This window comes from Nomascus leucogenys, chromosome X, assembly GCF_006542625.1.
Source record: "Nomascus leucogenys isolate Asia chromosome X, Asia_NLE_v1, whole genome shotgun sequence".
Classification (NCBI taxonomy): domain Eukaryota; kingdom Metazoa; phylum Chordata; class Mammalia; order Primates; family Hylobatidae; genus Nomascus; species Nomascus leucogenys.
Window position 1 is genome coordinate 87,554,254 of NC_044406.1, and position 288,358 is coordinate 87,842,611.

Here is a 288,358-nt window from a genome sequence, read left to right on the forward strand (position 1 = left end):
AGGGATGGATTTGTATATTAGAAGCAACTTCTCTAACACATCTGTCTCAAGTGCACTTACCTGCCACCCAGGGCCCTTCACAGACTTTTCCATTTTTTTTTCCCTTTTCAAATAGTTCGAGACATAATTTATGTCAAGCAGGTGATGAGAGCCACTGCTTCACTTCAGTCTACCCTTCGTCAAAACACTTTATCTGGGGATCTGAAAGTATGAAGAGACAAGCATTTTTAGAAAATAAAATAAATACTATATAAAGTATATACACCTTACCTCTTTTTTTCAATCATCAGTTGTGGTGGAAGGAAGAAAATTCAAATAACAATTAGCTATTGAATTGACCATATTCCCTTTTGCAGTAAGTTGGCAGATCTTATAACATGGCAGTCAGTCCCTTAACTCTTTCAGTTCATACCTGCAGCAATATGTTAAAGCTCCAAACTGCCCCAGAATCCTGAATGAATAAAAGAAACTAATACTTTTTTTTTTTTAAGGGAATCTCAAGCCTAAAGCCTGTCTTGCTGAAAGTCAAAGAACCAAGAGTTTCTAATGCTAAAACTACTTCCAATAGAAATATAATCATTTGAGAAAAGTAACATTAATGTTTTCAGGCAATTCTTAAAGAGAATATACAATGGGAAAATCTAGCAACATAATGCGTATTTTTTCCATCCGCACACGGTGTACATTCACATATACACACATGACCATTATATGCCATACCTCTGCAATTCACATAAATGGTTCAGATGTTCTGCATGTATATTTATTTTAAACATGTAATGACTCCTCACTGTGAGCCACATCCAATACTGATTGAGTTCTACTTAATTGTGACACATTTTTTTTCATCTACTCCATTTGCAAGATTAAATAGACCTATTTCAGCATGGTAAAAAGAACCAAAATATCCCATTACTGCTTTTGCAAAGGTCACTCTCCTGCTTTGAGCATGAGTTATTTTTAATCACAGGTTACATATCTTAAAGGCAAGGCGTTTATTGAAACCTCCAGTTCATTTTTAAAAGTCTCTGGACATATTGAATAAATCACAGCTCAGAAGTAAAATGTAGTGATACACTCTCTACCACCTTACATGCAAGGCCCCAGGGAGCCAGTTTCCAACTGTCCCCATCTCAAATGCAGATTAGCTCTTCACTCAGCCAAGATCAAGATGATAGTGCTCATCTCAGCATACAGACTAGGAAACCTCAACCCACTGCGGGCCACGATACTGGTTTTCAGGAAGACATAGAACAAAAGGAGCTTAGCTTTATGGGTCATTTAAGATCTCCAGAAAGCTTTTCAGGAAGAGAAGCAAAGGGATAATGTCCTGGCTTAAGTTCCAGGCTGAAGAACAGGGCAGAAGCTGGACTCTATGTTCCTTTAACTGTATAACTTCTATTGACTTGAGATGCCTCACTCTACAATTGTCTTAGTTCCTGTTGCAATGGCTCTGTAACAGTGATAACTGGATTTCTTTGGTGGCTGAAATTAAGGAAATCTTATGGATAAAATTCATATTTGTTGAGACTAACGAAAGGTAATGTATAGCTATTTATGGATTTTATTCTTCTCAGGCTCTATCATTTTGATTTACAACATTGTTTATACTACTGTTTAAGGTTAAAGTTGTGCCTTATACCTGGAAATTTTCTACAAATAGGCCAAATTTTGAATCAGATTGAATATTCAGAAGATAAAATGACTGACAGAATTTTCATTTGTTTTAGTCTGAATGCCAAAAAACAAATAGCTTTCTCTAGATCCTAAAAGCCAGCAAAATGAATCAACTTTTCCATGTTCTGTCATATTTTGTATTTAATATGTTAATGTGAATTTGTTTCTTAGTTTTCAAAAAATTGCATTGGAAGGTTCAATATAAGAAGAAAGAGGCATAAGCTTGCATTCTCCAAAATGCAGTGGCCCGCAATCATCATATTTCCATCAGCAATAGAGTGCATTCTGAGAAATGAAGTCCAATCATCACTGGGCAGTATTAAACATATTTGGCCTGCCCACAGAGCATTCTACACAAATTTCAACACACTCTGCCATCTCATAATGACCACCAATGAAGCCCTCTCATGAAATTGTCAACCTCTCTTAAGCATTAACTTTCTCCTCCTTCTTGAGGAAAGGGCAATAAAAATTAAATTACAACAAGCACAGTTTTGCACAGATGAGCTTATGTTATGCATTATCATTATTAATGCAGTAACCACATCTCTCCTACTTTTTGGACATTCAAAACGGTATTTTTTAAGATGACTTAAAAATGAAAATTGTAGTCATTTCAAATTGTTTTTGTAAAATATTTAAGGAGAGCTTTAATATAAGGCATGTTTGACTCAAAATGCTCTTCTGGAATAGGGAGTAAAACTTCAAATTAGATGGCAATTTAAATAAGAAATTGACATAAATTTTTAGAGAAACATTTTAGAGATCACAACAGATGAAATGTCATACCTAGATCATTTTCTTGACAACATTCTCAATCTTCTTCACTAAGGTCAATTCTTGCTTGATGAACAGGAATTTATGCTAATACAACATTAAGCTACCATCCCTCCATAATATCATAATGTCTCAAAACCTTTCAAAAGTATTTCTTTTTTGAGGCTTTTAAAACAGTCATCTAGTAGCAGATGTCCCTCTGTGCCTAGAGTTATCAGAAACTACAAAAAGAGTCCAAGTCTTTGTTGTTTATTTTTTTTGCATTAAACAGTAGTTGCCAGTACAGAAAGTATAGAAATAATGCCCCTCAGCTTAATTCATTCTTAATTGTTAAATCATTTATGAATTAAAAGAGAAGAAAACCTCATTGCTCTTTTTCTGACTAAAAATTAATATGAAGAGGAAGAATTTTGGGTTAAATAACATAGTATATTTTATGTACCTGGCTGACTTTGTTGACTTTGTTTATTAAAATTCATTTCACAGAATTAAAGCAATTCAAAATTTAAAGTGTTTGTGCTTTTTAAATAATGATTTGCATTTGTCACTAAAGAAAAATATTTGTAACTCTACACCTTCTTATTTTAATTAAATAAAACAATGTAAATGCCTGTTGTATTTGGTTTCAATTAGCTTGGTAAATAAAATAATTAGATAATGTGCAATTTTCTTATGTGCTACAAATTTAGTCAGAGAAAGTATCACATAAATCTCTGCTTGAAAATGGATAGCATGAAAAAAAGAAAAAGAAAATGGATAGCATGAGCCTTCTAAAAATAAAGTGTTATCAAGTATACATATTATATGTTTATAAATATGCACAGTTCTCTCCAGAGCTGTCATCTTTTGGTAATGCCCAATTAAATGTAAGTTTTTGGTTGTGTTTTGCTTTTTAAATAATGGATCAGGTCTTTGGTGATAACAATCCATGTTCCCAAATTCTTTCTCATTCTTCTCATTAAGAGATAAGAGTCTGAGGTCCCTCCCCTTGAACCTAAGTAGAACCTTGTGACTGCCTCAATAAATATAATGCCACAGAGGTGGCTTCTGAGACTAGGTTTCTGCAGCTTTCTCACTGGACATTACACCAGGAGTCTTTAGCTACCATGTAAGAAGTCTAGCCACCCTTAAACCACCATGTGGAAAGACCACATGGAAAAGCTACACAGAAATAGAGGGACATGCCTGGGGTGCCCTGACTGCTCCTATGACCAAGTGTTTGAATCTTCCCAGAATAGCCCATGGCATAGAGTTATCTTTGAGATACCCCAATTCCATTCACCATCTGACTATGGCCACATATCTGATAAAACCAGAGAACTGAGCAAAAACTCCCTAGCTGAATCCAAGCAATTCTTATATTTATGAACAAAATGAATGACTGTTATTGTTGTAAGCCACTGTTTTGAGGATAGTTTGTTACACAGCCAGAACAATATGTTACACCTTTTTCTATGCTTCCAGTGGTGCTTAGTAAAATTTGAGTATTTGTAGGCAGTTAATTGGGTGATTATCAAACATTAAAAATAACTTAGCTATTCTTTTATCAGACAAAACAAACTTTAAAACAACGGCAGTTAGACAGAGAGGGATGTTATATAATGGTAAAAGGCCTTGTCCAACAGGAAAATGTCACAATTCTAAACATATATGCACCTAACACTGGAGCTCACAAATTTATAAAACAATTACTAGTGGACTTAAGAAATTAGATAGACAGCAACACAATAATAGTGGGTCACTTCAATATTCCACTGACAGCACAAGACAGGTTATCAAGGCAGAAAGTCAACAAAGAAACAATAAATTTAAACTATACCTTGGAACAAATTGACTTAACATATATACAGAATATTTCATTCAACAACTGCAGAATACACATTCTATTAAACATCCCATGGAACTTCCTCCAAGATAGACAATATAATAGGCCATGAAATGAGCCTCAATAAATTTAAGAAAATTGAAATTATATCAAGCACTCTCTCAGACCACAGTGGAATAAAACTGGAAATTAACTAGAAAATGAACCTTCAAAACCATGCAAATACATGGAAATTAAATAACCTGCTCCTGAATGAGCATTGGGACAAAAACAGAATCAAGATGGAAATTAAAAAATTGTTCAAACTGAACAACAATAATGACACAACCTACCAAAACCTCTGGGATACAGCAAAGGCGGTGCTAATAGGAAAGTTCATAGACCTAAACCCCTACATCAAAAAGACTGAAAGAGCACAAACGGACATTCTAGGGTCACACCTCAAGGAACTAGAGAAACAATAACAAACCAAACCCAAACATAACAGAAAAAAAAAAGAAATAACCAAGATCAGATCAGAACTAAATGAAATTGATACAATAAAAAACAATACAAAAGATAAATGAAACAAAAAACTGGTTCTTTGAAAAGATAAATAAAATTGATAGACCATTAGCAAGATTAACCAAGGAAAGAAGAGAGAAAATCTAAAGAACTTCGTTAAAAAACAAAACAGGAGATATTACAACTGACACCACTGAAATACGAAAGATCATTTAAGGCTACTATGAACACCTTTATGCACATAAACTAGAAAACCTAGAAAAGATGGATAAATTCCTGGAAAAATACAACCCTCCTAGCTTAAATCAGGAAGAATTAGATACCCTGAAGAGACCAATAACAAGCGGCAAGATTGAAATGGTAATTTTTTAATTACCAACAAAAAAAAGTCCAGGACCAGAAGGGTTCACGGAAGAATTCTACCAGACATTCAAAGAAGAGTTGGTACCAATCCCTTTGACACTATTCCACAAGACAGAGAAAGAAGAAACTCTCCCTAATTCATTCTATGAAGCCAGCATCACCCCAATACCAAAACCAAGAAAGGGCATAACCAACAAAGAAAACTACAGATCGATATCCTTGATGAACATAGACGCTAAAATCCTTAACAAAATGCTAGCTAACCAAATCCAATCACATCAAAAAGATAATCCACCATGATCAAATAGGTTTCATACCAGGGATGCAGGGATGGTTTAATGTACACAAGTCAATAAATATGATACACCACATAAACAGAATTAAAAACAAAAATCACATGATCATCTCAATAAATGCAGAAAAAAAAACATTTGACAAAATCCACCATCCTTTAGAATTAAAAGCCTCAGCAAAATCGGCACAGAAGGGACATACCTCAAGGTAATAAGAGCCGTCTATGACAAACCCACAGCCAATGTTATACTGAATGGGGAGAAGTTAAAAGCATTCCCTCTGAGAACTGGAACAAGACAAGGACGTCCACTCTCACTACTCCTCTTTGACATAGTACTGGAAGTCCTAGCCAAAGCAATCAGACAAGAGAAAAAAAAAAAAAGGACATCCAAATCGGTAAAGAGGAAGTCAAACTGTCACTGTTTGCTGATGATATGATCATTTACCTTGAAAACCCTAAAGGCTCCTCCAGAAAGCTCCCAGAACTGATAAAAGAACTCAGCAAAGTTTCCAGATACAAGATTACCGTACACAAATTGGTAGCTCTTCTATACACCAACAGCAACCAAACAGAGAATCAAATCAAGAACTCAACCCCTTTTTACAATAGCCACAAAAAAAAAAAAAATACTTAGGAATATACCTAACCAAGGAAGCAAAAGACCTCTACAAGGAAAACTACAAAACACTGCTGAAATAAATCATAGATGACACAAACAAATGGAAACACATTGTGATGGTTAATATTGAGTGTCAACTTGATTGGATTAAAGGATACAAAGTATTGGTCCTGGTTGTGTCTGTGCAGGTATAACCAAAAGAGATTAACATTTGAGTCAGTGGGCTGGGGAAGGCAGACCCACCCTTAATCTGATAGGCACAATCTAATCAGCTACCAGCAAATATAAAGCAAGCAGAAACACACGAAAAGGACTGGCCTAGCCTCCCAGCCTATATCTTTCTCCCATGCTGGATGCTTCCTGCCCTTGAACACCAAACTCCAAGTTCTTCAGTTTTGGGATTTGGACTGGCTCTCCTTGCTCCTTAACTTGCAGACAGCCTATTGTGTGACCTTGTGCTCATGTAAGTTAATACTTAATAAACTTATATATATATATGTAATATATATAATATACACATAGTATATATAATGAATATATTATATATATTATACATATAATATATAGAAGTCTATATATATATAGAAAAAAGGAAGGCTATATATATATATATATATATATATATATATACACATGTATATCTCCTAATAGTTCTGTCCCTCTAGAGAACCCTGACTAATACACACATCCCATGCTCATGGATGAGTAGAATCAATATTGTGAAATTGACCATACTGCCAAAAGCAATCTAAAAATTGAATGCAATCCCCACCAAAATACCACCATCACTCTTCACAGAATTAGAAAAAAGAATTATAAAATGTATATGGAACCAAAAAAGAGTCCGTACAGCCAAAGCAGGACTAAGCAAACAGAACAAACCTAGAGGCATCACACTACCTGATTTCAAACTATGCTATAAGGCCATAGTCACCAAAACAGCATGGTATTGGTACAAAAATACGCACATAGACCAATGGAACAGAATAGAGAAGCCGGAAATAAACCCAAATACTTTACAGCCAACTTACCTTCAACAAAACAAACAAAAACCTAAACTGGGGAAAGGACACCCTTTTCAACAAATGGTGCTGGGATAATTGGCTAGCCACATGTAGGAGAATGAAGCTGGATCCTCATCTCTCAGCTTATACAAAAATCAACTCAAGATAGATTAAGGACTTAAATCTAAGACCTGAAACTACAAAAGTTCTAGAAGATAACATTGGAAAACCCCTTCTAGAAATTGGCTTAGACAAGGATTTCATGACCAAGAACCCAAAGGCAACTGCTATGAAAACAAAGATAAATACTTGCGACTTAATTAAAGAGCTTTTGCACAGCAAAAAGAACAATCAGCAGAGTAAACAGACAACCCAGAGTGGGAAAAAATCTTTACAATCTACACATCTGACAAAGGATTAATATCCAGAATTTACAATGAAGTCAAACAAATCAGTAGGAAAAAAAAAAATCCCATCAAAAAGTGGGCTAAGGACATAAATAGGCAATTCTCAAAAGAAGATATACAAATGGCCAATAAACATATGAAAAAATGCTCAACATCACTAATGATCAGGGAAATGCAAATCAAAACCACAATGCAGTAACACCTTACTCCTGCAAGAATGGCCAAAATCAAAAAATCAAAAAACAGTAGATGTTGGCATGTATGCAGTGAACAGGGAACACTTCTGCACTGCTGGTGAGGATGTAAACTAGTACAACCACTATGGAAAACAGTGTGGAGATTCCTTAAAGAACGAAAAGTAGAACTACCATTTGATCCAGCAATCCTGCTACTGGGTATCTACCCAGAGGAAAAGAAGTCATTATTTGAAAAAGATACTTGCACGTGCATGTTTATAGCAGCACAGTTTGCAATTGCAAGATCGTGGAACCAACCCAAATGCCCATCAATCAACGAGTGGATAAAGAAACTGTGGTATATTTATTTGATGGAATACTACTCAGTCATAAAAAGGAATGAATTAATGGCCTTTGCAGCTATCTGGATGAGACTGGAGACTATTATGCTAAGCGAAGTAACTCAGGAATGGAAAACTAAACATTGTATGTTCTCACTGATATGTGGGAGCTAAGCTATGAGAACGCAAAGGCATAAGAATGATACGATGGACTTTGGGGACATGGGGGGAAGAGTGGAATGGGAGTGAGGGATAAAAGACTATAAACAGAGTACAGTGTATACTGCTCGGGTGATGGGTGCACCAAAATCTCACAAATCACCACTAAAGAACTTATGCAACCAAATACCACCTGTACCCCAATGACTTACGGAAAAATAAAAAATTTTTTTAAAAGTTTTTTAAATTACTTAATCAAGAAACCTTTAAAAGAAAACCATCCAAGTTGAAAACAATTCTTACTACCACTATGTATCACTATCCAGTAAATAGATTCAAAATCCTCCGACATCAGTGGATTCTCAGAAGATATACATGTGCATATCAGTACACCTACCCAGCAAATCAAAGCAAACACTGAGTTGAGTGTCCTGGAGTTTCACTCAACTTTGCCGCAGTTCTTAATACATAGCAGTATTCATATAGCATGCTATGAAATGATATATCAAGCTATTCTATCCTCAGATGTTCTCTGAGCTTCCCAAATAAGTGAGAATAGAGTGTATAATTTTCTCACAAAGATGTTGTAACTGCTTCTCTCAAATTGGCCACTCCTTCCCTGCCAACATTCTAGTTCAAGTCCCCATCATCTTACAGTACTCTTAAATTATCTGTTTTCTCTTTCTTTTCCCCCCTCACACTAAATTCTTTGTACAACAAATAAACTGATGCTTTTAAAACATAAATCATGTCATGCCTCTGCTTAAAATACTTCAATGGCTTCTCTTTGTATTTAGGACAAAATTCACATTTTTATGTTTATCAGAGCCCATGTGATCTGGCCCTTGTCTATTTGATTAGCCCTTCTATAAAACCTCACTCGCTTGGTCCAGTCACAGTGCCCTTGCTTCAGGTCCTAGACTATGACCATCTGTTCCCACCTCAGAGGTTCAACATAGGCTGTTTTCTCTGCCTGAAATACTCCTAGCCCAGTTACGCTTTCTTTACAGCAAATTCCTTTGTAACAGGTCTCAGTTGAAATATCACTTCCCCAGATTGACCTTGCCTAATAAACCTATCTAAAGTGGCACCACAATCCCCATCATTACTCTCCTTCAAAGCATAACTTGTCCTTCATAGAACTTATCACAATTTATAATCATGCATTTATTTTTGAATCTATTTTTTAAATATATCTATTGGTTATTAGAATGTAAGCTCCTTCAGGGCAGGAATAGTACCTGTTCTATTCAGTTTATATGCAGTTCCTAGCATATTGCCTAGTATACATTAGACATGGATAAATATAAGTTGAAGAATAAACAAATGATTAGCCACTGATACATTCTGAAATTCTACAGTACGAATTATTATATCACTGACAGTAAAAAAGGATCACGAATTAGACAAGATTTCAAACCCGGTACCTTTTTATTGAGCAACCATAGTGAAAAAATAAGTGGAAAAGGCAAGGACACAAAAGAGAATACCCACGCAGATATTCTGAGGTGGCAGGGGAAAGTGGATTATCCATAGATCCGTACTGGACTATTCTACACTGTGTATTTATCCCTAAAAGCCTAAGCCCTTCCCTAAATTATGGCTTTCAGGGGGCACATTTACCTACTTCTTGTTTTTCTCACTTCCATCCTGGGAAGCTGCCTTGGTACTTTTTCCATATCCAGAAAATCCAAATCAAGATGACTTCAAAAGAGAAGTATAGTGATGTTGAAAGTGAAGAAGGAAAGCCTTGGGTAGATTCAAGACCCAAAATCAGGCATATAGCTATATATACTTAAGCTTACAATATAAAGGAACAATTCTCATTTGGCATCCTGCATATGATTTTCTATACTGTCATTTATTGTTTTATTATTTTTTGGATTCAGCTATATTGCAAGGCCTTTCTTGCAGGCTAGGTTCCATTCACCTTTGCCTTGCTTATTATGCCTTGCCTAGTGCCTTATACATAACAGTACATAAAAAACATCTTTGTCATCATCATCATCTTCTTCATCATCTTTCACAAAACTTGCACATTTTCTCCAGGCTTCACCTTCCTTATTTTTTTACCCTGCACTTGGAACATTACTTAAAGTTGACTATTCTATCAATGTGACAGGACAGACATCCCACTGATACCCGAAACATAGTAACCAAACGCCTTTGTGTAGAGACCCATTTCATGGGATAGAGGGGCTTTCTCTTGGCTCTAGGAACTAAGTTCCGTTGCCTTGCAATGTTGTAATTAACCTTCAGAAGAACTTAAAGTCCCAAATAGGAATGGTAAGTGTAAAATCGAAGCTAATAGATGAAAACTCTGTACCAAAGGTCTTAAATACTTCACTGCCATCTTCTTTTTAGAACAGCTGTTGCAGGGTGTAAATTAGAAGTTAAATGTCCCCCTCCCTGGCTTTGTTTCACTTGAAGTCCCCAAACCACCAAAAACACAACAGAAACCAGCTTTAGCAAGTAAAGATTTATTATGTAGGTGTAGAGCCTTCATCTATTTTTAAGGAAACGGGTTTTTATTAAAACATCTCAGTACTCATCATGCTAGCTATATTGAGGTAAGAATTTTTGGAAACATAAAATTTTAATTTGTTTGCTACCACAGAAAGCAAGAGGAGAAAGAATTTCTAAATGACCCTATTGTAGAGAAGCACATTCATCAAGAGATAAAAGTTGAGGTAAAGTTAACCAAACTTTGTGCCCTCACTTGGACTGTAAGCTTTTTAAGGGCAACTTCTGTGCTTTACACATCTCTGCATTAACCAATCTATAAAAATGTTTATAATATTTTGCCTCGCATACACTAAGCACTTAATCAATATTCATTAACTTATTTGTACATCCCTCCTTTGGCAATCACTTAATCGTGGTGCAGAACTGGACTTCCTAGGAGGAAATCAGAAGGGCTGCAGTCAAATAGAGCTGGTAAGAGAGGGTCCACTCTACCTTTCTAATGCACTAATGAAATTCCCCCGGTGTTCATGTACACTGCCTGTATAAAAGAACAAGATGACACCTCTTATGAAGTGCACAATTCCTCCAAGTGGGAATTCAAATCTGTCTATAAAAAACCCATAAAACAGATGCAAATATAATATCCATAATTAAGATGAAATGAGAACTTCATAGCCCAGTTCAGGATGTTTATTCTTATTACATTCTTGGTTAATTTTACTTCTAACCAAACACTCATTCAGCTAATATTTACTGGGCATTTCTTATGTGCAAGGCACAATGCCTGGATTAGTAGCAGGGGATGTATGGAGTACAAGATTTATAAAATGTAACTCTCACCCTCAGGAAACACACAAATAACTATAACAAAGTAAGAAGCCATCAGAACCATACAAATCTTTTAGTAAAGTACTAGCCAAATTGAGAAGTGGTAACTATATGTAGGATAACAAAGGCTTCCTAAAGGAGGTGGTATTTGAATTAGAACTGGAATGATGAATAGGTAGTGTATATCTAGACATAAGGAGAAAGAGCATTTCTGTCCCATACCATGTTTCACTGTGCTGGATGCATAATGAGGACAACCATACATAATTTGTTACCTATTGCTGCTGTAACAATTTATCACAAGCTTCGTGGTTTAAAACAACGCAAATTTATTATCCTGTAGTTCTGAAAGTCATGAGTCTGGGTTTCACTGGGCTAAAATCAAGGTACTGATAGACCTGGATTCCTTCTGGAGAACCTAGAAGAGAATCAGTTTCCTTGTCTTTTCTAGTTTCTAGAGGCCATCTGCATTCCAACCTCTTGCTTCTGTAATCACTTTTCCTACTGCTCACTCTGATCTCCTGAGTCCCTCTCATAATCACCCTTGTGATTACCTTGTACCCACTCAAATAATCTAGGAAAATAATAATCCAATATAATCTCCCCATTTCAAGATCTTTAACTTAATCACTTCTGTAAAGTCCCTTTTGTCATGTAAGGTAATATGGTCACAGGTTCTTGAGATTAAGACATGAACATTTGTGGGGTGGCATTATTCAGCCTATCACAAGTACTTAATTTAATATCTGCTTATTTATTCGCATATCTTTAAATATTTCACATTTACAGCTACAAATTTAGGTTTTTAAGACATATTTTCTTTGTAAAAGCTAAATAAAAGGGCTTTCTACCTTGGTGTCATACTTTTCAATTGATTTCTATTCTTTTAATTCCTAAAATTGCTTGCCCATATTGTATGATTGGTGGAGTGATTGGAGCAAACCATAGTAATGCACCTGCCCCACAACAATCTCCCTAGCCACCTGCCACATCCCCTCCTGCCAAACTTGCCTTGAAATCCCTCAGAATGAAGGAAAGTGCTTGTATTAGAGGATAAACCTAGGTTCTTTCCGCAGATATTACTTTCAGATTTACAGAGATTACTTGATGGGGACAGGAAAGGAGGTATGATGAAGGAAGGTTTCAATGGAGCTGATCTTCAGACATGCCAAAGTACAAGTATGACTGAGAAACTAGTGAATGTGTAGAGTGTGTCATAACAGTTCTCCATTTCCATTGGGTTCCTTTGAGTGAGTGAAAGAGGACCTGGAATCAGAAAAAAAGAAGAGGAAGGGTGAGATATATGGCATATTGGCTCTATTTCTGGCAGTATGGACTCATATCTCTAAAATCTGCATGTGAGAAGGAAGGGGAAGGGGCTGCAGGCAGAAACTGAGAAGCTGTTTTCATGAAGGCCTCTTTGAGAAATGTGGACCCAGGCAGGGCTACTGTGGTGTTTTAGTGACGACATAGAGTTCACAATGAGGAAAAGAATAAATTTCCCAATTAGAGAATGGCTTCAGCTCACTGAAGACTACAGGACATTCCATAATGCTTTGCTTTTAGAAATAAATGATTGACAATCTAATCGCCCATAAACTGATGTGTGGATAAAGAAAATGTGGGTGTATACATGTGTGTGTGTGTGTGTGTGTACACACATATATATACACCATGGAATATTATTCAGCCATAAAAAAGAAGAAGATGTCTTTTGCGGAAACTTGAATGGAACCAAAGGCCATTATTCTAAGTGAAATAGTTCAGGAATCAAAAACCAAATATTGCATGTTCTCACTTACAAAGGGAACTAAGCTATGGTTATGCAAAGGCATACAGAGTGGTATATTGGACATTAGAAACTTAGGAAGAGGGAATGTGGGAGGGGTGAGGGCTGGAAAACTACCTATTGGGTACACTCAGATTATGGGTGCACTAAAATCTCAAACTTCACCACTATAGAATTCATCCATGTAACCAAAAATCACTTGTACACTTGTATCCGTAAAGCTATTGAAATAAATTAATTAAAATAAAAAACACTTATTATAAATATAATAAAACTATGTTGCAAAAAAGGAAAGAAAAAATTATTCATAATCCCATCACACTATTAGAATACAGATATATTGCTTTGCGGTATTTCTAATGCATATTTAACATAGTTGTAATTGAAGTATTTATTTTTTAAAAAGAAGAAATAAATTATATTTGGTAGACAGAAGGGGTCAGAGTAAGGGAGAACAAAGAAGAGGTGGTTAGATGTCCAGCATTAATTCAGTGGAAAAAGCCAATGGAATTTTAGGTTTATGACATATGACATGCCACACCCCTCCCCATTTTTATCCTCAAGCTGGTGTGTACTGAAGAAACAGGTAACTTCTGTAATATCTTCCTTCCAGGACCTTAACAACAATAAGGATTACTTGATCAGATTGGGTAGTCATTAGCTGGTGATCCAGAGAAAGCTAGGCCCTGAGGGGGAGGGATAAAGAACAGGTGAGGGATGATAGCCACAAATCTAATGTGGCATGAATGGCATGAAGACATAGGACGACAAAAGATTTAGGTGCAGGACTAAATGTATCTGGGACCCAGATAAAACCAAAAGGCTACTCTGGATTTTTCTACCTATCCTTACGTGCTCTTTACCTAGCCAGTGTTTCTTCTGATAATATGGCCCTAGCGCCACTCTTACCAGAATCACCTAAAGTGCATGTTGAATATGCAGCTAATCAATCCCTATCCCAGAATTACTGTTTGGAATATTAGTTGGGCAGAAAAAAAAAGTAAGACCTGGAAGTGCACACTTTAAGTCTTTAGATAATCTGGATGCACAACAAATTTAGAAACCATTAAACTAAGGTCTTTGTCCTCAGCTCCCATCTCTCCACCCCATTCTAAGATAAAAGACTGCAAGGAAGCATATATCTACTTTGGATGAATTTGTATAAAAATATTCTTTCTGAGATGTCTATTCCATTTATTTGAGCTATAAAGAAGTTCATTTAAAAAAAAGGTTTTATTTTTTTGTTTTGTTTTTTGATTGTCAAAGTTGCAAAGCCCCAGTGATAGGGTCACAATGGTAACAATGGGATACACAGGATAGAGAGTGTAGGTCCTTATCCTTGTTTTTGAATGAGAGTTTTGCTGAATACACAATTCTACTAGAGAAATAACAGCACAAATACTTGAATTATTATTTAAGGCTTCTTTAAATGAAGTTGGCCATTAAGTAGATAACTATGCAGTGGATATATCAAATATTCCAACCTTTTAGGGATTACTGGACACTGACTTTTAGTTAATGGTAATCCCTGAGGACCCATCAGTTGGAATGAGGTCTTGTAGGCTTTAAGTGATAAATGGACTATTGGCTTGAGTCTACATCATGGCCCATTTAGCGAAATCTTAATGCTATCTTAACATTATTTCTCCAGTTCCTGAGTTAAATAATATCCTTAACAACTGGCAGGATTTCCACTTACACTGTATGAACAGTGCAATTAAGAAGTATGTTTTATGAGAAAGTAAAATTTAGGTTTCATTGTTTTGTTTTATTTTTGATGGTTAGGGCAGAAAAACCTCAGTGGTCAGGTAAGAATGGTCAAAAAGAGTATATGGAGTAAAGAGTACAGGTCTTCTCTATCCAAAGAAGATATCAGTACAAATACATTGCAACAAATATAATATGGAAAAGACACTTTGCCCAAAGCTTTAATTTCCAAATTCCATCATATTCTGATTTTTTTTCTATTTTCTTATTTGTTTGACTGTCAGGAGGAACCAATACAGGATATAGTACTCATCCAATACTCACTACTCTTTGATTGAACAGACATAATGCTAGACACTGTGTTCAGCTATGGGGTTGCAGAGATGAATAATGCTCAGTTTCTACTCCTTAGCAATTTACCACATAGCCATGATGATAGACATGAAGACAGATAATCATAATAATAGGTGTATTATTACAAGTAGTATCACCGTGATCAACTCTGCCTGACTTATCTGGAACACAGGTACCAGGGAAACTTTCCAGTTAAATCTTTCAGGTAGTTGGAGAAGTCTACATGGACTAGCAGAAGGATGAACATTCCAGACAGAAGGAACAGAATGTGCAGAAGTACAGGAACACATTCCAACCTTCTAGGAACTGTGGTAGTTTGGCATTATTGGAGTAGAAAGTACAAGAGCAGCAGTGGCTAGAGAAGACAGGTAGACAAGGAAGGGATTAAAGGGGGCATCATATACCATATCAGTTAAGTCCAGGAAACACACCAATGACACATTTATATCTGGTAATTTGAGGAGAGTCCAAAAAATAAAAAGAACCACTTACACAGGTATTGTGCAAGGTTTAGGACAAGCAACTAGCAGTGCAGTACTCTGGGGCAAATAATATTAAGTGGTTACTACCCTTAAACATTGAAGAAAAGGCCTATAGGTGTTGCAACATTCATAAAAGGATGCAGCCAACTTACAGCAACCTGTCAGAGAGGAACCTGAAGAATAAATATCCCAGCTACATTCTCAGCACTCTCTCCAGTCTCCTGCTGACGCCTCCCATTGGCCAAACCCTACTGGAAGCCAGAGGGCAAGAGAGTCTATTCATGCAGTCCATATGGGGTCAGCCTCCCTGGGCACAGAAGAGGAGAGAAAGTAAATCTGCAGAAGCAAATGGAAATTTTCTAGCACATATGCCACGCGAAGAATTTGAAGCTTTATTTTGTAGATGGCGGAAAGCCAAAATGATGGCTTTTTTTAAGAGAAGTGACGATCTGATTTCTGTTTTAGACAGATTACTCTAAAACTGTCCGAAGGACATGGGAAAATTATTTTAAAAGTACACAGAAAATAACACTGATAATTAGTTAATTAATTGAACAAATAACTTAGTAATCTCATTGATAGAAAACTTTTGTCCTATAAGGACAGTCACAAGTACTCAGAACCATGACTTGTGAATCACATGTGTGATTAAGCTGCAGAATATAGCTAACGCTAAAGTTATGGTGAGGACCTGAAGAAATAATATTTCCTTTGCTATTTGATCCATTGAAGGCAATGTTCAAAAGGAGATTCTCAACTCATATGACTGTTGCTTAGAGATACATAGTCTGTTCAACAAATAGGCATACTAGTCCATCATATAGGAGTCACCCCAATGTCACAGGGGCTGAAATAATCAGGAACTAAATTGTAAATGAGCTACAACTGAGATGTTTTAGGTAAATATTGATTTGAGTATAGAGTCTTGTCCAAAGATGTTTAGGAAGGCAGCTCTTTAGGGAAATTTTGCTATAAAGCAGTTCATTATTTATTTTATAAATATTTAATGAATACCTACTATGTTCTAAACACTGTTGGATGGTTAAAAAACAATAGCAATGGAGCACAAAACATACAGTGTCCCTTACCCTCATGGGACTTAAAAACTAGAGAGTAAGATAATAAATCAATAAACAAATATACAGTATTAGATAATGTTAATGCTATAAGAAAACAGATTTATCTGATAGTCATGTATGAAACCTACATTAGATTGGAATGTTACCAATTTGCTCCTGACAAACCACTATCTTCATATGCTCCAAAATACTTCCCTACCACTGCATAAAGAACCAGCATCCTGGGTATACAGGATACTAAGAAAATAACAATTTCTCCAAGATAGACTATATTCAGGCTAATTCTCAAAAGCATTTGGTTTTTGGGATTAAAGCAATTGTGAAACCAGGTAGTTCTTGAATCAACCAGCATTCCAAAAGGACCAGACAGGCTCAAAAATATACCTAGTGCCTCTGGCCTCTAGTTACACCCACATGGATGGAATATTAGTCCCAAAATTTGAATCATGGGCACATAGCAATCTTATTTCCCAAAATCTGGTTGGGGCTTTTATCAATCTGAGGGTGGGTTTTTGTGGTTATTTCTGGTGCTTTCTAACCACGCACACACATTGCTTCATAAGCCTTCTAAATATTTTAGAAAAATAAAGCATGTTGGGCTTGAAAGATACGAAAATATCAACGTTTTACTGAAGAAACAAATCATGAATGTAATTTTTTAAACTGTTCATTGGGAACCTCTGTTAAACATTAAGGTAAGTATGGTGTCCCGATGTTATGCTTTATAAAAAAGATGATTGGGCTTTTTTATAAAGCACAATATAGCTACATAAAAGTGTTTCTTTTTCTTTGTTCTAATATAACCCGGCTAGTTTGTTGCTGATAGCTATTCAGTATCCAGTCAATAATAACTTGGGAATCCATGGATTAATTCCATTTTTAATGAGCTGGGATGCAGACAGGAGCATTTGAATCTTGGAAAACAGTCTCAATCAAAAGGCCTGACCATATCTGCAACTCTCCCCCAACCCTGGACAGGAGCCTACAAACTAACCTAACATGTTAGCTTTGAATACAAGTAAAGCAACATGCATTTATCAGGCTAAGTCACCTTTGGAACTACAAGCTTTAAATGTCAGCATCTCTATCTGTAAAATCAAATAACTGGCCAGGCATGATTGCTCATACCTGTAATCCCAGCACTTTGGGAGGCCAAGGCAGATGGATTGCTTGATCTCAGAAGTTCGAGACCAGTCTGAGCAACATAGCGAAACCCTGTCTCTACTAAAAATACAAAAATTAGCCAGGTGTGGTGGCAAGCACCTATAATCCCAGCTACTTGGGAGGCAGAGGCATGAAGAATTCCTTGCACTTGGGAGATGGAGGTTGCAGTGAGCCAAGATTGCACCACTGCACTTTAGCCTGGGTGACAGAGCAAGACTCTGTCTCTGAAAAAAATAAATAAATAAATAAATAAATAAAATCAAACAACGCTGAGCTCTCAGCCTCTCATTTAACTACTTTAAACAACTCTAGACACTACTTGCTACACATTTTTATCATTACAATTGCTAGATATCAGGTATATCAGGCCCCTAGGCTGACTTATTAGCATCATATCAGACCAATATTTTATTTCCATTTTCTGGATTGAACTTCCACTGCAAAGGAAATTATTTGTTTTCAGGACTAACATCTGGAATGAACAGTAAACTTACTATAAAGAATTTGGTTAGCACAGAGTGTGGAATTAAGCAGTTAAAATAAATGCAGTTAGTTACATGACAGATTGAGTTTTATTTTTCAACCATCCAAAAAGCCATCAAACAGTGAGAGAAACTGGAGCTTTCCTCTAGTGCAGAAGTCATCAATGCCATCCTGGCTCCCTGCCAACATCCAACATCGTGGGCTCGGCTTGGCCTGCTGCTCTGTCTCCCTGTTGCCACTTCCCAAACCCCATTCAATGTTCGTAGATGTATAAGGAAAATACACCCTGGGCTGAGGTGGGGGCGTATCAGAGTGTGGAGGGAAGAAGGGAAGTAGGGATTTTTTTTTTTTTTGAGGTACTTAAAGTAAACAACCACAAAAGAACCCCAGGGCTTTCTGACTTGAAAATCTCTATGTTAATAGTCAAACTTTTTCTGAAGCTCAGTCAACTCTGTCCTCACCCTCCTGGCAAATAAAACCCATTCACCAAAGCTCAAAGGAAGTTCACGAAAAGTGCATTTTGCTATAATAGACAAGTCATCCAGACCCAGCCCTCAAGGAATTCTCATCAAAACACACTACTGGGGCTAACAATGATACAAACACATGGACAGCATCATGCCAAACACATAAAATAGAAATGGCTGGCCCTTATTAAGCTTTTATTGTGTGCTAGACTTTGCCATGATTAATAATATAATTATTATAACAGCCCTACAAGATAGATACTATTGATGTTAGCATTTTACAGATTAGGAAATTTAGTATAGAAATGTAAAGTAATTTGCCCAAGATCACACAGCTAGTAAATGACAGAACTAGGATTTAATCTGAGGCACTCTGCTTCCAGATCCCACATTTTTTCCCCAATCCCACCCAAACATTCTTATTCACTATGGTATACTGCCTCTCTATTCACCCACAGATGTTCGAGTAGGCAGATAGCCAGTCGTGAGCAGGAGAAGAGAGCCCCTGTGGGGAGGAAACCCTAGAAAATCTCACACCCCAGAGATCACCCAAAACATGCATGCTAGTTATAAGCAGAACGGAAGGGAAATACTTATGCAGGAAGGAATGCCCATTAAGATGCCCAGTAATCATTCAGTCTTCAGTTAACCTGTCAGAATGTAGCTAGATGCATGATGATAAAAGAAAGAGGGCAAAGGAGGAAATTTCTAAGAAATACATACATAGGTGCAATTCATAGCCAACACCAGGCCCACGCATGTGCAACAACTAATAGTAAAAGAGGGTCCCACAACCCTGGGGTGGGAACTAGGCCAGGAAAAGGCAGAGACTTGAGGCAGAAGCCGGCAAACTAGACAAAGAAAAAAGGCAGAGACTTGAGACAGAGGCGGGAACTCCAAGACAAACCCAACATCTTAAAAACCCAAGGCAGAACTCTCAGGGTGCTGCTGGCTCACTCCCTTTCAGGGGTCCACTCTGCTTTATCTTTTGAGAGTGTACTGTCTCTCTAAATAAGCTCTCTGCTCTCTATTTTCCTTCAATAAGTTCTCTTCTTTGGCTAAATCAGCCACTTGGTAGAATTCTTTCTCCAAGACTAGGAACTGAGGATTCCTGCACTTCCTGTTAACACAGAGTTGTCAAGAACAGTGCAGCACAGTAAACTTATAGCATTTTTCCCACTTAAATTGAGGAAAACTGATCTAATACTTCACTCCTATCTTTTCTACTTTTCTCCTCCCAAAGAACACCAAAAATACTAGTCCCTTTTCAGTCTCCTGTCATTGGGACTCCTCATCTTCTGACAAAAACAAAAACAAAAAACAAAAACCCAAAAAAGCCCTTTCCTGAACTTGAACCCTTGTAGTGATGCTTCTTGATGATTTAATGCTCTGGTTGTATCAACGTGCTTTATAAAAATTGAGCAATGCTTCTTATGTGTTTTTTAAAGTTAGCTCCCATCATTGCCTGACATGCCTTTTTTGCTATCTGGCACCATACAACTTTTATTACAGATGAACCCCTGAACATATTATCTATAATCTTCTCCGATTTTAGGCATGCAGGTCCAATGACAGTCTCTCATGGGCCTCTGAAATAGGCATTTGTGCACGTAAGCACCTGTTTTAGCTATCTAAATGTAAACATTAGCACTCCACATTCTGTACCACATCTCAGTTTGTACAGAATACTTAATAAGAGCACATTGTGCCTGATTCTTCCCTTGATGGTTGGTGAATACACTATTATAAAGCTATGGAGGGAGTTTCTGGGCTGAATTACTTAAGGAGTGTCAAGTCAAAAGTTGATCCCATATGTTTATACAGCTGAACAACCTGCATCTGGGCAGTCAGCTAGAGGTGATGACGAAAGGGCCTTCTGTTTAAAATCTATATTTGTAAGGTCCACTTATGGAACTGCTACTAAGATATACTTCTAGGTATTACTTCCCAGCACATATAAAAGCCATACTTGCAGTATATCGTAGTGGTTAGAGGCCCAAGCTTTGGCAATAAGTTTGAATTTTAATCCTGGCTCCACCATTTGTTGACTGTGACCTTGGTCAACTCATTTTACCTTGCTAACCTCAGTTTCCTCATCTATAAAGAGAGATAGTAATAGCATCTACCCCATAAATTCACCTGCACTTTAAATGAGATGTTTTATGCAAACTAATCATCCAATGTTGGGCTGTTTGGCACATAGTAAGCAACTAATAAACAGTAGTTATCAGTTATCATACAGTCTCCCAATTCTGTCAAAGTATTCTACCTTGTACATTCAGTAAAAGGGGCATAGATGGGGCAGAGAGCAAGTTGTATCCCATCAGCAGCTAAAAAGAAAATCTTAGGGCTCCCCTAAGGTAAAGAGAAAAACTGAGGCCACTGTGTTTGCGTATGTAATCCAGTCCTATTCTAGTTGATGTCAGAATAGATAGGCACACATTTTTGGCATTTGAAATAAAAGCAGGAGGAGGAAATTACAAGACAGTGAGCATGCACAACAAAATGCTCTTAATTTTTCCTGTAATGAAACAGAATCAAAGTAGATCATTATAACCATTCATTGAGGCCAGGCACGGTGGCTCACGCCTGTAATTCCAGCACGTTGGGAAGCCAAGGCGAGTGGATCACCTGAGGTCGGGAGATCGAGACCAGCCTGGCAAAACCACATCTCTACTAAAAATACAAAAATTAGCCAGGCGTGGTGGGGCGCCTGTAATCCTAGCTACTCAGGAGGCTGAGGCAGGAGAACCGCTTGAACCTGGGAGGCGGAGGTTGCAGTGAGCCGAGATGGCACCACTGCACTCCAGCCTGGGCAACAGTCTCAAAATAAAATAAAATAAAGTAAAATAAAATAAAATAAAATAAAATAAAATAAAATAAAATGTTCATTGAGAAATCAAGTAGCTCTCATATTAACACATGTGAGACAATGATAACTTTGCATGATTTTAGAATGAGAATGTGAGTGTTAAAATGCAAATGCCAAGGGGAAACCCAGTTGCCTCATTTTTTTCAATATTAATGTTTTTCTTTTGTCTACTGAATTCTAGAGCTATTTTATTTAAATTCAGTGTTTGTATGTAATCTTGCCTGTGGTTGGCATTCTTCAATAAAAAATGGTTCAGCAGAACAAAAACAAAATCTAGTAATTATGGCTGTAGCTACAATGTTTGTTAAAACTCAAAAGCAGACAATAGAAATGGTTGTTTAATCACTGAAATTCAAAGAACAAAAAAAACTCCCCGTTACCCTTTTGTTGAACCTGGCCCAGTGAAGGAGAATTATAGCTGAATGAACCAATGCAGACGTGTGTCTCTTTTTAAAATATTTTAAAGGTGCAAAACAGATTTCCCAAAGCAAGTTCGGTGCTGATGAGTTTTCTTCATTAGTAAATACTGCCTACCAGCCTCCAGTTGCCAACACACAAGACAGGTGAAAATATGATTGTAAGAGGTGTGATAACTGCTCCCTCACCATACTTTATTAATTCCAAGATGCACTTGTGTAGGTGTTAAGTACTTTTTTCTGCCTCTTACTAAAAGATTTCAGGATATTTTGAGCAGATGTGGCTAAGAGGTGATAAAGAAACTAGCCATATTTTACTGCAACATAATGTAATGGTAGTCTTGTCTCACCATGTGTAGTGGTCACTGAATCATTCATTCAAGCTTTCAGTGAATACTTATCGAGAGCCTACTATGTGTTGAGGAATCAAGAGTAAATTCCAGTGATGTGATCCACAATTTCATAGAGCTTATAGTCTAGTAGACATGGACAACAAGAGAGTAAACAAAAACATATAATAATTTCGAGCTGTGAATAATGCAATGTAGAAAATATAGCATTGTTAAAGTGCCTAATGGGAAAGAAATATTTCTAGACAGCATAGCATTCACTGGGGAAATCGTCCAGTTTGACCACTTCAAGGATGAACTGACCATCTTGAAGCATGAAGATTAATGACCCTAGTAAGTTTAGCCCAGTTACTCTACCTGCTCATAGCATTTAATTTACGTAAGGAAAACTTACCGAAAGAAAATAAAATGTGTTGACCTGCCTGGTAACATAAATGCCCTCATTTATTTCATGTGACTTATGGAAAAGGATCAGGTTTGAGCTTTCTTTCAGGATGGTTGCTGTTTAATTTTACAAAACATTCTTTTATTCCCACATCACAGGAAAAAGCATAAAGGTATCACTGTGCCCTCCCTCAATTGTTAATCATATTTGTTCATGACTCCCCCATTCCCTCCCCTTCTTTCAAAACAGAAACAGTCTATTTAAATCTTTCTTCTTCCAGGTATTTCTCAGGTATTTTGATTGTTGGGTTTTGTTTTTAATTTATTCTCCTGATTTTTTTGAAGGAACATTGATCATGAAATAAAGCATCCCAAGCTGTTACCTCACTTTCTGTAACAGAGGAGTCTTTATTACATTGCGGACAGGATTCCATTAAAATGTTAGAGTGTAATCATTCATCTTATTAACCAGTCCCAGAACTGGCCAGAAGAGCACAAAGGAATAGAGGAGGTCTTGAATAGAAAATGCATCTGTTTGGTTGCTATAAGGAATGGAGCTGCTGAAAGACTTTGCCCTTCTTGCACCTGTTCATACTGTCAACAACATCCTTGTTTTCAAAGGGGCTGTTTGTTGTGGTGGTGGTTTGTTTGATTCTTAGAGTGGTAAATGATCAAATTCTGACAAATCTGTGATGTTATATAAAACCATGGTAATTCATCAACTTGGAGCACATTTCCTGGCACTCACACAAGGTCACTGCCCTTGATCAAGCCCTGCTCTGATCTCCTCTGAACTCTGTCAAAAACAAGGACTATATTGTTTATTACCATCATTCCAGGAAGGTACAGCTTTCCCTGAGTCTCCCCCTCCCGATCCTATTTCAAACTAATTTGTTGTTTTTATCCTTTAAACCATATCTAATTAATAGCTTCTTATTGGAGGAAGTTGCAGTCATGTATAGGGAGGATGAAAGGAATCATGATACTATATAAGAAAAAACAAATGAATGGCTCCTCCACTGACTCTTAGGGTACAGAAAATGACAGATCTTCCTTGGGGGAAACCAAAAAATGTGGGTGTCAGTGCTTATTCTTCTCTTCCTCTTTTCAAAATGATTGGAAAAGTGTAGCCAGAATAATGCCTAGTTTCCACATAGATGAAGTTCTAAGCTGATAACTCATGTGGTTTTTCTTTTGGTTGTTGTGAGGATTTAAAAACTAATTTTAAACACAGAGATATTCTTCAAAATGTGTCTGGCAACAGACCTGGATCTCTAAATGATAAGACAGGTATGAAAGAAAACTATTTATTCAATGGGATTTCTAAACTACAGGAAATGTTCTGGCATTTTAGCAAGGAGTATTAAGCTCTAGCTGTGTGATAAATAAGTTGGTCTTTTAATTATGTGTTCTTCCTTAGTGTTTGTTCTTTCATCTACATAAGAGAGTAGGGGGAAATCCCTTGCACCACTGTCTCTCAGTATACTAAATTTCTATATTGTTGGTTGGTACTGAAGGCAAGTTGAAATCAAAATTCTCACATAAACCATTCATTGGGATTTATGGATATCATAAAGATATGTAGAGTAAAGATTCCACCACTCTTCTTTAACAGTATTAATGGTTATAGCCCTCTCTGCAATATACTGGTAAATTGTATTATCTGTATTAGTACTCCAAATAAATATAAGCATCTGCTGTAGGTAACAGGGCAATTAATTAAGCAGCCACTCTCCTTATGTAATTGGACCCTGTTGAATATGTCCTAAGAATCAGTGAAAGAAAGACACACCTCTCATTTCAATTCACACAATATTCATCAAATTCTGTAGTTGGTGGTGTAAGGAAGACCTGCACATGGACCTGGAAGAGGCTCCTTTATGGGCTTTCTGAAAATGTGTGTTCTTTTATAAAAAGCTTAACAGTAGGTCAGCCTAAGAACATAAGAAACAGGGAGGCTCATAATAATCTTTTAAAAGCTGCTCCTTTTAACAAAAAAAAAATTGATGAAAAAGGGGAATGGAGGGATGCATACTTGGTAGGGTGTTAACACAATCACTCAAAAAACAGCAGCATCCAACTTTACAGGAAGCAGAAATCAAGGGATTAACAACCTTGTCCATCCATACATGGATCTATAGTGCAAAACGGCTTCTAGCAAACTAATTAAGGCTTAAGGTTGATCATAAGGTCACCATAGAGGTGGCTGGAACAAGCCTTTCCCCAAGATATTTCAAATAAAAATAGATAATAATAATAATAAGAAGAAGAAGAACATTTCATATTATTTGAATAAAATGTCCTTGGAATTCTTGGAAAAATTTAATTGATGTAACATACAACCTAAGTAAAAAGAGTATACTGTTACACTTTTAAGGCAAATTTTCTAGAAACATACCAAATATATAATTGCTTTTTATTTCCTGGATAGAAATATTGGAGCCACCACAGTGGTTGAGAGTTAGAGGGTGGGGGTGGGGTTAGGAACAGGCTCTCATCAAAGTTACTAGGGTTTTTTCAACCAGGTTTGCATGAAATTAGATGAATGACAGCCAGGAGAGAAGCCTAAATCAAAGTTTAAGCATGGTCCTTGGTTTTGTCCCTGATGCCTCATTAATCTTCCTATCCCGAGGCCTCAACTTACTGTTGTAGTATGGGGAGAAGGGACTGTTTCAAACTAACCATTCATTCTGCTATGATCTGAATGTTTGTGTCTCCCCAGAATTCACATGTTGAAACCATAACACCCAAAGTAATGGTATTAGGAGGTATGGTTTTTAGAGAAATGATTAGATAATAATGGAGGAGCCCTCATGAATGGGATTAGTGCCCTTATAAAAGAAGCCATAGAGAGACATCTCCCCCACCTTATTCCTTCCATCATGTAAAAACACAGAAAGTGCTACCTATGAGGAAGCAGGTACTCACCATACACTAAATCTGCTGGCAGATTTAGGTACTCACCATACACAAAATCTGCTGGACTTCTTAGCCTCTGAAACTGTGAGAAATAAATGTCTATTGTTTATAAGCCATCCAATGTATAGTATTTTGTTAAAGTAGCCTAAAGGACTAAGACAGGAAATTGGTACCAGGAAGCAAGAGTGATATTGTATGTAACAAATACCTAAAAATGTGGAAGAGGATTTGAATCCAGGTAATGGGTAGGAGCTGGAAGAGTTTTGAGGTTCATGCTAGAAAAAGCCTACATTGTTGTTAAGAATAATTCTGGTGAGGGCTCAGAAGGAAAAGAGGACAGCTGTAGAGAAAGCCTCAACCTCTTAGAGAATGCGTAACTGGTTGTGAGCAAAATTACTGGAAGAAATATGGACAATTTCTGATGAGGCCATTCTGATGAGGTCTCAGACAGAAAAAAGGACCATGTTATTGGACAAAGGAGGAAAGGCCACCCTTGTTATTAAGTAGAAAAGTACTTGGCTGAATTGTGTTAGTGTCCTAGTGTTTTGTGGAAGATAGAATTTGTGAATGATGAAAGTAGATATTTGGCTGAAGAAATTTCTAAGCAAAGTGTTGAAAGCTCTTTGGTTTGGCTCTTCTTGACTGCTTATAGTAAAATTAGAGAAGAGAGAAATGACTTAAAGATATAATTGTTCATCAAAAGGAGAGCAAAATTTAAAAATCTGGAGATTTTGCAGCTGATTCATATTGGAAAAAAATGAGAAAACCTGTTCAGGAAAGAACAAAGGTGCAGCCAAGAGACTATTTGATAAGGAGATTCATATGAATTGAACATCTCAATGGAAGTCAAGTACTATTCATCAAGACAATGGGATTATTAGTCAGCCATCTAAACAAAAGCCAGGACCTATTGCCTAAGACAATAGAAGAAAGACCCAAAAGACATGTCAGAGATCATCAAGGCTTCTTCTCCACCATAGGCCCAGAGTGCCAGGGTCTAAGGGGTAAAATTACATCAAAGGAAGGGTTTAAGCTGCTTCAGATTGTAAGTTCCACCCTTCTTACTCAGTTGCCTTATTCCTTGGCTGCCCTAGATGTGACTCTAGTAGGCCTGGGTCAATGTGTACTTGTACCCAGCAAAAAAGTACAGGCAGGTCTGCCTCCAGAGAGCCACAGGACCCACGTAGAGAACAAACACAGGGGCAAAGCCACCACAGAGATCCCTCACTAGGGCAATGCCCAATAGATCCATGAAGGCAGAGTCACACCTTCAATTCCAGACTGCTAGAGCTACATGCCGGCAACTCCAATATGTGAGAGCTATAGCATGGGCTTTGCCCAGCAGTGCCATAGGGTCAAGGTTGCCTAGAGCCTTGGGAACCCAATCTCTGCCTTGTAATGTTGCAGAGGCAGCTGACTCAGTGGTTCTGGAAGGCAAGACCTCCCCTGCAATGGGCCTGGAGGGCAGAATACTGAGCCAAAGATTATTCATGAACCTTAAGATTTTGAATTTGTTTGGGATTTGCCACTCCTTTCTTCCCTATTTCTTCCTTTTGGAATGAGAATGTCTATCCCGTGTTTGTCCTATCATTGCACTTTGGAAGCACATAATACATTTGATTTCACAGGTTCACAGCTGGAGAATAATTTGCCTCAGGATAAATCATACCTTGAGTCTCATTCATACCTGATTTAAATTACATTTAGATGAGACTTTGAACTTTAGACTTTTGAGTTGATGTCAGAATGAGTTAAGACTTTGGGTGCTATTGGAATGAAATAAATGTATTTTGCATGTGCTATCGGAATGAAATAAATGGATTTTGCATGTGAGACAGATATGAATTTTGGGGGCTCAGGGGAAAAATGCTATGGTCTGAATGTTTGTGTCCTCCCGAAATTCATGTGTTGACATACTAATCCCCAAGGTGATGACATTAGAAGGTTGGGCCTTTGGGAGGTGATTTGGTCATAAAGGCAGAACCCTCATGAATAGGATTAGTGCCCTTATAAAACAGGCCCAAGAGAAACACCTCTCACCACTTCCACCATGTGAGTACACAGCAAAAAGACACTGTCTAAGAGCCAGAAAGCAGGCCTTCACCAGATACTGACTCTACTGGAAACTTGATCTTGTACTTCACAACCACTAGAACTGTGAGAATAAATTTCTGTTGTTAATAAGCTACCCAGTCTAAGATATTTTGTAATAGCAATAGCTGCCCAGACTAAGACAAATCTATTTTTTTTAACTTCAAAATAGAATGAATTTTTAATTGAATATTTAAAATATAAAGGTATTTTACGTCAGATGATATAAAAGAAAGAAAGCACTTTGAAAAATAAGAGTGTTACGCAAAGCTAAAGGCTTCTCATGACAACTTTAGCTATAATTTTGCCATAAACAGTGTTTAAAGCGGTCCACACAATTTCACCACATGTTAGCATTGATGGTCAAAACAAACAACTGAGCACTTGCCGCTTTAGGTAACCTTTGGTAAAATAAGTCTGGCTGTGAATCCAAAGCTTGGTAATCTACCACCTTCAACTCTCACTGCTGTAGAAAACCTCAGTAAACTTCAAATATGGGCAAAGTGGGAGACCGCCTCTGCAAAATGTTAATGTTTAATTATCAAACTCCTGTTAGACTAAAGAAGCGGTTTGGGGAAGATGCTATGCAATTGCACTATTAGTGACTTTAGTGAAATTGAGTACTAAATTGGAACTCAAATGGGATTTTTAGTACAAAAGTCACCTTTGTGAGTCAAGTCCAGCTGGCCAAGGGTTACCCTTAAAGACTCATTTATGATTTTGTTTTTCCAGTGTGTGCAATTTACTCAATTCATGAGTATCCCTGTTGACATGAAACACACTGAGTTTGGGTACACAAAATTTATTATTCATTTGCATTTAAACATTCTTTCCAAACAATTCTTCCTAAGCTGATGTCATGAAGCTGATTAGACTTGTACCAAATACTGAATGCCAATATCAGTATGTTTCTATGGAATTTCTAGAACTAGTGAATGCCAACTCAGAGATTCCTTATAATGTTTCTTAATATGAAGCCTTATCTTTGGACATTTGAAGGTCAAACCTATGAATCATCAATTAACATAATTTGACTTATCAAGACAAATATAGTAGTGTTTGAGGTAAAGGGTGTATCTCTCAAGTAAACAGGCTAACCAAATAAGAAAAATATATTTAGCAAAGCTCTTGGTTTGGGTTCCCCCAAGAACAGATCCTGAGATAAAACTCAACAGCAATATGTTTTTTGGGAGCTGATCCAGGAAATACCCACAGAAAAGTGGGGAAGTGAGGCAAGGAAGGGAAAGAAGCCAATACAAAAGGGCAACAAGAGCTCAATGTTGGTGTGGGACTCTGGAGAAATTTATTCCAACTGAGGACCAAGGAACTACAATATTTACCCACAAAATTCCCCTCAGACATTGGTTTAAGGATGTTTCCAGGGCCATTAATTCTCTGGCACTTCAGGCTTGCTTTGCATCTAGGACAAGTGCTCCCACAGGCAAAAAAAAAAATCCTTAGGCAGATAATCAAGGGTATAAGCAGTCTCCAGTATGTATGTATTGAGACGAGTGTCAAGAAATATGGATGGAGCAACACAGTTGTCTGTTACACTCAAGCAGCAACATCAGAATAACCTGGGATCTTGTTCAAAATGCAAAAATCTCAGGCACCGCTTCATCTCCATGCACCTTAAAATTTGAGAGGTGCTATGGTATGAGATACATAGATTAGATAGAATAGATACAGAGATAGAGAGATAGATAGAAACAACCCATCTCAAATAGAACCAAGTACATCTAGATGCTATTTTGAGCCAAAAGAAGCAAAAGAGCAATCTGGAATTCTAATAAAGGAATCCCTTTTTGGTTGCCCACTAACATGCTTTGTCAGAGCCAACTAATCTAAAGTCCCATAGACAAACATCAGAAGGGCAAGAAAGTGCCCCTGAAGATGCAGAAATTTCTATAGTTTCAATACCTGAAGGGTGTGGGGCTATTGCCAAGAGGCTGCCTAGGGTTTTAGCACCTCATCTCCAAGCTGAAAACTAGTCAAGACCATCATAGTACGTATTTCTTAATAAACTATTTCCATAATGATGGTTATTCTGATCCAAATCTGATTCATTTTCTTACGAAGTATATTAGAAATGCATCGTAATGAGAAAATGTTGGCTTGAGTACAAACTTAAAAGCAGCAATTGACATTGTTAGGCTCTTCAGGCTCCCTAAATAATTCCTCAAAGCAAGAAGAATGCTGCAGATCACCTAGAAATAATTGTTAATTCTAGGTATTCCATATATATACAAAGAAGTTGGGGGTGAGAGAGAAGGCTCTGCTAACCCACAGAAAGTGAATAAAATCTAAGAGGGATTACAGTCTGGGAATTAGCATCTGGAAAGCATACTGAGTTAACAAGCCCAAGATCATGGGGTAAGAAGCTTCAGATAGAAGATATCTGTTACATAGGCAACCAGCCACCCACAAGGAGGACACATCATACTGAAATCTGAATTTTAACTTGGTTACAAATTTCAGCACATTTTTCAGCACGTTTTAATTTTATTATGACACACTGTTACCTCTATGAGGAAACTATAAAATTATCATAAACATGACATATAACATGTATTTTTATATGCCACACATATGCACTTGCATGCTTTCACTTACATGTAATTCTCAACCTGATGAGGTTAGGTGCTATAATTAATTCCTATGTTATAGATGAGGAAACTGAGACTGAGAGAAGACAGGTAACTCACTTTCCCAATGTTATACAACTATCAAATTGCCCAGTTAGGATTTGAACACCAAACCTATGGTGACTCTGAAACCCACACACTTATGCCCAAGACGCTCCTATCTCATTATAAGATACTCTATCCTTTATTAGTGAACCAGTCATATTTGAAAAAACCAGCCCATCACAAGTCGAAACAGGTTTAAAAATCACTGGACTACCATTGAAATTAGAAAAGGAGTTTCTTTTCTGCTGAGTTTGTTTCAATGTCAAAAGCAGATGATTTCTCTTCAGTGCACCTTCACCTTTGGATACACAAAACATTATCTATAGCAACATTACTCATACAAAATGTGGGAGATTAGTTGGTTCTACTACCTTTTAGGGGCTGCTCATTCTCTTCAGGCTTCAACTTGTCATTTGAAATCTGGCCCTGTATTTAGTTGAAAAGGGCCTAAACTTTCATAGTCAAACAAAGGAAAAGATTGAAGGCATGAAGAGAGCACAAAGCATTTTGAATTCTTAGGTGTGGTTTCCTGTTCAGGTTTCCTGTTAAACTGCAGGAAAAAGAAAGAAAGAAATGCAGAGAGGCAACATAAGGGTCCTGAGGAGAGACCAGTAGTTCAATGAAAATCCCACCATGGAAAATGTGTCAAAATACGCTGATACCCTAAAAAGTACAAATGTAAAATAATAGACGTTAAGAAAGAGTTTGAAAGATTTCTAAATAGGGGAACATTAGCAAAAGAATTCAGGTAAAAGAGATAAAATTATCTTTTGCTTTACAAACTTGCTGACTCAGAACTTGGTCAAACAAGTTTGATTTTTTGAAATAAAGAGAACCAGAAAAAAGTGTGGAAAAGAGTTAGCTAAAGACTATAAGAAAGGGAAGGGAGCCAGAGGATCAGGTGGAGAAAGAGCAAAGGGGAAAAGAATAAGTAACTGGAATAGTTGGGGCAGGAAGAAGAATATACTCAATTTAGTAGTTTTTAATGAAGTTGTCCAACATTTAAGTCCAGCAATGTATGGTTAAGCAAAACATCAACTTATCAAAGTAAATACTTTTTATAGAATTATTATTATATATAAGGTATTCTGTATTTTTTTTTTTAAATCAAGAAGAGTACATTAAGGAGAAAAGTGTTTGAAGGTGTTTCAAGAGAAAAGTGAAACTCCCGGGAAACCTGATGAAATGGGGCTATCTGTGGGGATGGGGACAGAGTTCAGAGCAGAGTCAAGACAGAGAAAACAAGTCAGTGGCTGTTTCTGAAGACTCAAAAGGCACAGAAACAATACTATAGAAACTTGACTTAGAAGTGCAGGTGGATTAATGGCCACATTCAGCATACTACTGCATGTGGCATTGCCTGTATTTATTTTCATGCTGGTAAAGGGTCCAAGTTACAAATCCAAAAGCCTCCCAATCTATTCAGCCTCATGATCACTGCAGGACTGAATGCAAGAAGCATACACTAGCTCAGTCCATTAGCCTCCAAGGCCCCAACCACACCTAGACATCCCAGGATGCCTTGACTTTCCCTGAGGGGAACTTGGTAACAGTGGCTCAGGCCCATCGAATATACCCCAAAGTAACCCAGCAGGCACCTCTCTGAGTACAAACAGCACAAGATCAAGTACTATTCTCCATTCCTCACATTTATCACCCTCTTGGAAGGCTAGTATAATTGAGAGTGTATTATTATACATGAATGCATCTCTGAGATCAAAGTCCAGAGAAACCAATATCTGCATTATTTTCTCTAGTGCTCACCCAATCTACCTGAGAAAGGGAACTTGTAAGTTTCAGCAACTTGTAAGTAACTTTCCAATAAAAAATTCAGGGGAAACGTGCTATTAATAATGATATCTAGTTTTATGGGACTGATGTAAGAACAGATGGGGCGCGGGTGTTCAAGGAAGCATCCGTGTGCAAGTGTGAAACTGCAGAGAGGTGTGAAGAGGCACCTCGTCTTCCCCTATGTAAGGGCTTCTGTGGGCATCTGTCACAGTCTCATCTGAGAATTCACTGAGGAAACTTGGGAGTAGAACCCTCAGAGGGCACCTGAGGGAGTCCTGCTGCTTACTGGGAAAAAAAAAATTAGAGAATCGAATCGGGGACAATCCCACAAACTCCCAGGACATTAATTGAGACGAAGTGGAAAGAGAAACCAAATAAGAGGTGATTTAATGAAATTTGTTGCTTCCCTTAAACTCCAAAGTTCTCTGAAATGTTGAAGGCTTCAGATGCATCTGCCAAATGGAACTACATAGCGCCCGATTGCAGGCCAAGCCTGAACTCTAGGTAGAAAACACTACCGTGAAGAGCAGCCAAATTCTCATTTGGCCAAGCACTATGAAGATCGCCAACACAAAACAGCATTTGCTCTATGAAGAGTCTTTACCAAAACCAAAATCCTCCATCTTAAAGCAAGCTTATGGTCTTTTTAAAAATGTATATTCTCTCATGACAGCTTTGAGTCAGAGTAATTTGCCTACAGGTAAAATGGTTAAATGTTTTAGATATTTTGTTTTTCTGGTTTAGAGGATATCAGAAGAAAGAAAACAAAAAACAAAAAGGAATTCTGAGAAGGACCAATGTCCCCTCTTAGAGAAGAAAAAAAACAAAAACTTTTAGCTGTAGCTGGCTACAGAGTAGCCTCTAGAGTAGACACTGCATCCCAGTACCCTGTACACACATATCAGTATCACAACTACTCTTGCTAGCTGTCCAGGGAGCTATTGGTTCAAAATAGTTTGATTCTACCAGTGCCCAAATCCATGATTGGCTGTAAAATCCATATTGAACTCTGGAAATGGAAAAATTTACCTTGACAGCATAGGGCAATTTTGAAAAATTCAACAAATCATGGAATATAATATTTTTGAAGATGATAAAATACAGGAGGGATAACAATATTTTATACACATCAAGTAAAATGCATATCATCCAAGCATCTAAATTCACACTATCCTTGTCTATAAGTAAAAAACAATATAAATAATATGTCAATTGTGTTATAATGATCAAAATCACTGATGGTACAAATATCTCAAAATCTATAACTGGAATTAATGGGAAAATGCCTACGTAACAGTCCTATAGTTGACCAATGGCTGTTCTTAGCAAAGGAACAAGGTTACTCGAGTTATCATTTATCACTTCTGTGCAGCCTGGATTCCTAGGAATTCTCTTGGGAGTTTCAAGGGACCTGTACATCATCAGCCAATTAGAAAGTGATAGCCAATTAAAGAGACTTCAATCAATAACTTTGCTTTAAATCTGACCACAGAACCATTGTCTGTTCCTTTCTTTGGAAATAGGAATGATTGAACTCCCTTTTCCCACAGGACAAGCATGAGGAATCACTGCAAATCACTCTGCTCTTACATTCTACATCAATAGTTGCAATAATAATGATTGTGTTGGTTTATAGCATGAATATTGAACCTAGTGTTTTTCTAAGGAGGCTCTCACAAACCACTAAATCATTTCCCTACCTCGCACTCACTTAATTTAGAAGTTTTTGTTCTGGGCATTTGAGTGGCTAGAGCATCTTAACAATTAATTACCCTAACCTCACAGTGCTGCCTCCCACTCTTATAGAAGACTCTCTTCTCTCAGGGATCAGGATACATGTTTTTCTACCTTTATGACTATCTTCTATTTGCCCCTAGACCACGTATCCACATTCTTCAAAGTCTTTGGTACCACACTCTCTGTCAGTCACTGTACCTTAACTCCAGTCACTGGCCTGTATGTCTTAGCCATGCTATAAGCCCAGCTATATAGCCCACAGTTCCTTGAGCTCTTTTACTCCAAGGATTTTCTCCTCCATTTCATTTTAGAAACCTACTCCCAGGGCCACACTCTGGACTTCATCTCTGACCAGAACTGCACCACTTCAGAAATCTTAAATACCAATTGACCTTTCCTTGAGGACTAACTCTTGTTTATTAATCTCATGCCATGATTCTTACTTCACATGTTCCTCATCTCCTTTGAGTTCCACAATCCTATGACTCTTCTGTTTTTGTCAGTATATTGGTCCATTTCTGGCTTCACTTTCTTCCTTCCCCAGCCTCAAGTTTACAATCCAATCTGTAAGCATTCTTTTGCCAATACCATCAAATATACTGCCTTCTTAGGTGATTCAACCAAGACTGTCTTGTAAATCTCTAGCCTTTATTCAATCCAACCACCTACTTTCTCTATTTCTACATTGAGGCATCTGACCATGACTAGATTTAAAAATCATACAAATGTGTTGGTGTTCTGAAAAATGATTGTCTCCAAACTAAGGTATTAGTTAATTAATCCATAGGTGCCCAACAATTCTTCTAAATATCCTTGGTCCAAAATTCCACTTATTAAAAAAGGAGACAATGGTTATTGCCTCTACATTTTCACCTCCTATTTCACCCTTCAGTCTGATACAATCTTACTTCTGCCCCTAGAAACAGCTTTAGCTTATTTTACTAATTATTCTTTTTCTTTTTTCTTTTTGTCTTTGAGATGGAGTCTCGCTCTGTTGCCCAGGCTGGAGTGCAGTGGCAGTATCTCAGCTCACTGCAACCTCTGTCTCCCTGGTTCAAGTGATTCTCCCGCCTCAGCCTCCCAAGTAGCTGAGACTACAGGTGCATGCCACCATGTCCAGCTAATTTTTTATTTTCAGTACAGACGGGTTTTCGCCATGTTGTCCAGGCTGGTCCTGAACTCCTGACCTCAAGTGATCTGCCCAACTCAGACTCCCAAAGTGCTAGGACTATAGGTGTGAGCCACTGTGCCAGGCCTGTTCATCACCCTTGAGGGCAAGAATGAAGGTTTTGTTGTCTCTCAGAGATAAAGCATGACAATATCTAAAATAGCATAATGTCAGCATGCATCACTGGCATTTTACTGAATAAAGAACGGAGACCAAAAGAAGAGAGGTGACTTTTCCAGAATGTGTGATGATTCCATGTGTTTAGGTATATATGTCAATGTTTGACAACAGATTAATTAATGTAAAAGGTGGTAAAATAAGGCGAATGAAACATTACAAAAGAGTCTTATACTTCAGAGTTTGTGCTCTCAACACCTGGTGAGAGTGACCAAAGTCAGATTTAAAGAACGCAAGCATGGCATGGATACTGAGTCCTAATGAATCTGTGTGGGTCTTACCCAGTTGGAAATTCATTTTGCTTCACTCATCCATGTGACCAGGATCCAAATAATCCACTCCACTTTTGGGCTTCCCTTAATCCTTTTATTACTATAAAATTATTCCACTCCATCCACTCATTGACCAAGAATCATGATAGAGTATCCCGGAATAGCTTACACTTTCAGCAGGTGTCAAGAGCACAAACTATGAAATATAAGGTTCTTTTCAATGTTTCATTCTCCTTATTTTACCATCTCTACATTAATCTGTTGTCAAGCATTGATATGTATGCTTAAGCACATGGAATGTTCACACACTTTGGTAAAGTCACCTCTCCTCTTTTGGTCTCCATTCCTTACTCAGTAAAATGCCAGTGATGCACACTGACATTATGCCATGCCAGCCTGGAGCACCCTAAAGTTATAACTGCACCCTTTCCTTTATGTAAATGATACAAACCCCCATAGTCCGAGAATCATGCCTGGGAACGAGATGGCATAAATTTCCTCTCTAAATCTATGTCAAATCAGCTTCTCACTGCATCTTAGAGGTACCAAAAGGCTTTTTCTTTGCAAAGCCATGTCAGAACTTTCTCTTTTGCTCTTGGATAATTTTTCATTTAGCATTCCATTGCTTTAGCTCAGCACACCATTCATTTAAGGGTCAACGGGCACAGGTACACTTTTCTTTAGGCAAGGTAAATTAAGTCTATAAGCTCTTGAACCAATGAATTTTCACAGTAGGTTGCTCCAGAGTCATTTAGCTCAAGATTCTGTGTAATTGTGATACATTGAGACAATTCTCTACTGAACACTGGGGTTCAGTACAAAGTGCATTTAGTTGCAGGTGCTGATGTGAGACTTGAAGGACTGGACCGAGCCTCAGTGAAATTTCTCCCCAGGAAAGTGCTTCTCTAAAACTCTGAGTCATCCAAAGTTAGGAGAGTTTCAAAGGAAGCTCAGAGGGCGAAGAGTAAAAAATAACAGAGTTAATTAGGAGGACTATTACCACAGGAAGCTTTGGGCAGGCAGAAACCCCAGTTAAACAGACTCCCAGACATAAATCACCATGGCTTACTAGCTACATAAGGCAAATTGGCAGGCTTTACAAAAGACATGGTTGGGTTCCCAAGCCATACCACTTGAGAGTCAGAAATGGTGTAAAATGAGGAAGCACGGTAGCAGCTGAGATAGCCAAACTGCGAAAGCAATGGTCCCCTGGAGATTCAGCTATGCCGAGCAGGAGGCAAGCAGCAGTTAAATCATTCTTCAGTGGGGGTTTGTGCCTCACGATTTAACAGACTTAGAATTGTACATATTTTTATAAATTTTCAATTAAGCCATTGGATTATGTTCTTCTTAATTTGGTACTTCAAGTGTTAGTTTCTCCCCTGGAAATTCCTCTGCCCTGTGACTATCTACAGGGGGCATGACCAGAGGAGCCACCTGGAGGCAGATAGGCCAGCTGTAAACTCAGGTTTAGGATTCCAGGCACAGCCCTCTAGGAGATTACTTTCTGATTCATTTACAGCTTTCCCCAGACTAATTCCTCTTGGGAAACCTAGGACTACCTCCTGCCCTTATGCACTGTGTTGTAACTCCTAAAAGACAGCTCCTTTGAGCAGGTCTGCACTTGCTTTTGTGTCACTAATGGAGGATTGGATTTCTTCATGTCCTAAGAGTCTTTTGGGAGGAGAGATGTTTGGGCCTCCCTCCTCCTCCCTTGAAAGTCCTTCCTTCTTTATCCAGGCTTCCTACACAGACTGTTTTTCTCACTATCCTTTTCTAATATCCTCAATGAAAGCTTCTCCAACTACCTCGGCTCACACAGAATTCTTCCCCTCCTAAACAGCTATGGCACTTAGGGAAGCAGTGTGGCACAGTGAGAATAAAAGCAAACTTTGGAGTCAAACAAGCCTGAACTTGAACGTCAGCTCCAGCAATTCCTACCCATGTAACTTTGGAAAAGTTGTTTCATCTCACTAAAGCTCAGCTCTCTTATATGTAAAGTGAACATAACCACAGTCCCTACTTCATAGGGATTTATGAAGACTAAATAAAAATCACAGCAACCACCACTTATATTGACAATGTGTTAAACTCTTTTGTAAGTACATTGCATATATTAATTCATTTATTTTTTATTATACCTTAAGTTGTAGGGAACATGTGCAGAACATGCTGGTTTGTTACATACTTATACACGTGCCGTTTTGTTACATACTTATACACGTGCCACAGTGGTTTGCTGCACCCATCAACCCGTCATGTACATTAGGTATTTCTCCTAATGGTATCCCTCCCCTAGCCTCCCACACCCCAACAGGCCCCAGTGTGTGATGTTCCCCTCCCTGTGCCCATGTGTTCTCACTGTTCAGCTCCCACTTATGAGTGAGAACATGTGGTGTTTGGTTTTCTTATGTTAGTTTGCTGAGAATGATGGTTTCCAGCTTCATCCATGTCCCTGCAAAAGACATGAACTCAACCATTTTTAGGGCTGCATAGTATTCCATGGTATATATGTGCCACATGTTCTTTATCCAGTCTATCATTGATGGGCTTTTGGGTTGGTTCCAAGATATTGCTATTGTAAATAGTGCTGCAATAAATATACGTGTGCTTGTGTCTTTATAGTAGAATGATTTATAATCCTTTGGCTATATACCCAGTAATGGGGTTGCTGCGTCAAATGGTATTTCTGGTTCTAGATCATTGAGGAATCACCACACTGTCTTTCACAATGGTTGAACTAATTTCCACTCCCACTAGCAGTGTAAAAGCATTCCTATTTCTCCACACCCTCTCCAGCATCTGTTGTTTCCTGACTTTTTAATGATCACCATTCTAACTGGCATGAGATGGCATCTCATCGTGGTTTTGATTTGCATTTCTCTAATGACAAATGATGAGTTTTTTTCATGTTTGTTGGCTGCATACATATCTTCTTTTGAGAAGTGTCTATTCATATCCTTCACCCATATTTTGATGGGGTTGTTCGTGCTTTTTTTTTTTTTTGTAAATTTAAGTTCTTTGTAGATTCTGGATATTAGCCCTTTGTCAGATGAATAGATTGCAAAAATTTTCTCCCATTCTATAGGTTGCCTGTTCACTATGACAATAGTTGCTTTTGCTGTGCAGAAGGTCTTTAGTTTAAATATATTCCATTTGTAAATTTTGACTTTTCTTGCCATTGCTTTTGGTGATTTAGTCATCAAGTCTTTGCCTATGCCTATGTCCTGAATGGTATTGCCTAGGTTTTCTTCTGGGGTTTTTATGTTTTTAGGTCTTACGTTTAAGTCTTTAATCCATCTTAATTTTTGTATAAGGTGTAAGGAAGAGGACCAGTTTCAGTTTTCTACATATAGCTAGCCAGTTTTCCCAACACCACTTATTATATAGGGAATCCTTTCCCCATTGCTTGTTTTTGTCAGGTTTGTCAAAGATCGGATGCTTGTAGATGTGTGGTGTGATTTCTGAGGCCTCTGTTCTGTTCCATTAGTCTATATATCTGTTTTGGTATCAGTACCATGCTGTTTTCATTACTATAGCCTTGTATAGTTTGAAGTCAGGTAGTGTGATGCCTCCAGCTTTGTTCTTTTTGCTTAGAATTGTCTTGGCTATGCGGGCTCTTTTTTGGTTCCATATGAAATTTAAAGTAGTTTTTTTCTAATTCTGTGAAGAAAGTCAATGGTAACTTGATGGGAATAGTATTCAATCTATAAATTATTTTGGGCAGTATGGCCATCTTCACGAAATTGACTCTTCCTATCCATGGGCATGGAATGTTTTTCCATTTGAATGTGTCCTCTCTTATTTCCTTGAGCAGTGATTTGTAGTTCTCCTTGAAGAGGTCCTTCACATCCCTTGTAAGTTGGATTCCTAGGTATTTTATTCTCTTTGTAGCAATTGTGAATGGGAGTTCACTCATGATTTGGCTCTCTGCTTGTCTATTATTGATGTATAGGAATGCCTGTGATTTTTGCACATTGATTTTGTATTCTGAGACTTTGCTGAAGTTGCTTATCAGCTTAAGGAGATTTGGGGCTGAGATGATGGGATTTTCTAAATATACAATCATGTCATCTGCAAACAGGGACAATTTGACTTCCTCTCTTCCTATTTGGATACCTTTATTTTGTTCTCTTGCCTGATTGCCTTGGCCACAACTTCCAATACTATTTTGAATAGGAGTGATGAGAGAGGGCATCCTTGTCTTGTGCAGGTTTTCAAAGGGAATGCTTCCAGTTTTTGTCCATTTAGTATGACACTGGCTGTGGTTTTGTAATAAATAGTGCTTATTATTTTGAGATCTGTTCCATAGTTTATTAAGAGATTTTAGCATGAAGGGGTGTTGAATTTGTTGAAGGCCTTTTCTGCATCTATTGAGATAATCATGTTGTTTTTGTCATTGGTTCTGTTTACATGAAGGATTACGTTTATTGATTTGCGTATGTTGAAACAACCTTGCATCCTAGAGATGAAGCCGACTTGATCATGGTCGATAAGCTTTTTGATGTGCTGCTGGATTCGATTTGCCAGTATTTTATTGAGGATTTTAGCATCAACGTTCATCAGAGATATTGGCCTGAAATTTTTTTGTTGTTGTTGTGTCTCCGCCAGGTTTTGGTATCAAGATAATGCTGGCCTCATAAAATGAGTTAGGGAGGAGTCTCTCTTTTTCTATTGTTTGGAATAGTTTCAGGAGGACTGGTACCAGCTTTTTTTTAGCTCTGGTAGAATTTGGCTGTGAATCCATCTAGTCCTGGGCTTTTTTTGGTTGGTAGGCTATTAATTACTGCCTCAATATCTGAACTTGTTATGGTCTATTCAGGGATTTGGCTTCTTCTTGATTTAGTGTTCAAAGGGTGTATGTGTCCAGGAATTGATCCATTTCTTCTAGATTTTCTGGTTTATTTGTATAGAGGTGTTTATAGTATTCTCTGATGGTAGATTGTATTTCTGTGGGATCAGCGGTGATATCCCCTTTATCATTTTTATTGCATCTATTTGATTCTTCTCTCTTTTCTTCTTTATTAGTCTTGCTAGTGGTCTATTTTGTTGATCTTTTCAAAAAACCACCTCCTGGCTTCACTGATTTTTTGAAGGGTTTTTCATTTCTCTATCTCCTTCAGTTCTGCTCTGATCTTAGTTATTTCTTGTCTTCTGCTTGCTTTTGAATTTGTTTGCTCTTCCTTCTCTAGTTCTTTTAATTGTGATGTTAGGTTGTCAATTTTAGATCTTTCCTGCTTTCTCTTGTATTAAGTGCTATACCTATCCCTCTAAACATTGCTTTAGCTATGTCCCAGACATTCTAGTACTCTGTGTCTTTGTTCTCATTGGTTTCAAAGAACTGATTTATTTCTGCCTTAATTTTGTTATTTACCCAGTAGTCATTCAGGATGAGGTTGTTCAGTTTCCATGTAGTTGTGCAGTTTTGAGTGAGTTTCTTAATCCTGAGTTCTAATTTGATTGCACTGTGGTCTGAGACTGTTATGATTTCCGTTTTCGTATTTACTGAGGAGTGTTTTACTTCCAATTATGTGGTCAATTTTAGAAAAAGTGTGATGCTGTGCTGAGAAGAACGTGCATTCTGTCGATTTGGGATGGAGAGTTCTGTAGATGTCTAATAGGTCCACTTGGTCCAGAGCTGAGTTCAAGTCCCGAATATCCTTGTTAATTTTCTGCCTTGTTGATCTAATATTGACAGTGGGGTGTTAAAGTCTCCCACTATTATTGTGTGGGAGTCTAAGTCTCTTTGTAGGTCTCTAAGGACTTGCTTTATGAATTTGGCTGCTCATGTATGGGGTGCATATATATTTAGAATAGTCAGCTCTTCTTGTTGCATTGATCCCTTTACCATTATGTAACGCCCTTCTTTGTCTCTTTTGATCTTTCTTGGTTTAAAGTCTGTTTTATCAGCGACTAGGATCGCAACCCCTGCTTTTTTTTTTTTGCTTTCTATTTGCTTGGTAAATATTCCTCCATCTTTTTGTTTTGAGCCTATGCGTGTCTTTGAATGTGAGATGGGTCTCCTAAATACAGCACACCGATGGGTCTTGATTCTTTATCCAATTTGCCAGTCTGTGTCTTTTAATTGGGGCATTTAGCCCATTTACATTTAGGTTAATACTGTTATGTGTGAATTTGATCCTGTCACTATGATGTTAGCTGGTTATTTTGCCCGTTAGTTGATGCAGTTTCTTCATAGTGTCGATGGTCTTTCCAATTTGGTACGTATTTGCAGTGGCTGTTACTCGTTATTCCTTTCCACGTTTAGTGCTTCCTTCAGGAGCTCTTATAAGGCAGGCCTGGTGGTGACAAAATCTCTCAGCATTTGCTTGTCTGTAAAAGATTTTATTTCTCCTTCATTTATGAAGCTCAGTTTGGCTGGATATCAAATTCTGGGTTGAAAATTCTTTTCTTTAAGAATATTGAATATTGGCCCCCACTTTATTCTGGCTTGTAGGGTTTCTGCAGAGAGATCTGCTGTTAGTCTGATAGGCTTCCCTTTGTGGGTAACCTGTCCTTCCTCTCTGGCTGCCCTTAACATTTTTTCCTACATTTCAACCTTGATGACTCTGATGATTATGTGTCTTGGGGTTGCTCTTCTTGAGGAGTATCTTTGTAGTGTTCTCTGTATTTCCTGAATTTGAATGTTGGCCTGTCTTGCTAGGTTGGGGAAGTTCTCCTGGAAAATATCGTGAAGAGTGCTTTTCAACTTGGTTCCATTCTCCCTGTCACTTTCAGGTACACCAATCAAATGCAGGTTTGGCCTTTTCACATAGTCCCATATTTCTTGAAGGCTTTCTTCATTCCTTTTTTCTTTTTTCTCTGATCTTGTCTTCATGCTTTATTTCATTAAGTTGATCTTCAATCTCTGATATCCTTTCTTCCACTTGATCAATTCAGTTATTGATACTTGTGTGTGCTTCACAAAGTTCTCGTGCTGTGTTTTTCAGCTCCATCAGGTCATTTATGTTCTCCTCTAAACTGGCTATTCTAGTTGTCAATTCATCTAACCTTTTTTCAAGGTTCTTAGCTTCCTTGCGTTGGGTTAGAACATGCTCTTTTAGCTCAGAGGAGTTTGTTATTATCCACCTTCTGAAGCCTACTTCTGTCAATTTGTCAAACTCATTCTCCGTCCAGTTTTGTTCCCTTGCTGGTGAGGAGTTGTGATCCTTTGGAGGAGAAGAGTTGTTCTGGTTTTTGGAATTTTCAGCCTTTTTGCTCTGGTTTTTCTCCCCATCTTTGTGGATTTATCTACCTTTGGTCTTTGATGTTGGTGACCTTCAGATGGGGTTTCTGAATACACGTCCTTTTTTTGATGTTGATGTTATTCCTTTCTGTTTGTGAGTTTTCCTTCTAATAGGCCCCTCTGCTGCAGTTCTGCTGGAGTTTGCTGGAGGTCCACTCCAGCCCCTGTTTGCCTGGGTATCACCAGCAGAGGCTGCAGAACAGCAAAGATTGCTGCCTTTTCCTTCCTCTGGAAGGAAGCTTCATCCCAGAAGGGCACCCGCCAGACCCCAGCTGGAACTCTCCGGTATGAGGTGTCTGTCGATCCCTGCTGGGAGATGTCTCCCAGTCAGGAGGCATGGGGTTCAGGGACCCACTTGAGGAGGCAGTCTGACCCTTAGCAAAGCTTGAGCGCTGTGCTGGGAGATCCACTGCTCTCTTCAGAGCCATCAGGCAGGGACCTTTAAGTCTGTTAAAGCTGCGCCCACCGCTTCCCCTTCCCCCAAGTACTCTGACCCAGGGAGATGGTGGTTTTATCTACAAGCCCCTGACTGGGGCTGCTGCCTTTTTTTCAGAGATGCTTTGCTCAGAGAGGAGGAATCTAGAGAGGCAGTCTGGCTACAGCGGCTTTGCTGAGCTGAGGAGGGCTCCTCCCAGTTGGAACTTCCCCATGGCTTTGTTTACACTGTGAGGGGAAAACCGCCTACTCAAGCTTCAGTAATGGCAGACGCCCGTCCCCCCACCAAACTCGAGTGTCCCAGGTCAACTTCAGACTGCTTTGCTGGCAGCAAAAATTTCAAGCCAGTGGATCTTAGCTTGCTGGGCTCCATCGGGGTGGGATCCGCTGAGCTAGAACACTTGGCTCCCTGGCTTCAGCTCCCTTTCCAGGGGTGTGAATGGTTCTGTCACACTGGCATTCCAGGAGCCACTGGGGTATGGAGAAAAAAAAAAAAAAAAAAAAACTTCCCGCAGCTAGCTCAGTGTCTGCCCCAAATGGCCGCCCAGTTTTGTGCTTGAAACCCAGGGCCCTGGAGGCGTAGGTACCTGAGGGAATTTCCTGGTCTGTGGATTGTGATGACCGTGGAAAAAGTGTAGTATCTGGGCTGGAGTGCACCGTTTCTCACAGCACAGTCCTTCATGGCTTCCCTTGGCTAGGAGAGGGAGCTCCCCCCAACCGCTTGTGCTTCCCAGGTGAGAGATCGCCCCACCCTGCTTCAGCTCACCCTCCGTGGGCTGCTCACATTGTCTAACCAGTCTCAATGAGATGAGCTGGGTACCTCAGTTGGAAATGCAGAAATCACCCACCTTCTGCATTGATCTTGCTGGGAGCTGCAGACCAGAGCTGTTCCTATTTGGCCATCTTTCCAGCCTCCCTAATTCATTTATTTTGGAGGCACAGACAGATTAAGTAACTTCCCTGGGTCACACAGCTGGTGGGTAGAGAGAGGAGTTGAACCTAGGGAGTCTAGTAACCACAGCTCATGACCTTTAACCTCTACATTATAATGATATATAATGATATGCTATATATGTGAAGGATTTAACAAGGAGCCCCGCAAATAATGGATGATCAAGAGGGATAAAGAAGCCCCCTACCTGTTTGTCCACAGGAAACCATGGTATATGCTACAGAAAGAATACAGACTTTGGAGTAGGAGGCAAAATTCCAGATCTGTTACTACCTGTGTTACTAAAACAAAGTCACTCTTCCTCTCTGAACTCCAGCTTACTCATCTGCAAAATGGGGCTGATCATAGAACCAACTTCATATGATTGCTGTGAGGAACTAACGGCCTCTGTAGATGCTCAGCAAATGCCTGTTTACTTCCTCATTGTTTACATCCATCATTTGACACCTATGCTGCCTCATATTGCTGCTTCTCTCTTGGTTTGTGGGTACTATCTCTCCTGGTCTATGATAAGCCCTTAAGGACTAAGACCATACTCTAAACCTCTTGATAACCCTTTAGCATAATGCTATGCCCACTAAAAGTCCTCATTAATTGAATTCTTAACCTCCACTGGGCATGTACTCAGGCAGGCACTATGCTATGTTCTCAAATGCATTATCTCCTTCAAGTCTTACAACTATTATCTGTGTTTGCTAATGAATTTTATGTTTTCAGGCATAAAACCTCCACTGAGAAAAGAGACATGTCCTTTTCTTTCAGGCTAATTTCAATGGGTGAGGATAATTTCAGAGTCTTCCAAACCCCTTTGTTGGCTGGTAGAAATAAAACTTCTTTTGCCCTCCCCTCTAGATACCCTTGACTTACTGACATTTTCTAAACAATTGTCAGTGTTTGTGCAGGTGGGAGCCAGGTTCTTTTTCTGGGGCTCGGCTGTATGAATCACCTTGAGATTCTTTTCACTGGACCTTTACCCTCAGCTCTTTTTCTCCCCCTTTTGTTTTATTCATCGTATTCAAACCTCAGAGGACATGCAAGGCAGGGCTGTGTGACAATACTAATTCTTAGCATATGTGGGGCCAAAAAGAAAAAATTGCAAATTGTGTGTAAAGAAATTAACCATGGAGCATTATTTGAATGGACTGAGGAGTCATAATGCAGACATGTTGAACCATGTATATGTGCTTATTATTTTCATGATTGTGGCTTCATAATTGTTTCTGATGAAAAGCAAGGAAATGAAAATTCAACACTGAAACATAAATAACCAACAAACCCTGACTGTGAGGGAAATGCACTGTATTAAAGGATTTACTTTCCCAGACAAAGGGGTGAAAATAAGTGGGTTTGCTGCTATTGAATTCAAAGAAATTGAACTCAGCTTCTCTCTGTAGTTGAAGTTTCCAGCAAATAATTTACAGCGTAAATGTAGCAGGGGTTTTTGCTGAACAAATGGTTGTGTATTGTGAGTAGGATATAAATTAAGGATACTATTTTTCTTCTAAACCTATAAGTAAATAACTTCCCATCATGTTTCCCTCTGTACCACAGTTCTCTTTCCATGTGCAGAATGTGTTGCTTTGAAACAAAATTGTAGAAACCAGCATCTATTCAAGCGGTGTGCGATCACAATGGGCCGAGGAGTGCAGCAATGCAATGTGGTGCTTTAATTGAGTTCAGGTTAATACCACAACTTAGGAATATCAATTTCTATTACTTACATTAAGGCTAAGCTATTGAATGTAGCAGTTATAGGTAGGAGGCGTTGGAAGCCACACATTGAGCAAGATCTGCTTGAAGAGTCACCTGCAGTTGCTCTTTTTATCCCCTTGGCTCTGGATTGAGATGTTAAGTACCCATTACCAGAACATGTCAACTCAATAATCTAATTGTACCACTTCTAATTACTGAAACAGTCACCATTATTGGGTACCTGTGATCCACCAAGCTCTTCATTAGACATTTTGCTTATCTTGCTGCATTTAATCCTTACAACAACCATGCAAAGTAGACATTATGATCTTAATTTTGTAGATTTGGCAACTGATAGTCAGAAAGGTTAAGTAACTTACCCAAGCTCACACAGCTTCTAAGTTATACAGCAAAGATTGGACCAGATCTGTTTGAATGCAAAGCCTGTGCCCTTTCTAGTGTGACATGCTGCCTTGGCTCTACTGGGGCAGAGAAAGGGAATAATCACTTTCAGCAGTACCCTTGACCTACTGACTGAAAGAAGGTTCCACATCATCTCAAGAACTCCTTCTGCTGGGATTTGGTGGTAAAAAGACAGCATTATGGTTGCAATATGGGTTTTAACATCAGATAAACCTGGAAATTCTCCAGTTCTACCACTTGCTAGTTGTGGGATCTTAGATAACATACTTATCTCTGGGAGTTGGTTTACTCACCTGAAAAATGAAGATAATAATGCTATGGCATATCCCACAGAAATTGCAATATAGATTAAGTGACGTCATGCAGGTAAACTATCTGACATAGTACCTGGCATATACTAAGTGCTCAGTAAATCTTAGCTATCATTATTAGTGTATTATATAATATCTTCATGTATAAAGTAAAGGATTTCTCTCTCTCTCCTCAACTTGAAGCTATGCCTGTCTTAGCACTCTAGCACAAATGCAACTGTGGCTGGTATTTACCCCCTAGCACTCCTGGAAGCTATGTTTCACCTATAAAGCACGGCAGTTGTAATATGGCCTGAGACCCTCAAAGATCTTTGAAAGTGCCACATCAGGGGAAAATCCTTAGAGAAACAAGGCTCTCAGATTTTTTAATTGACCATAAGATTTTTCTCCCAAAATAACCAAATTCACTCAATCAGCCCTTCAATTCACCTACCTTAGGCATCCACCCAAATTTCAGAATTCTTTCTTGTAGCCATGCTCCCTGAGAACCTCTTCATTGGGTCATAATCCAAACAGATATTTAAGTCTCCTCCACAATACTCTTTTAGGTTGCTGTTACAAAGAGCTGCTCCTCTTCAAACACATTGCCAAGAGTCAAATTCTTAGGTTAACTTACTTCATTCTGTATAAAAACCTGAGTTCCTAGCCCTGATACTGAAATATTTAGTGTGCATGTACAGCACAGTCGTACCTATCATTTATTTTTAATTGCCATGGGATTATTTTTGCTATAAAGCAATTGTACAGTTTTTATTTCAACAAGGTAAGCAGAAGCAGTGCTTATAAAGAATGAGCTTCATCCCTAGGATCAAACAGCTTAGCGAGGTTGAGTCAAATGGCCAATTTATAAAACTCCATTTAAAAAATGTTAAGGGAAACATTAGAAGAAAAGTAAAGTGCTGGGAAAGTGAGAGACTAATTTTATTACAGCTGCAACCATATACATTAAGCCTTTAGGACAAAAAAAAAGTCATTTAATAATGCCGCCCCTAAAAGCTGTAGCACAGTATATAACTAGCAATCTGTCTTCTATAGCCACTCTCTAGGAAAAAAGAGGGTGTGTCAAATGACAACTAGTACCCCGAACTCGGTGGGAAGACCAAATGGACTCAACAGGCAATCTCCAACCCCTCACTCTGCTTCAGCCTGAGGAACATCCTCCAGTTCTTCCAATGTACCATGCTTTCTCTCTCCTCCAGCCTTCACATGAACTGTTCCCTTTGCCTAAAATATTCTTGCTCTGCACCATCACCTGTTTTACTCTTACTCACCTTTCTGATCTCATTTAAAATGTCACTTTGACCAAAAGCTTTCCCTGACCACCCCCTCCCCACAACTCTGGGTTTGTTAATACTGCTTTATGTAACCAGAATGCTATATACTATCCCTGTCGGAGCACATTTTATATCACGCTGTATTATCATTGCTAATTTGCTTGCTTAATCATCCATTTTAAGCTGTGAGTTCAATAAAGCAGAGACAATGTGTTCCTTTTTCACTATTATATCTCAGTGCCTAGCACAGTGCCTAGGAAATAAATATTTATTCAATTGAATATAACTGTACTTGAACTTCCATAGGTAAGAAAGCTGCCAAAATAGTAAATTTATGATTGGGAAATTTAACCTTCTCTGGCAATATAGTGTAAAAGTTATGAAATAGATTTTAGAGTCAGCCAACCAGACTATAAGCTTCACAAGGGCAGTTACCATAACTGTCTTATTCTCTACTACATCCCTAGCCCATTGAACAGTGTTGACGATATGATGAGAGTTCAGTAAATATTCACTGAATGAATGAATAAATAGATGGATAGCTCTCATTTTAGATAGTTTCTCCCAATCAGGAAAAGTTCATTGCCTTGGAGCATAAGGGGATCCCCACCAGACCCTAACACAAAATCTACCTCCTCCATGGAGGTCTTACCTCCACTACCCCTGACCTAACAGGAATCTTTATACCACCCTGAATGAAGTCAGAAGGCAAACTTATAAAATGTGAACATTACACAAAGCTTAGAAGAAATAGTCAATAGGATGGATGACCAAATCAAGACTCAGAATGATCTCAATAAACCAGAATAAAATGCCTAAACGAAAAAGATTCAATTTAACTGAAATATGAGCTAAGTCCAGCATTCAAGTTCAAAATATCAATTTCACAAGTACAGCACAGGGAGAGACCAGTCTTGACAGCAGTTTGTGTGAAATAGACCTAGAGATTTTAGTTGGCCTCAAGATCAATACGAGCCAGCAGTGAAATTTGACTGCTAAAGATGCTGGTACGATCTAAAGCTACACTAGTAGAAGTATTTTGTCTGCTTCACAAAAAGCAATTGTCCCACTGTACCCTGTTACAGTCCAACCATAGGTGTGATATTGTTTGCAACATTTTAAGAAAAACATTTACAAACTGATTAAGTTCAGAGTAGATAAACTAGAATGATGAGAGAATGTAGAAAATATAGTATATGACAGATAGCTAAAGGACCAGGGGACATATACACTGAGAACAGAAAATCAGGGGTCAAGGAATATAGCAGCATCTCTGGGAAAGAGGAAAGAAACAGGTGGTAAAGAGTGGTGAGGGGCATGTGTAATTTAAGAAAGTCCCATCAATGCATCAAATACACACACAATCTACCATACCCATGCCACATACATGGCTGAGGACTACTGTCCCTGAGGAAATAAACCAGCCAGCTGAATATTATAGGAGGGCAATTCTAAAAATAATGTTATAATGTTATTATAGCTGAAGCAATCTAAAAATGCAACAGCTTCTTATGAGGCAGAGGCCCAGTATCACTGGAAATACTTAAACAGAAACTGAATGCCCACTCTCAAAGATATTAAAAAGCAAATTGTTTTGGAGTCAGATGTTGGAGAAGATGCCTTGAATAACCCCTCCATGTTGCAAAGATAATAATGATTCTATGTCCTCCTATTTCTCTGAATTCCTAAATCAGGAGTGTCCAAACTTTTGCCTTCTCTGAGCCACATTGGAAGAAGAAGAATTGTCTTGGGCCACACATAAAATACACCAACACTAACAATAGCTGATGAGCTAAAAATATCACAAAAAAACTCATAATGTTGTTTTTTTTTTTTTTTTTTTTTTTTTTTTGAGACAGAGTCTTGCTCTGTCGCCCAGGCTGGAGTGCAGTGGCGCAATCTCGGCTCACTGCAAGCTCCGCCTCCCGGGTTCACGCCATTCTCCTGCCTCAGCCTCTCCGAGTAGCTGGGACTACAGGCGCCCGCCACCACGCCCGGCTAATTTTTTTTGTATTTTTAGTAGAGACAGGGTTTCACCGTGGTCTCGATCTCCTGACCTCGTAATCTGCCCGCCTCGACCTCCCAAAGTGCTGGGATTACAAGCGTGAGCCACTGCTCCCGGCCAAACTCATAATGTTTTAAGCAAGTTTACGAATTTGTGTTGCACTGCACCCAAAGCTGTCCTGAGTGGACAAGCTTGCTTTAAATCTTCCAGTTAATTCTATTCCTCTGGCAATTAACATCCATTTCTTTGGATTGTATTATATAAGACCTTCATGAGGGTGAAATCTATGCTAGTCTAGAGGGTAGATTCTATGGCCACTGGCAGAGTAGGCCTCCAAATGTATAGTGAATAAATGAATCCTTTAATTTAGCTTCTCCACAGCAAAGGAAACAATCAACAGAGTGAAGAGACAACCTCTTGAATGGAAGAAAGTATTTGCACTATTCATCTAACAAGGGATTCCTATTTAAAATATACAAGTAGCTCAAACAACTCAAAAGCAAATACATAAATAATAATTTCATCAGAAATGGGCAAAAAATCTGAATAGACGTTTCTCAAACGAACATATACAAATGGCCAAGTATATAAGAAAAATGCTCAGCATCACTAATCATAAGGAAAACGCAAATCAAAACCACAATAAGATATCATCTCAACCAAGTTAGAATGGCTATTATCAAAAAGACAAAAAATAACAAATACTGCCAATGATTCAGAGAAGAGGGAGCTCTTATACACTGTTGGGGGAAATGTAAATTAGTGCAGCCATTATGGAAAACAGCATGGCAGTTCCTCAAAAAACTGAAAAAACTAAAGCTAGAACTACCATATGATCCAGCAAGCCGCTATGGAGTACTTATCCAAAAAATAAAAAAAAAAAAAAAAAAAATGGAAGTCAATATATCAAAGAGATATCTCACTTCCATGTTTAATGCAGCATTATCCACAATAGCCAAGATATGTCGATCAGCAGATGAATGAATAAAGAAAATATGCTGGACGGGCGCAGTGGCTCACGCCTGTAATTACAGTACTTTGGGAGGCCGAGGCGGGCAGATCACAAGGTCAGGAGTTCAAGACCAGCCTGGCCAATATGGTGAAACCCCATCTCTACTAAAAATTAAAAAAATGAGTCAGGTGTGGTGGTGGGCACCTGTAGTCCCAGCTACTTGGGAGGCTGAGGCAGGAGAATCACTTGAACCCAGGAGGCGGAGGTTGCAGTGAGCCAAGATCACACCACTGCACTCCAGCCTGGGTGACAGAGGGAAATTCCGTCTCAAAAAAAATAAATAAATAAAATAAAATGTGCTATATTTACACAATGGAATACTATTCAGCCATAAAAAAAATGAAATTCTGTCATTCTTGGCAACATGGATGAGCCTGGAAGACATTATGTTAAGTGAAATAAGTCTGGCACGGAAAGACAAATACCACATGTTCTCACTTGTATGTGGGAGCTAAAAGTCGAGTTCATAAATAGTAGAATTATGGTTATAAGAAGCTAGAAATTGGGGGAGGGAAGGACAGGGAGAAGTTAGCTAATGGATACAATGTTATAGCTAGATAGAAGGAATAAGTTCTAGTACTCTATAGCTCTACAGGGTGACTATAGTTAACACTAATTCATTGTATTTTTTCAAACACCTACAAGAGAGGATTTCGAATGTTCCCAACACAAATAATAAGTGTTTGAGGTTACGGATATCCCAATTACCCAGATTTGATCACTGCACATGGTACACATAAATCAAACTATCAGTCTGCACCCCTGAATATGTAAAACTATTACTTGTCAATTAAAAATAAAAATACGAAAAAAAAATAAGAGGGCCAGGTGCAGTGGCTCACACCTGTAATCCCAGCACTTTGGGAGGCCGAGGTGGGCAGATCACCTGAGATCGGGAGTTCAAGACCAGTCTGGCCAACATGGGGAAACCACATCTCTACTAAAAATACAAAAAATTAGCCAGGCATGGTGGTGGGCACCTGTAAACCCAGCTGCTCTGGAGGCTGAAGAAGGAGAACTGCCTGAACCTGGGAGGGGGAGGTTGCAGTGAGCCGAGACCATGCCACTGCATTCACACCTGGGCGACAGAGCAAGACTCTGTCTCAAAAAAAAAAAAAAAAAAAAAAATTAAGAAGTTTCAGAAAACTGAGTGTTAACATTTGCTGGAAAGACACAGGGTTTGGATTCAGAATACCTGGATTCTAGACCCCGTTCAGTAACATATTATTCTTTTGACCTTTGTCAAATCATTTAAAATTGATTAATCTCTATTTTTCATCTGCAAGGTAAGAATAAAAATGCTTTCCTTGGCCATCACATGGAGTAATAATTAACTGAGACAGTGTATCATATAAGATTTAAAAGTGTTTCATAACCTGTAAAGCACCAGGCATCATTCAACCCACTGGTGTATGAATAAATGGCTAACTACTTCTGTGGCAAATTTCTATTGCTATCAATATCAATATTACTCCTCACCCCACCCACCTCCAGCCTCACTCCAAGAACATGTAAACCTTCCAGTGGCTCAAGCCATTTGATATTTCCTATGAGGCTCTATTCCTCTCCCTCCTTCTAAATACAAGTACAAAGAACTTTTTAATGTTATTACATCTAAAGGTGTTCTTTTAAACTTTTATTTTAGGTTCAGGGGGTACAGGTGAAGGTATAGGTATAATTACTTTTGCACCAACTGAATAACTTTTTAAGTAATCGCTATACTGCTTTCCACAATGCGTGAACTGCGTGAATTCCACAATGCGTGAATTCCACAATAATTTACACTCCCACAAACGGTGTATAAGTATTCCCTTTTCTCCACAACCTAGCCAGCATCTGATATATTTTGACTTTTTAGTAATAGGCATTCTGATTGGTGTGAGATGGTATCTCATTGTGGTTTTGATTTGCATTTCTCTAGTGCTCAGTGATATTGTGGTTTTTTTTTCGTCTACTTCTTGGCCCCATATATGTCTTCAAAGGTCTAATAACCAATGACTATAAGGAACTTAAAACAAGCTTATGAAAGAAAAACAACCTCAATAAAAAGTGGGCAAAGATTAGGAACTTCTTAACAATGTGTTGAAAGAAAAAAACCATTTGGTAATGGAAAATGGGTGGTCCTCCTACAGCCTTTGCAGCCTGTCTTTTAAGAGCCTTCCAACAGCGTAAAAGTGTTCCTATTTCTCCACATCCTCTCCAGCACCTGTTGTTTCCTGACTTTTTAATGATGGCCATTCTAACTGGTGTGAGATGGTATCTCACTTGGTTTTGATTTGCATTTCTCTGATGGCCGGTGATGATGAGCATTTCTTCATGTGTTTTTTGGCTGCATAAATTTCTTCTTTTGAGAAGTGTCTGTTCATGTCCTTCGCCCACTTTTTGATGGGGTTGTTTTTTTCTTGTAAATTTGTTTGAGTTCATTGTAGATTTTGGATATTAGACCTTTGTCAGATGAGTAGGTTGCAAAAATTTTCTCCCATTCTGTAGGTTGCCTGTTCACCCTGATGGTAGTTTCTTTTGCTGTGCAGAAGCTCTTTAATTAGATCCCATTTGTCAATTTTGGCTTTTGTTGCCATTGCTTTTGGTGTTTTAGACATGAAGTCCTTGCCCATGCCTATGTCCTGAATGGTAATGCCTAGGTTTTCTTCTAGGGTTTTTGTGGTTTTAGGTCTAACATGTAAGTCTTTAAGCCATCTTGAATTAATTTTTGTATAAGATGTAAGGAAGGGATCCAGTTTCAGCTTTCTACATATGGCTAGCCAGTTTTCCCAGCACCATTTATTAAATAGGGAATCCTTTCCCCATTGCTTGTTTTTGTCAGGTTTGTCAAAGATCAGATAGTTGTAGATACATGGCGTTATTTCTGAGGGTTCTGTTCCATTGATCTATGTCTCTGTTTTGGTACCAGTACCATGCTGTTTAGGTTACTATAGCCTTCTGGTATAGTTTGAAGTCAGGTAGCATGATGCCTCCAGCTTGTTCTTTTGGCTTAGGATTGACTTGGTGATGCGGGCTCTTTTTTGGTTCCGTATGAACCTTAAAGTAGTTTTTTCCAATTCTGTGAAGAAAGTCATTGGTAGCTTGATGGGGATGGCATTGAATCTATAAATTACCTTGAGCAGTATGGCCATTTTTACGATATTGATTCTTCCTACCCATGAGCATGGAATGTTCTTCCATTTGTTTGTGTCCTCTTTTATTTCGTTGAGCAGTGGTTTGTAGTTCTCCTTGAAGAGTTCCTTCACATCCCTTGTAAGTTGAATTCCTAGGTATTTTATTCTCTTTGTAGCAATTGTGAATGGGAGTTCACTCATGATTTGGCTGTTTGTCTGTTATTTGTGTATAAGAATGCTTGTGATTTTTGTACATTGATTTTGTATCCTGAGACTTTGCTGAAGTTGCTTATCAGCTTAAGGAGATTTTGAGCTGAGACAATGGGGTTTTCTAGATATACAATCATGTCATCTGCAAACAGGGACAATTTGACTTCCTCTTTTCCTAATTGAATACCCTTTTTTTCCTTCTCCTGCCTAATTGCCCTGGCCAGAACTTCCAACACTATGTTGAATAGGAGTTCAACCATTGTGGAAGTCAGTGTGGTGATTCCTCAGGGATCTAGAACTAGAAATACCATTTGACCCAGCCATCCCATTACTGGGTATATACCCAAAGGACTATAAATCATGCTGCTATAAAGACACATGCAACGTATGTTTATTGCGGCACTATTCACAATAGCAAAGACTTGGAACCAACCCAAATGTCCAACAACGATAGACTGGATTAAGAAAATGTGGCACGTATACACCATGGAATACTATGCAGCCATAAAAAATAATGAGTTCATGTCCTTTGTAGGGACATGGATGAAACTGGAAATCATCACTCTCAGTAAACTATTGCAAGGACAAAAAACCAAACACCACATGTTCTCACTCATAGGTGGGAATTGAACAATGAGAACACATGGACCCAGGAAGGGGAACATCACACTCCGGGGACTGTTGTGGGGTGGGGGGAGGGGGGAGGGATGGCATTAGGAGATACACCTAATGCTAAATGACGAGTTAATGGGTGCAGCACACCAACATGGCACATGGATACATATGTAACAAACCTGCACATTGTGCACATGTACCCTAAAACTTAAAGTACAATAATAAAAATAAATAAATAAATAAATAAAAGAATGATCAAATAATTTGTCCCAGGCACTTAGCTGGTAAATAATAAACATCACTAGTAAATAGTAAAAAAAAAAAAAAAAAAAAAGAATACCCGACTAGCACTCTTAAAACTGTCAACATGGCCAGGCGCGGTGGCTCACGCCTGTAATCCCAGCACTTTGGGAGGCCAAGGTAGGCGGATCACAAGGTCAGGAGATCAAGACCAACCTGGCTAACATAGTGAAACCCCGTCTCTACTAAAAATACAAAAAATTAGCTGGGCATGGTGGCGGGCGCCTGTAGTCCCAGCTACTCGGGAGGCTGAGGAAGGAGAATGGCGTGAACCCGGGAGGTGGAGCTTGCAGTGAGCCGAGATCGAGCCACTGCACTCCTGCCTGGGCAACAGAGTGAGACTCCATCTCAAAAAAAAACCAAACAAACAAACCAAAATAAAAAATGTCAACGTGATTTTAAAAAAACAAGGAAAGACTGAGAAATTGTCACAGAGATCAAGGAGAGATGAGGGCTAAATATAGTAGGGTATACTGCATTGGGTCCTGGAACAAAAAAAGAACATTAGTGGAAAAACTGTTGAAAATCTGGAGTTTAATTAATAGTAATATACAAATGTTAACTTCCTAGTTTTGATGGACTATGGTTGGTTATGTAAGATGCTCCCATTAGAGGAAAATGGGTGAAGGATAGATGGGAACTTCGTATATTATTTTTACAACTTTTCTATGAATCTAAGATTATTCCAAAATACAATGTTTACTTAAAAATTGTTTATTTACTTAAAAAAAAAAAAAAAAAGAACCTTCTTCACCACCATCAAAACCATTATTAGCCAGGCTCCCAATTTCCTCCTCCTATTCCTATGCTAATTAGGATGGCCATTACTGCATCCCCCAGTCTTCCCCTCCTCAGACAGCCCCTTGGGCCTCCTTTCCTTTCCTCTTCACTTTAGTAGCTGACTGACTCTGGCTCTTCTGAAAACTGTTTCTTGGAAATGCTGTGAAAAAATCTTCCAGGCTGAAGTATTAAACACTGATAGCATGTCCTTTCTCTCCTCCTTTTCTGGGAGCTGTCCATTGATAGAGATCAAATGCCTTCTTATCCCAAAGGAATGAGCCACTAGGGGACAGGAATGACATTATTTGATGACACGGAGCTTTTCATGGAATTTTTTACATAGGCAACATAGGTGAAACCGCCTTTGCAAAATTATGACTGAGACAGTGGAAGAGATCTAACTTAACTAACTTTGGGTAAAACTTAGTTTATCATTTACAGTTTAAACAAAGATGGCAACAGCCCTTTCCCAAAGCAGACCTCCTTCCTGCCTGGGGACTAGGTTGCCTTTGTAGGACTAACATTAGCCACAAGATTAGAAATAATGGTTTAGAAGTCATGCAGCTGGAGGTTACAAGATTCTGACCCTCCCTAAACTACTCCTGAGATCAGTGCTTGAGATATTTTGCAGACCCTGCACTTGATGGATCAGCTGGCACCACCCGAATCAATGAACTGGCTCATTTGATCTTGTGGCCCCCACCCAGGAACTGACTGAGAGCAAGAAGACAGCTCCAACTCCCTATGATTTCATCTCTGACCAATCAGCACTCCTGGCTCACTGGCTTCCCCCAATCCACCAAGTTATCCTTAAAAACTCTGCTCCCCAAATGTTCAGGAAGGCTATATGAGTAATAATAAAACTCCAGTCTCCTGTGCAGCCAGCTCTGCATGAATTACTCTTTCTCTATTTCAATTCCCCTGTCTTGATGAATCAGCTCTGTCTATGCAGCTGGCAAGGTGAACCCCTTGGGTGGTTACTTAGGGATAAACTACTCTGAAAAGAAATCCTCCCCCAGTCCATCTCTACTCTCTGAGCTCAGTCACCTTTTGGTTGCATCTAAGTATACATGGTTGGCCACATAAGCTAGTCTTGTGTTTGAAAACTTTGGTAACTGAGAGCACCGAGATCCCAGTGATCTGTAGGTTGTAGTTTGAATACTGATAATAAAGTAAGGGCATGTGCCCCTTCAATTCTTCCTCTCTATGATTTTCTGAGATGAACATGGCACATGTAATGTTACTTGTTATGCAATGTAAATTTGTGAATACGCGGCTCCACATAGCAATAGGATTCAGTGAACGACTCTAAAGAAACACAAATATTTAAGGTGATGTGAAGAAGAAGTCTCACCAACAACTGCAGATTTAAAAAATTGTACCAAAGCCCTTGGCAAAGTTTCATATTTAGACACTAATACAATTTAAACAATTTTCACAACCTTTTGACTTAAGAAATCATTCTTTGTATTTAACTTCTCCCTCTGCTTACTCTTGTAAAGTCAACTGAATAATGGAAGAATAAATTAAATCATGCAACCAGCTGTATATCTCAAATCACATTCATCTCCTTATACAGACAGGGACAGCTCTCAACTTACATAAGTTGCTCCAGACAAATGTATTAATATAGAGTTTGTGGCAGCATCTGCTGTTAAAAAAAAAAAAAGTTATGTTTTTAAAAATGGTCATAATACATGAACTCTCATGTCGAAAAATTCCTCTTCACTTTATGGTCTATTCCAGGACTGCAGAGAATCATCTACCAGACACATCAGGTCCACATTCTAGCCTCATCTCTGTCATTACCAGTTGTGGGATCCTAGGAAATTATTTTTTCTCCCTATGCCTTACTTTCTTCAACTGTAGAATGAATGTAGTTGGACTAAATCAATTGTTCCCAAATAATAGTCCATAAATAGGTACCAGTTAGTGATAAAACATTTATCAGTCCTTTCTGAGCAAAAAAAAATGCACTAATACAATGTAACAAGGTTTTCATTAAGCTAAATTTACTCAATTTTAAAAATTCTCAATGTGTGGCTTTATTGGTATTGGACCAAAAAAGGTCCATTATTTTATGATATAGTGGTGCAGAAAATGGTAATTTTTAAAAATAATGTCTCTACTTGGGAAAATTGAAAGTTGTCAAGCCTATATCAGCTCTCATGTTTTGATTTTTAAAATGGTTTTGGTACATTACAATCAAACGTCAATTGGATGGTATCTAAGATCCCTTCTAGCTTTAAAATTCCTAGGATTATGCATCATGTAGCCCTTTCTTGCCCAGGCTTTGCCATTCTTTTAGGGCCACATTCAAAAGTTTTATCTTCAGAACCACTGTATTGAGCACTTACTTCAAAAACAACTCCAAGAGATATTGAAGGAATCTGTTAAAATAAATAAACAAACAAATAACTGGTGGGTCTCCTTTATCCCCTCACTGCAAATCCCAATAATCTACAATCTGCAACCTCCAAATGTTGGCCATGTCCTATATTGAAGGTCTCAGCTATAGCTCATATTACACAGACACAGACACACACAAATCATGCAACCAGCTGTGTATCTCAAATCACATTCATCTGCTTTTACAGACAGGGACAGCTCTAAACTTACATAAGTTGCTCCAGACACAGAGAGAGAGAGAGAGAAAGAGAGAGAGAGGATTCCACATTCCCTGTACCCAAAAGATTTGGGGATCCCAGTGGTTATGCCTTAAATATTTCTGGCCCCAAAAAGTCTTGCCTTTCTCAATGCTACACACTGCTCAGCTTACCAGGTTTACCCAGCTTGCCCTCACCACAGTAACCACATATACCTTTTAATCCACAATGATACACTACCTCACATAAGTGCAAAGGTTTATGCTTTTTATAAACCTTCTCTATATTTTATCTTGTCGGAGTTATCCTGTATAAACTGAGCTTATCAGATGAGCAAGACAGGTCACTGACATGAGATATATTACATAAAATCAAAGAATAGTTACCACTGTCCCCAAAAAAGAGTCTACATTATCCTGATTTAAAGTAGTCCTTCGAAAATGTCCCAGTTTACTCTCAGAGACTCAGAAATAAACTTTTATTGTTTTTGTTTGTTTAAAGTACATTTTTAAAAACACAGCTCCAAGTCAAGTTTTTCCTGGCTTAGTGATGAATCAAGTCTGGTTTTGCTGTTTTTGAGAACACTTCTCCCAGAAAGAATTTCTAGAAAGTTGTAAGACATTAGCCGCACGGCTGGCCAAGGAGTTTTCAAGATGAAAAAGAACATCAGAAACCTTGAATGAGGAAGAACTGGGAGTGAAATGGGCAAGAAAGGGGCTCTTTGATGTCCTGTTTCAAAGACATTTGAAATGATCAGGAATCTCCTTCTCAATGCAGAGCCTTTGAAACCAAAATTGCAATTCAGGATGGAAGCAATATTAGGAAAAAAAAAAAAAAAGAGCTTCCATTAATTACCCTGTTCCAAGAGAGTATAGATTAAGTGAAAAGCTAGTGACTAGGAAAGCTTCTTGCCAGTAACTTTGTGACCTGTCTCAACTTGCCATTCTTTGCTTCTTTCTGCCATACCATGAAGAAAAGAATCATCAGAATCAACAGAGTATTTTGTTGCATGGTAGCCCCACAGAACAGCAGCCAGCACAGTGCCTGACATATGGGGGACATTCAAAGTTTGGTTGCCTAGTCATGGACGGAGGATAACCATGTATTTACTATTCAAACTGGAACATGTTTCGAAGGGGAAAGTGTCAGCTGTTAGTTACTATTACATGCGGACAGCAAGCTTAAACTACAACTGTCCCCAGGCAAACCAGCATATGTGATCCCTCTAGTCATGAAGAATAGGATTCAGATGGTGGATTTAATTTCAAACAGTGCTGACTAAAAAGAGGCTACTGCTTGACTCCAGAGAAGTCAGGTGATTGCTTAAGGATGGCCAGATGTTCTCCAAAGAGAACTCAAGAATGTCTGAGCATGTCTCTAATTTTAGGTTTATGATGTTTTTAATTATGTAAAACTACTGATTAAGATAGACAACTGTCACAGCACAGAATTTAAAGTGTGTAAACAATTAAACTGTATTATCATATTGCCAAACGTATATAACAGGAAAAAACTTTCCACTGGAGAGCCAGTGATCTCAAGAGGACATGAGAATTGTTTCTCCCCCAGGAACCCTCCAAAACAGCTCACTCTACTGTCAATAAGTTAACTTACACCAAGATGCAAATAGCTCCTACTGAATGCCCTTGAAACAAGTATTCAGGCCCCCCATGATTAGTAGAGTTGAAGGCTAGGCCTTCCAACCTTTCTTTATAAGAAACTGAAAGGTGCAATGGATTCATAATGAAACCTCCATAGCATCTGACCCTCTCTCAGAATATGTCCAACAGAAATCTTTCTGAATCAAGAGACAGCCTACCACCTAGTCATGCAGTAGCCATTTTCCTAGCAATCTTTTCAGCATCCTCAGTGAAAAAGCTTGCCAATCAAGTTGATCAGAGAATCTACTCTGCAAGCAAAGGCAAAGACCGCTTGACCAACCAGCAGCCACTTGGCAACATTTCAAGGCTGGGTCCAGAAGAGCTGGAAGCAATTCAATTCCTTGATTTTAGAATCAAGGAATCCCAACAGTTTGAACAAAATTGGGAATGGTTTTTCCAGATCCCTCAGGGAGAAGACAGTGTCCCTGTTTGTTAACATCAGGATTTATGTTGCTCAAAGCCAACACAACTTGAGGATACAGAAAAATGCACCTAGATATGTAAGCCCAGTAAACACCCTCAGTTCTGTACTGCGAAGTGGATATTGGCAAAGAAAATCTTTAAATTACCCTCATAGCATGTGTCTCCTCAGCAAAGTACCAAATATCCCTTTCTTCAATAGCCAAACTAATGAGGAAAAGATATATCCACAGATGGCAACAAGACCTTATTGAGCTAATCATTATAATCCTCTCTCCCACCAATGCTTTTACCATACATCAAGCAGCTATCAACATGGCAGAAAAATACCCAGAAGGTGAGTAGCAGAAGGAAATGTGGTCTGACTGGTCAAAAGTCTTGGCAGTTATTGCTAAGTATTTAAGAGCGGGCTTAAACATTCATAGTTCATGATTTAACATGTAAGGCCAGCTCCTGACTAACTACATAGCTTGCCAATTCTCCCCTCCTGGCCATGCCCTCTTCAAGTCACGTGGTGCTATACCAAAGCTGGTAAGACTTATTTCTGATAAACTAAATACTATTCTCTGTTGATTTATATTTTCCTTTTTAACAAGTTTTATTGATATATAACAGTTGTACATATTTTAGGGGTATATGTGATATTTTGATACCTGTATACAATGTATAATGATCAAATCAAGGTAATTGGGATACTTATCACCTGAAACATTTATCTTTCTTTGTTTTAGGAACATTCCAACCTTCTCTTCTAGCTATTTTGAAATATACAATAAATTGTTAGCTGTAATTTCCCTACTGTACTATCCAATTCCAGAACTTATTCCTTCTACGTAACTGTATTTTAGTACCCATTAAACAACTTCCCTTTATTCCTCCCTCCGCCCCTCGCCTTCCCAGCCTCTAGTAACCACTATTCTACTTTCTAACTCCGTGAGATCCAGTTTTTTAGCTTTCCCCTGTGAGTAAGAACATGTGATATTTGTCTTCCTATGCCTGGCTTATTTCACGTAACATAATGACCTCCAATTCCACCCATGTTGCTACAAATGACAGATTTCACCTGATTTATGGCAGAATAGTAATTCCATTGTGTATATGTACCATATTTTCTTTATTCACCTGCTGATGAACATTTAGGTTGATACCATATCTTGGCTATTGTGAATAGTGCTACAATAATGTGAGTGCAGATATGATAAAATATGAGTGCAGGTATCTCTTCAATATACTGATTTCCTTTATTATGGATGTATTATACCCAGCAGTGGAATTACTGGATCATATGGTAGCTCTATTTTTAGTTTTTCTGAGAAACTTCAATACTGTTCTCCATAGTGGTTGTACTAATTTACATTTCAACCAGCAGTATATAATAGTTCCCTTTTCTCCACACCCTTGCCAGCATTTGTTATTTTTTTGTCTTTGCTAATAGCCAACTTGCCTTCAAAGGTAAGATTAACTAGAGTAGGGTTAGGTACGGTACAACCTGATTTTAAGGTAAATGTCACCAGAATGGCAGCCAAAATTCTACCTTTTTCAGCAACTCACTAATTTCTGTTAAGAAAGTTACTTTATCTCCTTATATTCTCTTCTGTGCAATGGAAGTTTTGAAGTAGATGACCTAAAACTGCACTTCCAATATTGACAGTCTAAGTTAATACTAGTCAGAAAGAATATTCATCTACAGAGAAGGCTGACCCTGTTCACAAGTTTTATTTGTGTAGACACCCAGGACTACTCCCACTGCATACACACTAAAATCCAGATACTTGGATGATAGTTTCAGCCATGCCACTGGGTCATCTTGGGTAACTCACTTAACTTCTCTGGGTCTTTCTCTTTAAAATAAAGGAATAAAATGTAGCAGTAATTTTCAAATGATATTCCATGGTGGCCTTGGATTGCACATCCCTATAGCTACAAATGCCTCAAGATCTGCTACTAGAGAAGGCAAGAGGAAAAACAAGAGGAAAGCCAATTGTGTAAGACTCTTGAACATTTGTCCCTGTCATGACAGAGCAGCTCTGCTTTTATCTATATTATATTTTTTGTCTGTGTAAAATTTCATTTGAAAAGGGGGTTCACCATGTGAAAAAAAATTAAAATCCATAGGACTATTTGCTCCCTGAGTTTTGTTTTACAACGAGTAAGCACTTACTATTTGTTAAATGAATGATTCTATAGTTCTAAACCAGGTGCTAGCAAACTTTTTCTGGACAAGTTACAGATAGTAAATATTTTAGGCTTTGTGTGCCATAAGGTCCCTGTCACTACTGCTCAACTCTGCCATTGTAGCGTGGAAGCAGCCTCCTTGGACAATACATAACCAAATTAGCACGGGTGGCTGCGATCCAATAAAACTTTATTTATAGACCGTGAAATTTGAACTTTATGAAATTTTCATGTGTCATAAAATAGTATTCTTCTTTTCAATTTTTTCCCAACCATTTTAAAACATAAAACCATTCTTAGTTTACAGGTTATATAAAAACAGGTGGCGGGCCTGATTTGGCCCATGAACAATAGTGTTCTGACTCCTATTCTAAACCATCTGTACCCACATGATATTAAAAAGAAAATCAGAAATAACCACATCATTAAAGGTCACGATCAGTAAATAAACTTAAGAAAAATATTTACTTACAGCTAAACTGATCTCTCCCTTATGTTATCTACAACATAGTCTGAAAAATGAAAGCACTGGAGTCAAACAGATACGAGTTCACAGCCAGGTCTGCTATTCACCACTTTTGTGACCCAAACAATTTATTTAACCTCTCTGATCCTTAACTCCCCCATCTGTCATGTAGAAATAAAGGTCTTTTTACATTCTGCTAGAGGGAATGTAGTACAAATTATTTGGAGAGCAATTTGGCAAAATCCATGAAAAGTATAACTACACCTATTCTTTCACTAGGCAGTTCCACTGCCAGGAATTTAACCCAAGGATATATTTTGCAAAGGTATGCAAGATAAATGTACAAGATTGTTCACTGAAGTATTATTTACCCTAGTACAAAACAGGAAACAACCCAAATGTCCCTCAATAGGGGACTGATTAAATAATGAAATCTCTGTGTGATCACCTGCTATGTAATCATTAAAAGAATGAGGTAGATCTGTATTAGAGACTAAGAAACCATCTTCAAAGAAGACTATTAAATGGTTTTTAAAAGGTGCCAAATCATAACTTATAGTAATTGTATTTGTTAAATTGTTTAATGGTGATGATAATGTTCCTATTTCATAGCATTGCTGTGAGGATTAAACAAGACAGTGCATGTAAAAAATAGTGATTTAACCTTTTTGAGGGCAGGGACTTTTTAATCCTTGTATTCCCTGCAGCACCTAGCACTATTCTTAACACATAAAAGTGTCCTAAATAAAGTTGTAGGAGACAATGTCTTATAGATTAAGGGGATGGAATTTTGTGTTAGGCAGACCCTGGTTTGAATCCTAGTTTTGCCATTTATTAATTGTGTAACCTTGAACAAGTCAATTAACCTTTTCGTTCATCAAATTCCTCATCTGTAAACTGGGGGTAGGGAGTAGAATAAAATATATCTTATAAGGCTATTGTGAAGCTTAAATCTGATAACATTTATAAACTACCTCTCATATAGGCTTTAGTGGATATTCTCTATTTATGACTCTATATCCATTCTCCACCTTCTCTACTCTGCTCCAGGCCTCAAGAAGATATGGACTGCATCAGTTGGGCCCCTTTGCCCTTAGGCTTTCAGGTGATTCCAACCAATGGGAGACAATGGCAAGAAATGAGAAGGTGAGAGGAGATAAAGGTCAAATTATATGTTCCGCCCACTCTCTGCCAGGCTGTGATTTGGCAGTTCCCATCAGGTGGCCCTCTCATTAAGGATCCTCTCTCCAAATTTCAGTAGCACAATTTTCTCCTCTTGTCTCTTCATGCCGTTCCTACTACTGTTAGTCTCACGGCACTTCACCATCCCTTAACCCTGTTCATATCTCTGTAAATACTCCTTTCATCAGTCTCTCTTCCATTGCCCTTTGAGCATGCCATATGCTTCCTACTAGAACCCTGACTAACACATACCTTCTAAGTAAATATTTTTGACCCCAACTTTCTAAATACACATTTCTCAATATGCTGCTTTTCACCTTTTCTCTAATCTAGAAATAACTAACTCAAGATACACTGCAGGTCCAAATCAATCATCTAAGCAGAAAGCTCTTTCTCTGCCCAAACCTGAATGATCCTTCATTGAAGAATTATCAAATATAACAAACCCCATGAAGTTTTAGCCTCATGTTTGCAAATGTTTGCAATTCATTTAAGGAAGAGAGACGTGGGAAACCTGTCTACTAGATTTAACAGGAAACTCTTGGTATGAATCGGTTGACTCCTCTGAGGCCAAAAAATCTCTTTCCTTTATCTTTGGGAGTTGCAGTGCTGCTTTTGTGTATCTATGCACCAGGCCAATGACAACCTACAGCTACGTAACCCCTGAGCACACTTTTAAAAGCAGTTGTTGATAATAGAAAAACTAGAGACCTCACATACAAAACTTATTGAAATTTTTGCTTGCTTGCTTACTTGTTTGTGTAAGCAGGATAATGTGTTGGTAAAAAGGTGGGGAATGGATAAACTCTTGCTAATGATTGGTAAGAGTAACATAAGCTCTTGATAAACCCTTTTAGGAAAGTGAATTGAAAAGTATTAACATTCAAAATGAGTAAGACATTTGATACATTTGATTAAGTAATTTCTGAAGAAACAGCGACAAACCAAAATACATATGTACAAGAATATCCTGGGAGGGGGGAGGGACAGCATTAGGAGATATACCTAATGCTAAATGACGAGTTAATGGGTGCAGGAAATCAACATGGCACATGGATACATATGTAACAAACCTGCACATTGTGCAAATGTACCCTAAAACCTAAAGTATAATTAAAAAAAAAAAAAAGAAGAGACACCAGAGGATCTCTTGAGTTTTCTCTCTGCAAACACACCAAGGAAAGGCCATGTGAGAATGTGGCAGGAAGGTGGCTGACTGCAAGCCATGAGGTGCACCCTCACAAGAAACTGACCATGCTGGTGCCTTGATCTTGGACTTCCAGCCTCCAGAATTGTGAGAAAATAAATTTCTGTTGTTTAAACCAAAAAAAAAAAAAAAGAATATCCTTGCAAAATTATTTATTAAAGTATCTCCAGGACAAAATAAGGAAATTAATTGAATAAAATATAATAATGCATATAATTGAGCATTATATAGTAATTTAAAAGTATATTCTCAAGTAATATTTAGAGTTATTAAAAATGTTCATCATCACACATGGACATGGTGGGGAGAACAACACACACTGGGGCCTATCAGGTAGGGGGCAGGAAGAAAATCAGGAAGAATAGCTAATGCATGCTGGGCTTAATACCTAGGTGATGGGATGATCTGTGCAGCAAACCAACATGGCACACATTTACCTATTTAACAAACCTGCACATGCTGCACAGGTACCCTGCAACTTAAAAGTTGAAGATGAAAAAAACGTTCATCATCTAATATTAAGTATTAAAAAATCAGGGCACAAAACTGTACCTAAAGTAGAATTTGAATTTTTAAATCTGCATATATGCATATGTGTGTATATATATGTGCATATATATATATACATACACATATATACTGCATATATGTACACATATAGAGAAAGTGTGTATGTATATATATATATGGCAGCAGGCAGAATAATGGCCCCCCAAAAACGTTCACCTCCTAAACCTTGGAATCTGGGAAAAGGAACTTTGTAAATGTGATTTGGGTTAAGGAATTTAATATGAGAAGATTATCCAGGATTATCAGGTTTGTTCAATCTAATCATGTGTGTTCTTAAGAGCAGAAGAGGACAGCAGAAGAGGAGGGACAGAGGGAGGTACGACTACAGAAGAATGGTCCAAGAAATGAGGCATTGCTGACTTTGAAGATGGAGAACGGGGGCCACAAGCCAAGGAATGCAGATGTCCTCTTGAAGCTGGAAAAAACAAGGAAATGGATTCTCCCCTAGAGGTTCTAGATAGAAACACAGTCCTGCTGACACATCAATCTTAGTCCAACTAGACCCATTTCAGACACATATATATACACATACTGAAAGGATGTGTAATGAAATAACAGTTACCTCTGTTTGGTGTGGTTATAGAAGTGTATGTTGCTCTTTATTTTTCTTTTTTCGATTACAAAATATTTCAGGTACAAAATAGATTTAGGTATAGATATATAGATAGTATATTTTTGTATATGTATGCATATATATAAATACACACACACACACACACACACAAACTTTTACCGCCCACCCCTTGGATATATTTTCTTAATCCATTGCTCCTTTCCTCCCTGCCCCTCCAAGTCTTAGCTATTTATTATCTTTATTTTGGTGTCTAATATTTCCATGTGTGCTTTTAAATGTCTACTAAATGGACATATAGTATAATCTGGGAACAATATTCAGTATTTTCATTTGTTTAACTTTATATAAATGACATAATAGTCTACATATTATTTTACCACTTGCATTTTTTATTCGAAGTGTTTTGTCAGGCTTACTCATTTTCATACACATAGTTCTGTAGTATCCACTTTCAGTGACATTTCACTTTTGGTGCCATGACCACACCACACCACCGTGTAATTAAATCGGGATTTATTTAATCATTCTCTTGTTCATGTACATTTAGGATGTTTCTAATATTTTACTACTAAAACAATGCTTGCAAAATTGACAAATGACAATCTTATTAAACTAAAGAGCTCTGCACAACAAAAGAAACTATCATCAGAGTGAACAGGCAACCTACAGAATGGGAGAAAATTTTTGCAATCTATCCATCTGACAAAGGGCTAATATCCAGAATCTACAATGAACTTAAACATATTTACAGGAAAAAAGACAAACCACCTCATCAAAAAGTGGGCAAAGGATATGAACAGATGCATCTCAAAAGAAGACATTTATGTGGCCAACAAACATATGAAAAAAAGCTCAACGTCACTGATCATCACTAAAACCACAATGAGATACCATCTCATGCCAGTCAGAATGGTGATTATTAAAAAGTCAAGAAACAATAGATACAGGAGAGGCTGTGGGGAAATAGGAACACTTTTACACTGTTGGTGGGAATGTAAATTAGTTCAACCATTGTGGAAGGCAGTAAGGAGATTCCTCAAGGATCTAGAACCAGAAATACCATTTGACCCTGCAATCCCATTACTAGGTATACACCCAAAGGATTATAAACCATTCCACTATAAAGACACATGCACATGTGTGTTTATTGCAGAACTATTTACAATAGCAAAGACATGGAACCAACCCAATACCCATCAATGATAGACTGGATAAAGAAAATGTGGTACATATACATCATGGAATACTATGCAGCCATAAAAAGAAATGAGATCATGTCCTTTCCAGGGACATTGATGAAGCTGGAAGCCATCATCCTCAGCAAACTAACACAGGAACAGAAAATCAAACATTGCATGTTCTCACTCATAAGTGAGAGCTGAACATTAAGAACACATGGACACAGAGAGGGGAACAACACACACCAGGGCCTGTTGTGGGGTGGGGAGTAACGGGAGGAAACTTAGAGGACGGATCAATAGGTGCAGCAAATCACCATGGCACACGTATACCTGTGTAACAAACCGTCACATTCTGCACATGTATCCTGTTTTTATTTTCAGGAAAAATAAAGAAATGTGATTAAGAAAAAAACGAATTAATAAACACACACACATGTAAAACAATGCTTCCGTGAACAATCTTGCACAGATATCCTTGTGCTTACCTAATGAAATTTCTTAGGATGAGAACCCATCGGTCTGTTGGAACTTCTAGGAGGCTTTGTTTACACTGTGAGGGGTAAACCGCCTACCCAAGCCTCAGTAATGGTGGACGCCCCTCCCCCCACTAAGCTCAAGCATCCCAGGTCAATTTCAGACTGCTGTGCTGGCAACGAGAATTTCAAGCCAGTGGATCTTAGCTTGCTGGGCTCCGTGGGGGTGGGATCTGCTGAGCTAGACCACTTGGCTCCCTGGCTTCAGCCCCCTTTCCAGGGGAGTGAATGGTTCTGTCTCGCTGGCGTTTCAAGTGCCACTGGAGTATTTAAAAAAAAAAAAAAAAAAAAAAAAACACCTACAGCTAGCTTGGTGTCTGCCCAAATGGCAGCCAAGTTTTGTGATTGCAACCCAGGGCCCTGGTGGCTTAGGCACCAGAGGGAATCTCCTGGTCTGCGGGTTGGGTTGCGAAGATTGTTGGAAGAGCATAGTATCTCGGCCAGAGTGCCCTGTTCTTCAATGCAGAGTCCCTCACGGCTTCCCTTGGCTAGGAAGAGGGAGTTCCCCAACCCCTTGCACTTCCCTGGGTGAGGCAATGCCCCACTCTGCTTCAGCTCATTCTCTGTGGGCTGCACCCACTATCTAACCACTCCCAATGAGATGAGACGGGTACCTCAATTGGAAATACAGAAATCACCCACCTTCTGGGTTGATCTCGCCAGGAGCAGCAGACAGGAGCTGTTACTATTCGGCCATCTTGCCAGCCACCGCCTATTTGCCAGCTCTTCTTACATCTTACTCCCTGTTTCTGAATTCAGTGTTGTTCATTATTTCAACCTCACTTTGAAGCCATTATTCAACTTTCTTCTGATTTCTATTGTTGCTGTTGAGAATTCTGCTGTCAGGCTAATTGTCATTCCTTGCTGTTAAACAGTCCTATTTCTCTGCTACCTTCTAAGCTCTTCTTTGTGCTTGATGCTCTGTGGTTGCACCATGATGAGTCAAAGTAAAAATTTATTTCTACTTTTCCTGCTAGGGATCCATTATACTTCCACAATGTGGATTCAATTCTTTCCTCAATGCTATAAACTTTTTAGTCATTGTTTCCTTGAATTTTGTTTTCCCCTTATTCTCTATTCTCTCTGTATATCAATCATATATATAACATGAATGTGTGTGTATAAATTTGGCATTTCATGTGTTTTTATTATAAATACACAAACACACACACACACACACACACCTTATCTATGTCTCTTAACCTTAGTTTTGTTTCCGATCTATGTTTCATTCTGGCTAATTTCATCCAATCTCTTTCAGTTTAATTACTTCTCTTTTGAGCTGCCTCTAATTTGCTATTATATCTATTGAGGACTTTTAAAATTTCAATGTCTATATTTTTATTTTGGATATTTTATTATTTATAATCTACCTGCTTATATAGTTTATTATTATTATCTTTAATGTTTTCAGTCCTTTATCTTATTTCTGTTATGGTTCTAAACATTCTAACTTGATGGACTCTATTGGATTGTTCTATTTTATTATATTCTTGGGATTGTAATCCTGCTTCTTATCGTACTTCCACATTTCATGGTGACGTGGTTTTTGCTTCATTTTGTTTTGTTTTATATGATATTGGGTGGCAAGCTCTTCTTCAGCAGGACCTTATATATAGAACTCTTTTGCAGCCTGGTTTTATCACTGCCCTGGAAACAATTCTATGTCGAATTTTTTGCCTTGCAGATGCCTAAACTCTGCAAGTAGTGTAAATAAAAACTCTGGACCTATGAGAGTCATAGACCTGTTGATATAAATTTTCAGGAGAAACTTTTTTCTCACTCAGATCCTAGACAAAGATAAGCTTCTTTGTTTTTTCCTAGTATTACGGCATGTACTTTTTTTTTATTTTTCTCATTCACTCATGCATTAAAGTTGTAACCTTTCAAAGTTATGGCTTTATGTGAGAGGCACTTTTCCTTACTCAAGGTTTTATCTCTTTTCCCCAAATACATGTTAAAACATAAGCTTTTAGACTGAGCCTGATATACCCTCTACCTCTTAGTCCATTTTGTGTTTCTATAACAGAATACTTGAGGCTGGGTAATTTGTAATGAAAAGAATGTTATTTAGTTCACAATTCTGCAGGCTAAGTACAAGAAGCATGGTGGTGCCAGCAGCTGCTGCACTTCTGGTGAAGGCTACATGCTAGGTCAAAACATAGTGGAGAAGGTCAAAGCAAAAGTAGTCACATGCTAAATGAGGGGCATCTTGGCTTTATAACCACTCAGTCTGGAGAGAATTAACCCATTCCACAAGAACTAACCAAGTCTTGCCAGAGCAAGAACTCACTACCACAAGAACTCACTACAGTGAGAATGGCACCAAGCTATTCATAAGGGATCTGACCCCATGACCCAAACACCTCCCATGAGGCCACACCTCTCAATGCTACCAGTTTGGGGATTAAATTTCAGCATGAGTTTTGGTGGGGACAAACTCAAACCATAGCAACCCCCACCGAGGGCATCCACATCATAAAATATGTGTTTACCCCTCAATTTTTAGCTCCCACTTTATTTCTGAATCCTAGAAATATTCTTCGTTTCCTTTAGCGATAAGTTACATATTTAATAGGTGGTTTGTTATGATTTATCTAACATTTCCAGAACCTTCCTAGAGCACACTCATAGTATCTAATTTGCATTAAGTCCTTTGATATTGTTAAATAAAAATTTTAAATTCATTTTAAAAGAAGGGCCAGATAGAAACATAAATGAAATTTTAAAATAATACTGAAATAGGAAAGGCTTTTCTAATGAAGATATAAAACACAGAATCTCTGAAGAAAATATTTGACACATTTAGCTACATAAAAATTAAAACCTTCTGTATGACAAAGAACAATTACCATTACAAAGGCAGAAAACAAATGAAAAATTAAGAACAAATGTTTGCTATGTAGTTGACAGAGAAAAATGGCTAATTTCTTTTGTATTCAAAGAACTCTTAAAATTCATTAAGAAAAACATATAAATAGAAAATGTGTGGTTCACAGAATAAGAAATGCAAATCACAAGTAAATATAGAAATACATATTCAACCTCACTTGTAATTAAATAAATGCAAAATGAAACAACATGATATCACTTTTCCGCCCATTAAGTTGTCAAAGACTGTGAAAATATAAATATCTTTAAAGCTATATATGGGTATATGTATGTGTACAAATATTATATATGCATACAAAGTTTCTGGAAAAATATATAAGAAACTTAACAGTGACTACTGACTACTACTGAGTAAGGATAGGTGGGAAAGGAGGAGAATTTTTACTTTTCACCTTTCTCTTTAAAATTCAGATTTAAACAATAACAGGAATTACTTTTGAAATGAAAACAGAAATGATAATAAAAATAATAACAACAATAATAAATGCCAAAAGGAATGGGGCTGCACTGCATACATACATGGAAGCAAAGAGGAAATGAAGCGGGAAGGCTGAGATCTAAGCAAGCACTGAGCTACTGTTTTCTGGCTGCTCCTAGAGATATTGCCCAAATAGAGATGAGAGGCAAAGTGGCTATGAAGCTACAGGCTGTTCAATGGGAAAAGTAATGCCTAATTAGCCCATGCTTATTTCTATGGCAAAACTGTTGCCACATTCCATCCTGCACTGTAATTCTCTGTGTTAATTTGACTATTTTCATTTTCGTGTACATTAATTGTAACTGTGTTCTTTCAATCCTTTTCTGAGGAATACAGGTGGCAGCCATTATCATTAGCTATTTACCAAGTGCACAGACGTATTGAAAAGATTTGTTAATATAAAAAAGGAAGAAAACAGACATTTGTTAGCAAGAATTACGTTTGGAGAAATTCAAACATGATTGAATCCCTTTCTCTTCCAACTCAACCTGTAAGCCCTTAATCTCAATCCAAATGTTCAAGCTCCTCTAAGATACTGGACTTTCATTTTCATAAAGCATATAGTACACAGGTTGAGAAGAAAGGGAAAAGCTTTGTCATCAAATTGGGTTCAAATCCAGGCTCTCCAACTTTCCAGCTTTGTGAGCTTGAAGAAATTGCTTAAGTTATCTGAGTTTCAAGTACAGTTTCCTCATTTGTAAGATGGAGATTATGAAAGCACCTACAGGGGTATTAGGAGAATTAAACAAGACAACTAGCTTGTAAAGCACTTAGTACAGTGTTTGGCAAATGGTAAACAATCCATAAATGTGAATGACCAATCAATTGTATATTAAGGGCCCAGAACTATGTTACAATGATGTAAGGGATACTCTCATCTCTTACAATGCTGTTGTGTAGAAGCACACGTAAATTCCAAGCTTTAGCTATTGAAACCATATATTGCTGATTGGTAAGTACCCAGTCAACCTCATTCTCAAAAGTGTTCAGCAGCCCCAAAGCACAAAGCTCCTCTTGTCAACAATGGGTCCACTAATGCAACATTTTGAAGAGGTGGTGGGAGGGTCCATCGTGGGCACGGAAAGAAAAGGAAATTCAGTGAGTGAGAAAAATCGGGCCTTCAGTAGGACTGAATAGTCCAAATCTACAACACTGATTATTCTCATGGCATATGATCTAAAAACAAGTCACTAATTACACTTTTACAGCTTTATAAAGCCAGGCCTACAACTATTTGATTTTGTTGATTTTGCATGGGCTACCCAGCTAGCAAGGTAATCCCTGCAGAAGAGACAAGGCCACCACTTCCACAGGTGTTTCCCAGAAAAAACAATACATCAATCAAGTGGCTTACACACAGAAAACAACTGCCTCTGATGGTGCTGGAGGTGGTGGTGGAGACGATGATAATGACTACATCAACTGCTAATGAATTCCAGGAGTGTTCTTACAATGTCCTTATAACAAGATTGGGACTAGTAAAAATCTCATAGAAGCACCAAGTGTTAAAGCGTCAAAGGACATTAGATCTCGTAAAGTGTGGTCTGTGGCTTACACATATCAGAATTACTTGGGGGTGGGTACCTGTTAAAATGCAGATTCCTGAACTCACTTGAGTTCAGATATATTCATTTTCATCAAGCTTTCTGGGTGATTCTTATGTCGAAAGTATGAAAGCCGTGCCTTTAAAGACCATAATTTCATTTTTCAAAACATAATCTTCAATTAGGTAGAAAGTTACCAGCCATGGAAAAACAACAACAAAAAAAACATGCTTCTTGAAAGCAGCATAAGAAAAGAGCATGTGTGTAAAATCAGACAAATCTGTGTTCAAACTGCACTTGTGCTAAGTAAAGCCAAACTTACATGATCAAGTAATTTTCAACAAGGGCACCAAGAGGAAACAACAGGGAGAGGATAATGTCTTCAATAAATGGTGCTGGAAAAACTGGATTTCCACATGTAGAAGAATGAAATTAGACCCTTGTCTTACACCATACACAAAAATCAACTCAAAATGGATAAAAGACCTAAATATAAGACCTGAAATCATAAAACTCCTAGAAGAGAACTCCTTGACATTGGCCTTGGCAATAATTTATATATATATATGTACACATACACACACACACACACACACACACACACACACACATATCTCACACCAAAAGCTCAGGCTACAAAAGCAAAAACAGAGGACTACATCAAACTAAAAATCTTCAGCACAGCAAATGAAACAATCAATAAAATGAAACGGCAACTTACAGATTGGGAAAAAAATATTTGCAAACCATATATCTCATAAGGGATTAATAACCAAACTTTATAAAGAACTCATACAATTCCATAGTAGGGAAAAAAACCCAATTTCAAAATGAGCAAATGATCTGAATAGACACTTCTCCAAAGAAGACATAAAAATGGCCAACAGGTATATGAAAAGGTACTCAACATCGTTAATTATCAGGGATAAGCAAATCAAAACCACAATGATATACCACCTCACATCCATGAAGATGGCTATTATCAAAAAGTCAGGAGACAACAAATGCTGGCGACAGTGTGGAGAAAAGGGAACTCTAGTATACTATTGGAGGGAATGTAGATTGATGTAGCCATTATGAAAAACAGTATGGATGTTCCTAAAGAAATTAAAAATAGAACTGCTATATGTCCCAACATTCCTTCTTCTGGGCATATATTCAAAGAAAATGAAATCATCATCTCATAAAGATATCTGCACTCCCAAATTCAATGTAGCATTATTTACAATAGCCAATCTCTGTAAACAACCTAAGTGTACATTAACAGATGAATGGATAAAGAAACTGTGGTATATATACACTACGGAATATTATTCAGCTTTAAAAAAGGAGATCTTGTCATTTGCCACAATATGGATGAAACTGAAGGGAATTATACCAAGTGAAATAAGCCAGACATAGAAAGATAAATATTTCCTGATCTCATAGTGGAATCTAAAATAAAACTCAAATATACAGAGAAAATAAAACTGGTTACCAGGGGCAGGGTTGGAGGACGAAATGGAACCTCGTTTCCTTCTCTGATGTAGATCAGAGGTTGCAAAGTAACAGATATATAGGATGAATAAGTCTAGAGATCTAATGTACAACATGGAGACTATATAGTTAATAAAATTGTACTGTATTTGGGATCCTTGCTAAATGACTAGACTTTAGCTGCTCTTGACACAAAAACAAAAACAAAAAAAGGTAACTATGTCAGACAACAGATATGTTAATTTGCTTCACCACTGTAGTAGTCCATGATCGCATTGTTGTAAAGAAATACCTGAGACTGGCCAGGCGTGGTGGCTCACGCCTGTAATCTCAGCACTTTGGGAGGCCGAGGCAGGCAGATCAAGAGGTCAGGAGATCAAGACCATCCTGGCTAACACGGTGAAACCCCGTCTCTACTAAAAAAAAAAAAAAATACAAAAAAATAGCCAGGCGTGGTGGCGGGCAACTGTAGTCCCAGCTACTCAGGAGGCTGAGGCAGGAGAATGGCATGAACCTGGGAGGCAGAGCTTGCAGTGAGCCAAGATCGTGCCACTGCACTCCAGCCTGGGCAACAAGGCGAGACTCCGTCTCAAAAAAAAAAAAAAAGAAAAAAAAAAGAAATACCTGAGACTGGGTAATTTATAAAGAAAAGAAGTTTGATTGGCTCACAGTTCTGAAGGCTGTACAGGAAGCATGGTGGCATCAGCTTCTAGGGAGGCCTCAGGGAGCTTTTACTCATGGTGGAAGGCAAAGTGAGAGATCTTACATGGCAGAAGCAGAAGCAAGAAGAGAGGAAGGGGAGGTGTCATACACTTAAATGACCAGCTCTCACAAGAACCCATTCACTATTACGAGAACAGCACCAAGGGGATGGTGCTAAACCATTCATAAAGGATCCACCCCCATGATCAAATCACCTCCCACTGTGCCCAACCTCCAATATTGGGGATTACACTTCAACATGAAATTTGGGTGGGGACACAGATCCAAACCATATCAACCATAGGAGCCTTTTTACTATCTATTTGTGTCACATAACAGCACATTGTATACCTTAAATATACACAATAAAATTTATTATTTAAAAAACCAAATTGTACCTGGGATACTTATAGTTTGGTCTTGGGTAAGTTACTGAATCTCATAACCCTCAGTTTTTCAGTTGTAAAAGTATAGATGAGATGATCTACTTCATGGGATTGTTTCACAAATTGAATAAGATCACATGTGTAAAGCACACAACACATATTAGGTGTTCAATAAACGTTACTTCTTTAACACCATACGAGCTATTTGAAAGAAAAGGAAGTTAATAGGGTATATATAGTGTGCGTCTATGTGCTGGTACTTTACATACATGTAAGCTTCACAAGCCAGGGATCTTTGTTTACTTTGTTCACTGATGTATTTTGCTCACTGATGCCTAGAATAGGGCCTTGAATAAGGTAAGTGCAAAATAAAGAATATTTGATGTAGATATTCTCCCTCTTCTCTGAGTCTCATGCCATCCTGGATTCTCAAAAGGATGGGGATGGGGAAGGTTAGGGTAAACTTCAGGAATGGGGTAAAAGGAAAGGTTGTTGTACATATCATCCATGAGAAATACAGTGGTTTGTGTTATATATATCTGGGGACAGCTATTTTGACACCTTGAACTAACAATATAGGGCCATAAATTGTTGGTGTCAGTATGGAGAGTAGACAGTTGCTTTAGAAAGTAACTAGGCAAGGTCTTGTGCAGAAAACTATATTAGGGCTTGGTCTTTAAACATTGGCAGAATTCAACAGAAAGGCAGTAGGATTCAATAGAAAGGCAGTAGGATTCAGATAAGCAGAGCTATGCAGGAATTCTCTCTACTACATCCATGACAGTTTGCCATCTCACCTGTATTTAAACGCTTTCAGGGACACAAAGGTCATTCATTACCTGACTGGGCAGCCCATTTTTGTTTTCTGAGCAGCTCTGATTGGTTCCTTTGCTAAACCAAGTCTTCCTCTTCATAACTTCTGCCATTTGTCTTATGTCTGCCCTCTGCAGCTCCAAAGAATGTCTACTCACTTTCCCACATGGCGACCCCGCACATTTTAGAAGGCAGTTCTTCAGTCCTCCTGAGGCAGGCAAAAGCGAGGAAGACATTCTTTCCTTAAATTCATGTACAATATGCCCAAGCCCAGTAGACTCAGGAATATCCCTATCCCAGTGCAGCCCACCCAAAGGGGAAAGCATTTCTGAAAAAATAAAATAGACACAGAAGTGGGCCTGGTAAAATAATCACTGCTACAAACAGCAACTTGCTGGGTGGCCTCCAATTCAAAAAAGCAAGCAGCCAGCACAAATGTGTTCAAGTGAGGAACTGGGAAAATGGATGCATTTTCTCTTCAGCAATTATTCTTTATGAAATTGAAAACTTTCTCACAATCTTCTATATTATACACTAATTATTACCTGATGCTGAGGCCAGTGGAGGCTCCTTAACTGAAAATTCCTAAAGAAAGCAAAAGCTCCTCCCTCCCACCCATAGCTGCATTTTCACTGTCTTGAGCTGGGGTTTATTTGTCCTAGGAATCTAGAGGAAAACTGGAGTGGAACAGACGAACCTAAAACATGCGTTTTCATGAGATGACAAGGGGAATAATTGCACTCACAGAATTTCACAGCAAATCTGACAGAATGTTGAGGATGTGAAGAATTTTACAAGAAATATGAACATTGTCAAAAGTAGCATATTTCTGTGAAATTCTCTAAAATTCAGCCATACTCATCTTACAAAGAAATTGGTCACAACCTAATGAAACAGATTTTAATTTTATACTCTCTCTATGCAGCTTTCATTTATAGTTTAACAGTTTTAGTGAAGAGTTCATATCGCTTGATTTACCAAGCAGATCCATATTTCCCAGATGGATTGTAGGTACTGCTTCTCTCCACAAACTGGCTGTATCCTAACTTTCCAACTGTAGCTTTAAGTCTCGTTCTCTTGCTTCTACCTCTCTACATTCCTGGTTCTTTCAAGATCCAGCTCAAATTCTTCTTCCTCCATGAACCGTCCATCATTCTTTCATCCCAGCCACTTCTGAGTTCTCACAGTAATCTATCTATAGTAGCGGAGAACTAAAGCACATTTTAGTATTGGAGGGAGAGGGGCAAGATAATGCTACAATTCAAGGGGGAAAACCTTAAAGGTCAAAAGCCAAACAAACTGCTACATCACAATGACAAGGCTAGAATTACAGTTAATGAACAGAATATATTTATGCAACAAATATCTATTGAGTACTCCTTATGTGCCAGGCACCCTGAGAGATACAGTACTCACAGCACAAAGAAAGTCGGGGGAGGAAGCAATATCACCCAAGAGAAACAAGCAGACATTGACCAAATAATCATACAAATAGAGACCACACAAACATCTTTTGCTTGAGCATCTGGATAGATGGCAGTACCATTTACTGAGATGGGGAAAATTGGGAGAGATGTCAGTTGGGGTAGAACTCTGGGAACTAAAGAGTTCAATTTTGGTCACTTAAAGTTTGAGAAACCTGTGCAACATCCAGGTGGAGATGTCAAGTAGGCAACTGGATATACAGTCAGGGACTCAGAAGACAAGTCAGGGGTAGAAATAAAAGGAACAGTAAAAGTCAACAACTAGAAAGTCAAGAGACAGTTGAAAGCAAGTGAAATGGGGCCACTGCAACCAATTCTGTAAATGTCGAGAGTCTCAAAATGTACTTTTTCTATATTGGTGACAGGCTTTGCAGGGTCAGGAGCAGAATCTCAAAAACAGCCAAGCCACGCTTATGGTGCTTATCATATTCACCTTTTCTTACCATTATATATGGACTAGACTTGTCTCAAATCTCCTATTAGACTTTGGTTGGGGATGGAGAGGAGGCCAAATAAATTCCACTCCTCTGAATTCTGAGTCAATTGCACAGTAGGCAAAGAGGTCAGGCTGGTAAAAACTAGAATGTCACCTCTTTCACTGCTGAAATTTAGAGTCAAGGGCATAGCTTAGGTGGGCTTCCTAACTGTGTACCCCAGAATTTGATAGACTTAACCACCCAGGCACAAATGACACTGGAAGCCAGCAGGCCTCCCCTTGTGGGGACCTGCACCTATACGAGTTAAGGCACGCAGGAACAGACTAGAATGTGTGTTTCCTACAAGGCTGCTGGCTGTCAAATGGAAGCAGAAGGGCACAGCTGAGCCTCACCTGCCTAGTGCTTTCTCTCAAACTCATCAATCAGAGTAGTCACCAATTACCCCCAGGAAAGGATCAGGTTAGAAGGCAGAGAGAGGCCAGGAGTGTTATACTGATGAGCTATCACTCCATACACAATGAAACATCAGGAGTCGGGAATACGTGAACCTCCTTAACAGACCTGAAGCTCCTGGGGTAAGGCAGGGCTGGAACTCTGTACCTCTGTGTATCTCCAAAGTATCCTTCATAGTACCATGCTACAACAGAAGCCAAATAAATACCGAATAAAGGAATGGTGCCAGGAGCACTGTGTGTATGTGTTATGGGCCTCCTTTGTTCAAAATTCAGCTTAAAATTTTCCTCCTTAGGGAAGCCTTTTCTTATTGACCTTGCTTCAATAGATCACCTCTTCATTCTGGGCTTCCACAGCCTCTCCCTATTCTAGTTGCACCACATTAATTTGCACTTATTTGTACGCTGTTTCACAAATGTTCTTGTAAGTCATTTGTTATCCCCTTAAAAATACATCTTTGCTCACGCCTGTAATCCCAGCACTTTGGGAGGCCAAGGCAGGTGGTGGATCACGAGGTCAGGAGTTCAAGACCAGTCTGGCCAACATAGTAAAACCCCATCTCTACTAAAAATACAAAAAAAAATAGCCAGGTGTGGTGGTGTGCGCCTTTAATCCCAGCTACTAGGGAGGCTGAGACAGGAGTATCACATGAACCCAGCAGGCAGAGGTTGCAGTGAGCTAAGATCATGCCATTGTAACTCCAGCCTGGGCAACAGTGCAAGACTCTGTCTAAAAAAAAAAAAAATTAAAAACAATACATATTTGCTCAGCTAGATAGCAAGCTTGTTGTAATCATGCATCCTATTATTCCCCCTCAGCTGTGTGCCTAGAAGGGTGAGGAGCACACAGTGGGAGCTCAGACAGTGCCATGACTGACATTGCTAATTGTTGAGGTTGTCAGTCTTCTTTGAGAAATGGAGTGCAGTAACCTCCAAGACAAAAGAATCTGCGCTGAGGCTCTGACTTCTGTACTGGATGCATTTCCACTGTCCTTCTGTACTAGGCTCTCAGAACAAGATTCCTCACCTACTCCCTTTGTCTATCCATCACAAAGGAGCACATAAAGAATGACAGGCTCCAAACAGACTGAGCTTCTTCCAGCCCTTTTGCACTGAAGGAACACTCCACAGTGACAGGTTTTTGAAGGAGATGACAAAGAGAAGCCCCAAAATGAAAGCTGATGAGAGATTTCTCTGCATGAAGTTGGTCTTACCTTAATTCCTCTCTGAGCTGAGTTATGGAGCAATCACAGGTCACGCAAATTGATAATACATTTGATAGGGCATTAAAAACAGCAGATAGGAAAAATTCTAGAAAATAAGCTTTTACTCCAGTGGAATTCGTAGAATAGAGGACTAACCTGGCAGATATTAACTGAAATGTCAGCTCTAAAACTATGAGCCTTCCAGTTCCAGTTCCTAGTCCCAAATTGACCTTGCCCACTGCAGAATGACTTGGCATACGCAGAGTAAATTAAAAATAAACTCCACAAGGAAGGCACAGCTTCAACAGGACTTTGATATGAAAATATTTAATGGGATCAAAGTTCATGTCTTAGTGTGTCTATGCATCATGCTGCCAGTGTGTGGTATGTATGTGTGTGAAATAGGAGAACTGGGGGAGTGATCAAGGGGAGACTCGTATATGATTGGGGGAGTAATTATTCTGATCTGGAAATATATAAAATATCACAGCTGGAAAACCTTTAGCAAACATTAACTTCAAAACCCCTATTTTATAACTAAGGAAAATGAGTCAAGAGGCAGAGTATATTAGTTCTCAAACCCAGGCCTCTAATTTCTAATGTGTGTCTTTCTGCTCTCTAGAAGAAGGGAACTTGTAGAGAGCACACTATTTAATAGGACAGTTCTCAACTGATTTGCCCTTTTAATCACATGAACTGAAGTAATGATATATTTTAATTATTTTTACCTCCATAGTAACCCCACAGCCAATATCCATATTATTTTTGCCATGTAAATTGCAAGATGGCATGCTGCATCTTGCCATCTTGCAAATGCTGAAAGGAAGTGACAAAATGATCTTTCCAATTTCACAGAGCTCATTATAAACTCCAGTATTCAACCTTTGTTCTGTAAGTGATATATAAGATTTGACTTTAGGGTAAAAATTAACCCATCTACACTGCCTCCCTGAATATGCTGTGTGTCTTCTTTACATTATACCTTGACTCGTGCTATTCCTTTTCCTGGAATATCTTCTTACCATCCTAGCCCATCCCCATCAGGATCTATTGCAGGTTGGTGCAAAATAGTTGTGGGCTTTGCCATTAAAAGTGATTTCAAAAACCGCAATCACTTTTGCACCAACCTAATATCAAAATTCTGGCTGTTTTTCATAGCACATATTAAGTATTACCTTTTTATGGAGTCGTCTCTAATGCCAAGCTCTCAAACAAAATAATGCCTTTCTTCATTGAAGCTACAGAGTCCACTGTTTAAACTATCCTGAAGTATGTGTCACATTCTCTCTTTTATGGTGGCCATTCACTGTGGCAAACACTGTTGGTCACATACTCAACAACAATTTCTTCTACTTTCTTGCTAAAAGAAACCTTGGTCAGAGAAGCAATGTGCTCAGCCCCAGAGAATGAATTATAATATATGTAAGCCAAATATGATTATTCCATTTTCCTTTGCTGTACAATCTCTATTCCAACCTCCCTCACAGTAAGGGGTAACCATATGAAAAAATTCTGACCAGTAAGACTCAGAAATGTGAAAGGTCAGAGATCTTACCCTACTTATAAGCTAACAAGTTAGCCTGCCATAGTGATGTAATATTATGGATACTGGCAGAAAACACACAACTCCTGGGACAGAGACAAAGGACTTCACCACTCATAGCAACAGCAGTAACCAGAGTATCAGCATTTTCTTAAGCCCATTCTCCAGTCCCAAATTCCCACAGGTTGATACAAACAGGGCCACAGGACACCTGCATACTCAGTGGATTATGCTACAGGAGAGGAAACCTAAGCATAGAAAACCCAAATATTTTATGATGGGTAGTAAACATGTTTGACCTTTGCCCTGGAAGAAGGCATTAGCTCTATCTTCCACAGCTATTTACTATATAGGCATCCTTGAAAAAAATCGTCCAGAACAAAAGCTATCAGAGTCTCTGTTCACAAGATGTGCTGAAATACAAGTGATAATTGTCTCCTATGTCTCCTAACAGAGACATAAGCAGAAATATGCTGCAGAGACTTGTGTGATTTTTCTCCATAATAAAAAGAAAATGGCCCAGAACCAATGTCACCATAAACAGAGTCACCAGCAGGGCCTGCCCCTCAATTCTCCCCTCCTAGCAGCTTCCACAAGCCATGTGGTGAATGTCCACAGAGAGGCAGGTACCCCAGCACTCACTAGCACCCTGATGCAGCCAATGAGCATGCACCCCACTGAGCTGCCACGATGGCTACTGCTGGCCCATGCAACAAGGATGAAATCTGCTGTCATCACACTACAAAACACTTTGGCTGATGCCACCCATCAAAGTGTAGTGACCAGCGGTCCAGGAGCATCTCAGCATGCCCCCCACCCCCACCGCTTTGAGGGCAGTGGATTCCCAACCTCAAGGAGTCAGAAAACAAAGTCAGGGGCCTTCAATACAAGTCCCCCAGAGTTAGAGCATGCAATCTAGGAGTTGGGAGATGAGCGTTGTCCCCCTAAAATCTTCCAGAAATGAAGTCAGTCAGCTGAATTCACCTTATAACAACCAAACCCTCAAGGTCATCAAATAAGATAAAAGAAAAAGAACCCATCCAAAGGTCAGCCCCCTCAAAGAATGAAGGTAGATAATTCCACAAATATGAGAAAGAACCAGAGCAAGAACCCTGGCAACTCAAAAAGCCAGAATACCCTCTTTCCTCCAAATAACTGTATCACCTGTCCAGCAAGCATTCTGAATTGGGCTGAGATGGCTGAAATGACAGAAATAAAATTCAGAATATGGATAGGAATGAAGATCATTGAGCTAAAGGAATACATTGAAACTCAATCCAACGAAGCTAAGAATCAAGATAAAACAATGTAGGAGCTGACAGATAAAATAGACACTATAGAAAAGAATGTAACTGACCTGATAGAGCTGAAAAACTCACTACAAGAATTTCATGTCCAGGTGCAGTGGCTCACGCCTGTAATCCCAGCACTTTGGGAGGCCAAGGCGGGCAGATCACAAGATCAGGAAATCGAGACCATCCTGGCTAACACAGTGAAACCCCATCCCTACTAAAAATACAAAAAATTAGCCATGCGTGGTGGTGGGCGCCTGTAGTCCCAGCCACTTGGGAGGCTGAGGCAGGAGAATGGTGCGAACCTGGGAAGCGGAGTTTGCAGTGAGCCGAGATCATGCCACTGCACTCCAGCCTGGGTGACAGAGCAAAACTCTGTCTCAAAAAAAAAAAAAAAAAGAATTTCATAATGCAATCATAAGTATTAATAGCATAGTAGACCAAGTGAAGGAAAGAATCTCAGAGCTTGAAGACTGTCCTTCTGCAGTAAGACAGTCAGACAATAGAGAAAAAAAAACAATAAAAATGATCAAAACCTCTGAAAATTATGGGATTATGTAAAGAGACAAAATCTATGACTCATTGATGTCCCTGAAAGAGATGGGGAGAATGGAACCAACTTGGAAAACATATTTTAGGATATCATCCATGAGAACGTTCCCAAATCAGATAGGCCAACATTCAAATTCAGGATATGCAGAGAACCCCAGTAAGATATGTCACAGGAAGATCATCCCTAAGACACGATCATCAGACTCTGCAAGGTCAAAATGAAGCAAAAATGTTAAAGACAGCTAGAGAGAAAGGTCAGATCACCTACAAAGGGAAATCCATCAGACTAACAGCAGACCTCTCAGCAGAAACTCTACAAGCTAGAAGAGATTGGGGGCCAATATTCTACATTCTTAAAGAAAAGAAATTCCAACTCAGAATTTTACATCTGGCTAAACTAAGCTTCATATGTCAAGGAGAAATAAGATCCTTTTCAGACAAACAAACGCTGAGGGAATTTGTTATGAGCAGATCGGCCTTACAAGAGCTCCTGAAGGAAGCACTAAATATGGAAAGGAAAGACCATCACCAGCCTCTAAAAAACACACTGAAGTACACAAAACAGTGACACTATAAAGCAACTTCATAAATAAGACTTCAAGACGACCAGCTAACATCATGACAGGATCAAATCTATACATTTCAATAATAACCTTGAATGTAAATGTGCTAATTGCCCCAATTAAAAGACACAGAATGGCAAGCCAGATAAAGAACCAAGACCCATTGGTATGCTGTCTTCAAGAGACCCATTTCACATGCAATGACACACATAGGCTCAAAGTAAAGGGATGGAGGAAAATCTTACCAAGCAAATGGAAAACAGAAAAAGGCAGGGGTTGCAATCCTAGTTTCTGACAAAACAGATTTAAACCAACAAAGATCAAAAACAAAAAGAAGGACATTACATAATGGTAAAGGGTCCCATTCAACAAGAAGATCTAACTATCCTAAATATATATGCACCCAACACTGGAGCACCCAGATTAATAAAGCAAGTTCTTAGAGACCTTCAAATAGACTTAGACTCCCACACAATAATAGTGAGAGACTTTAACACCCTACTGACAATGTTAGACAGATCATTGAGTATGAAAGTTAACAAAGATATTCAGGACCTGAACTCAGCACTGGATTATATGGACCCGATAGATATCTACAGAACTGTCCACCCCCCCCTCCACAAAAACAGAATATACATTCTTCTCATCGCCACATGGCATGTACTCTCAGATTGATCACATAATCAGAAGTAAAACACTCTTCAGCAAAAACAAAGGAACTGAAATCATAACAATCTCTCAGACCACAGCACAATTAAATTAGAAATCAAGACTAAAGAATTCACTCAAAACCATACAATTACATGTAAATTGAATAACCTGCTTCTGAATGACTTTTGGGTAAATAATGAAATTAAGGCAGAAACCAAGAAGTTCTTTGAAACTAATGGGAACAAAGATACAACATACCAGAATCTCTGGGACACCACTAAGACAGTGTTAAAAGGGAAATTTATAACACTACATGTCCACATCTACAAGTTACAATGATCTCAATTTAAGAAGCTAACATCACAACTAAAAGATCTAGGGAATCAAGAACAAATAAACCCAAAAGCTAGCAAAAGACAAAAAATAACCAAAATCATAGCTGAACTGAAGGAGACTGAGACATGAAAAACCATTCAAAAGATCAGTGAATCTAAGAGTTGGTTTTTGGAAAAAAACATTAATAAAATATATAGACCTTTAGCTACACTAACAAAGAAGAAAAGAGAGAAGATTCAAATAAACAAAATCAGAAACAACAAGGGAAATATTTATACCGACCCCCACAGAAATACAAATAACCATCAGAGAATATTATGAACACCTCTATGCACATATATTAGAAAATCCAGAAAAAATGGATAAATTCCTGGACACATACACCCTCCCAAGACTGAACCAATAAGAAATCAAGTGCCTGAACAGACCAATAATGATCTCTAAAACTGAATCAGTAATAAATAGCATATCAACCAAAAAAAACCCAGGACCAGACAGATTCACAGCTGAGTTTTACCAGATGTGCAAAGAAGAGCTGGTACCACTCCTGCTGAAACTATTACAAAATATTGAGGAGGAGGGACTCTTCCCTAACTCAATCTATAAGGCCAGCATCATCCTGATACCAGAACCTGGCAGAGACAAAACAGAAACAGAAAACTTCAGCCAATATTCTTGATGAAAATTGATGCAAAAATCCTCAACAAAGTACTGGCAAACCAAATCCAGCAGTACATCAAAAAGCTTATTCATTACAATCAAGTAGGCTTTATCCCTGAAATGTAAGGTTGGTTCAACATACACAAATCAATAAATGTGATTCATCATAAACAGAACTAATGACAGAACTACATAATTATCTCAATAGATAGAAAAAAGACTTTTGATAGAATTCAACACCCCTTCATATTAAAAACCCTCAATAAACTAAGTATTGAAGAAACATACCTCAAAATAATAAGAGCCATCCATAACAAACCCACTGAATATGCAAAATCTGGAAGCATTCCCCTTGAAAACTGGCATAAGACAAGGATGCCATCTCTCACCACTCCTATTCCACATAGTATTGGAAGTCCTGGCCAGAGTAATCAGGCAAGAAAGAGAAAGAAAGGGCATCCAAAAAGGAAGAAAAGAAGTCAAACTATTCCTGTTTACAGAAGACATGATCCTATATCTAGAAAACCCCATAGTCTTGGCCCAAAAGCTCCTTCAGCTAATAAACAACTTCAACAAAGTCTCAGGATACAGAACCAACATACAAAAATCACTAACACTCCCATACACCAAGAATGGTCAAGCCAAGAGCCAAATCAGGAATGCAATCTCATTCACAATTGCCACAACAAATATATAATACCTAGGAATACAGCTAACCAGGGAGGTGGAAGATCTCTACAAGGAGAACTACAAAACACTGCTCAAAGAAATCAGAGATGGCAAAAACAAATGAAAAAGCATTCCATGCTCATGGAGAGGAAGAGTCAATATCGTTTAAAATGGCCATACTGCCCAAAGCAATTTATAGGTTCAACACTATTCCTATTAAACTACCAATGATATGCTTCATAGAACTAGAAAAAAACTATTTTAAAATTCATGTGGAACCAAAAAAGAGACCAAACAGCCAAGGCAATCCTAAGCAAAAAGAACAAAGCTGAAGGCATCATGCTATCTAACTTCAAACTGTACTACAGTGCTACAGTAGCCAAAACAACATGGTACTGGTAGAAAAACAGACAGAAAGACCAATGGAACAGAATAGAAAACCCAGAAATAAGGCCACTCACCTACAACTATCTGATCTTTGAAAAACCTGACAAAAAATAAGCGATGGGGAAAGAATTCCCTATGCAATAGATGGTGCTGGGATAACTGGCTAGCCAAATGCAGAAGATTGAAACTGGACCCCTTGCTTACACCATATACAAAAGTTAACTCAAGATTGAGTAAAGACTTAAATGTAAAACCCAAAAGTAAAAACGAAATTTAAACCCAAAACTAAATTTAAGACTTAAATGTAAAACCCTGGAAGACAACCTAGGCAATACCATTCTGAACATAGGAATGAGCAAAGATTTCCTAATGAAGACGCCAAAAGCAATTGCAACAAAAGCAAAGATTGGAAAATGAGATCTAATTAAACTAAAGGGCTTCTGCACAGCAAAAGAAACTATCAACTGAGTGAACAGACAATGTACAGAGTGGGAGAAAATTTTTGCAATCTATGAATCTGACAAAGGTCTAATGTCCCACATCTATAAAGTACTTAAACAGATTTACAAAAAAAAAAAACATCAAAAAGTGGGCAAAGAATATGAACAGACACTTTTCAAAAGAAGACATATGCAGTCAAGAATCGTATTTTAAAAAGCTCAACATCACTGATAATTAGAGAAATGCAAATTAAAACCACAATGAGATACCATCTCACACCAGTCAGAATGGCGATCATTAAAAAGTCAGGAAACAACAGGTGCTGGAGAGGTTGCGGAGAAAGTAATGCTTGCACACTGTTGCTCGGAGTGTAAATTAGTGCAACCATTGTGGAAGACGGTGTGGTGATTCCTCAAACACCTAAAAACATAAATAGTATTTGACCCAGTAATCCCATTACTGGGTATATACCAAGAGGAGTATAAATCATTCTATCATGAAGACACATGCACATGTATGTTCATCACAGCACTATTCACAATAATAAAGACATGGAATCAACCTAAACACCCATCAATTATAAACTGGATAAAGGAAATGTGGTACATATACACCATGGAATACAATGCAGCCATGAAAAAGAAAAAGCTCATGTCCTTTTCAGGGACATGGATGGACCTGGAGGCCATTATCCTTAACAAACTTGTACAGGAACGGAAAGCCAAATAGCACATGTTCTCACTTACAAGTGGGAGCTAAATGATGAGAACGCAGGGACACCTAGAGGGAAACAACACACACTGGGCGTATCAGAGGATGTAGGGTGGGAGGAGGGAGAGGATCAGGAAAAATAACTAATGGATACTCGACTTAATACCTGGGTGACAAAATAATCTCTACAATAAACCCCCCATGACAAGTTTACCTATATAATAAACCTGCACTTGTACCCTCAAACTTAAAATAAAATTTAAATTTAAAAATAAAATAATATAAAAATAATAAATAAATAAAACAATGTTATGGAGAAAACAAAAGAAAGAAAAAGAAAATGCTGCAAAAATAAAGCCCCTTCCTTTCCTCCCTGTTTAGAACACTTGCCTGTGAGAACATGATGCTTACTTAATTCTTCTGCAGCCATCTTCAAACTGGAGAAAGGCAAAAAGAATCCCAAGGATTCTACCCCATACCCAGGGATTATATAGCTGCTGAAACGTCCCTGGAATTACCTACTTCCAGGCTTACTGGTAAGTAATAATACAATGGCCTTATGGCTTAAACCACTCTTCATTGAGTTTTCTGGTACATGCAGGCAAAAGTGTCCAACCTGAAACACTTTTCATAGGTCTTATTATTCATTCATTTACTGAAAGCAAGAAGTATATCTAATATAATCATTAAGACAGACATAGATTTGAATTCTTAGTCTGCAATTGACTAGCTGTAGTTTTAGATTTTCATCTAACTTCTCTAAGCCTCAGTTTTCATGACGGTAAAATGAGTATAGTAATAACATAAGCTACATCAAAGAGTTTTTGTGATAATTAAATGAAAAAATAAATGACAAGTACTTATCCTAACTCCCAGCACACAGTAAACACTAAATAAAGGATAGCTATTAATATTTTTCTGTTCTCTTATATGTGACCTAGGATAGGGCCATGTATAGAGTTGGAAGAATCTGTAAAATGAGTCACACAGAGTTACATAGGCTGTGACTTAAACACAATTACTTCACAACTCTCAGTCCTAAAAGGAAATAGGAAGAAGATAGCTAAATAAAACCTCTGGATAATCTACCAAATTCATATTTGTCAATATTTGGAATTCCTAATCCCACTGTTCACTGAATATTTTTGAATAAAAATTTTCTGTTATAACAGTAGTACATAGTCAGTGTAAAAAATTTGAAAAAAAATACCATAAAAGTAAAAATAAAAATCAGGAAAAAAAAATCAGTCATAGAACCACCACTCAAACTCAATCATTGTTATCATTCAGTTGCATTTCCTTCCCTCCTTTTCACTGTGTGTTTATACACACATTTTTAAATATGATTGTGTTCACTCTATGTATAAAGGCTTGTGCTCTTTTTTCTCCAGTTAATATTGAAACATAAGTATTTTCCCCATGTTATTAAAACCTCCTTGTGAACACATTTTTAATAACTGCCTGGTAGCACATCATGTGGATATGCCATAATGAACTTAAACATATTCCCACCCTCTCATACACTTTGGTTGTGTCCAATATTTGGCTACAATAAATAAGTTACAATGAGCATATCCGTGCCTAAAACCTTACCTACTTTATATAACTCCCTGAGGATATACAGATTCCCAGAAGTTGAATAATCACATCAAGGGGTATAAACACTGCCACATTGTTTGCCAAAAAGTTGTACCAATTTATAGTCCGGCCAGCAACATAGGAGTGTGCCTATTGCATCATACTTTCTTCAGCTCTAGGTATTTTCATTTTCCCTTCTTTACTATTTTGATATGGGGGAGGAATCTCAATATTCTAATTTGCATTCCTTTGATTATCATTGAAGCTAAACATTTTTTCCATGTTATCACTGAAACTTTTGATCAGAGATGCTGACATGTTATACACATCTTACTGATTCATACTTCCCTTATTCCTATTTTAGAAGCAATCCCCAGAAGAAGGCGGCAAAAACAATAACCAGTAAAAGCCTCAGAGGTGCAAGTTAGCACCTAAATAACTTGATCTGATTGTATAAATAATTGGCTAGAGGTTCTCATTCTCACAGTGGTTCCCTGCTTCCAGGTCTGTCCCTCATAAATACTCCAGTTACTGGCTCAGCTATATCTGAGGTGGGTAGAAAGTGAGGTACTTTCCCACTATCTCTGGGTTTCATAAACATAACCTATAAATGGCTAATTAAAGAACAAGCAAGAAGTGCCTACTTTGAAAACCTCAACTTAGAAGATGTTGCATAATAGGTACTTAAATCAGTCATCATGCTTGCTTTTGACTTTCCTTACCACTAAGAGGCTTCCCAATTCACAAGGAGTGCAGGACATACTGTAAACCTTTGTGTATTATGACCTGACATATTTCTCACACTTGCCTCTCACCCCACCTCCCTTACAGCCACGAAGTAGTCAGTGGCATGTCCTGAAGTATGATTTAAGCTGACCTCACTGGCTCACCACTCTATATCAGAAGACTTGGAGGGAAGGAAAAGATGTTGAGCTACTCAATGAGTGCTTCTCTTGGGTGAACGCCTGTGCTTTGACATTTAGGAAAGAGACCTGGACAATCCCTCCACCAATTCTGCCTGCATAGCATGAGAAATACCTTGCAGTTCCATGCAAAGTTTTAGGTGCCTACTAGCCAGGTTTGTGACAATGGCCATCCATCCTGACCCAGCCATATGACTTTCCTGCATGCAGAAGACGGCTGTGCCTCAAATATCTCTGCATTTGAGGGTGTTTGACTTCTGAGAATCAGCCTGAGAAGAAAGTTGAAGCTATCTGGTATATGATTTAAAAATTCACTTCTGCTTGATCCAGATTCCTTTTGCTTGGCTTCCAAAGTTTAACTGGATCCAAGAACCAGGCAACATCATTTTCCAAAGCAAAGACACTGTTGTGTTAGGCACGCAACACAATAGATCAACATGACAGGAGAAGCCACCAAACGTATTTTAAGATCCCAGCCCATTTGCACTTATCCAGCTTGACATAAAGTCAGCACAAGCTTGCATCTTCTTTGAAACGTAACGAGCATTCTTTTTGCAGCTCACTGAAATCAAGAGTGTGAGACTTATAATGGAGGTATCAATCCACAATCATTTTCAGGAATAAATCCCCATAATATATACTTGCTCTGAGGCTGCATTCCCTTTATCACACTATCTTGGTCTGACTATCATGTCCCAGCCCACTTTTTCTCTCAACAGCCCTCTGATCCACTGCTGGAATGTCAGATAAGGAAAAGCCAGGAAATTATGAACACACCCTCCAGGAAGCATGTCACAGTTGGACTCAAAGAGATGTAACTTCCATTCAGAAATCCATTTTTTGCCCTCAGTTGATAACCTGAACTTTCTTCTGTCTTTATTGTTAAAAATACAACTTTCTGGCTGGGCGCGGTGGCTCACACCTGTAATCCCAGCACTATGGGAGGCCGAGGCGGGTGGATCACAAGGTCAGGAGATCGAGACCACGGTGAAACCCTGTCTCTACTAAAAATACAAACAAAATTAGCTGGGCGTGGTGGTGGACGCCTGTAGTCCCAGCTACTCGGGAGGCTGAGGCAGGAGAATGGCGTGAACCCAGGAGGCGGAGCTTGCAGTGAGCCGAGATCGCGCCACTGCACTCCAGCCTGGGCGACAGAGCAAGACTCCGTCTTTAAAAAAAAAAAAAAAAAAAAATACAACTTTCTGTCCTGGTGAGAGTGGAGTGACTGGTTTGGGTGCCAGTACCCATGTCCCAGAAGTGGTTCTGTTTTGGCTTAACACACATATTCAGAACCAGAACTCAGTGTCTGGCATTTGCTTAACATGCGGTAAATGTTGAATTGAATTGATCTGAACCACATAAAATTCAATGGAATTAAATAGAATTTATTTGGTTTAGATGTATTAAATGAGGCCTTTTCTTTCACATATATGACAGCCTTCCAAGTATCCTATTTCAACCTTCCTCAAACAACCCGAGAATAACCAAATGATAGATAGAATATAGTATATATGAAGAACAAAGATAAAGCTAGGTTTTTATTTTTATAATGATAACCATCTAAGTAAAAGAGAAGGATAATTGCATAATTGGCACAGAAAGCTAAGAGTCTAAGGCAAACTTGGCTTTGGAAAGCATGATGAACAGGACAAAGTTTGTCCTCAGAACCAATGACCTCTCCATCCTAGGCTCTCCTATGGCCCTCTCAATCGTCCCATACTGAGTACTTTCATAGGATCTCTTCTACTTCTTTCCCCACAAAAAAAATTCAATCTCAATAAAGGATGAAATGCACAGACTCATGCTAAGAAGGAAGTTATCAAAAAGTCTTGAAAACATCAGCCCTCCCAGTGATGCTTACATATTATAAGGACTTAAAAGCTTATCTTAAAGGGGTAAAGTGGATATCAGCAGTCAGCAGTTGGGGAGAAACAAAGTTAGAAATTTGGGGGTTTTGTTTTTCTCTGATTTGTTTTTTAATTAGGCCAATGGCTTAACCCCATGGTTTTCAGCTTCCTCATGATGGAAAAAGTTTTAAAACCACAGAGGCAAAAATCAGACAACTTCTCATGGAGGCTCTTCTAGTTAACTATCTGAAGGCCACCCAGACTGAATATCACTTTGGTTCCTTAAATTGTTCATGCTGTCTAGCCTGAGATGTTTGAGAGTGCATTTCTAATTAGTAGTGATGTTTGCTGTGGGTGGCAAGACAGCCTAATAGGAATAGCTCCAGTTTGCAGCTCCCAGTGAGATTAATGCAGAAGGCAGGTGATTTCTGCACTTCCAACCGAGGTACCCGACTCATATCATTGGGACTGGTTAGACAGTGGGTGCAGCCCACAGAGGGCAAGCCGAAGCAGGGTGGGTTGTTGCCTTACCCCAGAAGTGCAAGGGGTCAAGGAACTCCCTCCCCTAGCCAAGGGAAGCTGTGAGGGACTGTCCTTGAGGAACAGTGCATTCCAGCCCAGATACTACACTTTTCCCAAGTCTTTGCAACCCGCAGACCAGGAGATTCTTTTGGATGCCAACACCACCAGGGCCCTGGGTTTCAAGCACGAAACTGTACGGCCATTTGGGGAGACACCGAGGTAGCTGCAGGAGTTTTTTTTCACACCCCAGTGGTGCCTGGAATGCCAGCGAGACAGAACTGTTCACTCCCCTGGAAAGGTGGCTGAAGCTAGGGAGCCAAGTGGTCTAGCTTAGCAGATCCCACCCCCACAGAGCCCAGCAAGCTAAGATCCACTGGCTTGAAATTCTCGCTGCCAGTAAAGCAGTCTGAAGTCAACCTGGGATGCTCAAGCTTGGTGGGGGGAGGGGTGCACGCCATTACTAAGGTTTGAGTAGATGGTTTTCCTCTCACAGTGCAAACAAGCCTCTGGAAAGATCGAACTGGGCGGAGCCCACCACAGCTCTGCAAAGCCGCTGTAGCCAGACTGCCTCTCTAGATTCCTCCTCTCTGGGCAGGGCATCTCTGAAAGAAAGGCAGCAGCCCCTGTCAGGAGCTTACAGATAAAACTCCCATCTCCCTGTGACAGAGCACCTGGAGAAAGGGGCAGCTGTGGGTGCAGCTTCAGCAGACTTAAACATCCCTGCCTGACGGCTCTGAAGAGAGCAGCAGATCTCCCAGCACAAAGCTCGAGCTCTGCTAAGGGACACACTACCTCCTCACGTGGGTCCCTGATCCCCCTGTGCCTCCTGACAGGAAGACACCTCCCAGCAGGGATCAACAGATACCTCATACAAGAGAGCTCCGGCTGGCATCTGGCGGGTACCCCTCTGGGATGAAGTTTCCAGAGGAAGAAACAGGCAGCAATCTTTGCTGATCTGCAGCCTCCACTGGTGATACCCAGGCAAACGGTCTGGAGAGAACCTCCAGCAAACTCCAGCAGAACTGCAGCAGAGGAGCCTGACTGTTAGAAAGAAAACCAACAAACAGGAAGAGTATCAACATCAATGAAAAGGATGTCCACACAAAAACCCCATCCAAAGGTCACCAACATCAAAGACCAAAGGTAAATGAATCCATGAAGATGAGGAAAAACCAGCACAAAAAGGCTGAAAATTCCAAAAACCAGAACACCTCTTCTCCTCCAAAGGATCACAACTCCTTGTCAGCAAGGGAACAAAACTAGACAGAGAATGAGTGTGACAAATTGACAAAAGTAGGCTTCAGAAGGTGGGTAATAATGAACTCCTCCAAGCTAAAGGAGCATGTTCTAACCCAATGCAAGGAAGCAAGGAACCTTGAAAAAAGGTTAGAGGAATCCGTAACTAGAATAACCAGCTTAGAGAAGAACATACATGACCTGATGGAGCTGAAAAATACAGCATGAGAACTTTGTGAAGTATACACAAGTATCAATAGTGGAATCGATCAAGCAGAAGAAAGGATATCAGAGATTGAAGATCAACTTAATGAAATAAAAGGTAAAGACAAGATCAGAGAAAAAAGAATGAAAAGGAACAAACAAAGCCTCCAAGAAATATGGGACTATGTGAAAAGACCAAACCTACGTTTGATTGCTGTACCTGAAAGTAATGGGGAGAATGGAACCAAGTTGGAAAACATTCTTCAGCATATTATCCAGAAGAACTTCCCCAACCTAGCAAGGCAGGCCAACATTCAAATTCAGGAAATACAGAAAACACCACAAAGATACTCCTCAAGAAGAGCAACCCAAAGACACATAACTGTCAGATTCGCCAAGGTTGAAATGAAGGAAAAAATGTTAAGAGCAGCCAGAGAGAAAGGTCGGGTTACCCACAAAGGAAAGCCCATCAGACTAATAGCAGATCTCTCTGCAGAAACCCTACAAGCCAGAAGAGAGGCCGATATTCAACGGTCTTAAAGAATTTTCAACCCAGAATTTCATATCCAGCCAAACTAAGCTTCATAAGCGAATGAGAAATAAAATCCTTTACAGACAAGCAAATACTGAGAGACTTTGTCACCACCAGGCCTGCCTTACAAGAGCTCCTGAAGGAAGCACCAAATATGGAAAGGAACAACCAGTACCAGCCACTGCAAAAACATACCAAATTGTAAGACCACCCACACTATGAAGAAACTGCATCAACTAACAGGCAAAATAACCAGCTAACATCATAATGACAGGATCAAATTCACACATAACAATATTAACCTTAAATGTAAATGGGCTAAATGCCCCAGTTAAAAGACACAGACTGGCAAATTGGATAAAGAGTCAAGACCCATCGGTGTGCTGTACCAAGGATATCCATCTCACATGGAAAGACCCACAAGGCTCAAAATAAAGGAATGGGAGAATATTCTCCAAGCAAATGGAAAGCAAAAAAAGCAGGGGTTGCAATCCTAGTCTCTGACAAAACAGGCTTTAAACCAACAAAGATCAAAAAAGACAAAGAAGGGCATTACATACTGGTAAAGGGATCAATGCAACAAGAAGAGCTAACTATCCTAAATATATATGCACCCAAAACAGGAGCACCCAGATTCATAAGGCAAGTTCTTAGAGACCCACAAAGAGACTTAGACTCCCACACAATAATAGTGGGAGACTTTAACATCCCATTGTCAATATTAGACAGATCAATGAGACAGAAAATTAACAAGGATATTCAGGACTTGAGTTCAGCTCTGGACCAAGCAGACCTAATAGACATCTACAGAACTCTCCACCCCAAATCGACAGAATATACATTCTTCTCAGCACATCATAATTATTCTAAAATTGACCACATAATTGGAAGTATCACCACTGATCACACAGAAATACAAACTACCATCAGAGAATACTATAAACACCTCTATGCAAATAAACTAGAAACTCTAGAAGAAATGTATATATTCCTGGACACATACACCCTCCCAAGACTAAACCAGGAAGAAGTTGAATCGCTGAATAGAGCAATAACAAGTTCTGAAATCGAGGCAGTAATTAATAGCCTACCAACCAAAAAAAGCCCAGAACCAGGATTCATAGCTGAATTCTACCAGAGGTACAAAGAGGAGCTGGTACCATTCCTTCTTAAACTATTCCAAACAATAGAAAAAGAGGGACTCATCCTGATACTAAAACCTGGCAGAGACACAATTAAAAAAAAATTTCGGTCAATATGCCTGATTAACATTGATGCGAAAATCCTCCAAAATATACTGGCAAACTGAATCCAGCAGCACATCTAAAAGTTTATCCACCACGATCCCTCGGATGCAAGGCTGGTTCAACATACGCAAATCAATAAACATAATCAATCACATAAACAGCACCAATGACAAAAACCACATGATTATCTCGACAGTTGCAGAAAAGGCCTTCGATAAAATTCAACACCCCTTCATGCTAAAAACTGCCAATAAACTAAGTATTGATGGAATGTATCTCAAAATAATAAGAGCTACGTATTACAAAACCACAGCCAATATCATACTGAATGGGCAAAAGCTGGAAGCATTCTCTTTGAAAACTGGCACAAGACAAGGATGCCCTCTCTCACCACTCCTATTCAACATAGTATTGGAAGTTCTGGCCAGGGCAGTCAGGCAAGGGAAAGAAAGGGTATTCAATTAGGGAAGGAGAAAGTCAAATTGTCTCTGTTTGCAGATGACAAGATGGTATATTTAGAAAACCCCATCCATCGTCTTAGCCCCAAATCTCAAGCTGATAAGCAACTTCAGCAAAGTCCCAGGATACAAAATCAATGTGCAAAAAATCACAAGCATTCCGATAGACCAAAAATAGACAAACAGAGAGCCAAATCATGAGTGAACTCCCATTCACAATTGCTACAAAGAAAATAAAATACCTAGGAATACAACTTACAAGGGATGTGAAGGACCTCTTCAAGGAGAACTACAAACCACTGCTCAAGGAAATAAGAGAGGACACAAATAAATGGAAAAACATTCCATGCTTATGGAGAGGAAGAATCAATATCATCAAAATGGCCATACTGCCCAAAGTAATTTATAGATTCAATGCTATCCCCCTCAAGATACCATTGACTTTCATCACAGAATTAGAAAATACTACTTTAAATTTCATATAGAACCAAAAAAGAGGCTGTATAGCCAAGACAATCCTAAGCAAAAAGAACAAAGCTGGAAGCATCATGGTACCTGACTTCAAACTATACTACAAGGCTACAGTAACCAAAACAGCATGGTACTGGTACCAAAACAGATATACAGACCAATGGAACCAAACAGAGGCCTCAGAAATAATGCCACACATCTACAACCATCTGATCTTTGACAAACCTGACAAAAACAGCAATGGGGAATGGATTCCCTGCTTAATAAATGGTGATGGGAAAACTGGCTAGTCATATGCAGAAAACTGAAACTGGACCACTTTTTTACACTTTATACAAAAAATAACTCAAAATGCATTAAATACTTAAATGTAAAACCTAAAACCATAAAAGCCCTAGAAGAAAACCTAGGCAATACCATTCAGTACATAGGTGTGGGCAAAGACTTCATGATTAAAATACCTACAGCAATGGCAACAAAAGCCAAAATTGACAAATGGGATCTAATTAAACTAAAGACCCTCTGCACAACAAAAGAAACTATCATCAGAGTGAATAGGCAACCTACAGAATGGGAGAAAATTTTGCAATCTATTCATCTGACAAAGGGCTAATATCCAGAATCTGTAAGGAACTTGAACACATTTACAAGAAAAAAACAACCCCATCAAAAAGAGCGTGAAGGATATGAATAAACACATATCAACAGAAGACATTTATGAGGCTAACAAACATATGACAAAAAAGCTCATCATCACTAGTCGTTAGAGAAATGCAAATCAAAACCGCAATGAGATACCATCTCATGCCAGTTAGAATGGCGATCATTAAAAAGTCAGGAAACAACAGATGCTGGAGGGGATGTGGAGAAATAGAAACACTTTTACACTGTTGGTGGGAGTGCAAATTAGTTCAACCATTGTGGAAGACAGTGTGGTGATTCCTCAGTGATCTAGAACCAGAAATACCATTTGACCCAGCAATCCCATTACTGGGTATATACCCAAAGGATTAGAAATCATTGTACTATAAAGACACATGCACATGTACGTTTATTGCAGCACTGCTCACAATAGCAAAGACTTGGAACCAACCCAAATGCCCATCAACAATAGACTGGATAAAGAAAATGTGGCACATACACACCATGGAATACTATGCAGCCATAAAAAAGGATGAGTTCATGTCCTTTGCAGGGACATGGATGAAGCTGGAAACCCTCATTCTCAACAAAGTAACACAGGAACAGAAAACCAAACACCACACGTTCTCACTCATAAGTGGGAGTTGAACAATGAGAACACATGGACACAGGGAGGAGAACGTCACACACCAGGCCCTGTTGGGGGGTGGAGGGCTAGGGGAGGGATAGCATTAGAAGAAACACCTAACGTAGATGACAGGTTGATGGGTGCAGCAAACCACCATGGTACATGAACACCTATGTAACAAACTTGCACGTTCTGCACATGTATCCCAGAACTTAAAGTATAATTTTAAAAAAAGAGTTAGTAGTAAAGTAAACCAAATATATCCCTGAATTGCCTTATTCTCTTACCCCACAAAATCTAAGTTGTGCACTTGGCAATCCCCCACAGTAAACAGGTTCCTTTGTCTACTCCCAAAAGGCACTTACTCTATTTAGACCAGATAGAATGAACTCTTAGCCATAGCTAATTTAGGGATAGGAAAATTGCTGACGAGTTTACTCTTGAATGTACTCTTGAATAGGAATTGAATGAGGAAAAAAAGGGTGAAAAAAGAGGAATTTTTTTTCTTACAAAAAGATGAAGGAAAAATCACTCTTCCTGCTAGTAAGGCTTACTACATAGATACAGGAATCAAGACAGTGTGGTACTGGCAGAAGGATAAACACATAGGTCAATAGAAAAAAAACAGAAGCAAGAAATAGACCCCACAAATATACCCAACTGATTTTGACAAAATGCAAAAGTAATTCAATGGAGGAAGAATGGGTGCTAGACTTCTGAACGAATGGAGTTGTAGTAATTAGACAACTATACACCTATTGGCAAAATAATAACAAAAGAAAACATCTTTGGGATTTAGGGCTAGACAAGAGTTATTAGACCTGACACCAAAAGTATGGTCCATAAAAAGAAAAATGGATAAGTTGTACCTCATCAAAATTAAAACCCTTTGTACTGAAAAAAAAAAAGCAAAAATAATGTTCACATAAAAAGACAAATTACATACTTGAAGGAAATATTTGCAACCACCTATCTGACAAAGGGCTTCTATCTGGAATATATAAGGAAATTTCAAAACTCAATACTAAAAATACAATAATTCAATTAGAAAATGGGCAAAAGATATGAATAGACATTTCACCAAAGAGAATATACAGATGTCAAATAAGCACATAAAAAATGTTCAACACCATTAACCATTATGGAAAGGACAATTAAAACCACAGTGAAATATTACTACATAGCTATCAGAATGGCTACAATAAAAAATAGTCACAACACCAAATGCTGGCAAAGATGTTAATAAACCAAATCACTTATATGTTGCTGATGAGAATGTAAATTGATACAACCACTCTGGGAAAGAGTTTGACAGTTTCTTGTAAAACTAAATGTGCAACTGCTATATGACCCACAAAGACCTGTACACTAATTTTCAAAGTAGCTTTATTTGTAATAGCCAAAAATTGGAAACAACCCAGATGTTCTTCAACAAGTGAATGGTTAAACAGACCATGGTATGTTCATATTGTGGAATACTACTCTGCAAAAACAGAAGGAATTATTAATACATGCAACACCTTTGGTGGACCTCAAGGGAATTATGCTCAGTGAAAAAAGTTTACATGTTATGATTCCATTTATATAATAATCTTGAAATAATGTAATATATAAATGGAAAACAGATTAGTAGTTGCCAGCGACTAAGATTTGGGAGGGAGGGGTAACTATAAAGCGGTAGCATGAGGTTGCCTTGACATAATGGAACAGTTCTACAAATTGTTTGTGGTAGTAGTTACGTGAAGCTACATAAGTGATAGAATTGCATAGAACTACACATACACACTAATACACACAAGTAAGTTCATTAAGTTCATCTATAACTGGTGAAATCTGAATAAACTCTGTAAATTATACCAATGTCAAGTTCATGGTCTTAATAATGTACTATAATTAGGCAAGATGATAACATTGGGGACAGAGGGGTGAATGGTGCGTGGGATTTCTCTGTACATTTTTCTGCAACTGCTTGTGGATCTATACTTATTTCAAAATAAAAAAAGGTAGAGGTAAAAACCCGATCTCAACATGGGTGCACTGTCGCCTTTTAGTGTGGTGTCCTGCCTGCTAGGCTCCAGGAAGAAGGCTGGCTATGGAAAGCATTAAGTAGGCAAGTCCCCTTGCAGAGACGTGACCTTGGACTTTCCCCCTAGGACTGGACACTAGCAGCTGCAGGTACTCCTGGACTTGGACTTCTTTCTTGTTTCTGCTAATGCTTTAGATGAGGGCCAGATGCAATCAAATACATGGGCTGTAACTGATTTCTTTGGAGTCCTTGAAACAGGAAGCCTGGCAGTGAGAAGAAACAGCAGATCTCCCAGGATAGTGTGAGAACTAAGAGAGTAGAATGGAAATGGGTCTTGGGGAGAGGGGAGGGCAGGCATCAGGGCACTTCTCTGAAGAAAAACAAAATGTTGGGCCAGTGCCCTTTTCAGAGACCAATCAAAATAAGAAAGAGGGCAGAAGCAGTCTATCTTACTAAGTTGCTTTTAAACTGCAAAATTTTATGCCTGGCTGTTCTACTTGCTAGTTTCATCTCCTGTGATGTGAAGAAAGAATGAGTTTTTGCTTCACTGAAGATTCTACTTCTAAGTTGTGTCCTTAAGGTATTACATGTTAACAAAATGTTGACAGATCAGACAGCATTTTTAAATGCTTCTTTTTTTTTGACTATGCTTTTTTTTCTTAAGCAAAAGTACTGCTAGCAGCACCTTCAGTGTTCATTTCATCAAAGGACTCTCTAAACATATCGTGTATTTATTGCGTCTTTGGGAGTAATAATTTTCTTCCCAGATTTCAAATTACTACATATTTGTTACTGCACCACTGAGGGAGGAGATCATTTGTTATTAGTTCCTTGTCTGACGTGAAACATTTAATTTGAACTGAAACCACTGCACAAGAAAATAAACAGTGCATTTCATACGCAAAAGTGTCTGCTTCCCTCACTGGGAGGCAATGGGAATCATTTTGACCATATGGTGGGTGTTTATCATCAGATGGCTCATAAGCATCTCTGCTGTCTGCCTCCATTTTCCCTTCAGACCTGGGTACTGGCTCTTTTTCAAAGAAGCTAGGTCAGCTTGCTTTCAGACAGAGCATCTAAACTCTGGAAGCTCACCAGAATTCCAACAGGAGATTTTTTAAAAATACCGATGACCAGACCACACCACTCTCAGGTCTGTCAACAAAACTCTCTAAGGGTAAGACAGTTCAGTGAAATGTTTACTTTCTTGGGCTCTGAAGCCAGACTGCTTGGGTATGACACCCAGTTTTGCCACTTAAGACCATCAGTTTGTGTCCAAGTTATTTAAACTATCTGGGCCTCGGTGATCTCAAATGCAAAATGAGGGTAATATTACCTAAGTCATAGGGTTATGGTGAGGACTAAATAAAATTAATTATGTGAAGTAATTAAAGCAAAGCCTGGTCATAGTAAGCACCTGATGATGTTAGCTATTACTTTTTCTGATGAGCACCCCATTCTTAATATCTGATAAGAAAGCTAGGAGTTATTGTATTATAAGCTGTTCTTACCACCTTGAGTTCTTCCCCAGCCATTGTTGATAAAATCCCAAACACTGCAAAAAAAAAAAAAAAAAAAAAAAAAAAAACTACAGAAGAGAGGAAAAATTCCAGGGCCAGTTTCAAAAGAGGCTCAATACACGGCAGGTTCTATCTATTTATATTGCTTAGAATCAGAAATGTCAAAAGTGAGTGAAAAGAACCCTTTGAAGAAACTTGATGCTTTCTGTTCGAAAATTTTTAACACACACACATGCATGTGCACAATGCCAAAGAGCCTTGATATTCCAAACTTTATGTCTAAATATTTATGACCATCAACAAATTACTAAAATATGTACAAAGCCTTAGGGGAAAAATATCCATCATCCAAATGATTAGAGCATTAGGATATGTGACTACAGACATATGACAAATACAGCAAACATCATGGTATTCCTTCTTATGCCCAGATCCAGATCTGATGACCCTGGTTTTCGTACATCTGTAAATTCACACGAATTGCATTTCCAATTTATTCTAGTTTTTAGCTCTGTTGGATGAGTTAGATTTATGGGAATGCTGTTACCTTGAAACATGTCCTTTGGGTTTCACAAATATATGTGGCATTACTTGGCTCTTTAGATTAAAATCTCATTGCTGTCAAGCAGACCCTTCAAACTGACCTGGTGTTGAAGATTGCCACATGTTGGATGAATTTAGGGGCTATAGAAAGAAAAACATACTGGACAGGGCTCTGAGCTCTCTCATTTCATATGTGAAAGAGATCATGGTATACCTTCTAGTTCTTCCCACGCACCTAGCACAGTTCATTCAACAGAATAGGTGGACATTCAAGATTTTGAGGCTGTTGAGTAATACAAAGTGAAGTGCCCTGTAATTCCAGGAGAATTTACACATATTTAAGATGTGATATATAATATTATTGCCAAAGCACTTAATTTTATTGCTCAAAAACTAAAAAAAAACACACACATACACTAAAAACCTCTTATTTCCAGACACAAAAGGGAGAGTGATGAAAAGTGTTTTACTTACAGTAATTTTTTGATCTCTTCTGGTTATTGCTTATTATTTTCACTACTCATATTAATCTTTTATTGATGCTCAACTACAAATCATATCTCTGTGTTTATTATGGCTTATTCATAACTCTGAATGAAACATTGTTTGATAAGTGAGCATGAATCACCAGCCTCTTTTATCTAAATCTATCCCTCTACATATTTCTAGTGTCCATTAGCCTATCAGACATCGGTACCGAGCCAAATATATTAAATATATGGTCCTTTCCTGTTAGAGATAGAAATGACACTTCAGCATAAAGTTTGAGAGCCCCCAAATCACATTTTACTACCATTTTAAAAATATACTTACTATATTATGTTAATTTTAACCCTCAGAATACAACTACTTGTCTTTAATTGAGGCCTTTAAAGAAACTCGCTTCATTGTTACAAGTCTCAGCTTTTTTCAGTTCCAGCCACAATAGTAAGTTAATATAATGGAAAGTTACTAACACACAATATTCTTTTAGCACAGCCCTGTCATATTATAATAAGATTTTACTTTTACATCTTCGAGCAATTTAACACGGTATGAATTTCATTATCTTAAGAGAACTATTGACCAAAAAAAGGTGGGGAGAAGGAAGAAAAAAAGCGTACTACAATCAGGAGGCTAATGGCCTTATGTGAAAAGAAACTTTGCAAATGCTTTTCCTCTAAAATGAAACTGGTCAAAGGCCAGATTGATTATTGAGGGAAGAATGCTGCCATGGTTAGAAGGAAGTGAGTTAATTGACCTGCTAGGTTATTTCCTAATATGATAGCCATGAGTTTATCATTCAATTCTTACTAATGTATCCACAGACAAATGGACTGTGATATTTACATGTACACAGTACATGTAACTATCTGAGCCAGGGGTCTCTTAACAAAAGATTAATGTGGACATTGACACATGGGAAGGTTTGTTTTTTTTTTTTACTCAGAAGACAATGTGTACTCACTTGGCATGTGCAGGTTCAAAGCTGCTAGACAAGGAAATACTCAGAAAGCAATCTGGTGAGGTGACAAACTTCAGTCTCCAATGCTCTGTGAATTTCCAGTCCACCCCACTTCCATCTGCTAAAAGTATAGCAGCCCCAGCTATGGCCCCGCACTCCGCATTGAGAGCAGATGTTCTCTCTGGAAATAGGTTTCTCTTTTAAAGATGAACCATCAGACTCCATTATAATCTATTCTCCTGTCATTTGCTTTGTTATACTTTTTGTGCCAACAGATTGCGAGGCAGCAAACATTTTAAGTGAAGCTCTGTAAAATTGCTAATATCCAGCAATAACTATCAATGCTCAACTGTCACATGATAACTAGGTGTGGATGTAAAGTTGGCTAACATTTGCTAAGTGGCAAATAATTATTTGATATTCATTTTAACGAATATGGTCAAGAATGAACTCATTATTAGGATAGATATGAAATACAGTTTGTGTGTAATTCTATTACATACCGCTTTCTAAGGGGAAAATTGTAAAGGATGAGTGACAAGTATACTTTTTAATATTCTAGTCAATTGGCCTGTGAGATTGGTGACAGTGCGATTGAGTTTCTACTTTCACACCCACAGGCATGTGCACACATACATGCACACAAATACAGAGACAGAGAGAGCACAGCACTGAAAAAATAAGTAGTTCTAATTTTTTTTTCAATATTGACTTTTCCCTTCTTTAGAGACTGTATGTAGAAAAATTTGCTTTAGGTGCTAGGAATCTAAAGTAGTAAAAAGGTAGATAACTTGCCCAAGGTCACTCAACTGGAAACAGGGAGTAGACTGGATTTGAACTCTGGTCTGTATCAGTCTAAAGATGACAACTTTAGCCACCATACCATACTGCTTCTTCACCCAGGGAGAGAGTGCCATTTTTGAAATGTCCTACAAAATGCTATTATGAGGCCGGGCACAGTGGCTCACGCCTGTAATCCCAACACTTTGGGAGGCCGAGGAGGGTGGATCACCTGAGGTCAGGAGTTCAAGACCAGCCTGGCCAACATGGTGAAACCCCCGCCTCTACTAAAAATACAAAAATTAGCCAGGCATGGTGGCAGCGCCTATAATCCCAGCTACTCAGGAGGCTGAGGCAGAAGAATCGCTTGAACCGGGGAGGCAGAGGTTGCAGTGAGCCGAGATCGCACCACTGTCCTCCAGCCTGCATGACAGAACAAGATTCTGCCTCAAAAAACAAAATTGCTATTATAAAAGCAGCCTTTAGCACCATCACAAACCTAGCTGACCTTTAGAGACATCAGGTCAGCAATAAAATCAGAAATGGAACAGCTAATTTAGTTGGCCTTTCAAAGCTCTCACAGCAAAATACCTAGCTCCTACAGTGTGAACACACTACCAAAGATCAAGAAATGAGTCTTTTGGTTTGAAAGTGAGTGAAAAAGAGAGCTGGGCATGGGGAGGTTACAACGTTGTCATTCTGTATGCAGGACTCTGCGTTCATGTATTTGGGTAATGTATTACCAAGGTGGTTAAGGACATGGGATGTGGAGCCTGACAGTTGTTTCATGTATAAAATGGAAATCATAATGTTATCTATTTTGGGGTGTTGTTAGGAAGTTGAAATGAAAGAAAACATGTCAAACTCTTAATAAAAGGACTCAAACATAGTAAGCACTCATAGGTGTTAGCTACTGCTATTTTTGTTGTTTTACAATGATTATTTTTTTTGCCATTCTCCCCAAATAGTCCATGAGCCCCTTAAGTGCAAAGACTCATATTCCTCCTTGAAAAGCAGTAGAATGCAACTGTTAAAAGCCATTTCTAGAACCATATTACCTGTGTTCAAGCCTAGCTCTGCTATTTTACTGCCAGTGAGATCTTTATCTCTCTGTATCTGTTTCCTCATTGATAAAATGGGGCTAATGTTAGAATCAATCTTATAAATGTGTTATAAAGATGAGAGTATAAGTCCTGCAAGGACATAATTTTTGTCTGTTCTGCTCAACAATGTAACCCCAGTGCCCAGACCATACCTAGCACACAATAAGTGCTCAATACCAATTTGCTGAATAGTTACACATAAGGCATTTACAATAGACCCGGGTACTCAAATAGGAAAATGTTAGCTATTATTATCACATGTACCATCAGAGCCTAGTACAGTGCTTAGCACAGGTTAGGCCCTCAAAAAATGTTTGCAGAGTGAACAAATGAATAAATGTTGTCCCCCTAGTCTGAGCTAGCTAGCCATTGCTCATCAAAAACTATGAAGTCTGATCTTTCATGCCCATGGCTTCCCTTACCTGCATCACATACTGTGTAAATGTTTTTAGTACTTTTTTTTTTTTGAGACGGAGTCTCGCTCTGTCGCCCAGACTGGAGTGCAGTGGCGCAATCTCGGCTCACTGCAAGCTCCGCCTCCCGGGTTCACGCCGTTCTCCTGCCTCAGCCTCCCGAGTAGCTGGGACTATAGGCGCCCGTCACCACGCCCGGCTAATTTTTTTCTATTTTTAGTAGAGACGGGGTTTCACCGTGTTAGCCAGGATGGTCTCGATCTCCTGACCTCGTGATCCACCCACCTCGGCCTCCCAAAGTACTGGGATTACAGGCGTGAGCTATCGCGCCTGGCCTTAGTATTTTTTTTAAAAATTATGGGGCTCAAATGAAATAGAATATCAAATGTGTAGGAGATCTTGCAAATCCACCATTTAAGTCCTCCATTTTGCTCATTTATTCTATATTCATTATTTTTTAATTTTTTTAAAATTTTATATTTTTAATTTTTGTGAGTACATAGTACATATATTAGTTTTTGTACTAATACTATAATATTAATACTATATTATAACCCATTATTTTAACCTGATAACAACACTGTTTGCATAAACAAGCAAAAAGAAAACTAATAACAATTCTATGCCTTAACTTTGTCCATCCACTTTTTAACATTTTGTTGTGCTATTTCTATTTATATCTTATTGTATTGCCTATGTCTGAAAAAGTTGTAGTTATTATTTTTGATTGGTTCATCCTTTGGTTTTTCTACTTTGGATGAGAGTAGTTTACACACCACAGTTACAGTGTGATAATATTCTGTGTTTTCCTGTGTACTTACTATTACCAATGAGCTTTGTAGCTTCAGGTGATTACTTAGTGTTCATCAATGTCCTTTCCTTTCTGATTGAAGTACTCCCTTTAGCATTTCCTGTAGGACAGGTCTGGTGTTGATGAAATCCCTCAATTTTTGTCTGTCTGAGAAAGTCTTTATTTCTCCCTCATTCTTGAGGAATGTTTAGGCTAGATATACAATTCTCAGGTTAAAGTTCTTTATTTTTTTCTTCATCACTTTAAATATGTCATGCCACTCTCTCCTGGCCTATAAGGTATCCACTGAAAACTCTGCTGCCAGATGTATTGGAGCTCCATTGTATGCTATTTCTTTCTTTTCTCTGGCTGCTTTTAGGATCCTTTCTTTAGCCGTGATCTGTGGGAGTCTGACTGTTAAATGACTTGATGTAGTCTTCTTTGGGTTAAATTAGCTTGGTGTTCTATAACCTTCTTGTACTTGGATACTGATATCTTTCTCTAGGTCTGGGAAGTTCCCTGTTATTATCAGAGAAAGATTCTTGGAAAAGCTGTATTATCCCTTTGAATAAACTTTGTGCCCCTATCTCTTTCTCTACCTCCCCTTTAAGGTAAATAACTCAGATTTGCCCTTTTTAGGCTATTTTCTAGAATTCTCTGAATTACCAGGGAGAAACGCTTGTTCTCTTCCCTTACTTTCTCTCAAACAAATGGAGTCTTTCCCTCTACTTCTCTCTCTCTCTGTTCTGAGACAACTACAGCTGGGGGTGGAGTCACTCAAGTACCCCTGTGACCACCACAACTATGACTGCACTGGGGCGACCTGAAGCCAGCACAGCACTCGATCTCACCCAAGACCTGCTGTAACCACTCCCTAGCTACTGCCTATGTTCACTCAAGGCCTGTGGATCTACAATCAGCAGGTGGCAAAGTTAGGCAGGCCTGTGTCCTTCCCTTCATGGCAGTGAGGTCCCCCAGGCCCGAGGTGGGTCCAGAAGCACTGTCCAGCAGTCAGGGACTAGAGTCAAAATCCTTACAAGTCTACCTGGTGTTCTATTTTACTGTGGCTGAGCTGGCAATCAGAGCACAAGACACAGCCCTTTCCATTCTTCCCTCCCCTTTCCAAAGGCAGAGGAGACTCACCCTGTAGCCACTGCCACCATAGGCCATGAGGAGTGCTCTCAAACTAACACTGATGTTCTTTTAAGGCCCAAGGGCTCTTAAGTCAGCTTGTGGTGAATGCTGCCTGGCCTGGGACTCACCCTTCAGGGCAGCGGGCTCCCCTCTGGCTCAAGGCAAGTCCAGAAATGCCATCCAAGGGTCAAGTCTTGGAATTAGGGACCCCCAAGAGACCACTTGGTATTCTACTTCACTGTGGCTGTGCTGATACGTAAGGTACAAACGAAGTACCTTTAATTTTTCCCTCTGCTCTCCTCAAGCAGAGGGAGTTTTGCCCTGTAGCCAGCACAGCTGGTAGTGTGCTAAGTCTCACCAAAAGCTTGCAAGTCTCAGAGGCCCACCCAAGGCTGTCGATATAGAACCCAGGTATTGCTGCTGGTTATTCAGGGCCCAAGGGCTCTTCAGTTAGCAGGTGATGAATGCTACCAGCACGGGGTCCTTTTTTTCAAGGCAGTGGGTTCCCTTTTCACCCAGGGTATATCTAGAAATGTTGTCTGGAAGCTAGGGCCTGGAACGGGGGCCTCAGGACTCTGACCAGTGCCCTATCCTGCTGTGGCTATGGTGGTATCCAAGATGCAAGACAAAGTTTTCCCTACCCTTCTCTCCCCTCCCCTCAAGCAGAAGGGAGGGGTCTCTTCTGGAGCTGTGAGCTGTGCAGTCTGAAGGTAGGGGAGGGGTAATGCCAGCACTTCCTTAGCCACCCCAGCTGGTGTCTCGGTATGTCACATCCCCTCCACCCCCAGTCCTCTGTCTCTGGGCCTAGGTCAGCACTAGGACTTGCCTAAGACTTGCAGTCCTTATGGCGTAGACTACCTTTCAAGTTTACTTACAGACACAAAGCACTGTAGCCCTCAGTGGATTGCAGAAACTCAAAAGTTCCAACTGCTAGGATGGGTAGTTCCTCTCTGGCTAGGGCTGGTTTAAATGCTCCCTTCGTGGGTGGGTGCTGGCTAGGTTTGGTCCAGGTTTCCTTTCTGCTGTAACAAGACAGCACCGAGTTCAGTGCCTCACAATTGCTGTGTTCTTCCTGCCCCAGTGCCCAGAGTTGCTCTCTGTACCGTGCTGATGCAGCAGGGCCTGGGGGAGGGATGGCATTCCTGATTCAAGACTGTTTTCCTTTTCTCTTTAATGCGCTTTCAATAATACGAAGTTAAAACCAGGTACTATGAGTGCTGACCTGTTTTTTTGGTTCTTAAGAAGCTGCTTTTTCTGTGTAGATAGTTGTTGAATAGGTGCCCTTGTGGGGGCGAAAGATAATCAGTGGAGCCTTCTATTCCACCATCTTGCTCCACCTCCCACCAAAAGTCTCGTTCAATAACTTTTTTTTATTGAGCACCTACTATAGAATTGACTTGACCCTATGATTAGTAGCAGGGCCTACAATGGTGAGCAAAATAGTTATGATCTGCCCTCATAGAGCTATGGATCTTACAGTCTAGTCATTTCTTTGTAATTCATTTTCCTCATCTGTAAAATTAAGAAGTTGAATGATTTCTAAGGTCTCTACCAGTTGAGAGAGAAAATATAGCATGCTGCTTAAAATCATGGGTTTTCAAATCAGGCTGCCTGTATTTGAACCCCACTTCTTATACTTGCTAGCCATTTGGACTTCATCAAGTAAAGGGTCTCCACGCCTCGGCTTCCCCGTCTGCAAAGTGGGAATGATAATACTAACTATCTTACTATCACGTTAGGTGGACTAAATGAGAATATATATATATATATATATTCCACTTTGATAATGCCTGGTGCATACTAAATGCCCAACAAATGGTGGTTAATACTATCAAGTTCTGTCACTCTATGATATACAATCTCTAAGTCCCCTTATGGAAAGTTGCTCCTTATAAAGCCCCACCTTGACTACAGAGGTTGAATAGGGCCAACCTGCATATCACACCTATTTTTCTGAAATTTCTTTGAATTCCACCCCGTTTTAACTGAGTTGTCAGATTTAAAAAATGGAAGGACTTGGCCCTTGCTAAGATTTCTTACCTGAAGCACGTTGCCAGGAAGCATCAGCACTCCCAGTCACCACTAAGTGGCAAACCAGGAGTGTGTGTGTGTTTTTCCTCGAAGTTCCAAATGTGCAGTTCTCTTTCTTACGCAGTCCTGGGAAAGGAAGCCTTCTTGTGCTCACTGCCTCCTCACTGAGGCTACTGTTTTGATCATGTTACTCCTTGGTTTATCAAAGCCAGCTGCAGCTTCCTCACAACGTGTTGGGAGAGATTTAAAACACCTTCAGCTGCCTTTGGCGATCTCAAGAGGGATTGGTCCAGGTCAAATATTTGACTTGCCACCTGAAAACAAGTAAGTGAAAAACTACCATATGCTCAACTCAAGCTCCACCCAGGTGCAGTTTCTGGAGGCAGCCCAGTCCACACCACCACCATCCCCAGGGTGAGTCTATGGCAAGTGACCATGACTCTCCCTGATATAGCCTCATTAGAGTTCTTTGTGTCAAACTAGCTGTTTTCTAAGCAAAATCATACCAGCATTTGTCAGTTGGACCCCTTACTGGCAACAATTACCAACTGAAAAAATGAAAACATTTATAGGTACTCCTCCTTCTTACGCACCTCCTCCAAGAACTTCTGAAGCACTCTTCCCCATATACACACACCCACACAGATGCAGTCTCACACACACACACACACTTTTTTGTTTCCAGTGCAATCAAGGTCAGGGATAAGAGTGATGAAGATGGTGCGAAGATGGTGCAAAGTTAAGCTTGACATTTATTCTATGAGGAAACACTACAGGAAACTGCAAAGACCTTACATCTTTCAAAAAACATAGAGCTTGAACTTTAAAAAAAAAAAAAGTCAATGCACTGCAAAAAAAAAAAAAAAAAGTAAGTGAAAGGCAACTATTGGCAAAGTAGATTACTTTTCCCATGGATTGCAATGATAAAATATAGCATTGAATTAGGATTTCTTCAAAAGGAAAAATCCCACGTAGAATAGATGAACTGAGCGAAAAACTTTGAGGACAAAGAAATTAGCCATAATTGGCAACCCATGGCCTCTGGGAGGTTGTGCTCCACCAGCAGCTCAGTGTTTTCTACTTTTCCTTAATAGAATTTTCCCAATTCTAAAATGTATCACACCTCCTCTGTCTAGCCTCAGTTGTTCTTCAGTCTGTAAAACCTGGAGTTGCCTCCTATTTCTGGACCAGACTCTACTCTGGGTCTTCTGATTTCAGAGAGATCAAAATGTCAAAATTCCAAAAGACAGAGTCTAACTCGAGGGTTCTGTTTCTCTCTTTATTCTCTATGAAATACAAGCCCCGGATGTATTGATAAGTATTAAAGCTGTGTGATGGGGACATTACATTTATCATACTATTCTGTCAATACTATATAAATTTGAAATTGTTCATAATAAAGTTCAAAAACTCAAGGCCAAAACAATTTCCAGATACTACCTAGTTTGCTTCCAGCCTTCCAACAACAGGAAGAAATTCTGAGTTTTCATCTACCAACAGATAGTACTGAACCCCAAACCTGGGCATCACACACTTGGTGACTGGAGAGTAGACAAGAGAGGGGACTTTGCCTACAGTCCGCTCATGCAGGAAGCACAGCTCCAAAAAAATGTATTGGGCTGTTCCGACCCATTAATTTCCTTTCCTGGGGCTGATTAGAATTTCTTTTCACCTCAGCTTGGAGAAGAACAAGTATCTCCTTAATCTATACATATTTTTAAAAAGTCCATTATTTCAAAATGCTGCAAAACAAATTGCCTTACACGGACATAAAGTGAAAAGACATGGTGATGAGTTAATCTCTGTAATCAGAAGCACCTGATATTGAAAATGGATTTAAGACACATTCTCATTTGCTGCCTTTACTCTCCCACATGGCGCTATTTTTATTTCTCACAATTATCTTTCCTCCTCTCCCCACTGCCTATTCTGTTTTACTCACCAGGACCTCAAGCCTCTGCACCATTTTGCCACATATCTTCCCTCTTTCTAGTCTTTATCTTCTATTAATATTAATAACAGCATCTGTGGCTGCATTGAGGCAGTTAAGAATGTAACGGGATCACTTCTTACCTACTCCATGGCCACTACCCTCGTTCAAGCTACTATCTTATCTATCCTGGATTATTGCAGCAGCCTCCTAAGTGGTATCCCTGCCACTGAGCGTTGAATCTGTACGTTCCTTTGGCAGTATGGCCATTTTCACGATATTGATTCTTTCCATCCATGAGTATGGGATGTGTTTCCATTTGTTTGTATCACCTATGATTTATTTCAGCAGTGTTTTGTAGTTTTCCTTGCAGACGTCTTTCACCTCCATGGTAGATTATATTCCTAGTTTTTTCTTCAGCTATTGTAAAACGGATTGAGTTCTGGATTTGATTCTTAGCTTGGTCTTTGTTCACGTATAGCAGTGCTAGGGGTTTGTGTACATTGATTCTGTAACTTGAGACTCTATTGAATTCATTTACCAATTCTAGGAGTCTTTTGGAGTAGTCTTTAGGGTTTTCTAGGTATACGATCATATCATTGGCAAATAGCGAGTTTGACTTCCTAAAATAAGAGGTATAATATTTAAAGGGGACATTGGTGTGGAACTAGTCATGATTTGGGCCTGTGATCATGGCACTGTGTGATACTGAGATGTCTCTAGTTAGAGCACTACTACCTGGGGCGGAGGGTATGGCACTCTGCATTCCGAAAACCAGGGAATCTTTGTCTGAGGGATGCAAAAAGCCCCTGGAGTTGTAAGCAAAAGTATTTGTGTGTGCTTCTCCAATGCTAAAATTTAGTAGTTGCAACAGACATCATATGGTTCACAAAGCCTACAGTATTTATTATCTGGTCTTTTGCAGAAAAAGTTTGCTGACCCTTGACATTCAGAGTTGAATAGAATATATCAGTGCCTTTCAGGTAGTAAGGATAAGTATTGTTTGTGAAATGTTCATTTCAGTTATGAGCATGTGACACTGAATTCAGATGCAAAATGCATTTCTTAGTATGGAAAGCAGATAAAAAAATTGAAAACCACTCTTGTAGTCTATGTTAAGGGATTGGATTTCATCTTAAGAGAAACCATTGTTGGATTCTAAGCTGAGTTGTGATTTAACCAGTGTTGTGTTTTAGCAAGATTCCTCAGGCTGCAGTACGAAGAATGTGATAAAGAGAGGCAAGGTGAATAAGAGGCAGATTAGGAGACTATTTCCATCATCCAGATGAGGGATGCTGAGGCCTGGGCCACTGTGGTAGCAGTGGGAATAAAGAAAGTTTATCAGACATTTTTGGAAAAGTTCCTGAGTATTGATTTAGGGGCATAAAATACCTCTGTCTTGGTCTCTGACAATATCCCTATTTTTCTGCTAAAAGGGGAAAAAAGAATGTTAGAACAGCACTGGCAAAGCATCTCAGTGTTTACCATTGCATTTAACTCAGCTCTGACATCCAAAACCCTGAGAACTATATCCCAGACTGAGAAGTGTTGGGCCATTGAGGCAAATTAGGAACACTTCAACAACGAAGTATTTTAAATGGCTTGGTATTTAGCCTCTCTATATAGAGGCCTCCTTTGGAGAAGCTGGTCTACTCATTACCAGAGACTTTATGCATGTAGTTGGGATCATTCCTCCCCTCTCTTCCCATTTTTTTTTATCTGACCTCACTTCTTAATTTAGCTCCATGTCAGATCCCTTGCTAACTTAGAAGGGCCAGATGAAGGTCCTTTGGGGGCCTATCAACACCTCTTCAACTCCACTTGCACTATGAGGCAAGCATAGAAACCAATCCCTAGGCTTCTGATTGCCCAGTGCTTACAGCTGATTCAGCCACATTTCCCAGCTGATTGTTCCACCCCCTGATCGCTTTCCTTGCAGTAGCCTGGGCTTTCAATTTCTTTTACAAACATGCCTCCCCTACCCACTACCACTATAACCTTGCCTTAGCCATCAACCTCCCTCACCCTCAACTAACTTTCTGGATCTAAAAAAGTAGCCAAGACCTGTTGCTAACATATACTGGGATTGACTCCAACTGTGCTGACCTGTAATACACATGAATACATCCTTGACAGATTGCTTGAAACCCAGAGGGACAGATGAATATAGGGTTACCAGACCTTCATTTCAAGGGCTGTTGACTAGCTACAGTGCAGACTCTAAAAGGAGCCACAGTCCTGCCATGCATGACTAATGCAACTTGAAAGGCAGGCACTCGGTAGAGAAGGAGTAGGAACATGCCTAGGAGGCTGATCAAAAGCACCCTGGCCTGAAAATCCCACTGCTGCAATCACTTCTTTGGGCCATGACATTGGTTTCCCAAAGATGTCAGTTAAAATGTCACCATGTCCTCCAGGATGGATAAATGCCTTAAGACATTAGCACCCACCATTACTACTCTAGTCAGGAAGAACTTACCATGTTGGTTGCTGATCCCTTAAGAGTAATTGAAAAGAATAATAATTCCTAAGTAGACAAACATGGATTTGAATCCTAGCTCTGTCATTTAGTGTTCATGTGGCCCTGGGCAAGCTCCCCTAAGCTCTCTGAGTCTCAATTTATTTGTGTATAAAATGGAGATATCATTATTTACTACCTAAGTTGCTGTAAGGATAAAATGGGATAATGTTTGTAAAGTGTCTTGCACATAGTAAATGCTCATGAAAAGTCTTGGTCCCTTAAGCCCTAGCACTCCCCACTCTGCCCAGGTCTTGAATGTCCACATTAAATGAGTTGCCCACAAAAAAAATGGTAAATGGATGGAAGTGTCAGATATGTGCAAGTAGGTTATTTGTCAACGTGTAGAAAGGTTAAGACCTGAAACTCTCAGGGAATACCTCTCTGCTCCCATCCTAGAGAATTTTGTTCTCGCGATAAGAGCCCCATCCCTTTACAAGTGGTGGCAGTGCATTCAAGGTGTACCTCTCTAAGGCATGTCTGTACCCCCAAACCAAAATAATAAAAATGGTTACTCGTATCTTTGTCTCTGGAGCAGGTATCATCTCCTGTTGGAGAATGCCCTCTTACATATCAATTCCCATCATGGTTTCTTGACTTCACACACAGCATGTCAGTGACATATATAAGATGTGTCACAAGCACTTTGGATAGTTTTATAACGTGTTTTGTTTTATAAATTTGTTGATTTGAGGTTATGCCTATAATCTTGCCACTCTCCCACACTTAGGCAGAGTTACTGGTGTCGTCAATGACCTTGGATATGTCTGTGTTGCATATGTAAATGCCCTTCATCATGTGAGACTTATTTTCTCTTGCTTATTCCTTGGAGGATCTTTATTTTACGATGGAGTTGCCATTTCCTTTCCAGCCCCTCCCCCTGAGAAAAAGGTAGTTGAAATGGGGTCAAAGAAACTTATTTTCTTTGTGTTTTTGGTGTGAACTACCTCAGAAGCACTCATATAGCCTCCTATGACTTAATGTCCTCCAAGCCAGTGACAGAGCAGCCTCCTTCCCATATGCCTTTATGAACATCTGGGAGTCTGCATGAACATCTGTACATACATCAGTATATGTGACTCCATGTGTCCCAGCATGTCTGTGCTTGCATTCTGATGCAACACCTGTTAAAACTACAGTACCAAATTACTGGCTATTGCTGTGGCTTTAGGGCTAATTCTGGAGAATAAGATGCAATCTCAATTTAATACAGGTAGATAGAGATAACAGGAAGATGGAGATCCAGGGAGACAGTAGATTTCCTTGAGATCCTTTTTAATTGTCCGGAGCGAATAGGTCATGCTGAAGCAATTTAGCCTTTAACCACTAACGGCACTATTCGGAAATGTTCTGCCATGCTCCTGTTTTTCCTCTACTCTGACTTTTTTTCTGCCGGTCGCAGGCAGAATGAATACTTACAGCTCAAGTGCTAAGTCCCAGAGAATAATGGCTTGGATAAAGAAAGCTTGTCAGGGCTTTCTCTGCAGCCTTGTTCCGTGCGAAGGCAGAGCCTCTCCTGTTGCTTCACTTTCAAACCTGAAGGCATCAAAGGGGCAGCCAGGTCATCTTTGTTTTAAACTCTCTTTTCCCCTGCTGTCAGCCTCTACTATTTCTCACCTTTTTTTTAAATTAATTCTTCAGAGAAGTCTCACTGTGAAGTTGCCCTGACGTGATTTATTTTAAAGAATGGCTTTAGCGCTCTTGTTTAAAGTACCATCCAGGAAAGTCTTTACCATTCCTGATATGTATGGGTCTCCCTCCTTAGGCAATGGTATTCACTGGGGTAGGAAGGAGAGGAGGTGCTCAGGAAACAGCTGTAACCTGCTAGAGGAAGGCCCCCCCCCTTAGTTGGAGGTCGTGAATGCTGTGAAATGGAAAAGGCAAAAGGATCCCTTGGGGTCTGAACATCAATGACTCCACTAAGGACTGGTGACCTCTTAGGTCTAAGAGTCGCTTCCCGCGAGCCAACAAACACTCTCCGAAACACATTCCACCAAACACTCAATAATTTTTCCATAATAGCCTTTAATACTAAAATGCATTAAATTTTTGAAGCAGAGAAAACACATTTAAAGGGGGAAACAGAGAACCACCAGATAAAAGGAAACAATGTGGCAGATAACACCATTTGAAACATAACTGTAATAATTTAATAAAGCTGCTTTATCATCTTCATAAAATAGACAGTGGTGATTCTTTTTTGTCTTTTTTCTTTTTACAATGATTCAGTCACTGTGAAAATGTACATAACATACAGATCAGCATATACAACAATTTCATCTTCATATAATCAGCAACAGAGACTGCTTAATGAGACATACTGTACTTGCATCCCTCTAAATTTCCACCCTGGTTTGACAGGTAAACAGTAATAGTGTCATCAGGCTCATTCCCCTCACTAGAGGAGCGAAGGCGTAAGCCTTTTGCAACTAATACCTTAGCATTCAAATAGCACAAGGAGGTATTTGTTGCTGATTTCTAGCTCAAGCTAGTCTGGCTCTTGGTCATTAAAGTCTGTATCCTAGCCTTCCTCAGCTGAACGCCAGCCAGTGCCAGTAAAAATCTACTTAACCAGTGCTGTAATGGTGTTAGCTGGTTTGTTTGCTAAGGTTGACAGCAACTTTCAGTTAGTAACAAGGTCATCTTGAATTGCCAACACAGCTGGAGCAACAGTCAGCATCATCAGTTTTCCCTAATGACCTACAATGCTTTCCAATCAAGATCAGCTGTTTGTGGGTTATTCTTTACCAAGAGCGCCTTCCAATCTATATATCAGACAAGGTGGTAAATTTTCTTTGTTTCACAAAAGCAATATGATTCCTATTTGAAATTAATTCACTTTTGCACAACAAGTGACCCACAAGCCAATTCCAGCGGCACAAGAAAACAAAGAGAGCTGCAACAACTTCATTAGGACAATGTGTTTTGCTCTGGAATATTTCATTATCAATATAAAGCCACCCAGTCCCAGCCCCACCCCCACACATCCCCTTTGAATATTACTTTGTTACATACTTAAACTAAAGAACAACATCTCAATACACTTCAGTGTCAGCAGATACAATTTGACTCATGAAATGACATCCTTAAATGTAATTTTACCAAGAAGGCAAACACTAGGACTGTATACAATGGATTTCTTAAGCTCATTTATGCCAGTTTTTCAAAGTCAATAAGGGTCTTATTACCCGGGGTAAAGAGCCAAGTGGACCAAACTTGTCAGAATGCTTTGGGGGAACATTCAACATCAAAATGATCCCCAGAAAGTGGATTGGAATTCCAGCCAGAACTGCTATTATGTACAATAATAATCCTTTTCCACTCTGGATGCCCAGTCGAGCTATCCCCTTCACCCTGCCTCTCCCTAAACTGCCCTTTGTCCTTGGTGCTTCAAGTGGACCACTTTGTTTTGCTTTTTTTTAATATGATAGGGCTATAGGGAAAAGTCAGCTAAACTCCCTGCATAAAATCAGTCAGTCATATGCTGAAGTAACACTATCAAGATGATACTCTGAGTGGTTCCAATTTTCAGAGATCTAAATTGTATTTTTTAAAAATATTTCTGATTAGAGATCAGTGATCACTAAGTGAACAAATTTGTCTAAATGAACACCTTAGGTGCAATTTTGGATGAAGAAGTATACCTGTCTGGGGAATTGCCAAAGCAGTTATCATTAAAGCATGTCACACTTCAACACCAACTCCTCCTTAAAAGGGACATCAGAATAAATGGAATAGAACTCCCTAGGACCTAGGAACCGAAATCACTCCCTTGAGTTTACGTGTGCAACATGTTTAGAAAACAAAAAGGAAGAATATTTGGCCCTGTGGACCTTGTAGCTTTTCACCAGACATGCCAAAAAGGAGAAGGTGGGGTGGGGTGGGGGGGACATGAGCCAAAGGGAAATTTAGGATCCTTGCTCAGAATGCCTATTTGCAGGTACAGCCTGCCTACAAAACCAGTTTACAAAGCCCTCCTAGTATGCACTTGTGCTTCTGAGAGGACTCATGCATCAGACAATTGTGGGGAAAAATATTTCCTTAATGAGAGGAATTCTCTGAACATGCTCAGTGAGGTTTGGAAGCCAAAAAAATCTGACTGCCCACTGAGAACAAGGTATTTGGATAGGGAAGAAGGATGGATCTATAGCTTGAAGATGAATTATGAAAAGAAATGAAGAAAACCCAAGAGAAAAGCAAAATCAATGCCAATGCCACTCTAACCATTTAAAAGTTGGCTGGTAAGAGGCATGGCAGCCAGTGGCCTCTCTGGCTCAACAGCCACGTGACAATTAATGTTCCCACTTTCCAGTCTTTTCTGCTCCCTGGTTCCCACTGAACATAGCAAGAAATACACCTGTAGAAAACTGTGAAGTCTGACTGCAAAGTGACCTTGAAATGGCAGCTAATAACATAATATCAGGATGGATCAGGGTGAGAAACAGTCTAAATTCTATAGGCAGCCATCATAACTTAAAGGGGAAATTTTTTAATGTGTTAATCAAATAGTCACTTGCAAAGAGAAATAAATACTTAATTCAAAATCCACTACCAAAATGAAATAAATCAGAGGGAGAAAACTGTATGAGAGGCAATGAAACGAGGAAAAATGAAGATGTTATGGTAATTCATCCTTAATTGTGTCAGTTTCAGAGGGAAATTTGCAGCCACACCAATATTTTGCATGAGGTAGTATTCAGCACTGAATAAGAAATAAGGATGGATTTGTAGCTTCATTATACGTTCTTTTTCAGAAATGTTCTCCCCTACCTAACCCCATCCCTACTGCCTTACCCACCCCCTCCCTCAAAACCCTTCTCCCTCCCATAAAAGAAAATATTCCTAGTAATGTGTAAAGCTAGGAACTCAGGCAAAAATAAGTAAAACATTCAAAAGAGCTGACTTATCTACCTAAACTTAAGAAAATAAATCCTCTTTTGCATTCTAGTGCTCTAACCTCTAGGCCTTCTCTCTGTGTACTCCTGAATTTCAAAAAATGAAACAAATGAAAACAGAACCATAAAACTTGTTTCTCTAGAAACAACTCTCTTAAGACCAAGGCAGAACAAAGGTGACATATTTCTTTAGTTTATTTTTAAATAATGAACTCTTAGGCTGCAAAAATACTATGTTGGCTAGTGAATATTAATAAACAAAAGATAAATGGGGGAGTTAGAGGAATGTTAAAAGAGAAAAAAAGGATCTACAGTGTGTTAATTTAAAAAGGGTGTATTCCTAGCCTACAGCAAAAAGAGTTGGCTAAATCTAAAGGATTTTTATTTTAATATTTTCTTGTTCACATTTTTAATCAAAAAAGTATTAGTCATAAAAAGACGAGTTCAAGTGTCTGAGTGTCTCCGTTTAGAAGGCACAGTAATTGGATTAGCGATGCTGTTACCTGTTACCTGTCTTTTCCAAAATGTACACTTTGTACTGCTTACTCTATCCCTACGTATAAGCCTAAGATACAGAGCAACATGGAGTTCTCAATTCCAGCCCATGACGTGCTTTGCAGTCTAATTCTAATCATGATTGGGAAACACTGAATCAGGAAGTGTGTGTCTGAAGAGATGCTAATTTAGATCTTAAAATAGATTCAGTCATCTTCAGTTTTAGATGATTGGAGAGAGGGAATTTCTAAGCCTGGAAACATAACTTCAGGAGCAACTTTCCTGTTCAGGGCCTGAAAATTTAAAAGATGGATGTCATAAAACTTTCAGCACAGTATTTCTGACAACTGCAAATTGGATAGCAGCCTATCCAAAAATGACTTTCTGCAATGATCTATCATGGACCTGGGCAGACCACTGAAAGGCAGGAAAAATACTTTGCTAAGTGGTGAGCAATCACTACATGAGTTAAAAAAACGTGAGTATTCTCCAAGTTCTCAATCTATATGCATGGTGTTGCTCATTCATTTGCTGTCTCAGTTGTTTGCACTTTGTTTTTGTCTGTAGTTTTATTTTTTTTTTAAGAAAAAGAAAACACCAACTTTTAAAAGCCTTTTGCCATCACCACACACATAGCAATTTGCAATATCAAATACAACAATAGCACAGCTAGCAAAAGGGTTTTTAAAGCAGGGGTGTCCACAGCAAAGTAGCGGCATTGGGAAGTACTCGAGCTTCAGAAACAACCTTTTGGGGGCTCAATTTCACATCACTGAATCAATGAATAGTACACAATAAATGACCATTAATTTGTCTACACTACAAAAAACAGTGGCGAGCTTACTAAAGGTGTCCAGAGCTTTTTTTTTTTCACTTTTTGCTTTTTTAAATGTAATCCTCCACAAACAATGGTAATTTATATTATAATTTTGACATAGAAAAATATATAAATTCAAACACTTAATACATAATACTTTTCACAACTGAATTTGTCTCTGTTCCCCCAACATCAAGGCCCCACGAACAACTCAAGCCAAAGCTAATTTGCTCCAACTGAACACCCCTGCTGCCTGTTGAAACAAGGGACTGTCACGGAATGATAGTCATCTATAAACAATACATTTAGGAAAAGCTCTGAAATACAGCCACTCAAGAACCAACCATTGGTGAGCAATTAAAACAAGAAGCTCCTGCTTCTTCACTAGCCAGTGTGGTTTCTTTCTCTTCCCGGAGACTGGTTTAGAGAACGATATCCTTCAGACGCTTCACACCAGGGGACTCTTTGTCGCGACCTTCCTTCAGAATGGGGTTGACCTCATGCATGACTTTCTCGCTGTCAGCTCCACGGGGCTCAGCTTCAGAGGGACGAGTAGGGCCATTGTTGACATTGTTGACATACTGCTCCAGATCACGGGCCGGGGGAGCCAGGGCAATGGTGTAAGACACGGAAGGCTTGGTGGGCAGAGAGCTCTTGAGGTGGAGGGGGGAGGTGACAGGGCTAATCGCCTCACAGCCATTGCCTGCCTCCCGGATAACGCTGTTGACCTTGGGGCTGCAGATGGTCACATCGACAGTCCTCTTGCCTTTCAGGGTAGGCCTCTCCTCAGCCGGGTGGTCACTGACATCTTTCCCAAAGGTTGCGAAAGTCCGTTTGGTGGGGCCGCAGTCGTCATAAGCCTCAACATCAGCAGCAGTAGCTTCAATAGACAGCGCGATGATGTTCCTCACATGCTCAGGGGACTTGGAACGGATGGGCATGGGGTTCCGGGGCATCCAGCACCTGTCAGAGTGGCCAAGAATCCGGCATTCTTCCCGGCAATGAAATCCTTCATTCTGATCTGTTTGGAAAAAAGAAAATATCAATTTCATCAGCTTTTCCCAGGAATCACTGTTACTCCCCAGTGTTCTGGTTTCTTAGATATCCACAGAACCTTGTGGGAAATGGCACTTTTAGGTAGTCCTTTATTGCCTTTTGGGACAAGTGTGAAGAATTGGAGTTTTTTAAAAGGCTGTAGATCTCCCTCTATGTACATCCTTTTTAAGGTTCCCACTACTGACAAAACGAAAAACCTAAAGGGAAACACGTTATGATGAAAATACATATATATTCTAAAGTTCATCTGGAGTGTCAAGGTGCTGCGAGTCAGCATTTTAATCAACAACTCCTGCTAAAAATCACCTGCGTTTGAAACTGGATTCAGCAGACGAGGGAGTGGAGGCAGGGAAGGGAATCCAACAGTCAGTATATTTAAGAAGCCTTGGCCATATTTTTGAACAACAGCACTGCCAAACACCCTTCCACCCTACCCATAAATCTTCTCTGAGGTTTCTCTGTATAGATAGTACTTGCCTTCAGCTGACCCACTGTCTAAATGAAACAATCACTGTCGGGAAAAGGGAAACATAGACTAACTCAGGACACACCCAACAATGCAATCAGTCTAAGCCTCCCCACCAAGTTCACTGAGCCTACCTCAGCTCCATATGAGCTGGAATCATATGAAGTTTTCTCAGATTACTTATGTAAACTTATTATATGCACTGCCCTTCCTCACGCAAGTGAAGACTTGAATCTAAGAGACTCTTTTACTCGCAAGGTCTCATCCTTGGCTTGGATCTGATACCCATATTTTTTTTAAGTCCTTACCAAGGGCACTGAGTTACTGTTTCTTATTTTTGTGTTTCAGATATTTTGTGACATTTTTGTCTATACAGTTACAATGAAGTCTAACTCAGCTTAAATATGTTTATAGCCACTTTATATATGAAATAAAAATTGTTAATATAGACAGGCAGGAAGAGCATCTCTGCCCAGCACAGGGTAATTTACATTCATAAATATACTGCAGATGAATTACGTTTCAAAAATCAAAATTTCAGTTTAGTAAAGAAATTGTGTAGTAAATGTGAGAAAGTCACAATACAAAGCCCCTTAAAAATAGCAATGAAGACAGACCAGATGTAAAAAAATAAAAATTAAAAAGACTACTTCTGTAATTGCATAGGACTTGTAAAGATTATGTGCCAGCCCTCATGTAGTATAGTGGCTGGGAATGGAGCTATGAGACTAGAGAAGAACCATTTTGTAGCATCACAAACTGTCAAGGTGCTGGCTCCAGCTTATATAGAGAGGTGGGCTAACAATTCACTAATTTCCTGCTGAGATTCTTCTTATGAACCTATTTGTGACTTGATACTTTGCTACATTTTTATCTGAAAGTTCTGACCTGAACCTAGGCAAAGCAAAATGTGGCATTCTAAAATCCACATATAGTTGTGGAAATTGATGTATAGATGAATGAAGGCAGGTGTCTTTAATTTAAACATACTCATGATTAGGGTTGACTGATGAATTTGTAAATTGGTTTTCCCTGCTTCTGAAGTTGTCCCTAGGATTTGCAAAAGAAACAAGAAAAACAGAGTGCATAAATTTGGAAGAGGAACACAAATCTTGAGATCAGAGAACTCCTTAGTTCAAAACAAATCTGATTATTTTAGACCATAAAAAATACAGAAAAAAGTGAAAGTTTCTTCAATCTACATAGTAGTAAGTATTTGATGGTTGCAATTTGTCATCAGGAAACTTGGTGAGAGAATTTCAAAACCCCTGGCAAAAAAAAAAAAAAAAAAATTTGAAGCATCAGTCTTGTGAGGGTACAAGAGGCAAAAGAGGCAGTAAGGCAGTAATGACTAAGTCATGATGGATTAAGGAAGTAATTCAAACAGAAAAAGACCAGAATATGTTATTTTGTGCAGATAATAGCAAAACTTTATGCAGCAATTACTACTCTCCTCAGGACATGAAACTGCCATCTCCTCAGATGTGGGCAAACAATGTACTTCCACACTAGAAAGAGCCTACCCATGGTCCCCACCAAAGTAATAAAAGAAAATGATGAAAACATCATTTCAGGCTTTGCTAAAACTTTCCAAGTCCTGGTGGAATAGAAGAGCTAAGAGGCTCTGCTGGGTTTGTATAGATATCCAGTCACAATGGATGTGTTCGATAATGCTGGCAGTTCTTTACCGTGATTCAGAGTTTGGGTGTATTAACTCAAAGATCCTAATGATCACAGACAAAAATCCAGCACTAAAATAGTTCAAGGTTACAGTTACAAGAGCAATATGTTTCCTCTTCAGAAATAATCTGCAATCAATGAAGCAGAAAGAAAAAAGTTAAAGTGAGTGCCAGTTCCTGAGAGCTCAAGTAGTTGGCTACTTCTAAGTGGCAGCAGTAATAGAACCAACAAGCAAGTGATGTGTATATCAGACAAGCTTCCTGAATTGTACTCTTATACATCTACTTAGTTTATTCTGCATCACCTCATGAACAAGACAATCTATAACCAAAGCAGGGCCATTTTTTGTGAGATATAATGGAAGAGATTATGGCAATGATTATGAAGAAGGTTAGTGCTGTTAAAATTGGTCACATGTGCCTAATTGAGGAAACACAATTGTTGAGAAGTGCACCACCCACCCTTGACCTATCTAACTCCTACTCTATGAAGCAGAGATAACTAATTGCCTGCCAAATATCTTTATCTGTTTTTGTTAAATAGAAACAAAGCCCCATTTCTGTTAGGGATGGCAATGTGCTCAGCTAAAAGAAACTACATTTCACAGGCTCCCTTGTAGACATGTAATATAAGATTGGACCAACGTTATAAAGCAAGATGTTAAGAAAATTCCTTAAAAGGGGAGAGCTGACCTGGGTAAGAGACTATTTTGTCTTTATTCCTTCCTGCTTTGTCCTGTCTGGAATGGAGACATAATGACTGGTGCTGCAACATCCGTCTGACTACCATGAGGCAACCCTGAAGATAGAAGCCATGTGCTTGTGGGTGGCAGAATAGAAAGATATAAGGACCTTGGGTTATTAAAGATACTGTAGAGCTACCCTCACCAGACTTGAACTTCTTTAATAAGAGGAAAAATAAATCTCTCTTATTTAAGGCATTGATTTATTTTCTTTAGTAGGAGAGGGGTGTCTTTATTACTAGCAGTTAAACACAATTCATGATTAATATATTATCCCTGAAGTCTCCATTTAAATTTCACTTCCCCAGGGAGTCCTTCTGTGATCCTTTAGACTAAGATAGATCTCATAGCACTTCCCTTTTATAACATTCATCACATGCATAATTACAGTTGACCCTTGAACAACATGGGTTTGAAACTGCATGGGTCCACTTACATGTAGGTTTTTAAAAATAAATATGGTCAGCCCTCTGTATCTGCAGGTTCTGCATCTGCCACAAAATGTGAATAGAAAATACAACATCTGTGGGATGCAAAACCCTCAGATTTGTAGGACCGCCTTTTCATTTATCCACAGGTTCCACCAGATTCCCCACGGCAAACTGCAGGACTTGAGCACGCACAGATTTTCGTCTCCTCAGGAGTCCTGCAACCAATCCTCCATGGATGCAAAGAGACAACTGTACTTGTTTCATGTCTATATTTTCTGCTACCTTTTAAGCTCTGGATGAGCAAAGATTACATCTGTCTCAGCCTAGCAAAGCGTCCAGCACAGAGCTGTCAATTAAACTGTCAATAATAGTTTAATTTAATTGAATGAAAAATGCACAGAAAGAAGGAAGAATATTGGTCAACGCCCCAGATACTGTCCTGCTCCAGATACTGTGCAACTCCTAAAAGTGGAAATAACTATTTTATCATAAACACTACAGAAACCTACAAAGTAAACTATGTAGCTTTGTCAGAGGCGTAAAGTAAATTTAGAACTTGAGAAACATTAAGTGTCCTCTTAGCCTCTGTGTGGTTTCCTGCACACTATATACAGGTGTTAGAGAGATCTAGTACCCTCTAACATCCCGTTGAAAATACATCTGCCATAGACCTGCAAGTTTTCTATCCTAATAATAGTTAATAGTGCTGTCTCCTGCACTATTATCAATCCCATCTCTGTAACTTAACAAGGCAAGTAAAGCAGCAACGGGATCAATGGAAAAGAAAGGAAGGAAGGAAGGAAGGAAGGAAGGAAAGAAGGAAGGAAAATATTACCAAGGCTTTAGGCATTTTATTTTGGTTTTGATATGTTTGATATCTTGAGGATTGGGCTTATTTGGGTGTTTAGATACCATATGGAAAATATCTGTTATGTATCTAGCAAAAATTCAATATGGGCATAATGACCAGTTCCTAGAGCCCTTTCAGGCTATAATGTTGCAGGGGGTTTACAGTCATATTCTAAAGTAAAATTTTAGCAAAAAAAAAAAAAAAAAAAAAAAGGATGGAATTCCATCTGTAAAACATTCAAGGGAACACCAGTGAAGGCTGAGATATCTGTAGACACTCATGAACCAATGATACCAAGCTATCCTGTAGTCACTCTGTGACAAGAAGCACATCACAAATTACACTACAAACAACTACTTGTCTCTTTCTCACTCCCTTCTTCCCTTTTTTCCAGCAATTTTCTCCACTTTTGGTTGCTCCCTAAAACTTTCTTTTTGTTCTCCTGTTCCCTAGCCTCCTCCTTGTTAGCAGCCCTCCCCTACAACACTATGGAATGACAGACAGACATCAGGCAGAAGATAAAGGATGCCAGCACTGATTGGCATTCAAAACACCTATGTGGTATTACTTGACAGATGCCAAAGAAGTGCTATCCAAGAACCAGCCCTTGTAGCATGGAGAAAAATTTCCACATTTTTCATTCATCTGGATACATGCATTAAAAAATGCCTGTTAAAATAAGATGATCCAGCATCCACCCTATAGTACTGCAGCTGATACACTCTTGAAAGCGCCACCTCCTGGCTGGAGGCCAATCAACACAAAACCACTGCACTAAACAAAAATACAGCCAAAGACCCTCACAGAGTCCACTTCACTCTCCTGCTACCTCCACTGGAGCAGGTGCCGATATCCACAGCTGAAAGACCTGAAGACAGATCATGTCACAGGACTCTTTGCAGACACTCCCCAGTACCAGCCCATAGCCCAGTAGCTCCACTGGGTGGCTAGACCCAGAAGAGAAATAACAATCACTGTAGTTCGGCTGTCAGGAATCCCCATCCCTAGGGGAAGGGGGAGAACACCACATCAAGCGAGCACCCCATGGGACAAAAGAATATGAACAGCAGCCCTTGAGTCCTAGATCTTCCCTCTGACATAGTCTACACAAATGAGAAGGAACCAGAAAAAGTATTCTCGTAATATGACAAAACAAGGTTAACACCCCCAAAAGATTATACTAGCTCACTAGCAATGCATCCAAACCAAGGAGAAATCTCTGAATTGCCAGAAAAAAAAATTCAGAAGGTCGATTACTAAGCTCATCAAAGCGGCTCCAGAAAAAGGTGAAGTCCAACTTAAAGGACACAAGATATGAAAGGAAAAGTCTTCAGTGAAATAGATAGCATAAACAAAAAACAATCACAACTTCTGGAAATCAAGGACACACTTAGAGAAATTCAAAATGCACTGGAAAGTCTCAGCAATAGAATTGAACAATAGAAGAAAGAACTTCGGAGCTCAAAGACAAGGATTTTGAATTAACCCAATCTGTCAAAGAAAAAGAGAAAAGAATTTTAAAAGATAAACAAAACCTCCAAGAAGTTTGGGACTATGTTAAGCATCCAAACCAAAAAATAATGGGTGTTCCCAAGGAAGAAGAGAAATCTAAAAGGTTGGAAAACACATTTGAGGGAATAATCGAGGAAAACTTCCCCAGCCTTGCTAGAGATCTAGACATCCAAATACAAGGAGCTCAAAGAACACCTGGGAAATTCATTGCAAAAAGATCATCACCTAGGCACATAGTCATCAGGTTATCTGAAATCAAGACGAAGAAAAGAATCTTAAGAGCTGTGAGGGAAAAGCATCAGGTAACCTATAAAGGAAAACCTATCAGAATAATAGCAAATTTCTCAGCAGAAACCCTACAAGCTAGAAGGGACTGGGGTCCTATTTTTAGCCTCCTTAAATGAAATAATTATCAGCCAAGAATTTTGTATCCAGTGAAACTAAGCTTAATAAATGAAGGAAAAATACAGACTTTTCCAGACAAACGCTGACAGAATTTGCCACTACCAAGCCAGCACTATATGAACTGCTAAAAAGAGCTCTAAATCTTGAAACGAGTCCTTGAAATACATGAAAATAGAACCTCCTTAAAGCATAAATCTCACAGCAACTATATAACAATAACACAATGAAAAAAAGCTATTCAGGCAATAATTTGCACACTGAATAGAATAGCACCTCACATCTCAATACCAATGTTGAATGTAAATGGCCTAAATGCTCCACTTAAAAGATACAGAATGGCAGAACGAATAAGAGTTCACCAACCACTTTTCTTCTGTCTTCAGGAGACTCAACTAACACGTAGGGACTCACATAAACTTAAGGTAAAGGAGTTAGAAAAAGATATTCCATGCAAATGGACACCAAAAGTGAGCAGAAATAGCTATTCTTATATCAGACAAATTTTAAAGCAAAGCAGTTAAAAAAAGACAAAAAAGGACATTACATAATGATAAAAGGACTAGTCCAATAGGAAAATATCACAATCCTAAATATATATGCACTTAACGCTAGAGCTCCCAAATTTATAAAATAATTACTACTAGACCTAAGAAATAAGATAGATGGCAACACAATAATAGTGGGGGACTTTAATAGTCCACTGACAGCACTAGACAGGTCATCAAGACAGAAAGCCAACAAAGAAACAATGGACTTAAACTATAACCTACAGCAAATGGACTTAACAGGTATTACAGAACATTATACCCAACAACTGCAGAACATACACTCTATTCACCAGCACATGGAACATTCTCCAAGACAGACCATATGATAGGCCACAAAACAAGTCTCAGTAAATTTAAGAAAATCGAAATGATATCAAGTACTCTCAGACCACAGTGGAAAAGCTGGAAATCAACTCTAAAAGAAACCTTCAAAACCATGCAAATACATGGAAGTTAAATAACCTGCTTCTGAATTATCATTGGGTCAACAATGAAACCAAGATGGAAACTGAAAAATTCTTTGAACTGAATGATAATAGTGACACAACTTATCCAAACCTCTGGGATACAGCAAAAGTGGTACTAAGAGGAAAGTTCATAGCATTGAATGCCTACATTAAAAAGTCTGAAAAGGCAAAAATAGACAATCTAAGGTCACACCTCATGAAACTGGAGAGACAAGAACAATCCAAATGCAAACCCAGCACAAGAAAAGAAATAACCAAGATCAGAGCAGAACTAAATGAAATTGAAACAAAAGAAATAATACAAAAGATAAATGAAACAAAAACCTGGTTCTTTGAAAAAAAGAATAAAACTGATTGACCAAGATTAACCAAGAAAAGAAGAGAGAAGATCCAAATAAGCTCAATTAGAAACAAAACGGGAGCTATTACTACTGATACCACAGAGAAACAGAAGATTATTCAAGGCTACTATGAACACCTTTATGTGCATAAACTAGAAAACCTAGAGGAAATGGATAAATTCCTGGAAATATACAACTCTCCTAGATTAAACCAGGAAGATACAGAAACTCGTAACAGACCAATAATGAGCAGTGAGATTGAAATGGTAATAAAACAATTGTCAACAAAAAGAGTCAGACAGATTCATAGCTGAATTTTATCAGATATTCAAAGAAGAATTGGTACCAATCCTATTTCCACAGGATAGAGAAAGAGGGAATCCTCCCTAAATCATTCTATGAAGCCAGTATCATCCTAATACCAAAACCAGGAAGGACATAACAAAAAAAAGAAAGCTACAGACCAATATCCCTGATGAATACAGATACAAAAATCCTCAACAAAATACTAGCTGACCGAATCCAACAGCATATCAAAAAGATCATCAACCATGATCAAGTGGGTTTTATACCAGGGATGCAGGGATGGTTTAACATATGCAAGTCAATAAATGTGACACATCACACAAAATTTAAAACAAAAATCACATGATCATCTCAATGGATTCAGACAAAGCATTTGACAAAATCCAGTATCCCTTTATGATTAAAACCCTCAGCAAAATCAGCACAGAAGGGACATACCTCAAGGTAACAAGAGCTGTCTATGTCAAACCCACAGCCAACATTATACTGAATGGGGAAAAGTTGAAAACATTCCCCCTGAGAACTGAAACAAGACAAGGATGCCCACTTTCACCACTTCTATTCAACATATTACTGGAAGTCCTAGCCAAAGCAATCTGACAAGAGAAAGAAATAAAGGGTATCTAAATTGGTAAAGAGGAAGTCAAACTGTCACTGTTTGCTGATGATATGATAGTATACCTAGAAAACCCTAATGAGTCATCCAAAAAGCTCCTAGATCTGGTAAATGAATTCAGCAAAGTTTCAGGATACAAAATCAATGTACACAAATCAGTAGCACAGCTATACACCAACAGCAACCACACTGAGAATCAACAAGAACTCAACCTCTTTTACAACAGATGCAAAATGATAATAATAATAAGGAATATACTTAAGCAAGGAGGTGAAAGAACCCCTACAAAGAAAACTATAAAACACTGCTGAATACCAACATGGCATATGGATACATATGTAACAAACTTGCACATTGTGCACATGGACCCTAAAACTTAAAGTATAATAATAATAATAAAAAGAAAAAAAAACACTGCTGAAAAAAATTATAGATGACACAAACTAATGGAACCATATCCCATGCCCATGGAGGGGTAGAATCAATATTGTGAAAATGACCATACAGCCAAAAGCAGTCTACAAGTTCAATGCAATTTCCATCAAAATACCACCATTATTCTTCACAGAACTAGAAAAAACAATCCTAAAATTCATATGGAACCAAAAAAGAGCCCACATAGCCAAAACAAGACTAAACAAAAGAACAAATCTGGAAACTTCAGATTACCCGACTAGAACTATACTATAAGGGCATAGTCACCAAAACAGCATGATACTGGTATAAAAATAAGTACGTAGGCCAATGGAACAGAATAGAGAACCCAGGAATAAAGGTAAATACAGCCAACCGATCTTCAACAAAGCAAACGAAAACAAAGTGGGGGAAAGACACTCTATTCAACAAATGGTGCTGGGATCACTGACAAGTCACATGTAGAAGAATGAAACTGGATCTTCATCTCTCATCTTATACAAAAATCAACTCAAGGTGGAACAAGGACTTAATTCTAAGACCTGAAACCATAAAAATTCCAGAAGGTAACATCAGAAAAACTCTTATAGACACTGGCTTAGGCGAAGACTTCGTGACCAAGAACCCAAAAGCAAACACAGCAAAAACAAAGATAAATAGATGGGACTTAATTAAACTAAAAAGCTTCTGCACAGCAAAAGAAATAATCAGCAAAGTAAACAGACAACCCACAGAGAGGGAGAAAAATCTTCACAATCTATACATTTGACAAAGGACTAATATCCAGAATCTACAAGGAACTCAGACAAATCAGCAAGAAAAAAACCAACAATCCCATCAAAAAGTGGGCTAAGGACATGAATAGACAATTCTCAAAAGAAGATATGCAAATGGCAAACAAGCATATGAAAAAATGCTCAACATCACTAATTATCAGGAAAATGCAAATCAAAACCACAATGTCATATCAACTTACTCCTGCAAGAATGGCCATAATAAAAAAATAATAAATGTTGGCATGGATGTGGTGAAAAGGGAATACTTTTACACTGTTGGTGGGTATGTAAACTAGTACAACCACTATGGAAAACAGTGTGGACATTCCTTAAATAACTAAAAGTGTATCTATTTGATCCAGCAATCCCACTACTAGGTATCTAAAAGAAGTCCTTAAATGGAAAAGGCACTTGTATACTCATGTTTATAGCAGCACAATTTGCAATTGCAAAAACATGGAACCAGCCCAAATGCCCATCAATCAATGAGTAGATAAAGAAAATGTGATACACACAAACACACACACACACACACACCATGGAAATAGTACTCAGCCATAAAAAGGAACAAAATAATGGCACATGCAGCAACCTGGATAGAATTGGAGACTATTATTCTAAGTGAAGCAACTCAGGAATGGAAAACCAAACATTATGTGTTCTCACTAATAAGCGGGAGCTAAGCTATGAGGATGCAAAGGCATAAGAATAATACAGTGGACTTTGGAGACTCAGGGGAAAGGGTGGGAGGAGGGTGAGGGATAAAAGACTGCACATTGGGTAGAGTGTACACATCTTGGGTGATGGGTACACCAAAATCTCAGGAATCACCACTAAAGAACTTATTCATGTAACCAAACACCACTTGTTCCACAAAAACTATTAAAATAAAAAATAAATTAAAAAAAAATGTTTAGAAGAGGCACCGTTATCGAATTGAGATTATCAGATTTTTGGGGGTCACATAACAAAGCCCTAATAAGGGTATCCAGGATAAGAGGGTTTTGATGGGGTTAAAAACACTAGAAATGTCTGGATGTGGAGATGCCTCAGGAAGGATGAAGGATGGGGATGGGGCGTGGGAACAAAGTTCCTGAGACAGGGAAAGGGATGTTGTCAAAAGAGAAGACAGAAGAAAAAAGGCCAGCCCTGATTAGCATAACTTGGCATTTTCAGTATGGCTGACAAAACAGCAGAAATTCTGCAAAGTTTAGTTTTAGTTTGAGATAGGGAGAATGGCTGAAAAGACTGATGAACCCCAATCTTGTCCTAGACCATTTGACAGATCAGCATCAGTTAGCAAATGTCACCCAATATCTGGCCTCTGTGATGCCAAAAGGCACATAGGCCTCTCCCATCATTCACAGGCTATGCACCTGAAATTCACTTAACTTCCAGTGCAACATGAAAATAGATTAAAAAGATGCCCCTTTCAGAATGCAAAGCAATTGAATTATCTTCAATGGAATCTTTAGTGCTGAGCTGCTCAAACAGACAAAGTTAAAACATATTGAAGTATAAGTGCTTGAGAATTTAATATTTATGATAGATGAGAGTGTGGCATGTACAGTCATACAATCCAAGTTGCAATTTGGGCAATCACAACAGTTCCTGGAGTTTTCATTTTTGTACTGGGGCTTGATTCAATTCAATCCATAAAGAAGAGATTTCAAGATGTATGTAAGTATAAATCATTTGTGCTGATGCATGGGGAGCAAGGAAATCAAGCAAAAGGCTGCGTGGAAAATTGAGACTAAGAAATAAGAGGTGCCAACAGTGACTGAGATAAGCAGAGATTGACTAGATTGAAATCTTTGTATTTTGGCTTCTGTGATAGAGAAAATAATCTGACAAAGTGCTGGACTTCATCTAGGTGCTTATAAACCATTTGAAAAAGCAACTTTACAAGTAAATATGAGGTGACACAGAAGGCCAATGAACTATTCTCCAAAAGGTAGAACACTGAGATACTACAACTCTGAACAACATAGGACCATTTTTGAAAGTTTCATATAAAGATGCCCACAGAATTAAGTCCTTCAAACCTATATTAGTGGGATACCTACAACATCTTGTCACTTCTCTGAAGAGTTCAAGTCAGTTATTTGATTTGATGTAGATTAAAAAGTCAGATGCATTCTACATGCAGTTATACATCTAGGATGACAGAGCCTTTACAAAAAAATAAATAAATAAATAAAACTTCTTTAGAGACAAGTTCTCACTCTTGCCCAAGCTGGAGTGCAATAGCGCAATCATAGCTCATTGCAGCTTCCAACTCCTGGACTCCAACAATTCTCCTGGCTCAGTCTTCCAAGTAGCTGGGACTGCAGGCAGGTGCCTGGCTAATTAAAAAAAAAAATTAGAGGCAGAATCTCACTATGTTGCTCAGGCTGGTCTCAAAATCCTGGAAGATCCTCCCACTTCAGCCTCAGGAGTAGCAGGGTTTACAGGAGAGAGCCACTGCGCCCAGTCACACAGCCTATCACACTTAAAGAGTAGAACCAAAGACAAAAACCACATGATTATCTCAATAGATGCAGAAAAGGCCTTTGACAAAATTCAACAACCCTTCATGCTAAAAACTCTCAATAAATTAGGTATTGATGGGACATATCTCAAAATAATAAGAGCTATCTATGACAAACCCACAGCCAATATCATACTGAATGGGCAAAAACTGGAAGCATTCCTTTTGAAAACTGGCACAAGACAGGGATGCCCTCTCTCACCACTCCTATTCAACATAGTGTTGGAAGTTCTGGCCAGGGCAATCAGGCAGGAGAAGGATATAAAGGGTATTCAATTAGGAAAAGAGGAAGTCAAATTGTCCCTGTTTGCAGATGACATGATTGTGTATCTAGAAAACCCCATTGTCTCAGCCCAAAATCTCCTTAAGCTGATTAGCAACTTCAGCAAAGTCTCAGGATACAAAATCAATGTACAAAAATCACAAGCATTCTTTTACACCAATAATAGACAAACAGAGAGCCAAATCATGAGTGAACTCCCATTCACAATTGCTTCAAAGAGAATAAAATACCTAGGAATCCAACTTACAAGGGATGTGAAGGACCTCTTCAAGGAGAACTACAAACCACTGCTCAATGAAATAAAAGAGGATACAAACAAATGGAAGAACATTCCATGCTCATGGGTTGGAAGAATCAATATCGTGAAAATGGCCATACTGCCCAAGGTAATTTATACATTCAATGCCATCCCCATCAAGCTACCAATGACTTTCTTCACAAAATTGGAAAAAACTACTTTAAAGTCCATATGGAACCAAAAAAGAGCCCGCATCGCCAAGTCAATCCTAAGCCAAAAGAACAAAGCTGGAGGCATCACGCTACCTGACTTCAAACTATACTACAAGGCTACAGTAATCAAAACAGCATGGTACTGGTACCAAAACAGAGACATAGATCAATGGAACAGAACAGAGCCCTCAGAAATAATGCTGCATATGTACAACTATCTGATCTTTGACAAACCTGACAAAAACAAGCAATGGGGAAAGGATTCCCTATTTAATAAATGGTGCTGGGAAAACTGGCTAGCCATATGTAGAAAGCTGAAACTGGATCCCTTCCTTATACCTTATACAAAAATTAATTCAAGATGGATTAAAGACTTAAATGTTAGACCTAAAACCATAAAAACCCTAGAAGAAAACCTAGGCAATACCATTCAGGACATAGGCATAGGCAAGGACTTCATGTCTAAAACACCAAAAGCAATGGCAACAAAAGCCAAAATTGACAAATGGGATCTAATTAAGCTAAAGAGCTTCTGCACAACAAAGGAAACTACCATCAGAGTGAACAGGCAACCTACAAAATGGGAGAAAGTTTTCCCAACCTACTCATCTGACAAAGGGCTAATATCCAAAATCTACAATGAACTCAAACAAATTTACAAGAAAAAAACAAACAACCCCATCAACAAGTGGGCGAAGGACATGAACAGACACTTCTCAAAAGAAGACATTTATGCAGCCAAAAAACACATGAAAAAAGGCTCATCATCACTGGCCATCAGAGAAATGCAAATAAAAACCACAATGAGATACCATCTCACACCAGTTAGAATGGCCATCATTAAAAAGTCAGGAAACAACAGGTGCTGGAGAGGATGTGGAGAAATAGTAACACTTTTACACTGTTGGTGGGACTGTAAACTAGTTCAACCATTGTGGAAGTCAGTGTGGCGATTCCTCAGGGATCTAGAACTAGAAATACAATTTGACCCAGCCATCCCATTACTGGGTATATACCCAAAGGACTAGAAATCATGCTGCTATAAAGACACATGCACACATATGGTTATTGCGGCACTATTCACAATAGCAAAGACTTGGAACCAACCCAAATGTCCAACAACGATAGACTGGATTAAGAAAATGTGGCACATATACACCATGGAATACTATGCAGCCATAAAAAATGATGAGTTCATGTCCTTTGTAGGGACATGGATGAAACTGGAAACCATCATTCTCAGTAAACTATCACAAGGACAAAAAACCAAACACCGCATGTTTCACTCATAGGTGGGAATTGAACAATGAGAACACATGGACACAGGAAGGGGAACATCACACTCCAGGGACTGTTGTGGGGTGGGGGGAGGGGGGAGGGACAGCATTAGGAGATATACCTAATGCTAAATGACGAGTTAATGGGTGCAGCACACCAACATGGCACATGGATACATGTGTAACAAACCTGCACATTGTGCACATGTACCCTAAAACTTAAAGTATAACAATAATGATTAAAAAAAAGAGTAGTTCTGAACCTAAAGTTATCTCCAACTTGGTTGCACTCTTTCGTGGAAAATAAGGAAACTGCTAGCAGATCATCAGCTTGTGAAGAAGCCACTTTTATGATGGTCATGAGCTTCTAGGAGAATACATAGTGAGGATGGCACACATAAGACTGACACAGAAAGCAAGAGTAGACAGAGCATGTTGGCCAAGAGAAAAATCTTCCCTTTTCTAATGAAAACTTACTGTTGAATGGAACAAAAAAGGCACCCAGCAGCTGGTATTCCCCTTAACAGGAACTGACACTTCCTTCAGTCAAGTCCCAGGACATTCAGTTTTGTAGAACAGGCCATACTATACATGAGTCAATGAAAAATGTTGCAACTCTAACTTCTAAATTCCTTAAAGGTTCTTGACTACCAATATGTTCCTAGGACTGGGTGGGGAAGCTAAGAAACAGCATTAGTAAATCCCCAACCACTTCTTCCACATTTGGAAAATAAAGAGCTCAGTAAACCAATCACTGTCTCTTGTAATGATTCAAAGGGATAGTGTGTGTGTTTTGTCACCAGCTGGGTATCACTAGAAATGGTCATTGGAAACAAATATATATTAATTAATATATATTAGATACCTGGGATGGACTATGCATTACCAATAGAGGCGTCATAAAGAAGTCTAGCATTATCTTGATGTTTCAGTGTAACTTCAGGAACCATCTGGAATACTGTAGTTGTGATGACACAGCTTCTGGGTACAGCAAACAGCACAATCATTAAAAAAATTCATTTCAAATATCTTTCTGGAAGCTAATACATTTTACAACAGTTTTAATCCTTCCTCACTGCAACAAAGAAAAGCTTAGCTCCAGACAAATTAAAAGTAAATTGATAGCCTTAGGGGACTCTATTCAAATATCAGTTTTCCACGTTAGAAATCTTTTTTCCTAAAACATAGAGAGAGAGAAGAGAGAGAGAGAGAGAGAGTAAAACATTGGGTGGGAGAGCAAGACTGATGATGGAGACAAAGGGTGTAAAAGGGGTTAGAAGCCAGCACTGTATATGAAAAGAGAAGCAACAGAGGAAGAGTGAGAGGCAGTCCAAATCATTAAATCCTTGTTTGCAAAACCAGGTAGAAATCAACTTAAAATAAAATGCAAATGTGTCACTGGGGCACAAGCCTAACATTTGCGTTGGAATTTATGAATAATAACTATGAATAATGAATACCAAAATCGAAGGGATCAAACACCACCTTCTGTGTTTACTTGTCATTATCCATCTTCCATGGATAATGCTAAATTTTACTCTTTTGCTCTTTTCTTTAAAATTTACTTTGAATGATGCTTTTTCCATTTGTCCACTTAATTATACTAGTCGGAAAAAGTAAGCTGTATTTTTTCAGGGTGTTGCCTCAAAAACAATTACACAAATTCAGAAGAAAGGCTAATTGATCTATTGTTTGAGGAAGTCTGATAATTTGAAGGCACCCTATGCTTGTCCCAGTGCTCTTATTAAGAAGAAAAGATTCTTTACACCTTTCAGCACATGAAGATTACAATGTAATCCTCTGGCCTCCAGCTTGCCCAACTCTTCTTTAATAGAGAGAATGGCTCTTCCATCTGAAGTTTCAGAGAAGTCTTGGAATCTATCTGGGCCACAGCTGTGAGAACTTTTTCTGAGCTGACTCGAGCCTTTGCACGTAGGAGTAGCAGAAGGCTCTCTGGTTGAGATGACCTGAATTAAGACACTCAGACACAGCTCTATAAAAATCTCCTTAGGAGCTGATGCATAGTAAGCCTGGATCATGGCCACAAAATCACACACACACACGCGCATTCACCACCACTACCACCAGTCCTCATCATCCTTAAGACGCATTCTCATTCACAAATTAATTGAACAAATCAAAAAATTACTGAAAACCAGGCTGGTAAATTTAAATGTTTTGTCCATCTTTAGATCATGTATCTTTACACTCTTGGAATAATCTGTTTTTCCAAAACATTGCATCTCCTGAACTCCAATTTTATTGTTTTCTACTTGTTGGTTAAAATGCCAGTTCTTCATGACTGGGTCTGGGAAACATGGGGCTAATGGAGGAATGCCATGATGTGGTGGCGGAAGCCCTGAGGAGTCTAGTTCTGTGTACAGACAATAAGACAACACTGGGAGAATTTGAAGCTCCATTCAAGCCTACATGATTTCCATTCTGAGATTCCAATTCGGCAGTTATAAGAGGAAGGGTGCACACATGTTTAATATAAGATGTTGAACTCTAGCATAAAAATATTCTAAGAGTAAATGGAAATTATTAATTAAAGAAAAAGCCTTCTTTGGCTCTAGTACTTTCTTATCCCCTTAATTCCACTTTGCAATCTTTTTTTATTTGCTTTCATCAGTTAGTGAACAGCAAATAATCTGGTTTGCTATTAAAACTGCAGATAAAATAATCACCTTTGGCAAAATGCAAACAGCGCCTAGCTGAAGAGCTAAGGATCATCATTTGCTCATATATTAAGACATGGCACAACTCCTTTATCTATCCTAATGGCCCTGGATGGGTCAGTGGTGAGAAGGGAGGTAGAAAAGGGTTGGAAAGGACAAGAAAGAGGGGCAGATGAAGAATTAAATTTTAAAACCTCCTGCTGGAATTCAAAGAGCCCTCTGCTGTTAATCACACACACACAAAGTCTATACAGAATTGTAATGCTGACATAGCTTCCTGAATAAGATGCTTATAGGACACTAATAAACAAGGACATTGACGAATGGTTTTATTCTCCTGGGGAATCTTTGTCCCCCTTCTTCCAGAGTTTATGCAAACTAAAAAGTTTATATTTTTAACACCCTGTTGTGCATTCCAATATGGGAGGTCAGCAGTATTTCAACAAAGAAACCACTCATGAGTAACGATTTTACGGAGACAAGAGTGGGGAAACGAACTGTTTGAAATGAGTCTAATTCCTTGTGTGACGGCTAATAAAAAGAAACATCTGAACACAGTGCTTGAGAAGCATTTTTGTACTGTTCAACAGACTGAAAATAATACCCTTTTTTCTGGTCTGCATTACCATTAATAACAGCCTTCTCTTCTGGTCATGTGTGTTTACAGAGGGAATAAAGATTGATACCAAGAGCTTGCCTTTTTTTCTTCCCCACTCAACTAGACACAGACTGTCCAGATGATATTTTTAGCACAAACCAACTTTGATTTTTAAAAAACGATTACTAGTCTCTAAATATTTTCAGAAATTACTTGGATCTGTGAGGAAGCTAGAAATTTTTCCAGGTAGCTCTCAGAAAAAGTTGTTTAGAAAGTAAAAGGTTATGCTCACATCTTGCCTTTGTTTAAGGAAGCTCTTGAACTCTCCTGAGAGGAAATATTCCATCTGTTCTATCCGCTTTCTCTTGACCACACCCGGAAGAATGTCCAGGGTAGGAGAATAGAAGAGTGATTGTACACTAGATAGAATAATCCATGAACTGCAGGTTGTCAGCTCCCCCAGTGTATTTAAGATTGAATTGCCATTACAAAATTTCAACATATTCACAAGCATTTCATATAAGAAGGGTCCCCTGGAGTTCAATGAACCTTTTATTCCAACTTATAAATAATAACTGCCTTCATGAATTGATTCCCACTCCTCTTCTCATCTTGTCTCCATTCCATAGTGTTCAGCTCATCTCTGCCATGACCAAAATAGCCTCTCACTTAGTTCTATACAGACCTCATCTCTCTTCCTTCAGTTTTTTGGCCTTCCCTCATCACAGCAAATCTTTCTGCTTAGAAACTCATACCTCCAAGGAAGCTACAGGGAGGCAATCTGAGACAATGGCAGTGGCCAAGACTCTGCCAGAAAATCCTCCTTCCCACCAAAGAACCTTGAGAGTAAGCCTGACAATTCTGTGGGGCAGGGCACCTATTATTAGAAACAGCTGTGCCTGGAATTTTCTTAGTAGGGTATGTTATCAGCACCCCTTACAAGAAAAACACAGAGTATTAACTGTACAACTACATAATATGCACACCCTATAAAAGAGCCCACATTTCCCTATTAGGAGAATGAATGGCTAACAGGTACTATAAAAGAAAATTTCAAGTCTTACATGTCTCTCAAATTATGAATTTTGTATTTACCCCACCAAAAAACCAACAGGGTATTCAGTAAACCATTCAACTATTTGCTCATTAGAAACTCACAGCCTAACATAACATTGGTCCTCTCCTGTCCTTCCCGTCAAGATTGTTGGGCCATCAGCCAAAACCTAGAGAAGTAAGCTTCATCTTGGTGAATTGGGATCTCTACTGTCAGATACAGTCAGCCTGACTAATGGGAACCACAGCTTGCCAAAATCTACAGCCTCCCTCTCTGTTCCGCCCACCAAATATGCTTAGAAGTCCCATGGCATAAGCCCAGCAGTTCACATATCCCAATCAACTATCAATAGCTTAAGTGTAAGTGATTGTGGATGAAGTACAAACCATGTGTTTCCTTTTTAGTTGCAGGAATTCCTGTGCTATTATGGCACCCATAATGTTCATACCTAATGATTCAGACAAGCATCCACAAGCTAAGTGTTATGGTATGTACATGCTACAATGCACATGCTACAAATACAGAATTCAGTGAAGCACTAATAGGCATCCCAGTCCCAAGGTCCAGAGATACCATATGGGCAATATTGACAGGATCACCTCCCGACTATAGTTGAATATGATGGATGATGGAGGGGTTCCCCTATGCCCTGCTGGTATTCTGGAGGCATGTTTCTGCCTCTTCAGGCTACCACAACTAGTGAACAAAATAATGCATGTATGTACATCATAGACTGGAAATCTCTAGTGAGTGTCTTACCACCCTGACCATCCAATATTGCATCACCAGTAATTTATTGAAATTTCCTCTCTTTCTGTTCTTGAACACTCTCCATATGATTCAAATTCAGTGATTTATCAGCCTAGCATTTCTCTTTTTCAATCCAGAGCTCCCCATCCTATAAAAGAATATTCTGTCTCAGAGACATTTTGAAGTGAGCTTCTCAGAAAAATAGTTTTTCAATAGCCAGTTGTAATAGGAACCAATAGCATTGATTGGGTTATTCCTAAATGCATTAGAATCCCCAGCACATTCAAAAGGTAATGCTTTGTTTTCTTCCTTGATCAGGACCATGTCTTGACATTCATATCCAGTAGGAAGCCAAGTACCTTTGTGTTAACTATCAATGATACTCCCCCAAGAATAACCTGGAGAATCTATGGCATCAAACGAAACCTGCTATATCATCAGAAATCCCATCCTTTAGGGCTCAGGAATACGTATCCCCATGTTCCTCTTTAGAGAGACAGAACAATTACTAGATCTAAGACTCTATTGAACTGAGCAGAGCCAACACTGTACATAATTGTGGGTGGAGGAACAAGGACAAAGGAATTGGTTGATCCATAATATTTGTATTTGTTATGAAGAAATTGCATTTCCTTCCATAATAATAGTGCTCCTTTATTAGAAGTCTTTAGCATTACTTAGCTATTCATTATTTAAACAAATCTCAAGAAAACAAAACTGAGTCCAAATATTAGAACAAATCAACCTTTTACAATCAATACAATATTTCTCTACTCTTGCTTTCAGTGACCACAAAAAAGAATCAATTGGAATATAAATGTAGCTACAATTTCAATAGATATTTTATTGGATTTTTTCTTGTCATATTTAATATTTGGGGCTGCCTTATTTTGTCCAATGTCTTCCATTTCTTTGTTTCCTACTGCCATAACTGGAGCATATTTGAGGATATAATTTTAGATTTTCCTAGCCCTTGCCTAGTTCTCATCCCCTACTGATAAGAAGCTATAAAACAGTATAATTAACTCCAGCTGCCCCATCTTCACTTCTGACTCTAGGAGCTGAGCAAGCCGACTCCGCAGGGTGTGGACTGAAGTGGGTGGAAGAATGTCTGGCTCCAGCCCAGCTATGGTGTGCCACTCCTAAATTGAAATCCTCCCCCATTAGACAATACTTAAGTTCTGCAATCATGTTTACACAGCTGGAACTGTGCAGACCCTGAAAATCATGCAAAGTACAGACTAAGACTACTCCTTGCTTTATTCTGAATTTAATCCTATTTATCTAAAGAACAAACGAATGCATTAAATTCCCAATGTTGGGGTAACGGCTGCTGGGAAAGAGAATGAATGCTCCCCTTCTGAACAGAATGTTCATTGTCATGATTGCAGCAGCCCACAGGTGTGAAGCATTCTGTCTGCTAGTAAGTAAGCAGCAGCCAATAAAAGTTGAGTCCAGAAGGAAAAGCAGTAATAACAGAAAACACAACCATCCACCTCAGAAAACAATTCATTGTATCACCATATTTAAAAAACAAAAAACAAAAAAACCTACTTATAGTGAAGAGACTAGCGCTACCTGAGTGAAGCAGGGTTTCTATCCATACTTGCCTTGAGAGTGTGGGTGAGTCTGCTCTCCCCTTCATGTACCCCCCCACCCTGAGTCTGTCATATTCATGCTCACCAACACCAAAGAGAGCCTCCTTCCCACACACATATACATAGCTCCCTCAGCTCTGAAGGTAGAGAAAAGATAGAGTGTAAGCTTGGTCCTAAGCATTTGGCAAATATCCCTACTGATGACTTAAAACTATAGGGACTGGTGAAGAAAGTTTTTAATACTGCTAAGTTTTTGGGGTGCAGAAAAGCAAAGGCAAACCTTTCTGCTGCAGCATTGTGTCCAAAGGCAAACTTCTCTCCAGAAAGGAGGAGATATGAGCCAGATCTACTGGAGCAACTCAAGACTTCATCTGTTCCTTGCCAAAGGGAAGCTTACTACCCAGCAGCACATCTGAAGTTAGCTCTTCTGAGTGAAGTGTACATGTGAAAAAGGTACCATCCTTTTCCCAGAGGCAGTGCAGCAAAGAGTCTAAGACTATGGGCTCTGGAGCGAGACTACCTTAGAGTCCCAGATCTAAGACTTAACAGCCCTATCCTATAGAAGTTACTTAAAGTTACTCTGTGTGCCTTTTTTCCCTTCCGTAAGTCAGGACTAATAGCACTGACCTTCATAAGGAAGTGCTGGAATGACTAAAAGAGGAAATGCATGTAAGCTGAGCTACACAGTGCCTGGCACTCAGGAAGAATTCAATATATGTTAGGTAGGTATTATTATTCATCAAGCGGCTCTAACTCTCTGGGATAAATGGAGTCCAAGCTAGCCTTATCATTTGACCACGTAGCCAACTATTGGTGGGATATAAAGGAACTGATGCTAGGAAAAAGGCCGTATCCTGAAGACATCAAGCCATCAGGCTGCATTGGTGGCCCAAATGCCACCATTAGGTATTCTTTTGGATTATCATCACATTGAGATACAAATACTATTTGGAAAGAAAGAACAGATCATTTTAACAGGTCCCTTGAAATAATTAGGATCTTGGGGAAATGGAACATGGACCAGGTAAGTTTTTATGGGGAAAGTAGGAAACGAGGAAAGACTGGGAATGCAGGGCCCTGAGTAGAAGGGTTAATGGTGGCAGAAACTAAGAAAATCCAAGGAGAATATTGGATGCCTGTGCTCCCAAATGGAGGGGAAGGTGCAGGCAGATAGATATAGTGGCACTGTATAAATAATTGTGCCAAGGGCTGGCTCTCGCATACACCTTCTGAGAATGTGAGAAATATTCTCTCTGTGCTTTCCTTTCCTCCTAGGCACAGAGCTAATTCTGGCTCTCTGTTGCAGTAGATCTCATCATTTAAGAAGAAAAAAAAACCTACACATGCAGAATGCATTCAAATTTTAAAAATAGACCTCAGAAAGGAAATATTGACAAGATGCCTAATATGCTAAGTATATGGAATTAAATTGAATGAGGCATTTGGGGTGGGGAAGCAAAAACGGGCTGCACCACACACATTTGGAACAGCACTACTAAACCCACAATGCTTTTGGTTGATTAACAGGGAGCACAATGTGAGAGGGGAATTGGAGTGGAGTGGAGAAGTTGACTTGATACCTTAAGTGTAAGGGACACATACGATAAAAGGAAATCCCAACAATTAACAATGGATGTGAAATCATAAAATTAAAGGCTGGAGGGGCAGATGAAGTCAAAGTACATGAGGAAAAACAGCAATCACTTTCTTAAATACAGGTACATAAGACTAAAATGGAACAGGCAAAAGGGCTTTTCAGAAACTGAAGTGGAGATCCTGTGACAAATGAGGGCTATTTGATTCAGGAACAAAATACATTGAGGATCTTCTTATCTTCTATTTCTCCAGCAAAACCACATCAGGGACACCAGGCTAGGTTCTCCTCGTAGATCAGCATCTCAAAAGGCTGAACAATGAAATCACTGGAGATAATGAGGCAAATGGATCTCTGAAAGATTGATAAATCCTCCACTTCATATGAATTAAGTCCCCAGAAGACTAAAAGGCACTAAAGGCAAATTGGAACAATTCTGGCCATGGGATTTGGTAGTTCCATCACACAGGAAATGGGCTAGTAGTCCTGAACTAATGGCCAGCTAAAAAATCAAAGGAAAGAGCTAATCATTCCATTTTGGGAAAGGCAGAGGCAGCTGCCAAAGTATCAGAGGAGGAACAGCTGTGTTCTTCACTTAGGGGAAAGACCTCATTAAGTTGAAAATTGCTAACTATTCAGAAATGGATGATTCAGTAAGGGAGAAGGAAGATGAGAACATGAATTTGGTGTAAAAGAAAAAGAGGACCATTTCCACGAAAATACACACACATGAAAGCAGAGTTAAGCTAAACATATGCAAACAAAAGAGAAGGAAGAAGCTCAGAATGTTTAACAAAAGCCAACTTCACCAATGTCTCATCCTCACTCCTCTTGCCACAGTGGAAGGATTATTACAGCCCAAAGTCCCAGGAGTAGGAGTCAGATTTCCCACCTTGCCTTGGTCTTTAGAAATACACAGGAAAATCCAGCCAAAATGTCATCCACTTTCCAAACAATCTTTCCATACTAAATATACAATAAACAGTAACAGAGTATTAGCAATAATAAGCACCTATAAGTCATTCCAGTCCAAACTCTTCATTTACAGATGAAAAAAACTGGAACCCAAAGAGAGGAAGCAAGTTGCTTGAGATCACACAGAGTTAGTGGCAGTTCCAGGACCTGAATCCAAATGCTTGAATCAGGGCTTTTCCCCTTTCCTATGCAATAAAAACCCCAATTAAAAGAAAAAGACTATAAGAAACACCTCGATAACTATTGGGATGTTAAGAGTAATAACAGTGTGTTTAAACAACGTGGAAAATCGTTTTTGGATCATTTTTGAGAAATGACAATCACCAAAAGGCCCATATAGTACCACAAATAACTAATCAATCTTGAATGACTGGGCCTTAGCACACTTGCAGTCCAATAAGCCAAAAAGAATAGAGCCGTAGGATAAAACTTTTGAAAACATCCTATCTAAAACAGCCCAGATCAGTGGAAATGACAAGAAAAAAAGAAGCTAAAAACTTGCATTTCATCAGCATTTTTTGAAAGAAAAAGTTCTTTTTTTTTTTTTTTTTTTTTACTTTTTTTTCCCCACAAGTGATTGGGGTACAGGTGGTATTGGTTACATGAATAAGTTCTTTAGTGGTGATTTGTGAGATTTTGGTGCACCCATCACCCAAGCAGTATATACTGCACCCTATTTGTAGTTTTTTATCAATCGCCCCCCCTCCACCCATCCCCCCAAGTCCCCAAAGTCCACTGTATCATTCTTACGCCTTTGCGTCCTCATACCTTAGCTTCTACATATCAGTGAGAACATGTGATGTTTGGTTTTCCATTCCTGAGTTACTTCGCTTAGAATAATAGTCTCTAATCTCATCCAGGTTGCTGCAAATGCCGTTAATTTATTCCTTTTTATTGCTGAGTAGTATTCCATCATATAAATATACCACAGCTTCTTTGATGGGCATTTGGGTTGGTTCCACGATTTTGCAATTGTGAACTGTGCTGCTATAAACATGTGTGTGCAAGTATCTTTTTCGTATAATGACTTCTTTTCCTCTAGATAGCTACCCAGTAGTGGGACTGCTGGATCAAATGGTAGTTCTACCTTTAGATCTTTAAGGAATTTCCACACTTTTCCATAGTGGTTGTACTAGTTTACATTTCCACCAGCAGTGTGGAAGTGTTCCCTGTTCACTGCATCCATGCTAACATCTACTGTTTTTTGACTTTTTGATTATGGCTATTCTTGCAGGAGTAAGGTGGTACCACATTGTGGTTTTCATTTGCATTTCCCTGATCATTAGTGGTGTTGAGCATTTTTTCATATGTTTGTTCACCATTTGTATATCTTCTTTTGAGAATTGTCTATTCATGTCTTTAGCCCACTTTTTGACGGGATTGTTTGTTTTTTTCTCATTGATTTGTTTGAGTTCATTGTAGATTCTGGATATTAGTCCTTTGTCAGATGTATACATTGTGAAGATTTTCTCCCGCTCTATGAGTTGCCTGTCTACTCTGCTGACTGTTTCTTTTGCAGTGCATTTGCGGTGCAAAAGCTCTTTAGTTTAATTAAGTCCCACCTTTTTTTTTTTTTTTTTTTTTTTGAGACAGAGTCTTGCTCTGTCGCCCAGGCTGGAGTCCAGTGGCAGGATCTCGGCTCACTGCAAGCTCCGCCTCCTGGGTTCACGCCATTGTCCTGCCTCACCCTCCTGAGTAGCTGGGACTACAGGCGCCTGCCACCACGCCCAGCTAATTTTTTGTATTTTTAGTAGAGACAGGGTTTCACTGTGTCAGCCAGGATGGTCTCAATCTCCTGACCTCATGATCCGCCCGCCTCAGCCTCCCAAATTGCTGGGCTTACAGGCGTGAGCCACCGCACCTGGCCTATCTTTGTTTTTGTTGCATTTGCTTTTGGGTTCTTGGTAATGAAATCCTTGCCTAAGCCAATGTCTAGAAGGTTTTTCCAATGTTATCTTCTAGAATTTTTATAGTTTCAGGTCTTAGATTTAAGTCCTTGATCTATTTTGAGTTGATTTTTGTATAAGGTGAGAGATGAGGATCCAGTTTAATTCTCCTACATGTGGCTAGCCAATTATCCCAGCACCATTTTTTGAAAAGGGTGTCCTTCCTCCAACTTTGTTTTTGTTTGCTTTGTTGAAGGTAAGTTGGCTTAAGTATTTGGGTTTATTTCTGGGTTCTCTATTCTGTTCCATTGGTCTATGTGCCTATTTTTATACCAGTACCATGTTGTTTTGGTGACTATGGCCTTATAGTATAGTTTGAAATCAGGTAGTGTGATTCCTCCAGATTTGTTTTTTTGTTTTTTGTTTTGTTTTGTTCTGTTTTTGCTTAGTCTTGCTTTGGCTATGCAGGCTCTTTTTTGGTTTCATATGAATTTTAGTATTGTTTTTTCTAATTCTGTGAAGAATGATGGTGGTATTTTGATGGGGACTGCATTGAATTCGTAGATTGGTTTTGGCATTATGGTCATTTTCACAATATTGATTCTACTCATTCATGAGCATGGGATGTATTTCCATTTGTTTGTGTCTATGATATCTTTCAGCAGTGTTTTGTAGTTTTCCTTGTAGAGGTGTTTTGCCTCCTTGGTTAGGTATATTCCTAAGTATATATGTATTTTTTGCAGGTATTGTAAAAGGGGTTCAGTTCTTGATTTGATTCTCAACTTGGTCGCTGTTGTGGTATAGAAGAACTACTGATTTGTGTAAATTAATCTTGTATCCAGAAGCTTTGCTGAATTGAAAGAAAACATTCTTAAATATCAACATGAGCAAGAAACCAGCAAGGCTGGAGGGAAGGAAACTTGAAGACTCAAGCTGTGATTCCACTGAAGTGTTTTGGTCAACGGAATTACCAGTGACACAGAAAACACAGCAGTCCAACTCAAAGAGTAAAAAGTAAAACACACACTGAGAGGTCAATATCTATACAGGTGCCAATTCTGTAGACATACCTGGGTACTATCAAACACGCCCCTGAGCTAGTTAGGCACACCAGTTATTTCCTTCCATCTCATAGTAATACTTCTGACTCCCTGATCTTTCTGGCTTTACTGCTGTAATCTGCTGCTGTTTCCCTAAGCAACATCTCTTCCAAACTGGAGGCAGTAACCCTTTCATAACAGGAATGAAAACTTCCTGTCAGTCCAATAGCCTTTGAGATTTCAAATGGAAAGCAGAACAATGCCCTGGAGTCACATAATATATCCAGGAAACACAAACTCTCTTCTGATCCTTGCACTGCTTTACAATAGATCATTTCACCTCTGGAATCTGTAAAATAAGGTAGATAAGAACTGCCCTGGGGATCAAACATTGGTGGATGATATCTGTTGTTTGGTAATGTTCAGAGAAATAAATTGATCAGCGCTTATTCATTGAGGGTTTTCCTCACTCATGGTAGTATACTGTGAATTGTGTGGAAGGAGAGAAAAAAATAGAAAAGAAGGTAACTTTATCAAATAAAAGTAAGCCATAAAAATCTTCACAAGGGAAGACTGAACCACTACAACCAAAAAAAAATACTCTCACTCAATGTCATTAAAAATTATTTCTATTCTCTGTAAAAACACAGTGATGAATGAGAAATTGCCTAGAGGGGAAAAGGATAGAATTAGACTGAGGTGAAAGCGGGGGAGGGTTGGAGAAAGAACTAAATAAGAAGCATCAAGGAAAAAAGTGTGTGTGACGAGAGAGGAGGAAGAAGATAGGGGAAAGGAGTTTATATAGTAAAGTTAGCAGTTTACAACTGGCTCCAACGATGAAAGGACATCAGATTTGGCTTACAGCGTTAAGAGTTTAAGAAGAACAGAACAACTGTGAGAGGTGTGACATGATGGCCACAGAGGAAGAATCTACTTAAACTTTAAGAAAAATGGAGACAGTTATCAACTAGAAATAGCCACCTTGCTTAGGAAAGGAGGAACGACCAGACAATTAAGTATCCTTAAGAGTTACTTGGTCCCTAATACTAAAAGTTACAAGCCCCTCACTTGGTAGTCCTTCACTGGTTCTTAGTTTTAACAATAATTTTGTCTGAGATAGACAAGTGACCTGCTACTTGTTTGATTTTCATCCCATGCTTCGTGGCATTGCCATTGAACAGTATCCAAAGAAGGAATGCCAAAGGGAGGAAATTAAGATGAAAGAGCAATTACCCCTCAAAGCAAGCACACCACACCATCTGTTAATTTGAGTGTGGCACTCATTACAGATCCATTGGCAAATGGCTGTGTGCTCAGGAATCTGAAAAGGTTGTACCCAGAACCCAAAATCAGAATAAAAGAAGCTCAGAAGTTGAAGTGTCTTAACAATTATCAACTTTCTCATTTTACATTTTTTAAAAATAGGAAAAAAGCAAATTAACATGATATAAACTCTGTACATGGGTATTAAAGAACGCCAAGTAAAGGAGATATCAGGACAAACTTGTTAGTCAAAACAGGCTGCTTTCTGGGACTTAAATTTTGCTTGTAATTTTAAAGAGAAAAAGAGACGTAGATAAGTGAAGAGGAGAGACAGGAACCCAGGTAGAATGTTTCATCAGCATCATCTTGCCGCTACTCTTTTTAAGTGCCTACTGTGGAACAGACACTGTACTAAGTGTTTTACATGAGTCATCTCATTTAATCCTTACAACCACCCTACAAGGCAGGTAATACCAATATCCTCCATTCTGCAGATGAGAAATCCAAAGACTGGACTGGACAAGTAACTTGTTTATAGGCTATGAATCTGTGGAATACGATGAGCACATAAAGTTCCCAATTCTCAGGTCAGGTCAACAGGCCAAGGAAGAGAAGGGCACAAAAAAAACAAAAGCAAAAACCAAAAAACAGCAAAACACCTAGCCATCCAATTCACAATTATATTGTACTAAGAAAAAATACTATATATATATATATATAGAGAGAGAGAGAGAGAGAGAGAGAGAGAGAGACAGAGAGACACTTTATTGGTCTTATCAACATTAATGCAACATTGCTCATCATCCCACCTGTAAATATACGAATTGAGACTTTGAGAGGTTAGTGACTTATCCAAGGCTCTACAATGAACAAATAATAGAATGAAAACTACAATTCTCATTTCCCAGTAGGTCACATGGCAACATGGCATTAAAGTATTTTAGGGACTATAATGATCTTTTTTTTTTTTTTTTCTTGAGACGGAGTCTCACTCTGTTGCCAGGCTGGAGTGCAGTGGCGCGGTCTCGGCTCACTGCCACCTCCGCCTCCTGGGTTCAAGTGATTCTCCTGCCTCAGCCTCCCAAGTAGCTGGGATTACAGGCATGCGCCACCACTCCCAGCTAATTTTTGTATTTTTAGTAGAGATGGGGTTTCACCATGTTGGCCAGGCTGGTCTTGAACTCCTGACCTCGTGATCCACCTGCCTTGGACTCCCAAAGTGCTGGGATTACAGGCGTGAGCCACTGCGCCCAACCAGGACTATAATGATCTTAGCATTTTGCATATAGCACATGGATTTAGATTTGGGGGAAGGCAAAAAGTATGCACTTCCAGTTACATTGTTCATGGAATGTTCAAACTATAAAAGAAAGTTTATTTTCACAATGAATCTGCCTTTTTCAAAAACACAGTGCTTGCCTCTGTGTTATAAGTTGTTTTTTTCATATCCCTAATTCCACACAGTTCTATGTGTGTACATGTCTCCCCAAGCCCTACTTTCCAATAGGATGTTGACAAACACAAACATGTCACAAGGTCCCTTACAAGCCAAAATACTTTATGCAATAGAACTGCAGGTTGCTATATTCAGCACCATATTATCAGTGAAGGTGGGCCACCTGGCTTACATTAATGTAAGACAAACAGCTCTAAGCAAGGCAAGGGTAAAAAATATTTTTTCATTTATCAACTGTGTGTCTGAGTGGCTCTCTCCTGGGAGTTATAGACAAAGAATTTTATAAAGGGCTTTGGTTGAGATTTTTTTTCTATCATTAACATTCATTTTTCCACTACAAAATGAGGCCAAAATCCAAAGGCACATAAATTCCCATCATTTCTCAGATGACACTCTCCCTATGGACCTGCTGGAAGCTCATTCATATGGCAAGGAGAGATGACCTTTCAGGTAGGAGCTGAGCATTTTTCAGTCCGTTGTTAGAAAAAAAGAATAGAAGGGATTCTTTGCAGTGTGGCTTTTTTAGAAAATAAACTAAAAATGAAAAATGCATCCCCTCATTTATTTTTTAATGAAAGTCTGGGCATGCAGTGGGAGAGAAAATAAAGGAATCAAAATGACATCTACCACCCATTAGCCATTTAAGAACCGTGAAGCAAGAGCAGGGAAGAGCAGCAGGGATCCTGGGGCTGGGGTATGCAGCTTTTGATACAGGGAGGGCAAAGTGGAGTCAATGCCTCCAGAGAGGAACCAGGGCTTCTCTTACCTCACAGTAAATGCTCAAGAATATGTATATTTTGCAATGTAAATGAACACAACCTCTTTTCAAACCTTTGGCAGACATGTTATAATTTCTCAGAGTCTGGGCTGATTCAGAAAAATGATTTGATAGTAAAGGCAGCTTTCCAGCATCCAGACATTTCACAGTGAGTAAGTCAAATTACTTTCTTTGGACACCAATAGCTCTGGTAAACTCATGAGGTTGTCACTCCTTGGTACCCCATTTCTATGCATTTCTCCCCTCTGATTCTCCCCTCTGAGACTTTTTATTTTTTTTGGGGGGGGGGGACGGAGTCTCGCTCTGTCGCCCAGGTTGGAGTGCAGTGGCGCAATCTCGGCTCACTGCAAGCTCCGCCTCCCAGGTTCACGCCATTCTCCTGCCTCAGCCTCTCCGAGTAGCTGGGACTACAGGCGCCCGCCACCGCACCCGGCTAATTTTTTGTATTTTTAGTAGAGACGGGGTTTCACTGTGCCTCCGAGACTTTTAAAGTTCGATATTCTAGAAACCATCCTCTTCCCCCCACCACTCCTCTCAAATAATAAGCTTAGAAACAATCTAATAGCAACTATTTACAACTTAGTGTGAACTTAAATAAATGCATTTTCTCTCCCTGTGGACTGCTTGAAGTGTGAACAGTAACTGTAAAATGAAATGCCTCACTTTCTGTTAAAGGGATCACAGATAGAAGCAAACAGATGAGGGGCTTTGGGTGGTAGGGTACCTGAAATCCTATAAAGTGGCTATTCCACTGACTCAGTCCCCACAATAACACTTGCTATGTTTTAGACACTTGCTATATTCCAGGAAGTATTTACCTGGATCTTCTCACAACATTCTGATAGGTAATTTCTATCATTACTCCCATTTTGCAGTTGTGAAAATTGAGGATTCAAACAAATAAGGTCAATAGCTATTAAGTGGCAAAGATAAGCATGAAACTTGAATCTGTCTTATTTCAAAGTCTGTACTCTTGGTCACTATGATGTTCTGCCTGCCTTTGTATTTACAGGCAGACTAATGATGTCAATCTTGAATATAATGGATTAAAGTGAAAATAGTTGTACTGATTCATTAGGACTGGCTCATATTGGTTGGAGCCTGAAGTGATTGGACACTATCTGTCTGGAAGAGACTCCAGTGAGAATTAGAATTCTTAGGTTTATCAATGAGGATTAGCTAGATAGTACATATAAAAGGAAATCTGGATTATACCCCTTATGTCCCTGCCAATCTCAGTTTCAACCATAGATATTTTTATCTTATTTCATTCTCTCTTATCACCTCATTCTAATTTTCTGAACCTTTCCCCATCAGCCAAGATTCTGATTTTGATCCTCACTATAGATGGCTGTCATTCCTCTGTTGACTGTTTGGAATTCTATGCTTGTCTCTCCCTTTCAGTGTTGCTGTATGGGATAAATGATATATTATAACATGAGTTCCATATCACAATGATTTCAGGGACTTTTTAAGACTTTAAACATTCCATATTGATGACAGTGAAAACTTAAGATACCAAAGGGGTTCCAGGTAATGCTGCAAGAATACTGGGTTCTGTGCCTGCATTTCTGGTATGGATATTTTAATCTCTAAAGGATCCTAGATGATTAATTAATATTGGGCTTCTGGAAGAGTACCTCTTTGCTAAATTAAATAAAACAATGTCCAGCTTTGCAGATCTCACTTATTTAATAGACAGTCAATTCCTCATCTAGAGATTCTGACCCCTAGGATCATGTAAGTAATTTGTGCTAGGTAATTTTTATTTTAAATAAATGAGAGAAATGAGGCACTAAAAGGTGCTGTAGACAGGTAAACAAAAGCACAGGATGAATACATGGGTCCAACATGCTTAGAACACTTATCTCATAATGCTCTTGTTCTGGGTGTAAAAAATATTAAAGAGGAAATGAGATGGGGAGCTAGAGCAGGAAGGCATGCTGCTCCTCCATCTTCATCATGCCAAATGTAACAGTTTGAATGTTGAGTGGGCCCATTTGATAACTCATTTCGAGCTAAACAGCATGTCAACTTAGAAGACTTTTCCCTCTCCCAAGAGTACAAAGCTCATTCCTTGGCTCATCGTCCCCCAGAAAGGAAGCAAAGCACACATCTAACCCCCTCAGGCAATCAAAACAAATTCACACCAAAGGAGGAGGCAGACAGGCAGTCTGGCAGACAGGGCTACAGCGTGGGAATGGGTACTTTCAGACAGTCAAAACATAACGGTGGTAGAAACATCTGCCGCCTACTTCAGTACCACCGGTATCTGGAGAGTATTATAAATTATACCAACTACAGAACCAACTTTTCCTGGCATTTTAATTACCAAAACATTACAGATTAATTATCCAAACTTTACTTAAATGGCAAGTCAGTCATTTTCCTTCATGAGGGAAAAGGCCATACTAACAGGAGCCTTAAAGTGAATTGTGTTTCTTTGAAAATTGTATTTTAAACCGAAGATCTACCGCAGATAGTTTTATGGGTCTCTAATTAGCGTCACAAAGGAAACACCAAAAGGTTAATAAGAGATGGTTAGTTGGAATGGTGGTTTCCTGGTGCCAGCTCCAGCCGCTCAGTCTGTCTGCAGACTCATTAGCTGCAGATTGATTATCAGCTGAATTCAGCAAGTGCTCACTTGCTGTTTTAGCAGAAGGCTAGTGTGATTTGATACACCTACCCTCCAGCTAACCAGGGCCCAACAATAAGGTAATATTTTCTACAGTCAAAAAAAGAAGCTTTTATTTGACTTCAGCTTCAGTTGACATCAATTATAAATCTGAAAGTGTTTGATGAAGCTGAGACAGGCATAATGAAACCTTCCAAATTGACAGTTGGCACAAAGGTCGGGCTCTAGGTTGTTAAAATCCACTTGTGCACAGACACTGTATTTCTGAGTTCTCATTTTGTCACTAAGCAAAACCATCCAGTGAAGAAAACTCAAACTTAATAGAGTACTCACAGATAGTCACTAAACTTCTAAAATGTACAAACAGTGTAATGAGCATTGAGTCAAGCAAAAGAATTTGAACTTTAGGCTTCACTCTGGACTTTGCTATAGATTTGTGTTCTGACATTAATAGAGTGTTTAAAATGTTGGTGCATCAGTTTTTCTTCTAAAAAATGGAACAGATATTTATATACAGCATGTCTCCGGAACACAATGGCTACTTGAATTGAAAGAACTAAAATTTGGCTGGGCGCGGTGGCTCACGCCGTAATTCCAGCACTTTGGGAGGCCGAGGTGGGCAGATCACGAGGTCAGGAGTTCAAGACCAGCCTGGCCAACATAGCGAAACCCCATCTCTACTAAAAATACAAAAAAAATTAGTGGGCGTGGTGGCAGGCGCCTGTAGTCCCAGCTACTTGGGAGGCTGAGGGAGGAGAATCTCTTGAACCCGGGAGGTGGAGGTTGCAGCGAGCTGAGATCATGCCACTGCACTCCAGCCTGGGCGACACAGGGAGACGCTGTCTAAAACAAACAAACAAAAAAAGAACTAAAATTTCTGGCTAGTGATGGTAATAATAAGAGTTCCGCAAATTTAAAATGGTTCACGTTTGCTTATGAATGATGGTTCAGCATCAACATTTGACTTGCTTTGGTTTATCAACAGTGTGCAACCTGACTCTTACAAGCTGGAAGCATTTTTTTTTTCAATAAGCTGATTTTTAAATTAAATTAAAGTCAAAACAATTCTTTTGGTTCACCTCCCAGATTAGAGCAACTGACAGCCTCATTAATGATTAAAAACAGCAGGTGGTGATGCCTTGGAACAGTTTGACCAGCCTAAATATCTCGAAACATACATCATTCCTCTTTTTCCTCTTTTCCATGTATTAAAAGGGAAATATTCTATTGTTCACACAGGTTGGAAACTCCATAGAGACTGAAAGAGGAGGAAAGAAAGCAAGTTGTCAAACATCTATTATTATGCAAGTTAAGAATAGAAAAGGAGAGAATATATGAAATTAGAGATGGAAAAGCGACCACAGAAATTGGAAAATTTATCTCTGGCATTGGACTTGGATTTGCAAACTCATGACTTGGAAGCTGGCTTGCTGCAATCAACTAAGAGTACCAAGTTTCTCCAAATTATTAGAGTACTATATGTTTACAGATTTCTACTTAAAAAGGAAGCAACATTATAAGTTACATTTTTATTCAAAGCAGATTACAGTTGCAGTCCTGCATTACTTAGGGTCTAGGGACTAGACCATAATTTAGAAAGACCCTAAGGCTTAGCTTACTGGGGGCAGAGGGAATAAACTTGCTTTTAGAGTTCTAAAACTCTAGAGTTCTTTAGCCAGATTGAAAATTTTCCTGTTAAACTAAGGCAGTAACCTAAAGAGCCTTATTTGCCATTAAAATTAATATTCCTAAGGTTAAAAAGAACTAAACTAATGATAAAACAGGGTTGTCTATTATTTCAAATTTAATAGCTTGCATTTTTGTTGTCTAAACTGTCATGAAGGATAATGAAGTACAACTATTGTTTCTGATGACCAGAGACCCTCAAAAGTATTTGTCATGAGGCCGCCTCAATGTGACAAAACTTTGAGTAACTTCAGTCACAAAGAGTTCATTTTCTGATCAATTCTTTTGGCCCCTTCCAGATTCATTGCCTTTCGAATTACCTGTTTTACACACCATCCTACACATACTTCCAACCACATATTAGATCTCTGAATGGCACATTTTTAAGTGAAGTCCAGTGTTTACCACAAAACCAAAAATCCTACAGCACCCTTCTGACATTGACACCTGCACACACACACTTACAGTCCCAAAGGATTTGCTCCAAAACAACTCTGGAGACTGATATTTCATTAATAATCTCTTTAGTGCAAACTATGAGGAACTGCTTTATATTCTCTCTACATGGCAGAATGATTGGTTTATGGGGTTCCACTTTGTTCAGTTGCAAAAGAGTCTATTTTGTATATCCACTGTGAGCTTTACAAGTCCATCTAAGACCTAAGCCTAGATTATGTGAGATCTTTGAAAATATCCCCAGAAGAAGAACCTGTGTGTGATCCCCTAAAAAGCAACTTTTCTGATGTTCCTAAAAAGGGCAGCTCAAACCTTTTCTAATTTGGTGCTTGATGACTGATATGGTTTAGCTCTGTGACCCCACCCAAATCTCATCTCGAACTGTAATCCCCATGTGTTGAGGGAGGGACCTGTAATCCCCACCTGTTAAGGGAGAGAGGTGATTGGATCATGGGGACGGTTTCCCCTATGCTGTTCTGATGATGGTGAGTGCGTTCTCACAGGAGCTGATGGTTTTAAAGTATAGCACTTTCTCATTCCCGCATTCTCTCTCTCTCCTGTCACTTTGTGAAGAAGGTAACTGCTTCCCCCTCTGCCATGACTGTAAGTTTCCTGAGGCCTCCCCAGCCATGCAGAACTGTGAGTCAATTAAACCTCTTTCCTTTATAAATTACCCAGTCTCGGGCATTTCTTTATAGCAGTGTGAGAATGGAGTAACACAATGATTTTTCTAGGCTGGAATTTTACTGGGGATAAGCCTTATGTAAAGAAAGAGAAATTAAAAAGGCTTTCTTGTCAAAAAGCCATGTTTCCAACATGGATGTATCAATTAAGCTTTCCTTGATGCAAAATATACAGGGCACTGAGCCATCTGATAAAAACAAGAGATCAAAAATACCTTGGGCAAGTACTGACCCTGAATGACAAAAAGCATCTATCATAAAAGAGGAAAGCCATCTCACGACTATTTTGTCCACACAATAAATAAATGATACATAATTTTGGTATTGTTGAAATTGCTTTTAAAACTATGGGGCCAGGGGCGGTGGCTCACACCTGTAATCCCAGAACTTTGGGAGGCCAAGGCGGGTGGATCACCTGAGGTCAGGAGTTCGAGACCAGCCTGGCCAAAGTGGTGAAAGCCCGTATCTACTAAAAGTACAAAAATTAGCTGGGCTTGGTGGCACAGGCCTGTAATCCCAGCTACTCGAGAGGCTGAGGCAGGAGAATAGCTTGAACCCGGGAGGCGGAGGTTGCAATGCACCAAGATCGTGCCATTGTACTCCAGCCTGGTGCAAAACCCCGTCTCAAAAAAAAAAAAAAAATGCATGGTATCAATCCCTTAAACTGGCTATGAATGGACTTAATTCCCCATATTTATTTCATAACAAAAGGATTAAGAGGAAAATAAACAGAAAATAATACTCTACAAATATTTAAAATCCATGTTTAGATTTATCATTTCCCATCCTGACAGAGTTTATGGCTCTTAACCAGCTTATGACAGGACAGAAATAATGTTAGGCTGGGAGCAGTGGCTCATGCCTGTAATCTTAGCACTTTGGGAGGCCAAAGCAGGAGGACTGCTTGAGCCTAGGGGCTCAAGACCAGCCTAGGAAACATAGCAAAATCCCGTCTCTACCAAAATAAATTAGCCAAGCATGCACCTATGGTCCCAGCTATTCGGAAGGTTAAGGTGGGAGGGTCGCCTGAGCCCAGGAGGTCGAGGAGACTGCAGTGAGCTGTGATCGCACCACTGCAGTCCAGCCTGGGTGACAGAGTGAGACCTATCTCAAAAAAAGAAAAGAAAGAGAAGAAAATAAAAGAAAAGAAATAAAATAAAATAAAAGAAGGGAGGGAGGAGAAGGGAAGGGAAAAAGAGAGAGAAAGAAAAAGAAAGAAAGAAAAGAAAGAAAGAAAGAAAGAGAAAGTCCCACAAAACAACTTGATTTGTCTCTCATGTATTAACTTATTGACAGTGTCCCTACTTTTCATGGCCTACAGAAGTTGATTTTTCATGAAGCAACTGGAAAACATTCACCTAGTAAATCACCCAAATAGAGCATAATTTTATCCAGCATACTATGTTGGGGCCCGGCTTCCACCATTCCTCCAAAGAGATCACATTACACCAAAGTGTCCTTTTAAATGCATTTTGGTTTCCAGCTCAAAAAATCTTAATTATTTTCTTCACCAATCCTATGTAGTGTATCCCATACTGGACCATTTTTGTTATTGGGCCATAAACTACTGGAGAATGAAATTCTTAATTGTTCACTGTGCTCCCTTTACATATCCTGCATCCTCTAATGCTTTCAAAATGCTTAGAAATATGGAAATTCTTAATGTCAACTAATCAAAAAAAGCTTTGGCATTTATTTTTTGATGAGTAATGAATTCCTTACCACAGGTAGTTTTTTTTTCTGTTGCTTTTGTTTTCGTTTTTTGTTTGTTTTTCTTTTCTTTTTTTTTTTTTTTTTTTTTTTTGGACAGAGTCTCACTGTGTCGCCCAGGCTGGAGTGCAGTAGTACAATCTTGGCTCACTGCAACCTCTGCCTCATGGGTTCAAGTGATTCTTGTGCTTCAGCCTCCCGAGTAGCTGGACTTATAGGCATGTGCCACCATGCCCAGCTAATTTTTGTATTTTTAGCAGAGACAGGGTTTCACCATGCTGGCAAGGCTGGTCTTGAACTCCTGGCCTCAAATGATCCACCTGCTCCAGCATCCCAAAGTGCTGGGATTACAGGCATGAGCCACCATGCCCAGCCCACCACAAGTAATTATTAGTAATAATAAATATTAAAATAACCTTAGGCCGGGCGCGGTGGCTCACGCTTGTAATCCCAGCACTTTGGGAGGCCGAGGCGGGCGGATCATGAGGTCAGGAGATCGAGACCACGTTGAAACCCCATCTCTACTAAAAATACAAAAAATTAGCCAGGCGTGGTGGCGGGCGCCTGTAGTCCCAGCTACTCGGAGAGGCTGAGGCAGGAGAATGGCGTGAACCCGGGAGGCGGAGCTTGCAGTGAGCCGAGATCGCGCCACTGCACTCCAGCCTGGGCGACAGAGCGAGACTCCGTCTCGAAAAAAAAAAAAAAAAATAACCTTGAATATCAGACAACTAAAAGTTCCAAGTAGATCAGGAAAACACAAATGCACACACATACACTATATATCGAAAGAGAAAGAAAGCAAGCATAAATATATATATGGAAAGAAACAATGTATCGTATATTTCAAGATAGCTAAAAAAGAGGATCTTAAAAGCTATTACTGCAAAGAAATGATATATGTTTGAGGTTAGATACACTGTTTTGCAATTTATGTGGTTATGTCTTCCCCAGTTTTGCTCATATAGAGACTTTTAAAAATGTCTTCATCCTCTTGCAAATATACCTAGTGAAATGTTTAATTACTTGAACCCAGGAATGTGGGACTAGTGTACATTTCCAGGGCATGATTCCTATAAACCCCAATCTCGTATCAGGATTACATATTTAAGTAAGAATAATGGGATATCCACATCATCAAAAACGGTTATGCAAAGAAGCAAGGAGGAGCCAGACCCTGGCCCCCACTACTCAGCTCAGAGATAACCCAGATAAGAAGAAATTCAAGCCCCATGATACCCCTAATCATACAACAAACCCATGAGCCTCTGACACCTCTCACCACTCTACTTGTCAATCACTCTTTTTAGAGACTCTCTGCAGGAACCGCATAACATATATATAACCAATGCGTGTGTGTGTGTGCGTGTGTGTGTATATATATATATGTATATAGTGTGTGTGCATGTGTTTTCCCAATATATATACATATAGATATACACATATATATACACATATACACATATATGTATATATATATATATATGTTGGGAAACACAATATGCTATAACACAATATGTTAAATAGATACGCTATAACACAATAGCGTATCTATTTAAAATTAGACAAATGGTTGATATTAATCTTAATGTCCTGCATGAAGAAACCAATGGTGAACTGTCCAAAACAATTATTTGACCAAAGGGCCCATGCCAAAAGAATACTAGCAAAGAAATTCTAACAACAGGGAGGTTTCCATTAGTGAAGAACAACTTTTTATTCTAGTGATTATTTTTCCAATAAAATGTAAATGTTGCCTTGGAAAAAAATCCAATTATGTGGTACAGCAGATAATTGGTTTTGAACTAAAAAAAAGAAAAATCTCCACCTGTCACCTCTCTTCCTACCTGCCCAAAAACTGCTGAGACTGAGAGAAAGGATAAAGTTTCTGGGCATCAGAAAAAAAGGGGTACTAGGCACTGAGTGCTACTGAGGGCCTCTAAACCAGCAAGGTAATTGGACATTTCAGAGATTAAACTTAGCATCCTACAATGACATTAACCAAAGATGAGTAGGAAATTCAACCTCACAACAGGTGGATTTAAAAAAAAAAAAAAAGTTTACCAATGTGATACTGTCCAAATTAGAACATCAAAGAAGGAAATAAGATCTTGATTGTAACAGTCTTTTTATTCTGCTTCTCTTGCTTTACTGGCACAATATTCACAAGGTTTTTAATGGCCCCAAAATCTATTCTTTTTTTTTTTTGTTTTTTTTTTTTTGTGAGACGGAGTCTCACTCTGTCGCCCAGGCTGGAGTGCAGTGGCGCAATCTCGGCTCACTGCAAGCTCCGCCTCCCAGGTTCACGCCATTCTCCTGCCTCAGCCTCTCCGAGTAGCTGGGACTACAGGCGCCCGCCACCACGCCCGGCTAATTTTTTTTTTATTTTTAGTAGAGACGGGGTTTCACCATGGTCTCGATCTCCTGACCTCATGATCCGCCCGCCTCGGCCTCCCAAAGTGCTGGGATTACAAGCGTGAGCCACCGCACCCGGCCCCAAAATGTATTCTTATAATTTTTTAAAATAGAATTATTCATTTCATCATTGAGCTGGCCTTGGTCACCTCGGTAAACCCCAGATTAACAAAAGTAAAAAGATAACAACTTTTACAGTCAATAACAGCAGTAGTTGACACATTCAATTCCCAGAGCCAGGCACATAGTGGGCACTCCAAAATATTACTGAGTAATGAGTGATATATATCTGTTCATGGTTTATTCCTGCCTAGTATATCAGAGGCAGGATGAAAGCAGCTGGAAGTCACATATATAGAAACACTGTATACACATTCCTGGGTTCAAGTAATTAAATTTCACTAGGTATATTTGCAAGAGGATGAAGACATTTTTCAAAGTCTCTATATGAACAAAACTGGGAAAGAAATAACCACATGAATTGCAAAACAGTGTATCTAGCCTCAAAGATGCTAATTCAGGTCCAGGGGGATCTAATCAACCACTTTGTTCAAGTAAAGATAAAACTTTTTGACAGCAAATGCTATTCTGATAAAATGGAATTTTCAATTACTCTATGAACATCTGGCCCATGCTACCGTATCTGGAGCCCAGCAGCACACTGCTTTGCAATGACACAAAATAGTCTCCATTGAGAACTCCCTATTTTGCCAAAAGACTAATTGAAATGAGTGTTTCAAAATTCAGTGAGGTGGGAGGTGAGTCGGGGGATAGATAAGAAGATAAAAGAAGGGATGTTCAGTCATGGAATCATAATTTCTTTAAATGGCTAGAGGAAACAAAATTACACATTGTTGGTAGAGTGTTGAAAGTGTAAACATCTTAATACACCTGTGGTTGACACTAGAATAAGCATAGTATGCAGCCTACAGAACATTTTCATGGAAAATTTGTAACAGCAGTTGCATTAGGCACAGATCAAGTTCTTCAAATCCATGTTATACACAGCAAACATGTTAAATGCCATTCAGGTGATGAAACTAGTAAATAAACAAGTCTACTAAAACAGAAGAATCTATACTTCCAGAAATAAAGCAATCATTATATTGCATTTGGATGCATTTGGGTATGAAAAGCAGCTAAATCTTACAAAAAAATTCTATAAGTTGCTTCCATTTGGTATCAGTTAGCATAGAGGGAAACCAATTCAGGGTTGTAGTGAACTCCAAATTGGGTGCATATTAGAGCAATTAGAGTCATCTTTTCATCTGATGAATTTATAATCAATAATTAAAACCATAAGGAAAGAGGGACTGAGTGTAATTTGAAACAAAATAGCTGAGCTTGGGACTAGTGTACACTTCTAGGGCATGATCCCTATAAACCCCAATCTCGTATCAGGATTACATATTTAAGTAAGAATAATGGGATATCCACATCATCAAAAATTGTTATGCAAAGAAGCAAGGAGGAGCCAGACCCCAGCCCCCACTACTCAGCTCAGAGATAACCCGGATAAGAAGAAATTCCAGCCCCATGATACCCCTAATCAAGCAACAAACCCATGAGCCTCTGGCACCTCTCACCACTCTACTTGTCGATCACTCTTTTTAGAGAGTCTCTGCAGGAACCGCATAAAGGCAAAATTCTTATCCCCACCAGAGGGTGGTAATTTTACCAGGTAACTCAGACTCCCTCAAGCCAAATAATTCCCTCAGGTGCAGAAGGCATCAGTTAAAAAATTTGAGTGTTGACTCCCAAGCTCAGCACCAAATTGCCTCAAGAGCCAAATCAAGTGGTAAAACCTGCCAATGACAACACTTACTTGGTCTCAAGCCACTCAGAGCTATTAAGAGACAGCATTCCAAAATTGCCATTCTACAATACACCAGTAGAAAACACAGGATAAAGAATTCTCTATCATCTTCTTTTCTGGGAAGCCATAACAAGAGCTGAATACTAAGGACAAACTGAAACGTACTAATTCATGGGCACTGGATAACAAATGAATTTGTAATTCAGTCAGCTGGCAACCAGGAAATTCAGCTTAGCCAATTCATCAACCAACTGACCTGTCTTAGGCATGTCAAGAGAAATACCAAGATTGACAGTAATCCAGAAAGCAGAGATTCCTGTCATTCTCTCTCATTTCCACCCTCACTGAGCTCACGAATGTGTCTGGTTGGACAATCAAACACAATCCTTCTGGTGTCTATACATAGTAGGGTGACTATAGCTTATAGCAATGCATTGTATATTTCAAGATAGCTAAAAAAGAGGATCTTAAAAGCTATTACCGCAAAGAAATGATAAATGTTTGAGGTTGCTGGATATACTAACCACCCCGATTTAATTATTATATAACATATACATGTATTGAAGCATCACACTGTATCCCACAAACATGTAAAGTTATGATGTGTCAACTATAAACAAAATAAAAACTAAATTTAGACATTTTTAAAAATTGAAAAAGAAACACATAATCCAAACTTCCTAGTGACTAAATACCTGACTTTTGCCCTTTGAGTTCAAAAGTCTTCTAGGCCAGGCACAGTGGCTCACGCCTGTAATCCCAGCACTTTGGGAGGCCAAGGCAGGTGGATCACTTTAGGTCAGGAGTTCGAGACCAGCCTGCCCAACATGGTGAAACCCCGTCTCTACTAAAAATACAAAAATTAGCCAGGAGTGGTAGTGCGCATCTGTAGTCCCAGCTACTTGGGAAGCTGAGGCAGGAGAATTGCTTGAACCCAGGAGGCAGAAGTTGCAGTGAGCAGAGATCGCACCAGTGCACTCCAGCCTGGGTGACAGAGTGAGACTCTGTCTCCAAAAAAAAAAAGAAGTCTTCTAGATATTCTCCTTCCTTTATTGAATATAATATTCTCCTTCCTTCATTAAATATAGTGATTCTGGGTTCCCACCTCTAGGAATGTTCTCAGAGAAGGGTTACTGAAAATTAAGGAATTTGGGTCCTTACTCAGAATCACAAAGCACCCTTGTCATTCACACCGATCATTCTTCTGCTACAATAAAATCTTAAGGACAAATCCCATAGAAACTTTTGGCAGTGGGGAAAAGCACAGGGCCCAGGTGTCTCTTAAAAAGAGGAGCAAATATAGTTTATACCTTTACCCCAAACACAGGCAACACAATATCAGCTCCTTGAACAACCCATTCCTGCTCAAAGGAAAAATTAACAGATGCACAAAATTATCTTTATTTTGAAAATTCTGAGATTCCCCTTCAATCACGTGTCCACATACGTGCAAGGAAAGATGCAGTACTAATATCCAAATTAGAAAAGTCACAGAGAGAGGTACAGACATGAAATACAAGGTGAGCCAAACTCCCCAAAACAAAGGTGTAAGGTACGCTCTTGTTGGATACATTTGGCCCAATTTTGGAGTGGTTCTGGCAGGACTAAAAGAAATACCAGGATCAGAGTTAGCCTGACAAATTCACTACATTCTTCACTCTGCTCCAGTGACACCTACACAAACCTCAAGAATAGTTGCTCTGGAACTCCAAGAATTTCAGAACACTTGGGTTTAAGATTCCTATCACAGTGTCAATGAACCAAGGGGATTGGGGACTAGTTTTTTTCTCCTCAAGGAATTCTTGAGATTTTCAGTACAGGTCTCAGTCCAGTGCAGGTTCTATTTTCCCTCCTCACCTTTCTAAATTGGTAATCCTTTGAAGCAACAATACCATGTTACCCTGGGACAATCTAACTAAAATGGCTATAAGATCAGGCATGCATGGTGCATCACCCAGTGACTGCCTTTCAACCACTGTACCTTGAGATAAAATGTGATATACTTATTATGCAAATGCAGGCTTGAGATAGTAAAATGCTATGAAATGTTAATTGTTGGAATTGTTGCTCTTTTTTGAGGTTGCAGTCATCAGTCCAAGTGAACTGGTGATGGAATCTGTGTGGCAAGCCTGAAGTTGATATGGGACACACAAGTATTATTACAGAAAGCTTCAGAAGTAGTGGGATATCACAAGGGAGAGACTGAGGTGTAAACAAGGCCCAAATTCTTTATGTACCTAAACTTTAGGCAATCACGCAAGTTGAAAAGAACTCATTCAAGGGCTGGCTCAAGGTTTAACCACTGCCGGAATAATAGAAAAAATGAAGATACACACATGCAAATCAAATAGTAAGAAACAAAATGTGAAAAGCGTTGCCAAAATGGCCCAGCAAAAAGTGTGTATGTGTGTGTATGCATGTGTGTGTGTGTAAAATCATCATCTTATATGTAGGAGAATCTTGGAGTATTGCCACACATTTCCTTTAGAATATTCTCATTATTGATTATGCCAAGGATACAGATGTAAAGTGAGGTATACACGGCAAATTGGGTTATGTGGTCACTCTACCTATATGGAGACTGGTGGTCTCTACCTTCAACCCAAATGACTAAGCTGAAATAAAATTAAGGTATGCATTCACAAAAAAGAATACTCTTCTTATTATCCAATCTACACAGTACACATATATATATACACACGCATATATATACACACTATATATATATACACACACACATATATATGTAAAACATCCAATTTGTAAGAAAGACTCTCTCAGAAAAAACTAGCTGCAGTTCCCTGATACTGTTTTCCTAGAGAAATGTGACAAAAAAATAAAACAGATGTTGTTCTAGCCAGGCATAAAGTGAGAATCAATTATGACTATTTCCTTTCCTGGAATCATTTCATTTTAGAGAGCATCTAACTAAAACCCTTTCTTGATATAAATGAAAAAGCATTTGGCCGGGCACGGTGGTTCACGCCTGTAATCCCAGCACTTTAGGAGGCCAAGGCGGGCGGATCACGAGGTCAGGAGATCGAGACCATCCTGGGTAACATGGTGAAACCCCGTCTCTACTAAAAATACAAAAAATTAGCCAGACGTGGTGGCAGGCACCTGTAGTCCCAGCTACTCAGGAGGCTGAGGCAGGAGAATGGCGTGAACCCGGGAGGCAGAGCTTGCAGTGAGCCGAGATTGCGCCACTGCACTCCAGCCTGGGTGACAGAGCTAGACTCCATCTCAACAAAAAAAAAAAAAAAAAAAAAAAAAAAAAGGAAAAAGCATTTCTTTGAAACACACAACTAGTAAATGATATATATCAGTTTGCATCCTGTGACATACTGCTAATTCTCTGAGTATTAAATTGTCTCTGTTTCAGTTATATAAGTGTTTAATTTTTTCATCTTTAGTCATAGTAAGGTTTCCCAGAAAGTGTATTATCTCTGCAGATGTCACCACTCACCAATTAGGGAAGACAGCAATGCACAATTCATACAGACCTCTCTATATAATAGACTTTGACACTTGGGTCTGCTGGGGAGGGGATGGATTAAGACAATTTAATAGAATCTACAGTGACTAATTTTTTTCCATGAAAAACATTTTGTTTTGTGGATAGCGTATTTTTTCCTTTGGATTTATTTCCAAAAACCAAAACAAAAGCATTTAATGATGTTTACAGTGAAATGAAACAGCTGAAGACCAGCACATAATCACCGTATTTTGTTTTCTCATTTTTAAGTCTTTTAGCAGTAGGGCTTCCAGCTGAGCTTGAGTCTAGCTTTTCTCAAGACATAGCCAAGCATTCTGAAGCTTCACTGAGCCTAACCACCAACTTGAATTCATATTTCTTAATTGAAAAAGACAGGCTGTTTGCATAGCATGTTTGCATCAGTAAAATATTGAAAATGACATTTGTGCCCAAGTCCATCTAAACATTCTGCCTTAGCTGAACTCTGCTAATGTTTTTATACCCTGGCTTCTGCCTAGCAAAGTTTTAAATAGTGCCTCTCGATAAAGCATGTGTGGCTGAGTTCTGAGTTCACAGAAATAGACTCTTATTCACACATGAGGATGCCACTCCTGACATGTGCTTTGAGGTGCCTTTCACATTAACGGAATATTTTACATTGACTCAGCCACATTCTCTTACCCTGGTCTCCCCTATGACTAATGGCATGGTTTTGTGTGGAAGCTAGAGGGAGGGATTTGGCATAGCAGCCCCATAGATAAAATGGGAAGTTTGGTACTTTCTATCCTCAGTAAATAGTACACAATCTGTAGTCAGAGAACAGAGTCTCACTCTGGGTAAATCTAACCAGTCTGATAGGGAAATAAAACCCACCCCTTTGGTCTCATTAGTGCTGTGTTCTATGCAATTCAATTGATCAGCTGAATTCATGTACTAAAGCAAAAAGAGGCATTTATTCCTGGAGAGAAGGCATCTGTTCATCTCCTCTGAGCTCAGTGCAGTTTTATTGAAGAAAATGTATGCAATATGTACATGTAGTCAGCTTCTAAAGTGCCTGAACATTATACAGACCTAGGGGATTCACTTAGGGAGGGCAAAGAAGAACCTGGCTAGGTGTGAGGACATCTCAAAAACCTGTAGATGCTTCTGAGGTGTGAGCTCTGTAGACACCTTGATAATACACTCATTAAGCAAAGTAGTATAGTGTGCCTACAAACATTTTGGGTTCTTTGGAGTCGATTGTTGCAACTTACATCCAACTAGTCCTTACCATGATCAGGCATCTGAGATCCCATGGAGGTCACACTGGTGTTCAGCACATCGTTGACAGCAGTATCACAATACAGGCTCCGCTGGACATCATGCTCACTGTCAGTTTGGTCACTCTCCTCATGTCCACTATCCTTCAGGCTGTTGCCCTCTAAGTCCTTGAAGGTGGAGCTGCTGGGTTGAAGAAAGAATGATAATTTACGACCGTGACAGATCTGATTTTAAAAATCTTTCTGAGCCAGGATGATGTCGGCTCTGTAATGAGGCAAACAGTGGCTAGACTGCCCAATAGGGTAGGAATAAGGGGAAGAGAAATTTGTGTTTAAAGATAATAAAACTTAACATTGTACAGAGGTTCCCACTATTGGATGCTGATACAGCTAATATTTTCGTTCACTTATCTTCAATGCATCACTACAGACAAGGTGGAAGAAGCTACAATTCTAAAACTGCCTCTAAAGAATGTCATCATTTCAGAAGGCTTTTTTCTCTTCTTATAAAATCAAAGTAAAATAATAATAGCTAGTGTTTACTGAGCAATTACTATTCATGAGGCACTGTTTTAAGTATTTGACATTAATTAACTGTTGAAATCATCACAACTCTATAAGAGAAAGGTGCTACTAATATTCTCATTTGCAGGTGAAAAACAAACAGAGGTACATGGAAGTGAGATAACTCGCCCAAGGTCACACAGCTGGTAAAAAATATAGCAGATCTAAGACTGAAAACAGGTAGTCTAGCTCCAGAGCCTGCCTAGAAATTTAACCACTATGTGTATTGACTCTTAAAAGATGTCTACTAACCAACTGTAAAAAGCAAAGGTAGCAGAAATTGAAGTAGTGCAACTAAAATAGGAAGGATTATCAGGATCAGAGAACCCAGGTCAGTTCTATCTGAGAAAAATAGATGAACATATTCAAAGAAAAAGAGGAGAGTCAGTAGCTGAGCGTGGAAGGTGTGATGTTTAATTTTGTAAGTCAACTTGACTGCACCATGGAATGCCCAGATAGCTGGTTAAACATTATTTCTGGGTGTGTCTATGAAGGTGTTTCCAGAAGAAATTAGCATTTGAATTGGCAGACTCACTAAAACAGATAACTCTCCCCAGTGTGGGTGGGCATCATGCAATCCATTGAAGGACTGAATAAAACAAAAATTAAGAAAGAAGTTGAGTTTGCTCTCTGCCTTACTGCTTGAGCTGGGACATTAATCATCTCCCGCCTTCAGTGCTCCTGGTTCTCAAGACTCCAGACCCAGACTTGAATCTATACTATTGGCTCTCTGGTTCTCAGGCCTTCAAACTACACTTCCATCTTCCCTGGTTCTCCACCTTGCAGATGGCAGATTATGAGATTCCTCAGCCCCCATAATCACATAAGCCCATACCTTACAATAAAACTCTTTCTACATATTTATAGATTGAGATATGCCTATTGGTTCTGTTGCTCTGCAGAACCCTAACTAATACAGAAGGCAAGACAAAAGTGAGAACCAGAGAATGAGCACTAATACAACTCTGAGTATAGTTATACTAAGAACATGAAACCTTTCAGCTCAAGTGTTGATGGGTAAAATGATTCTTGCATTTATTAAATCAATCTACCATACAATGCACTAAGCATGCAGTCCAAGAACTTCACACCATTTCTCATGAAATAGAGAATAATGCATAAGGTACAGCTATAGGGCACCCACCTACTATTTCTAATACTTTGTATGTCCTGACAGAATCCCCAGCTGTGCTACACCATGAACCATAAATTATGCATCTGAAATACCTAGTAGATGGTGAATCCATTCCCTAGTCGGTGAGGAAGCAGCAAAGGCACACTCAAGAAAATGTGTTATTGCCTCAACAAGAAAGAATGGTATGTTTGTGAATTAACACAAACCCTAATAGACCTACTATGCCTCTGAGAAAAGAGCCCTATGGAAATGACACTGCAAACTCACTTGATCTGCTCAACCTTGGACATTCACAGGCCTGGCTCTCTGAGACTGATAAGGAGATTCAGCACATATAATGAAGAGCTATGCCATGGACACAATGGATACATTGTCACCCTCCACACTTAGTCAAGAAGAATCACAACAGATTTTTAACATATGACCAACCTAGATGTAGAATGCTTGCTGACCTGAATATAAAAAGGAAAGATCAGGAGGGCAGTAACTGGAAAGCCATAATTATAAGAAAATGAAGAGCAGGAGAGAGTGAAGCATTGACCTGTTAGCTAATTATTTTCAGAAAGAATAACTGAGCATCAACTGCACTAAAATTAAAATTACTCAATAAGCCAGCTCACTCAGCTCCTTCAATTTATGTCACACAGCTAACTCAGCCTTATGGACCCACCAGGATGCCATTCTTTAAAAAACAAACAAACAAACAAACATATTATCTTACAGTTCTTTTATGGTCATGATGGCCAATTGGAAACACATGATTTAAAGTGTTTCCCCATTTCTAGCTTTATGGCACATATTACGGAGTTTTCTGTAAATACTATTATAATCCCACAGTTTAAATAGAAGTAAAGTTTGTTTTTTAGAAATTATTCTCTGTTTCATGAGGTAGGTGCCTGCCTATAAGCACCCATGTACCTCTGGAGAAAGGAAATGACCTGCCTGGATGATTTTCAGGTAACTCCATTTTTATAACAAATATTTAACTTTCCAACCCGTGTATTTTCTGGTATCTGAAAATTTCCTTAATCCACAACACAAAATTGTCACTTTAAGCCAGAGAATTCAACTCTGAATTCCGCAGCTGTTGAAACTTGCTTGAAACATATGATGGTGAGGGATCTAGTATGGGGGCAATGTAATTAACCAGCCCTTGGAGCAGGGCTTCCCAACCTTGGCAATATTGACATTTGGGGCTACATAATCCTTTGTTGTGGCCGTCCTGTGCATTATAAGGTGTTTAGCAACATCCCTGCCCTTTATCTACTGGATGCCAGTAGTGACCCCCACTTAAAGGAAAAAACCAAAAGTGTCTCCAAAGAGAACAACTGCTCTAGGTTCTTTATTTCTATAGCAGACTGTAGTAAAGAGCACTGAACTTGGAGTCATTAGGACAAGTAATAATCTATAATCTGCCACTTCATCTGTGTGACCCTGGACCTGATATCTAATGTCTTTGAATCTCAATTTCTTTATCTGTAAAATGTGTTTGCTAAAACCCCCTTCACAAGGCCGTTTAGAAGACTCAAAGAGACACTGTACATGAAGTACCAGATACACACAGATGCTCCATAAATGGTTATTGTTTAATACCGTCATTATTCTGTGTAGTAATGTTTTCACTGAGTTACAATTAAATATTATGTCCATAGTTTTTATAGGATTGGTATAGAAAATTTATATTTAAAGAACACCGCTATATCTTCTGTAAACAATAGTCACACACTATCATGTTAATTTCTTCTAACATTAAAGAACAGAAAATAATAGTTCTCCTGTCAAATGGCCATCCTTCCTTTAATGAATAATTAAAACTATATCACTTGATGTACTTACTGCTTTGTCTTGACTTCTCAAAAACTTCAACATAAATGTAATGTTTAATTGCAGTCAGTTACCTCCCTGGATGCCAGGAATGTCTACCTTACTTCTCCTAATTGGTTTTAGATCTGCCTTTTAAAAATTTGATCAGCTTTTTCATAGGCATCTGAATGTTACAAACAACCTCAGAAATTTTGCTTTTTAAATAGAAATGATGGAAATAATAAAACAGTGAAGGATTACCTACTAGGATGTAAGGGACTGGTAGTGTGAGCACGAGAAGTTGTGTATTCTCAGAATAAAAAGCAAGGTATAACAATTCCCCCAAACCTTGGAATAGTTAACTCATTTAAAGATTAGTTTGCCCATCTGACAAACGAAGCACCACTTACACTGATCTTGTAAGAGCATGTAGTGGTTTAATGAATGGATTTGTGTAAGGCAGTTTAAGACCCAGTGAGCAAGATGCCGCAAATTGTAAAATAGCCTGGTAAATGGCTACTCGCCCAAAACAAATAACAATTTATGCCAGGCATAAAAAGTGCTGATTTCACTTGCTTTATTACCTGCATATCTCTTGGGAGATGAAGGACTTGTAAAACAACTTTTGTGGGACAATAAATTAGGGGTTCCTGTTTCCAATGGTATTGTAAATGCCCATGTTTCTATTACTGCTCTGGTGGCCAACAGAAAGACGTATGTTTGAAAACACCTAGAACAGGGTTCTGCACAGAAGAGTTACTCAGCAGATGCATGACGAATGAACATCACACAAATTCTGACCCATATTTACCATCTGAAATATTAGAACTCTTCCAGAAGACATAAGACTCAGAATGGAAACAGGTTATATCTTATTAGTAGGTGATACCACATACCCAGGGAATGATATCTGAGGCTAAGAATGAGCAAGGAGTGAGAATGAAGATTATTATAACTGTATTTAAGTAATACAAGGAAAATCCTAAAGTGGTTTCTGGACCACCTGTATCACAATCACCTTGGGAATCTGTTACAACTGGAGGTTCTCTAGGGATGGAGCTAGCATACCTGCGTTTAACAAGCCTTCCAAGTGTTTCCAATGCACATTAAAATCCAGACAATCACTGGCTTAAAGAGAAATCTAGTGCTAATCTTTAATAGAAAAATGCTAAGGTTTTCTTCCATTTCTCTCATGCATTCATTCGATAAACATGTACCAAGCATTTATTATATACAAGGCACCATACGAGGTGCTGGAAAAACCCCAGGACAATTTGGGTGGAAAAAGAAAGCATGGTGCATGATTTAGGGAGCCAAAGCTCCTAATCCTTTCCACAATGAGTCAGTGCTTTGTTCATTTCCTATTTCATTTTCTTTTTTTTTTTTTTTTTTTTTTTGAGACGGAGTCTCGCTCTGTCGCCCAGGCTGGAGTGCAGTGGCGCAGTCTCGGCTCACTGAAAGCTCCGCCTCCCGGGTTCACGCCATTCTCCTGCCTCAGCCTCCGTTGTAGCTGGGACTACAGGCGCCTGCCACCGCGCCCGGCTAATTTTTTGTATTTTTAGTAGAGACGGGGTTTCACCGTGGTCTCGATCTCCTGACCTCGTGATCCACCCGCCTCGGCCTCGCAAAGTGCTGGGATTACAGGCGTGAGCCACCGCGCCCGGCCTCCTATTTCATTTTCTTTGGGCCACAGCCTTATGCCCTGCTTGATATTGTTCCCAAAGCACTGTAGGAGTGGATATCAGACAGCAGCCCACAAAACAGGCATGAGGAAAGAGTGCTGCAGCGGCGGCAAAGTACCACTGCTGGCTTTCCTTGCTCTGAGAAGACAGCAAGAAACAAACAGAGCAGTAAGGAAGTCCATTCAGAAGAAACTCTGCACTGCCATGATTTGTTAATCTGGGGCCCTCACATAAGCCTCCTTGGGTACACCTGCAGGTTGCAAGTGACAATCTGGAAAAAAAAAAAACTACAGAAATATAATGCTAGATTCCTTGGTGCATAAAATTATGGGGAGCCTGCCATATCACTTCCTTTTCCCACGGTTGAGATCCTTCTCAACCTTGATTTGTGCCTATGAAAATCCCCTTGCCCTCTGGCTTTCTGTTGGGTTTAGCCAAAGGAAGACACCAGCAGGAGATCAGAGCAGGGGAGGACAGTGATATCAGGATATTCATTGTCTCTGCTCCCTTCCTCCAGGGTCACTTCGTGATGACTGGATCCCTTGGCCAACCAGAAGTCACTGTTACTCTCAAGTCAATGTTCCCTACATGCTCTCTTCCCTGGTCCTGTCTGAAGTATTTTTAGCTCCTCCAGTGCCATAATACTGCAGTATCCCTTGAGGTTCACTAACCGTGCCCAAGCCTTTGTAAATGGTCCTCTTTGTAAATAAACTTTCCTCAAGCCATTCCAATTTAGGCGTGCCAACTATTTCATGTAGGAACCCTGACTGATGAAGGAAAGAACCAGAGGGGGACAGTGGTAGCTGCTGTTCAACTACTCAAGGTAGATAGATGTAAAAGAGGAAAAGATGCCTGTATGTAAACAGTCTGGCTAAGAATGCTAACAACTGCTAGAGAATGCCGAAAAGAAGGGTCCGAGAAACATCCTTGGATAAGTAGAAAGTGAATAGAAGAAGAGAACATGGATAGAAAAATAAGTTCTCAGCCAGGCACGGTGGCTCACACCTGTAATCTCAGCACTTTGGGAGGCCGAAGTGGGTGGATCATTTGAGGTCAGGAGTTCGAGACCAGCCTGGCTAACATGGCAAAACCCCATCTCTACTAAAAATAAAAAAAATTAGCCAGGCACGGTGGCGCATGCCTGTAATCCCAGCTACTCAGGAGGCTGAGGCAGGAAAATCACTTGAACCCGGGAGGTGGAGGTTGCAGTGAGCCGAGATCACGCCACTGCGCTCCAGCCTAGGTGACAGAGCAAGACTCCGTCTCACAAAAAAAAGAAAGAAAAAGAAGTTCTCAAAGTTAGCCTGAAATTGTATTGGCATTCAAAGAAACAGGGACTTGATAGTAAAATTAAAACTGATAATCAGATTCAGAATTTCCTGGCCAAGAGCATTTACCATGCATGTAAATGGATCTTCAAGAAACCACATACAGCAAAACCCCTTTCAAACATTGTTGTGAGCTATTTGAACAGGCTTTGCATGACTTTATCACCTGGTGTTAGCCACCAGTCTCAACATTTTCCACACATTTTACATTTAACACAGTTGGTCCCCAGAACAGCATAGCACACAAGATTCCCTGTATCTTTCTAGGTGTTATGATTCATCTAAACTCAATTGACCACACAAATTCCAAGGCCTTCAGAGTTTCCCAAAGTTCTCACGGCTCTGTAAACAGAACCCTGGCAAAAATGCATGTGTCCCTGAGTTTTCAGATGTTTCCTCTTAATCAAGGTGGTCCCTGGTTTTATTAAAAAAAAAAAAAGCTATCTTTGATTTCATGCAAAATCAGGAGACTTTTTCACCAAGAGCCATTAAGTCTAGGTTGTGACTTTTGTGTGTATGTGTCTATAAACAAAAAACATATAAAGTAATTAACCAAAATCAGAGGTTCCCAGTAAGTCTCAATGCTGCTGTGGAAATACATGTATCCCCAAAGATAAATGTTTAAACATAAGTTTTTATCTATCAGTCTACCTTGTAAATTGGATAGTCAGGACTGACGTAAGATGCAAGGGTCCCCAGGAGTCTTAGCTTTCTTCCAGGCTGTGACAATCAGACTCATATTATCAGGTTTTTTATTTTATTTATTTATTTTTCTTTTTGGTAGAGATGGTGGGGGGTGGGGGGTGGGGTTGCACTATTTTGCCCAGGCTGGTCTCCAACTCCTGGCCTCAAGCAATTCTCCACCATCAGCTTCCCAAAGCACCAGGATTACAGGCATAAGCCACTGCGCCCAGCATCATGTTATCTGTTTAACCTGGCTATAGAATTCCCAGGTACCCTGAGTTAGCCCAAGGGACCTGTGAGGGTAAGGCAAGTCACTGTTTTTATCAAAGTTTTAAAATAGAGCTTTGAAAATAACAATCCGGAAGCGGAAAACAAAGCAGGTTTCTGCTACAAAGGCACTCTAATCAGTGCACATAAGAGGGTTATTTTTTCTTTCTAAAACAAATTAGTCAGATAATTTTGAATTCCTCACCTTTTGCTTTTATTCTGTGACTCGGGAAAATATTCTAAATGGGTTCCTCCCAACCCCTCAAAAAAAATTCTCAACTGTGCTTTCACTGATAATACAAGGGCTACCCATTTTCAGACAACTAATGATCATCACTTAAGGTCACAAGCAATTCCAGACCAATACAGATAAACTTAGCACGTTTTAGGGGTTACTGAAGCCTCATGAATTAAATTAGACATGAATGCAAGTTACTTGAAGCTTGTTTATTCCTTGAATTCTACTCTTCCGGTGATGTAAATTTATGGGGTTAGAGCCAGCAAAATAATACAATTTGCAAGTCTTCTCTGCTACAGTTCTAACATACCCTGCTGGCCTCTCTGTTTCATTTCTATTATTTTAACAAACATACTCAGAGTTCAATTTTAGCTGCAAAATAACCACTGGACCATTTAAGTGATATTTACATGAAACAGCAATACAAGCATCATTTGAAAGGTCAGGACTGGTCTTTCTGTGCAAGAGGTTTTCTTTGCTCAGTTTCCACCTTTTAGAGGGCTTCCCAAACCCCTTGTCCTTCACCCATTGGGTGCAGCCCACTGCACCAGACGGGATCTTTCTTGGCAGTATTCAGCTCTGTACTCACATCCATTATGGCTCCTTGGATACTAAATTATGATCAACCAATCACAGAAATCTCAACTTTGAATGTTTCCTCTGAAACACTTCTAAATATTTTAAGAAGAATCAGGCAAATTTCTTTTTCTCTCTCATCTAGAAAGGAAAGGATTAGCTTCTCTGTCATTAAAATATCCTTAAAATGATTTCAAAGTTGTTGAAATAGCATCAATCTCAAAACTCACGGGAAGTTCTACATGAAAAACACTTTTAAGGCTTTCCTTTATTTAAAGTGGAGAGCAACAAGAATTTTGGTATCAACATGACTGTGAAAGTTTTCTATTGTATATTTCTAATATCACATTAGAAATATTAGAAATTAGAAATAATATTAGAAATATTAGAAATAGTGAATGTAATATCAGATTTCTGTCACTAGATAAAACTATATTTTAATATAATTCCAATTTTATTTTTAATTTTGAGTGTTTATACGTACCTTTTCATACCAAGAAATGTAAAATGTCAACAGTGATTACCTTTGGTTGATGAAATTACCAGTGATGTTTATTTACTTTTTTATGCTTTTCTCAATTTTCCAAACTTTCTACAATAAGTAGGTTAGACATTCATTTTAAAATCCCCCCAAAAAATACGGTTTAAAAATTTTAATCTGTTTTGCTTTTTAATGTTAAATCAAGCTTAGTTGTAGCAATAAGCAAGCAAACCAACATACCTCTTGATTAAATGGGCTCGGCTATTCACGTAGTTGGAGTCAAAAGAATAGTTTTCAGTCTGCAATGAGAAGAAAAAATTAAAAAGGTTACATAGATGATTCATAAGTAGATTTCGAACTGTCCTACTTAGAAGGAATTTTTCTTCTGGGTCAAGAAGCAGTGAGTGAATTGGAATCCAAGGCCACAGTGGAGCAGCAGCCTCTGCCTCCTTCAGGCCCTAGGGACTCCGTGGAGGCAGCGGCTGCAGACCAGGGCGGCCTTGGCACAAACATTCCCTAGAATATGACTGGCTACTGACCACGCAACCACTTACTGAGAAGAGACAATGTGACCTACAATCCTTACAGAAACTAACTGCTTCCCATTCCCCAGTGGAGACAATTCTATGCCCATCAAATTGACAGGGAGTTCAAAGGTATTTTTATTAGTAGTAGATAATTAACATGTTAAAATATTTATTCCAAAGATATGGAAATGCAGGCAAGGTAATCCCCCACTGTGGATTTAAACTCTGCACTTCCCTTTGTTTCAAGACATTTGCTCAGCACTGGTTATGCAGGAAGGCCTTTGTTTTATCACAGATATAAAGGCAAACAAATATTATGCCTAAAACAGGGTGAAGGGCAGTCCACAGGGGGTGCCAAAGCCTTTCATGTGAAACATGCATGAAGTTTGCAAGCAAACCTCTGTCTCAGCTCCTATCATTAGAACACCACTGTTTAATCTGGTTACAGCAGACTGCTGGAGCAATGGCTTTATAAAAGCAAATGCAGAATACCTGCCAGATGAAAGAGATAGAAAAACAGCTTATGATCACCCAGAGGTTGGGAGAACTAGAGGGAAAAAGCCTTAGAAGGGTGAAATCCAGAGAAAAGTCGACACTAAAGTAACTGAATGTCCTAGTAAAGTACTAAAGTACTACTCTTCTTGAACCATTGTATGATCTAGAAACTACCCAAACACATCTCCCCCACCCTCTTGCCATCCCACTAGAAATCTCCACTGTTCCCACTATTCCTTAGGAGCCTTCTGAAATTACTTCAACTGGGAGTGTTTGGAAAAGGAAACACAATTGCTGTCTAGCAAACAAAAGAGCAGATTCCTCTCAGACCTCTACCTGTCAGATACTAACTGTGCTAGGCTCCTAGATGCAGCCCTTGCGTCCAAGGAGCTCACAGTTTGATGGAGAAGAAAACAGAACAGGCAATAGCAGATCCAGCTACTACATGGGCACCAAACAGCCAGCAGTCAGAGTACAGATCCCAAGTGCCTACAATAGGTAGGAAGGGGGGTGGTGAATGTGTGAGAGAGAGGAGGAGACAGTACTTAAAAGGAAACTAAACCCCAACATTGCCCTGCACTTACTCAGGTATGTTCATGCACCCACCCATGCCCCTCATTTGAAGATAGACTGTGTAATATCCACTCACACTGCTTTTATCTAGAAGTTTATATCCCCTTTTTAATGTAAACACAAGCAATTTTTAATGCTATTGGAAGCATGGGTTGGGAGATTAAACATCAAAAGGGTCAGTTCATTTCTGGTTTCTTCATAGAGAGTGAATGCTGAAATTGTCACAAACAGGAATAGGAGGCAAACTTGGAAGCTGTGTTAGGAATACAATCCAAGTATTTGCTGGAAGAAGTTTATCCAACAGTCAGTCAACCAACAAACACTCTTTGAGTTAATTCGTTGTACCAACATAACAGGTAAAAATGATGTTGGTTAAACGTGTTCGTCTATGATATTCAGTACAATATATAATTTAACAAGTGGGAAGTTCACTACCCCACAAAAATTATGCTACCCTGTTGATGTGGTTTGGACCTGTGTCCCCACCCAAATCTCATGTTGAATTATAATCCCCAATGTTGGAGGTAGGGCCTGGTGGGAAGTGATTGGATCATGGTGGCGGTTTCTCATGAATGGTTTAGCACCATCCCTCTTGGTACTGTCCTCTCGATAGTGAATGAGTTCTTATCACATCTGGTTGTTTAAAAGTGTGTAGTCCTTCCTCCCCATCTCTCTCTTGCTGCTCTGGCCATGTGATGTGCCTACTCCCCCTTAACCTTCCACCATGATTGTAAGTTTCCTTAGGCCTCCCCAGAAGCCAAGCAGATGTCAGCATCATGCCTCCTGTACAGTCTGCAGGACCATGGGCCAATTAAACCACTTTTCTTTATGAAATTACCCAGTCTCAGGTATTTCTTTAGGGCAACGTAAGAATGGACTAATACATCTGTTAAAACCCGGAATTGATTAAGCACTCAGCAGTTCAAATATTCATTTCACTCTGCAATCTTAGGCAAATTACTTAATCCCTGCATGCCTCAGTTTCTCTCTCTGTAAAACAGGGATAATAGAACATGAATCCAAAGGAGAATTTCAGCTGCATTTATCAGACCCATGACAGGAATGGTGGGAATCCTGATCCCCTGCTTTATACAGAACCTGCAACTAACTCCAGGTAGGATCAGGAATTTGACCTCATTCAGGCAATAAAATAGTGGCACATGCATGTTCCATCTCATCTTTCAAACTAAATCATTTTTTCAAGAAGATTAGTAAAGAGACAAAAATACAAAAAGGAAATCTAGAGAATACTGGCTTTGCATGAAAAGGATAAGCAGCAACCCAAGCTACTGTATTTAAAGAATCTGTCTTTACTGCCTTTAAAGAAGACAGTTCTCAAGTAGAAAATTTTCCATATATTTGCATATGAAGGCATGGAACCTGTGTGCACTCTGCATCAAATATGAAGCTCCGTGGAGACCTGACCTCCAGGCATGGTGCCAGAGCCACATGTTCAGGCAAAGAAGCAATACCATGCACATTGTATCACTAATGAAAATACTACTTCTTGGTCCTAAGTCATAATATATCTCATCATGAGGATTCCCACTCCCAGGCACTGAGTTGAGAAGAGACAAGTTTCGAGGGCTTGTTTGTAATTACCTTAACAATTCTTCCCCCAAATACAGGTCAGTTAACCCCAGGCAGATGTGCCAGGCATGATCTGCTACTGTAAAGAGGAGAATATCATAGAAGCCTATAACCTTCCTATCTTTCTTCCTCCTTTTTTAACTCCAGAGGAATAAACCACCCATTCTTGTGGGTCCTGACCTTCAAATGAAAATATATCATTCCCCCAAATCAGCACAAACCATCATGGGCAGATGTCTCATGCTGCATCCTAATGCAATTAGTAGCCCTAGTCAATGTGGCAGGTTCCTAGAACCGATTTTCCCAGAACGGATGGGGCTATGCTGATTCACCCATTGTCCTGTGCCTTTGTAATACGTCTCAGGTCTCTTTGTGAGGCAGTTGGGTTACAGTTATGGGAAAAATCTATGCAGCAGAATTATTCTAATTGGATAGAATACACTATTCTGGCCTCATTAGTACTACATTCCAAACAACTGAGTTAACTGGCCATAGATGGGCTATTATATTATGGGTCTATGTATACTGACATCAAGTGTTCTAGCTCATACTGGTTCAAGGTGTATGCCCAAACCCAACTCCTGTGCACTGACAGAGTATATTTTTTCACAATTCTGGTGGAGCAAAGGATGAGACTCAGATCATCAGATCATCCTGAAGAAGGAAATATTTTCTTAATGAATAGTTTGTATGTCTTAAGCCAGCGGTTCTCAGCCCTAACTACACATGAGAATCATCTCAGTATCTTCTTCTTGTAAAACACAAAAAATAAAAATACTGTCACCAAGGACCCACTCCAAGAGATTCTGAGGTAATTAGCCTGGAATTGGACCCAGGCACTGGGTGATTTTTTTAAAAAGCTTTCCAGGAAATTTTAGTGTACCTCCAGGGTGGCAAATAACTGTCTTGAGCAAAGGACTGGCCACAGGCTCTAACCTAATGTGCTGCATTTTCTAAAGCAAGCCCAGCTGTTTAGAAGATGTCATTTCTTTTGTCAGATTACCTGACAAGGTCATCTCAATATAGGATAAAGAACCACAGAAGTAATACATTCTTTAAGATATAATACAAGAGCTTTTTTTTTTTTGCATGAATGTATTGGCTCCTAGTTAGCCTTATTTAATCAAAATTTGCTTGAAATTATTACAATACCTTCTCTAAGTATGCTAAATGGCAAACAACATGAAACATTTGAGAGAGGAAATTTTCTGTAAATGTCACATTAATTTCACTAGGAAATGTCCCCATTTTTAATGAGACAGCCAAGTTAACACAAGAACACAGCAAAGAGATAAGAACAACATTTGCTTTGGAAAAACCTAATTGTGACATTAAAAAGTGGGTCTAGAGCAAACTTTTTTATTTTGTCTCAGTGGTAAATAAGAGTCACTTTCTTATTATTTAGTATATTTATCACAAATTCTTTTTCTGATTTGAATTCTTTATCCTTGGGTATAACACTGAAAGCAGGTGTCTCACTTGACCTAGGTTTAATAAAATTTTGATTTTTAAAAATTCTCAAACAATAAATAATTCTAGACAGCTCAGTTTTCCAGATAGCTTAGGGTGTTCTCCTTTAAGAACTAAAACTTTGATTTAAAATCCTAACCATCTGCCTTGTTTCTGAAACATATCACAAAGTTGCCCTCCTTAAACTAGGGTATAAAAAACATAATTTAACCACTTATTGGTTACTTAGGAGCATCTTTATAAACGTAAATTATTACCCCATGCAGGTTTTGCCTGTATACTCAACCCCAAACTGCTGTGGTTTTTTTCTTGTCTTTAATTTTTAACATAGGATTATCACCAACCTTCTATCAAACACAGTGTTTTTAACTTTTCAGTGCTGTTGGTATGTCAAAAGTAGCTTTTCTTCCATTTCAAGCTTGACACTTTTACTCTACTGCGTTCTTGGAAACTATACAATTATATTTGTGTCTAGAAAAAAAGAGTTGTAACGTTCTGCATAGACAGCTGAGATGTTGCGCTTCTAAGGGGAAAATTACATGATCTTTAATATAGGGACTTTTGTGCAATGTTTTGGTTTTCGTTGTTTGTTTCTGTGTTTGTTTGTTAGCTGCTTAGGAGCTTTCTTTGCTTACTACTTGCTGCTCTCAGGTCCCTTCTGGATATAGGAGGATTCTAGTAAGACATTTGGGTGGGGGATATGTTATTACATTTCTACGTTAGTAAGTCTGGCATATCAGAAGTCAAATACTTCCACTTTGTCAGGCCCCCAAGGTACCAGAGAATGCCCTACTTTAATTGTCATTTTGCATTACTTTTACAGTTCACTGAATCGTGCCCTAGTCTCTAGAAGAGTGACCTCAGCTTTCTCAGCACCACATTTATCAGCAGAGAGACTTCAACCCTAAGGAGAAAGAAGCCCAATAAATCCAGATATCCAGGACTAGACTCTTTGTCCAGTGGCACAAATCCCAGGTCACTATACCAAGCAAAAAAAAAAAAAAGGTTGCAGACATTGGGATTAAAACCGAGGTTACTCAAATCTTTAGATTTTCATTTGAAAATGAACGATACTTTTAAGTTACACTTTTAAAGTCCCATCAAGCTGAAAAGCATTATAACTGTAATTTGCTACCTAATTTTTTAGTTTTTAAGTCTTAAGTCATTTTAGCAATCAAAACAGGAAAACTGGAATCCCATATCAGATACACAACAAAGTGATTACAAAATGCTGCTTCTTTTTTTAACTGCTGACTTCCAATAATGATAATTGTGCCTATTGATCCATAATGAAAAGACCCATAACCTTTCCTAAAGCTGGTTGCTGTTTTAGATGTTCAAATGGCCATCTCCTCACAAAGATGGCTTTTGGGAATGAGATAATAAATAGTTTTTGCCTACTTCCTACCCCCAACACATAAAAATGAATATGTAAATTCTGTATAAAAATAAAGCTGACGTGCCTCCAGCTAGAATGTGTATTCAAAGACTCACCCATCCAGACAGCAGCAACTGAAGCAGGAATTAGTGAAGGTGGAATAAAAGGCACCATCCCCAGCTGCCAACATTACAAAGTTCATATTTGCCCTGAACTAGAAAAGATGCTAGGTAAACTCCTACTAACCACTTATTGTCAGTTGTATGCTCCCCACACACCCCAGCCCTAATTCATTCTCTCTCTCTCTCTCTCTCACACACACACACACACACACTCATACGCACACACACAAACACACACAGTTTGACTACAGAAAGCAATGTGGTGTAGTAGGGACAGGTGGATTCTCTCCCTAGGATTGTCATTAACTTACAGATGACCTTGGATAAATCACGTTAACCCTCTTGAGGCCTTAATTTATCTTTCTTTAAAATGAGGAGAATAACCAAAAGGACTCCATGTTGCCTTCAAGCTCCACAATTGTAAGCTTCTAAAACAAAGTGATTCTTAATTTATTCATTTATCTATCCAGTAAGCATGAACCAAACCCTGGGAATTAAAAAAAAAATAGCCTGCACCTTCAAGGAGCTCACAAACTAATGAATCTTTTACCAGAGATTATCAAAATGTCAGACATTCAGGTAAATACACATACACAGACTGGCACCTATGTACCTGCAGATACAGGCATATACTTGTACACAGGCTACTGGAGTGCAACTTGGAGAATTACACTGCTACTTTGTAGAACTAAATAACACCCTAATGGCTCAGTGGCTGTAGGTGACTCACATGGGAGAATTTGGCCCTCATATGTGTCATATGTACATAACCCACATCATAAAAGGCAAGAAACCTCCCTATCCTATCAAATAGGTTATACAATTCATAACGTTCTTAGAAATAACTCATATATCTGCCCTTTTGGCTCCATTTCCACAGCCTTCATCACCTTGTGCCATTGTGTTTTCTCACCTGCATTTGTTCTACCACATTCTGCAAAATGCTGTTTGGATAATCTTCCTCACCCACTATTTTCATCACATCACTTCTCTTTTCAAGACCTTACAGTAGCTCCTTGTTGCAATTAACATTAAATCTAAATGAAGTCCTTAGCTAAGCAGTCATCCAACACAAGCCATCTAATTTCCCTCATTTCTAATATATCTCCATCATTGATCATCCCACATTCCTTAGCATTTTCTCAGCACTTTGTATACACACTGTACAATGTAATTATGCATTTCCTCAGGTTCTATGATTATTTCATGTGTAGTGTGTCAGTTCATCTCTCAACGGGACTGGAAGCTCTCTATTGAGGTCCCTGTGCCATCTGCCACAATGCTAAACATTTAACATGTGTTCATATAATGCATCAATGAATGATCAGAGAAGAGATGGAAGGGATTAAGAATGAGGCTACTTATCACAATTAAGGTAGGTGACCAAGTTTATTAGGCCAAGGTGGTTCTACTTCTTCCGAAAGCATCCACTCTGCACACTGTCTTCTGTAGTTACAATTTGTTCACTGCTATCATTCCCAACTACTACCTTATAAATACACAATAGCCTATATATAACTGAAAGGGATAAGATGACACAGTTAGGTGCTTTCTGCCCATCTAACTCCATCAGTCCTGCCACATCTCTGGGAATGGTGGTGACAACATATGATAGTGTTCCCAAACCCAATTTGGTAACGTTTCTGTGAGAAGACGAGGGTTCACCAGAATGTAGACCTCTTGAGTCACAGATGGACAGTGTGGCAGCTACTTTTCTACAGGTGGTAAACCACTCTAGCATCCCAGTGACTGTCAGGACAGGGCTATCAATGAGAAACACAGGCCATGTGGTTAACACTCAACAAATTAAATTGAAAGAATTCCCCTCCTAGCAGCCTCTCATCATCATTCCTATTGTTTCACTGGCACCATTGATGTGGCCACCCTACCCAGAGGTGGCAAAGATGGCTTAGGGAAAGCACTTTTCTTTGCTCTCATCTTTGGGTCAAAGTTATGCCTTTAGAAGAGCAACCCAGTTGTGAATTTCACTACAGATGCCTCCTTGAGAAACCTAGCAGCTGTCTGCAGTAAACCACACAATTCAAAGCCTGCTGAAAGACCAGCTTAAACACCATGCCATAAAACAAATACAGGCTTCTGAATAAGGCCCTCGACCCTTTTCTAAGTCCTTTGTGGGGCATAGTGCACTCTGAAATAGTATCTGCTTATAGAACGCTCTCTGGAACCAGTTAATGCCTATTATATGTACAAATGCAGAATCAACAATATCTCAGTATGAGTAAGAGTACCTCAAGAGCAAATAAAATGAAAAATTCAGTCATGTAAGTCAAACTATTTAATCCCATGTAAACAGAACTTAATGGAGAACCAAATAGCTCCCAACCACATTTGCCAGTGGAACAAATTCTGGAGTCCAATCACCCTACCAAACATGTAACTACAACACATTAAAGCTATTTTGCAGGCACAGAGTGACTTTCATCCCCAAATATCAAAGCACTTTACAAGCAAGTGCCAACTGTTATTTCCCCTTTAAAGAGCCATGAAAACAAACACACAGGTTAAGTGCTACAGCCACATTAAGTACTAACTCAGCTAGAGCATGCCACAACAAGGACAATAAGAGAAACCCCAGGAGCACCGTTCTTGGCATTTTCTGCTACTGGGATAGGAAGCAATCAGAAAACAGTAACATCAGGGAAGTGATTAGCCTGCTTCCTACCTATGTTTCTCTGAGTGATTTCCTTGACTAATTCCAGTGAAAGGGTCAGGGGACTATAGTCCAGCAGTTAGACAAAGGAAAAACTTGGCACACACTAACTGGAAATCATTCTCCAGACCTAGCTGGAGGGCCTAGTCACAGAGCCCAAGGGATCCAGAAGTGAGCCACTTTGTTCCCTGAAACCTTGGTGACCATTTTGGTTGCCCTTTAGAGGCACTGGCAACCATTGTTAGAAGGTGACCTAAGATGTAAGATTAATAGTCATGATGGTGGTTTCAATTTTAGAAGCTATGATATGGTAAAGCTGGTCAAACTGACAATAAGAAACCCATATAAGATCTCCCACAAGAGGGTTGGGCATTGTGGCTCATGCCTGTAACCCCCATGACTTGGAAGACTGAGGTGGGAGGATCGCTTAAGGCCAGGAGTTCATGACCAGCCTGGGCAACATAGCGAAAGCCCATCTCTAATAAAGAAATAAATATACACATATATACATATACATAATATATATATGTACACACATATACATATACATAATATATACATATATGTACACACATATAAGAGTGTGTGTGTGTGTGTGTGTGTGTGTGTAATCTCCCACAAGCAATGGGATGCAGGAACCCACAGTATGAGCTCTCCTGGATCCAGCCTACCTTTGAGCCCTTCTGGCTCAGAGAAGGACTAGCACCCTCAGAACCTGAGCTGGTCCATTCCTTTCTGCTAAATTCTATTATATCAGTGCCTCAGTTCTCTGCCACTTACCAGCTACAGAGCCCTGACTGCCTGCAGAGTGTGCAGAATACAATTTCTATTGAGTAAGCTTTGTCAGCTGAAAAGACTTTCAAAATATTTAGAGAGAAAGCAGCAGGTGGCCTTGTGCCTTTGGGCCAAAACAACACCCCCAAATTCTGTTCCAACCCCAATCCCATTATTTATATTATGTGCCACTAAAAACCCAGTTGCCTCTACAAGCTTATTTAAGACTGAAGGAGCAACAGCCTTTGGCATATCATTCTAAATTAATTTCCCTTGTACCAGCTTGTTGCTCAAGCCCGTAAAATGTGATCATGCTGACAAAAAACAATCAAGTGATAGACCATCTTGGAAACAGTGAATGCATTAGCTTCTAATATTGATGTTTTCTAATTAGATACAATACAATAGATCATTTTCTTGTTTGTGATCAATGAAACCTGCCATAGTTCTCTTTTGTCGCAGATATTTTGATTACTGCCTTGGCAAACAGAGGGGTGTCTCAGTACACTGAAATGAGTAGAGTCAAGGATATGTACACACAGCATTCACTTATATTTACTGTCACAAAAATATAAACAGATTATTTATTTCTGACCTTTAAGTACTCATTTCAGATTTAATGAGGCACAATAAACATTTCTCAAACTCAGATTCCATGGTTGCTTAACGCTGACAGCCCTCTAATTATGACTGTAGTAAATAAAGGGCATTTGGCTCTGTTGAAATTATTAGGCACAGAAGGAAACCCACAGGAGCCTCCAGTTTCTAGCAACTTAAACAAGCATTGCAGCAAGTCAGCGTTGGAGGCAAGATAGAGCTTATACTTTGGCATCACTTCATAAACCATAACTGAGAAGCAATAAGAAGATGACTCAAAAAATAATAATAGAAATGTTTTCTCATTCTCTAAAATACCCCACCCGTCCTTCTCCCAAATCCTCACAGTGCTTCTCATTTTATTTGGGAAGGGGGATGAGGAGGGATGAGGGTGGGTTAGAATTTGATCTGATTTAAAATAGAGATTAGCCAAAAGGCTACTATAATCTGACATGAGAGTGCTGGCAACCATGCACAGAAAGCCATAATTACACTTCACAAAGTGGCTAATATTATCAGCATCTTGAAACTGCCAGAGTATTAGAAATCTGTAATGCAGGTATGCAAGGCACCAACAGAACAATTACTAAAGCACCTTGTATTTCTATGAAATCTTTTATCACAAAGACTTCCAGAATGTCTAACTGCCTATTATAGAAAGGGTTCATTTCCCCCCACAGCTGAAACACAATAGTCATTTTGCACCAGTAATGGTAAGCATAAAAGTTTGCAAAAGAGAGAAAAACTACTAAACCTTAGAAAAACCATAAAGAAGAAGAATGTTTTTAGATAGGGAGAAAACAGACACCCAAGTTCATAACTGGGGCTGAAGGTAGCTACATTTTCTCAGATCTCATGGCACAAAATTGAAGAATTTTCCTTCCCATCCAGCCAGCAAGACTTTCATGAGGTGCTGAATGACCGTAATGGAGCAGATGCTTCCTGTTAATAAGAATTAGCATTTGAAAATGGACGCAATACAAAAAAACTTGACTTTTCTTTTTCTCAAAGCCTTTTAAACAACATTAACTATTTAATCCCCCTGCTGCCTTTATGAGCTAAATAAATATTATTAACCCCGTAAACGGCATTACAGAAGAGGTCAAGTGACTTGCCCTCTACTATATAGAAGCATCTAGCATCTGCAACTAGAATTTGAGAGTCTTCCTGCCAGGTCCTGTGCTCACACCACTAGGCCACACCTCATTAGGATTCTGGAAAATGCAGTGAAATCAAAGTAAATAGGACTGGCTGACTAGGTGTACTATTTGGGAGAAAAAAAAATACACTAGCCTGCTTAAATACGACAGGTTCAAAGGCAGTGAACACAACCAGAGCAATTTCCTCCTGCAGAAAGATTAAGAAATGAAATAATGAGGGGAACACCTCACTCTACCTCTACCATCAGACTCCCAGCAGCAAAAATCAGGACCAATTTTAAACTTAACTGTCAAAAAACAAAAGTTAACACTGTCAGAAACATAACGCTGTACTGTGTCAGACAGCATACTCCTCAACCAGTGTGGTTGATGTCTCCTTTCCTTTCCCCACATTGTTCTCAGCTTCCTCCCTCCACAGCTCTCTCTTGGTCAGTTTTTCAAATATGTTTAGAGACCTCTTTCTTCTTTCACTCTTATGTACACACCTTTCTCTCGAAGGAAGCTGGTATACCTTTTCCTCATCCTGGACAGCTCAATACCGGTGTCTATTTGATAGCAAAGAAACACTTCTGTGGGGGCTAAACCAGTAGAAACAGGTGTGGGCAGTCATTTCTTAACTCTGTGTGTGTGTGTGTGTGTGTGTGTGTGTGTGTGTGTGTGTGTGTGTGTCTATACATAGTTATATATGCATATATTATATATAATTTATGTGAGGGAAACAACGATGTACCTTTGTGTATAGGTATTTTTAAATGTTGGTTCCTGGTAGACCCAGCTTCATTTAGGGTCAAAGGTTACTCTGGGCCGGTCATGGTGGCTCACGCCTGTAATCCCAGCACTTTGGGAGGCCAAGGCGGGCAGATCACGAGGTCAGTTGATCAAGACCATCCTGGCTGATACGGTGAAACCCCGTCTCTACTAAAAATACAAAAAAAATTAGCTGGGCGTGGTGGCGGGTGCTGTGGTCCCAGCTACTCCGGAGGCTGAGGCAGGAGAATGGCGTGAACCCGGGAGGCAGAGCTTGCAGTGAGCCGAGATCGCACCACTGCACTCCAGCCTGGGAGACAGAGCGAAACTCTGATTCAAAAAAAAAAACAGTTACTCTGGTGATTGTTTCTTGCAGATGGTTATAAGCTTCGAAAAAAAAAGCACATAAGAAAAAAATGTAAAAGAAAAATCCTACAAAGCCTCCAATCACAGAGCCTTCAAGATGAAAAGAGAAAAAGTTCTTACTAGCTGTGTGCCCTTGCAGACATCATGGAGCCTCTCTGACTCTTGATTTCCTAATCTATAAAATGGAAATAATATCGGCCGGGTGCGGCTCACGCCTGTAATCCTAGCACTTTGGGAGGCCGAGGCAGATGGATCGCCTGAGGTCAGGAGTTCGAGACCAGCCTGTCCAACATGGCAAAACCCTGTCTCTACTAAAAATACAAAAAATTGGCCAGGCGTAGTGGCGCATGCCTGTAATCCCAGCTACGCGGGAGGCTGAGGCAGGAGAATCGCCTGAACCCGGGAGGCAGAGGTTGCAGTGAGCCAAGATCACGCCACTGCACTCCAGCCTGGGCGACAAGAGCGAAACTCCATCTCAAAAAAAAAAAAAAAGGAAATAATATCTGTCCCAAATACCTTCTAGGGGATTTTTTTTTAGGACCAAATGTGCAAGCACTTTCCAAAACTGTGAATCACCAGACAAATGGCAAGTCTTCTTATCAGATCGTAAACTTGATTTCTTCTGAATATTTATTTCTATGTCCAACTAAATTCCCATTGAATATTGTGAATAGTTTTCTTTTTGAGGTTTCCTACTAGGATATTTTATCTCAGTCTCCCTTTATCTATGCTACCAGAAAAAGAATAATGTGGTGAAGAGTTGTGTTTTTGGCATGGGAAGTTTTTTATATATATATATATATATATATATGGGCATATAATATATATTCTGTACATGATATTTTATATATATTTTTTATTTATATATATAAAATAAATATATACCCAACTTCTCTAATTGCTGATTCAATAGGAATACAAGGAGCCCCATCTACCACAGCAGACACTTTAGGTAGAATGTGCATGCGTGTGTGTGTGTGTGTGTGTGTGTGAGAGAGAGAGAGAGAGAGGGAGAGGGAGAGAGAAAGAGAGCTAAAAGCTAAAGAGAGTTGAAATGACCTCACACCATCTGAAATTACGTGAAAAGCAAGATTTCAGACATTTTAAAAGCTTTTATAAACTAGTTTTCTTTGACCCATTTTCTTCCTTCATCATGACTGAACTGTCACAGAGTATCCTTTCTTTACGGCAGGGTTGGGGGAAGGGAGTGGGGGAACCTCATGCCATGGTTGAGTAACACACATTAGCATGCATAATTCAGAGCTGTCGGCTGGAAAGGAGCCATTCAAGAGCTAGTGTAGTATTTGGATAGGAAAACAGGGTTAAATGACAGGGGCAAATTGACCAGAGCTTTCTATGATCCAACTCAGGACCTCCTTGGAGCCTGACTGTGGGCTCACACTACCATTCCTCAGAGGTGTGCTGTCCAATAGCATAGACATTAGCCACATGTAGCTAGTTAAATTTAAATTCACAAAATTTAAATTAAATTAAAATTTTAGTTTTTCAATCATAGTAGCCACATTCCAAGTACTCAGTAACCACATGTGGCTAGCATGTCTTGGACGGAGCAGACATAGAACATTTCCAACATCACAGAAAGTTCTATTGGACAGCAGTACCTTAGAGAGAAACCGGAGGCTTGTCACCCAGGATTCACCAGTTCTGAAATGTTACCTAAGGAAATATAAGGAATATACTTACCTCTATCACATCACCTAACACATTGTGTTGCTTAGTTATATCTCACCCCCACTAGGCTGGAGAACTCCTTAAGGGCAAGAACCACACCTTTAGTATTGGTATCTTCAGTGCCTGTCACTGTTCCTGGCACTGGCTAAATGCTCACCCACTGTTGGTTAACTGATTAATAGCTGATAGGAATCTCTCACCTGTCTCTTTCATAGATTGAATCAGAAATGCAAAGTTTGCAAAGCTCTTTTAAGAAAGGCTGCTGTGCTTCCTAGACTTGTATTTGTTTCAACATTTCCCAAGAACTTAGTAGAAAAAACTGGCTTTAGGTGAAAAACAAACTAACGTTGTTTCCCCATCCCTCTATTCCCATTCCATTGAAATGCCAATGTGTAATATACATAATATTGAACATGATATAATCCACACCTTCAAAGACAATATTTCACAGTCTAGCACAATGAGAAACACCTGTAGAACTGTGTATCTCAATGGCCCAATTTTAAAAATTATTTTCTCAAATAACACCTTGTATTAATATAGCAATTGTTTTTTTTTTTACAGAGCCTTGACCTATGCTCCCTTCTAATAACCACGACAGTCTGAAGATGTATATAGGCAAAATACTCCTTTCCCCTTTTAACAGAAGAAAAAACTGAGGCCCAAAAGTTTCTGAATCCATCATCATAGCCAATTACTGGCAGAGTCAGAGCAAGAACCTAAGACTCCTTCTTTCCAAACCAGGGGACCTTCCACCCAGTCTAAATTTATAAACAGTAGAAAATGGAAGCCCAGTTGGCTCACTTACTGCTTTTGCTTTCAATCTATATAGTCCCTTCTGAGAACTATCCTTCATAAATTAAAAAATATATTTTTATGCAATATTAATTATTTCTTCAGGTCATGGTAGAGTCTACAGTAGCTTCATTGCCAAATGTAGTCATTTGCAAAGGTTCTTGAAATCATTACTGCAACCTGACAATGCTATGCTGTCCACTGAAGGCTTTGAAAAACTGAAAAATTCCCCTTTGGGCTCATGAACAATCACAGAATATATACTCGTAAAGCATTAAAACTCAGTATGACCTTAGAGTTCATCTAATCCATTATCTCTCTCTCTTGCACACGCACACACACAAACGTGTGCGTGCACACACACAATATTTTGAAGATAAGGAAATGAGCCCAGAGAAACTTACAACCACCCCCAAAGCAACGCAGCTGGTTATTGGAAACTCAGGCATGGATTCAGAACTGAGCTCTTCTGACATTCTCTCTACTTGCCCAGCCCCTTCTTGTTAGTTCTCTTAAGAACTCCTGGAAGAATAAAACCTAATACTCAAAGTCTTGTCAACTAAATTTCTCATGGGAGGAAAAAAGTGAAATTTAGTGTAAATTATGTTTGTAGATCACTTCTTCTCAATACCCTATCATTATGAAAAGCAATTGTTCCTAGGGATACTGTATAAAGAGGATGTATGATCCACCCAAGGAAATAGACTGCCTTTAGCTGAGTGATCCAGAGACTATTGAATGATAAAGCTCTGTGAAATACGGCCTCATTCTAGCCAACGACTTGCTTTGTTGCCACTTAAATTGCTCATCTATAATTGCTAAAGATAAACTGCAATCAAAATACAGTATCTTCTATTAGTTTTGCCCACTGGGGATTGTTTGATCATAGTGAAATTATCTAAAAGGTAAATTTTCTCATTTTTACTGCCTCAGTGGAAAGAAACTCTCTGGCATTAGACCACCAAGGGGAGCTGGAATGATGACAAGTATTGCTCCCTGGTGAAGAGAGCTTTTTTCCTCTCTAAATAGTACTGAGCAACTAACTCTAACCTTCTGCCTTTGCAACTAACACCTAAGTAGAAAAGGGAAAATCTGTTCTGCTCACTTCCTAAAAGCATCCATCTCAGGCTTACTTGCTTTCCCGTGTTGGAGTCATACCTTTGCAGTTCAGATTTCAGTAATTCATATTTGGTGAGCATTCAGATAGAGCTAGGCTGCTGTATCTATTTTTATAAAGGTTTGCTGGGCAAATTGTGGTATAAACAAGGTTACAAGGAAAATGTTTAAACTAATGAGAATAAATTGTTTTTAAGCACTTTAGAAGCGATTTACAAACAATAAATATCTTAATTGCACATCATTCTTATTTATTCATTAAAACAAGTCCAAGGACTTCTACTTGGCAAAACTTCCTGGCACAGACTTTATTAGTCTACTTCTTCTCATTCTATGAACTTGAAAGTAATAAAATTGCATTTCTTTTCTATCTGTAATTCTGACTGCCTTACCCCCAAATAAGTCTCAATCAGATTTGACTTTGCCATATAAAGCATGAGTAAAATGAAAAGCCATCAGCCCCGGGTCAAAAGACAAAAAAGTCACTGAAGATTCTGCACTATGTTTAAGACTTCTCTTTGCACAAGGTGCAGGCAACCAGTAATGAAAAGGGGTAGATGGAATCGATGAGAAGGGTGGAAGAAAAAGGCAGAAACAGATCATTCAGAGGCTTCCCCACAATTGACAAGATTTGCCTCATGCTCCCTAGCTGTCCTCGACTGACTGTTGCAGAACAAATGACAGCTTGTACAGCTCAGGGCTGAAATAATTTAATTCAATTCAACAAATACTGTTAAGACTATGTGTCAGGCCCCATGGGAGATGCTAGGGATCTGGAGATTAACCCGATTCCACTCCTGCCCTCAAGGAGTTCACATTTCTAGTGCTGGGGACAGTTAAGTGGAGAGACAATTATAATGCAGGGTTGTAAGTGCTACCATAGTGGGTATCTCAGTCTATTTGTGCTACTATAACAAAATACCTGAGACTAGGAAATTTATAAAGAAAGGAAATTTATTTATCACAGTTCTAGAGGCTGGGAAGTCCAAGATCAAGGTATCAATAGATTTGGTGTCTGATGGGAGCTGCTCTCTGCTTCCAAGATGGTACCTTGTTGCTGTATCTTTCTCTGGACGGGAGGCACACTGTGTCCTCACAAGGCAGAAGATGGAAGGACAAAAAGGTGCTGGTTGGTTCCCTGGAGCCATTTTGCAGGGCCAATAATCCCATTCATAAGGGTGGAACCCTCATGACTTAATCACCTCTTAAAGGCTCCAACTTTTAATACTATCACATTGGGTCTTAGGTCCCCAACATATAAATTTGGGGGGAACACCAACAGTTAGGCCATAGCAAGTGGTATATACAGTGTGCCATGGGAGCACGGAGGAGAGAGCAACAGAGAAGAAAGCCTCCATGGGTAACACACGCCATCAGAAGCGCCCTCAGACTATATGATCTAAGGGGGATAGACCTAGGGAAAATATTTGGTTTGGAGGAAGAGTTTGCTTCTCTCTAGCTGTAATTTTGGATTTTGCAAGTTACGTATAAATGTCAGGGGAGAGAGAAAGACAGAACATAAGCCATGCTTAATAAAATCAAGCAACTTCTCTACAGCCACAAATCCAGCTGGATTTGGGTTGGCTCTTCCTTAAAGTTTGGAAGATGAGTTACATTCCGTACAAGTGCTAGAAAAATCAATATCCGAAGGGGTAGCTAATTAAACCACAGAGACTTATTTTTTGAGCCAGTAAAGGTTTTCTCCAGTGGTCAGATGTTCATGAATTTCAAATTCTTTTTGCAGACTTTGCATAAAGATGAGTCCTGAGACAAGTTGACCCTAGCTTGGATAGCCTCTGAAAACTGGCTCTACTCCCCTTGTCAAGGATAGGAAAGGCAGACTGAGCTCTTTTCTGCAGTAGCCTGTAGGTGGAAACCTTCACTTTCCTGAGCAGGTCAGTCCCACTCTCTGTCAGCCCTATGAATAGAGAATACACCAGAAAACTTCCACACTTGGTGGGGAGCAGAGAGAGCTTTCTTTTCACCATTTATGGACTTTAAGGATGTGGATTTTATGCTTGTTTTCTTCCTCTCCTGATTGCTTGACACTGTGCCTTTTCTCCAAAAGAAGCTGAAAAGTTACTGGGTCACCCTTCTCCCTTCCAGGAGCTGCTGGACCCTGAGTCCCTTCCTGTCTCTCACCAACTAACTGTGTGCCATCCCTAGAGGCCGGACCCCATTCAGTGCCCAAAAGAGGAAGAAGGTCACAAGAAGAAACAAAGGAAATCTTGGGTCGCTCAGAAACACGGTCTCTACTCTGAGAACAATGTTTTTGTGTCTTCTCTTCCTGGGTAAGAGGGCCTGAAGGACTCTGAGGCCAGAGTCTTTCTGTCCACCACAGGCCTTAAGCCAACAATGTACACATTGTGTTGCTGTGCAAACAGGGATTACTTTTATCTCTTCCCCCCAAAGTTTCCTCTGCTGTGCTTTGGAAAAGTAAATCAATAGGGCATGAGAAGATAGAGAATTAATAAATAAAGGTATGAATGACCTCTCCCTAGGTGTTCTAAAAAGAATAAGGTGGTCAACCGTATTATAAAATTTGCCTTTTGAAATTTTATTTTCAGAAGTTAATATTTCTTCTGTCATTTGGGCATATTATTATTACTATTATTATTACTACCACAAATGCCTTTTGGAAAAAAGCCTATAGCCCAGTAAACTTAAAAATTTCCCACTATGTGTTCATCTTCTCAATATTCCTAAGAGGAAATCAAGCCACATCCAAGGTTTTTCCAAGATATTAACTCCTTCTTAACCCCACTAAAGCATACCACTACAAAGCTGCTAAGGGTCTCAAGAAGATGGAAGACAGCATAACAGCCATCAGTCCATCTTTCCTAGGAACCCCACCTCTGTTAGTGGTGAGCATCTGTTTTTTAATGATTAGAAGATTAAATACACAGCACTCTACAAAGGGAATGGAAATCTCCATGATCACCCAAGGATCAGTGTTTGGCCTTATACCTAAGAACGAATTGCCCTTGCTGAGTATGTGAAAGCTGTTGTGCTGGTCAGTTAGCTGGTCCTAGACTCAAATACTATAAATATTTGTACTCAACATAATTAATTAACAAGCCAAACATTAAGAAGAATGTTTCATGCTTTTATGAAAGTTTAGTTTTAGTCTCTTCATTTCAACACATTTGTCCAGTGCAGATCAATGTTAAGTTTGGCTTCATATAACTTTTTGCCTCTATCATAATTAAGCAGTATGAATATTGTTCCACAAGTGACATGGTCTCCAGGCCGTTTATCAGTCTCTTAACCTCCCTTGAAGCTCATTCTAGTGTGTCAGTATTTCACGTAAAAATAAGGCATCCAGAATTAGACATAATTATCCAGATGTAGTCTGAACAGCAAAGAATTCAGAGGGACTAATACCTCCTATAATCAGAATACTGTACCTCCTTAATGAGGCCTAAGATTACATTTGTTTTAGCGGTTCATTTAACTTCAACGTGATTCCCTCATAACATATCTACCCTTCCCAAACACTCCTTCCATTTCGGCATCACCAGCTTCACTCTGGATTGGTATTGGGTTGGAACTTCCAAAACGACCACCAGATAGGCGAGCAGAGCCACTGAAGGAAGAGAGGACCAAAAGGAAAAGTAACAGTCCTCCCAAACAAAAGAAATTCTACTGGAAAAGAAAGGTAACAGAGCAGTTAACAGTGTTACCAATGCACACAGATGTAGAGGGAAATTTGGGGACTACCAGATCTCGTGGTAGGGAAAAGAATATCACAGCTGTGCCTACTGCATTCTTCATTTGTAAACAACTAATTACTTCTGCTCACAAAAGTAACACCACATCATACATAAAGGCAGAAATCAGCACAAATAACCAAACTGTTGTCTACTTGAAGAATAAACTGAAAGGAAAAAAAGAGGTCTCTAAAACTGTATTCTAAAGCTGTCTATTTAGCCTTTATTGAAAGTCAGACTCTCCTAGACCTATTTTTCCCTGACCTAACCTTTTGTTCTTCTATGCCCCTCCCCTGCTAACCTCTCTGCACGATTAAGAATTTGGTAAATATAGTCAATTATTCTAAAGGTGCCAAAACTCTCATTTCAACTTGTTTCCCAGTTAATGTACCATAGCAGAGAATGAATCGCTATTACAAGGAACTGAAAATAAAAATGTTTCAGAGTCCATAATTGGCTTGTCTTGCTGGACTTTTTACGCAGCCAAAGTACCAGTTCCAGACTATTAGCCCTTGGTTTGTAGGAGAATAATATATTTCCTCATTAAAATACTTTGCTGTCTACCATTTAAAAAGTAAAAGATGCATTTTTTCCTATAATCTTTCATTTTTAGGAGGTTTTGAAGCTTTGGAGGCACAATGAAAGGACAAGAAAAAACAAATAGGTACTCTGCTCTAAAAATCAGCCATTATCTTCATTAACATTTTCCCTCCTTCTAAGCCAGTTTTCTAGCAGTTCCACAATACACTAAATCAAAAGGCCATTTGTTTTCCAAAGAATACAACAGTGTGTGTGCGTGCGTGTGTGTGCGTGCATGTGTGTGTGTGTGTGTGTATGCATGTGTTTAAACTCAAATGCCAGTAATTGGCTAGGTTGGAGGCTGAAGGTTTCTAACAAAATTATGGCAATCAAACATTTGAAATCACAAGTTCACAGATCCCTAGACACAGGTTAAACCAAATGAGACTTGTGGCTCTGTAATCATGTCGTCGTGGTCCTTCCTACTAGAATCCAGGGATACCAAATGTTTGGTGGTCCATCTGTGGCCTTTAGCTTAATACAATTAGTAGCTGTATATTGGCCTCCATATACAGTATGTGTTAGTACTTTCTACTACTTCCATCACACTTATCACAATTACAAGTAATTATCCGTGTAATTATTTTTTAAACGTCTATCTCCTGTACTATACTTTGGGCTCCAAAAGGGTAGGGGCAAGTCTGTTTTGTCCTTAAATGTGTATTCTACACCTGGTAGGATATAAAGGTAGGTAGAATAGGCATTAATGAATGAATGAACCATCTGCTTTGCTGGAGAAGAAAGTTTGTGTTTGAAGTGGTAAGAAATAAAATTAGGCCTCACTGAAGCATTACCTAACCACCCTATTTAAATTTGCAAATTTTCTCCAAAACTCATTATCTTCCTTTTCTGCCTTATTTTTCTCCATAGCACTTATCTTCTAAAATACCATATATTTCAAGTATTTATTTTGTTTATTATCTGTCTTCCCCTGCTAGAATGTTAACTCCATGATGTTAGGAATTTTTTGTCTGTTTAGTTTACTGCTGTTCCTGGAACCCTGAAAACAGCTCCTGGCACAAAGTGTTTATCAAGTGAATGAAGGTCCTCCATGGACAAGACAAACGACTATACACACACACACCCCCACACCTACACACACACAAAACTTAAAAATACTAAATATATACCATGGCCCATTTAATAATAACATATCAAGAAATGGCGGCCAGGCACAGTGGCTCACACCTGTAATCCCAGCACATTGGGAGGCCGAGGTGGGTGGATTACTTGAGGTCAGGAGTTCGAGACCAGCCCGGCCAGTATGGTGAAACCTCATCTCTACTAAAAACACAAAAATTAGCCAGGAGTGGTGGCGCACGCATGTAATCCCAGCTACTTGAGAGGCTGAGATGGGAGAATCCCTTGAACCCAGAAGGTGGAGGCTCAGTGAGCCAAGATCACACCACTGCACTCCAACCTGGGTGACAGAGCAAGACTCCACCTCAGAAAAAAAGAAAAAAGAAATGGGCCTATGTGTGTCAGTTTTCAGCTTCCTAAGATGTCAGAACCTGTTCCTGATCTCTGACTTAGTAGGACAGGGACACCTGGAGGACCCTAAACCACTCCATCTTCCATATATCCTGTGCAGCTTCCAAGCACCACCAAGCCACTTCTGCAATAGAAGCCTTTCTTCCCTAACAGGGCAACTGAAAGTAAAATAGAGGAAGCTACCTTCCGATCATGAGATTCCAGTATGACATGGGAAGAAAGTGCCTTGGCACTTTTTCTAACGTATTAATCTAACACCCTCTGCTAAAAGCTTTTTACCAGAATTCCTCCCAAACTTGAATTTTATGGGTCAGCCAGAATGGTGGCACTGACCTAGAAATCTCAATTGCTGAACAGGCAGTGAAACAAACAAAATAAATGGGCATTTATATTCAATAGAAATTTGTGGAGTGAGCGAGGCATCTGGAATTCATAAAGTACTAAAAGCCTCTTGCTTTTTGGGGGAAACTCTGTTCTAGCTGGTGTAGAAGAAAGGAGACTCTGGATCAGAGACTTGAGGTTCAAATCCTGTTTATGTGTGATCTCAGAAAAATACTTAACTTTCATATACTTTAGTTTATTTACCTGTAAAGCTAGGATAATAATGTTTCCAGTCTCAAAGAGTTGTTGGGAGGATTAAATTAGTTAATATATGAAAAGCACTGAGCCCAGAAACTGACATAGATTAGATGTTTAATTAACATCCTCAGTTCTCTTTCTGCCTTGTATCACTTCTTTTTTGTTTTTGTTGTTGTTTTGATGGAGTCTTGCTCTGTCGCCAGGCTGGAGTGCAGTGGCGCAATCTCAGCTCACTGCAACCTCCGCCTCCAGGGTTCAAGCAATTCTCCTGCCTCAGCCTCCCGAGTAACTGGGACTACAGGCACGTGCCACCACGCCCAGCTAATTTTTGTATTTTTAATAGAGACGGGGTTTCACTATGTTGGCCAGGATGGTCTCAATCTCTTGACCTTGTGATCTGCCCTCCTCAGCCTCCCTCGGGATTATAGGCGTGAGCCACCTCCCCCAGCCTCCTTCTCCTAGCTTTATGCAGGAAATGGAGAGAAATTGATTTGCTGTTCAAAACCATTACAAAAAGTCTTAAAGTCCTTTTGTGAACAACATTTACTCTGAAAGAATCATCTCACTGGGGAAAAGAATCAGTTTCAATTTTTAACCTCTCCCTTACTCTCTTCTTTGCACTAGAATAAGAAAAACAACTTAATATGCTGTGATGCACAGAAAAGAAACTTGGACTTTTACCCTTTACTTTTTTAAGGAAGAGAAAGAGAAAGCTCTTCAGAGCTAGCCTATTTTCCTTTCTTTGAAAAAAGAGCAAAACCACCATCAGGCAATGTTAGATGGTCCCTAAGGCATTAAATAAAAAAAGGCCTCCAACAAAATTAAAACTTGGAAAACCTCAGAGGGGCAGAAATGTGGGTGAGAAAAACTCACAATTTCCTTATGAGGGAAAAATAAGAAAAAAAATGATACAATGAACAGGCTGCAGAGCAAGGCAAGAAAGTTCTAGATGAGCAAAAAACAAAGCAGGGCTCTGCTAAAAGTAGAAGCCAGAGGGATGGTCTCTTGGGAGTTCTCACAGGTGACTAAAAGGAAAGCAGCAGCCTCAGGGAACTGACTATTTAGCTTCTCTTTTTAACTACTTTTTTTTCAGTATGGCTTGTGCTTGCTGACTCTGAAACATCCAAAAGTAGGAGAAGGTCCCATAAAAATGAGGGTTTCTCTAAGGGAGCACCTTTAGAGGGTAGGTAGTTTTCATTGATTTCATAAGTAGCTTTCTTAGCAGAAGGATTCAAGCATTATTTTAAAGTTTACACCCCTCACCCTTTTGATACTGCTGAGGTAATATCTTGGGAAAAGGGGGACAAATAACAGTTATTAATTACCCTAATTAACCCAATTCATAAGGCATATTTGTATGGCTGTCATGACAACTGCTTTGACTAACTTGCCAAGAATAGCTTAGCTGTCCATTCAAATAAATCCCTGATAATTACCAGTCTAGTTTACTAGGCTTCTGTGATAATAATAATTAGTGCTACTGTGCAAAAGGTCGCACTAAACAATTTATGAATGATGCATTTTGCATGGTGATTATGTGAGTCACAGACAATGTACAGAATGTTTGCCATTATGCTATTAATATTAATGTGAAAGGGGGTGGCTAGATTTCAGGCAGTGACTGGCATTACGGTCTTTATAGCTAAAAATGAGCAACAGGGGGAAAATGGAAACTTTACTATTAAATAAGGCATGCCCATGGAATCATAAGATACATTGTAACTCATTGTTTCTCTGAAGCCATAATCCATAAATTATGCTTACAAGTCTTGGATTCCAAAGAAGATGAAATACGAAATATTTGGCCGGGTGCAGTGGCTCACGCCTGTAATCCCAGCACTTTGGGAGGCCGAGGCTGGCGGATCACAAGGTCAGGAGATCGAGACCATCCTGGCTAACACAATGAAACCCCATCTCTACTAAAAATACAAAAAAAATAGCCGAATAGCCGGGTGTGGTGGCGGGTGCCTGTAGTCCCAGCTACTCGGGAGGCTGAGGCAGGAGAATGGCGTACACCCGGGAGGTGAAGCTTGCAGTGAGCCGAGATCATGCCATTGCACTCCAGCCTGGGTGACAGAGCAAGACTCCGTCTCAAAAAAAAAGAAAAAAAATATGAAATATTTGAGCTATGGAAGTACATGCCCTGGTAGGAATGTTTGTGAAGGTAGGAACATGCTACATTACACATAGCAGCAGCTCCAGAAAGGTTTGGGGACAGCATTAGGGAAGAATAAAGTCTGTGTCTAGATGTTCATATTAAGCCCTATATGATTTTTTTTTTACTTTTTTTTTATTATACTTTAAGTTCTAGGGTACATGTGCACAACATGCAGGTTACATATGTATACATGTGCCATGTTGGTGTGCTGCACCCATTAACTCATCATTTACATTAGATATACCCCCTCCCTCCACCCCACGACAGGCCCCGGTGTGTGATGTTCCCCTTCCTGTGTCCAAGTGTTCTCATTGTTCAATTCCCACCTGAGTGAGAACATGCGGTGTTTGGTTTTTTGTCCTTGCGATAGTTTGCTGAGAATGATGGTTTCCAGTTTCATCCATGTCCCTACAAAGGAAATTAACTCATCCTTTTTTATGGCTACATAGTATTCCATGGTGTATATGTGCTACGTTTTCTTTATCCAGTGTATCATTGTTGGACATTTGGGTTGGTTCCAAGTCTTTGCTATTGTGAATAGTGCCACAACAAACATACGTGTACATGTGTCTTTATAGCAGCATGATTTATAATCCTTTGGGTATATACCCAGTAATGGGATGGCTGGGTCAAATGATATTTCTAGTTCTAGATCCTTGAGGCATTGCCACACTGTCTTCCACAATGGTTGAACTAGTACAGTCCCAAGCCCTATATGATTAAAGACAAGCCTCAGAAAAGAAAACCTCCCTGACTACTGGTGATAACCATGGTCAAGAAAGTAGGGCATTTCAATTGAAGATCAACATGTTATTATTCTAATGAAATGGTGCTACGGTCCAAAGGCTTTGAATAGTAACACACCTTTGAAAAATGAGTTCTAAATGTTGCTGTCACTTTTCCATACTAATAAAATCTCTTTATGCTACACAAGTAGGTTAGAAAATACAGATATCAGCCGGGCGCGGTGGCTCACGCCTGTAATCCCAGCCCTTTGGGAGGCCAAGGTGGGTGGATCACCTGAGGTCGGGAGTCTGAGACCAGCCTGACCAACATGGGGAAACCTCGTCTCTACTAAACGCACAAAATTAGCCGGGCATGGGGTGCATGCCTGTAATCCCAGCTACTTGGGCGGCTGAGACAGGTGAATCGCTTGAACCCAGGAGGTGGAGGTTGCAGTGAGCCGAGATCACGCCATTGCACTCCAGCCTGGGCAACAAGAGTGAAACTCCGTCTCAAAAAAAAAAAAGAAAAGAAAAAAGAAAAGACAGGTATCACACTCTGAATTTTAGACACACAATACATATGAGTAGTTAGAAAAGACTGGGTAGATAGCAAAAGCATTGGTCCTGTGACCTGTTTCCACTTTGACTTACTTTTGGGTCCCTTCCCTCCAGGGATTTTTTAAAAATGACACAATATTTTGTTGTTAAAGAAAAAACTTAAACCAAAGTCTGGGTTTTTATTGAATTCCTATAGCAAATAGCTTTTCTTATTAGCTAGGTCTTTTTCTAAACTATTTTCTTTTTAAATCACTGTCATTTCAAGCTTCAGACTATGCTAGGAGTACTGTTCACATCAAATTAGAAATTTGGCATTAATGAAGTGCTCTGGTTGAATTGGCAGAAAGGGATAAAAACACATCCCTTTGTTGCCAGTAACTTAGATTTTTTTTTTCATCTACAGCAAATGCAGAGAAGATTCATTTATGATGAGCAATAACTGGGATTCTACAGTAAAGCATCTGGAACAGTGCCTGGCACATGTTAAGCATTCAAGGAATGAGAAGCTACATGAAGAAGGTATTAGGCAATATTTACACCATTGTGAGACACTAGATTGTAAATTTGCAATGAAGTTGAGAATGCTGAGCAATAAAATCACAACTGGTAATGCCTTCTCCACTTTCTGTTGCTTGTGGGAAACCGTGACTCGCTCCACTTTGTATTACTTTTGGTTCCCTCTCTTTCCAGGGGTGAATAAAATTGCACAGTATTTTGGTACCAAAAGAAATATAACAGAGCTAGATCCTAGTTTGCAAGTAATGTCAAGGCATGTTAGAGTACAGTCTACATAGCAATGTTTATTTCTCTATGCCTAATGGATATCTCTTAGAATTATATGATTTCTAATACTGTCTTAGGTCTGTATGAAGGCAGGGCTGTTAAAAGAGTTTGTTAAGAGACCCAAGAGTTTTCTACCAACTCTACCAATAACTGCATTGGAACCTGGTAAAAGGGTTTTTTTTTTACATACAATTGTGTTTTTAATGTTTTCTTCCCATTATGGAACAGAATGGTGGCAATAATGGCAATTATGATGAACATGTTGCCTTCTAAGGTGCTTTAAATATGCCAGATACTAAACTGCTTCTAGGAAAAGAGTAAAACCAATACTTAATCTTCACGCACATAATTCTTCATCTTATGCACTGCCCTGCCCTGGATCCACCCCAGTAGATTGTAAACTCTTTGAGGGCAAGGATTACTCAGCACTCATTTTTGTAAACTCCACAGTATCTAGCCCAGACTGATGCATAGGTGTTCAATACCACACAGCTGAAGTAAACTGAATCTGGGCAGATATGGCTAAGGCACTGAAGTGTGAGGTCAGAGCTTTGGAGAGCTGTGTGTCACAGCATGTGCAGGAGAAGTGAATCTGCAAGTGTGTAATTAACAACCCAATGACTACTGATGAGAAAGAGAATTCGATACTACGCAGCACTGAACACAACTTAACAAGCAGCAACTCATGTAAGGGAACCTAATACTCTACACATTGTGGAGAGGAAAATCCTGAGAGGCAGTGAGGTGTAAGGGAATCTAATCTTCTATGAATGGAAGGCAGCCTAATAGGGTTCGATGTGATTGGAAATCCAATGTACTGGTATAGAAGGAAATCCAATACGAAATAGTGGTGAAGAGGGAATAAGCATTGGTGATTAACCAGACTGGTCACTGGAAATTTCCTTTGTTCCAAAAACACAAAACCAAGCTGGATAAATATTCAGCCCAGGATTTCAAGTCCGTTGAGAAAGGGCAGAAATGACCCTGACTATACAAACACTGTTCTTAAGTTGTTCATTTATACCACACAAACTAAGGAGTAGCCTGGGCTCAACTCCCAATCCTGCTCTCATCGTACAGAAGCCATCCAAGAGAAAGCAAGCTGGCAGTACCACTTGCTCCATCAGAAACAGTTACTGTGTTAAATGTCCTTTGTGTTTAGATTATTAGTGTTTTGCCGGCATGGAAAGTAAGAATGTGTCTATTGGGTTCTCCAGCTAACATGCAATCTGCCCACGTGGATCCTTGAGATAAGGGGGAACCCCAGAGCCCCAAAGGGAAAAGCTGAAAAGTATTTTATTGAGTAATCATTCTACTTTTAAAATAACCTGTTCATCAATACATCTCTTTTTCAAGCTCACTAACAGTAAGGAAATTTACATGAAAAATGGCCTTTAGGAGCCGTCAGTATTATTTATGAGGAGCTATAACCGTGCCTGATGCTTTCCAATAGGCAGAATACGCTAAACTAAACCTTGCCTGCTCTTCATGTGTAGTTATTATGACACTAGTTGGTTATAAAACACCCTACACTTGTATTAACGTGCTAGCCAGTATAACCACCACCAGCCAAGCAATTCTTTCTGTCACTGGAACCGTTTGAACAAACTACAACAAAAGTCAGGTTAAGACATCAGAAGGAGATTAGCACTAGGGGCAGATAAACGTGAAGTGTGTGGGCTTTTGTCAGAAGACTATACTAAGCTACACACTTCTTTACTCCCTGCAGCTGGGCCATGGATGTCTTCTCTGATTATGTCATCGACACAAACAAGTCTCCCCTTTCGTCAGCACTGCCATACCAAGACATCTTTGGAGCAGCTTAAACTACAGTTCTCCTCTGCCTCTCACATACCATCCACACAGCTGTCACAGACAAACATGGATCGCTCACTGCAGCCAGAGATGTGGGAGGCAGACAGGCCACAGCTGGATTCTCTGACCTTGGGCAGAGTAAAAAGGGCACACAGTTAAGAGGGGACAATCCTCTTTGGACTTCAGTGAGGGGAAAATTCAATGAAGAAGTCAGATTAGGGAAGAAGATGAATCTCCCCCGGCCACATCATCTTCATTATTAGGACATGTTAGGAAGCAGGGCAGCTGCTATCAGGACAACAGCCCGGGGAAAGCAAAGAAGAAGAGGAACCCAGACTGTCTGCTTTGCTATTGGCAAAACGAGTCCTTCCCAAATGAGTCACGTAGGGCACCAACAACTCTGAGATCTGTCACATACACACACACACACACACACACACACACAACCATTTCCTCCCAGCTCTCAGGAACACAACTTTTTTCCCTTTATCTAGACAGTAGCTTTTGCCCACCTTTATAAAATAGGTAAGGAATGGTTGCCCTTGATGGTACTATTACAAAGAGAAAACGCCAGGATATATCCCTGCCTTTGAGGAATGTAAAGATGAAAAGATAAAGACAACGAAATTACGGTGGCCAAGTTGAATAAAGGCTGGATTTTGATGCGTGTATACGCCCTCTGCTGACTGTCAGACAGAACGTCACAGAAAAAAAGTTGGAGCAGAAAGAGGGAAAAAGAAACAGATGGAAGCAGAAAATAGGGAAGGAAAGACGCCTTTCTTCTCTGGAGACTGCTGTCTGTTTATCCAGAGGGAAGATAAAGAGGAAGAGGCCCTTGACCTCCTATTTATCAAGAGTAGCCAAGAAAGAATATAAAATGATAAATATTGCCTTGACACTACTCTGATTCTATGTTATAAATGTGACTAGATGAGCCTTGCATGCCCTAAAAACACTATCTTACTGAGCTGCATCTGCACACCATCCAGTGACATTGGTTGGGGGTGGGAGGTGGCATGGACTCAAAAGGGCCATCGAGCAGTAACTGGAGGAATGGATTTGAGCCACAAACCATCCATCTGAAGCTGGCTGCAGGCTGCTTCTTTCTTTACTTTGAAATAGATTCTTTTCATGACTGCTTTTCTGAAATGAATTTGCTTTTTTCAGAATTCATGGTAGACTCTGTGTGTTACCACAACCACCACCTCCTGCCTCAGCCTCTTTCCACTTTTTTAACAAATGGCTGTGTGTTGGATTCAAGACTTTGGCACTCAAATTCAGACCACCTTGGTGGAGGAGAGGTGGGAAATGGTTCCCTGAGATTAAGCCAAGAGTTTAATGTCAACAGCCAGCCGTCAACCATCTTCCTGTCCCCCACCTTTTTGCCTCACAACTCCTGCTCACCCTTCAAGGGTCAGCTCAAATATTACTTCCCTGCCCCCAGACTAGGTTGAGTTTCCCCATTTTTCTCTTTCATAATAATATGCTCTTTTCTTTCATAGCATTATAATTTTATATTGTTGGTGTTTTGTGCCCCCACTCCATGAAGGCAGGGGACTATGTCAGTTTTGCTGACCACTATTTAGCCATTATCTAGAACAACACAAAGAATGGCGTAGATACTGAAAAAAAAAAATAGCATAGAATGAAATAAATTAATATATCCATAGCAAAGCAAACTAAACTATTCAACAAAATGAGTTGCTAGTATTGAAATAACCCTTAAGAAAGCATTTTGAAACATTTCCTCCAAAGTCTCTGTTCTCTGATTCTTATTCCTCCCAAACACCCAGATATATTCAGTTACTTCAAAAAGTGCTGGCAGAAATGTTATGCCACAGCCTGCTTTCTGCTTCAATCACCTTTAATTTTGTTTTCAAATTCCAAATCAAAACCCGTTTCCCTGCTACAACTTACCACTGCAAGTGCTTACGCTATGTTTATTTAATTTTGCAAACCAAGGAATCAATAAAACATTGTATTGATAATATAATTTCATTGAATCCTGCAAACAGGCCATCAGCTGATACTGAGCCAATTAATATTGTATTCTATGTAGTCTCATTTGGTCTAATAGTCACATATGATATTTACAAAGTCCATTATTCAGCAATAAAAAGTCCCAGGATTATTTGATCTATTTCTGACCTTTCTGGTTCTAAGAAATCTTCTTTTTTTGTCCACTTTGAAATATTACCTATAAAGCATTTTACAAAACTGTACTCTGTGAGCAACACAGAAGGTCCAAGGCCAAAGATAAATATTAGTTGTAAACACCTCATCTTACTAGTAGGTGACTAAACATGTAATATTACCTAGCCTATGAATGTTCAACATTGATAAGAAAAAACTGGAAGGTCTTGGCTTATGTGAATTTCACATACCTGACTTAAAGATGAGTTAGTGCAATCCACCAACAGAGACATTGAAAGCCTTCCCTATAGTATATGTCTGTGATAACGAAAGACAGTATAATTTGACAAACTGAAACCCCAGTAAGACCAAGCCTCTTGTGGCCGTTGAAGATAGCTTTTTTTTTTCTCTGCTACTCAATGACAGGGAAATTAAATTTCATTTGAGGTTAATGCTTACTTGATATGCTGTAGAGGGAATTTTTCTCCCCTTGGTTCTTTACTTACGCCAAGAGAAAGCACATCCCATGGAACATTTTAGGTAGACTGTAAAGGTTACTGGCACAATGAATATGATACACTTCTCTCTGCTACATCATTATCAACCATTAAATTACCATAGGCCTGAACAAGAAAGCAAGAACAAAGTAGGGGGATCTGTTTAGTGCAGAGAACCGCTCCTAAAATTAATTTAAAAGAAACTGTCCACCTGAAATGAAGCATTAGATAAGCCTTGTATTTTGCACATTTCACAATGGTTAGGATGATGTAATATGGGCAATTACACACAAGCAACTAGAAAGCTGTCATCCAAAATAGCTGCAGCACAGCTGAGGTTTACTCTGGGTCTGTGGTTTATAGCAAAGCAACAACCTTCCCTAGACACACAGCCACTACAAATTCAAAGGAAAACTGCATTTGGATATCATTTTAATTATACGTGAATGGATTACAACTCTATAAGCTAGAGAAGGAAAATAATCAGCCTGTATTGAAATGAACAGAAAGCAGTTAGTACTCAACTGCTGACTATTGGGAAGAATATCTAGTAATTAAAAAAAAAAAAGCAAACTGGTGTCTCAGGGCTGTATACAATCTGATTAAGAAATAGACACAACCACCTACCTATTATTTTCTTGGCAATGCTTCACTTACAGTGAGACTCTGTTTGGCAGAGTTCACACATTTCATAATCAGGTTAAATATTATAATAGATAACCCAGCTTTTGTTCTCCCCCTCCCCAAGCCGCCTAGCACTTCCTTAAAACCCCCCACAAGTATAAATTGGTCCACAAGTGGCCAAAGTGAAATTGGAGTCCCTGCCCTAGGCCACTACATTTCATCCCGAAATTGAGAAAAGAGTATAAAATATTCTTGGATAAGAGATACAAGAAGCTGGTTTCCTGGGTAGAAGGAAAACATGTCTGAGACAGAGCATAGTCCTGGGAACATGATCTCAAAAGTTCCTCACCATGAACTGGCTATTTAAAATTCATTTGTAAGTCACTTGCATGAAAGAAAGAAGAAAAGGCAGTGGCCCTGAAACAGAGCCCAGGTCTGCGGAAGCAGCAGGTCACAGGAGAAGAAAGGCTTGGGGCAGTATTTATTAAAGTGCAGGTCACAACCCCAAGCCAGTGGTCCATGAAATTGCCATCTCCAGAGCTTCCTAGCTAATGGAGATACCCAGCACACAGTCATGAAGGAGAAAGGTTGAAAAATGCCAGATTAAGGCCTAAATTGACATCCACTGACTCTGGAAAGAAAATACTAAGGGATAACATCAGAAAAGGGCTTCTGGCTCTCTGGCCAGCACGTCTAGCTAACTCTGATTCATGTAGGACCTCCTCCCACTTCACATTTGAACTAGAGATGGGTGTCACAGCAAGGAACAATGAGAAACTCTGAAGGAGCCACTAAGGAAAAGAATACTGTGATGTAAAAAGGAATTTGTGTAACTAAAAGCAGAAAAGCACACTGAGGTGGAATTTATTTGCAGTAACAGAATAGAGGCAAATGAAAGTTTTCTTTAATTTCAAAATTCAATTGTGTTGCCCTCTTCAGTACATTGCTAGAGGCAGTAAGAATTTGATTGCCTCCTTCCAGATTAAGAGGCACAAATTAGATATTTTCCTAGTCAAAAAGAGATCATAATAGTAATAGCTACTTAACATTTACTGATGGCTTATTATGTGCCAGGTGCTTGAACACTCACACTGAATCCTCACAAGAATCTACGAGGTAGGTCCCATTACTCTTATTTTACAGATAAGAAAGCTGAGGCACAGAGAGGAAGTAATTTCCCTAAAGCCACTTGGCTCCTGACTCTAACTTCTAAAAGCAAAGATGCAATAAATCAAAATAACTATTACATGAACACTCAAGTGACAAACCGTATCTAAGAAAACATGGAGGGCTCCATACGAAATAGAGATGCAAAAGTCAAGAGCTCTCCTATGTACTCTGCCAGCTTTGTCTGATTAGAAAATGTAATGGAATAAAGAGCCCACTCAAAATAACAGTGAAACTATTAAACAGCCAGAAGTAATCTTAACAAAAAATGTAAGGAGAACTATGTAAACATACTGATGACATTAGAATGAAACATGACTAAATGGAAAGATGTCATATTTCTAGATAAAAAGACTAAATATTATACACACATGTCAATTCTTCCTAAATTTATCAGTTTGGTACATTTTCAATCAAAATCCCAACATAATCATTTTTGAAACTTAACATGACTCCAAAGTTCATCTGAAACAATAAACAGAAAAACTGAAACTCTTTTTAAAGACAAAGAATAAGGAGAAACTAAACCTAATATCTATTAAAATCTATTATAAAGTATCAATAATCAAATCAGTGTGGTATTGGTATAGGAGTAGACAAACAGATCAGTGGAAAATAAATGAATAACCCAGGAAAGGGCCTAGTCTCTATAAAAACTCAACATGTTTTTCAGAAGCACCAGGAAGTTATGGTGAAGAAGAAGAAATAAACAATAAATGGTACAAACTCAACCAATTAACCATCTAGGAAAATGTTTTTTACATCATACTTCCAACTATATGTCAAAATAAATTCCTAATGAATTAAAAATGTAATGTAAAAGTGAATTCATAAAAATACTGGAAGAAGTATTACATATATAGTCTCTTTGTTGGTAGAAAGTTGAATAGCTTAAAAGCAACAGAAGAAATCGCAGATTAAAGCACTGATAAATTGTTTTTTCATATGATTCCAAAACACTATAAGTCAAAAATAGGCATAAAAAATTAAAAGTCATACAACAAACTGAAGAAAAGTATTTCCAATAAATTAAACCAGGGATTTACCTTAATATATATATATATTAGTAATCAAAGAAATACAAATTTCAACTAAAATTAGATACTCATTTTTTATCTATGAAACTAATAATTCTCCTTCCCACTCCTGTCCCCTATCCTCTCATTTGCCATTCTCCCAACAGGTCTCCATTCTAATTAAGTGCCTATTTATTCTTCCATACAATTTCATGTATATATAAACCAATAAAATATATATTCTCTTTTTCCCTCCTTTTTTCACAGAGATAATAGCGTGCCCTACACTTTTTTCTGAATCTTCCTTTTATTTAGTTAACAATATATTTAGAGATTTTCCATATCAATATATAAAACACTCCTTTAAAAAAAAACTTCCTACTGACAGACATACACATTGTTTCCATTGTTGCTATTTCACATAATACATCAATGAAGAACCTTGTATATACATCATTTTTCATGTGGTCAAGCATATCTATAAGATTAATTCCCTAAAAGTGGAATTGCTGGGTCAAAGTGTACGTGCATTTGTAATTTTGAGAGATATTGTCAAATTGCCCTCTATGGGACTGGTACTAATTTATACTCCCAGGCTGGGCTTGGTGGCTCACGCTTGTAATCCCAGCTCTTTGGAAGGCGGAGGTAGGCAGGTTACCTGAGGTCAGGAGTTCATGACTAGCCTGGCCAACAAGGTGAAAACCTGTCTCTACTAAAAACACAAAAATTAGCCGGGTGTTGTGGTGAGCGCCTGTAATCCCAGCTACTCGGGAGGCTGAGGCAGGAGAATCGCTTGAACCTGGAAGGTGGAGGTTGCAGTGAACGGAGATGAAGCCACTGCACTCAGACCTGGGCGACAGAATGAGACTCTGTCTCCAAAAAAAAAAAAAAAAAACAAAAAATTATACTCCCACCAATAATGCATGGGACCGCCTGTTTTCCCACAGCTTCACCAGATTGGTGGTGATGTTTAAAACTATAATAATGTTTTGCCAGTACAGTGAAATGGGCTTTCATACACTGTCAGTGGGAGTACACATTGCTACAACTTATCTGGGGGAAATACCACTTTTAAAAATATATAAACCCTCAGGTAAAACAATTTCACTTGTAGAGAACTTATTACAGGCAAACGATCAGAGATCACAAGAAAATTTATTATATAAGGATAGCCATCATGGTGTTATTTATATAAAACAAAAATTTAAATAACCTCAAAGTTCAATGCTAGCAATTGTTTGAGTAAAACTAAACCCTATCTATAGAACAAAATACAGTTCAGCCACTAAAAAATTGCTTATAAATATTCTCTAATGACATAGAAAAAAATGTTAGCTGGGCATGGTGGCTCATGCCTGTAATCCCAGCACTTTGGGAGGCCGAGGCAGGCAGATCACTTGAGGTCAGGTGTTCGAGACCAACCTGGCCAACATGGCAAAACCCCATCTCACTAAAAATACAAAAATTAGCCAGGTATGGTAGCAGGCACCTGTACTCCCAGATACTTGGGAAGCTGAGGCAGGAGGAACTTTTGAACCTGGGAGGTTCAAAACCCAGATAAGTTGTAGCAGTGAGCCGAGATCGAGCCACTGTACTCCAGCCTGGGTGACAGAGTGAGACTCCGTCTCAAAAAAAAAGAAAAAATCTTATAACATAATGTAAAGATGAGAAAAGAGAAATAAAATGATCTCAACTAAAATTTTAAAACATTAAAACCATGGATGTTTTTCTCATTAATTCAACAAACATTTATTGGGCATTTATTTAGTCATGACATTAATATATGTGTTTTCAAAAATACCAACTCATTGAGATTAGCATTGGTTGCAGGGAGCTTTTGTGTATCTATATCTCCCTAAGTGGTTCTATCTCCCTCATTGGTACTGGTAAACAAGAAAATTTCAGTCACAACATCCCATCAGTTCTGTTCTTGGGACCTAGCGAACAGCAGCCATAGGACGTGGAGGGTGGGAGCTAAGGGTACCTCAAGGCCTTTTGGTCTGTCTGGGGCCCATAAGCAAGTTCAGAGTCAGGTCTTTACACACATCGAATAAAGCATCGTGTGCTTAGCAGGGCTCTCTTCATAGCCAGTCCAAAACCCTCACTGATTGGCAAGTGTAAATAGAATTTGAATTCAATAAACAAAATTCCTTGCTTTCGATCTTCTTATCACCTTCTGGGGTTTTATATTAACTTTCATGCTGATATGAATTTACATAATATTACATAAATTTTTTTCAGCTAGAACACTCTGCTTTATCACACTAACTTTTTCCAAATCCTGGTTTAACTGCAATTAAATATTTTAATTTCATGGAAATTCTTTTCTAATCCAAACAATCTCATCTTTAAGCCATCTGAAGAGAAAATATGAATCTTAAGTTGCTCCATAATCAAGTTTCAAACATTCTCAATACTTCTTTAAATGAAGACTTTTACTTTAAGGAACTGAACTATAAAGGAGGCTGGGGCGGGAGGTCCCTCAATTTTTAGGCCCTTCTTTCATGCCCACTCACATGAAAAAATCAAAAGGTATTTCTTTCTATCAAATGCTCCATGCTATAACATGAAAACCTTATAATTCAAATTTAAACCCATCTAGTTAAACGGTTGCACATATAAGAAATATAGTCCTGCTGAAAGTCGTAGTCTCCATTTATCCAAGGGACAGACTACAGAATTAGGCCACAGACATTTTCCTGTAGCAAAGCTCTCATTCACAATCAGAGTGATGCTGTACAGGGTTCTCATGCATTAGCTATGGGGTGGAGAGTGAAGGATCTGTGTGAGTATTTTTTCCATGAGAATTTTCTTTACAATATCTAAGTAGTTCTGATGTCTACCTACACAGGGCCACTGAATTAAATATTTTGCCCTTAAGTGTGCTGCTTAGGATGTAAGAAGTTTATACAGCCACCAATTAAAGAAGTGTTCCAAAGGATGTTGGCTTTTGTATTTATGCTGTCCAAAACTAGGCTACTAGATGAGGAAGCAATCAAATAAATCTGCCTTTCATAAAAGGATTGAACCCATTCTACTTTGTTGAAAAACGAACACAACTAGTGCATTTAGTCAAGGTTGAATTTAAAATTTTTAGCATCTCAATGACCACCAAATCATTGACTCCTTCTTTTTTGTGTTCCACATGGTTGGGGCTATCATGTTGAAACAGGATGCTTCAGAGCCGAGAAGCAACAACATGAAATCAAGTATTGGAGAATACTAAAAAAGCACTTCCCTCCAAATTGGCCATTTGGTACTGAAAAGGGCACTGAAAAAAATATATTTTGCCAAAAGTGGCCCTTAGATAAAGCCTATATCATTTTTATAGTATTAAATATCTGTATAAGTTGCAGTTAAATTTTACTATTTTAAAACCTCTCATTCTAAAAATAAAATGTGTGAATTAGATGTCTAACACTGGTGAGACAAATCAAATCTACTTTTACAAGAGTACACACAAGGACAAAAAGAATGAAAAAGGAAACAAATATTGTTCATAACATTATTTCTCACATTTAAAAAGTAAACTGTAAATAAAATAGTTATTTTAAAATGTAAAACTTCATACCTGTTACCTTCTGAGAGAGACCTCCAAGAGAAGAAAATTAAGAAGAAAACATTGGTATGATCTAATTGGAAAATGAAAACAAGGAACATTTTGGTCTGCCCCTCCTCGGAGTAACTGATTAAAAACTGTCTATGCCACCTTTTTGGCCCTTAATACCTACTGCATAGTATTACGGTTAATTTAAGTAATTGCTTTTCTGATGTCAAAAATAACACATGCTCAATATAGAAAATTTGGAAAATTTAAAAAGTACACTATTTAAAAAGTAAAAACTGCCTGACTTCCTACAACCTGAGATAACTGTTAATGCTTTGGTAATTTCCTTTCTAGTCTTATGTGTGTGCATATGTGCATGTGTATGTGTGTGTATGAGTACATATATATATATATGTACACACACACACACATATATATACATACAATTGGAATTTATATATTATATATATTTATATATCATATTATATTTAAACAATGGGAATAATTAATATATGCATACATTAAACTGGAATTAATCTATGTGTGTTGTTTTATTTTCTGATTTTTTTCAATTAATGTATATTATACAGTATTTTCATGTGTAATTAAGTATTCCTCAAAATATTATTCTACTGGCTTCACAGTATTCTAGCATACGTATATATCATAATCTATTTAGCTAGTAACATATTGATGATATTTAGGATATTTCCGATGTTTTATCCTCATAAATTATACTGAGATTAACAACCCTGTACATGAATTTCTACGCTGATCTAAAATTATTTCCTTAGGATAAATTCCAGAAGTAGAAATATTAGATATCTTAGGGCTTTTAATGTGTATTGCCAAGTTGCCCCCAGGAAAGATTATATCAATTTTTTAAATTATACTCCAGGTTGCAGTGTATCATAACCACACCCTTGCCATCACTGTTATTTTTTTAATCTTTGCTTATTTGATAAGTACAAAATGACATCTTACATATCAAATCATTGTCTGTGATTCCCCTGAGGTAACAGATTGGTGAGGAAATAGTTGTGGAGACTTTAACTTTTGTTTTACACATTCCAGTGTTCCTTGACTTTTTGATAGTAAGTATGCATCATCTTTGCAATTAAAAATTAATAGCAGTTCATTGCTATTATTTGATTACTATGGTTGAAATATTTTTATATATCTATTGGCCATTTGAATGGCTTCTTTATTAATTACCCATTTGTGTTCATTTTACATTTTTTATATTGGAGTGTTTGTCTTTTCATTGTTTTGTAAGAGCTCTTTATATATAAGGGTATTGTTTAAAAGTCCTCTTATTCGAGATGTCTTCCCTGACCTTCCTAGAGCAATCCTCATTCTCGACAAAACGTGTATGCTTCATACTTCCTTATTTTTCTTCATATCACCATCTGCCCATAAAAATGTAAACTCAATGGAGACAGAGATTTTTGTTCACTGTTGTATCCCTAGCACCTTGAATAGTGACTAACATGTGGTAAGCACTCTATAAATAATTGAAGCATTAATTAATGAATTAATAAGCACAGGTTCTTCACAGAAGCAGAACAGAATGGTGGTTGCCAGGGGTTGTGGGTGGGGGAAATAGGAAGATATTAGCCAAAGGATACAAAGTTTCAGTTATACAAGATAAGTTCTGGAGATTTAATGTATAGCATGGTGACTATAATTAACAATACTGTATTGTATTCCTGAAATTCTCCAAGAGAATAGATCTTAAGTGTTCTCACCATTTTAAAAAATGGTAACTATATGAGGTAACAGCTATGTTAATTAGTTTGATGGTGGCAATCATTTCACAATGTATACATGAGTCAAAACAACAAGGTGTACACCTTAAATATACACAATTCCTACTTGTCAATTACATTCCCAATAAAGCTGAAAAACAGATTAATAAATACAGGTTCTCTGTGCTATAAATTTAAAATATTTTCCCAGCTTATGGTTTATTTTTTAATTTAGTTTATGATATTTGTAAATATATAGACATTCCTAAATTTTATATAGTCAGAGCTGCTGGTATTTTTCTTTGTGCTCATTTTCATTGTTTTTATGCTCTTGAAGTCCTCTTCAGCTTCAAAATTAATTGGACATTTATTTATATTTTCTTCTAATAATTTTATTATTTGAGTTTTCATATTAACTCTAATAAATGTGAAATTTATTTTTGTCATATAGTGGGAAATAAAATCATATTTTTTCCAATTGTTAACCAATTACATGGCACCATTTAGTAAATGATCCTTGCTTTTCTCATTGACTTCAAGAAAATGTGCTTAACTTCTATCTTGTCTCCTCAGTGGCAATATAAACTACAAGGTGAGGTACTACTTATGCTTTCTCTATGTCTCTCTGGGCTGAATACAGGCCTGGTCAGTGAAGGATGATCTATAAATATTTGGTGGATGGATGAATGAGTGGATATTTTCAAGCCAAAATATTTTTTTAAAGAGCCTAACTACTAAACAGTAAGTCCATTCACTAAAGTCTGGAGGCAAATCATCATAGAGGGCAAGGTTTGACCCAGAATAAATGAATACTCTCTAACAACAGGGCACTATAACCACTACAGAGCTAGTCATCAGTAACAAAATACATTTAATAAACACCTGACATTATCCAAAAGAAATTGCACAGAGTTGATCCTACCATCAAGGAGCCCCTAAAAATTATTGTTTGGGGAGCCTAGGGTAGAACAGAACTTCCAAGGGCGTCCCCACCGACTGCCCCTTCCCCTGAAGTAGCAGTGACTCCCTGAAAGAAATAGATTGCTTTGTTACAGAAGGTGCCCCAAATCCTGCTGGATGCAGTCCATCAGCCTCCAACATGCATTGGGTTTAATAATTCTGGAATCAAATCTAGTTTAAAAGAAAATCTACCACATTTTTGGCTCTTAAGTCAAACCCCAAGTGCCAAGTATATATTGATTCTGTAGGGCTCAGTCAGCCTCCTATGGCCTGAAATTAAAAATAACAGCAAGAACAAAAATACATTTTTTATTGAATTCTGGCTCTTTTCTGATAATCTATAACAAACGGCAAAATGAGCAGAGCCATGGTGGACTGCCTCTCATGCCAACAAATCCCACAAAGAGAATGACAATCAGTGAAATATATTGTTAAGCATGAATAGTAGCTAAAATATTTATCTCTGTTGCAAGGTATTAAGATGAAAAAACTTTCAAAGTGGAAGCTTCAAGCAATTGCATTAGAAGTTGCATAATTTGGTTAGACTGACCTTAGAATGGAATAAAAAGCTGCTTATTTCCATAATGTTGGCCTTCAACTGTATAAAAGGTTAGATAATTTATCATGATATACAAAACAGTTTTCAAGAATACCCAACTTAAAAGGAGATCTCGGTGACTTCCAGCTCTATAAATTTTTAGGTAGAGTGATAATCAACATAATTTATATTTAAGTGAATTTGTGCTCTCCTGAAAGGTCTAGTTTGCCAGGCAAGACACGTGCATCTCCTATTCATCCCTAGAACAAGTACAAACCAAATGAAGCAAGGTTAGAATACCCATTGCTGCCTTTATGGCAGAACTCACGTTGAACAGGAAGACATATTTGAAGAGAGAGGCTCTGAGTTTTGGCATGCACACTCACAATTCAGATTATACACAGAATATGCTGCCCTCATTAAAAGCTAATGTGCTGTACCTATTGTGTCACCTGCCATAGCTAAGTCCTCTGCCTTCAACACCACCTACAGAGCAACCATTGTCATCACATGGACTCAAACTTCAATGCAGGCAGCTATATGAAGCCCTTCAAACCAATGCTGCAAACATTCACACATTTACACCCAGAGCTAAAAGATAACTTGGAGATCCCCCCAACCCAATCTCTTCACATATTGTTGCAGGTTTGGTGTAGTTTGGCATGTGTCTGGAATTTTCAGAATTCTCTATGTCTTGGATTCTGATATCCCTAGTAATAACAGGTTTCAATAAACTAAAGCTTCTCTTTTATGAGGTTTTTAATTGTTTCGTCTGTTTTGGTAGTGACCTCCCCTACCTCAGAACTGCAGATTTCTAGATGGTTATCTTTGATTATATAGTCACTTGGGATCACGCACACACTAGAGAAAACTGTCCTGATAGGCTTTGCTAGGCTCAAAGAGTGAGGACAGCAAAGTGTTGCAAACATCACACACATTTATTTGATCCCATACTTCCAAACATGACACCATGCACAGCCACAAACCTTTACAGGTACGGATTTTTCTCCACCTTCCATGATCTCCTCTTGAGGGTACCTGGTGATCAGGTGTGCAAAGACCAAGCCCCGGATGTCATTCCAACAACGCCCAGTGCCATGGTATTTATAGCTTACCAGTTTTATAAGGTTTTGCTCCATCAGGCCACTACATAATGCATAGTTTTTGCAAAGGCAGGTTAGCTTTCTTTCCATTTCAGAAAATTATTATATTTTTTACTGCAACAAAGCACACTCCTTTTTCTATTTCTAAAGAATTACCAGTAAAGGCAAAATTAAAATGACCTAGAAGTGTAAGCACACACATGCCATTAGTAAGTGCACAAGCCACACAGAAAATCAGTGTTTCATAGGTAGTATTTGAGATTCATTTCCAAAGAGCCATAACTATCATAAAATTATTTTGCAATTTTAAAATCAGGCAAAATCTTCACTATGAAAAAGCCATTATTTAGTAGTAATGCCATTGTGTTCTCTCCCCTAAGCTTTTAAGAACAAATGTTACCATTAGCATACTCCATCACTCAAAAGTCTATGCTTGAAAAAATGGAAATGCACTAATTAAAGAAATGATCAGAACAGCAAGCTCATAGTTAATGCCAGTCTTATGAGTGCAGTGTGTCTGTGTCCTTACCATAGTCTCTGTGCCTGGCAGCACAGAGGAGGAAATCAGTCTTCCCACAAGCCGTTCACCATTACCTGTAGCCATATGCCTCTGTTCGTCCTTGTATCTCCAGAGCCCTGCCTCCCTCAAGCATGTCAAGTTTCAAATATGAATGCTAGATTACGGACATTTTTAGTTATAAAAAAGCCTCTTAAAGGTTAAGCCAATCCCTCTGAACGCAGTTTGACAGGGTCTCCCTGTCCATTCTTCTCACTTAGAAAAGATACGGTTTTATAGCAAATGACCTGTACACATAGGCAGTCCATAGCAGACTCTCTCAAGCCAAGAGAATTAAAGAAGAGAAAAGCTTGATACAGAATTGTGCCCAAAAAAAAAACAAAAAGAGAAAGCAAGCCTCAGAAAATAATTTCTAATAAGTTGAAAATACGCACTATAAGGTATTCTTAAGCTGAGTTGTATGCACAGCAATGATTATTTGGCTGCTTCCTACTCACCGAGATCTCAATTAAAGAGTCTGAGAGATCTATCCTTGAGCTATATCAAATTGGGGCATCATGGCCTCACATTTGGGGGATCACACCCTGCTGTGACTAAGCTTATGAGCATTTCCTCAGGGAGACAACCAGCAGAATGTCAAAGAGTTGGGAAGGGGGCTATGAGGACCTAATATCATACACATGTGTATGGTCAGCCCAGCCCGTAAAGGCTCCATCACCACAGAGGCAAAAAAGTGAGTGAGAAAAGCAGACAATGTTCATTTTATTCCCTCCTGCTTCTTTCTCTCTCTCCTTTCCCCCCTCCCTCTCCCACACACACACATACATACATACACACACACACACACACACACACACACTCCCCTAAAGAGGGATCTGGCCTTTGGATTGAACTTTTCTTCCTGTCAGCTTACACAGGGAATCCATTTTGCTCAGAAGAGCAAACTACACAATGTGAGAAGAGGTGCCCTTCATGCTCTGGAAATCAGATTTGGGAGCGAAAATAATCCAGAAGGCAGAGACCGCCAAGGCCAGTGCTGGTGGCAGTGAGGGAGAGCAGCTTGCCACAGAACAGCGGCCAGATGGGGCCCAGTGGGAGAAACTGAAAACTGGCCACCCTGGCACTCAGAGACTTAATGGAGCATCAGAAGACTATGCACATCAAGGCAGTGCTTAAGCATCTGACATTAAGAAGCCAAGGTGCAGCCAGGCGTGGTGGCTCATGCCTGTAATCCCACCACTTTGGGAGGCAGAGGCGGGTGGATCATCTGAGGTCAGGAGTTCGAGACCAGCCTGGCCAACACGGTGAAACCCTGTCTTTACAAAAAAATTAGCCGGGCATAGTGGTGCATGCCTGTAATCCCAGCTATTCGGGAGGCTAAGGCAGCAGAATCGTTTGAACCCGGGAGGCGGAGGTTGCAGTGAGCCGAGATCATACCACTGCACTTCAGCCTAGGTGACGAAGTGAGACGCCGTCTCAACAACAACAACAAAAAGAAGCCACGGTGCTAGTCCATGAACACTGAGCTTAAGGAGAACACAGACTTGACACCAAGCTTCCCGCCTGCTTCAGTCCCAAAGGGCCTGCTCAAAATTCCGTAGGTAGCTGGTCCTAACACGTGTCTGTCAATTCGTCTGTCTCACTCTCATTCTCATTTTTTCCCCATTCTGAAAAGGGATTTTTCTCCCTCCCCAAACACTGAATTTAAAGGAAAGTCTAAGAGAGCTCTTTCACTTTCCAAAGTAATTCCCAGGCTCTACCCAATCCAGGAAATCCTTGTTGACTTGGGGAGCTTTCAGAATCTGAGACAGCAAAGGGGAAGCCATCTCTTCAGGAACGAGCTCTACAGGTGAAGACAAAAAAAAAATGCGTGATGGGCTTCTGTTCTTTGAGCCAAGGGTTTACAAAGGAGAGAAAAGGATGGGAAGGTGGCAGCTGTCATATTTTATTTCATTTTTTTAGAATCCGGAGCAAATATTAAATGCTAATACTTGTTAAATTTCAATGGCATGTACCCATCTTTTCTGGACACTATATTTTAAATATTACATAGTTGCAAGTTGTTTAATTAAGTAAAAATCAAACAGGAAGGCTAACCAGTGAGGATTCAAGGGCCAGATTTCAATCAAGGGAAAAATGAATTGGCCCACCTTTCAAAGGTTTTGTAAATCTTGTCAATTTGAGGAATCTAATTTTAAGCAAACAAGATATGTGAAAATCCAGACTTACAAAAGAAATCAGTTAGGAGTTGATTATTCACATTATATAAGGACTCTCCTTTATGAAAGGATCCACCACAGGCTTTCTTTAAATACAGAATTCCACTGCTGTGATTAGCATAGGGTCTAATTTACAAAACAAACACCCTTTGGCTGACCAGCTTTTCAGGAACACAACTACCATCCAAAGTATACCCGCAGGTCCTCCCGGAGAGTCCTGTCAGGTTTTTCATTATGTGACAGAAAACGCTTGGAAGCTGCACCAGAGGAACTACTGTGAAGCAAAATGGAGGCTTGTTTGGCCGCAAATGTTGTGTGCCTGGGTAAGTCATTTGCCTTTTCCGTTTTCATTACTGTAGAGTGGAAACACTGGTCCATTCTGACACCTCTTCTAGAAATGCTGTGGAGCTGTGTGGTCCTAACCAATATGCTTAATGATAACAAGTAAGGTTTCTGCACAGGAGCTCAAGCTCCCGGAGTTGGCAGAGTTGCTGTCCCCACAGCTGCAGGAATTTTCTTCATCATTCCCCTGGGGGGCACAGGAAGGTGCTAGCAGCCTGGGTACACCCACTAGAAGCTGAGTGACCCCACTATGCAGCCCACACAAAAACTACTCTAAATACACAACAGCCAAATAGGAAATGTAACTTGAAGAGCATTTCCCTCTGCAAACAACTGATCCTCTGGGATTCTCACTTCAAGCCTCTCAATTGTTCGAAGTAAATGAGGCTCACATCAAAGGCCAGCCAGTCACACATCAAGCAATCAAGCCTCTTCTCCGTGGGGGAAAATGGCTGCTCCAGAGCCAGCCTCCCACCTCTCACACACAGGCCTCTTGTAAAAACGGCTTTATTTACCCAAATCTGAGACACTCGATTCAACCAAGCTTGGCCTCCCCTAAATCCTGGAAGCTGAGGTACACATGCAGAGGGGCCAACATCTGAAACTCGAGGCAGACGCCTAAAAGCCACAGCACTGCCACAATTGAAAGACTCCAGCTTTGCCAGGAGGTGACTTCATCCTTTTTCAGTCCCCAAATTCCTAACAAGCAATCCCCTAAGCCCTTAGCTTCTGCGCTGGGCACAACAAGCCCAAGCCACAGCACAGGCTGGGGCAAGGTTAGAGAGAGAGAGGTCTGCAGCTCGTCCTACCTTGTAAGGCTGACTGACAGTCAGAGAAAAAACCAGGTGGAGCCACCTGGACACAAAACAAGTGGGCCTCTGATAAGAGGAATTCCAAAGCCTTAGAGCCCTCTCTGGAAAATGTCCTGCCTCCAGCCCCTTGGGGAGAAAAATCTCAGGATCATTAGCAAGAGCTCTGGCTGAGCTCAACTTCAGTGAAGGTGTACGGGGAGAGAGGTGATCTCTAAGGTAACCAGTTAAATGCCAATAAGGAGTGATAATAATAAATTAGCAGATACTAATGTAAACTAACTGAGCTCTGCAGTTCTGTGGCAGTTGCATGGAGACAACAGAGGAACAGTTTATTCTGGAACACATCTTGCAAGCCCATCCCCGCTGGGAAACTGGCTTTCTCAGCTAGAGGTGAAAGGTGCCAATAAGATACAATGTAGGCAATGGGTGGCCCTAGAATGACTGCTGGTAGAAATTGAGCCCTTGGTTTTTGAAGAAAACTGAAATGAGAATGCTTGAAAAGATGTGGGCTGCGTTGTTTCTCATTGCTTTCTCCTGCAGGGTTACTTTTGACCCTTACAGATAGGACTGAAATGATTCCAAGACCCTACTGTAATAAGGAGACAAACAAACAAGATGCGCACTAAAGGGTTTGTTGGTTTCTTTTAATTAGAGGTGATGCTTTGTGTCATTTCCATGCTATCCAAACCAGCCTTATCATACCTATTATTTTTTAGTGCCTTCTGAATCTACTACCTGATAGGTTTGTGGCTAATTTAGCCCAGAATTTCATTCAAGTCACTGCAAATCTCTAACTTTAAAACTCTGTTTTAGGAACTAAAGTGTACTGGGCTATTTTATTCAAAGCCTGATGTTTTATTTTCATTATTTCCACTAAGATGACCATGCATTCAGACTTTCTGTAGGATAATTGGAAGCATTCAACTTGGCTGCCACACACATTCTTGTTCTGCAAACTCTTCCACAGCTACTACATCGCTACTTATGAAGACTGTTGCATGAGTGGCTATAGCAGAGCATGCACACACACCCCTTAGATGCCTCATATCAAAGAAACTACAGTTTGCCGATGAAAGGTAGAAAATAGAATTCAAGATTGAGACTGAAACCAAAATTTAAATCCCTGCGGACCTATGACTGGAATTCTCTAAGTTTTTGCCTACTATCACTCCCTTACAGCTGTCAGCTCAGAAACATTCAACATCAGAAAACTAAAATTTAAAAATACTGCACAAAAGACACTGGGTGTTTGGGCCATTTCACCCCTCCTGGAGGCAGGAAGAAGCCTCACCCAAGTCTCCATTTCCAGTAGATGCAATGAGTTGCATTTTCTTCCTCCAATAATGACTGCACCCAGGTGACAAAAATGGTAATGCAGCAATGCTGCTGTACAAAGGAATAACACTTTCCAGCATCCAGAGGCACCAGTAGGCATGTCTCCATTCCATAAGACTGGAAGAAAAATCATTTGCCTTACTAAGGAGCCTCTCAAAAAATTTGGACTATTTTTAGAAAGATCTTAGCAAACTGACAAACCTACTATCTTTCTTCTCCATTTTCCTTCTTTTTCAACCTCCTTTCCTCTCTATTCACTCTTTTCTACTCCCTCATACACACACACACACACACACACACACACAGACACACACACGCGCCCTCTAATTCATTCACATATACACTAAGTCTATGAGTAAAATAAACCAGGATACCAAGGAATGCAAACCTCACCTTTCAGTTTAAAATACGTAAAAGATACCTGACATCACTAATTCTACAAAAGTCTTCTGTAAACAGCAAAGGCATCCTCCACTTTGCCCCTCAAATTTGTGTACGAAACCACAAAATCCACATAGCTGATTTCCCAGCCAACATCAGAGGACAAGTAAATAATGATATACAATTCTATACAAGATTATCTCTGCAATACTGTAAACTGAGTTCCAATTCTTGATTAGTGTTCCATTCCCTTTATCTTGCCTATCTAACTGCATTCAAAGTCATATTTCTGTTAGCTTCTAGAGCCAACAACGTTCAGATGTCGCTAGGTTTGGACACTGATACAAGAGCTATCTTCCATTCAGCACTAAATTTTGAGAGTTCAATGGCAAATCTACATAAAATGTAAGGCTGCCATTAAAGGAGGAGAAAGTTCTTAGGAGTCTACAAAGCGACAGGTGATCAGAAACTATCTTGTATTGCTTGCCCGTGAAATCATTGTGGGTGATCTTCGCTCCCCAACTAGACTGAACTCTCTGAGGGCAGAAGTTATGTCTTAAACTTACTTGGAATCTCCATGGTCCCTGCCACACAGCTGAGCACATAGTGGATACTCCAACAATGCTTACTGACTTGATCTAATGCCATGGTGATAAATTTCAAAGTGTGATAGAGTACAGCTAGCACGCAACACGTCTGAGTGGACTCGTCTATAATCCCTTTGAGAGTAAGCCCTGTAACCGGATCTACAGCTCATAAAGGGAATGGGTTTGACACAGGTAACCCAACAGAGGAACCTACTATGTAGTGCCCTTTTGTCCCAACCTGGAGAGTAGGAATGTAACATGTGCCCAGGAATAGGATGTTATTCTGAATTGAAATTACCTGTTTACTTGTCTGTCTTTCTGTAAGCTCCCTGGGGTCAAGAAACAAGTGTTTTATTATTTTTGATCCCCGCGAAGCAGTACATTATCTGGCACATTCTAAACGTATAATAACTGCTAATGGGATAAATTAATGAACAAATTAAAGAATGGTTTAATGAAATAATATAAAGAACAATGTAAGTAACATAGAGAAATTTCTATAGAATCTTATATTTGCCACATCATAGCACTTATCATTCTATGCTATAATTGCTTAATAAATGTTGCTTTCTTGAATGGATTAATTAATTAGGAAAATATAAAGATAATGTAGGAAATATATCAAAATGTTATTATCCTAGCAATGGAGAATGTCCCATTGCACCCTATATTAGCATTTATTACTCTATATTGCAAATTACCTGTTTACTTGATTGTCTCACACTTTAGAATGTGCATTTCTTGTCTTTTTCATCTCTCTAATGCCAGAGCCTACAGCAGTGCCTTACAAACAGGAGGCTCAACAAATATCAGTTGAATGAACGAATCAATCATCCCTGCTCTTCTATAGATTTCACTGGACCCAAGTATTCCACCGAGTCCAGTGGCCTTTGGTATAAAAGAAAAGAAGTGTCATTTTCCCTATGCAGGGCATTGTGACTGATTCAGGTTAAATGGCCTGGTCTGTATTCGGCTGTAAGTGGGCCTCTCTCCTTTCTGAATGGGTTTGCCAGTTGAACTCTCCAGGAGGGACTGAATATTAGAAATACACACAACCTCACTATGTCTAGAACACACTGTCTTGGCCATGACCAGCTGTACACACCAAAACTGTATAATTTTGTTAACCAGGGAAAAGCATCTGGCTTTGTGAGTCAGAGACAGGATCAGAACTGAGATTTTAAACGGCTTTTCTAAATAATTGAAGCAATATTTTGTTTCATTCAGCCCATGGAAGAATCCCAGAAATGATACTAAGTCTTAGGTAAACCAATCAGATGTCATCATACGTTTTCTGTCCTCTCCATCTATTTCATAGACACCAGAACTCACATTTCTCTAGTGCCTTGAATTGATTGCCTAAGTGATCACCAAGTCCTCGGGATTCAACCCTTTTGTCTATCTCCACAAGTAACAGTGCCGTTACTTCTGAACAACTGAACCCACAACTTTGGCATCTTTCACCTCTATTGTTTAAATGATCAATATGAATAGTATGGCCATAATACTTTGTAGGATGTATCTATATAGAAGCAGCCTAAATTCCTCTTTGGTTACAAGTGCCTAGGGAGACACAATCAGTAGTGTAAGCCATTGTAACACTGATTCTCCAACTGTATAGTGAAGAGATCTACTATTTCGGGGACACCAATGAGTTGAACCTACTACACTACACAAGTCATATTCCTTGGAACAACTTTGCATGACAGGGGTGCCCATTTTGTAGATAAAGAAACAGAGTCTTATGTTCCACAGCAAGCAGTGATTCCTGGATTCAAAATCATGATCAATCTGATTCCACTACACACCACTACCTCTCATCTTCTATCGCTGAGCTGACATTAATAATTATAACTGAGTTTACCTAGCACAATACTGGACTTTCAAAAAATCCTTATTTATAGAGTTATAAATGGAAAATATTGGTGCTTTTGTTGCTGGCAGAATACCATCAGTTACTCATCAAAAGCACTGCTGTTTGGCCCCATTAATTCTGATGGGAATTATTATTCAGGAACTAGAAGAAGCAATCAATGTAAGCGGTCTTAAGACCCCTTATCCTACAAAATTGACACAAGTACTATGAGGCCATTTTATGTATGCATCATAGCCTGGGTATGTCAAGCTGAATTACTTTTAAGGCAGGAAGGTGTCACTGAAATCACATTTGCCAGGCAGTATAGAGTCCTTCAGTCTGGTCCTCCCTGTCTCGACCAGCTTTGTGAGTCTGAGTAAGTCCCTTAGCATCTCTGGACCTCTGTTTCATCATCTACTGAAGGGCAACCTATCAAGATATCTGATGGTGAGGATCAAACGAAACCATGTTTGGGAAGGTGCTTTGAAAGATGTGAAAGTGCTCTCCAAGTGTGCAGTATTCTTTTCACTGGTAGCTTGGAAGAGGACATATGCCTCCCAGTGCATCAAATTTCTAACCAAAGAGGAACTTAAGCAATTCATGGAAAAATGAAATCAACTTAAGAAATGTTACTTCTAGCCTTCCACCCAGCCACCCACCAGCCATCATCCATATACCACTCTACTGCCCTAAAATATTTCAATAGCCAGCAAACATCTGACCACATCACATTTTAAAAAACATTTCTACTTAAGCCCGGTGCGGTGGCTCACGCCTGTAATCCCAACACTTTGGGAGGCCGAGGCGGGCAGATCACCTGCAGTCAGGAGTTTGAGACCAGCCTGACCAACATGGAGAAACCCTGTCTCTACTAAAAATACAAAATTAGCCGGGTGTGGTGGCGCATGCCTGTAATCCCAGCTACTATGGATGCTGGGGCAGGAGAATTGCTTGAAGCCAGGAGGTGGAGGCTGCGGTGAGCCAACATCGTGCCATTGCACTCTAGCCTGGGCAACAAGAGAAACTCCATCTCAAAAAAAAAAAAAAATTCTACTTAAATACATTCATTACCAGTGAAGAGAAAGAAACAGAGCTTACTCAAATGCATAGATAATTCTTATTCTTATTCTTTTTTTTTTTTTCATTGCTAGAGATGAGGTCTCACTGTATTGCCCAGGCTGGCAAGCTGGTCTGGAATTCCGGACTCAAGCAATTCTCCTGCCTCGGCCTCTCAAAGTACTGGGATTACAGGTGTGAGCCACTGCAACCAACCAACTAATTCTTAAATTTTCAGCAATAATGACAGTTTCAATCTCCTCAACCATCAAATGTTACCACTAGAACTGCTAAGAAATGGCAAAGTGGCTTTTTAATTTTTTTGCTTTGCCTCCCTTTAACCAGCCTATCCGTATTCTCTCACCAAAATGCTAGACAACAGTGATGTGATGAAAGAAAAAGCAAATGGGGTCTTTAGGAGGCTGAATCACTCTCACACTGGAAAACTGGTCCCAGGGCATTAGAGGGTTTCATCCATTTTCAACACTACTTGATGACTCTTTCTAAGCCACTTTACTGGCATACTGGTACTGCTGGCTATCAAGCGTGCTATATTTGCAACAGGTGGAGCAAACTCTAATTACGCCAGGATAATGATTTCAAGGGCTCAGACTCTTTGAGTTACCAATTCCAATACCCATACCTACACAAAGGCCCAGTATGTTGGGTTACCTTTTGCTCCAAGAAGCACTGGTAGCAAACCCTTAGTATGAAAATGGGCATAAGCAGAGAAATTCTCCCCACGCCTGCCAGGGGATGTGCCAGCACAGCAGTTTATGGTATCCAGCACACAGCTAAAGAAGGAGACCTGGGAGAACCTCATACAGCCACTTAGCTGCACTCACCTCAGGCAGAGGCACACCGTTGATAATCAGGTCAGGCTGCTGGGGCCCCTGGCTGTTGAAAGAGTGATGGTAGATGTGGTTAGCACTGGTGTTGCGGGTATTCTGGTTCTCCACATTCAGGAAAGTGCTCTCAGAGCGGCGGCAGCCCAGGGGCAGCGTCTGCTGGTGGTAGTCAAAATAGTTGAGGGAGGAGGTCAGGGAAGAGCAACTGACAACGTTCATCTTGTCTGTCTCCTCCACATCCCGGGGTACCAGGCGGATGTCATTCTTACTGATTTTTTTCTTCTTGCTTGATTTCTTTTGATGCCCATAGGAGTACTCAGCAATTCTATGTGACAGAAAAGGCAGCATGAATCACTAACACCCTCCCAAACCATGCACTGATTAATAAACATTAATCACCCCAGAGGGTTGCACCCCATCTCCGCTCCAGCTCCTTATTCTGGTGCATTACATCATCGGGTTTCTCCCTGTGCTTTTTACAAGGGAAAACAAGCTGAGGGCCATAAACTTTTCGTATTAAACATAGTAACCTCTCACCAACCCCCCCTAAAAAAGTTCCTATACTTTGGATTTGGAATTTTTCATTGTGAGTGGCCTGTGAGCACGGGTGGGGGGACAGGGAAAGTTGAGCCTATGGGAGAGAAAGCATGAAAATGCTCAAATCTGGAGCTTCCCTGGAACCAAAAGGAACTCCTAGGTGAAATACAAAGCAAGTCACCAAAGAGGAGATAGAGGAAAATAAAAAATACCCGCCCCCACCCCCTTGCCAGTTCCTCCAGGCATTTGCCATGTGGCACACGCCCTCAATCAGCTTCCTCTATGACTCACTCATTCAGTTTTGGACTGGGGTAGGAGATCAGACCCCATTCTTTTGCGTCTCCTCCACACCCTCCTCCCTGCCCTAGCCCAGTTCCCTCTCCCCCCGACCCCCTCCTCTCCTAGAAAAATCTAATAGCCAAACCCATTTAAATGAGGGGAAATGCCTTTTTACCTCTTTCCCCTTAGGCTCACTTTCTCCTCTGTCTTTTTGTCTTGCTCCTCGCTAATGGGAGAAACCGAGATGCAATGCAGACACTTGCTGTTTTGTCCTTTTATAAAACAGCCGAGGAGACAAGTGATGGTTAAACAATTACTGCAAAGGAATTTAAAGGTTAGTGCATTCAGCATCCTTCTCCATTCAGGTGTACCTACAAGCAGCTGTGCTGCAACTGGAACATAAAGAGCTCAATTTAATTAACACTGACACAGACCCAGCAACGTGCACCAAAGACATCAAGCATTAAGAGACTTGTCAAAAGAAATACATTTAAATGTAGCCAGATTCTCAAATTCATTTATTACTTTGCACATAATGATTCAGTTTATTTTTTGGAAATTCGATTTCTGGGCAATAATCAGCAAAACAATAGGGTTAATAAGTAATACAGGTTGATCTTTACAAGGGAAAGACTGTGCCTTATTCTTACTCGACAAAGCTAATTGTCTGAATACAAAAAGGGAGCCCAATTCAAGCAGCGATTGCAGATCATCTCGCAAGTCTCATAAATGAATGCATTTCAGGAAGAGATTCTGCAGAGGCTTAGAAAAAGAAATCTCTGCCTAATCACATGGAAAGACATGCTCCTGAACTTTAGGTTTCCGAAAAGTCTGAGTAGATAGGGAGACTACACATCTACAGAGGCAAATTCTTGCTCTGTCCCCAGGATCTACCTAGAGCTAAGCAACTGAGTTCCCCTCAGCCCTTCGCTCTGTGCTCAGGAAGATTTGCAGTGATGGCAAACTGGTACTACTGGGGTTTGGGAGCAGATAAAATCCCCAAAACCCTAGTACTAAGGTTGATTTTCTATTCTAATCTGTTTACAGAATCAATGGGAAATTTTAATCATTTTGTTTACCCAAGATGAGTAACTTTGGCAATGCCCCATCAAACTATTCAGCTGAAGCATTCATTGTGCAGCCCTTTCTGTATTAACCAATTATTTAATTGTACTGTACTTCATTAATCCCAAACCATCACAGGAAACACAGCACTTCACAAAATACACATTTGGGTGAAGTTGGAGAGCACTGAGATTTACTCTTTTTTTTTTTTTTTGAATATTCAGATGCTCTCCTCCTGTTTAATCATCTCCTTGGCAAATTCTCAGAAAGGGCTCTCACTTCTAGTCATACATCACCAAGAGGTGGCAAAGCCTTCAATATCTTTATTTCAAGCTTATTTCTTTTTCATCAAGGAAAGGATCTTATGCATTTACTTTATGCTGAGAAAATGGCTTAAAAAGAGTCCTCTCCATAATTATCTCCATATAAATAAAATTTTATTGACCCCACATTTTTCTCCTATAAAAATCGCCACTAGCAGTCACAGGTTTGAAAGGTAAGAGCAATATTAATTTCCATTTCTCCCATCTGAAATGACTTGGTGCTGAAGGAAAGAAAAGTCATGGCCATTTCACTAGTAACAGGATTAAAGCATTTATGAGGCATTGCAGCTGCTCTTTTATGGCACCTGATTGATATTCATGTGTGGTTAGCATTTGTCTACTAACTTGTGTAACGCAGAGAATAGTAAAAGGGAAACAATAATTGCATGGCTGTTACATATTCAGGGGGCTCTGATTCACAGAAGTGTGCATTTCAGACGGTGTCAAACACAAACTGAACCTACAGGAACATATTTTGACTGATTAACATGCAGACACAAATGGCACAAAAGACACACTGATGTGTAGGTGTGTTGAAAGCACACACACACCTTGGTTGTAAACAGCAGCATCATTCATTTTCAGCAAACTAAAGAAACAACTTTTTTCAACTGTTTCGATGAGACACTGCTGGAAAAAAAATGTCATGTATTATCCTAAATTGGATTCTAGGATTCTAGAAATGCTTAGATTTATATGCTCTATCCAAATGTAAGAAAGAGCTTCACTAAGACCTTCTAATGTGCTTATCAGGAAATCTTTTCAAAAAATACTGTGTTTCCACATTTCTTTTCTCTCTTCTCCTCCTCCTTCTATCCCTCTCTCTCTCCCTCCCCCTCCCTCACCCCCCGCGCGCGCGCGCGCGCGCGCGCACACACACACACACACACCACATCCTTCACACACTTCAAGAGAAACTGTAACACAATAGCCCACAGTGACATCCACTGGTAGGAACCAGATCTTAATGCCACAACACAGTCTCACATTAGAGGAAAGCATCATCAACTCTAGAAGATTGCTATTTTTACTGAAACATCTGGATGCAAAGTCTTGTTCCTCATTGGGATGTTTGGTCTCCACACTACCAACCAACCAGATATTTGAAAACATACAGATGCCTGATAAAATTTCACTTTATATAGCCAGATGTTTGGGGACTAGATAAAAAACAAGCCAAGAATAAACTAAAAACCACTAATCACCTGCATCTCCACACACTCCTGTTCTCCCCTCCCCCTAATCTCCCTTTCCCATCTTACACTCCCACTCCCAGTCTCTCTCCAGAGTTCATCACTGCAACAAGACAGGGTAGCTGCCAAAATTCCCTCTCCTTTCATTCAGTACCTGTCCCAAAAACACTGTGCCCCAGACACCAAGTTGTGGTAGTTGGTGGTTTTCCTAAAAATATGAACAATCTCTCTCTCTCTCTCTTTCTCTCCCTCCCTCCCTCCCTCTCTCTCTGTTTTTCCTACCATAACTTCATGGAGACAGCTATGCAAATTTTAAAATGATAATTGCTTTTCTCCTCACCATCATTATGTGACAGAATCCATTCAAACACTAAATGATTGTCTTCCAGCAAATTGTCAGATCAAAAGAATTGATCAACTTGGACTGTCACAAACTTTTCACCCTACAAAAAGAAGCACTGCAAGTATGCTGCATGCATTTAAGTAGGAAACAAAAGCACCAGGATTATCACACAGAGACACAGATAAACACACCTTATTCATCCAAGACAAAGAAAGAAAACTTGGCTTTACCTGCAGTTGTAGGTCCGGATCTCTTTGTTGTCTCGCTTGCACTTGATTGCCACGAAGATCATAGTTACAAAGAGGATGCCCGCAATGGAGCCCAGGGCAATAATGAAAATCAAGGACAAGTTCACAGAGCCCATTGACTCTTGGGCATCGAGAGCAGGGGACAAGTAGATTAGGACGAGAGCAGAGGCAGAGAGAGATGTCTTGCCGTGGTCGTGAGCCACCACGATAAGCTCATAGGAGGACTTGGAGCTCTCCCCGAAGGTGCGGGTGGTTCTGACTTCGCCATTGACCTGGTCTATTTCAAAGAAGCCGCGGTCGCCCTCGGTCATGTCGTAGGTGACTCGGCCATTTTCGCCCTCATCGTAGTCTTCTGCCTTGACAACAGTCACCAGGTAGCCTATGCCAGAGTTGCGGGGTATGTAGACCTCCGCAGTGCCGTTAATCAGAGGTGGGGCTGTGATGACCGGGGTGTTGTCGTTGACGTCGAGGATGATGACCCGCACCGTAGCGTTGCTTTGCAGTGAGGGAAGGCCGCCGTCTTTGGCCAGCACCTTGAATTCGAACGCCTTGGTCTGCTCGTGGTTAAAAGATCGCAGCGCATAGATGTCGCCTGAGTTGGGATTGATGGAGACATAGGTGAAGACAGGCATGTCTCGCACCTGCGACGGCACGATCTGGTAGGAGACACTGCCGTTGAGACCCAGGTCGGGGTCGCGAGCAGACACAGAGAGCAGATAGGCGCCAGGCGTGTTGTTCTCCTGCACAATGACCTGGTAGTAGGGCTTGGAAAAGTGTGGGTGGTTGTCATTTTCGTCAGAGATGAGCACGGTAAAGGACTTGGCACTCTGCAGCATGGGCACGCCGCCGTCGCGTGCCTGAATTGTGAGGTTGTATTGGTCGTGCTGCTCGCGGTCCAGCCGTCCGTCCACCAGAATAGTGGAAAAGCTCTCGTATTCCTGCAGTCGAAAGGGCACATTGCCCAGCAAACGGCACTGCACACGTCCATTGAGGCCTGAGTCGCGATCAGACACCCGCACCAAGGCGATCACGTAGCCCGGGGGGGCGCTCTCGCTGACCTCCACAAGCTCACTGTTGACTGACAGCAGGTTGATGACCGGCGGATTGTCATTGGTGTCCAGCACGCTGACGGTGACCTTGCAGTGTGCCGGGATGGAATTGGGCCCCAAGTCCTTAGCCTGCACGTCCAGTTCGTACACGTGCCCCTCTTCGTAGTCTAAAGCGCCAGTGACAGTGACCAGGCCACTGTGCGGGTCGATCTGAAAGAGCTCGCGCGTTCGGTCGTTGACGTAGCCATAGAAGGAGTAGACCACCTGGCCGTTGGTGCCCTCGTCTGGATCGCTGGCGTTGAGGCGGATGACAGGTGTGTTGGGAGGCGAGTTTTCTGGCACGCTCACCGTGTAGGTGGACTCGCTAAACACCGGGTTGTTGTCATTGGAGTCGGTCACCTTGATACTAAGGCCAACGGTGCCCAGGCGCGGCGGGTCGCCACCGTCTAGCGCAGTGATTCGAAAGCTGTAGTGCGACTGCGTCTCGCGGTCCAGGCTCTTTTCCACGACGAGTTCGGCAAAGCGCGAGCCGTCGCCGCGCGTCTTGATCTCCAGGCCGAACAGCTCGTTGGGCGTGAGCTCGTAAGTCTGCACGCCAAAGCTTCCTGAGTCTGGATCGTAAGCGCTGTCCAGCGGGATGCGCGTGCCAGGGCTGGCTGCCTCCGAGATCTCCAGCTCGATCTGTGCTGCCGGGAAACTGGGCGCATTGTCGTTCAGGTCCTTGATCTCCACCTTTATCACGCAGATTTCCATTGAGCTGGACATGACTTCGAGCGAGATGATGCACTTGGGGCTCTGGCGGCACAGCAGGTCACGGTCAATCTTCTGCTTGGTGACCAGCAGGCCAGAGCTGGGATTGATGTCCACTAGGTGTGGAGCCGAGTTGGACACCACGCGAAAGGCTGAAGCTTGCCGGGGGTCCAGCGCGAAGCCCGCCTCCCGCGCGTCCTTGGCCACGTTGGCAATCACCGTCCCGGCGCGCTGCTCCTCTTCTACCGAGTACTTGAGGTTAATGAGGGCGGCAGCCTGCGTCCACAGTATGGCCAGCAGCAGCAGCACCGGCAGCAGGAGCGACTCCATGGCTGCGCGGGGCTCTGCTTGGCCTCGCCTCTCCACACCCCTCCGAGACCGACGCCGTCGGCGCTCCAGCTTCCCGCCGGCTCGGGCCGCCTGTTGCGCGCGCCCCGTGGCCCCGGAGGCCGCAGGAGGAGTCCCGCCCAGGGCGGCCCGGCGGCGCGCGGGGGACACCCGCGGCGGCTCCAATGCTGAGGTTGCGGCGGACGCGGCGGGGGCTCGCGGGGGCCCCGGGGGCTCCGAGGGGCCAAGGGAGCGCCGCGCGGCCCCGAGCCCCCTCCCTCCAGCCCGGCTACTCAGTTTTACCCCTTCAAAGTTAGCCAGGCGCGACTGTCCGCAGCCGCCCAGGGCTGCGGGTCGGGCGGTGTCTGCGGGGCCTGGAGGACGCACCGCTGAGTCCGGACAGTACTTGAGGCGAAGGTAAAGAGGGCAGAGGAGGCGCAGCCTTTCAGGCACTGCCCGGCCCGCCGCGGCGCACCGGCACTGAGGCTGGGGAACTCGCTGTCTGTGCACCTGGCATGCGCAAAGACCTCCCCCCAGAGCTCCGGGTTCACTGCGGAGAGAGTACCCGCTTGGAATGCGCCCTCCGGGGTCCGGAGGGGCCACACTGGCCTCTTCGAGGCCTGTTCGGGAGAAAGAGGGTGTCGCAGACAGGAGTCAGTTACTGGCAAGCGCCGCGGGCACCCGGTTATAGGGTTAAGCCGGATGGCGGTCCCGGGGCCAGCAGAGGAAGGGGGAGGGGAGAGAGGCTGCCAGAGCTTGAGCGCGCTCCCTCGCGCTAAGGCTGGCTTCGGAGGGCTTGGGGGCGCGTCTGTCCAGGATCCGAGGTGGGAGCGGAGTTCCCCCCACAGCGCAGTTGAGGGTCTGCGGTCGTTTGCGTCTAGGAAATCAAAGTTAACAACGCAGCCCGACCCTCCACGTCAAGTTTGTGGAAACGGGGAGATGGCAATTTGTCCATGAAAATCAAAGCCCCGGTCTTTCTAATGGCTCGGGGTGGCAGGGAATGGGGAAGAGGGAAGGGGAGGCAACAACAGTACCGGCCAGGAGAGGCGGGGCCGCCGCCGTGGGTACCGGGTGCTTCTCCTCTCTCCGTTTGGGCTGCGGAGTCGCTCCAAGGTCCGCCGCCGCCGCCGCCGCCGCCGCCGCCGCCGCGGGTGGAAGCCCTCCTAGCTCAGTTGCACGTCGCTGGGGTCCGCCTCAGCAGCTGCCACAGTCGACGATTTTGTCGCCGCCAAAGTTTACTTGCATGAGCGTCTTGATTTCATCTTCCCGGAGAGGCGAGGGCCGCGCTGCGTTGGGCTCCCTCCCTCCCGGGCGCTCGCGCACTCGGGAGGTCTGTCTCGCTTTCTCTGTCTGTCTCGGGCTGTGTGTGAATGTGTGAGAGAGGAGGACTGTGTGTGGTGTGGGGAGTGTGAGTGTGGAATATGAGCAAGCAGGAGGCAATGGGTTTGGGGTAGGAGGTTTAGGATTTCGGATGAATCCGCTCAGCCGGAATGCTGCGGAGCGCAACGCGCCAAGGGCCAGCGCCGGGCTAGGGACGCGGGTGCCAGTGCCTCCCGGGCAAGCCGGGCATGGTGCATGGAAGCTGTGCTGCCGTCTGTGCCCGCTCGTCAGTCTCCGCGCTGCGCCAGCCGCCGCCGCTACTGCTGCTGCTGCTTCTCCGGATGCCGCAAACTACTGGCCGCGGAGTCTGGAGAAAGCCGGAGAGAGCTCAAGCTGCCGAGCCCGGCTACGCCAGGCGCTGGCCAATCAGCGCGCCGCCCAGCGGGCTCCAGTCTTGGGGCGGGGCCAAGCGGGGGGGGGGGGCGGGGGGACGGGGGGGCGGGGCCAAGCGAAAACTTACACACCGGCGGGACCAAGTGGTACCCCGGCCGGTGGAGCCCTGGCGGGATTCAAGGGAGGACGGACAGACAGGCCAGGCAGGCCAGGCAGGAGCAATAGGGCAGGAATGAGCAGGGAGGCGGTGTGCTGGCGCTGCGGCTGAGCCTCGCCGGGAACTGTGCGCTTCTCATGTTTGCAGAGATTTCAGGAAAGATAAGGATGATATGATTCTGTTGTCGTGTTTATCTCCCTTACATATCTTAATATCTTGAATATAATATCTATATTATCATATATATATATATATATCCCTCTCTTTCTCCTTGTCTCTTCACCCTAAAAATTTGTCTTTTTTTGTTTTCCTCTCTTCTCATTCTCCGGTAGTGGAAGGAAGAAAGGGAAGGAGAAAGCGCCCCTGAGGTGGTCATTCATCCAGCTCTTGGCCGGTGTGTCTTCACATCAGGCCAGAGCCACGGCCGCCAGCCCCCCCCCCGACCGTCACCCCCATCCTTCCACCCCGGGCAGACGCCGCACTACTCTCTGCCCGCCGCACTCCCAGCAGGGCCCCTGGATGGGTTCGTTCTTGTCTGTTGCTTGTTAATCAAATGGGATATGTGGCACAGAGAATGAGCTACGGAGGGGGCTGGACACATTTCATTGCCCCTCACCCCACCCTGTTGGAGAATTTAGCTCCCTATAAATAAACTGTACGTTTGAGAAGAGTCAGTGGAGCGGACGCCGCCGCGCCGCGCCGCGCCAAGCCAGCAGAGCTCAAAGCCGGGCATGAGCTCTGGGGCGGGCGCGCCATACATGTCCGCTTAGGTCGCCGACAGCTGGGAGCCGGCGCCGATGTACAGGGCGCCCCAGCCTTCCCCCGGGGTCTCGGTCCCAGGGGGCTGCCAGCTCCACTTGGGTGGCGGTGGTGGCTGCGGCATGTGCCAGTACTGGGAAGCGGGAGGCCGGCGTGGCCAGGGCTGACATCAAGCTCAGCCTGCCTTCTGCACTGAAGGCTCCCTGGGGGCAGCGGGGCATTCCTCCCGACCCGGGCTCTGAGGCTTTTAATTAAGGTCGCCAGCGGCAAAAAATCAAAAACATGCCCGTTAAACAAGTTTTTTTTTTCTCTCGTAGAAGGTGGGGAAGCTGCTTCTGAATTCACAATTCTTGGAAGAGTAAAAATGTCTTCTGAGTGAGTCGTCTCGGATATCTGGGAGTGGGATAAGCAAACTCATAATTAGCCCAGCGACATTGGCTCGAGCCTGTGGGCTTCACATGAGAGTCACTTTTGCCTTCTAAAAAGCGTTAAACAAGAAAAGGAAACCGGCATTTGGACACATAATGGGTTTTCTCAAAACTGCCATCTTCTTGTGGAGAGCAACCCAGCTGCTTTTTAAAATATTTTTCCTTCCAAGAAGAGCTACTTTAGCAGCCTTTACCTTGGCGGTGGGAGAGGGGAAAGGCGGCTTCCTCTTACAGAAAGAAATTATTTCGCGAGTGAGGTTGCGATCCCCTGAATATGTAGCCGAGGCCAAAGGGAGAGCGTAGGGAGCCTGATCCGCTTTCCGCGTGGGGGTCGTTTCACTGTTTCACGTTAGGATGTGATTCGGCCCAGAACAACAGGGAGAAAACCGATGCTTCTGCAATGAGTATCATTTAATTTTGGTCATTTAGAGCTGCGGGTGGACACCAGAGTGGTGGCTCAAGGGAGCCCGGTGGCCCGCCCGGTTTTCTCCAGACACCGTTGGAGAAATGGGCAAGTAGTAGAGAATGACAGCATGGCAGGCGGCGGTGGGCGCACCTCGCGGGCTCCGCGAAAGGAAAGGTTCCATTTGATTTATCACAGTTATTTACCTTTGATGTCAGAGCATGGGAATGAAGTGCATCTTGGTCTAATTAAAAAGGCCTAAAAAGGCATTTGAAATGGGTTTGCTATCTGATCACGGGATGTGAATTCGGCGTTTGGCAGCTTTCTAAAATATTGCTTGGACTATTTAAACAGAACAATTAGCAGAATGCTAAAATGTTTGCATGCTATGCTTAGAAGCTTTTAGCTGTAAACTTTAAGGCGATCTGTTCCCCCTTTAAGTTAAAAAAGGATGATGCTGCTTCCTTGTGGCGAAGGCTGTCAGGAACCCACTGATCAATAAAAGTAAACTGGCGCCTCCACGGCTTGATTGAGCGGGAGCAAAGAGTCTGAGAAGTAGTCTCGGCCATTAACAATCCCCCAGGTAACGAGAAATGGAAGAATTACTCAGGTAAAATGATTAACATTGTCGTAGTATCTGAAAAGATGCACACAACAAGATAAGAAGACTGCAGACGTCTTACCTTAGGGAGTGCTAATAGAATGTCTATATTCTGCTGTCTTTTAAAGATAAATAGGAGAATTCAATTCATGTACAATGTCATTACCTTCGTAATTGCAATCACAATGTAAAGACATGTTCTGCATTTGCAAAGACAAACGCTCTTTGCTAAGGCGATGCCACCGTGTTCCCTGCTTCCTGCTCGCTGTTCACACTCCAGGCACCCCTCTTTTCCAAGGAGAGCATCCAAGTACTTCCAGCTACCAAACCACTTTTACACAAGCCAAGTGCTGAGGGAGGCAGGGGCGTGTGCCTATGCTTTCCTTCTTTCCTATTATCTCCTCCCCACCCCTAAGCTCAAAGTGACAGTTACACAGCCTTCCCCACCCCCACACACAAAATAGCTCTTCCATCCCCCAGTCTATTTCTACAGATAATCCTAACAGCCTTTGCCCTCAGAATTTCTTTTTTTCTAATAGGCACACTTGATCATTATACTCCAACAATGCCATTGACTAAATGAGTAGCGCAAAACACTTTCATGATCAGGAATTTATTAACTAACTGAATAAAATCGTTCTGCATGTAGATAATAAAAACAAGAAAGTTCTCTCCGTTTTAGCTTCCCTTTACTTCAATTCTGAAGGGAGCCCCGCCTCCTCAGCCTCTTTAGAGACACAAGAGGGACATCTAGTGACCATCCTCAGTATTTTTTAAACCAACAGCTACTAAGAAATACTAACTATGGTGCTACGCCACCTACGGCTGCTCTCCAGGCCAAAGCAGCTCCACTGAGGCCAGAATCAAAATTGGTAAAGAGAATTTTTTTTTTGTCTTTAAAATGTCATCCATGCCACTAAAATCATGCTGAATGGCAATAAAAGAAGACCAAAATGGGAGAAATCTTACTTTTAAATCAAACCAGTATGGGAAGCTAATTCTTGTTCTCCTAAGATTGATAAGGGTAGGGTAAAAGGTTTTGTTCAAAAAGGTAAAAAGTAATGGTAGGAACTAAGATACCAGTATATGAGGGACTGTAACTCTGACAAAGTTTAACGAAGCTTTCTGAGATGTGTTTGTTTTGTTCTGTTGTTTTAGAGACAAGGTGTCATTCTGTCGCCCAGGCTAGAGTGCAATGGTGCAGACATGGCTCACTGTATCCTCACACTCCAGGGCTCAAGCAATCCTACCACCTCAGCCTCCTGAGTAGCTAGGACTATACAGGTGTGCACTGTCACACCTGACTCATTTTTTTCATTTTATTTTTTGTAGAAATAGGGTCTCTCTCTGTTGTCCAGGCTGGTCTCGAACTCCTGGCCTCAAGCAATCCTTCTACCCTGGCCTCCCAAAGTGCTAAGATTACAGGCATAAGCTACTGTGCCCTAGCCTGAGATGTGTTTTTTTTTTTAATGTTTGCTTTAAGCTCAAAAGAGATTAGCCTTCAAATAACTCCAGTCTCTCTCTTTCTCTCCTCCTCCTCCTCCTCCCTTTTGCCCCCTTCTCTTTGCCCTGGCTGCAGAAAAGTGGGTCATCTTCTAGCTTGGCTTTCACTGTATATCATGGGGATCCCATTCCACCCAACTAGTTTGACCAGCTGCCTGATGAGGTTCTCTTAGAAAGAAAAACTTGATTTTAAAATTAGCAAATTCAATCCAACTTCTGACTGCATAGCTGATCTCCTTACTTAGGTTACAATGCCTAGAGAAGAGAACATCAAAGAATGAAAATGGAGGAAATGGCAAAAAAACTATTAAGTGTCATTATTAAAGTCATCATCTTATTTAATGTTTACAATATCCCCCGGAGATAAAGACACTTTGCAGATGTGGAAACAGAGTTGCAGAGCAGTTCAACGATTTTCCAAGATGACCTCATTACACAAAACTCAACCACTTCCCTCGTGAGATCAACAAGTGTTGGCTTTTTGTCCAGCATTGTGTTAAGGATTGAGAATTTTTTTTAGTGGATCGTGCCCTTGTGTAGTTTAACATGCAGTTGATTAATTTAACAACAGCATGTATTTCTATGTACTATAAATTTTCCTAGAGGAGAAACTAGGATGAGATATATTATGTCGACAGATTCCTAAAATTCTGTTTTCTTCTGCCCACAATGATTGCCCAATTTCTAGATAGTCCTTCCCTCCCTTCCCGCCTCCCCCACCACTGTCCCAGACAGTATAAGGAAAGGCATCAACAGCAGCAATCAGGGATGTGGACCTGCTGGGCAGGGGTGGGGTTATCCTGGATGCTGTTTCTAACCCTTCTGAAACACCAAGAAGACTAGGACAGAGGCCAAGAAAAACCTTTGAGGTCCCTCACACTTTTCCCTCTCTTCCTCTCAAACTCCACCCCTTTTCCTACCCTGTGACAGAGGATAACATTAACAGCAGGAAGCTATAGCAGATAAACAAATTAGAGAAAGTGTTTCTTAAGTGCTAAAATTGTTCACCACGGCCCCAATGCCTGCCTTTTCCAAGAAACACAAGAGATGTGCGGGACAGTGGAGAAAAAGAGACTGAGAAAGTTATTAATCACTTCGTGTCTTCCCATTTTGACAAGGCCAGCATCCTTGAACAAGTTACGTCCAAACTCCCTCCATGCCTTATCCCCTCCCTGTAGGAATGGCACTTCCCACAGGACCAAACCCCTGCTGCTGCCAAACTCATAACTGTCCCTAAATAAGCACACATCATGGGGACCATTTAATTAGCAAAGGCTAAATCAGCAGATACATTTCAATAAATGACACTGCTCTCTAACACCTTTTGTACTGCCCTGCAGTGATCACCTGTGATGTTTTGACAGCACCATTTGGGCTCTCAGCATTATTGCCTCAATCTTTTCATGTGAATTTTCTCCAAGTGGACCCCAAATGCTGGTTTCCTAGGTGCAACCTCATGTCAGCTGTTACTCCCCACATCACCACTTTTGAAAACAGAAAGCTCTCCCTTCAAAGGCACTCTGATTAAATCATGGCCAGCCTTCCCACTGCTGTGATAGTTTCCTCCCCAGAGGAAATGCTTTTTCGACAGCTTGAAAAAAAACTATCACCAAATTGGAGACCTCAAAAACCACTGAAATATGAACCACAACAATACAAAGAATACGTAATTGAAAGTGAGCAGACTTTCACTTGGGATGCACTGTTTTAGGCCAAAGCCAAGCCTTTTTTTTTTTTTTTTTTTTTTTCTTTTTTTTTTGCTGCTGTCCCCAGCCTCTAACACTGCAACCTAGTAGGTGGATCCCAGGCACCTTATACCTTGTGTAATTTCCTCAGATTGGAACTCCTGATTAGGGCTTGGCTTTTGATTCCCACCCTAGGCTTCTATCACAGTCTCTTCTGCTATTTCTGAAGCAGTACAAGTGGGGCAAGAAAGGAAGCAGAACTATCACTGAAAGGAATGGTTGAGGCTGAAAGAGCCCTGGCCAAAATATCAGCCCTATAGGATATGCCCTGAAGATCAGCTTTCCAAATTAAAAAATAAAAATCAATATCTGTCTGGTTGCTTGATCTTATAGGAGGCTGAGTTCTTTTTGGAGATATCCACAAGATTGGAGAAAACAAACTACATCTTTCAAGATCTTGAGATATACGGTACTGGAGCTGAGGTGAGTTTGTGAACTCCACACTACAGTGCCCTGTTGCATTAAGTTCAAATGAACAATAATAGCCAGAAGAAGAATACAAAAGTCAGTCTGATGAGCCAGTTTCCTGGGCTTCTCTTGGTATCTTGGGCAAAAGATGATCTCTGTGAGGCACCAAATCTATTGTATACTCTTTAGTTCTAAGTGACCAGGCTGGGCCTAAATTTGCTCTTTGTTCCTCCTAAGTTTCTCCTAGAACTCAGGAGAGGCCTAGCATAGCTCCCTGGGAGTTCCAGCTGCTCCACCAACTGATTTTTCACTGAACTAGGAAACTTGCTACTTGGCTAATGTCAGCTTAAAAGGGAAAGAATAAAACTAATAAACATGAAGAACTGCCAGTTTGACAGCTGCAGTTACATTACTTGGGCTAGCAATATAAGTACCAAAGGCATGTCACGTATGCCACTAACAGCACAAGGCACTGTATCTGTTCAGGTTGACAAGCCCTGGGGCAGTGGAGAGTAAACTGAAAGAAGGAGATCCCAGAAGGAGGCAGAGAGAGCACCACAAAGGGGACAGATAGAGCAGAAGTGACAGAAAAATCATTTTAGCAGCATGGAAGTTATGTACCTTTTTTTTGAATGAGAAGAAAACAATGACTTGCCAGCTGGGAAAATCCTGTTTTAGGGTCCAAGAGTTTGCATATTGGTGCACTGGATTTGGGGGAAAGCCTATTAATTTGTGTCTGTTGTCTCTGGCTGAAGCCAGAATGGCCATAGAGGACCAATGACCTTTCTTCCAAAAGCTGGGAGTTGAGAGGGTTAGGGAGAGTGTCCTGTGTCACAGGAGATACCAGCTGGGCTGAGCTTGGCTGATCTCTTTTAGCAAAGATCACAAAATGCAGTGACATCAGTAGCAGGCCATATCCACCCAGAGACAGCAACCTAGGCAGCAGTGATCAAATTAAGTCTTGTACCTACTGATGGGTTAGTAAGAAAACTAACAGTCACAGAGGACAGTGAGCCCAGCTTGAGGCCTGTGCAGCTCTGCATGTTCTCTGCCTGGGGAAATGGTGGAACTTGAGAAAGCCTCGCTGTCTGGCTGTGCAGTTTCATTTGGGAGAACAGGCAATCAGTTCTGGAAGCCTGACTGAAGAGAGTGGACAGAATGATAGCTCAAAATGAGATCCATCAATGACTTTGTTGCAGCCCCAGCCAAACAATCAAAAGCAAATAGTCAGCTTCTAAAATCAATGCTTCATGAGATGATGAGCCAGCCAGTGGAGTTCACATGGGGGTGGGGTGGGAAGGAGGTTATGGAGGGAGGATAGAAAAATTCCCTCTTTCAAGCCACCCACCAAAGCAAGCAGCTGCATTTCCTTGAAACAGCAGATTTGGTTCCTAGCAAAATCAGAACTGCAGTCTCCTAGCAGAGCAAAACAAAGGAGCAGGGGGCGAGACAATTTTGAAAACAGGAAGGCGTTTTGGCAACAATCACAGAAGGGCTGGTAAGCCATTGTGCTCTTGGGATCCATCTGCTGAGCTCCAGAACATCCTCCCCCCACTCCACCCCCATTCAGCACTCAGATTGCATGCTTAGGGTCAAGAACAGGGTCATTCAGGAAGAAACCGTAAAGTGGAAAAGACAGACTCAGCCTCAAGATGTGAAGCAAGAAAGGCCAGGCCTGATTTCTTCCATCCATGGAGGATGCGGTGAAAGACATAGGCAAGCTCTTCTCATTCTTGGTGCCATTGCAGGGGAGCAAAAGTTGGCTTGATTAAATTAATGGAAAACATATTTAAAATCAGCCTAGAATTTCCTGCTGTTAGAGACCTTTGAGAGAAGAATAGTGACTGCATCTTTAAGGACCCGAATAATTTTTTAGCTATTAATAATGTTGTCAGTCATGCAATATAAGTGAACGCTAGCAAGGTAATCAAATTGCTTGCTTTATAGCAGAGATCAGGGTAATCTGGAAAGAGAAATAGAAAGTTTTTCTTCAATGCAATGTATATGAAGACATCTTCCCCAGACCTCTGTTCCTAATGTAGACAGGATAGGAAGTCATATAGTTATTTGTAATAGAACAACAAGCTTGATCTCATAGTCTGTGAAACCACCATATTAAAACCCCAGCAGCAGCAATCACCTACAAGTGTTAAAAGAGACTCCACAACGCTTAATTTCATATCTTTTATTGTACATTTCAAGAGATTCATGCATGGGCCTCCCTTTCTTCATAACTCGGGGCTCTGAATATTACTTAGTGGACCATTAACCTGTTCTAATATAGCACTAGATTTTTTTAGCCAAGGAGAGTAAAATAAAGATGCTTAATTTAGTTCCCTTTTCCCTGAGAAATAAATAGCTGTCACACATCCAGAAGAGCAGGGTTCATGAACTGCTTTGGAACATGGAGATCAATGAAATCTGATCCTCTCTTGAGAAAAGGAGCTCCACGTAGAGTTTAACCAAAGATTTCCTACCATAGGCAGTCCCTGATCATCAGGAAGCCTTTGAAGACCCTCCTAGGTTTCCCGTTCAGTCTTATTTGATCTCCAGTGAACATTAAAATGATTGTAAAGCAGTTTTATAGATGTAAATTATTCCATAAATGCAAAATAATTATGTCCAGCCTAAGCAACTAATTTCTGGTTTCTGGAAGTTCCCATGGATCCGTCTAAAATAGACAGTAGACATAACAGGATAATTCAACCTCTGAAGTGGATTTATTTCTAAGGATGGTGGTTATGATGATGACTATCTATTTCTTCTTTGTTCTTTCAATTTCTTATTCCAGTAACTAATATTTGCACATAAAAGGACTGTCATGTTTTGATACATCTTTATGTAATATAGATCTCTTGTAATTATTCATGAACCTAACTTCAGTTTTTGTCTCCATTTTAAGCCAACAGGAAATATTAATTGCTTTCTCAGAAAATATTAATTGATTGCCTACACTTGATGCATGAGCCTGAGAATGCATAATAGTGTGAAACATGGATTGTGTCCTCCAATTGCTTACAGTCTAGTTGTGGATATCATAAAAGGAGAACTAAAAATACAAGGATGTATTTTTCAGGTGTCAGAGCAGCAGTGCTCAATATTGGTATAACCCAAGTTACAAAGGGGTGACTGATAACCTAGAAGCTGTGGGAGACCTTTCAGGTGAGGGAAAGGGTGTTTGCAAAGGCATATAAGCTTCAGTAAGGTGTGTTAGGAAAACGATGAAGAGTGCAATTTGGCTCAAGCACTTACTCCACAAACACGATTGAAGTGCTGTGTTGTAATTATTAAGGGCACAAACTCTGGGGCTAAATGGATCTGAGTTGAAGTCCTGGTTTTACCATTTCCCTAGTTGAGTGACTTTGAGAAAATATTATAATGTCTGTTTTATAAAGTTGTGGTATAACATGAGATGATGCCTGCAAAGGGAAATGATACCTACAAAGTACTTCATGTTTTACATGCCTAGCACAGAATAAAGAACTCAATAATTTTTAGTTGTTACATTTTCTGAACACCACAAAGTGCCAGATACAATTCAAGGTGCCAGTCTGCTACTAAAGAAGAGAAATCCTGTGCCCTCAAGGATCTCGTGGAAGGATTGTATAGTAGAATAATGGGAATTGAGGTTAAAGAGGTAGGTAGAGGCTATTGTGTAGAGCCTTGATTGCTAGATTGAAGGATTAGAACCTTATTAAGGTCAGTGAAGTCATCCAAGGCTTTTGTAATAGGGAATAACTAAATGTCATTTTTATGATTTATGATTTTTTTAATTTCAAAATAATGTCAGGTTGGCTTCTCCAACCTTCCTCCACTTTGCCCATATTTTATATTATGTCACTAATTCTTACACAAGTCAAATTCCAGTACAGCATTTACCAAAGCAATATAACTAGAGTGAGCTCAAAAGCAAGGGCTGCTAAAAATGGGTAGAAACAGTGAGATGGGGCTATTGCAAGTAGAGGAGGCTGGTATCAGCAATAGCAGCTGGATGTCCAAGGCATTGTGTTCAAGGAATTCATCAAGTCCCAAAATGTTTCATGGAAGCAGAAGATAGGATATGTCAACAGAAAATTTCAGTCAACAAGCACAGGTGGAGTCTTTGCTGGTTCTAGGACATCTGGCCATCAGTGACAGAGGGTGCAGTGAGCAAGATTTATGACTTGGAGGCTACACAAACACCCAGGGTTCATCTCTAACACACTTCATGCTAGGGTAAGGGATCTTTACAGTATACACAACACTTCAATTTTTATTTATTTATTTATTTATTTATTTGCCTCAGCCTCCTGAGTAGCTGGGACTACAGGTATCTGCCACCACGCCCTGCTAATTTTTTTGTATTTTTAGTAGAGACGGGGTTTCACCATGTTAGCCAGGATGGTCTCGATCGCCTGATCTCGTGATCCACCTGACTCAGCCTCCCAAAGTGCTGGGATTACAGGCATGAGCCACCGTGCCCAGCCAACACTTCAATTATTTAACATGTTTGTACCTTTATAATTTTGGTACCCTAGTCTACATCATCAATAGCTTGGATGATTGACAGGATTTGGGTCCAAGCCTAGGGGTAGGTCCCATTAGTAGATCTAGCTGTCAATAGCTGGAGAAAGCAAAGGCACTGGTGAAAAAGAAGGGCTGACATGGAAAACTGTTTGGAATGTGTTGCCCTGGCATTTTGTTTGTAGCAAATATTCCTTAAAACAAAATGCTTCGTTGATTTGTATCTAGGAGTCTTTTTGTTATGAAGAGATTTTATGGCAATGGGAGCTTGGGGTAATGAGATTTATAATATTTGAGTTGTTTAGGGAAATTTTCTTAAATTATCATTCATTCACTTGGCAAGTATTTATTGAGCTCTTGCTGTGTGCTAAGCACTGTGCTAGGCACTGGGGAAAGAAGAATGAACAAGACAACCATGGTTTCTGCCCTCATGCAACTTTCAGAACAGTGAAAGAGACAAAAAAAAAAACAGAAAAACTGACACCTACAACAATTTCAATTCATAATACATGACATGAAAGACACAACGCAGGCTCAAATTATAATGATAATGGTGATAGGCACTGTTTTGAGTGCTTTATGCACCATCAGTAATCCTCATGATAACCCTTTGAAGTACATACTATTATTATGCCTATTTTACAGGTGAGGAAACTGAAATGTAGAGAGGTGAAAGTAACTTGCCTTGGGTAACATAGCTAGTGGTGGACAGAACCAGGGAAGTGATGCCTGGCTCTGGAGCATGTTTTCTTAACCACTATACCGAAAAAAAAGAGGTTGGAGCAACCAACTTTAGAGCACATAGTCAGGGAAGGCCTCTCTGAGAATGTCACATTTAATATGAAACGTAAAGACCATCTAAGGCAGTCTACATTGATAAGAATTCACTAAATGCCAATATACAGCCTGTCAAATAAACCTGATTTTCTTCAAGATATTTCCTGGAGATTAGACCAAGAAGGTTTTGGTAAAAACAGTAAGTGCTTTTCCAAAAGGTTACACAGTGTAAGGAAAAGACAGTGTAAGGAAAGCAGAAGTTAGTATCAGACTTAGTGCTAGAAATGAAAATGATTAATTCTGAGAACTCTGACAGTATAACTGTAAAACTATGTATTGCAATGATTTGCATTTTCTTGGGAACTGAATGTCTTGGAACAGAACACTCCTGTGTATTCCTACAATTTCTACTTCTGTCAGATCTTATGACTGCAAAAGAGGTGTGGTGTGTTCCACGCTTATAACTTATCTCTCTTTAGATCTTTCCTTAGCATAATGAAAATTAAATGTGTGTCTCAGAGCAGCCAGATGACCAACACTACCAACTAACCTCTTTCATGTGAACACAAAGCAAGCCTGACTTTAAAAGTGAATTCAGCAAATGATAGCTCTCTTGGTGCTCTCCACACACTTGTTTTAGTCCTGACACGTGGACCAATTACAAAGTTCAGAAGGCCGTACATGGTTTGAATGTATGCATCCCTCCAAAATTCATATGCTAGAACTTAAATTCCAATGTGAGAGTATTAAGAAGTGGGGCCTTTAGGAGGGGCTGATTAAGTCATGAGAGAAGAACCCTCATAAATGGTATTAGCAACCTTATAAAAGGCTGGAGGGAATTAGCTAGTTCTTTTTTCCTTTAGCATCCCTTCTACCATGTGAATACACAGCATTCTTCCCCTCCAGAGAACACAGCAACAAGGTACCATCTTGGAAGCAGAGAGCAGCCCTCACTGCTTCACAGACAGTGAAGCACCTTGATCTTGGACTTCCCAGCCCCCAGAACTGTGAGAAATAAATTTCTATTATTTATAAATTACCCAATCTGGGGTATTTTGTTATAACAGTGAGATAGGAGAGTTCTCTTGACCCCTTCACAGGACTTGCGACAGGGGTGTGACTCGTTTACTCAGCCTCCAAGCTCAAACCCCTTGCAGGAGGGGGAGCATGCAGGTGAGCAGGTGCAGGAGCCAGGGCAAGTGCCTTTGGGTGCCAACCAGCCTGCAGCAGTGTCTAGAGGTTGCACACAACCACTGGAGCCCCAGAGGGTGTGAGTTACAAACAATGCTATTTTAGCTTTGCCATCTGTGGACAGCTTAAGTGTTAAACAGCTCAGGTGTAAGGTGTAAGTGTGGTGCATGTGGAGGATTTTATTGAGTGATAGAGGTCTCTCAGTGGGGTGGGGAGCTAGAAAGGGAATGGAGTGGGAAGGTCCTCTCACTGTCCCTGGCCAAACTCTTGACATTCAGACGCTTCTTTTCCCTCCTTCTCTGCCATGCCACTCTGCTCCTCTGCCAGTGGAGCTTGGGGTTTTTATGGGTACAGGGTTGGGGGACCTGGTGGGCCAAAAGGCAACATTCGGGCAGAAAAACAGGGATGTGAAGTTCTCATTTAGGGCCGTGGGCCCAGGCTTGAGGGTGAAACCCTTGCCAGGGGCCCTGCCCTTTTCTACCTAGTACTTGAACAGACTAAGATAAAACCTTACCCATCTTACACTAGGTTTCACTTATCTATAAAAAGGTAACCCCAGACAGGCATGGTGACTCATGCCTGTAATCCCAGGATTTGGGGAGGCCAAGGTGAGAGGATTGCTTGAGCCCAGGAGTTTAAGACCAGCCAGCACAGCAAAGTGAGACCTTGTCTCTACTAAAAATAAAAATAAATAAATAAAAATAAAAAGGTAATTCCTACTCTCTCCTTTAGCACAAAGATCATAGCAGATCAAGCAGCGAAGTTCACCTTTGTCTTCTGCCAAGACTCACAATTAAAGTCTGCCATGAAAATCATCTGTGGTTGTCCCAAACCAGGAACTAGCAGTGCAGATGAAACCAAGGAGATAAATAGCAAGGTTCTCAGCACAGGTTGGTATTAGGAAGACAGAGCAGCCAACCACGTTTCCAAAACTTCTTAGGTCTCATAAAGCATATATAGCATATAGTACATATAGTGTAATTAACAAGGAGGTCCTCAGTCTCTGTTGATAGCTATATGTCCTCAGACAAGAGGTTAACAAAGACAGTTGGAGTGCAGTTGGGCCGCAAGATTAATCATGCCCTACCACTGGTCAGACCGAGGTTACTAATGCACTGTTTTATTAATCATAATGGATAGCTGTGGCTGGTGGAGTACAAGAAACCTGTTTAAAGATTCATCACTGCCAACCTTGTAAATTTCATCAGTAGCCCAGAAACCAAACCCTATTCCATATCAAGCACTCCCCAAAGAATCAGGAAGCTTCCGGAGAAAAGGATTTTTCTCGAACAAGATAATAAATTCAGCATTCTGTCTGTAAATGAATGACTGCTAAGAGTGAGGTAAGGACGATAGCTGCTGAAATACTCCCCAACCCCAGGTGGTGGCGGCACAGCTCTAGCTCCAGAAGCTGAGGCTATTTCATGCTAAGCCTTGAAGCAACTCAGCAGTTACAAATGGCTGGAATCAAAGGAGAAACGTAAAGTCACAGCAGATGACCAAGTCAGACTCGGGCTGTAACTGAGGTTCCCTCAAGCTTGTCCCTGCTGTTCAGACACAACTCGACCGAAGCCCTTGGATCCACTGACAGGAGTATCCTGGCTGGCTACTTCACCATGTTATCTGCACAAAATAGGCCCCAGAACGTTTCCATGCCACTCAGAAGGCCAACGATGGATCTGGTCTGTTCTTTTGTAGGTTTCTGCTTCAAAAAACAGTACCCCCAACAGAGATTGGAAGGCTGGGAAAGGAGAGAAATGTGGGAGAAAGACAGAACAGTTCCTTTCTTTGGCTGGGCTACATTCTTCCATCTCTAGTTCTCAGCCTAGAAAAAAAAATGATGTCGGGCCTCCCAGAATAGCTTTGATCTACTCAAAGTGGTTGGATGAAGTCAAAGCTACAGAAGAGCTGAAATGCCATCTTCTTTTCCTCTTTACCACCCAAAGTCCTCATCTTACAAAGGATGTGCTATTCCAGGCATGACTGGAAAGTGGAGACAACTCATGCCAGGGATGGATATTATTTTCTTGTAAATTGACCTATTCCCTCAGCTTGGTATCACAGTAATGACAAAGGTAAAGAAAGGTGTACAAAAAGGCCACAGGCAAAATCGACATAAGGACATATTCAGGACTAAAATTGATTCCTTGAGTATTATAGAGGAATAATAGTCATTATAGTTCTTATTCCTAAGGAATTCTATGGGTTTTTGTTTTACAAAATACTCTCACACACCCTGCTACATCTGAGACTCCCAACAACACTGTGGATAAGTTGTAGAAAAACCATTTTGCAGATGAGGAAACTGAAGCTCAGATGATTAAGGGACTTGCCCAAGATCTCTCAGCTAGGAAGTAAACAGAAGCCAAGACGCAAACCCAAGTCTGTCTGACTCCAAATTCAGCTCTTTTTCCTATACCTATTGCTATGGCCTGAATGTTTGTGTCTCCCCGAAATTTACATGTTGGAATCCTAATTCCAATGTGATGGTATTCAGAGGTGAGAATTTTGTGAGGTAATTATGGGTGGAGGCCTAATGATGGGACTAGCGCCCTCATAAGAAGAGACATGAGAGATGTGATCTGTCTCTCTGCCATTAGAGGACAAAAAGAAGTCAGCCATCTGCAAATCAGGAACGCGGCCCTCACCAGACACTGAATCTGCCAGTTCCTTGATCCAGGACTTCCCAGCCTCCAGAACTATCAGCAATAAATATTTGTTCTGTAAACCACCCAGTCTGTCCTATGTTGCTTTAGCTGCCTTAATTGACTAAGACACCTGTGATTCTCAATCTTCATGAATATAAGGACCCCTGAAATAGTTCAAAATATTTCAGACTCCCACAAAAGGGTTGTTCTTTTTTTAGCCCCTGGTTTAATAAAATGAATCACGACAAGAAGCCAATTTTAATTCATTAATGCTTTTATTTATTTTTGAGACAGAGTCTCTCTCTGTCACCCAGGCTGCAGTGCAGTGGTGCAATCCTGGCTCATGACAACCTCCACCTCAGGGTTCAAGCGATTCTCCTGCCTCAGCCTCCTGAGTAGCTGGGATTACAGGTGCCTGCCACCACGACTGGCTAATTTTTGTATTTTTAGTAGAGACAGTGTCCAGCCAATTCATAAATGCTTTTGAATGAATTTATAGTTTACTTACTCAAACACTAATATTCATGTAATAATATTTGTTGAGCACATTAATGTTTTTAGTCTACAGATAATGCTTGGAATATATATAGAGAGAGAGATCCATAGGCCCTGAATAATAGCTAGGAACCACTTCACTAAACCACCAGGAGAGGAGAATTTGATTCTTATTCTGACCACTAAATGATATAACATGGTGACTAAATACTTAGGCTTGGGAATCAGACTTTCTGGGTTCACAGTGGTTTCTACACTGAGGTGCAGATACCTGGTTCTGATAACTTACTAGCAGTACTGCCTTGGGCAAGTTAGTTAACCTTTCTGTCTCTGTTTTCTCTTCTTTAAAACAGGATAATGATACCTACTTCATAAGATTGTGGAAATTAAATGAATTATACACTAAAAACAATGCCTGACACGTGGAAAACACTTAAAATGTTGGATATTATTATCTGCTACTAACCAAATGTATTATCTTTATTTGATCGCTGGAATTGTCTTCGATGATTTCACCTGTAAATGGAAATAATGATAGCTTAGTTGCCCTAAAGCAGGTGGCTTACCATGATATCATGAAGTCTCTTCCAACTCTAAGATATATGGTTCTCAGACCATCACTGGCTCTTCGTAATAACAGGACTGCTATTAGATTCAAGGATCCATAGCAAGTAAATCTAGAATCAGAGAAACCCATGAAAACTCCACTAATTCAGAACAACCCAAACAATATATGTGATCTGATATGACCTCATCCTAATTTGATTACATCTGCCAAGACCTTATTTCTAAATAAGGTCACATTCACAGGTTCTGGGTGAACGTGAATTGGGGGTGCAGGGGCACTATTCAACCCACTACACCTGGGAATGTCACTTAATCTGCTCACACCTCAGTTTACTCATCAGTCAACTGGAGAGAAAAGTGTACTGGAAATATTTTGATGATTATGGCAATCCCAAACATTCCAGAGTTCACGAACTCTGGAATGTTTGGGATTTAGTTTTTTTGGTTAATTAGAAACGCTCTTTCTTGTAGATCCTACCAGAATTTAGTTTCTTGGTTAATTAGAAAAATCAATCTGATTAGTCAAAGGGGATCATTCTAAAACCCCAAAGTGATCAAATCCCAATGTCTGGGATTTAGTTTTCTTCAAGCTCAGTGTAATCATGGGGGACTGGCACATTAGATGAGTTTACAAAAGAAATTCAGAAGGGCAGGGCACAGTGGCTCACGCCTGTAATCCCAGCACTTTAGGAGGCCGAGGCGGGCACATCACGAGGTGAAGAGATCAAGACCTTCCTGGCGAACACGGTGAAACCCCGTCTCTACTAAAAATACAAAAATTACTGGGCTTGGTGGTGTGCCCCTGTAGTCCCAGCTATTCAGGAGGCTGAGGCAGGAGAATCGCTTGAACCCAGAAGGTGGAGGTTGCAGTGAGCTGAGATTGTGCCACTGCACTCCAGCCTGGCAACAGAGTGAGACTCCATCTCAAAAATAAAAAAGAAAGAAAGAAAGAAATTAGGAAGGATGCAGGTTTATGGTCTATTATCCAAGCAGATCATCTCAACATTAACTGACCACAAAGTACCAACTCCCACACTGTGCCAATACTATGGTAAACACTATGACAGTGGGGATCAGGTATTTTATGTGTTTTGAACAACTAACACCTTGCACTGTGGGTGCGTAATAAATGTTTAGCATCATCATTATCATAATTATATCATAGGTTGCCAGCGGAGATAACTAGTGCTCATTATAGCTCTGTTTTGAGACAATCTCAGTGGGGGAAATCAGAGAGGAGGAATATGTTCTCCACATGACATAGATTGGCCAATACAGCACATTTTGCCTGTGGACGACATCTATGGGATTTTTATACTGCTGTCCCATTACTGGTGTCCAATCTGTCACCTACCTCCTTATAATTATAATATCCTAAAACACAAAATGCCATAAATCCCAAAGATAATGATTTTTTATTTTTACTGGGAAGAGTGAGAATAGATGAAAAAGGGGGTACTCATAGGGAGACATTGAGGTATCCTGGAAAAACAAACACTGCATTAGGGGTTCAGAAAAGCCAAACCTAACCTATAGATTCCCTATCTGTGCCTCACTGGTATATTAGTTTCTTAGGGCTTCCGTAACAAATTACTACAGACTGGGCAGCTTAGAACAGCAGAGATTTATTCTTTCACAGTTCAGGAGGCTAGGAGTCTGAAATCAAGTTGTCTACAGGGCCATGCTCCCTCTGAAGACTCTAGGGAAGATTCTGTTCCATGCTTCCTTCCTATCTTCTAGTGGCTGCCCGTAGTACTTGATGTTACTTGGCTTGTAGCTGTGTCCCTCCAATCTCCACCTCTGTTGTCACATGGCCTTCTTCCTTATGGCCTCTACGTCTGTCTCCAAACCTCCCTTTCCTTGCAAGGATGCCAGTCACTGGATTTAGGGCCTACCCTAATTCGGTATGACTTTATCTTGACTTGATTATATTTGCAAAGACCCTATTTCCAAATAAGGTCCCATTTACAGGTTCTGGATGGATATAAACTTGGTGGGGGTGGGAGGGTCACTATTCCATCCATGAAACCTGGGTATGTCACTGGATCTTCCCATGCCTTAGTTAATTTATCAGTAAATTGGCGATCATAGCTTTGGCCATGTTTATGACACAATTATATTCCTTTTGGGAAAACCATTTGTACTTGTAGAATTTTGTACCCACATTTGTGATTCTAGAGCTAATTTGAAAGATGGGGAAGTAGTTTTTCCACCCTTCCAAAATACAGTTGGTTGCTTCTTGCAGGAGATATAGTGAAATGGAAGCAACACCATTACATGCTACAAAACTGTAGGCTGGGTTTTCATAAACCAATCATATATATGTGTGTGTGTGTGTGTGTGTGTGTGTGTATATATATAGCATTATTTAATATAAATAAGAGATGTTTCAGAGGTAACCACTTTTGAAAAATAAAATATGTTGTCCTTTAAATAGAAACAGCCCTACTGAGCCACAATCAGTGAAACACACACTTTGAAGTGTTTTTTCAGAACAGGAATTCATCCAAACAACCTCTCGCACACACACTTAGTCCCCATAGCATAGATATAAACCCAAGACCAAGATAAACCCAATCTCAGGCTGCTTCAGGTAGCTCCCTGTGTATTCAAGACTCATTTAGCAAGTGATTACACAGTATATTGAGTCCTGTTCAATTTCCCTGTATCATACATAGATGGAAATATACCAGTAAGTTTATCATTATTTGAGGCTAATCAACAATGAGCTTAAGGTTAAGTTGAATAAATAGAATGTTCTTGGTTATAGTTTCCTTGTGCTGGAGGCTTTATAGTTTTCTACTTGGTTTAGTGAAGTTGGTTGTTGGTGTTGCATGTGCTCTTGTGGAAAGAGGTGTACCTCCCATCAGCAGTACTTTTACCACCACTAAAATGAAAAGAAAAGCAACACAGAGAACAAATCAAGAAATACCTCTATGGGCTAATCTCTGAGTAGTTTCCCTTGGGCCTTCTGTGTACTTAATGATGGGTTGTTCTGCCACACTCGAGGACTGAGAAAATCCATCCTCTCAGCTCAAACCACCTACATCTCAGTAATAGTTTTGCTCAAAGGAAAGGAGAATTGTTTCATATGAAAATTAGACAGCCATGCAAAAATTTTGGTAGACGTTCCCCAAACAACAGCTGGGTGTCAAGCTACACCTTCAAAAAAAGATATGATTTTGATCACTTTGAGGTGTTAGAATGAGCCTATTCTTTGACTAATCAGATTTTTCTAATTAAGAATTAAGAGGGAACCAGGCAGCTAAGACTATTTAAACCAGTCTTTGCAATTGGGATTCCTCTGGTTCTTTCCAGAAAGAAACAGCCAGTTTGAATGATGACATAGGCTTACTGGCATCAGACTTGAACACCTGGAAAGGAGATATTTGTGTGGACATCTCTAAACTATGTTAGAGAAAGAAGTTGTGAGATTTGGAATGTGGAGTCACTGCATATAGAGTTCAAGAGGTTTCTCTGCAGAAGTAGTCTCTCTCCCCGATCCTGTTAGGGTCAGCCTGTTACTATAACTAGATTATCAAATTTACCTAAAAAAGTAAAAATAATTTTATATTTTCTATTTAAAAAGTAAAAGAGTCATGATGTCGAAAATCAGATTTTTGGACTCACTACACTTACTTTACAGTTTAGTATAATTTTCAGTTTTGAATTACATAAGTTGAGGAGTTGAGATTTCTTGATTCATTGAGGATGATATAAAAAGTACAGGATCAGTAGGAAGAACTATAAACTTTTCAGTGCTTAGAACCTCTAGGTGTTAATCTGGCCAGGAATGAAGCACACGGTAAAGAGATGCTTGGGAGCATTGTTAAAGGATGTCTGAGGAAGAAGGTATGAAAATATGGGGGTCTGCAGTTTAATGATTCTTTCTACAAACAAAGGCGCTTTCCTGTTGATCCTACCAGAAGCCTTGTGTCTGTTTACAGCAAGTTAGTTGGGCAACTGAGGCGAGACTCTCAGACTAGTTTCCAAAGAGCAGATGCTAGCTGGTGAGCCCTGTTTACCAGGCCATGGCAGGTCTGCCAAGCAGAAAGACCCTGTGGAGAGGCTGTGGATTGGAGACTTATGACTGTAGCTCTTCTGAGATGGTCCAGGACTCCAGAGCTGCCAAGCAGGCACCTGCTCCCAGCACTGAGATTAGCAGAGAAACCAAGCAAACAAACATTCTCATCAACCAGTATTTAACCTCCTGTTGCTCGGAGTTGAGATTTCTTGATTCACTGAGGATGATGGAAAAAGTACAGGATCAGTAAGGCGTGAGTTCTATACAGGCTAATGCCAAAGAGGTTAGAGTTTCCTCTCTGAAACAAGCCAGTACAAAGTGTATTCAACCTCACTGTGTGATTAGGGGTCACATTTCAGTCACTCAATCATGCAAATGAACCTTGTTGAAATTCTGCATGCCTTTTTAAACAAACAGGGACTTCAATCTTCATCCCAGCCTCTTGCCTGAGTCTATATTAGACAAGTATGGAAATCCAGTTCAGGATTTTACTTGCACTGTCATGTGCTGAAGCATTAACTCAAAGACTTGGCCCAGCGAGACAACTCGATCCCTACCTAAGCCAGTGCATTCACTTGAAATAATCTAGTAGCAGGGGCTTTCACCTCGGGCAAGCATAGGTAAATCCTGGATTAGCAGTCCTTGTCATTCCTAAATGGACTGCACATCTCCTGCTGCTGGGCCTTCATTAACAAACCACGGAATAAACTGAAGGGAAATAAACAAGTCTCTTGTCGTGCACACATGTACTCGCGACCTCCTCCACTTTCCTCTCTGACTACTTCTCTTGCCTCCTGGGATTCTCACTTCATGCTGGGATCTCTGAAGAGTATTTTCCTCAGTGCCTTTTTATTCCAATAACACGTCCACTTCTTTTAGCTCTTCTCTCTTCGACTCCTCTTTCTTTGCTCCCCAACTGCACAATGTCATCATCTCCCATGGATTTCTTTTTTTCCTCTGTCTACAGTGACAATTCATACTCAAAAATAGAGCTCTCCCATTCTCTACCTTTTGCCCTCCCCTCCCAACATGAATAGCCCTAAATAACAACCCATGCCATTATACACGAGGACATCAAGGCATGTGTGATTCACAATACCTTAACCATATTCAAAAGACTGGACAGTTCCATTTCAAAAAGGATCATGAAGAAGGAATTGACATGGGCAGGTGGGCAAGAAGGAGTCCTGAGTTTGGTGCCAGCTGAGTGACCTTGAAAATTTCATGATAGTTCCCTACACTTCTGTGTGCCCATCTGTTAAAAAAAATACAAACAGCTACTTGATCATTTTATAGGAGACTTACAAGTCAGTTATACAAAAGAAAAATTCTAGAAAAGACATAAAGAACTCCATAAATCCCTCTCTGGAAAAGTGGGAAGAATAGTGAACATAGGAGTAAGAAGCTGCCAAATTGTGCCCCTACAAATCTGTCCTTTACTCTCTTCTCTCCATTCTCTCTTCACAAGGGCTATGGTCTGAGTGTTTGTGCCCCTCCCAAAAATCATATGTTGAAACCTAATCCCTAATTCAATAATATTAAGAGCTGGGGCCTGTAGGAGGTGATTAGCTCATGAGAGTGAAGCTGTCATGAATTGGATTAATACTCTTATAAAAGAAGCACAAGGAGCCTGTTTGTTCTTCCACCATGTAAGGACACAGCAAGAAGATGCCATCTATGAGAAACTGGTCCTCACCAGACACCGAGTGTGTTGGTGCCTTGATCTTGGACTTCTCAGCCTTCAGAACCTTAAAGCGATAAAATTTGTGCTGTGTATAAGTTACCCAGTTTAAGGTATTTTGTTATAGCAGCCCAAATGGACTAAGACAATGAGATAGCTCATAACTACAATTTTAATCACTGTGCTGAGGATCTCTAAATCTGGATCTCTGGGCCTCACCTCTCCACTGAGCTCTGCATTTTTATATCCAATTGCATACTTACTGGGTATCTCATAGACACTTGGATATATCATAGACATTTCATAGTTAATTTACCCCAAATCCTCTTCTCTTATTCCTTAATCTATAAAAAGAGTAATTATCCACCCAATTATCATAGGTAGAAACGTGGAGATTAGCCCCTCACTCATTCCCATCTTTATTCAGTCTACCTCTGTAACATAAGCATTTGTCCCTTTCTCTTCATTCACACACTACCACTCTAGCCTTGGCTAACATCATTTTTCACTTGTATTACTGCAACAGTCTCCTAATTGGCCATGAACCCTCAACTTTCTTTATAATCCTCCATACACTTGTCAGTGTGCTTCCCCCATCCCCTACCACCCCCCACCATTCCACTCTTCCTTCCTAGATAACTAAGTACCAACTAGCATCAGGCACTGTGTTAGGACCTTTATATGCATATTCCCACTTCATCCTTACAACAACCCTTTGAGATATGTGCTATTATTGTCACCATTTTACAGAGGAGAAAATGAAAGCTCAAAGAAAAGAAGTAATTTGTTTAAAAACAAGCAGTTAATTTAAATTCAATCGTGGTGGGGCGGTGGCTCACCGCCTGTAATCCCAGCACTTTGGGAGGCTGAGATGAGTGGATCACCTGAGGTCAGGAGTCTGAGACCAGCCTGGCCAACATGGTGAAACACAGTCTCCACTAAAAATACAAAAATTAGCCGGGCGTGGTGGTGGACGCCTGTAATCCTAGCTACTAGGGAGGCTGAGGTACCAGAATCACTTGAACCCAGGAGATGAAGGTTGCAGTGAGCCGAGATTGCGCCACTGCACTCCAGCCTGGGCAACAGAGTGAGACTTTGTTTCAAAAGAATAAATAAGTAAAAACAAATTCAGTCATACATCTGCCAGACTGCAAAGTCCATATCCTTTCCACCACGTTACACTGCCTTCCTTTTTCTACCATTATATTTAGAATTATTCATTAGACTTATTTGGTCCTTTTCTCCCTCCTAAACTGTTTTTTGAGTGTAGGCACCATGTTGTTCTGGTTTACTACTGTATCCCTAACACTAAGCACCACGCTTGATGTCTAGTGGGTACTCAATATGTAATCACCGAATAAAAATAATGACTGACTGAGATTCACTAAGGAATGCTCCCCACAACTTCACACATCTCAATTTTTTCCACCTTACAGTCTCACTGGGGCACTACTTCATATATTGTGCCCAATATGAGGCTGGTTTGGAACTATAACCTGGGAAGAATGTATCAGGCTAATTCTGCTGATTCTCCATTTCTCTTACAATATCCCAAGATACTTATAAACCTGCTGGGTTTTCTTGCCTAGTAAAGCCCTTTCTCAGTCTCAGCACAGCCAGGAATGTGGCTGAGATGGCATGAGTCCCAGCTACCAATAAGATTGGTGGGGTGGAGATGGGGGTTGAAGGATGATTTACTTTTACCCTCAACAGCTTCAGAGGGCATAACACTGTGCCTTTCTGAGCTCGTCAGTGAAAATCAGGCTCACCAAATATTATACATTTCTAACCAATAGAATTTGGCCAAGAGCCACTCATTTTGTTTAATGATGCAGCACATGCTTTTGGCACTTGAACTCTAATAAGGACTGTACAGGCATTTGGCATCACACATTCTATCAAGAGGTTTTGACAACTAGAAAACAAACAAAAGGACAATTTAAATGTAACATCACATCCACTCAGACTGTCGCTCAAGTGCCTACCAGTGATCTGACACCAAATCAATAGTATTATGGTTCATTGAAGTCAGATCAATGGCTTCACAAAGTTTCAGAGCAGCAGCAGCAGCACAATAGCAAACTTCATGTCTCCTGTCTATTATTACAAAGGAGGTAATCACTGTCTGGCTTCTCTGAGTGCCAGAGCCTCAGCACACTACTGCCTGAAGACTCTGGGATTCTAATTGAGATGGCTGGATACGCTGCCATGCCATTTTCTCCCCACCCACCACCTCCCTCTATCCCACATCCTCCTGCTCCAGGAAGGAGTTTGCAAAGGACTTGCCCCACCCCAACCCAAGAGCAGGAAGAGTCTGTCTTACACAAGCTCTGTGAGGAGCCACCACAAGAGTGCAAATTCCCAGGGGAAAGACCACTTTTTAACGCTAGCTCAAGCTTGGAGCGTTTCAAGTGTCTCTTGGTCTCTTTATTATTTATGTATTCAAGTTTGCTTGACCTTGTGACCCATTAAGAGGCTTATCTTTTCAACTGGTGGAGGACCCTCTCCCAATTGCCACACTTTCCACACTTTTCCATTTCCCCATGCCCCCAAAAGCTAACACTTGGGAGTGTCAATTTTCTAGAAGTTTCTACAGAGGAGTTTAATCATTTGAACAGCTTAATAAGGATTATACAAATATAAATCCCCCAAAAAATTAAACAAGGAAAAAGCACCGTTTCCAAATGCTCTCAGTACTCTAGAAAGGGGTACTATAGGAGTCTAATAAGGTTGAAAAGCCTCTAGTCACAGGCCAGAACAGCATTAGACGGGTGGGTCAGACAAGGGGTACATCGATTTGAGAACTCAAATGAATTTCTCCCCCGTGCCAGAGCACCTATTGCACTCACCAACCTAGCCAAAGGCTTGCACATCAATGAGATGAGGATGAATTATTGAAAAGCTTCTGTATAAAATGCTGCACTCTGCCATTTCCTACAAATCAAATTATCGAGGGAGATATTTGATTGTAAACATATTTAGAAAATGATTTCATTGTCATTCGGTTGGTTTTGCTTGCTCCCCCACCCTTAAATTTCATTTGCATTAAAGTGCTACAAAGTTAAAAAGGTCACACACACCCACCCCCAACCAGGAGCTTGTATACCAGCCACACAAGCAACTAAATTCAATCAGCAAAAATGAAAACCTATTATAAGCAATAGAAAAACCCTTTAAATCATGCCTAACATTTTTAAAACAGAATTGTCTCCTCCTTACCCAGGCCTCTAACACACGGTTATCCTGAAAACAAATAGCTGTTTTTTTAAGATGGAGAGACCTAAATTCTATTTATTGTTTTTGAGATGCAGACCTAATGGAGTTAACCAGGTTCCACTGTTAGTTCAAGAAGATCTCTATTTCAGTCACAGTTCACTTTCAGGGCCTACTGTCTCTGGAGATAGAAGTGTGACCCCACCCTGCTGGGTCTCAAATAGGCTGCACCCATAGGCACGAAAGCTCACTCAGCCTAGGCTGAGCAGATTGTGTCCTGCTGCCTTGGGCAGAATAGTCCACAGAAAATGAGGCACCAGATGACCCAAAGGCCAAATTGCTTCTGTTGAAAGACTTGCCTAATGGCATTCAACTAGGATGCGATTGCCTAAGGGAGTTCTCATCAATGCCTTTGGCTCTAAGCACTTGAAAAACAAAGAAAACAATGTCTTAGACTTCCCTGCTGTGACATATGGTGACAAGGAGAAGAATCTAGTGGCAAGGGTGAAGGATGCATTAATTCAATATTCATTCTTTTTTCTCAACAACTATGTATTGAGTGCCTGCTATATGCCAAGTATTGAATGAATTTAAACCAGAATGGTGAAATCCCATCATCAAATTTCCAGAGCCCTTAGACTCAGTCTCTACATCAAAAAATGACAGTAATGCAGGTGAGTCATTGAGATGTCAGGGAATTTGATCTATTAGAAATGAGCCTCTGGACAAGTGAACTGGTAATTGATTTAGCATGTATTTATTTATTGCTCACATTCTACAAAGAATTGAACTAAGCACAGTGACCAATGGAAATGGGGGTGGGGAAGGATACAAAAGAAAGGCAATAATACATGGTTTCCCCCTCAGGTTGGCTGAGAGGACAGTGGAGATACCAGGAAATAACCAGAGACAAAGCCCAGTATTAATGCATTTGGCTCTGTTTGAACTGCAACTGAACACGATTATTTGGTGTTTTAAGTTCAGTTATTCCTTCACTCATTCAATATTAATTGAATGCCAGTGCACCCATCACAATGCTAGGAAATCTAGGAAGATAGACATAATGGTTTATATAATAATAGTAACCATTAACTGAGGATCTACTATATACCAGGCTCTGTGCTAAGTGCCTTTACAGGATCTTTTGCATCAAATCTCACAAAATCACTCTGTTTCCAATGATCTTGTGTGTAATAATGTATGGAGGTCACTTCTAGGCACAGGAAAAAATATCTTCTGCTAGCTAATGGTTCCTTACGTGTAACAGAACAGCTCCCCAAGAAATATAACCTTAGGGAATGTTATTATTTTATTATCGTTTCTTGTCATTATTATATTCATTGTAAGGATGGTCACAGGTGGGACCATCTATTAATGTGCCAAACACTGTGTTAGTGGCTTTCCGTACATTATTATTTTCATTCTGCACAACCACTTCATGGATTATTACTATCCTTATTTTACAAAGAAGAAAACTGAGGTATAGAGAGTGAAATCATTTGCCTAAGACTCCGCAGCCAGTTAAGTGGCAGAGTCAGGCTTGAAACTGACTTGGCTGCCTCCAGAGTTCTTTCCATTACCCTCACTTTAAGGTTGCTGACTTGAGGTATTTCCATCGTGGTGAGGAAAATAAGACACATCCAACAAACATGTTAAGTATGTGACTGTGGGCATGTCATCTAAAGACTCAGTTTCCTCCGATAAAAAGAGGATAATAATATCTACCTTAACAAACTTGAAGGGTAATTGTGATAATCAGGTGAAATGTTTTGGAAACTTATTTGTAGAGCATTGCAATTTATAAAACAAGTAAAAGAAGTAATGTATGCAGTAATCAGCATAAGATTCAGTTATTCCAATAGCCAGATACCTAGCTGACCTTCTCTGTGTATTTTTTCTTAACCTTTTAATAGTAAGACCCCATATTCTAGTCAAAATAAAGAAGTCTTGGGGCCTTAACATTTTCTGTTCCCTCTGCCTTAAATGCTCTTCCTCTAGAACATTCCAGGTCTGTGATAATCACCATGAAGAAAATAAAATTGTAGTGTATCCCCCTTCCCTCCCTTTATGTTACTGCTCTTTTTTTCCGTAGTTCTTATCGCTACCTGAAATTATCTCCTTTATTCCTTTGTTTGTTTATTATCTGTCTATCCCCATTCACTGGAATATATTCTCCTTGAGAGCAGCAACTTGCCTTTCTTTGTTCACTACTTTCTGTATCCTCAGTTCCTTGAATAGGGACAGGAACATAAAAGATGCTTAATAAATATCCGCACAAAGACTGTAATTGTTACAGTAGGTAGCTAGTCAGGCATGAGCAGGGCAGGAGAGGGCTCTCCCTCCTACCCACCAGGAATGTCAGGCAACCTTCAGGTGATGGTCCAGCAGTTGTCACACTGCCTCTCTAAAATTATAATTGATCACAGCCAGCTCCAGCAAGAGGCAGTTTCCTAACAGACAAAAACACCTGAAGTTGGTAATCAGCAGCTTTCAGGAATTGGGCAAGTGGGATCAAGCATGCACATTAAGAGACAAAATGGCAGAGTGTGACCTTCCAGGGGCATTCCACAAAAGGGGAAGAAAGCCTCAAGTGTGATGCGTACAACTCCAGTAAACACAATGTGCATGCTCACCTCCCAAGTGCAAGCAGTGCACCGCCCATGCAGGCGGCTCACCCTAAGGGAAAAATGAAGGGAAAGGGACACAAGATGCCAGAAGTAGGCCAGCATATATAATCTGAGGTTCAAGGTTAAATGGGGTACTGTGACCTCCAAGGTGCCCACTTGGTTCTCTTCCGAGTGTACATTCCTGCTGCAAACCTGTATGGAGTTGCCGCCACTAACATATTTTGGTGCCAAGTAACTCGGATATTTGCCACCAATAACATAATAACAATGCATGGCAATGAAACAAAAGGCATTACAAGGCTTTATAATATGAGGAAGTCCAAGCATAAGAACTAGAAATTCAAAAGAGGAATCAACTATTCTGAGCTAGAATAGACCAGTAAAACATCAGATTGGCATGAACTCAGAATTCCTCCTTGAGGACTGGGGAGCATTTGAATGAGTGAAGGGCAGCTAGGAGGGCAGGATGAATGGTGTCAGGAGAGGGTAAATGTAGGAGGAAATATGCCTTGTGCCAAGAATAGTGGAGGGCCCAGCCGGCTGGAGGTTGACAGGGTACAAAAGTTGGAAATGTACGAAGTTGTGAGCAGATAATAGAGATCCTTGAGTGGCAGGTTAAGAAGCTTGCCATTTAAGGAGACTTTTGCTAGGGAAAGCAATGAAAAGTGATTTTTAAAAACAAGTGAAATAGGAGTTGGAAGAGAGAGACACTACTGTTTTATTTTCTTTATGGTCATTATCACAGGCATGGGAGTCTTTAGGGAATGGCATTTCAAGCGACAAGAACAGTAAATGTTAAGGACCCAAACCTTTTTCTGGTTATAATATGGGCGTCTTACTACAAAGCGCTTCCTTCTCCTTCCTTTTACAGGTATTGATCCCTAGAAAACATCTTGTACTCTAAACTATGCCTCTGCTTTACTATATCACAGATTCCTTTATATACTATCCTCAAAATAATCCTACAGGATCGGTACTATTATCTTCACTGCACAAATGAGGAACTGAGGCTTCAAGAGATTAGGTAACTTACCCAAATATACACACCTAGGAAGGGCCAAGCCTAGAGAAAGCAATTCTTTGGCAGAAAAAGTGTCCTCCCATGCACGGTTCTCTTCCCCAGCTTATCTTCGTGCAGAGTTGATTACCTAAAGTTGTGTTGCCATTGACCAAAACCCCCACCCCAAAATTATCTCTGTAAGGTACACAAGATCCAGATAATTGTTACTACTTTTACTTTCTTAGAGTTACAAGCCAAATCTATCTTAAGACTCCTGAAATATGCCCTTTTACAAATCGTGGCCAAGAGGTGCTGCATTTGCATCTCCTTATGAGGCAGCTAGTTAATATTATGTTACTGCAGAATGTAGACCCCTTTCCCAGCAGAAACTGCAACTGAGCAACCACTGCCAAATAAGGAAGAGCCACTGCAGTCCCTCCCTATGGGTGCTTGCTTTTCGTTTCTCTCAATCAGGAAGACTGTAATTAACTGCACGGGTATCATCAGAAAATGTCTGAAAAGAGGCCTATAAATTCAAGGAATGTGTAAGGGGCCAGAAGTAATAATAGAATCATCTTGGATATATATTTAGAAATGCTGAGGAGGTTTGAGGTGGTGAAAAACAGCATATGTGTTAAAGTTTTAGAGATAGGTACTCCACCAACAGGAACAGTGTGTGAAGCAAAGGAGGGTAGAGGAACACTATGGACCCTCTTAGTTGTAAATTATCTCTACCAGTGGGTTGTTCTTGCCGTTGCTGTTGTTTATAAAGTGAAATCAATTTTAGGCAGGTCCAGCTAGCAGAAGTATTAACACAGTGTGGGGAGGAGTAGTAATTCTTGGCAAAGTTTTATATTATTACATTATAAGTGAGAGTCAATTTTTTCCAGTCAAAATACATCTATTTCATTTGTTTGGCTGTTTGCTACAAGAGGTCAATGGAACATGGGATTCCTTTCATAAAACCTTACTTTTAGTAAACATAGCTATTCTAGGGTGTGGAAGGGATTCCAAGTCTTATGAAAGGAAACTCAGAGGCAGATGAACACAGCCCATGATTCTTTTGCCTGCAGCATAACCGAACATGCTTCAGCTCCACATAGGCTCATTACAAAGGTGACTTCTACACTTTCCCTAGAATGAATTAGGCCACTTGATTAGCGTTTCACTTGTCTCTTAAGCCTTTAAAAGCTCAAAAAAAAAACCATAACAGATATTGTGCATATAAGATGTGCATTAAAATAAAAAGGAAAATTTTTAAGAAATTAGCTGTAAATAGCCCCCAAATTAGTTCCTTCCAGGTGGAAACCTAGTCTCATTCATAATTGTATCCACCACAGGAATTAACATAGTGCCTGGCACCCGGTAGGTATTTGATTGAGTTTCTTATAATTGAATTGAAAAGGGTGTATAAACCAAGTTGAAAGGAATTAATGGAGGCAATTCATTGTAAACATATTTAACCGAGCAAGTTACATCCTGCCTACACCTAGGACACCAAGCTGTTGATCTCATGTGGCTGTCTTAATTTGAGAACTAAGGCCACCTACTTTTTCCTATTAACAGAAAGGGTAGCTATGCCAAGCCTTATTGCTTACCTCTTCCCCAACACAGGGGTTCATATCATATCATAGGGCTTTTAATGCAAACTTTTTTTTTTTTTTTTTGAGACGGAGTCTCACTCTGTCGCCCAGGCTGGAGTGCAGTGGTGTGATCTCGGCTCACTGCAACCTCCGCCTCCCGAGTCCAAGCGATTCTCTTGCCTCAGCCTCCTGAATAGCTGGGATTACGGGTGTGTGCCACCACAACCAGCTAATTTTTGTATTTTTAGTAGAGACAGGGTTTCACCATGTTGGTCAGGCTGGTCTCGAACTCCAACCTCGCGATCCGCCCGCCTCAGCCTCCCAAAGTGCTGGGATTACAGGCGTGAGCCACCATGCCCGGCCAACAACTGACTCATTTTAAATGATCAAATCTTGTGTGTAGTCACATAGTGTAACATTTTTCAAGTAACTTTTTTCTAACCTAGAAATGGCTTTAGAAATTTGTCACACTTACAACAAACTGTTCTGCCGAATTCTTTTTTTTAGGAAATGCAATTTTTCAAATATTGGTTGCCAACAAATATATCCCAATGTTGTCTCCTCAATCATTCCTATTTTAATCTTGAGGGCTCTGCTTTTACTAAAATGTTTACACAAGCCATAAATTTTGCCTCAAAACATGTTTCTTGGTAACATAAATATACCCATTTGGATGCAATGGAAAAATCAAGAGGTAGTTTGTTCCTAAAATTTGGCCCAGTATCCAATAAGAGATTAATGAATCCTGGGCTATTGATGTAGAGGAGGCTCTGCACTCTCACTCTGCTATTGGGACTACTAAGCATCACTTCCCTCCTGCTGCACTTGCATGAATAATGAAAATCAAACTGTCTATGCCAATTAAAAAGCTAAGTTTTAAAATGCAAGCTTCCTTAAACGTTTTTATTATTGTAAAATAACACATTTTTTAAAATTAATGTACAGAAGGTTTTAAATTGAAAAGCAATTCCCTCCCCACACCACACTTCAGACCACCACCAATCCCCCCAGTCTCATTCTTCAGTAGGAATCAGTATGAACAATTGATTAGATATTCTTCCAGAAATTTCTGATACATATACATATGTACAATATGTACAATATGTATATATTTTGATACATATACATATGTACAATATGTACAATATGTATATATTTTGATACATATACATATGTACAATAATTGTATTGCACACAAATAAAATCATACATACTGATTTACAACTTGCTTTTTCAACTTATACATCTTGTTTATCTTTCCCAATGAGAACATATATAATATCCCATTCTTTTAGCACCGCATAGTATTCCATAATTTACAATTGATTTAACTGGTTCCCTATCTATGGATATTTGATTGTTTCTAGTTTTTTGCTATTACAAATGATCATCCTTGTACATACTTCTTAAAGTACATATAAGAATTATTGGATGAAAGATAACATGTGGAAATGTAAAATAGTGCACCCACTTTGGAAAACAACCTGACATTTCCACAAAAGGTTAATTGTACAGTTGTCATGTAACCCAGCAATTTCACTCCTAGGTATATATATATGCAAGAGAAATGAAAATATATTTGCAGGCAAAAAGTTGTACACGAATGTTCCTGCCAGCATTATTCCTAAAAGCCAGAAAGTGAAAACAACTGAAATGTCTGTCAACTAATGAGTGGATAAAGTAAGTATAGTTTATACATACACACAATTTCATTATACATACAATGAAATATTACTTAGCCGTAAAAAGGAATGAAGCACTGACTGATGTTGAAACATGGATGAACCTTGAAAATATTATGCTAAGTGAAAGCTTACATATTGTGTGATTCCATTTATATGAAAAGTTCACAATAAGCAAATTCATAGCCAGGAGCTGGTGAGAGGGTGGGAAGTGGAGAATGGGAAGTGATTGCTAATGAGTACAAATTTTCTTTTTAGAGTGATAAAAATATTCTAGAATTAGATAGTGGTGATGGCCGCACAGCCCTGTTAATATACTAAAATACATTGACTTGTACACTTTAAATGAGTAAATTTTGTGATATGTGAATTATACCTCCATAAAGTAGTTTCTGAAAAAAAGGTAACATGAAGTCTTTGAAAGAAGGGTCAGTCTGAAATATATACGGTCCACGAGAGTACTTTTATCTTGGGGTATTCCCTACACACCCCAGAAAAACTTTTTCTTTATCAATTTCTCCCACAAGACAGTTAAAATGTTTTTCCTCATTTCCTAAAGGAAATGTCTGCATTTAAATTTGAAGAGAAAAAATTAAATCAAAGATTAGCTTTCAGAAACAAGCTTAAATGTCTTTTTTATAGTTTATGTGTTGCTGTTGTTTTTTTTTCTTTAATTATAAAAGTAGCACATACTCACTGTATGAAATTTGGGAAAGACATAAAATCCTGAAAAGAAGAAAGTAAAGATTATCTGTCATCCTACCACCCAGACATAATCATTGTTAACATTTAAGTGTATCTTCTTCTAGTCTTTTAACATACTTTTGTATATGAAATTGAGATTACACTCTCTATACACAGCTTGGTATCTTACTTTCTTATTTTAATATTATGATATCATGAACATTTTCTCATTTCAAAACATGATTTTTAATGGCTACATAATTTTCTGTTCTATGCCTATACCATAATTTATTTAACCAGTTTCCAATCTGAGGGTATTTAGTTGCTTCCAATTTTTGCTGCTTCAATTGTTTGTGTAGCTATATCTTTTCACACATCCATAATTATTTTCTTAGGATAAATACCTAACAGTGCAAACGCTGGGTCGAAAGATATGCACATATTAAAGCTTTTGGTATGTATTCTCAAATTGCCTTTCAGAAAGTCTAGACCAATTAACACCTCCACTAGAACTGTATTTGAGTGTCTGTTTCTGTCTTAACCAGGCCAACACTGGCTATGGTCATTTGTTTTTAATTTTTTTTTTGAGACTGGGTTTCACTCTTGTTGCCCAGGCTGGAATGCAATGGCGTGATCTCGGCTCACTGCAACCTCCACCTCCCAGGTTCAAGCAACTCTCCTGCCTCAGCCTCCCAAGTAGCTGGGATTACAGGTGCCCACCACCATGCCCGGCTAATTTTTTTGTATTTTTAGTAGAGATGGGATTTCACCATGTTGGCCAGACTGATCTCGAACTCCTGACTTCAGGTAATCCACCTGCCTTGGCCTCCCAAAGTGCTGGGATTACAGGCATGAGCCACAGCACCTGGACTGTTTTTAATTTTTTAATGCTTGCCAATATAATGTGTTACGCATTAATGAAGCACATGATTTCATTGTTATTTTAAATAGTGTCTATTGGACATTTTTATTTCTTTGTCTTGTGTGTGTGTAAATGGTTTACTTCCTTTGTCTTTTTGTCTGTTATGATGTTTGTGTCTTTCTTATTAATCTGTAAGAGCTCTTTATATATTAATAATATCATAATATTAAGTATTTGTCTATCATATGCACTTATCCTTTAAAAAGCATCTCCACCCTCACGGTACTATTGTAATTCTCTGGAGTCTTTATGTCTTCATCAAGGCAAGGTTTTCCAAAATCCAAAGAGGAAAAAGGACAGAAATATTACTTTTCCTTTCTTTGGTGCACAGACTGGAAGATATAAGGAACCCACAAAAAATCTTAAAAATAAATGGACCATGTTATTAGAGAAATAATTCAGTCTCCCCATGGATCCATTAATGGCATCTATAACACCTTTTCTCCCAAGTCTCTCTGGGCACCTAATGCCTGTTCTAAATCAATAGCCTTAGCGGCTGCAGGCTTGCCTAAACCTTCCCTTTACACCAGCAACTCAAGCTGAAGCTTTTTTCATAGTCCTGGGCACTTTAACACTTGCTGGTACTTAAAGAGCAAACTCTAGAGATTCTAATCACTAAGTCTAATTACAAGGAAAGGAAAATTTTCACTGAAAAGTTAATCAAAGAAAACCATTACCAAGTCAAATGGAATCCCATTCTGTTAACCGCCTGATAATGTGGATTAGACTGTTTCCAAAACCTAACTTCGGAACCACAACTATGATTAAGGGAGAGAATCTGTCCTTCTTACCACCCAAGAGGGAAGAGCCCTTGGGAGCTCCATAGAATATGCTCATTTCTGAACTGTGTATAGGCCTGGAGTACAGAGGGACTTGGCTTTCTTACATGTTGTTATGGTTTTAGGGGCACCTAACAGCCCTGAGGTTCAAATAGTCGTTTTGTGATCTGCTATGTACTGAATTGTGTCTCCCCAAAATCCATACATTGATTCCCTAACCCCCGCTCCCCATGTGATGATATTTAGAGATGGAGTTTTTGAGAGATAATTAGGTTTAGATGAGTTAATGAGGGAATGGCCCTCAGAGGGAGAGACACCAGGGCTATCTCTGTCTGCCAAGTGAAGTCATAGCAAAACGGCCATCGTCTGCAAGCCAAGAAGAGAGCCCTCACCAAGAATCAAATTGGCTAGCACTTTGATCTTGGACTTTCCAACCTCCAGAGCTGTGAGTAAATAAATTTACATTATTTAAGCCACCCAATCTATGGTATTTTGTTACTGCAGCTTAAGCTGACTAAGACATGTCCACTGATTAATGCCTGACTAAGACATGTCTACTGATTAATGCCTGAAATCCTACCATGAGTATAGGCTAAACATCTAGTGTTCAGTTCAAATGCAAGCAACTACATAAATGAAGTTTCATAAGTCATAGACACCTCAGACAGAGTGAAGGGTATTTGGCTCCTTCCACAGGCATAGGTGTGGGAGAGGCACAGGGAGTGGAAGAGAAAACAACTGTACAAAGTGTGTGAGGAGGGTAAATGAAGGGGATACTACCACAATGCAAACTTGATCAGTTAATAAATCTGCCCAAGTCCAGCAGTGACAAGAGATAACTGCAAATACTACCCCTATGTTGCTTCAACAGGCACAAGTGAGTAACAGTTTTTTCCTAATAGTATTGCCATTCCAGTGCTCCCTTTGACCTAGATAAGCCTCCTCTTCACCCTCTGAGGCAAGGAAACAACACAGTATCTAAATTTATCTTATAGCTTAATAGCAGAATCTTGTCACATAGCTCTATATATGGACCAGGGACAGTTCTAAGTGCTTTACATGTATTAACCCATTTATATTTCACAATCACCCTACTGGGGTAGCTATTATTATATTCAATTTATAGATAAAGAAACAAACAGATAAAGAAGAGGTAGAGCTGAGATTTAAATCTAAGTGTCGGGGGATTCCAAAGTTCCTATTCCAATCCATGCTCGAAGGCCATTTGTCCATTGCTAAAGAGACAGCATTCAAAGCATTCGAGCCAAAGCGTCATTATCACTATTCCATTTCTGATTTGGTGCTACATCTTGGGTGTTCTTTTAGAAGTTATTGAAATGGCGGCAGGGAGGATGAGGAAAAGCTTTTTAAAAGACTTAAAATGATTGGAAGCACAAACTTAGAAATCAAAACAGGCTTGGAATCATGTCCTAATTCTACTACACACTAGCTCCATGAATGTCAGCAAGTTACTTAACATCTCTGAGCTTCAGTTTCTTCCTCTGCAAAATGGATTTAATAATAATAATCCCTACTTCATAGGGCTAATGTGAAGATTACATGAGTTAATATGTGTAAAAGACTTATTACACTACCTAGCACCTAGCAAACACTCAATAAATATTACATAAATATATTATAAAGCTGGAAAGGACTTCAGAGCTGCACTAGAGTTTAACTTCAGTTTGATATTATTCTGAGTGGCAAGAAAAATACACAGGCACCAGCCCCACCAAGTGGGGCAAAGCCTCCTCTTGAAAAAGAGGGCCAGGCAACAACTGCTCACAGAGCCAGGCTCAACAAATGGCAGCTGCAGTGGTGACCAACAGCACAATTTGTATACTGACAGGAGGGGAGGGAATGGGTGCAATGTCCTACTGAAGAGTAGCTCTGTCTTCTCAGTCACACCCAAAAAGTATCCCCTTCAAAATCAAGTACAAAGCTATCAGATACTCTTCATCTTTAGCTTATCTTATTTATGAGAAGTTTGTTTATAAGGCTTGGGAACTTGAAATTCAAATTTAGTTTCCCTATCTTCAGAGGTTCAAGAAAAGATAACTAAAATCATATTTATATTCACAGACAAAAATTCTAATTAATTCATAAACACAGAGTACGGTATATTGTAATATAATGGCCAAAGAAAATAGATCCAAGTAGACTTCAGTTGTTGTCAGTTATAGGTTGTGTGACTTTAAACTAGTAACTTAACTTCCCTGAACCACTTCCTATAAAATCAAGGACAGTAGTGGTTGCTACAGGTAGTAAATACTATGTTGGATGTGAAAGTGCTTTGCAAACTCCAAAGGATATACAAATTGTGATATGCTAATGGAGTCAAACATATGCAAAGAAAAAATATTAAAAATTAAAATTGCTGCAGGAGTAGTTAAAAACACAAGAAAATATCACTGAATTACAAATCATGTATTATTCATTTATTATTACTATTATTTTGACTGACAAGGTTTTAGGAAAAGCAGGCAAATGGCAGCAAATGAAAGAGCATAGAGACCTGTGGAGAAATTCTCAAGAAAACTTGTGGGCAGTTTTTAGGACTGTAGATGGCACTAGCTCTTCAGAATGTCTCATTTCTCTGTAAAATACATGGCTTCTCTTTTTCTTGATTTGGGGTGGGGAGAGGATAAAGGATTACCCACGATGAAGGGGTCTCCAAGATCCCAAAAGAAAGAAAAGTGTATATAGCCACGTTCTAAACTGGAAAGGACGAATACTGCGGCCATCCTGACTCCTCCCAGAATAAATCCCACTCTTACCTCTCTGAATCCCTTGCCCCAGCTGAGCCCAGGCAGCCAGGGTTGCATTACTTCCATGTGGCCACTAGGGACACTCTTGGTGTCCTCCTAAATTTATAGAAATTAGTGTAACCAGAGGAAATTTTCTCCTTAGCTTTCCTGAGATAGACTAAAATTTTTGAAAAGTGACCTCGCAGAGAAGCTAAGGAAAAAGAATACTGAGATAGGCAAAACAATTCAAAAACAGAGAGACCAATGAGTTTAGAGAGCACTAATTTCTTGCCTCTGCTTTTATAAACTCTAATTACATAACTTGGCAGTTATCTACTAAATTTTACATGAGCATATTCTCCAGCTGAGCAGTTCTACTTTCAAGTCTCTATCCGTAGAAATTCTTGCACATGAGCAGAAAGAGGCATTTATAAGTATTCTTGCTGTAGCACTGTTTGTAATGTCAAAAGAAAGAATGAGAGAAATGGAAGGACAAAGGGACAGAAGGTGAGAAGAAAGGAGAATGCATAAAAAGGGACCATTTACATCAATTGGCTTGTCCAAACAATAAAATATAGAATACTGTTCAATCATTTAAAAGGAGATAGATCGGTTCATACTAACATAGAAAGAGCTACAACATATGTTGTCACGTAAAGAAAGTAGGCTGTAAAACCATGCATACAGGAGGATATTATTTATGTAAAAAAACCACAAAACCAAGCAAGATATATATAGATATAGATATAGACATAGACATATATATAGTTAAATTCATATACAAATTTCTGAGGGGATGCATATCAAATTAGTGGTGGAAGGTAGTTCAAAGAGAATTTTTACTTTATCATCATTGGGTATTTTTTTAAATGAGAATGTATTTCATATACTTATAGTTTCCCTTTTAATTTAGAAACATAATTGTAACTTCCAGCCACGGGAACCCAAGGTGGCTTATGATTGGCACCATAACAGCCCAAAGCCATCCTCCAATCAGTTCCTGTAGGTTCAGATTGTCCACTGTGGTCCAGACTGCATCCTACTTCAGAATGGCAGCCTCAACCGCCTTCCTAGAGTCTTCCCTAAGCTTTGGTTGGAATTTCCCTTTCTGTTGCTCTTAAAAGCATTTATACATTCACTATTTGTTCAAATCCATCAATTAATTCTTGAGTGCCCACTATTTGCTATGGGCTGAGAGTAAAATTGTAGATAAAAACAGACATGCCCTTTTTTATGATCCAGAACTTAGAGTCAATGTTTTTGAGTGGAAAGAGCTTCGGCTCAGTGCCAGGGTTCAGTTTCATCTCTACATCACTTGAGACAAGTATCTCAGTGTCTTCATCTGTACAGTGGGAAAATAATGCTACTTACTTGCCAAGGTTGAAGTGAGGATTCGATGAAGTAGCGGAAGTAACTCATGAAGAAAAGCACCTGGAGTATAACAACTGCTTGAAGAGTGTTAACCTCTCTCCTTCCTTCTTCATATTTTCCTGCATTCAACTTTTTAAAAGAATATTAGGTGGAGCTGGGCCAAGATGGTGGACTAGAAGCAGCTCATGTGTGCCACTCTCACGGATAGAAAACAAAAGGCTAGTGAATACTGTCCCTACAGCCTGATCATCTGAGAAACCATGTAGGGATTCATCAAGGCAGCAGGGGAACACAGAGAGCAGACAGGAACGAAGCTGGGCCCCACGTTGCCTAGACTCAGTGTGGAGCTGGGAGAACCTCTCCAACATAAGGGTCAGTGAGTGAGATCCCCCAGGGGGATTCACATTCCTCACAGGGACCTGTGCAAGACTTGGAACAGGATAATACCACTGGTTCCCCTGAACCACCCCCGCACCGTGCTTCTAGACTGAGGCAGAGAGCCACCTGGATGTTTTGCCAGGGCAATTCTCAAGTCCAAAGGGATCTCTACAAGCCTTCGGCCCCAGAGCAAACAAGCGCTGGTGCCATAGCACCAGTAGAGGCCACCGTTGCCATGCCTGGGAGCAGTAACATTACTTCACCACCCCCCTTGCGAGACAGGGCTCAGTACCAGCTTCCAGGCCAGTGGTCCCACTTTTGTTTGAACTCGGCCGGCCACTCCACCCAACTCCGCCATTGGCAGCCAGACGGGCAACACTTGCTAGAGCTTCCCGCACAGTGGCCTGGCTTCTGTGTGAACTCAGCCAGAGTGGGCAGCTTCCAGTTGTCCCAGGAAACAACTGGACAGCAGAACGTACAACCCCACCTGCCCCCACCACTGGGAACCAGGAGGGCAATGCCTGCTAGAGCTTCTAGCTCAGTGGTCCTGCTTCTGTGTGAATTCAGCAGAAGTGTACAGCTTCCTGTTGTCCAGGGAAATACCCAGAACACAGAGCACATGGCCCCACCTGCCCCCAGGCACCGTAGTCCTCCTACAATGTGAACTCGGCCAGTGCTCACAGTTACCTGTTGTCCCAGGAAGCACCCAGACACCAGGGTGGGTGACCTTACCCCTGCTGCTGCTAGCCAGGCAGGCAATGCCTGCTAGAGCTTCCAGCCCAGCAGTCTCGCTTCTGTGTGAACTCAGCTGGAGGGTGCAGCTTCCTGTTTTCCTAGGAAACTCCCAGGTGGCAGAGCAGGCGTCCCCACCCACTCCCACTGCCAGTAGCCAAGGGAGCTATGCCTGCTGGGCTTCCAGCCCAGTGACCCTACTTCTGCCTGAATTTGCCAAGGGGTACAGCCGTGGAAACACCCAGACAGCAGGGCAGGCACTCCACCCACCCCCACCTCTCATAGCTAGACAGGCCAAACTCACTAGATCTTCCAACCTAGTGGACCTGCTTCCACCTGAACTCTGCAGGCAGGCACAACCCTGTCTCTTCCCAGGAAGCACACAGACAGCATATTAAGGCCTACTTGGCAATAATAAGGCTTGTCTGCCAATTGTGGCCCCTGTGGGGAGCCCCGTGGACCAGAACACCCCAAAAAAGAAACACAGGCACAGAGACAGCAATCAGAGGGGGCTCCTCCAAGATGGAGGAGTGGACTAGAATTGTAGCTAGTCAACTGAACCCACCTTATGCCATAATCAAACCCTCAAGGGTATCAAAGAAGAAAACAGAAAAAAAAAATCCATCCAAAAGATGGCAACTTCAAAGACTGAAGGAACATCAGCCCACGCAAATGAGAAAGAAACAGCAAAAAAAGTCTGGCAACTCAAAAAGCCAGAGTGCCTTCTTACCTCCAAATGGCAATACGAATTCCCCAGCAATGGTTCTTAACTAGGCTGAAATGACTGAAAAGTCAGAAATAGAATTCAGAATATGGACAGGAACAAAGATGATCGACATACAGGAGATAGTGGAAACCCAATCCAAGAAATCTAAGGATTACAATGAAACAATACAGCAGAGGATAAAGCAAATGACCATTATAAGAAAAAAAACAAACTTGTCTGACAGAGCTAAAAAACACACTAGAATAATTTCATAACACAATCACAAGTATCAACAGCAGAATTAACCAAACCGAGGAAAGAGTCTCAGAACTTGAAGACTGGCTCTCCAAAACAACTCAGTCAGGCAAAAATAAAATAAAAACAATAAAGAAGAATGAACAAAACCTCTGATAAATATGGAATAATGTAAAGACACCAAATCTATGACTCATTGGCATCCCTGAAAGAGAGGGAGAGAAAACAGGCAACATGGAAAACATATTTCAGGATATCATGCATGAAAATTTCCCTAGCCTCACTAGAGAGGCCAACATTCAAATTCAGGAAATGCAGAGAACCCCTGCAAAATACTAGAAGACCATCCCCAAAACACATAGCAATCAGATTCTCCAAGATGAAAATTAAAGAAAATAAGTTGAAGGCAGCAAGAGATAAGGGATAAGTCACCTACAAAGGGAACCCCATCAGGCTAACAGCAAACCTGTCAGCACAAACCCTGCAAACCAGAAGAGATTGTGGGTGTATTTTCAGCATTCTTAAAGAAAATAAATTCCAATCAAGAATTTCATATCTAATCAAACTAAGCTTCATAAGTGAAGGAGGAATAAGATGCTTTTCAGACAAGCAAATGTTAAGGGAAATTATTACCACCAGACATGCCTTACAAGAAGCACTTAAGGGAGTGTTAAACATGGAAAGGAAAGACTGTTACTGGCCACTACAAAAACACACTTAAGTACATAGAACAGTGACACTAAAGCAGCCACACAAACAAGTCTGCATAATAATGAGCTACCAACATAATGACAGGATCAGACTGCACATATCAATACTAACATTGAATGTAAATGAGCTAAATGCCCCAATTAAAAGGCACAGAGTGGCAAGTTAGATAAAGATGCAATGCCCAATGGTATGCTCTCTTTAAAAGACCCATCTCACATGCAATGACACCCATAGACTCAAAGTAAAGAGATGAAGAAAAATTTCCAAGCAAACGGGAAACAATAAAAAGCAGAGGTTGCTATTCTCATTTCAGACAAAACAGACTTTAAACCAACAAAGACCAAAAAAAGACAAAGGAGGATTATATCATAGTAAAGGTTTCAATTCAATAAGAAGACCTAGCAATCCTAGATATATGCATCCAACACAGGAGCACCCAGATTGATAAAGCAAATTCTTAGAGACTTATGAGAGACTTAGATAACCACACAATAATAGTGGGAGAGTTCTACACCTAAATTTGTACCTAGGGAGTGGGGTACTGCTATAAAGATAACCTCATGTGGAAGTGACTTTGAAACTGGGTAATGGGCAGAGGTTGAAACAGTTTGGAGGGCTCAGAAGAAGATAGGAAGATATGGGAAAGTTTGGGACTTCCTAGAAACTTATTGAATGGTTTTGACCAAAGTGCTGGTAGGGATGTGGACAATGAAGTCCAGGCTGAGGTGGTCTCAGATGGAGATAAGGAACTTACTGGGAAGGAAGGAGGGAAGGAGAGAAGGAGGGAAGGAGAGAGGGAGGGAGGGAGGGAAAGAAAGAGAGAGTGGGAGGGAGGGAGGGAGGAAGGAAGGAAGGAAGGAAGGAAAGAAGAAAGAAAGAAAGAAAGAAAGAAAGAAAGAAAGAAAGAAAGAAAGAAAAAGAAAGAAAGAAAGAAAGAAAAGAAAGAAAAGAAAAGAAAGAAGATAGAAAGGCAGGCTAAGAAAATCACTCAAAACCATACAATTGCATGGAAAGTAAACAACCTACTCCTGAATGACTTCTGCATAAATAACCAAATTAAGGCAGAAATCAAGAAATTATTTGAAAGTAATGAGAACAATGATACAGCATACCAGAATCTCTGCGACACAATCAAAGCAGTGTAAGAAGGAAGTATATTTATATTTTTCTTTCTTTCTTTTCTTTTATTTTTTAAGTTCAGGTGTATATATGCAGGTTTGTTATATAGGTAAACTTGTGCCATGGGGATTTGTTTTACAGATTATTTCATCACCCAAGTATTAAGCCAAATACCCATTAGTTATTTTTCCTGATTAAGAGGGACATTTATAGAACTAAACACCCGAATCAAAAAGTTAGGTCCCAGATTAACAACCTAACATCACATGTAGAAGAACTAGAGAAACAAGAGCAAACCAACCCTAAAGCTAGCAGATTACAAGAAATAACCAAAATCAGAGCTGAACGGAAGGAAATTGAGACACAAAAAATGATATAAAAGATTAATGATTCCAGGAACTGGTTTTTTGAAAGCATTAATAAGATAGATAGACCTTTAGCTATACAAATTTTAAAAAGAGAGAAGATCCAAATAAACACAATCAGAAATGACTAAGGTGATGTCACCAACTTTACAGAAATACAAAAATTCCTCAGAGACTGTTATGAGCACCTCTGTGCACACAAGCTAGAAAACCTAGAGGAAATGGATAAATTCCTGGAAACATACAACCTCCCAAGATTGAACCAGGAAGCAATTGAATCGCTAAACAAACTAATGAGTTCTGAAATTGAATCAGTAATAAAAAGCCTACCAGTGAGAAAAAGCTCAGGACCACATGGATTCATAGCTTAACTCTACCATATGTTTAAGGAAGAGCTGGTACCATTCTTACCGAAACTATTCCAAAAAATTGAGGAGGAGGGATTCCTCCCTAACTCATTATATGAGGCCAGCATCATCCTGTTACAAAAACCTGGAAGAGACACAACAAAAAAAGAAAACTTAATGCCAGTATCCTTGATGAATACAGATGCAAAAATCCTCAACAAAATACTAGCAAATCAAATTCAACAGCACATCAAAAAGCTAATCCACCATAATCAAGTAAATTTTATCCCTGGGATGCAAGATTGGTTTAATGTACATACATCAATAAATGTGATTCACCACACAAACAGAACTAAAGACAAAAAACCACATAATCATCTCAAAAGATGCAGAAAAGGCCTTTGAAAAATTCAACATCCCTTCATGTTAAAAACCCTCAACAAACTAATCACTAAAGGAACATACCTCAAAATAATAAGAGCTATCCATGAAAAACCCACAACCAATCACATGGAATGAGCAAAACCTGGAAGCATTCCCCTTGAAAACCAGCACAAGACAAGGATGCCCTCTCTCAACACTCCGATTCAACAGAGTATTGGAAGCCCTGGCCAGAGCAATCAGGCAAGAGAAAGAAATGAAGGGCATCCAAATAGGAAGAGAGGCAGTCAAACTATTCCTGTTTGCAGATGACATGATTTTATATCTAGAAAACCCCATAATCTTGGCCCAAAAGCTCCTTCAGCTGATAAACAACTACAGCAAAGTTTCAGGATACAAAATCAATGTACAAAAATCAGTAGCATTTTTACACACCTATAACATCCAAGACGAGAGGCAAATCAAGAATGCAATCCCATTCACAATAGCAACAAAAAATAAAACAGCTAGGAGTACAGCTAACCAAGAAATTAAAAGACCGCTACAACAAGAATTACAAAACACTACTGAAAGAAATCAGAGATAACACAAACAAATATTAAACCATTCCACACTCATGGATAGGAAAAACCAATATTGTTAAAATGGCCGTACTGCCCAAAGCAATTTACAGATTCGATGGATGCTATTCCTATCAAGCTACCAATGACATTCTTCACAGAATTAGGAAAAACTATTTTAAAATTCATATGGGACCAAAAAAAGAGCCCAGAAAGCCAAGGCAATCCTAAGCAAAAAGAACAAAGCTGGAGGTATCACACTACCCAACTTCAAACTACACTGCAAGGCTACAGTAACCAAAACAGCATGGTACTGGTACAAAAACAGACACATAGACTAGAGAAACAGAATAGAGAGCCCAGAAATAATACCACACACCTAGGGACAACCATCTGATCTTCGATAAATTTGACCAAAATAGGCAACAGGGAAAGGACTCCCTATTCAACAAATAGTGCTGGGGTAACTGGCTAGCCACATGCAGATTGAAACTGGACAACTTCTGTATTAGCCCACTTTCATACTGCTATGAAGAAATACCCAAGACTGGGTAATTTATAAAGAAAAAGAGGTTTAATGGACTTACAATCCCACATGGCTGAGGAGGCCTCACAATCATAGTGAAAGATGAAGAAGGAGCAAAGGCATGTCTTACATGGTGGCAGGCAAGAGTGCATGTGCAGGGGAACTGCCCTTTATAAAACCATCAAATCTCATGAGACTCATTCACTATCATGAAAACAGCACAGGAAAAACCCTTCCTCATGATTCAATCACCTCGCATTGGGTCTGTCCCACAACATGTGGGGATTATGGGAGCTACAAAAGAAGATGAGATTTGGGGGGGACACAGCCAAACCATATCACCTTCTTTACAGCATATACAAAAATCAATTCGAGATGGATTAAAGACTTAGATGTAAAACTGAAAATTCTAAAAACCCTGGAAGAAGAAAAGTAAGAAAATTTAAAAAAAAATCCTGGAAGATAACCTAGGAAATACTCTTCTGAACATAGGACCTAGCAAAGACTTCACAATTAAGACACCAAAATCAATTGCAACAAAACCAAAATTGACAAATGGAACCTGGTTAAACTGAAGGGCTTCTGCACAGCAAAATAAGCTATCAACAGAGTAAACAGACAACCTACAGAAAGGGAGAAAATATTTGCAAACTATGCATTTGACCAAGGTCTAATATCCAGAATCTACAAGGAACTTCAACAAATTTACAAGAAAAAAGCAAACAACCCATAAAAAAAGTGGTCAAAGGACATGAATAGATATTTTTCAAAAGAAGACAACACGTAGCCAACAAGCATATGAAAAAATGTTCAATGTCACTGACCATTAAAGACATGCAAATCAAAACCAAAATGAAATACGGATATGATTTGGTCTGTGTCCATACCCAAATCTCATCTTGAATTGTAATCCCCATAATCCCCATTTGTCAAGGGATGGACCTGGTGGGTGGTGATTGGATCATGGGAGTGGTTCCCCCATGCTGTTTTTGTGATAGTGAATGAATTCTCATGAGACCTGATGGTTTTGTAAGTGTTTGACAGTTCCTCTTTCACATGCTTCTCTTACCTGCTGCCATGTAAGATGTGCCTGCTTCCCCTTCCACCATGATTGTAAGTTTCCTGAGGCCTCCCCAGCCATGCAGAACTGCAAGTCAATTAAACCTCTTTTCTAATAAATTACCCAGTCTCCGGCAGTTCTTTAGAGCAGTGTGAGAACAAACTAATACAGATACTATCTCACACCAGTCAGAATGGCTATTATTAAAAAGTCAAAAAACAACAGGTGCTGGCAAGGTTGCAGAGAAAAGGGAATGCTTATACACTGTTGGTCTAAATCTAAATTAGTTCAGCCATTGTGGAAAGCAGTGTGGTGATTTCTCAAAGATCTTAAAACAGAATTACCATTCGACCCAGCAATCCCATTGTTGGGTGTACACCCAAAGGAATAGAAATCATTCTATCATAAAGATATATGCACATACATGTTCATCACTGCACTGTTCACAATAGCAAAGATATGGAACCCATCTAAATGCCCATGAATGGTAGCCTGGATAAAGAAAATGTGGTACACATACACGATGGAATACCACACAGCCATAAAAAAGGATGAGATCATGACCTTTGCAGCAACATGGATGGACCTGGAGGCCATCATCCTAAGCAAACTAATACAGAAACAGAAAACCAAATACCACATGTTCTCACTTATAAGTGGGAGCTAAACTTTTAGTACATATGGACACAAAGAAGGGAACAATAGCCACCAGGGCCTACTTAAGGATGGAGGCTGGGAGGAGGGTGAGGATCAAAAAACTACCTATTGGACTATGCTTATTACCTGGGTGACAAAATAATCTGTACACCAAACTTCCACAATATACATTTTAACTATATAACAAACCTGCACATGTACCTCTAAACCTGAAATAAAAATTTAAAAAAAGAAATAATCAATTTCACAAAAAATGTAAAAACAAAATAATAATAGTTATTATTATAGCCAACATTTATTTAGCTTTTACTATATGCCAGGCACTATTCTAATTGCTTTACATCTATTAGCTAACTCAATCTTTTCAACAACCTGATGAAATAGATACTATTATTATCCCATTTCCAGATGATGAAATTGAGGCACAAGTTAACTAACTTGCCCAAAGTTGCATAGAATTTCGAGCCAAGAAGTCTGACTCAAGAGTCTGTGTTTTTAACAACTATTCTTCATTTTCTCGTAAGTATCTCTATGGGTATGGGCCTCTCTCTCCCCTCCTCCATGATCCATCTATCTTTGTCTTCATACATTCAACAGATATTTATTGAAGACCTATGATGTGCCAGGCACTGTTCTAGGCATAGTGCCATAGAAGTGAACAAGATAAAGTTCCTGCCACCATAAAGAATGTCTAAGGCCGGGCGCGGTGGCTCACGCCTGTAATCCCAGCACTTTGGGAGGCCAAGGTGGGAAGATTGCCTGAGGTCAGGAGTTTGAGACCAGCCTGGCCTCAACATGGTGAAACCCTGTATCTACTAAAAATACAAAAATTAGCCGGGCATGGTGGCGGGCGTCTGTAATCCCAGCTTCTGGGGAGGCTGAGGCAGGAGAATTACTTGCACCCGGGAGGCGGAGCTTGCAGTGAGCCGAGATCGCGCCACTGCACTCCAGCCTGGGTGGCAAAGCGAGACTCTGTCTCAAAAAAAAAAAAAAAAAAAAGAATGTCTAGTGGGGTAGAGCAGTTGAAGGTGGGGTAGTGGGGGGTAAGAGACAATAAATTAATCTAAAATGTGGCATCATGTAGTCATATGTGTTTTGAAGAAAATAAAGTAGGAATAGGTCTTATTCACTTTGTCTGAACCACAGTTGCTAACTGCATATCAAGGCAGTTTTTTTTTCTTTAGAGAAAGTTAGGTTTGCTGTTTGTTGTTCTAGGCTCCCAGGAAGGTATGTGGCTTCTTGCTTGCTGGGATAGATAGTAGAAAACTGCAGTTTGGTCTGTCATAAAACCAAGCTCCTGAAGGGCCTTCCTACCTTGTTTTTATTTGATAAGAGCCATTTACAGAGCAAAGATGACCATATACCCTGAGGCTGGAGAACGTTCAGGTCTCTCCCAGCTCAGGTTCTCAGTTCTTCCCCTTCAGGGCCCTGCTCCAAGCGAATAATCTCACTGCATTCCAACTAAGCCAATTTGACATTGCCAAATATTTCCAACATCCAGGAACCATTCATTCCACACTTGGCTCTTGAAGCCAGGGCACCCTACTATGCACCAGGCATTGTATCCAGAAAAGCAAGTCAAGACAATTCATGCAACAAACCCACCTCATCCAAAAAAAAGGTCCACTTTAGGTATCAGCAACTGTCTTTGGTGTGTGCCCAGACACTGCATCTCATAAAAACATTTCAAATCCCTTTTCCTTGTTTTCAGACCTGCTTGATCCAGTAAGTCATTTTGGTCCACTCATCTGGTTCTTCCCCCAAGCACCCTCTCTCTCAGAAGGAACTGCTATTAAGAGGTCCTCGGGTCCATGCTTACAGCAAGCTCCTTTGTAGATCTTAGCAATTAAGAGCACAGGTTCTGGACTCAGAGTGCTTGGGTTAGACTACCAGCTCTGCCACTATGGCTGTGTAACCATAAACCCCAGTTTGCTCATGTGTAAAATGGGAATAATAATACTTACCTCTTAGGACTACTATAGGAATTGAATGAGGTAATTCATGTAAAGTACTTAGCACAGTGAATGAACCATCAACAAATGTTGATATCCTTTGGCATCCTTTCCTTGGCTTCTCCTCTTCTCACTCTTTGTTTGTTCTCTAAGAAATCTACTCCACAGGTTCAAATACTGCAAATATGTCAATGGCTCGCAAGTTTTACTACAGCCCAGGGGTATCTCTGGAGTTATTCAAAATGATGGTCAACTATGAGATAAGGAGCATGGCCAGAATGATGTAAGTCACCACCCCACTTCCTTCCTTGAGAAGGTCTTTCTATCAAAACAAAATCAGCTGAACTAAATAGTTTGCACAGTAAAATAGTTGATTTACAATCTAGCTAGCTCCTTATCTCTTCACACGTCGGCAACTAAGAATTTGCAGATACACATTGAATAGCAAAGACATTTCTAACTAAATTCTCCACAAACACCTGACCTCACCACCAATGAGGAAAGACCACCTAGTGGTCAGCACCTGTCTTTCTAGACACGTGTTGCAGACATGCCCACCACCACCACTGCTGCTATACTCAGCCACTATTTCTCTGAAACTCACTGTCACCTCATGGGTCCCAGGCTTCTGAATCAGTACATATACATCCATACCTGACTCTGGGCCTTTGGTGACTCTCAAGACTCCCTTCCTAGCTTTGGAAACGTGGCTTTCCTGCACAAGTTTTAGCTCTGCTCACATTTTTGGTTTTCACAACTCTACATTTACGCTGGCTCCATGGATCCCAACTCATCCTTCATCCAAACTCCCCATCAGAGACTGAGGGCTTGATATCATGCCTAGAACCCATGGTTTCAATGGCATCCTGTCACCCAACTAGGGTCAAGAACCTGCAGATTTTTATGTGACATTGGTGATGTAGCTGGAGATCTTGCCCCATCTGCCCCCTTAGAACTTCTCAAGTTAATATTGGAAAAGAAACTTTGCTAGCATACACTTTGTATATGCTTTACCAGGCAGTATCACATCTGCCACTCCGGAACTTCTTGGCTTGCCAAAAAGGTAGAAACAGCTGGGCTTTGACCTACATCTTAATCCACTATCACAGGAGAGGGAGACATTCTGAGTTCCCATGGAACTGTAGGTAGGAGGTTGTCACCCTCAGCTAATTCTTGGTTCAAGACAATGAGTATCCTCTGCAGGATAGCCTACTGACCCATTCAGTACAAACTGCCATTGAGCTGCAGTTACCAACCATCACAAACTCCCAGTTCTCATTCTCAGCTCCTGTTCAGTAGAGATCTATGCAGTTTTTTCATGGAAAATTGCACCTTGAACTTTTCTTCCCACTATGATCACCAGCATAGCCTATAATCTAAACTCCTACTTTTCCTTCTATCTTAGCTCAAATAGCTCTTCTCTGACTTCTCAAATCTCCCCCCATCCCATTGTAACATGCTCATTCATTGCACTTACCAAAATTACAATATTTACATTTGCTTATAAATGTACCCCCCCATTTGTGATTCAACCACTACAATCAGAATGGGAATGGAAACTGTAAAGGGCAGAGACCATGTCTAGTGTTGCTCATTCTATATCCCCAGCACTAGCCAGCACCAGTCACATAGTAGGGACTCCAGTAAATATTCACTGACTGGATGACATGAATGAATTACCATTATGGATCACTTCTTGCTAATCCTTGAGCTTTGGAACAACTTTGCAGCCCAGACCTTCACAAAGCCAGACCAAAGGGGCTTATAATCTGGCCCAGCTTTCAAAGAAGGCTACAAAATTAAGACTTCTTCTTCTTCAACAATCAGCATGTTTTATCATTTTATTTTATTTTTTCATTCTACTTGTATTGTAAGTTCAGGGGATATATATTCTTTTCAATCCAGCCTCAGTATGAATACACAGTCATATTTTTCAGCTTATACGGTGCCCCTATTAGCTTTTAGTGATTACTGAATAAAGACTTTCCTAGTATGTTCTCTTGTAAACTTTAGTACACTAGGAACTACATTTCCCACAGTCCTCTTTCCTGGATGGTACTTGCTTGTAGTTGGCCAAAAGTGAGGTTGTGCAAGATTTGTAAAGCAGTGGCCATTACACTAAAAAATGTCATCTTTAGTTATAAGTATTGAGAGACAGAAACAGAAGTACAGACAGGTTCCAGTTTCTCTTCACTTTTTCCTGCTCCATCTTTAGCTTTCCTTCCTATTAGTCCTGCTGACCAGCAGCAACCCCAGGCCCACCACTAGATGCTTCACTGCAACCTCGCAGAAGCAGTATCACTATACAAAGCCAAAAATCTTGCATAGTTTTCTACATCATCCCTGCTTCATGACCTAATGTTAGCAGCCTGATATGCCTAGCTTCCAGAATTTCCTGTAAGCTCCAACTCTTTCAACCTCATGGGAGCTGATTAGTGACCTTTCTGGTGATCTTTGAACTCCTCTTTGTAGACCTTTATTTTCCTCCTGCAATATGCTCCTCTTGCAACTGTAAGAGGTCTAATTCTTAAAAAAAATCTCTCATACCATAAAACTGCCCTCCTGATTGAATTCTAAGTGATCCTGCACAAACTTCTGAATTGAAGCATTACTGGCTTTCTAAAAAATACATAGTGTCAGAGTACTGAGAATGTACTCACCTTACTGTACTGTCATTTCCTGTACTTCCTTCTCTCCCATCTCCATTTTCTCATCTCAGACATGAGAAACTTTTAAATCCACTTCCTTACTTTTACTCTTTTTTTAAATGTTTTTTAATTACTCAAGTAATACGTGAATACATTCTCACCATAAAATGTCAACTATACAGAAGTATAGTTGACACTCCGTTCTATACTACTCCCCAGAAGTAACCTCAATGCTGACAGTTTTATGTATATCCTTCCAGAATTTTTCCTGTGCATTTGCAAACACATAGAATTTGAGATGTTTTATCTTTATAAAAATTGGATCATACCCTATACATTTTATGTGACTTGCCTTTTTTAATCTAAAAATTACCTTAGTGATCTCTCTATGTCAGTAGAGACAGGTCTATCTCATTTTGTTCCTGCTTCTGAGTAGTATTTCATAGCAAAAAGATATGATAATTTATATAATCCTTTCACTACAGATGGACCATTGGGTTGTTTACAATCTTGTAAAACTATAAACATCCTTGTACAAGTCTTCTTGTTAAGATGTACAGGCATTTTTATAAGTGAATTTGCTACATCAAAGTATATTTGCATTTTAAAGTTTGACGGACTAGAGCCAAATTACCCAACAACATGGCCATATGGATTTACATTCCCACAATTATGTATAACATTATCAGTTTCCCACACACACTAACCAATTCTACATTTTATCAATCTTTTTAATTTTTCCTAACCTAATGGGAAATATATATATCTTATTTTTGTTTCATTTTGAATTCTTTTGATTACAAGTGAAAATAGCATCTTTTCATATACTCATTGGTCATTAGTATTTCTTCAATAAATTGCCTATTCATAGCTTTGCTTATTTATTGAATGAGTTTTTTGTCACCTTCTTATTGATATGTAGAAGCACTTGGTGTATTATAAATGTTCATTGTCTTTTACATATATTGTAAATATTTTTCCAGTCATTTC

General features: G+C 39.8%; 1 protein-coding gene across 5 annotated transcripts; it reads right to left on the bottom strand.

Annotated features, from left to right (window-relative positions):
• Positions 1-116,978: 116,978 nt before the first annotated feature.
• Positions 116,979-236,436, bottom strand: PCDH19 (protocadherin 19). 5 transcript variants are annotated; one of them, XM_003276438.3, is made up of 6 exons: positions 232,617-236,436; positions 229,638-229,778; positions 228,644-228,971; positions 177,131-177,189; positions 168,144-168,316; positions 116,982-122,201 (listed from the first exon to the last, which is right to left on the bottom strand). In XM_003276438.3, exons 1-6 carry the CDS (start codon positions 234,761-234,763, stop codon positions 121,603-121,605), a joined length of 3,447 nt encoding a protein of 1,148 aa, XP_003276486.1. In that variant the 5' UTR covers positions 234,764-236,436; the 3' UTR covers positions 116,982-121,602. The 5 variants fall into 5 exon arrangements, with proteins under 5 accessions (XP_012354194.1, XP_003276486.1, XP_030663194.1 ...); XM_030807334.1 differs by having other exon boundaries at positions 168,144-168,313; positions 232,617-234,838; XM_012498740.2 differs by lacking the exon at positions 229,638-229,778 and having other exon boundaries at positions 116,979-122,201; positions 168,144-168,313.
• Positions 236,437-288,358: the final 51,922 nt, after the last annotated feature.

Bases quoted from the DNA above. Each gene is read 5' to 3' on its own strand.
- PCDH19 (XM_003276438.3), bottom strand. From the start codon at position 234,763: ATGGAGTCGCTCCTGCTGCCGGTGCTGCTGCTGCTGGCCATACTGTGG. The intron at 168,317-177,130 runs GTATGTTGGTTT...TCTTCAACCCAG, and splicing joins CGAGCCCATTTAATCAAGAG to CAGCTCCACCTTCAAGGACT. The intron at 122,202-168,143 runs GTAAGGACTAGT...TTTTCCAAACAG, and splicing joins ATCTCAGATGCCTGATCATG to ATCAGAATGAAGGATTTCAT.